The sequence below is a fragment of the Balaenoptera borealis genome (assembly GCF_965194805.1).
Source record: "Balaenoptera borealis genome assembly, chromosome: 2".
NCBI classification, from domain to species: Eukaryota; Metazoa; Chordata; class Mammalia; order Artiodactyla; family Balaenopteridae; genus Balaenoptera; species Balaenoptera borealis.
In genome coordinates, this window is record NC_138867.1 from 177,166,097 (window position 1) to 177,388,069 (window position 221,973).

General features: G+C 53.1%; 16 protein-coding genes, 2 long non-coding RNA genes and 1 pseudogene across 61 annotated transcripts; 10 read left to right on the top strand and 9 right to left on the bottom strand.

Annotated features, from left to right (window-relative positions):
* The first annotated feature begins 10,083 nt into the window (after nt 1–10,083).
* On the top strand, nt 10,084–12,510 carry ACP5 (acid phosphatase 5, tartrate resistant). Its single transcript, XM_082380585.1, has 5 exons — nt 10,084–10,166; nt 10,397–10,693; nt 10,902–11,029; nt 11,158–11,503; nt 11,897–12,510. Exons 2-5 carry the CDS (start codon nt 10,397–10,399, stop codon nt 12,173–12,175), a joined length of 1,050 nt encoding a protein of 349 aa, XP_082236711.1. The 5' UTR covers nt 10,084–10,166; the 3' UTR covers nt 12,176–12,510.
* A 6,300-nt stretch (nt 12,511–18,810) lies between these two features.
* ELOF1 (elongation factor 1) lies at nt 18,811–23,785 on the top strand. 4 transcript variants are annotated; one of them, XM_082380591.1, is made up of 4 exons: nt 18,811–18,879; nt 21,364–21,497; nt 21,684–21,754; nt 22,017–22,678. In XM_082380591.1, exons 2-4 carry the CDS (start codon nt 21,382–21,384, stop codon nt 22,079–22,081), a joined length of 252 nt encoding a protein of 83 aa, XP_082236717.1. In that variant the 5' UTR covers nt 18,811–18,879; nt 21,364–21,381; the 3' UTR covers nt 22,082–22,678. The 4 variants fall into 4 exon arrangements, with proteins under 4 accessions (XP_082236717.1, XP_082236718.1, XP_082236719.1 ...); XM_082380592.1 differs by having other exon boundaries at nt 18,828–18,889; XM_082380593.1 differs by lacking the exon at nt 18,811–18,879 and adding an exon at nt 18,919–19,105.
* A 2,043-nt stretch (nt 23,786–25,828) lies between these two features.
* CNN1 (calponin 1) lies at nt 25,829–32,969 on the bottom strand. Its single transcript, XM_082380584.1, has 7 exons — nt 32,801–32,969; nt 30,683–30,804; nt 27,829–27,895; nt 27,581–27,718; nt 27,275–27,385; nt 26,644–26,790; nt 25,829–26,563 (listed from the first exon to the last, which is right to left on the bottom strand). The coding sequence occupies exons 1-7, from the start codon at nt 32,861–32,863 to the stop codon at nt 26,318–26,320; spliced, it is 894 nt and encodes a 297-aa protein (XP_082236710.1). The 5' UTR covers nt 32,864–32,969; the 3' UTR covers nt 25,829–26,317.
* A 12,480-nt stretch (nt 32,970–45,449) lies between these two features.
* ECSIT (ECSIT signaling integrator) lies at nt 45,450–61,125 on the top strand. 3 transcript variants are annotated; one of them, XM_082381128.1, is made up of 8 exons: nt 45,450–45,587; nt 50,840–50,958; nt 54,822–55,239; nt 55,459–55,682; nt 59,633–59,690; nt 59,819–59,967; nt 60,155–60,260; nt 60,782–61,125. In XM_082381128.1, the coding sequence occupies exons 2-8, from the start codon at nt 50,863–50,865 to the stop codon at nt 61,030–61,032; spliced, it is 1,302 nt and encodes a 433-aa protein (XP_082237254.1). In that variant the 5' UTR covers nt 45,450–45,587; nt 50,840–50,862; the 3' UTR covers nt 61,033–61,125. The 3 variants fall into 3 exon arrangements, with proteins under 3 accessions (XP_082237254.1, XP_082237256.1, XP_082237255.1); XM_082381129.1 differs by lacking the exon at nt 45,450–45,587 and adding an exon at nt 45,814–45,933; XM_082381130.1 differs by lacking the exons at nt 54,822–55,239; nt 55,459–55,682.
* On the bottom strand, nt 55,689–61,918 carry LOC309623871. The gene is made up of 4 exons (XR_014241701.1): nt 61,802–61,918; nt 60,432–60,585; nt 59,468–59,698; nt 55,689–57,551 (listed from the first exon to the last, which is right to left on the bottom strand). It is a non-coding gene; the product is annotated as an uncharacterized lncRNA (long non-coding RNA).
* ZNF653 (zinc finger protein 653) lies at nt 61,263–76,507 on the top strand. Of its 2 annotated transcripts, none has more exons than XM_082381127.1 (9): nt 61,263–61,917; nt 65,209–65,252; nt 67,189–67,404; nt 72,423–73,034; nt 73,174–73,354; nt 73,459–73,570; nt 74,704–74,818; nt 75,681–75,797; nt 76,081–76,507. In XM_082381127.1, exons 1-9 carry the CDS (start codon nt 61,619–61,621, stop codon nt 76,134–76,136), a joined length of 1,752 nt encoding a protein of 583 aa, XP_082237253.1. In that variant the 5' UTR covers nt 61,263–61,618; the 3' UTR covers nt 76,137–76,507. The 2 variants fall into 2 exon arrangements, with proteins under 2 accessions (XP_082237253.1, XP_082237252.1); XM_082381126.1 differs by having other exon boundaries at nt 75,698–75,797.
* A 2,514-nt stretch (nt 76,508–79,021) lies between these two features.
* ELAVL3 (ELAV like RNA binding protein 3) lies at nt 79,022–97,371 on the top strand. Of its 3 annotated transcripts, none has more exons than XM_082378886.1 (7): nt 79,022–79,410; nt 86,436–86,655; nt 86,941–87,044; nt 90,574–90,727; nt 90,884–91,109; nt 91,867–91,905; nt 93,672–97,371. In XM_082378886.1, the coding sequence occupies exons 1-7, from the start codon at nt 79,402–79,404 to the stop codon at nt 94,021–94,023; spliced, it is 1,104 nt and encodes a 367-aa protein (XP_082235012.1). In that variant the 5' UTR covers nt 79,022–79,401; the 3' UTR covers nt 94,024–97,371. The 3 variants fall into 3 exon arrangements, with proteins under 3 accessions (XP_082235012.1, XP_082235014.1, XP_082235013.1); XM_082378888.1 differs by having other exon boundaries at nt 93,693–97,371; XM_082378887.1 differs by having other exon boundaries at nt 86,439–86,655.
* Nucleotides 97,372–97,751: 380 nt separating this feature from the next.
* On the bottom strand, nt 97,752–111,511 carry PRKCSH (PRKCSH beta subunit of glucosidase II). 6 transcript variants are annotated; one of them, XM_082378884.1, is made up of 18 exons: nt 111,361–111,511; nt 110,884–111,036; nt 110,563–110,679; nt 110,040–110,135; nt 109,886–109,943; nt 108,851–108,968; nt 107,200–107,329; nt 102,239–102,323; nt 101,277–101,355; nt 100,466–100,552; nt 100,029–100,190; nt 99,835–99,931; nt 99,285–99,354; nt 98,921–99,010; nt 98,653–98,727; nt 98,465–98,564; nt 98,196–98,379; nt 97,752–98,070 (listed from the first exon to the last, which is right to left on the bottom strand). In XM_082378884.1, the coding sequence occupies exons 2-17, from the start codon at nt 110,957–110,959 to the stop codon at nt 98,233–98,235; spliced, it is 1,587 nt and encodes a 528-aa protein (XP_082235010.1). In that variant the 5' UTR covers nt 110,960–111,036; nt 111,361–111,511; the 3' UTR covers nt 97,752–98,070; nt 98,196–98,232. The 6 variants fall into 6 exon arrangements, with proteins under 6 accessions (XP_082235010.1, XP_082235006.1, XP_082235007.1 ...); XM_082378880.1 differs by having other exon boundaries at nt 100,008–100,190; XM_082378881.1 differs by having other exon boundaries at nt 98,184–98,379; nt 100,008–100,190.
* A 125-nt stretch (nt 111,512–111,636) lies between these two features.
* Nucleotides 111,637–120,048, top strand: ODAD3 (outer dynein arm docking complex subunit 3). Of its 5 annotated transcripts, none has more exons than XM_082378855.1 (13): nt 111,637–112,273; nt 113,250–113,371; nt 113,479–113,556; nt 115,229–115,399; nt 115,487–115,588; nt 115,687–115,812; nt 116,038–116,160; nt 116,680–116,835; nt 117,748–117,908; nt 117,991–118,200; nt 118,813–118,972; nt 119,436–119,520; nt 119,685–120,048. In XM_082378855.1, exons 1-13 carry the CDS (start codon nt 112,033–112,035, stop codon nt 119,801–119,803), a joined length of 1,854 nt encoding a protein of 617 aa, XP_082234981.1. In that variant the 5' UTR covers nt 111,637–112,032; the 3' UTR covers nt 119,804–120,048. The 5 variants fall into 5 exon arrangements, with proteins under 5 accessions (XP_082234981.1, XP_082234983.1, XP_082234982.1 ...); XM_082378857.1 differs by having other exon boundaries at nt 117,991–118,180; nt 118,817–118,972; XM_082378856.1 differs by having other exon boundaries at nt 116,683–116,835.
* LOC309622772 lies at nt 112,148–127,235 on the bottom strand. 2 transcript variants are annotated; one of them, XR_014241123.1, is made up of 3 exons: nt 123,038–127,235; nt 113,363–113,472; nt 112,148–112,243 (listed from the first exon to the last, which is right to left on the bottom strand). It is a non-coding gene; the product is annotated as an uncharacterized lncRNA (long non-coding RNA). The 2 variants fall into 2 exon arrangements; XR_014241124.1 differs by lacking the exon at nt 123,038–127,235 and adding an exon at nt 116,677–116,765.
* Nucleotides 120,523–134,010, top strand: RGL3 (ral guanine nucleotide dissociation stimulator like 3). Of its 5 annotated transcripts, none has more exons than XM_082378851.1 (19): nt 120,523–120,630; nt 121,116–121,229; nt 121,847–122,070; nt 122,245–122,298; nt 122,417–122,631; nt 127,247–127,389; nt 127,499–127,714; nt 128,446–128,549; nt 128,657–128,741; nt 129,349–129,393; nt 129,500–129,586; nt 129,789–129,821; nt 129,906–130,027; nt 130,743–130,838; nt 130,939–131,007; nt 131,096–131,192; nt 131,826–131,978; nt 132,067–132,181; nt 133,432–134,010. In XM_082378851.1, exons 1-19 carry the CDS (start codon nt 120,598–120,600, stop codon nt 133,482–133,484), a joined length of 2,058 nt encoding a protein of 685 aa, XP_082234977.1. In that variant the 5' UTR covers nt 120,523–120,597; the 3' UTR covers nt 133,485–134,010. The 5 variants fall into 5 exon arrangements, with proteins under 5 accessions (XP_082234977.1, XP_082234976.1, XP_082234978.1 ...); XM_082378850.1 differs by having other exon boundaries at nt 133,526–134,010; XM_082378852.1 differs by lacking the exon at nt 129,500–129,586 and having other exon boundaries at nt 133,526–134,010.
* Nucleotides 134,011–134,094: 84 nt separating this feature from the next.
* Nucleotides 134,095–145,049, top strand: EPOR (erythropoietin receptor). Of its 4 annotated transcripts, XM_082378879.1 has the most exons (8): nt 134,095–138,836; nt 139,691–139,826; nt 140,202–140,380; nt 140,457–140,614; nt 141,093–141,246; nt 141,330–141,417; nt 142,717–142,804; nt 142,898–145,049. In XM_082378879.1, exons 1-8 carry the CDS (start codon nt 138,722–138,724, stop codon nt 143,507–143,509), a joined length of 1,530 nt encoding a protein of 509 aa, XP_082235005.1. In that variant the 5' UTR covers nt 134,095–138,721; the 3' UTR covers nt 143,510–145,049. The 4 variants fall into 4 exon arrangements, with proteins under 4 accessions (XP_082235005.1, XP_082235002.1, XP_082235004.1 ...); XM_082378876.1 differs by having other exon boundaries at nt 142,717–145,049; XM_082378878.1 differs by lacking the exon at nt 134,095–138,836 and having other exon boundaries at nt 139,450–139,826; nt 140,466–140,614.
* On the bottom strand, nt 144,758–146,414 carry SWSAP1 (SWIM-type zinc finger 7 associated protein 1). Its single transcript, XM_082378889.1, has 2 exons — nt 146,137–146,414; nt 144,758–145,471 (listed from the first exon to the last, which is right to left on the bottom strand). Exons 1-2 carry the CDS (start codon nt 146,383–146,385, stop codon nt 144,968–144,970), a joined length of 753 nt encoding a protein of 250 aa, XP_082235015.1. The 5' UTR covers nt 146,386–146,414; the 3' UTR covers nt 144,758–144,967.
* Nucleotides 146,415–152,267: 5,853 nt separating this feature from the next.
* Nucleotides 152,268–160,336, bottom strand: PLPPR2 (phospholipid phosphatase related 2; the record flags this gene model as incomplete). Of its 9 annotated transcripts, none has more annotated exons than XM_082378862.1 (10): nt 152,268–153,585; nt 153,712–153,763; nt 154,084–154,206; nt 154,745–154,921; nt 155,820–156,091; nt 156,915–157,050; nt 157,177–157,290; nt 157,898–157,977; nt 158,808–158,928; nt 160,142–160,336. In XM_082378862.1, 10 exons carry the CDS (start codon nt 160,334–160,336, stop codon nt 153,242–153,244), a joined length of 1,614 nt encoding a protein of 537 aa, XP_082234988.1. In that variant the 3' UTR covers nt 152,268–153,241. The 9 variants fall into 9 exon arrangements, with proteins under 9 accessions (XP_082234988.1, XP_082234987.1, XP_082234986.1 ...); XM_082378861.1 differs by having other exon boundaries at nt 155,820–156,043; nt 157,177–157,365; XM_082378860.1 differs by having other exon boundaries at nt 157,177–157,365.
* A 12-nt stretch (nt 160,337–160,348) lies between these two features.
* On the bottom strand, nt 160,349–167,403 carry CCDC159 (coiled-coil domain containing 159; the record flags this gene model as incomplete). Of its 8 annotated transcripts, none has more annotated exons than XR_014241120.1 (13): nt 167,152–167,403; nt 165,456–165,797; nt 165,135–165,355; nt 164,381–164,414; nt 163,968–164,056; nt 163,795–163,876; nt 163,407–163,602; nt 162,738–162,805; nt 162,581–162,657; nt 162,154–162,247; nt 161,844–161,926; nt 161,344–161,457; nt 161,108–161,179 (listed from the first exon to the last, which is right to left on the bottom strand). XR_014241120.1 is itself a non-coding variant. In XM_082378870.1 (13 exons), exons 1-13 carry the CDS (start codon nt 167,288–167,290, stop codon nt 161,175–161,177), a joined length of 1,554 nt encoding a protein of 517 aa, XP_082234996.1. In that variant the 5' UTR covers nt 167,291–167,403. The 8 variants fall into 8 exon arrangements, 7 of the variants coding, with proteins under 7 accessions (XP_082234998.1, XP_082234995.1, XP_082234997.1 ...); XM_082378870.1 differs by having other exon boundaries at nt 162,144–162,247; XM_082378872.1 differs by lacking the exons at nt 161,108–161,179; nt 161,344–161,457; nt 161,844–161,926 and adding exons at nt 160,349–160,476; nt 160,590–160,672.
* A 57-nt stretch (nt 167,404–167,460) lies between these two features.
* Nucleotides 167,461–169,946, top strand: TMEM205 (transmembrane protein 205). Of its 2 annotated transcripts, none has more exons than XM_082378890.1 (4): nt 167,461–167,572; nt 168,202–168,310; nt 168,416–168,579; nt 169,581–169,946. In XM_082378890.1, the coding sequence occupies exons 2-4, from the start codon at nt 168,211–168,213 to the stop codon at nt 169,884–169,886; spliced, it is 570 nt and encodes a 189-aa protein (XP_082235016.1). In that variant the 5' UTR covers nt 167,461–167,572; nt 168,202–168,210; the 3' UTR covers nt 169,887–169,946. The 2 variants fall into 2 exon arrangements, with proteins under 2 accessions (XP_082235016.1, XP_082235017.1); XM_082378891.1 differs by lacking the exon at nt 167,461–167,572 and adding an exon at nt 167,581–167,719.
* Nucleotides 169,947–171,249: 1,303 nt separating this feature from the next.
* On the top strand, nt 171,250–180,631 carry RAB3D (RAB3D, member RAS oncogene family). Of its 2 annotated transcripts, none has more exons than XM_082378892.1 (5): nt 171,250–171,400; nt 172,780–173,045; nt 173,787–173,905; nt 173,996–174,120; nt 178,564–180,631. In XM_082378892.1, exons 2-5 carry the CDS (start codon nt 172,818–172,820, stop codon nt 178,749–178,751), a joined length of 660 nt encoding a protein of 219 aa, XP_082235018.1. In that variant the 5' UTR covers nt 171,250–171,400; nt 172,780–172,817; the 3' UTR covers nt 178,752–180,631. The 2 variants fall into 2 exon arrangements, with proteins under 2 accessions (XP_082235018.1, XP_082235019.1); XM_082378893.1 differs by having other exon boundaries at nt 171,263–171,452.
* On the bottom strand, nt 180,378–204,832 carry TSPAN16 (tetraspanin 16). The gene is made up of 4 exons (XM_082380462.1): nt 203,258–204,832; nt 197,189–197,263; nt 192,650–192,829; nt 180,378–190,352 (listed from the first exon to the last, which is right to left on the bottom strand). The coding sequence occupies exons 1-4, from the start codon at nt 203,378–203,380 to the stop codon at nt 190,038–190,040; spliced, it is 693 nt and encodes a 230-aa protein (XP_082236588.1). The 5' UTR covers nt 203,381–204,832; the 3' UTR covers nt 180,378–190,037.
* Nucleotides 200,528–201,317, bottom strand: LOC309622774 (small ribosomal subunit protein eS26 pseudogene; annotated as a pseudogene). Its single transcript has one exon. The product of its transcript is annotated as a small ribosomal subunit protein eS26 pseudogene (transcript).
* Nucleotides 204,833–221,973: the final 17,141 nt, after the last annotated feature.

The following is a 221,973-nucleotide window of genomic DNA, read 5'->3' on the forward strand; positions in this document are numbered from 1 at the left end:
TACATAATGTTGTACATCAACTATACTTCAATTTTAAAATATTTTTTTAAATTTAAGTGAGCCAATGGAATCCAAAATTTAAAACAGAATACCATTAACAATTGCAACAAAGAAGATTAAATACTTAGGTGTAAATCTAACAAAACATGTACAGGATATGTATCCTGAAAATTACAAAATGCTGACGAAATCAAAGATCTAAATAAATGAAGAAACATACCATGTCCATGGATTAGAAGACTCAACATAGTAAACACGACAATTCTCCCCTTGATAGATAAGTTTAAAGTAATTTCTGTCAAAATTCCAGCAAGATTTTGCATAGACATAGACAAACTTGTTCTAAGATTTATATGGAATGGCACAGGTCACAGAATAGCTGAAAGCAATTTTGGAAAAAGTATAAAATGGAAGGGATCACTCTGCCCAATGTTGAGGCTTACTGTACAGCTACAGAAATCAAGATATGGTGGTACTGGTAAAAGGATAGATACCTAAAACAATGGAGTAGAATAGGGAACCCAGAAATAGACCCACAAAAATATGCCCAACTGATTTTTTTTTAAGACGCAATAACAGTCAACGGAGAAAGGATAGACATTTCCCATTTCTGAGACGCAGGCTGCTCATCAGATTATCCTGCAAACATCTGAATCCCCGTGTAGCTCACTCATCCCTCCCCCTGGGAGCTTCTGCGGGGGCAAGGGGGGGCAGACCTTGGCTGGATCCATTGCCCGACCCTCCACACCCCGCACAAGGGGGCCTTTGCGCACCAAAAAGGAAACACGGTTTGCAGGACGTTGCTGCAGTTCAGGATTTGCCCACGCGGAAGCAGCAGTGGACAGGTCAAGAGTCTGAGAAAGGCGCCCGGCATTCTGGCCCCTGCTGGGGGTCCCGGGGGAGCTTCCGAGGTCAAGATTTTAAGACTTTGTTTACCGGGTTTGGGGGAAACCAACAGGATCCGGTTTTTCCCACCGGCAGCACTCACCAAGTAGCTGTGGTCCACAGCCCAACAGCTGGCGGAAATTATGCAAAACCTGTTGATTAGTCCCACCTCTGCTCAGAATTCTCCGCGGCGCCCACCTCCCTGGGGATAAAAACCCTCTTCCCTGCAGCCCCCAAAGCACTCGCACGCACCCCTTACCTCCCTGCCTTCGTTTCCTCCCTCTTTTCCCCTCGCTCCCTCTGCTCCAGCCACACTGGTCTTTGCGTTCCTCAAATCAAACAAACTCACGACGGTGTCTGTATTTGGGGCAGCTTTGGTGCCTAGAAAAATCCATCTTTGTGGTTACTTTCCAAGTACACAGTCAATTTAAATTATACCTTTAAAATCAGAGTTTCTCTTAAGTCTTCGGTTCCAATTACAGCTATTATGTTACTTATACACCTGGCAAAATGGACCATCACTTTCAGAGAGGTCATTGGATACATATTTGGGTCCATTTAGAAATGTAGTGGGTTGAAATCTCTTAAATATTGCAGATGGCATTTATAGAAGTGTTATATTTGATTCTTTACTCTTAAATCCCTCCACCAAGCAAATGCTTCTGAAGTCCTTAGCGTTGTTACAAATCTAAAAATTAAACATATAAATAGGAGTTTGAAATATGTTCTTTTAAACATTCTGATACTGCTTCTTAATTCAGCCAAATTATCATATGACTTTTCAACTTAAAGTTAGCAGCCCAGGGCTTCCCTGGTGGCGCAGTGGTTAAGAATCTGCCTGCTAATGCAGGGGACACGGGTTCGAGACCTGGTCCCAGAAGATCCCACATGCCGCGGAGCAACTAAGTCCCTACGCCACAACTACTGGGCCTGCGCTCTAGAGCCCGCGAGCCACATTACTGAGCCCGCACGCTTAGAGACAGTGCTCCGCAACAAAGAGAAGCCACCGCAATGAGAAGCCCGCGTACCTCAATGAAGAGTAGCCCCCGCTCGCAGCAACTAGAGAAAGCCTGCGCGCAGCAACAAAGACCCAACGCAGGCAAAAATTAAAAATAAATAAATTAAGAAAGAAAATAAAAAGTTACCATCCTGAAATCAATTAACCAGCTCTGGAAGGAGACACAAAAATCTGGTAACTTTTGTTCCCTCCAAAGCGGAGGACCAGAATGGGAAGGAGACTTATTTAGGATTTTTTGAATTGAAATTACAAGCAGGAGAGGACTTCAACTTTATCTCTACTGGGTTTTTTTTCTTTCATAAAAAGGAAAATGTATATCTGAAACAATTACAACATTTGCTTCTTCATGTGATGGTACAGGGGTGTTTTAGGATTATCTTCTGTGCTTTTCTGTTTTTTTTTTCAACTTTGGTAAAATACAAATAACATAAAATTTACCATCGTCACCATTTTTCAGTGTACAGTTCAGTGGCATTAAATACATTCACATTGTTGTGTAACCATCACCACCATCCATCTCCAGAACTCTTTTCATCTTGCAAAACTGAAACTGTCTTCATTAAACACCACCCCATTCCCCCTCCCCCAGCCCCAGGCACCCACCATCCTACTTTCTGTCCCTATGAATCTGACCACCCTAGGGACCTTGTAGAAGTGGAATCATACAGACCTTTGCTGGCTGGCTTATTTCACTGAGTATAATAATGTCTTCAAGGTTCATCCATTTGGAGCAGGTGTCAGAATCTTGTCTATGTTTTTCAAATTACAGTTAAATTAAAATACAAAAGCACGTTAAAAAAAATACAAAAGCACATGCACATGATTAAAACAAATGAGACCTTTTGCAGGGCATGGATTCTTAGCTTTCTCTCTGGGCATCTCCACGATTCTGAATACTGAATACGCTCCTCTCCCTCTAATCACCCACAGGTGAAGGGAGCTCTCATCTGCTGATTTTCTGCAGCAGTGGATCAGGATTTAGCTCACAGCCGCCCTTTCCTTCCACCTGCCTTCCACACCAGTGTAGATCCCATGCTTAGGGTCCTCTGTTGGCCATCTTTGAAATTTTTCAGCAATATACTTACCTCTTTATTTCTTCTTCCACCAAGAGTAATTCTTTTCACTGTTCCAACTGGGTAATATTTTAAGTGAGTGTTTTCAAGGCACTTTTTAAATTTCTTTTTAATATTTATTTATTCATTTATTTTGGCTGCGTCGGGTCTTAGTTGCGGCACACAGGATCTTCGCTGAGGCATGCAGGATCTTTAGTTGCAGCATGTATACTCTTAGTTGCAGCATGCAGACTTCTTAGTTGTGGCACACCTGCGGGATCTAGTTCCCCGACCAGGGATCAAACCTGGGCTCCCTGCATTGGGAGCATGGGAGTCTTACCCACTGGGCCACCAGGGAAGTCCCTCAAGGCACTCCTTACATGCCAGGCACTCCTCAGTATTTCTACACGAATTCACGTGTTCAGTAACCACGACAACCACAATCAGATCTCAGACAGGCACCCTTACTCTTCCCATTTTAGAGATGAGAAGCTGAAGCCCAAAAAGGTTAAGACACTCACTCCAGGTCACAGAGCTTTGCAAGTAGCAGAACCAGAGCTGCCTCCATTTACTTCTATTTTTTGTTTTGAATCTCACGGGGGTTGAGTAAGTTATTTCTTTCATGACTGTAGCTGAGGTTTATCAGAACTTGCCCAGTGTACACTTAAGGCTTGTACATATCATTGTATGTAAATTTCACATCAGAGAAAAGAACTGTAAACAAATATCGAATTCTAGTTAATGGTATGAGCACTGAAGCCTTGGCAGGGAAGTGTGCAGATGTCCACAACATATTAAAATAGGTAAAGAGTAAGATGGATGAGTGAACGGATGGATAGATATTAAAGCAAATATATGCAAATCTTAATTGCAGTATCTAAGAGCAAGTGTGTGGGTGTTCGCTGGACAATTCTTTCAACTTCGCCGTGTGTTCAAAATATTTCAGAATAAGATACTGGGACCTCTGTCCCGTGATCCCCACAGGGAAACCCATCTTCTCCCACCCAGACAAGCAAGAGGCCCCTCAAATTCAATGTACCCACGCTAAGGTTTGTCCACTTCCCCAAAAATGGTTCATCTCCCTGAGTTTCTTCCTTGGGTCTAGGTTCTCATTCTCCAGACCTGAAAGCTGGAAGTTGCCAGAGATTCCTCCCTCTAACCACTGGGTCCCAAGATTTATCTTAGGGTGACCAACTATCCTTCTGGTTTACTCAAGACTGAGAGGGTTCCTGGGATGTGGGACTTCCTATGCTAAAATCAGGAAAGTCCCTGGCAAACTGGGATGAGTTGGTCCCCCAACTTCTTATTTCTGCCTCTTAAACATGTTCAGTTTATCCAAATTGCCACTGCCCTAGTCTATAATAATAATACACATAATAGTGATGTAATAATAACAAGCAGTGGCAGCTAGCTTATAGGGGGTGCTGGCTATGAACAAGGTCCTCTTCTGCATGTTCCATCTGTGGCAGGACTTTTGGTGCACATGACACTCTGTACTGAATAACTGTAACATCACCCGTGTTAAAGATGAAGAAATAAAGCACAGAGAGGTAAAGCCCCTAGCCCACAGTCACACAGCCAAATAACAACAGAGGAGCTGGAATTTGAACTCAGGCAGATGGCTGCAAAGCCCCCTGGCTCAACCACCTTTAAACAGCCATCCTGGAGGGCTGACCCGACCATACCAGCCACTGGGGGGGGGGGGGGCGGTGTCCCCCTCAATGTAGGCTAACCCTCCATCAACAATCATCCATGCCTTCATCAGAATGGTTATTTAGGTAAATACTGTTTTCCTGATTACAAACTCTTTACTAGCTTTTAACTTTTAAAGATGAATTCAGTAAAGTAGAAGTTAATAATTTCCCAGGGCAACCATCCCCGGAAGATACCATTCTTAAGTTTGTTCCTGTGGGTGCCAGAATTATTTCTTCTTGGTGAGTAGCAACCAAAAGCACTTGTAGTTTTGTATCAAGATATAGTGTGATAGATAGATTGATGATAGATAAAAATTAATGGATGGATAGAGATACAGATAGATGGATACATAGAGATAAATGGATAGATATACAGATAGGTAGATAGACAGATAGATAAAAATAAATGGATAGATAGAGATACAGATAAATAGATGGATAGATGTAGTTAAATGGATATACAGATAGATAGATATAAATAGATATAGAAATGAGACTTCCCTGGCGGTCCAATGGTTAAGACTCTGCACTTCCACTGCAGGTGGCGTGGGGTCGATCCCTGGTCTGGAAACTAAGATTCCCACATGCCGTGCAGCCAAAATAATAATAATAATAATAGATATAGAGAGACAGACAATATAGATCTGTCTGTGACTTGCTTTTTTCCAGACTGATCTTGTAAAAACACAGCTTGGACCCTATCCTCCAAACCTGTCAACCTCCAGATCGAGTCCACACTCCGTAGCTCCAGGCCATTAGCTCCTGATCCCCACCTCCTGATGCCTCCCACCTCAGGCTCTCCTCACGGCATGTACCAATCTGCTGCACACCTCCCTTCACTGACCGTGCTTGTCAGAAGTAATGCTAACCGCCTGCCCCCCTCCTGACCCCATCGAGTGGACATTTGTTGTCCACCCAGACCTGTTTTCGTGGGATTTCCTTGGGGGGGAGGGCGGGGACTTGACAACAGTAGAGACAGGGGAGTAGGTGTTGGGTGTGTGTGCTAACTGAGTCAGGGTGTCAGGATAGTCTGAGGAAGAGGCATTGAAGCCAAGTGCTCAAGGATAAGAAGGTGGAGGAGAGTGGGCCAGTGGAGGGCACAGCAAGTGCAAAGGCCCTGAGGTCAGAATACACTGTCCTTAGTGTGACTTGTGCGCAGTGGCCCCAACACAAAGGAGATGCAGACATTGACATATCTCCAAGAGTCCTGGACAGATTATCAAAAACAACAACAACATTTGGGACTTCCCTGGTGGTCCAGTGGTTAAGACTCTCTGCTTCCAATGCAGGGGGCACAGGTTCAATCCCTGGTGGGGGCACTAAGATCCCACATGCCACGCAGCTTGGCCAAAAAACAAAGAAAACAACAACAACAAAACAACAACGTTTAGATCTGAAGCAAGCTGTAAAGGAGTTAGTGGTATCCACTCAAGGGATGAAGCCGGGAGGGTGGGGGGAAGCTGCACTTCAGACTGGAGGGAAGAGCGTATCGTGCAAGCGAGCCCCTTCATTCCATCCTTCCCCAGATAATTCTTGAGCAGCTGCCTTTGTGGGCCCCAGATTCTAAATGCCAGAGAAAAGGCAGCAAACACCACCGACTGCAGACACTTCTTGTCGCCTCAGACCTCATTCGGGTGGGGAGACAGACTGAAAACAAGATAAGCAGAGTTTGGTTCATCAGGCAGTGATAAGGGCTACTGAGAAAACTACAGCAAGTTAGGAGGGAGTCAGGATGGGGGTGGGAGGGATGCTTTTTAGATAAGTTAAAGGAACTGAAATACAGTGGGAGGGAGCCACGGGGGTAGCTGGAGAAGGAAGAGCCTTCTAGGAAAATGGAACAGCAAGTGCCAAGGCCCTGAAGTCAGAGCGAGGGCTCCTATTCCAGGAAGGGTGAGAAGGCCAGAGGAGTGGTGAGAGCTGGGGCAGAGAGGGGAGGGGAGGGCAGGGAGGAACTCAGCCATGGGATTGACGTTGGTGTTGGGAAGCAAGGCAGGAGTGGAGGGGGAGGGAGGCTCAGAGCCAAATCCAGATCCACCTCCACAGAAAATCAGCAGAAGCAGGCTCCCCTGGGTGAATGGAGGGAAAAGAGTTTACTCAGAACCCCAGAGGTGACCAGAGAGATATAGCCAAGGAGTCACAAGTTTCATTACCCACTCCGCAAGAAGTCTGATTTCTTTTCACGTACATGTGCTTTTGTACTTTTTAATTTAAAAGATATAGAAAATGTTAACATTTGACAAACTTAAAAAATGGTATCAGTAGGGAATTCCCTGGTGGTCCAGTGGTTAAGACTCCACGCTTCCACTGCAGCGGGCTATGGGTTTGATCCCTGGTCGGGGAACTAAGATCCCTGCGTGATGCACGGCGTGGCCAAAAAAAAAAAAAAAAAATGGTGTCAATAGCATCCCATTCTTCAGAAGACACATGTAGGCATAGAAAAATTAATGGAAAAAAAATTACTGAATAGTCACTCTCTAGGCAGACGAGTGTAATCATTTTCCTTGTGCTTTTCAGTATTTTCCAACGTTTCTTTAAAGACCAGGTAATACGATATGATAATAAATATTATAATTTTGTGTGATTTCAAAAAAATACAGAAAGCATAGAAGATAATCCCTCAAACACCCCCAGACCTGCCACATGAAGAAGCAAATGTTAACATTTGGTCCTAATTGCTTCAGATAATTTTTTTTTTTTCCTTTTCTGTGAAAGGAAACAGTAGGGATAAAGTTGAAGCTCCCTTTCTGACACTCCCTTGTCCCTGAGCCCCAATTCCATTCCTCTTCCTGTCTCCCCAGAAAACAATCACTGCCCTGGATCTGTGATGAGGCATTTGTTTCCCATGTTTACATTCAGACCACAGATATGTTAGGAGGAAGTGTGCATTTATTCTGCTGGCAAAATAACAGTGATTTTCAAGCAAAAATCCAAACAATACATAAAGTATAAAATGGAAAGAGAATGCCCCACCCCACCCCCAAAGAATGGAAAGTAATTAACAGCTAGAATACAAATTTCGCCAGCACGTGGGGCCCCAGCAGAGCAGGTGTTTCCTAACTGTCTTGTTCCCTGCTGGGTCTGCCAGTACTGGGCATACAGCAGGTGCTCAGTGCATGTCGAATCCATGTTTAAGTTTCTTGGATCATGCCTATTTTCAAAGTAAACTGTTTTATTTTGGAGTAATTTAGATTTACAGGAAAATTGCAAAAAAAAAAAAAAATGCGAAGTGTTCCAACATACACCTCACTGTTGCCTCTATGGCCAGCATCATCTGGAACCATGATATACCTGGAACCTACCTATACGCGATTCTGTTTCTTAGTTGTGTTACTATTCACAGAACTCCAGGCTTTGTTTGGATGTCACCAGTTTTTCCACAAGTGCCCCTTTTCTCCAGTCTGTGACAGCCCCTCAAAAGTTGCTTTTTCATGACTGGGCCATTTTTGCAGAGTTCTAGGCAGGTATTCTGTAGAATATCCCTGGATTTGGGTGTATCTGGTATTTTTCTCATCATAAGCCTGTGGTTACAGGTGACTGGGGAGAAACCCAGGAGGTGAGGGGCCCTTCTCATGACATTATGTCAGGGCCACGTGATATCAATAAGACATCACTATGCTGTTCACCTGGATCATCTGTTAGGGCGGTGTCTGCCAGGTGTCTCCACCAGAAAGTTCTCATCTTTTGCTTTCCCATACTTTACTCTTCAGATGAGACTAACTCTTTTGCCTCCCGCCCACCTTCAAAAGGAAGCGGGAAGGGTTGCAGCCCCAGCTCCTGGAGGGGTGTTTCAACTTAAATTATTTGCAATTCTAAGTAAGCTTGGACTCTTCGGCCTCACACCTAAAGACCAGGAAACTGAGGTTGAAGATGACACACTTCCTCACTAGAGGGTGGCGCAGCCCGAGGCTGAGGCCCCACCCAGCGCTGCGATGGTGGGGGCCGTGGGCGCCCCAAGTGCGCAGGCAGGTGGAGACTCTGCCTGCGTGGGGGCGGGGGGAGGAAATCGGGTCCCCGAGCCACCTTGCCCGGCCGAGCTGCAGCCCAGTCGGCAGGTCTGGGCCGCCCTCCAGGGAGCGTTACCTCCTGTTACAGAAGTGCGCCCCGCAGGCGTGGTGGCGCGCGCAGTGGCCCAACAGCATCCCAGGGCGCGCCGGCCTGGCCAGGAGGCCCAGAAGCCCGCGTTTGCCGCCGGGGATCACCTGGGCCGCCCCCTGCCCGCCGGCAGGGCTGGCTAGCTGCCGCCTCCTTAAAGCCGGGGCAGCCCCGACGGCTATCACCCCGCACTCCTGCAGGTCGGCAGGCGCGGCAGCGCCTGGCCTTGACCCCTGGGCCCAGCCTTTGCCAGGTGAGACCGCCCGGCGGCGGGAGGTCTCCACCCGGAGGAGGGGTCTCCGCCGGCCCTCGTGACCCACTTCCTGTTTGTCGGGGCTGCGGGGGCGGGAGGAGCGAACAGCCAGCCTGTGTCTTCAAGCCGTGAATGAGGGGCCCCCCATCCACTCTCGCAAGAGACTATAGGGAACCAGCGTGAGTGTGCAGGGGGCAATCAGGGCCGGGAGGAGGGAGGCAGGGAGGGGAGGGGCAGGTCAGACCGGCCTCAAGTGCAGGGGCCCCGCTGCCCCATAGCCTGCCCCCCTGCCCTCGGGGTCTGAGGGTGTGAGGGTCAAAAGTCTGTGGTCACACGGCTTGTCACCAGCTGCCTCCTGCCTGGGTTCCTCCTGCAGGAATGGGGGGTGGGGCAGAGAGGAAGGTGTGGGCAGGACTTCCTGGAAAAGGGAGCCCCTGCTGTTTGGGGGAGGGGGGGTGACCCTGGGACTCGCGCGCAGATGTTGTCAAACACACCTCACACACCGGACCTACAACTCAGCTGAGAGACACAACACATAGACACACAACTCGGCTCGGGCACAAGACAGGGACACACAAGTCCTCGTCCCACACACACAGTTCCACTTGAGGACGCAGGCGCGCGTCACAGGCTTGCCACACAGGCCTTGCCAGCTCAGTGTCCACAGCCACGGGGACATGGGACTGCCAGGCACACAGCAGACATGTGACCGAGGCAGGCACGCTTGGCTACACGCAGAAAACAGCTCAGACACACCCAGGCACTGGCAGACAAACACGTCCGCGGAGGACACGGACACACACACACGGGAGGTGCCTGGCTGGGGCGCACAGATAGAGCTGCGCACACAGCACACACGAGGCCCACGACACAGACGCGCTCCCGTGGGCAGACGCAGAGCCTGTGGGGCAGGCGCGGCTGCACTCATAGGCCAGACCACCCCCCCCCCCCACCCCGCCTCGAATCCCGTGTCGGGCCTCCGGGGAACTAACTCCAAGGCTCACATGACCCAAGGGGAGGGCTTCTGGAACAGTTGGCGGAGAAACTGCATCATCCTCTCTAATGATCCATTTCCGCCCCCAGGGAATAAAGGCTCAGTGCCGGCCAGTTCTGCTCTGGAGCTCACCTGCCTCTCTGAGCCCCCAGCCGACTGGCTTGTGCCTCCCCCCAGGGTGAGTGCTGGGCCCCGCATACCGGCCCTTCCCCGCCCCACTGGCTGGACCCTGCTCGCCCCCCGACCCTCCCAGGCAGCTCTTGCGCTCAAGTCCCGGGAAATAGGGAGCCAGGCCACCCCTGCAGGGAGCCGTCTCCTCCTTTCTCAGAACAGGGCAAGTGGGGATCTCGGGGCGGGGTCGGGGGGGCATGCGGCCCATGCCCCGGACGCTTGTCTCTCCCCTCCCAGATGGACACGTGGACGGTGCTGCTCGTCCTGCAAGCCTCGCTGGTGCTCCCCCTGGTGCTCCCCTGGGCGGCCGGCATCAGTACCAACACCCGCACCGCCCCGGCCCCTGTCCTGCGCTTTGTTGCCGTGGGTGACTGGGGAGGGGTCCCCAATGCCCCGTTCTACACAGCCCGGGAAATGGCCAATGCCAAGGAGATTGCCAGGACCGTGCAGATCCTGGGCGCAGACTTCATCCTGTCCCTGGGGGACAATTTCTACTTCACTGGCGTGCAAGATGCCAACGACAAGAGGTTCCAGGTGTGCGCCACTGGAGTAGGTGTGGAGGCGGGGGGAAGCGTGGAGAAGCCACTCGACCTTTTGACTCTGGAGAGGGCAGAGGGAAGCTGACACTTGTAGACACCTAGCACACTCATTATCTCCCTTGTACATAGCGCCTGACTTGGTGGGAGCATCCGATGGCTGCTTGAACCTGGGGGGGCGGGGCTCCCTTCTCTGTCTGCTGCAGGAGACCTTTGAGGACGTGTTCTCTGCCTCCTCACTCCGCAACGTGCCCTGGTACGTGCTGGCTGGCAACCACGACCATCTGGGGAACGTCTCGGCACAGATAGCCTACTCCAGGATCTCCAAGCGCTGGTGAGTCTGCCCCTCCTTCTATCCCTCCGCCAGCCTTGCTCAGGTGGGCAAAGAGATCCATCAGCCAGAGCTGAGCCTGGGGCTTCTCTGCCCAAGACGGGCGCCCACCACCTCCATCCCATCCACAGGAACTTCCCCAGCCCTTACTACCGCCTGCGCTTCAAGATCCCACGGTCCAACGTGTCCGTGGCCATCTTCATGCTGGACACAGTGACACTGTGTGGCAACTCAGACGACTTTGCCAGCCAGCAGCCCGAGAGGCCCCGCAACCTGGCGATGGCCCGCACGCAGCTGGCCTGGATCAAGAAGCAGCTGGCGGCGGCCAAGGAGGACTACGTGCTGGTGGCCGGCCACTACCCCGTGTGGTCCATCGCCGAGCACGGGCCCACCCACTGCCTGGTCAAGCAACTGCTGCCGCTGCTGACCACGCACAAGGTCACCGCCTACCTGTGTGGCCACGATCACAACCTGCAGGTGAGGGAACTGAGGGTGGGGCGAGAGCCTGGTAAGGGGTCCCCAGCCCAGCCACTGTGCCACATGGCATATTGGGGTCCTCCTCCTGTTTGGGAGCCCCCTGCATGTCACTCTCTCTCAAACTCTATGCTCGCTCACCAGAAAACAGCCCAAAGTTCCCTAAAAGCCGTCTCACGGGTCCCAGTTGACTATTGGTTGCTCAGATCAATACACTCTCACAGGTGGGAAAACTGAGGCCCAGGACAAGAGGGGGTGGGGTATGTCCCCTGTTCAAGGTGACTCTGTGGTCCATCACAGGCCTGACCCTGGACTCAAGACAGGTAGACACCAAGCCCATGGTCAACCTCACTGAGGGGCTGGGGGCTCCAGTGACCCTGCTTCCTCTGTCCACAGTACCTTCAGGATGAGAATGGCGTGGGCTTCGTGCTGAGCGGGGCCGGGAACTTCATGGACCCCTCAAAGAAGCACCTGCGCAAGGTCCCCAACGGCTACCTGCGCTTCCACTACGGGGCCGAGAACTCACTGGGTGGCTTCGCCTACGTTGAGATCAGCCCCAAAGAGATGAGCGTCACTTACATCGAGGCCTCGGGCAAGTCCCTCTTCAAGACCAAGTTGCCAAGGCAAGCCAGGTCTGAGCACCAGCACCGACGGGGGCTCCACGCTGGGGCCTGAGTTAGGGGCGCCTCCCTGCTGGTGGGTGAGTGGGCCCCGCTGGGACCCCCTGCCCATGGGCAGGCTTTCTCAAGGGCCGGTGGTGCTACGGCAGAGCAGGAAGGAGAAGGACAGATGAGAAACTGTGGTGCCACATGGCCTTTGTGACAAGGATGCCCACATACATGAAAGAAATATGGACACGTGTTCCGGCCAGAGTGCCAGGCCCCTTGGCCGGGCTCGCCCAGCCTGAGTTCCAGGCATTGGGGGACAGGGAGGGAAAGCCCTCCCCTGGATCAGACATCCTTCTGTCACTGCCAAATAGTCAATAAAAAAAAATAGTTGCAAAGGCTGAACGTGTATCACGAGCGTCCCTTTCCTCACCTCACTGGCGAGATGCATCACCTGGGTTTGAAAGGGTCGGGGCTCCCCCACTTGCTGTTCTGCATCTCCATCTCTAAGCCTCATCCATAACCAACTGGCCTCATACATGGATGCGATTTTAAGTCAAGACCAAACAGAAAGAAGGGTCCATCGTGAAGCAAGCCTTCCTCCCCCATGCTCACCTCCCTAAGGACAAACATCATCATGTTCTTTCCTTCCATAATAAAAGCATCCTCCTTTTTTCACACAAAGCATCACAATGTATACGCAGTTCTGCATGTGTTTTTTCTTTTTTCCTTTTTTTTTTTTTGGCGGGATCTTAGTGCCCAGGGATCGAACCCATGCCCCTCACAGTGGAAGCACGGAGTCTCAACCACTGGACTGACAGGGAGGTTCTTTTTTTCTTCTGGGGTGGGGGGGGTTCTATTTAACCACAAGTGAACTGATCATATCAGAACATTCATTTTTGTACATTTCACTGTGGCATCGGTGCTATTCATATGGTTCGAAAATCTAAACTGTAGAAAGGTAAAATATCTCACCCCCTTCCCATCTGTCCCTCCACCTTTCCGGAAAGGAAATAGCTTTTTGTAAATGCCTTGGGCTTCCTTTCAGGATTTCTGTGCGCAAATGAAAGCAAACCTGAACGGTTTTTTCCTCCCCTTTCCCACTGATCTGCACCTTGCTGTTTTGGTTTTGGTTTTGTTTTATTTTTCAAACCAACTTCATTGTGGTCTAATGGACACATTTTGAAAGTCTGCTGTTCAGTAAGTTTTGACAAAGGCACACACCCACAAACCCACCACCACAATCAAGATACAAGCATTTCCTGCACCCCCAAAGGTTCTCTTCTGCAATTTGCTGTTTCTGCCTGTTGTACCTGGAGATCTGCCCATCAGCCCTCTGGGGGAGCTTCTTTCTGCAGCTACAGAGGCCCCACTGTGTGCCAGTCCCCAACTGTCTATCTAAACAGCCATCTACTGAGGGTCGCCTGGATTGCTTCCAATAATTTTGCTATCCCCAAGCAATGCTGCCATAAATGACCCACACATTCATTTCCTACATATGCAGATATGCTTGTAGGATAAACCAGATACATTCCCAAGAGCAGGATTGCCCTGCTTTTTGACAGCCATGGAGTTTCTGCCTTATGTCACCAGCTCCTTGCTGGGGCCTGCGGAAATCTTTTCCAATCATTCCCTCTTACCAACATAGTTGCAGCGGACATGCCTGGACCCATGCTTTTGCACATCTGTGCAAGTACGTACGGAGGAAAACTTCCAGAAGCAGAATTATTTCAGGGCCTGTTGCTGCCGAGGAACGCTGAAAGCAGCATGCTCACCCTGAACTGAAAGCTGCAGAGAAACCCAGTTCCCCTCGGGGCTTGAGTTGACTAACACCCACCACAAACAGCCTGAGCCAGCCAGTCACAGGAACTGCTCTCTTGGCCTGCCCTCAACGGCCACTTCAGCTGCTACGGGGCCAGGGACCCAATTGTTTGGGTCCAGCTGCCTGCCCACCTAAATAGAATGAAATAGCATCCTGGGTAAAATAAGTGAGGTTACTGAGTTCTGGGCAATGGGGGTGCAGCTGTCTCCTGAATCAAGCATCCTTTGGTCACTGCCAAATAGTCAATAAAAGAATACCTGCAGGGCTTCCCTGGTGGCGCAGTGGTTGAGAGTCTGCCTGCTAATGCAGGGGACACGGGTTCGCGCCCTGGTCTGGGAGGATCCCACATGCCGCGGAGCAGCTGGGCCCGTGAGCCACAACTACTGAGCCTGCGCGTCTGGAGCCTGTGCTCCGCAACAAGAGAGGCCACGATAGTGAGAGGCCCGCGCACCGCAATGAAGAGTGGCCCCCGCTTGCCGCAACTAGAGAAAGCCCTAGCACAGAAACGAAGACCCAACATAGCAATCAATCAATCAATAAATAAATCTTTAAAAAAAAAAGAATACCTGCAAAGCCTGAAGGTGTGTCACGAGCATCCCTCGCCTCACCTCTCTGGGGAAAGGGACTTGATGGAAGTGGCACCTTCTGTTTGCTACTTTGTAGCAGTCAACACTGCTGAATTTGTTACAAGGTAACATGTGTTACTATTAAAGTTAAGCAAAGCTGTCTTACCGGAATGCCAGCCCTGAGTTCCTTCCAGCTGACATTACCACCCACCAAGCTCTATACCAAAAACACCCGCCATCCCTTCTAATCCTGGCCCCGGAGGAAAGGGCCAGTGTCATCCTGGCTTCTCAGAGGACAGAAACTCGACAGATTAAGTCAGGTGCCCAAGGTCATATCCAGGAAGCGTCAGACCCTCAATCTTAACCACGACAGTCAAGGCAGCTCACGGCCACCCTGCCTCTTCCCACTGACTCAGAGGCTCCAGGCAGGCAGGGGTCTGAATCAGAAGTCAGCCCAGTGTCCCTGTTTGCAGGGCCCAGAGTGTGGAATTAGCCCAACATCCCAGTTCACAGGGCCCAGAGGGTGGAAAGGAGAAGTGACACATCCAAGCTGACACAGGGAACTAGTGGCAGGGAGGGGGATTGCCCCCCCCCACAATGGCCAAGCACGTCTACCAAGCACCAAGGACCAAGTCCTGTGCCAACTCAAGGAGCACCCAAAGGAATAAGGCAGGGTAGACACATGCCCTCCTAGAGGGCTTCCTTCCAGCTCAGGGGACAATGTCAGCCAGCACACAGCTATGGGTAGAAAGATGCCTTGTAGGAAGCAACCTAAGTGTCCATCGACAGGTGAATGGATAAAGAAGATGTGGCACATATATACAATGGAATATTACTCATCCATAAAAAGAAATGAAATTGAGTTAATTGTAATGAGGTGGATGGACCTAGAGTCTGTCATACAGAGTGAAGTAAGTCAGAAAGAGAACGTAGGGAATGGACTTGAGGACATGGGGAGGGGGAAGGGTAAGCTGGGACGAAGTGAGAGAGTAGCATTGACATATATACACTATCAAGTGTAAAACAGATAGCTAGTGGGAAGCAGCCGCATAGCACAGGGAGATCAGCTCAGTGCTTTGTGACCACCTAGAGGGGTGGGATAGGGAGGGTGGGAGGGAGTCACAAGAGGGAGGGGATATTCGGATATATGTATGCATATAGCTGATTCACTTTGTTATACCGCAGAAACTAACACAACACTGTAAAGCAATTACACTCCAATAAAGATGTTTTTTAAAAAAAGATGCCTTGTAAATTACAGGAAATAAGATGGCAGAATTCCTGAAGACCAGTCACAGAGTCTCATCTCTTCCCGCTTTTCCCGAGCAACTGCATCTGATTCAACCGTCATGGATATTATCATCTCCCCACTCCCCTCCTCACACCAGGTGCTGGGCCTGACACCGGCACCGTCACTCAGCCAGGAGGTTGTCACTGGAAAGTCAGGCCACATCCACCCCCTCAACAGCCTCCAAGGCCAAGACTCATGAATAGCAAGGTGAGAAAGCTGCCTTGCCAAACAGCAAAACGCACTGTCATCAAAACAGCATGACCCTGGCTCCGGGAAAACATCCAGAGGGAATCCAGAAACAAATTCAAGAACACATGAGAACGTGATGTAGGTTAAGGTGGCATTACAACTTCCCAGGAGAGATGTTATCTGCCTTGGCGGTTAGCCCAGAACAAAACACAACCTGAACCCTACTTCAGACCGTATACAAAAATGAATTCCAGAGGAATCACATGTTTTAGTGTAGAAATAAAATACAGTAGAGTCAATCAACTACCCTCCAAAATAAAATAAAAATTAAATTTAAAAAAATACAGTAGAAAACGAACATCCACAGAAAGATCTGAATGAGACAGTACATAGTAGCTTTATTCATAATTGTCCCAAAATGGAAACAACCCAAATGTCCATCAGTAGGGGAAAGGATAAACAAACTGTATCCATCCATACAACGGAATACAACTCAATGATAAAAAGGAACAACTACTGATAAACACAACATGGACATAGGGAATTCCTTGGCGGTCCAGTGGTTAGGACTCCACGCTTTCCGAGGACATGGGCTCAATCCCTGATGGGGAACTAAGATCCCACAAGCAGTGTGGCCAAAAAAAAAAGGACACATCACAAACGTACTGAGCTGAGTAGAAGAAGCCAAATTCAAAAGGCTACGTTTTGTATGATTCTGTTTATGTGACTTCCTCAAAAACACAAAGCTATAGGAACTGAAAACAGATTAGTTGGTGTCAAGGGCTGGGGGTGGGGTAGGGATTGACTACAAAGAGACATAAGGAAACTTCTTGGGGGGATGGAAACAGTCACTATCATGATTGTGGTGATGGTTTCACAGGTGTATGTATATGTCAAAACGTGCAGTTTATTGTCTGTCAATTATATCTCAATAAATATGTGAAGGAAAGGAGGGAGGAAGGAAGGGAGGGAGGGAAGGAGAGACATAAATAAAGAGAGGAGAGGAAGGAAGGAAGGAAGGAAGGAAAGGGAGAGAGAAGAAAGGAAAAGGGAAAGAAAAGACACAAAAAACCTATGAACCTGGCAATCATGAGTGAATATAGGATTGTCCATATATACTACGGCAGAGTCACACAATAATTATCTGTATGTGTATTGACCACTAAGTGGAAATAGCAAGGTGCAAGGTAACATGTATGGTATGATCCCATCCTGTGTGTATCCAGGTTTGTACAAGCACGGAGAAGGGGTCCTCCCGAGAGGCACTGCCAAGGGTTAAGCTTGGCAGTTCCGAGAGTAACACTGCCCTCTAGAGGACTTCTTGGAGATAGGTCTATTGGAAATATATCGATAGCTCTCTTGACAAGTTATTTTCCTAAACCCTCCAACGAAAGAGCTCTTATCAAGATTGCCAGGGACCAAACACTTGCCAAAGTCAACGGCCAATTCTCTTTCCTCATCTTACTCAACCTCGCAGCCGCATGTGACACAGCTGATCACTCTCCTCGTCTTGAAATACCTGCCTCTGGAGGCTTCTGGGAGAGGGCAACCCACGTCTTTCTCCTCCTACCTCACTGTTCTGCCCAGTCTCTTGCTGGCTCCTCCTCCTCCTAACCTCTAAGGCTGGGGAGCCCTGGTGTCCTTCTTAGCCCTCTTCTTCTGCTATACTTTACCCCTTACCCCTGAAACCATGTGACCTCCTCTGGCCCCAAGACTTTAAATAACCTCCACATGCAAATGACTCTCAAAACCACATCCAGATCCTTCTCCTGAGCTCCTGGCTTCCCTTCCAAAGGCCCCTTCCAGAGCCCCTCTTGCTTGTCTCAGACTAATCACAGCGAAACACAACCCTTGACCGCTCCTCCAAATCATCTCTCTTGAGCCTTCCTCATCTGAGTAAGAGGCAGCTCCCAGGGTCTCCACCCTTGACACTCCTCTCTCCTTCACTCCCTCTTAAGTTCTATAGGTGCTACTTCTGTCTGTGTGACTTCCACTCAGGCTTTGGATTCCATCCTGAGCATCGGCCTCCCAGGGAAGCCTTCTCTAACCTCTCGTACTAGTTTGGCAGCCCCCTCCACCATCACATGCTCTGAGATCCACACACTCCCCTCTGCTGCGCTGAACAGTGTAGCAACTGATCCTTTATATTTCTGTCCAGCCTCTTCACTACATCGTGGAAATTGTGGAGCTTGGTTTTCCCCTCCCCCAGCCCCTACCTGCCTGTCCAATCTCATGTATTATAACTTCGGCACTCAAAGTGTGGTCCCGCAGACCAACAGCACGTATGGCACTGGGGAGCTAGTTAGAAAGTCAGACTTCCAGGCCCCACTCCTGACCTGAACCTGAATTATAGTAAGATCCACAGGTTCTTGTTAAAGTTTGAGAAGAGCTTCTTACAAGCTTCCCCCGTTAACTCTGATTCAGCCATACTGGTATCTGCCGTTTCTTAGCACTGAGATATTTGAATGTGCCCGACATCGGGGAGACCCAGGTGAGCTGCGAGGAGCTGGGGCTTGAAGTGGGAGAGAAGGCACGTGAAGATGCTGCAGCCAAGGGAGAGGCTGCCTTTCCAGTGCTGCTATGGCCCGGTCCACCGCTCCTGAAACGCGGGAACTGCCACCGCGGAAGCTCACTACAAGTAGCGGCCACTTGCACACCAACTGTGAAATGCGGTCCAACCCTCGCGCACGCGCACCGCTATCCCGCCTCCGGGCCCGGAATGAGAGTACAGATAAGACTTACTTTCTGTGCGTGCGCACAAAGACGCTGGAGGAGGCGGGGCTTACTCGCTGGGAGGTCCCGGCCTCGGGTGGGTGAGACTGAAGGGAAGGGGAGGGATTTCCGCTTCCGCCGGGAGCCGGAAGTCACTGTCTCCCGGATGAACGAGGCAGTCGCAAAGAGCGTCGGTGAGTGCAGGTGAAGGTTCGCGCGGGCGGGCTATGGGGCCGGGTGGGACTGGGCGCTCTGCGACTCCGGGGCGCTGACGGGGTCCTGGAGGAGGCACCGAGGGCCCAGGGCTTGGGGGGCGGCCCATCGGGGGACTTGACTCCCCCGGGTCCCAGCGGGTCCCAGCCCGCTGCTCGGAGGCCTGGCTTCTACCGGCGGCCGGCGGGAGGCGACGCTGAAGCCTCGGTGAGCCTGGAGGGACGGCCCACCCGAATCCTCTTGAGTCCCGGCAGGGTCGGTGGCTGAGCCCTTTTCCAGCCCCCACCTTGGCGCGCTTTGGACTTAGATCGCCACAGAAGTACAGTCCGAGGCCCCTGGAGTTTCATGTGCAGGCCAGACTCCCTTTTCTGGAGTGTGATTGGCGGGTGCTGTAGTCACCGGGGAAAATGAGATTCTGGGGTCCACCTGTAGCTTCTGATTCAGGAGACTTGTTTATATTCAACAGTTATTGAGCTCTTAATGCATACCAGGTACTGTGGGTGCTGGGGATTCAGCAGTGGGCAAATCATGCTCCCACCCGAACCCGCAGAACTGACATTCTAGTGCGGGGAGATCTGGGGTTAGGTTCAGAAATCTGCATTTTTTTGAGCACCCCCAGGTGATTCTGGTGCAGGTGGTAACCAGGGCCAGGCTTTGGGGAAAAAAATTCAACAGAACACTACCGCTGTACGCCCGAAGGTGAGAGCCTGGGCTGCAGAACTGGCTACGCCTTACTAAAGCCTCCTGGGTCTTGTAGGCTCTGGCTGCTTCTCTTCTGTTGCATCTCACACCCATCTCCCCATTGCTCTCGCTGGGCTTCAGCTGTACCAGTCTTCTTTCTCTTTCTCAAGAAAAGCTTCTTCTGCCTTGGAGCCTTTGCGGTTGTTATTCCCTCTGCCTGGGCTACCATCCATGGTCGCCTTCTCTTATTCAGGCCTCAGCTTAAATGACTCTTACCCAAGGGTTCTTCCAGCTCCACCCTTAAGTAGCCCCGTCCCAGAAGTGTTCACTTAGCCCTGTTTCGTTAACCTCATAGCACTTACCAATATTGGAAATTATCTCCCTTATTAGTTAGCTGAAGGGTCTGTCTTCCTCCGCTACAATACCAGTTGCACAAGAGCAGATACCTTGCCTGCCTTGATTGCAGCAGTGCTGTGGTTTACTGTAGGCCTGGCATTGGTCATTCATTCATTCAGTAAATCTTTGTTGAGAGCCAGCTCTGTGCCACGAGCTGTTCTAGGCGCTGGGGATACAAAGAAAAGACAGAAATCCCTGCCCTCGAGGAATTCACATTTGGAGGGTGCTGGGCAGAGTTAGAGATGCAGGGAGACCAGTGAGGATGCTGTGGTGATAATACAGGCCAGAGATGACGGGGACTCAAGACACAGACCACGGAGCTGGCCCTGGGAGTGGTGAGAAGTGGCCAGATGCTGGATGTCTTTTAAAGGTAGAACAGTAGGATCAGGATGGGACAAGGGGTGTGAGAGAGGGCGAAAGGAACTGAGGCTGAGTCTAAGGTTTTTGGAAAGATGGACTTTGCTGCCTGTGGGACAACACATTGAGGTGTTCGGAGCTCGGTTGTGGACAGGTTCTGTTTAAACGTTTGGTAGCACCGGGTAGGAGTGTGGCTGAGGCAGGTGGCCAGGGGAGCCTGCAGTTCAGAGAAGACATCGGTGTAGAGGGGGCATTTGAAGCCCTGACGCTGGGTGAGATCTCCATGGAAATGAATGGCGGTGGAGAGGGGAGGGGTCCAAAGACTGAGCTTATGGACTCACCATCATTAGCGAATTGACAGGGTAAGGATGGGGTTGCAGCAGCAGCAGAGACTGCAGGAAGCTGCCACTGAGGAGGGTGGGAGAGCCCTGTGAGAACGGTGGCAGGAGGAACCGGTGTGTCCAGTACCCTGAGGAGTGAGGACTGCCCCTTGGGGTGGACAGCATGGAAGGGGCTGGGGAGAGAGGGTAGGAGGGAACGCAGACAGCTGTACTAGGAAAGCTCACAGAGAACAAAGAGGTGATTTTTAATGATGGGAGAGGTCATAACAAGTGTGTTTGTTAATGATCCAGTAGAGAGAGAAAATGTGATGTTGGGATCCAAGGCACAAGGTAACAAATTGTTTTTGTGGGGAGCGTGGACGTTCTTCCATAGCAAAGGAGAGAAGGTCGAGGGGGTGGTCCTGGGGACTTGTGGATTGTGGATGTTGTCTGACTGCTTCTGTTTACTCAGTGAATTGGAAGCACCCTTAGTTAAGAACAAGGATGTTGCATAGAGAGTGGTCTTAAGTATAAATGAAACTCTGGTCCTTATCTGGCAGGCTGCTGACCTCCTCTGCCACGGAAGAATGATGCCAGAATCAGGGTGGGGCGGGGTTGGGGGGAGGACCACTTGACCGCTTCCTAGAGCGTCGAGCCGGAGGGACGCCTGGGTCCCACGAGTCGCTGACTTCTGCCCCCATCCTCCCACAGGTTTGCCCTCCTGCAGACATGGGGCGCAGAAAGTCAAAACGGAAGCCACCCCCCAAGAAGAAGATGACAGGCACCCTAGAGACCCAGTTCACCTGCCCCTTCTGCAACCACGAGAAGTCTTGCGACGTGAAAATGTGAGCGGGGCCCGGGATCCTGCCTCACGGGTCCTGCCCTCTCCTTCCTGAGTCGGGAGGTGGCTTCCCCCCACCCCCACCCCCACTGTCCTCCATTCTGTCCCCAGCCTTCCTGGTTAGGGGGATCGTCACCCACAGACACAGGCCCCTTCGTTCACTAAGTCCCTGCATCTCCTCCCGTTCCAGGGACCGGGCCCGCAACACCGGAGTCATCTCTTGTACCGTGTGCCTGGAAGAATTCCAGACGCCCATCACTTGTATCCTTGGGAACCCGGGCTTTTCCCAGGGGATGGGGGCGGGGCGTCAGGGCTGCTCTGCCCAGAGTGGGCTGCTCAAGGGCACCCAGCCCTGCTGTGTGCCCTGGTGGTGTGGCCACCGAGAGGAACCAGTGCCACGTGCTGACTTACATGGGGTGACAGGCTTCAGGGCAGGGGTCTGGCTAACAGTAGCATGAGCAACAGAAGTGTGTATAGGAAAGGGGTCCAATGCTACCAGTTGCCCTTGACCTCAGCGGCTCAGATCTGTCGGAGCCAGTGGACGTGTACAGCGATTGGATAGATGCCTGCGAGGCAGCCAATCAGTAGCAACGCAGAGGACCCACTCCCTTGGCAGCCTCACCTGCTGGGTACCAATCCAGAGACATTCCAGGGTCCAGGGTGTGGGTCCAGGGCCTCTGCAGCCCTGTGTGTGTGTGTGGAGTGGGTGTGGGCATGGGTGTGAGTGTGTGTGTGGCTGCAGGTGTGACTGGGGGGGTGTCCTCGTGGGCATGGGGTAGAGTTGAAGGGTTGCTGGGCCCCAGGGGCCTGAACTGCCTCCCTTGGCTCCGAAAGCCTTTGACTTGCTCCCTCCTCTGGCACCTGGCCCCCTGGCTTTGGGGCCCTGGCCCCTCCAGGGACCTGTGTCCTGATATCGTAGGTGAGGGCAAGCCCAGCAGAGGCTGCCTCGGGACTCTCCAGCGTCTTCCCCCACCTCACCAGCACTTGTCCATTTGAACTGGACCGACTGCCCATCCTCCTTCCCTGCCTTCCAAGGCCTGTGGCCTGGGATTCAAGCCACAGGCCCACAGGCCTCCTGGCAGGGCAGCCTGTTTTCACGTTTGGCCACTTTTGTAGGAGGAGGGAGGGGCTGGGTTGGGGATAGCTGTCAGTCACCAGCCCTTAAATAAAGCAGCCAACGCAAAACTCCCAGCTCTCTGGTTTCCTGGGCTCTGGGTCAGACCCAGGGGCTCAACGAGGGAACGGGGGAGACAGGCATTCAGAGGTGGCCTGGCGGGCCATTGGAAGTGGTCAGTCCTTCAAACTGTCCAGCGTTTTATCTACTCTACAAGCATTCAAGGTGAAACCAGGGCAGTGCTGGGCTCAGGGGACAGGGATGAACCCACAGACATCTGGCAAGGCGTTTACAGTCACAGCAGAAACCGGGGCCAGCAGAGCCCAGGGTGGGGATTGGGGGGGTCAGAGAAGGCTTCCTGGGGGACAGCCTGAAGGAGCTAAGGCTCAGGGGCCACACTGTGCCAGAGGCCAATGTCAGGTTTACCTGCCTTGCCCCCATGTCGCGACAGCCGCCCTGAGGAAGATGCTCGCAGATGAGGAAACAGGCCCGAGACAGGAGGTCACCGGCCAAAGGTCCCACAGCCAGAAGACTGCACGGCCGGGCCTTGAACCCAGGAGGCCTGGTTTCACAGCCCAGCATCTTACTTCCTCCTGAGTCCAGGGTCCAGGCTAAGGGAACAGCTCCTGGCTTCCTGGGGGCTGGGGGGCGGCGGGGAGCACTGGAGAAGAGTAAGGGACCCTTGTCCTAGGGTCGCGAGGAGTCTCTCGGAAGGCTGGAGGTGGAGCCAGACGCACGTGTAGGGTGTAAGAAGAAATGTTTGGGCTTTGTCCCTGGCTCCTGGCAGGAAGCTTCTAAAACCCTTGGAATTTCCTGAGCAACTGGAGTACTTTTTGTCATCCATAAAGAGCCCCTTTTGATCACAGGTGAGATTATGCGAATGAAGTGACTTAGAGTGGGGCCCTAGGTAGTCTCAGGAAGGGGCAGAATGCAGAGGAGGAACTCAGTCAGCCGCAGCCACGAACCTTCGGGAAGGGGAGGGCAGCTACAGGTGAAGCGGGTGAGGACAAGATTTGGTGAGCTTCCACCCTCGGTGAACACGGGGAGGTGCTGGGACACTCGGGAGAGGGCACGGAAGCTCCACCCTCCTTCCCCATACCTTGCCCATGGCGTCTCTTCCATCTGGCTCCTCCCGAGTTATAGCCTTTTATAATAAACCAGTGATGTAATAAGTAAAATGTTTCTCCGAGTTCTGTGAGCCACTCTAGTAGATTAACCAAATCTGAGAAGGGGGTGGGGGGAACCCCCGATCTCCAGCTGGTTGCTCAGAAGCACAGGTAACAACCTGCACTTGTGATTGGCAGCTTCAGTGGGGGAGGGGCAGTCTTGGACAGAACCCTTATCCCGTGGGATCTGATGCTTTCTCCAGGTAGAGAGTGTCAGAACTGAGTTAATTGCTTGGTGGTATTGGAAAAAACACACCTTCACAAGGCTGATGGTGAGACCCCAGACGGTCTCATGGTGTGGAGGTCCTGACACTCCAGCAGTGTGGGGCAGGTCCATCTCCACCTGGCCTTGTGAGCCTGGGCAGCAAGTGACTTGTGCTTTGGCTTCCTCGTTGGTACAGTGGGAAGGATGATGGAACCTTCCTCCCAGGGCCACGCTGAGGATGGATGCACCTATCATGATCCCTGGCACGGTTCGAACAGACTCGGACCCACCAGGGCAGCGAGGGATATGAACGGCCGAGAAGATGCTGACCAGGCCAGAAGCCCTGGCCACCAGGCCCAGCCACTGGGTCTGGCATGTGTCCCCAGGGCCCTCTCTACACTGACATACCCCTCCTTGGTGCTCCCACCTCCCCCTCCAAGGCCCCAGGTGGGGTCCCCTGGCCGAGGCAGGACCCAGTGGACCCAGAGTGGTGGACAGGCACCGGGGGTGATGCCCTCTGGGGTCCAGGGAAAGGGGGCTCCTGCCAACCAGGGCCCGCCCACCCCAGTCTTACAGACCAAGTGCTAATATGGTGCTGTTTTCCCAAGAAGGCAGGGCCCTAGGCCAGGCGTGGATCCTCCTCAGCATAGCTTCCCCGAGCTGGCCCCGTGGTAGCAGGACCTTGGGTAGCAGGACTTAGGGTAGCCAGGCCAAGAGCGCCTGGAATCCAGTTTACGAGGCCTCAGGGGCCGTGTGCGTCTGTGCGAGCGGGTCTTCTGATGTCTGTCTCTGCAGGTCCCCACATTCCAGCCTCGCCCCCTGCCCTGGGGAGGGAAGGGGAGAAGACCGCTGTGCCCCCAGCATGGCCGCATCCTCTCGTTGGAACCCTGGCAGTTGATAGCTTCCGAGCAGGATAGCTGGGGCCCACATCACTGGGCGAGCAGGGTCCCCTCTGAAATGTGGGGAGGTTGGGACCTTGTCCTTACTTCTGGGGTCCTGGGCTGGCAGGCCAGGCGCCTGGGCCAGCTGCATCCTGCAGTCAACTACTTAACTGCTCTGTGCCAGGTGGTAAAGGGCCATTGCCAAAGTGCCTCCACTGTGCCCATCCAAAGTGGGCACATCTTTCCAAAGTGCCCATCTTTTCCCACTGCCCTGTCCCCTCCCACCTTCCCACAGTCTACTTCAGGGCTAAAGGGTTCTCCCTGCCCACAGGGGCCTCCAGGACCTGGCTGGTTGTCCATTCTCATGGTCAGTACCAAATGTCATCCCCTGTCTGGAGGCATCATTTCATTTAAGCTCCCTGTGACCCCACAAGGTTCCATGTCCTCATTTTCCTAATGGGAAAACAGGCCTAGGGAAGGGAAGTGACTTGCCCAAGGTCACCTAGCTGGCAAGCTGCAAAACTGATTTACATCCCATTTAGCCCGTCCCGGCGCTTGGCCTCAACGCAACCCACAGGCCCCCAGGGAAGGTACATGGGTGCTGAGTGTGTGTGTGTGTGTGTGTGTGTGTGTTGTGTACCTGTGTGAGGGTTTATGTTTTTGTGTGCCTCGAGTAGGAGTGTGTACTGCATGTGTATCTGTGTGTGAAAGGGTGTGTGCACTAAGGCTATAGAGAGCGTGTGAACACCATACACACGAAGTGTGCATGTGTGTGGATTTTGTGAGTGGGGGGGGCCTGTCCTGGGTCCAGCGAGCTCTGTGAGCTGTGTGTGTGTATCTTAGGGTGCATGTGAGTGTGTGTGCCTGTGCAGATGTGTGTGTGGGAGATGGGGTATATCTGAGCAAGGCCACTTATGCATGTGCTAGAGCCACACAGCCTCTGTGACAGAGCAGCCCTGAGTCCTCAGATGACTTTACAGCCATTTATTGTGCTCCAGTGAAGTAGAAAAAGAAAGTGCTCGCGTTACAAACACCGCTGTCACATCCCTTAACGCCAGCTGCAAACCAAACCGCGTGTGTCCGCTGGGGGTCTGGGCATGCAGTTTGCTCCCACTGTGGGAATGGGGGGGGAGGCGAGCCTGGGCTCTGGGGGCTTCGCTTGGGGGGGCTTCTTGTCCTGGGGGGACCCACCTGGGGGGAGTGGGGGACAGCGGGGTAGCTTTGCTCAGTGCGTCCTTTGGGTGCTGCTGGGAACACCCAGCTCTATGTTGGACCCGGGGAGGAGCCCCCTTTCCCCCCCACAGGCCCCCCCCAGTCTGCTCCCCCCAAACGCTAACCCTGTAGGCAGGTGCCAGGGGGCTGGAGGAACCATGCAGGGGGAGGGGGTCGGCGGGCCGGGCTGGGCCCTGCCAAGAGCAGCAGCCGGCCTCCCCGGGGGAAGGCGGGAGGCCCAGGGCCCTAGGCGGAGTTGTAGTAGTTGTGCGTGTGGTGGTTGTGGGCAGGCTCGCCCAGCTCCGGGTACTCGGGCGTCAGGCAGTACTTGGGGTCGTAGACCTGGCGGGGCAGCCCGTACACCGTCATGCCCCGCTGCGAGGCCCCCTTGTTGCTGCCCATCTGCAGGCTGACATTGAGCGTGTCGCAGTGCTCCATGCCCAGCCCCGGCTCGAAGATCTGCCGCTTGGTCCCGGGAGCGGTCATGCCGGCCTGCGGAGGGCAGTGCAGTCAGGCCGAGGGGACGACGAGGGGCACAGCCCCACCTGCCCGCCCCATGGCCCCCCACACACCTGGCTGGCTCCCTTGTTGGTGCCCATCTGCAGGCTGATGGTGGCCTGGTCCAGGGGCTGGTCTGTGCCCAGCTTGGGGTCGTAGAGGTGGCGCCGGGTGCCGTAGGCTGTCATGCCCTGCTGGCTGGCAAACTTGTTGGTGCCCATCTAGGGAGCCAGAAGGAGAATCACCCCGAGGCTTACAAATCTCACGGTGGGCCACGAGATGTAACTCATGTCAGCAGACACTTAACATGGCCCTCTAATGAGGCACTGTTTCCACCCTCAGGCTACAGACTGGAAACTGAGGTCCAGAGAAGGTGGGTCACATGACTGATAGGTGGCCTGACTTCCAGGGTTCAAGTTCCAGCCCGGCCACTCATCACGTGGCCAATCCTGGCAAGTAAGCTATCTTCTCCAGGCCTCAGTTTTCCCATCTGTATAAAGGGTATGCTGATAACAGTACCCACCCCCTAGAGCTGTCGGAGGAGTGAGTTAGGGTATGGAAAAATGCCAAGCATATAGTAAAGGCCAAATATCCTGCCACCCCCCTGCCGAAGCCTGAAGGGACCAGGGTGCCCTCCTGGCCTCCTCCACTCCCTGACCCTCTGCTCAGCTCAGCAGTGAGACCCGGGTGAAGAAGGGGTAGTACCTGCAGCCCGATGATGTTCCGCCCTTCTCTTAGCTTCCCTGGCTCAAATTTCCGTTCCTGCTTCTCTGCGTATTTCACTCCCACGTTCACCTTGTTCCCTTTCGTCTTGGCCTGGGGAGGGCGAGGGGGGGCAGGGACTGACAAGGAAGCCCCTGGGCCACACTGTCCCCTCGGAGACCCTGAGCAGCACCTGCTTTCCCCCTCCCACCCACGCGGGGCTCAGAGGGCACAAGGGGCCCCACCCGCATCCCAGCCCCGAGCGCCCGCGGCCCCCTGGCCCCATGCCCACCCTTCAGCCACGCTCACCATGCTGGCCAGGGCCAGGAGGGTGGACTGCACTTGGGTGTAGTTGGTGTTCTCGAACAGGTCGTTGGCCTCAAAGATGTCGTGGGGCTTCACCCCGTACTTGGTGATGGCCTTGATGAAGTTGCCGATATTCTCCAGCTGGAGGGGAGCCGGTGGCAGTCAGGGGTGGGAGGGGAGTTGGGGGTCTGGGTGTAGCTCTGAGGGGCTATGGGCCAGGGGTCGAAAGAGTGAAGAGAGTCTGGGCTCACCTGGTGCCAGTTCTGGGTGGACTCATTGACCTTCTTCACAGAGCCTGGCTGGAGCTTATTGATGAACCTGCAAGGTGCAGAGGAGGGCACTGAGGAAGGGGACCCCTACTGCCCCCACCCAAGCCCAGCCCAGCGGGACAAGGGGTCAGGATGACAGTCAGTGGGCGCTATGCTGTTTTCTGTTTCCCACTGCAGTCAGCCCCCAGCTGCAGCCCCACACAGACCATCCGCACACACAGGCAGGACCCAGATGGGAAACCAACCCCGGGGAGCTAGACTCCTTCAGGTCGGGAAGCCTCCCAATGGAGGGTGTAGGGGAGTCTCCTGGGTGCACCTGCCTCGCTCGTGACCATGTTTCAATCTCCTTTTCTTTTGCGAACCGCTATACCTCGGAGAGCCCGCGGCTCAGGACTGGGGCCTCTTCTCTGGCTACACTCACCCTCTTGATCTCATCCAGTCTCTTGGCATTTTATTTTTTTTTGGCCATGCTGCGCGACATGTGGGATCTTAGTTCCCCGACCAGGGATCAAACCCGTGCCCCCTGCAGTGGAAGCGCAGAGTCTGAACCACTGGACGGCCAGGGAAGTCCTCTCTTGACTTTAAATGCCATTCATATGCCAACAACTCCCCAACATCTTCCTGCAGCCCACCTCTTACTCTCCATTCCAGCTCCCCACATGGGTGTCTCAAATCAAATGAACCGTACCTGGACTCCTGACACCCACTTCCCCCCACAGAACTCCCTCCATCCTCCCCAGCTCAGTAAACCCAGCCTTCCAGGTCTCAGAATCTAAGGAAAAAAAAAAAAAAAGGTCATGAAGAACCTAGTGGCAAGACGGTAGTAAAGACACAGACCTACTAGAGAATGGACTTGAGGATATGGGGAGGGGGAAGGGTAAGATGTGACAAACTGAGAGAGTGGCATGGACATATATACACTACCAAACGTAAAATAGATAGCTAGTGGAAAGCAACCACATAGCACAGGGAGATCAGCTCTGTGCTTTGTGACCACCTAGAGGGGTGGAATAGGGAAGCTGGGAGGGAGGGAGATGCAAGAGGGAAGAGATATGGGAACATATGTATATGTATAACTGATTCACTTTGTTATAAAGCAGAAACTAACACACCATTGTAAAGCAATTACACGCCAATAAAGATGTTAAAAATAAATAAATAAATAAATAAAAATTAAAAAAAAAAAAAAAAAGCCCTCCGCTGCCCTTGACTCTCCTCTCCCTCTCTCTCACCCCCACATTCCATCCCTCAGCAATTCCTTTTACTCTGCCTCCTGAAGACTTCCAGAAGCCCACCTCCGCCCTGCTCTGAGGCATCAGTGCCTCTTTCCTGGGCTCTTGCCTTGACCTCCCCTTGGGCTCCCAGCTTCCACCTCATCCCCTCCAGATGCTTGTCATCCCATGGCTAAAATGGCCTTCTTAAAACAATTCCGTTATGGTTTATCATAGGATATTAAATATAGTTCTCTGTGCTATACAGTAGGACCTTGTATAACTTTGCTGTACAGCAGAAATTAACACAACTGTAAATCAACTATACTTCAGTTAAAAAAAAAAATTTCCAGTTACTCCCCAGTTCAAAGCACTCCCATGGTTTCCTATTGCCTTGAGAATAAAAGCCTAACTCCATAGCATGAAGGACGAAGAGGCCCTGTACCATCTGGCCCCCAGCTAACTCCCTCCACTTGCCCTGATCACTGAGGCATGCTCCCACCCCAGGGCCTTTGCACTGGCTGTCCCCACTGCCTGGCCCACTCTTCCCTAAGATGTCCTGCCGGCAACTTCCCTCACTTCATCTAAGATTCTGCTTCAATATTACCTCTTCAGAAAGACCTCCCAGACCATTCTGTACAAAGCAGCAACCCTTCACCCCCTGCCCCCCGCCCCCCATCCTTCCCAGCTTGACTCTTCCTCATGGCACTTCCCACCACAGGCAAGTATGTGATTATTTCATCAATTATTTGTTCAATCACCCCCACCAGGACTAAAGGTCTGTAAGCGCCCCAAGTCGAGTCTGTTTTGTTCACTATCCCCAGCGCCTAGACCTGGCTGGCACACAGCAGGTGCTCCATAAATGCACCTCCTCCATAAACGGGTGGGTGGCCCTGCACTCTTTAAGGCCTGGGACACCAGGCCGTCCCCCCATTCCTTGGATATGGTAGAACAACATCCCCCAGCCCCTCTCTTGCCAGCAGCTAGGGCTTGGTAACGCTGTGCCTTTGGGAAGCTTCCCTAGCACAAGCTCTGGCTCTTAGGGTCACCCTGCCCTGGGTCAGACTCAGAGAAAAAGACAGGACCCCAGCTGGGCTCAGGGCCCCGCCCAGAAATAAGGTTGCAGTGAAATCTAGGAGGTGGAATCTGGAATCGGGGCTTGGGAGCTGTTGAGGGTTTTCCTCTCCCTCAGTGATTAGGTTCTGAGAGGGGGAGAAAATCAGGGCCCACTTAAATTACTGTGGCACATCCCTCAGGTCACCAAGCCAGCAGTGGACAGCTGATGTGGCCCAGTGCCTTTTCGCCGTGACCTCCCTTTCTTGGGACTCTAGAGACCATACATGTGGCTGCCCCATATGCGTGGCGGTTCAGACTCTAGATTCGGAAGTCATTTCTATTGGAACAGCGTGGGACTTTGGGCGACGTGTTTTACCTGAGGCTCAGTTTTCTTTACTGTTAAATGGGCACAGTGATTATCTTTATATCTGATACCTCAAAACAAAGGTATCAGATATGAAGTGCCCAATCCAGCTCTGAGCTCTTGGTCATTTGAGGGGCTCAGGTAGTAGAGATGAGGGGTTGGGGGCAGCCCAAGGCAGAGTCTGGGCCATGAGCGCCCCACTCACTCGCAAAGAATGATGCCATCTTTGAGGCCGTCCATGAAGTTGTTGCCAATGCGGCGCCCTGTCACCCCCTCGATCCACTCTCGAAGCTCCTGCTCCCGCTGGTGGTCGTACTTCTGGGCCAGCTGGCAGTGGGGGACACAGAGAAGGTGGTGAGGATGCAGTGGGGAGCAGGGTTGGCTCCCAGGCCCAATCCAAGATTCCCTAGGTCTGATCTCTTCCCTCGTCCCTTCCCAACTAAGGCAATTCTGTCCCAACGTCCAGTTGGCGGGGGGGGGGGGGGGGGGTTGCTGAGGGCCAGTGTTGAGGTGGCACCTGCCCAGGGGGCCATTCCAGGCATTCTGAGGTTTGGCACCACAGAATGTGGATTAAGGGGTGGAGAACGAGATACTCAGAGCTGGGGGGCGGCGCCTGGCCTCTTGGTTCCCCCTCCAGACCAAACTTGGGGTTTAGCTTCCCCTGGCCCTGCCCCCGTCCTGGGAGCTTCAGGCAGGGGAGGAGGAGCCCGAAGGAGGTGCCCCCGGATGCCGCCTTGCAGGGGACTGCTCTGTCTTACATCTCGGTCTCAGTGTCTCTCCGGGTCCTCATCCCTGGGGCCCCCTCTCTGGCTCGGGGCGAGGGCCTGTCTTTGCCTTAACTCCTGGCCCCATGCATGTCTGTATTTCTCTGTCTCTCTCCCCATGGCACAGTGTCCTCAGTCTCTCTCCCAGCGCTGTCTGTCTTTCCTAGGCCCTGTCATCCTGTCCCCATCTCTTCGTGTCCGGCTGGGGGTGGGGCTCATAGCTCGTCCGTCTCTGCTTTCATAGGTCTCTCTCCATCTCTCCGACTCCAGGTTCCCTGCCTAGGGTGAGGATGGGGCTCAGCCGTCTCTCCGCCTCTCCATCCCTGTCTCAGTCTTAATCTTGCTCCAGGCTCGCCCTCCCCCATCCGTCCCTCTCAAGTCTCAGGCTTCCAGTATCTCTGCGTCTCTCCCCCACCTCTCCTCTCCCACTTTGCCCCCCTCCGTTTCCCCAGAACTCTCTACCCCAGCCCAGACAGGCTCTGGGCCCCTGGGAGACCCGGTCGCCCCTTTTCCTGGGGGAGGGGACGGCCCCCTCACCTGGCCCCGGCCTTGCCGCCCCCCTCCCCATCAGCCCGGCTTTATAAAGCAAACCGGCCCTTATATAGCGCGGCCCCGCGGGCCGGGCTCCCGAGGCCGCCTTATATGGCGCGGCGGCTCCGCTCGGCTCCTGGGCCGGCGCTGGGGGGAGGGGGGCGACGCTGGGATCTGTCTCCTGCCCGAGCACCCGCCCCCTCCTCCACCCCCGAGGATCCCCCCGACTCAGGTTCCCAATCCCAGCTCCCCATTTCCTGCCTGTGGAACCCTGGGAAAAGCCACCCTGAGCCTCAGTGTTGCCCTCTGTCAAATGGGGCTGGGACTCCTCCCCGGGCAGCGCTCAAGGGTTTGTTCCAGTGGGTTGGGGACTTCAGGCTCGCTGCCCTGGAGAAGCTGATCCCATGGGGGGCGTGGGCCGCAAGTTCAGGGGCCCAGTTCTGAATCTCTCTTATATAGGACCAGAGCTACTTGCCTCTTCTTTCTGAACCTCAGTTTACCCATCCATAGCATGAAGGCGATGTCCCCATGTCCTCCCACCCCCAGAATTAGGAGACCCCTGCTTTGTCCCTAATGCCCACTCTCTGCCCATCCTCAGCCTCTCCGTTTCCTTCACGATCTCCAACACCTTGGGGCCTCACCTCCCAGGAACCCCAGCTCTGGAGCACGCCGCAAATTCTTTGTCAGGCTAGGGGGTGTGGGCAAAATCAAGTCCTTCCTCAGACTCCCAGAAACAAAAAGGGTTAACAGGGGACTCTAATCAAGTGGGGTTTCACAATGGACCAACCGCCTCAGTTTACCTGTGACTGCCTGCATGCCCCCCCATTTCACACCCCAACAGGAGCTGAGGGCTCTGGGATGCTCAGGCCGGGGAGGAAGGCAGCCCCTTCCCCATACTCGTCCTTTTTCTCTCTCAGGTTCCAAGTCATATGGGATAGGCAGGAAGGGGGTCCAGGGAACCGCAAGTGTGGGGCCTCTGGCCTGGCAGGGCAAGTGGGCCAGGTCGGGGGGAGGCCCTCCAGCCCTACCTTGTTCTTGACCTCAGCTGACAGCCCGTAGGCGGGGCCTCGGTTGAAGTGAGCAGAGGACATGCTGGCTGACGGTGGACAGCGGTGGCAGCAGCGCTGAAGAAGGCGGCAGCAGCTGAAGCTCCGTCTGCACCCTCTTCCCTCCTCACACGTTTTTGAAGCTCGGGAGGCGGCCCGGGCCTCTTCCAAGGCCGTCCCATTGGCCATAGAGGCCTGCCAAGGGGCGGGGCTCCCCCCACCTTGGCCAGCCCCCCTTCGTGATGTCAGGGCCTTGGTATTGGGAGCTGATTGTGTCATTGTTTCCACCTAGGGGGGCGGCCTGGGTTATTCTTTTTTGGGGCGGCGGGCAGCTTCGCCAGACAGAGACCAACCTTTCCCCACTCCCCACTGTTCATTAGGCCTCTGGCTGGGTCTCCTAGTCTCTTTGTGTCTGTCTCTGAGGCCATCTCCCCACACCTCTAAGGTCATCTTTCTTCGTTTCTCTCCTGTCTTGAGGCAGGACTACCACCTGTGGTAGTTTATGGAGCGCCACCCTGGTTTTAAGTCCAGACACCAATAGTCTATAAATGTAGGCCAGCCCCTTCCCCTCTCTGAGCCTCTGTTGCCACATCTGTAAAATAGACTAATGATAGTGCCTGCTCATGAGGGTGTCGTGAGGATCAGAAGAAATAAGGCCTGGGACTTCCCTGGTGGTCCAATGGTTAAGACTCTGTGCTTCCACTGCAGGAGGCACGGGTTCAGTCCCTGGTCAGGGAACTAAGATTCCGCAAACCAGGTGGCACAGCCCAAAAAATAATGCCTCCAATATGCCCAGGGCAGTGCCTGGTACAGGGAAAGACAGGGAATAGCAGTATTTCTGCTGAGAATCTGGCACCCCACTTCTGTCCCCTCCATCCCCTCATAAGGACCTGGGGGATCAGAGACCCTGGATCTCACCCTCCCCATCCACCTGTGGGTTGCCTGAACCACGGAGTGGCTGTGTTAGTGGGTTCCAGGCCATGGACACCCCCATATATTCCTGTCCCAGCCAGGCCGGCCTGGAGGGAACACCTGCAAGCAGCCCTACCTGTCCAGATCTCACCCTTGTACCACAGGGGTGGATGACATGCCCACGTCATGCCATGTATGTTCAGGCCATGTTAGTGACACTTGGATAACATGTCAGCAACCATATCATACACTAATGATACGTCAAGGACATGCAATTTGCTGGCCACATGCTAAGGGCACAGCCGTGATGTACTGATAATGACAACAGCCCTTATGTTAGGCCCTGGTCCAAATGCTGTACACGTATCCACTCAAACCTCACAACACCCTCAGAAGTGGGTGCTGCTATTATATCCACTTTACAGATGGGGAAACTGAGGCACGGGGGCGTGGAATCCCTTTCCCAGTGTCACACAGCTCACTAGTGACAGAGCAGAATTTGAACCCGGGCCTCTGCCCCTAATGCTATGAGGCTAAGGCAGGGTTTCTCAATCTTGCTACTGTTGACATCCCGGCTGGATAATTCATCGTGGGGGCGGGGGTCTGTCCTGGGCATTGCAGAACTTTAAGCAGCATCCCCAGCCTCTACCTACTCAGTGCCAGAAGCAACGCCCCCCCCCTCACCTTAGTCTTCATTGTTTTGTTTTGGCCGCACCGCATGGCATGCGGGATCTTAGTTCCCCGACCAGGGATCGAACCCGAACCCCCTGGGGTGTCTTAACCACTGGACCGCCAGAGAAGTCGTTCCTCCCTTCACCTCCCCCCACCTTAGCCTTGACAAACAGGAAAGTCTCCAGAGGTTGCCAAATGTCCCTGGGAAAGCTATGGGGGGGGAGGGGTCGCCAGCAGATCGCTCCCATTTGAGAACGACTGGGCTAAGGCAACTACCAAGTTGATAGCGTCTAATGGTATATTGAAGATACGCTAAAATACATAAAATGAGCAAACAATTAGCTCCTACTACGTACTGAGTGCTTTGGATCTGTTAACTCATTCCTCACAGCAGCCTTATGATGTGGGGTCTAAATGTTGCACAGAGAGGTGAAGCCGACTGCCCGGAGTCACGCAGCTCCAGGGTGGCGGAGCCAGGATTCAAACGCGTAGATTGCTGGATCCTGCCCACGCTGAGCGGCTCGCAGCGAGCCACAGGTCGCTACTGCGCATGAGAAGACCCGCGCCTCGGCTGGCTCTCGGCCGGCGCCCCCTGGCGGCCCAGGAGGGCGGGGGCGGGGCCTGGCGGCATCCAGGCGGCGATGACGCAACGCGCTGACTCATTCGGCCCCGCCCCCCGGCCCGCTGTCGCTTGGCCATTTATAGAATCCGCGCTGGCTCTGAAGTCACTGCCCAGGCACGACGGGGGCGGAGTGGGGGAGCACTTGGCTTGCCCCCAGACGGGGCAGCCCGGGGTCTCCCTAGGGAGCAGCCCTTTTTGGGTCCGTTTGTCCCTCCGATTCTGGGTCGGTGTCTCTGTATCTCTTGCAATGTCTTTTGGTCGTTCTGTGCCCGTCTCTCAGCGTCGCCTAGCCTTCTTCTGTCTCAGCCTTTGTCTCTGCGTCTCTATGAATCTGCCCATCTCACTGTCTCTGTCTTTCTCTCTGTCCCCATGTCTCCTCTGTCTTTATCTCGCCGTCTCTGCGTCTCATTTTCTGTTCCGCGCCTCTTGGTCACCGTTTTTCTCAGTGTCTCTGTATTGTCTCTGTTTCTGTCTGATGGATGGGGGTAGAGGCGGAGAGAGGGGACTGATCCCATCCCGAGGCCCCAGCCCCAGGGGACTCCCCCATCACTGGCTGCCCGGTGTGCAGACCCCCCACTCAGCTCCTATTTGGCGCTTCCCAGGCCGCAGCCCCTCTGTGCCTCAGTTTGCCACCTGAATGAGAAGGATGGGCTTTAGTAAGGAATAGAGTTTCTTTTCTCGAAGAGTCCAGGACAGTCATGAAAGAAAAGCTCTGCCTTTCCTCAATCTTAGGAGATCCCCCAGAAACTTTCTGACTCTCAGAACTAACACACACACACACACACACACACACACACACACACACACACACACACACCTCTGCGCCTGTGTCCGGGAGAGTCTCATCCCCTTCACTTGCCTATCTTGGCAGACCACGTCTGCCAGCACCCCCAAACCCACCCCCTACCTAGCTCTCCCTTCCCCGGATGGCTTCTGTTTCTGGAGGGCTCACTCCATGCCAGGCACTGTGCCAGGCACAATCTCACTTAATCCTCACCACCACCCTCTTGAGGGGGAAAGTCTTAGACCCCTTTTTTGGGGGGAGGGGGGCGGGGTGGTGGGGCATGTGGGATCTTAGTTGCTCCACCAGGGATCAACCGGAGCCCCTTGCTTTGGAAGCACAGAGTCTTAACCACTGGACTGCCAGGGAAGTCCCTTAGACCCTTTTATAGATAAAGAAAAGGTTCAGAGAAACCAAGTCACTCCCCCGGGGTCACGCTGCTCCTGGTGCTCCCACATCCTTCCACGTGCATTTCTTGAGCGCCCAAGCACGCTCTCATCTTTGTAGTCCCTTCCACCTCGACACATGTCCACAAGATGCCTGTGAGCCCTCTCCCTCATTTCCTCTGCTCAGATGTCCCCTCTTCAGAGAGACCCTCCCTGACCACCTGCTCTAAAATAATGTATCCCACACCCCCAGACTGTGAGAGGATGGGCAGGAGGGAGCTATTCATTTAAGTGTTTGCACCTGACAGTGGATACGTACGTCTGCCTCCATAAAAACTTCCATTTGAATAAGTGATTTTAAAAAGCCCCCTCGGACTTCCCCTGTGGTGCAGTGGTTAAGAATCCACCTGCCAATGCAGGGGACACGGGTTTGATCCCTAGTACGGGAAGATCCCACATGCCGCGGAGCAACTAAGCCCGTGCACCACAACAACTGAGCCTGCGCTCTAGAGCCTGCGAGCCACAACTACTGAGCCCGCGTGCCACAGCTACTGAAGCCTGCGTGCCCTAGAGCCCGTGCTCTGCAACAAGAGAAGCGACTGCAATAAGAAGCTCGTGCACCACAACGAAGAGTAGCCCCCGCTCGCTGCAACCAGAGAAAGCCCACATGCAGCAAGGAAGACCCAACGCAGCCAAAAATAAATAAATTTTTAAAAATAATAATAAAATTTAAAAAATAAAAAGCCCCCTCCACAGGACTTCCCTGGTGGTCCAGTGGTTAAAAGTCCGCGCTTCCACTGCAGGAGGCGCGGGTTTGATCCCTGGTCGGGGAACTAAGATCCTGCATGCCGCATGGTGTGGCCAAAAAAATGAAAAAAATAAAAATAAAAGAGTGGCCCGGATTGGCAAAAATCAGAACACCTCATAACAACAAATGCTGGGGAGGCTTAGGGAACATCGTTGATGGGCATGGGCAGTTTGTTGATAGTTTTCAAAATGATAAGTGTCCTTCCTTTTTCTGGTGGTTACTTTTACGTGTCAAGTCAACTGGGCCAGGGGGTGCCCAGATACTTGGTCAAACATTATTCTGGGTATGTCTTCAAGGGTGTTTTTGGATGAGATTAATATTTGAATTTGCAGTCTGAGTAAAACAGATTGCCCTCCCCAGTATGGATGGGCTTCATCAGATCAGTTGGAGGCTTGAATAGAACAAAAAGGCTGATTCCCCCGTCCAGTAAGAAGGAACTCCTCCTGCCTGACTGCCTTGAGCTGGGACATGGGTCTTTTCCTGCCTTCAGACTGGAACTGAAACACCAGCTTTTCTTTGGTCTCAAGCCTGCCAGCTCTTGGACTGGAACTTATACCGTTGATGCTCCTGGTTTTCAGACCTTTGTTCTTGGACTGGAACTACATCATCTACTCTCCTGGGTCCCCAGCTTGCCAACTGCAGATCTTGGACTTGGACTTCTCAGCCTCCATAATCACATAAGTCAATTCCTTATAATAAATCGTCTCTCTCATATATATCAATATATATATGTATATGTACATACATTTTTTTTGTTTTTCTGGAGAACCCTACCTATGTAATACACCTTCTGAACCAGCAAATCTCTTTTTTAGAATATTCCTAAGAAGTACAAGTGTAGGTATGAAGAATCATATTTATTGCAGTGGCCTTTTAATAACAAGTCACCCTGTAGATCTATCAACAGGGAACACGTGAGACAGACAAAGATGACAGCAGAATATGCAGCACTTTGTTTCAATTAAATAAAGGCACTGTGGTGCTGTGGTTAAGAGTGGGGGGGGGGCCTCTGGATCCGTATTCCATGGGTTTGGGGCATACCCTGGTGCTTCCTGGCTGTGTGATCTCGGGCAGGTGTCTTAACGTCTCTGTGGTTGAGTTTCCTCCTCTGGAAAATGGGCATATTAATAGTGTCCGCTTCAGTAGGCTTGTTTCTTTTTAACTTTTTGTTTGGAGATAATTTTAGGCTTACAGAAAAGTTGCAAAAAAAATAGCACAGAGAGTTCCCAAATACCCTTCACCCTCCTGCCCCTACTGTTGACATCTTACATAACCATAGTACGCTTATCAAAACTAAGAAATTAACCTTGGCACAATACTATTAATAAACTACAGGCTCCAGTTTTTTAACTCATGTCCTTTTTCTGTTCCAGGACCCAATCCAAGATCCCTCATGGCATTTAGTTGTCATGTTTTCTTAGACTCCTTGGTCTGTGACAGTCCCTTAGTCTTTCACGACCTTGACACTTTTGAAGAGCACTGGTTAGTAATTTTATAGCCTGTCTCTCAATTTGGTTTGTCTTGATTAGAGTGGGGATTTTGCTTTAGTGAGAAGGATACCAGAAAGGTGATATTCCCTTCCCATACCAAGGGCTTATGATGTCACTATGACTTATTGCTGATGATGTTAACCTTGGCCCCTTGGTTAAAGTGATGTCTGCCAGGATCCTCCACTGTGAAGCTGCTATTTTCTTTGAGTTGTTTTGAGGACTGCGTGTTAAAGGGTCTACATCAGGACTTCACACATACTATTGTGCTCTTGTGTTTAAAAAAAAAAAATCCCCCCCCCAAAAAAAAGTGCATGTCTGTGTTTGAATCAACTACTTCTGGAAGGATAAATTAGAAAATGAGAGCCGCAACTGCCTCACTAGGAAGAGGAACAATGGGAGCTCTAAAGGCTGCGGCCAGGTTGGTGAGCCCACCACCGCCCACGCGTGCCTTCACCCAGACCCAGCTGAGCAGATCGAACTGCGCCTACTCATAGCTGGGCACGCCCAGCAGAGGGCAGTAGCACTCCCAGCAGCTGCCCACGTGGCTGTCAATGTGCTGGGGAGGGTGCGCAAGCCCTTCTGGACCGGCAGTTGATTGGCTGTAGTGCCTCTTAGATCGGCCTATCACAGGAATCTCGATGGCAGATGTGCTGCGGCTGCGCAGAGTCCTGGAGGCATCCTAAGGGTGGCTGTATATTTCCGTCCCCCTGCCAGCACCCTGTGTCATGGAGGCCAAGGGATTGCAGAAGTGGCTTTATGGGAGCGGAGAAACGTCATCGCCTGGAGCCTCTGCCACTGCCAACCCCCCATTTTATGTGCTAATCTGTTGGGGTAATTAATAGCCTAAAACCAGGGCTTTCTGGGGGAGCCCAGGAGCCCCCCCCCACTCCACTCTGACCTCCTCGTATTTCCCTCAGTTCACTCCACTCCAAAGGCCTTTGCAGTCGCTCCTTATGCCCAAAGTGTTCCCCAAATCTTCAGATGGTTCACTCACCTCCTTCAGGTCTTTACTCAAAGATCACCTGCTCAGTGACACCTTCTCCTAACCAGCCAGTTTCAAACTGCAAACCCCTCTTGCACCTCCTCCCTTCTTCTGCTTCACTATTCTCTGTTATCACTTATCATTTTTAAGTAGACTTTTTCAAAATTGTGGTAAAATATATAACATAAAATGTACTATTTTTAAGTGTACAGTTCTGTGATATTAAGTACATTCATGTTTTTGTGCAGCCATCACCACCATCCATCTCCAGAACTTTTTTCATCTTCCAGGACTGAAACTCTGCCCCCATTAAACAGTGATTCCCCACTCTCCCCCTCCCCCAACTCCTGGCAACCATCATTCTACTTTCTGTCTCCATGATAATTTGATTACTCTCTAGGTACCTCATATAAGTGGAATCATACAGTATTTGTCCCTTTGTGATTGGTTTATTTCGTTTAGCATAAAGTCCTTAAGGTTTATCTATTTGTAGTATGTGTCAGAATTTCTTTCCTTCTTAAGGCTGAATAATATTCCATTGTATGTATATACTACATTTTGTTTATCCATTCATCTGCTGATGGACACTTGAGTTGCTTTGGCTATTGCGAATCATGCTGCTATGAACATGGGTGTGTGACTATCTGTTCAAGTCCCTGCTTTCAGTCCTTTGGGGTATATACCCAGAAGTGGAATTACTGAATCATATGGTAATTCCATTTTTAATTTTTTTAAGGCACTGCCATACTGTTTTCCATGGTGGCTGAACCAGTTTACATTCCCACCAGGAGTGTACAAGAGTTTCACTTTCTTCACTTGTTAGATTCTATTTTTTTGATAATGGCCACCCTAATGGTTGTGAAGTGTTTACATAGACTTTACAAGCATATCATACATATAGAAAAGTGTACAAATTATAGCTCAATGAATCAATTATCACTTTTAAAGTATTTTTAATTGAGATATTACTTAAAGTAAAATGCACACATCTTAATCGAGGGCTCAGTGAATTTTTATATACATATACACCCATGTAATCACCATGCACAGCTCAAGCTATAAAATATTTCTTTTTAAACAATTCTTAATCTGTTTATTAATATCAGCCCTTTTGTTAATTACACGTAGCATTTTACATTTTTACTTCATGAAAATATACCCTTTCTTGGAAACAGACTCTAAGTACTTGGAGAACTTAAATTTCTTTTCCTTTTTCAAATTAATTTCATATTTCCTTCTGGATCTAGCACACAACACGTATTTGTTTTAAGTAATTAATTTGTTGAATTAATGAAAGTATTCTGATGCTTTGTTTGAGATGGCAGAATGACGGAAGGCATAAATCCAAATACCTAAATTAATACACAAAACACAAAGAATCAAGCTCTACCCACAAGCAAAAAAGGGACTAAAAATTGCTGTTAATTACAAAAGGTTACATGTTCTATGTTCAAAATCACTGAAGATTCACAAGATGATAGACAAAATCATATCCTAAACAGTTCTGAAGTTGCACTTAATATTTTTTCAAGCTGCATATAGTTATGAAAATATTTCTATAGAACATGGGTCTTTCGGACTTCTCTGGTGGCGCAGTGGTTAAGAATCCGCCTGCCAATGCAGGGGACAAGGGTTCGAGCCCTGGTCCGGGAAGATCCCACATGCCGCGGAGCAACGAAGCCCGTGTGCCACGCACAGCTACTGAACTTGCACTCTAGAGCCTGCGACCATGTGCCGCAACTACTGAAGCCCAAGCGCCTAGAGCCTGTGCTCTGCAACAAGAGAAGCCACCGCAATAAGAAGCCTGCGCACCGCAACGAAGAGTAGCCCCCGCTCGCCGAAAGCCCGCGTGCAGTAACGAAGACCCAACACAGCCAAAAATAAAAACAAACAAACAGATAAATAAATAAATATTTATTTTAAGAAAAGAACATGGGTCTTTTTTCTGTCTCCTCCACGAGAATGCCAGCTCCCCCAGGTCAGGAATCTTTTTTTTTTTGCTTACTGCTTTTCCTCAACACTTAGAACGGTGCCTGCTACAAAGGAGGCTCTCAATAAATGTTTGTGTTTTGTGTGTGTGTGTGTGTGGTTTTTTGTTTGTTTGCTTGTTTTGTTTTGTTTTTTGCCGCACCACCCAGCTTGCAGAATCTAAGTTCCCCGACCAAGGATTGAGCCTGGGCCCTTGGCAGTGAAAGCGTGGAGTCCTAACCACTGGACAGCCAGGGAATTCCCTCAATAAGTGCTTGTTGAGTGACTCTGAGCCTTCTCGTGATGGGGTGGACACAGCCTCAGGATCCTATGCACAGCTTCCCCTATTTTGGCCCTGGGTCTGAGGCTGCAGCAGGATTGAGGGAAGCTCTTCCAGATTGCTTCAATCCCTTCCCACACTCTGCTCTGGGGTACTCTGAGATGGCTTCCCTGCCTCAGGCCCCAGACAGGATGCGGTATATCCGTAGAATGTTAAGGATGTCCAGGACCAGCAATAGCCACGGTCATCACCCCTCAAATTTTAGAACCGTATCGCAGTGGTTTCAGCTATATAGACTCCAGCCATGGCCACACCAGCAAGGCCACTGGTGAGTTTTGGGGGCAGCTCACCATACTCAGGAACCAGCTGTGGACAGGAGAAGGGGGGGAGGGGTCAGGAGTGAAGGAGAGGAAGGTGAATGCAAGAGAGGAGCAGGAAGGCCCTCACATGCCCCCCCAGACTCAAGTGCCCAAAATTGACAAAAGGCTGTGAAAGACACAGATGGGCATAGAATTCTACAAGGTAATGCAGCCTGTCCCGGGGCTGGAGAAAGAGGGGCGAAGGCAGTGGCAGGGTAATTAGTCGGGCATGCCGAAGGCAGTCACATGGGGCTGTCACAAGGGACCGTTTGCAGGCTTTAAAGGTTCGGGTGAGCTTCAGGAACATTCACCCATTCGTTTACTCATTTTTGTAGCCAACATCTATTAAGCACTTCCCATGTTCCAGGCCCCATCCCTAATGCTGGGGACACCACACCAAACAAACAACCAAAATCTCCCTGTCCTCTTGGAGCTTATGGTAACCAAGCCCACAGGAGATGTTCAACGCATGCGGGCAGGGTAGTGGGAGAGGTGGTGTCTCCAAGGGTCTTTATAGAAGCAGGAGAAGCCAAAGAGAGAAACTACATGGTAACACGGGAACAACCGATTCCTGTTGTGGAGAATCACCACCAGGTCTGAAGGGAGCAGGGTTCAGAAGTGGGCAGGGGATTGAGGGAATGTGACCCCCCAGTCGCACGCAGCTGGATCCCATCTACCACAGACCAGGTCACCAGAGTCATCAGCCACAGTCCATGGGATGGGAGGAATGGGGGTACCAGTGGACCCTCACTCTGGATATCTCTGGACAGGGCAGCTGGGGGTCTGGCCTTGAGGGGTCAAGGCCCAGGTCTGGGCTCTGCCTGGGCTGAGGTAGAGACAGAGAGTGGGCTGGTCCATGAGGCCCCTTAGCTGGGCCAGCCTCACTCAGAGAACCTTCCTGGAGGGATCTCTCCCTCCTCTGGACATCCTCAGCAGCGTCCACCCCCTTTCTCCATGTTGCCGACTCCCCACCCCTACAGGAGCATAGAATAGGGGTGGAGTGAAGTGGAGAATGTCCACTTGGGCCCAGCTGACCCTTACAGAGTGAGGTTGATGTTAATTGTCTCCACAGAGAGCAGGTTGTACCAGCAAAGGGTACTGATGGCCAGGGAGAGGAGGATGGCTACACATCTGGGGAGGGGGCAAGGCAAATTAGGCCCCGCCCCTCTTCCGCGTGGCCCCGCCCCCTCAAGCCCCGCCCCCGCACCATCTGGAGTCCCACTGGAGGAGTTTGCGTGAGTCCAAACGCGCTCCCAGGCTGGCGGGAGGCTGCTGAACGCGCGCTGGCTGAGCGCCTAGGAGCTCCTTTGGTGCAAGACGAAGCCAGGAGGCTGAACCACGGTGGGTGGAGGGGGGGCCTGCCATAGAGACGGGTAGGGGTGGTTATTGAGCGGTGGCTGTGGCCACGTCCACGCCTCGGGCACCTCCTCTGCCCGGAGGCCCAGCTCCTACAGCCAACGGGGCAGATGCCAGCTGCACCATCTCCAGTGTTGCCATACCCTGAGGCAAGGGAATTATCCAGGGATCACAGTCCTGCCACACACAGGGGAGGAGAAGTAAAATCCGGGGACCCAGACACTGCGTCTCTCACACACACTCGTGGGTACAACCAGCGTGAGTAGACCCTGGGAATCAGACACACAGCCACACACAGATGCACTCGGGGAGCTACAAATACAGCGACAGCCCCCACTATGGTTGGGTGGACAGTCATACACAGAGGCATAGGGACACACCATTGTCACACACACAGACAGATCAACACAGTCATAATCGACCAATATTGAGGCACAGTCACAGACACACACAGTGTCATATACTGTCACTGACACATCGATGGTGGGGGGCACCTATACAAGTCACCCATACAAGTCAGAGACACACAGTGTTACAAACACATACCAATGGCTGGACACAACTACACAATGGAGTCCCACAACGTCAGAGACCATCCCCCGACTTGGCATGGTCAGACCTTTATACCATTGCTGGGACACAGAGTCACACACAGTCAGAGACACACAGGGTGCCATGAGCACAGCCATGTACACATGAAGTCAGAGATTCATACAGTCACAGACACACACTGGTAGACACAATCACACACAGACCGATATGGGGTGTAACAGTCACATGCATTTTCACAGTGGGACACAATCATTTATCCACAAGTTGGGAACACATGAGGTGTCACAAACACAGTCATCAACCCACTGGTGTTCAGACATGCAATCACACTTGCCTTATTGCATGGAACATCAAAGAAATGTGACACACCTACTCCCAGCCCTCAGAATTGTGGGACAAATTCCACAGCCTTACATACACACAGACGCCCAGAAGCTGGTACAATCACAGATGCACATGCAGCTAATGGCACGTGAACACACAAAGACACCCACACACCAATGTCCCAACTGGCCTGGCTCACACTGACACACACATGGGGACCACCCCTGACCTACGCTCACACAGCCACACACAAACCTACACACCTTTGCTTGAGTTCTGAGACACTACAAAGACACATGAAAACCTCCACACTCTATCACCCCAACATCACAGTCACACACACAAAATCATGAATATGCACACAACACTACAGGACCCTCAGCTCTCCATGAGGGTGGCCCAAGGTGTCAAACCAGCCTCCATGCCCTTCCAGTGAGGGAGGTGGAGGGCGGTGTTAGGGTGAGTCCCCCATACTAACAATAGCATAGGGAATTCCCTGGCGGTCCAGTGGTTAGGATTCCTCGCTTCCACTGCAGGGTGCACAGGTTCCATCCCGGGGGGGGCGGCGGGGGGGGCGTGTGGAACTAAGATACCACAAGCCGTGTGGTAAGGCCAAAACAAAAAAACAAAGATACAAACAAAAAATCCCCAGCATACACTTATATGGCTGTTCTGCATAAACTCAATTAAATCTCAAAAACAAAAAACAAGAAAACCCATGAGGTTATTATAATTGGTCCATTTCAGGGTTGAGACAATCGATGCACAAATGGGTTAAGCACTAGCCCAGACCCATGAAGCTAGATTAGCAGAGCCTGCCACCTTCCCTAATGTTAGTGTCCAATCCTCAGCGCCTGGCTCAAATGTTTCTTGAACAAATGAAGGAATCCACATCACTTCCACCTTTAATATTTCATTCCCACATTTCAGGTGGGAAAACTGGGGCTGCCAGTTGGATTCACAGGCCCCCCCCACCCCCCAAGTCCAGCCTCCCAGCCCGGGAATGGGTCAATCACTCCTTCCCGGACCCAAACTCCTTAATTCCTAGGTAGGAGGCGCCGCTTGCCTCATTGAGGGCGGGGCCTGGCACATTACGAGGCGGGACCATGGCCTTGCCGCCTTCCTATTGGTGCTCCTCTCTTGGGGGCGGGACCTCTCGAAACCGGTGTTCTTGATTTGCTGTCTCCTTGGAGGCCCGTGACCCGGATAGTGCAACATGGCGGCGCCCAGCGGCAAGGTAGAACCGGCCGGGATTCCGCGGCCAGCCGCGTGAGTAGGTAGGTCGCGCGTGGGGAGGCAAGCGCGAACATCTGGGCCCCGGGGCGGCCCGTTCTGTGCTGGCAGTGCGGAAGAGCGGCCCCGGAGGACCGCGGCTGCAGGGCCAGGGCACCGTGACCTTTCCGGGTACGGGGCGGGGATGTGCCGGAAAAAGCCGCCCTCTCTGTACCCGCCTCCCCACATCCCTAATCTCTAATTTTGCAGATGAGACAGCTGAGGCTCAGAGAGGTTAAAGCCCTCTCCCAAGGTCACGCCGCAAGTCAGCAGCTAGGCTGGAATTCGATCCCGCGTCTGTCCCTTTCTCCGAAGGGACTCAAATTCCTGGCAGCCAGCCTCAGAGCTGCTGTAGGTACACCCTGCCTAGGGGTTCAGATTTTTAGAAATTTTGTAGAAATTTAGCTCTTCCCATCCAACTGATACTTGCTGGGTACCTACCATATACCAGGCACTGTCCCAGGTCCTGGAGACGGAGCAATAAGGCACACAAAAATCCCCGAGTTCCCCGGGAAGCCAGACATTGAACAAATCAGAAGTAAATGAAACATGTGATTTCAGATGCTAATAATTGCTAAAAATGCATTCATCAGGGTGATGGGACTTTAGATTGGGAGTGGGGCGGTGGTCAGGGAAGGCTTCTTATTTGACTATAGACCTGAATGACCAGAGACAGCTCTGGACTGATGGGGGCGGGGGGGGGGCGAGAAATTTACAGAAGGAGAAGCAAGTTCAAAGGCTCTGAGACTAGAATAAAGTCAGCTTAAGAAACGGTGTAGCTGGAGCTGCCAGTACTAAGAGTTGAGTTTGGAGGGGCGGACCCTGTCTGATTTTATCTTGTGTGATATATCATTAGTGATTTTAGGCAGAGAACACTGAATTTAGTTTACATTTAAAAAGCTCCCTCTGACCTGGGGGGCAGACCTGAGTGGAGGCAGGTAAGGAAAGAAGTGTGAGGCTGGGTAGGTGGATAGAGGTCATGGACTGGAGTGGTGGCCTGCAGATGGAGAGAAATATGCATTTGAGGTGGATTTGGAAGCAGTCAACAGGAGTAGCTGATGGATTGGATGGGAGAGTGAGGGACACAGTGGACTCGGAATTCCGAGGTTTGTGGTCTGAATGACTAGGAATGGTGATGTCATTGGCTAGCATGAGGAGGAACAAGTTTAAGCAGGGATATAATTTGGAGCAACGTAAGTTTGAGATGGCTGGGGAATACATCACAGTGGCAGTTAGGTATGGAGGCTGGAGCTCAGGGCATAGATCATTATTTCTCAGACTTTAACACACAGAGGAGAAACCTGGGCTTTTGTTAAAATGCAGATTCTGATTCAGCATGTCTGGGTTAGGGCTGAGATTTTGCATTTCTAATAAGCTCCCAGATGATAATACCAATGCAGCTGGTCCCTGGGACACACTTTGAATAGCAAAGGTTTAGATTAAAGTCTTAATCTCAGCTGCATGTTAGAGTCATTGGAGTCCTTTAAAATACTGATACCTGGGCCATGCCTCTAGATATTTTGATTCAGTATATCTGGGGTATGGCCTGGACAAGGGGATTTTTAAAGCTCCCTAGATAATTACAGTATGAACAAAGTTTAAGAACCATTAGAGCTGCCTACAGGAATACAGAGAGGAGAGGAATCTCTCTTGGAAACTGAATGATGCCTTAGGGTAGCAGACATATAAATTCAGAATGTGGGACTCTTTGCAGCCTTATTACTCAAAATGTGGTCTCCAGACTAGCAGCATCAGCATCACTTGGAAGTTTGTTAGAGGTATGGTCTTTGCTTCCACCCCAGACCCACTGAATCAGAATCTGCATTTTAACAAGATCTTTGGTGATTCATCTGCAAACTCAAGTTTGCAAACATTTCAAACTTTAGAGAAGGAAGCAGGTCTTACTGAATGGTTGAGAAATAGACGTGGGTGCTAGGAAGAAAATCAAGAGTGTCAAGGTGGGAGGAGGACCTCACCTATGCCAAATCCTTCTGAGAAACTGAGCAAAATGAGCCAAAGAAATAACCACTGGCTTTGTTAAATGTAGAAGACACAAGGGGTCTTTACAGGAGTGGTGTTAGTGGAGTGGTTGGGGCAGCAGCCAAGTTGGAGAGAGTGAGGAGGGAACACAGCATGTAGACACCTCTTGGGAGAAGCTGTGCTATAAATGGAGCAGAGGCAGAAGAAGATGCTAGAGAAAGTTTAAACGGTGATAAGAGTGATCCAAATACTTCCCAACTCATTTTATGAGGCCAGCATTACCCTGAAACTAAACCAAACAGACACGACAAGAAACGAAAACTACTGACCAATATCTCTTATGAACGTGGATACAAAAATCCTCAACAAAATGCTAGCAAACCAATTTTAGCAACATATAAAATGAATTATATACCATGACCAAGTGGAATTTATCCGAGGAATGCAATATGAGTTTAACATTTGAAAATCAGTTAATGTAATACAGCATATTAATAGACTAAAGGACAAAAAACACATGATTTGTTTGATAGAAGCAAAAAAAAAAAAGCATTTGACAAAATCTGATGTCCTTTCTGATAAAAATACTCAGCATCTAGTAATGGAAAGGAATTTCCTCAACCTGATAGGTCATCTTTGAAAAACCTACAGCTGACATCATATTTAATGATGAAAGACTGGATGCTTTCCCCGCTAAGATCAGGAACAAGACAAGGATGTGCACCCTGGCCACTTCTATTCAACACTGTACTGGAGGTCCAGCAAGGACACTTGGGCAAAAAAAAGAAATAAAAGGCATCCAGATTAGACAGGAAGAGGTAAAACTATCTCTGTTTGCAGATGACATGATCTTGTATGTAGACAATCTCAGGGAATCCAATTTTTTAAAAAAACTATTAGGACTAATGCAAGTTCAGCAGGGTTGCAAGATACAAGATCAACACATAAAAATAAATTGTGTTTCTGTACACTAGCAATGAACAATGTGAAAATGAAATTATATAATAACTTCATAAAGAATAAGATACTTACAAATAAATTTAACAAAAGAAGTAAAGGACTTCTACACTGAAAACTGTAAAACATCGTTGAGAGAAATTAAAGAAGATCTAAATTAATGGAGAGGTATCCCATGTTCATGGATCAGAAGACAATATTATTAAGATACCAATATTTCCCAAACTGTTCTACAGATTCAACACAATCCCTATCAGAATCCCAGCTGGATTTTCTCCAGAAATTGACAGCTGATTCTAAAATTTATATGTAACAGTGAGGGATCCAGAATAGCCAAATAATATTGTAAAAGAAGAACAAAATAGGAGGACTTAATGCTTCCCAATTTCAGAACCTACAGAGCTACAATAATCACAACAGTGTGGTATTGGCATAAGGCTCAACCTATAGATCAATAGAATTAAATTGAGAGCCCAAAAGTAAACCCTTACATTTACGGTCAATTGATTTTCAACAAGAGTGACAAGGAGAAAAAATAGTCTCTTCAACAAATAGTACTAGGACAACTGGATATCTACATGAAATGAACCCCTTCCTCACACCATTCACAAAGATTAATTCAAAATGGATCAGAGGGGAATTCCCTGGCGATCCAGTGGTTAGGACTTTGAGCTTCCACTGCAGGGGGCACGGATTCCACCCCTGGTGGGGGAACTAAGATCCCCACAAGCCACTAGGTGTGGCCAAAACAAACAAACAAAACTTATAGAAGAAACATAGGAGTAAATCTTCATGACCTTGGGCCAGGCAATGGTTTTTTTTAGATAAAACATCAAAAGCACAGCTACAGAAGTAAAACAGAAATTGGATTTCGTTGGAATTAAACATTTGTGCTGCAAATGATAACATCAAGAAAGTGAAAGACAATTCAAAGAATGGGAGAAAGTATTTGTAAATCATAAGCTTCTTGTATCCAGGATATATAAACAACTCAATAATAAAAAGATAAATAACCTAATTTTTAAATGGACAAAGGATCTAAATAGACATTTCTCTGAAGAAGATACACAATGGCCAATAAGCCCATGAAAAGATGCTCATCATCATTAACTTTTAGGGAAATGCAAATCGGAACCACAATGAGATACCACTTCACACCCATTAGGATGTCTGTAATCAAAAAGAAAGACAACAGCAAGTATTGGCAAGAATGCAGAGAAATTGGAACTTTATACATTGCTGGTGGGGATGTAAAGTGGTGCAGCCACTTTGGAAAACACTTTGGCAGTTTCTCAAATGATTAAACATAGAGTTACTATATGTCCCAGCAGTTTGATTTCTAAGTATATACCCAAGAGAAGTGGAAACGTGTTCACACAAAAGCTACACAAGTGTTCATAGCAGCAATAGTCATATAGTCAAAAAGTGGGAAGAACTGCAAGTGTTCATCAATTGAATGGGTAAATAAAATATGGTTAAATCCATATAATGAAAAATTTGGGGCAATTAAAAGGAATGAAGTCTGATACATATTACAACGTGGATAAACCTTGAAAACATGTTAAGTGAAAGAAGGCAGTCACAAAAGAGCCCATATTATATGATTCCATTTATATGAAATTCCCAGAGTAGGCAAATTTATAGACAGTAGATTAGGGATTGCCTAGGGTTGAGGGTGAGGGGAAATGAGAGGGACTGCTAATGGGTATAGGTATTCTTTTGGGGGGGGGTGACAAAACTGTTCTAAAATTAGATGTAGTGATGGTTGCACAATTCTGTGAATATACAGTTGACCCTCGAACAATGTAGGGGTTAGGGGTGCCGACCCTCCTCACAGTTGAAAATCCAAATATAACTTTATAGTCCGCCCTCATATCCACGGTTCCACATCCTTAGATTCAACCAACCACAGGTCATGTAGTACTGTAGTACATATTTACTGAAAAAAAATCAGCATGTAAGTGGACCCATGCAGTTCAAACCAGTGTTGTTCAAGGGTCAACTACTGAAAACACATTGAATTTTATACTTAGGGTCAACTGTATGGTACACAAATAAAGCTGTTAAACAAAACAGAATGATCTGGTAGGGAGGGGGACGAATGCAGGAGCAAATTTCTCAAGATAGTGAAGGGTTTGGCCCAGAAGAACGGGGACCCTTGATTGTAACAGTCACTTCTGCTTCACCTTGTGCATGAGGAGACCAGTGGAGCTGGTGAGTTAGCCGTGCAGTCTGGGACGTGACCTCTGCCCAAGAGAGGGCTCTCATTGCCTTTAGCAGGTGGGGTACCAGGCTGATGCTCTTTCTTCTCTCTTCCTAGGTGGTTGTCCGACAAGCAAAGGCATGAGCTGGGCCCAAGGCATCCTGCTGGCCCGGGGCCTCTCTCGGGGCTGGGGAGGTATCTGCAGCACTGCCCTCACCGGAGCCCCCTTCTCTCAGGTAACTGCCAGTCATGGGGTGGAGAGAGGCAGGCAGGCCTGGGATTTGCTTACAAGCCCTCCCAGTGAAGCCAGCTCGGGGTGGCAGGGGTGGGGGTGGGGGGGTGGGGTCTGGGCTGGCCTGTCTGCTCTGAGGGCCAGTTGAATGTCTCTTCTCATTTTAAGAAGTGTTGGTGCCCCCATGAGTGAGGGGCTTGAATTTGAAATCAAGAAGGTCTGAGCTAAGTAGATTTGGGTGGTGACTCTGGGTGACTCCTGTATTCACTTGTAAAGATGTGAATTGAATTTCGTTCCCTTACCCTAAGTGACCAGGCTGATCAACGTCCATAAATTATAAGAAGGATGGTGATGATGGTGACAATATTAATAGCTCCCTTACTGAGCACTTCCTCTGGGCCAGGCCCTGTGCTATGCATTTCATTTGCATTATCTCATTTGTGGTGTCTCCCCTTCTTTGGAGCATTCTAGAGCTTCTTTTCTGCTTTCTGCCCTATGCACATACCACCTGTAGTATTAGTTGCCTACACTTTCACTTTATTTATTTATTTTTAATGTAAATTTATTTATTTATTTATTTATTTATTTTTGGCTGCGTTGGGTCTTCGTTGCTGCACGCAGGCTTTCTCTACTTGCAGCAAGTGGGGGCTACTCTTCGTTGCAGTGCACAGGATTCTCATTGCAGTGGCTGCTCTTGTTGCAGAGCATGGGCTCTAGGAGCTGGGGCTTCAGTAGTTGTGGCACACAGGCTCAGTAGTTGTGGCTCGCGGGCTCTAGAGTGCAGGCTCAGTAGTTGTGTCGCACGGGCTTAGTTGCTCTGCAGCACATGGGATCTTCCCGGACCAGGGCTCGAACCCGTGTCCCCTGCATTGGCAGGCGGATTCTCAACCACTGTGCCACCAGGGAAGTTCCACACTTTCACTTTAAATGAATGCCTTTTTTTAAAAAAACATCTCCTTAGCTAAGCAGGATATTGGGATGGCTATTGGGTGCAGCAGAACAGAGGGCTCCAATCTCAGCTCTGCTGCTTTGCTGCTGTGTGGCACCAGGCATCTTGTTTCATCTCCCAGGGCCTCAGTTTCCTCATCTGTAAAGTGGGTACACAAAGAGGCACTCCTTCAATGGACAGTTGAAAAGAGTAAATGAGCCTCACTCTCAGAAAGTGCTCAACAATGCCTGGAACATAAGAATACTCCGTAAGGGACTTCCCTGGTGGTCCAGTGGTTAGGACTCTGTGCTCCCACTGCAGGGGGCCCAGGTTCGATCCCTGGTCGGGGAATTGAGATCCCTCAAGCCACACAGCCCAGCCAAAAAAAAAAAAAAAAGAATATTCTGTAAATGTTAGCTCTTATTAGCCATATATTTGAAAAGATGCCTTATGTATAACCATTCTAGTTTAAACATTCAATTTAAATGAAAATAAATCTATTAGGGTACCATCTAGAGGAGGGGTTGGCAAACTTTTTCATAAAGGGTAAGACAGTAAATGCTTTTGGCTTTGTAGGCCATGTGGTGTCTGTCACAACTACTCAACTCTGCCACTGCAGCAGAAAGCAGCCCCAGACCAGACATAATGAAGGCATATGGCTGTGTTCCAATAAAACTTTACTGACAAAGGCAGGCAGCTGATTGGATTTGCCCCACAGACTGTAGTTTGCCAACTTCTGTTCTAGAGGGATCTGACCTGCTCCCAGCATCATGCACTCCCCACTCTGGGGAACAAGATCTCCTTGACCCAAGGGAGGTACCATCATAATAGATGGGGAGAGAGGCCTGAGCAGTGTAGTGGGATGTGAGTATCACCGGGTGGAGGACAGTCAAGCCGAGGCTCCTGCTGACTCCAAAATCTGCATTTTCTTTTTTCAACTCAATTTTTTTTTTTTTTTTTTGGCCATGCCACGCGGCTTGTGGGATCTTAGTTCCCTGACCAGGGATTGAACCCAGGCCCTCAGCACTGAAAGCATGGAGTCCTAACCACTGAACTGCAAGGGAATTCCCTCAACTCAGTTTTCAAAATCTATCTTTTAAATAGGTAATTACAGCAGACAATATAGTTCAAAATTCAAAAAGTTCTGAGGCTGTACCGTGACAAGGGTCTCTCTCTCTCTCTTGCCTGGCCACTGCTTAGCTCCCTTCTCTAGAGGCAAGATGTTTCCCGCTTATTGTATTTCCTTCCAGAGATATTTTTCACAAAAGCAAAAAATATGTATCCATACAGTCGATTCTCATTATTCACAGTAACATTCTAGAAAGTCACTGCATACGCTGAATTAGCGAATACCAAACCATTGCTGCCAGGGGAGATACGGGATAGGGTTCCTGTGAGCCTCAGGTCATAACATTTTCATCAACCAATCAATCATAACCTTGTTGTATGTGTGTTTCGGTTTAAAGACATCCTATTTAATATAGATTTTTGATTCATTAACATTGAACTCACGGCCAACAGCACTATAACTCATGCCTGAGCTTACCTATCACATGTATCTTCTCTAAGGAACAGCAGGGCCTTCTTGCACGTAGGAACACTAGGCAGGCTTAGGAGTCCTTTTCAACCACAAATCAACAAAAAAGATGCAGAAAACATGCACTAAATAAACCTCTAGGAACTTTCCTGGTGGCGCAGTGGTTGAGAATCCACCTGCCAATGCAGGGGACACGGGTTCGAGCCCTGGTCTGGGAAGATCCCACATGCCGCGGAGCAGCTAAGCCCGTGCACCACAACTACTGAGCCTGCACTCTAGAGCCCGTGAGCCACAACTACTGAAGCCCGCATGCCTAGAGCCTGTGCTCTGCAACAAGAGAAGCCACCGCAATGAGAAGCCCGCGCACCTCAACGAAGAGTAGCCCCCGCTCACCACAACTAGAGAAAGCCCGCGCACAGCAACGAAGACCCAACACAGCCAGAAATAAAATAAATAAATTTTTTAAAATAATAATAAATAAACCTCTAAAAGGACACTTGTTGGGAATTCCCTGGTGGTCGAGCGGTTAGGACTCCGTGCTTTCACTGCCGGGAACCCAGGTTCGATCCCTGGTTGGGGAACTAGTTCCTGCAAGACATGCAGCACGGCCAAAAAATTTAAAAAAATAATATAAAATAAAAGGACACTTGTTGACAGCATGGGAGCCAATACAAGAAGGGCGAGCATTGCCTTGTTCCATCTCAGCTGGGAATATAGGCGCTGGGCAACTCAACTTTCCAGCCCCCTGCACGTGTCTGCAAATGGCCAGAAAGTGCCAAGAGTATTGGCTTTGGGAGCATAAATGAATTTTAGCAAGTAGGCAAATTTGCAAACATGGAATTCGCAAATAATGAGGACCAACTATGTATAAGCTGTTGTTGTTTTCTTTTTTTTTTACACAAATGGGAAGCTACTGTACACACCGTTTCACACCTTGCTTTTTTTTTCATTTAATGATATACCTTGGAGCTCACTCCAGGTCACACAAGACCTCCTCAGTGTGCCTTACAGCGGTAGGTGCTCCTTGTCCAGGTTCTTGGCCATTTGCTAAATTATTTCCTTGCCGATGCACATATGCGCCATTTCCACTGACGCAGCAGACGCACAAAAGTCATTTGGTGCAGGTGCTTTTAGAGCTATCCGAGTTAAATACCAGATGCAGGATTGCTGCGTCAGAGGGTGTACGTTTGTCATCGTGGTGGACATTGTGTCCGTCGGGGCGTTACCATTGCTCTCTCACACTTTGTGATGGTGCCTGATCATGGGTCTGTAACCAGCGCACCACACTTCTTCAGAGGCCCTTAGGGATGCCTGCTGGCACCTTTCCCAGCAGAGACCCAGCACGGCAGTCCCCCAGGGGCACTGGGAGACCCACATTCCAGCAGTGGTTCTCTATCCGCAGGGGCCGCCCCAGGCCCCGCGGGGCCTCCACTGCAGCACAGCCGCCCACAACCCTGATTCGTCGCTGGTCCCACGCCCACCCGAACCCCCGAGGGGGCCGGTCAAGGCCCTGGCACCCCACGTGGAGCTGTTTAGGCAGGCGCCAGATGGGGTGCGGGACAAGGCGAGCTTCGTGCAGGCGGTGCAGAACTTTACGCAGTACAACGTGCACAAGCGGGGCCACGTTGACTTCATCTACCTGGCCCTGCGCAAGATGCGGGAGTACGGCGTCGAGCGGGACCTGGCCGTCTACAACCTGCTGCTCGACATCTTCCCCAAGGAGGTCTTCCGGCCTCGCAACATCTTCCACAGCATCTTCCTCCACTACCCACGGCAGCAGGAGTGCGGGATCGCTGTCCTGGAGCAGATGGAGAACCACGGTGAGGCCAGCAGACCAGCTCAGGCGGGGGCGGGGCCACCGCCCTCTCCAGGGTTCCGGGGCCCTCCGTGGCTCCTTGGCTCTGACTCCTCTCCTCTCTGTCTCTGTCTGGCTTCCTCCTCTGCCTGCCCACCCCCATCTCCTTCTCATCTCTCTCTCCCGTCATCCCTTCCCTCGTCTGCTCCCTCCCTGAGGCTCAGCCTTCATCTGCCTGGCACAGGGGTGATGCCCAACAAGGAGACGGAGTTCCTGCTCATTCAGATATTTGGACGCAAAAGCCACCCCATGCTCAAGTTCGTGCGCATGAAGCTGTGGTTCACCCGCTTCAAGAATATCGACCCCTTCCCCATGCCCCGGGACCTGCCCCAGGACCCAGTGGACCTGGCCAGTTTGGCCCTGCGGCACATGGAGCCCGACCTCAGCGCCAGGGTCACCGTCTATCAGGTATCCTCCCCGTCCACATCCTCGGCCGCCTCTGGGGCAGGGCCCCCTTCAGTAACCCCAAGTGATTGTGGTGAGACAGGCCGTGATTCGCTGGCAGAGCCTCCGCTAGAGTCCAGGGCCCTTGGCACAGCTTGACCTCTGACCTTGGCCTCTCTCCCCACATTCACTGTATTCCGGGCATGGCTTTCTGTTCCTTGAGCAGTCTGTGGCAGCTCCCTCCTGAGGCCTTTGTGCTTGCTGTTCCCTCTGCCAGGAACACCCTTCCTCCGGGACTTCACTTCCTTCAGGTCTGAGTTCCACCGACCTTTCGTCAGGACCCATTTCCTGACCACCCTGGCTGAGCCTGGTTCCCCGTAACTCAGTTTCCCCTGTGTCTCCCAAGGCCCAGCACAGGTTCTGGCACAAAGCAGACGTTCCACAGCTGTTTGTCGAATGACTAAATGAAATATTCCCCATATCCTGGGGGTCCCACTCATGCCAGGCCACACGGGGGACCAGAAGAGAGCCCCTCACAGCACTTGTCGTCTGGTCCTGGAGGCGGACCCTCAGAACTGCTGGTTTGGAGATGGAGAAGCCCTGGGGGCTGTGGGAGCCCAAAAGGGAGCAGGGAGGGCTTCCTGGAGGAGGTGAGGGTGAGCTGGGCACAGGCAGAACAGAAGAGGTGAGGAGAGCATTCCAGGCAGAGGGAGCAGCATAGGCCAGGGCTCGAGGGCAGCTGGGAGTGGCTGGAGATGCTGAAAGGGCTTCCTTTGGCCGGAGCAGGGAGTTGGGATGAGAGAGGAGAGGCATATAGGACAACGGGTTAGTGATGAGAGGGCCACGGGGAGGTTTTAAGAAGAGGAGGGTTGGGGTGCAAGTCAAGTTTCTGGAAGGATTTGTGCTTTTGAAGCGCCCCCTGGCGGCCGTGTGGATGGTGTTTTATTGGGGGCAAGGCAAAGAGGACAGAGGGGCTAGGAGAGTGGTGATGTGGTGTCCCAGTGAGAGAACATACTGCAGAGGAAGTGCAGTTTTTAACTCATTTCTTCGTTTTTTAAAGTAATGCATTAAAAGGAATTCCCTGGTGGTCCAGTGGTTAGGACTCTGCGCTTTCACTACTGAGGACCTGGGTTCCATCCCTGGCCAGGGAACTAAGGTTTCACAAGCCGGGTGGCAGGCCGCCCCCAACCAAAAAAAAGTAATGCATTAAAAAGCCAAACAGGGAACTGCACGGGTTCGATCCCTGGTCGGGGAACTAAGATCCTGCAAGCCCACGTGGCGCAGCGGAAAGAAAAAAAAAAAAAGCCAAACGGTACACAAGAACACACAGTGAAGAGTTCCCCTCTCCTACCCTGACCCTTTAGCCCCCAGGCTACTTCCCCAGAGGTGACCACTTCCATGTCTCCTTCCCAAGAGATCTATGCATTTGCATGCAGATGTATACTTTTTTTTTTGCATATATATCCTTTGTATTTAAATATCCCTTCCCCCCGCCCCCGTTTCATTATTAAAAGTGCATACAGAAGGGTTGAAAACATGGTAAAATGATCACCTACACCACCTAGGTTTTTTTAAAAACTTTTTCTTTATTGAAGTGTAGTTGATTTACAATGTTGTGTTAGTTTCTGGTGTACAGCAAAGTGATTCAGTTATATATATATATGTATACATATATATTTTTTCAGATTCTTTTCCATTATACTTTATTACAAGATCTTGAATATAGTTCCCTGTGCTATACAGTAGGACCTTGTTTGACACCACCTAGATTTAGAATGGGAACAATCCAGGTATCCATCAAGAGGGACTTGTCCATGTCCACTGTGGCACCTCAATCAAAGACTGGTGAAAAAAGTGAAAGGGTGAGGCATGCACAGTGGTGCAGTAAGCCACCTAAAGTGTGAGAAGGGAGGAGAAATAAAAAGGCATATAGCTATTTGTTTATTTTCACAAGAATAAATAATGCAGGGAATTCCCTGGCAGTCCAGTGGTTAGGACTCAGAGCTCTCACTGACAAGGGCCCGGGTTCAATCCCTGGTCAGGGAACTAAGATCACGCAAGCCACGCGGCGTGCCCAAAAAATAAAAAAATAAAAAAAATAAGTAATGCAAAGATAAGTCAGATATGGGTAAAAATGGTCATCTCTGGGCGGGCAGAGGAGATGGGGGTAGAGAGAAAAGGAATGGGAGGGAGACACCTATTTAATATGGGTTGGCTTCTAAACTATGGAAATGTGTTTAGACTATCAAAAATATATATAATCAAAAAAGAGGGGAAAGAACCCACCAAAGTTGAAAACAAACATATGTGGCTAAATATCCAATTGACAGCATAACCAGTGAGAGAAAAAAATTCTGAGTCACTGTTGTCTGACATCCTTAGTGGCCTGCATTCTGAGAATCCTGAACTTAATCCCCCAGCGTTATGGTCAGCTGTAATATCAGAATCATTTATGTATATTGATGGATAAGTCAAATAAGCATGTGTATTACTTGTAACAGGAACCAAGATTTTGAGTGTGAGAGAAAAAGATATACAATCGAGATGTTAAAAAAAAAAAATCCATAGTGTTAAATTTGAAATGAAAAATCGGTATAAATATATTGTCCAGTAAAAGGGCCCAGGAGAAAAACCTACACTTTTAAAGATGTTTCTCCAGTGGCAGCACATTATACATACACATATTCTGCACCTCGCCTTTTGCTGTTCTCACTTAATAATATGGCTGGGAGCCCCCCCTTTTTTTTTTTTTTAATTAAGTATTTTTGGATTTTTTTTTTTTTTTTTTGCTGTGGACCATTTTTAAAGTCTTTATTGAATTTCTTACAGTATCGCTTCTGTTTTATGTTTCGGTTTTTTGGCCACAAGGCATGTGGGATTTTAGTTCCCCGACCAGGGATCAAACCCGTACACCCTGCATTGGAAGGCGAAGTCTGAACCACTGGACCGCCAGGGAAGTCCCAAAGGAGTCCATTCTTTTTAACCTGAAAGGGTGGAGGATATGTGTGCCAACAGTTGTCCACTCACAGGTATTTCGGTCAGAGTATGTGCATTTTTTCACAAATGAATTTCATTTAGTTTTGGTTTTTGTTTTTTGGCTACGCTGCTTGGCTTGCAGGATCTTGGTTCCCCAACCAGGGATTGAATCTGGGCCACTGCAGTGAAAGTGTCGAGTCCTAACCACTGGACCACCAGGGAATTCCCTCATTTTGTTTTTTGTTTTTTTTTTTTAAAGACTTTTTTTTTTGATGTATACCAATTTTTTTTTTAACCTTTATTAAATTTGTTACAATACTGCTTCTGTTTTATGTTTTGATTCTTTGGCCGCAAGGCATGTGGGATCTTAGCTCCCCAACCAGGGATCGACCCACACCCCCTGCACTGGAAGGCGAAGTCTTAACCGCTGGACTGCCAGGGAAGTCCCTCATTTAGTTTTTAAAATCACATTTCAGAGTGTAAAATTAGAAAGCTACAAAAGGCTATTCTTTCCCTCCCTGCCCTCCACAGAGGCAAACGCTGTGACTTGCTTCTTGTGTCTCCTTCCTGGCATATTCTGTTTGCATGAAATTCTTTTCCTTTTTAAAATTTCACATGCACTGAGCACTTAGCACGTGCCAGGCATCGTTCTCGGCATTTTAGAACCATCTCAACTAAGTGCTGTTATTGCCCCCATTTTGAATTGGGGAAACTGAGGCACACGGTGACTTAGCCAAGGTCATGCAGACAGTGGCAGAGCCGGGATTTTAACGCAGGTGGGCCAGCTCCAGGGTTCCCTCCATGTGAGTATCTCCAGGGTCAGTGGCTCTTACCCAGTTAGATAGAAGCAAGAAGGCGGTGGGCTCGAGTGATTGTGGGAGGCCCAGTAGACAGACCCAAGAGGGGCCCTGAATTCACTGGAATCCCCATTTCTCTCTCCCGGGCTCCTCCGTAGGGGCTGTGGGGGCCGCAAGCTTCCACCCCGACTTTCCTTGCAGATGCCTTTGTCCAAAGACTCCAGAGATGCCACGGATCCCACGGAGCCCCACATCATAGGTAAGGTCCTGCGGAGGGAGGGAGGGAGCGAGTGCCGGGTTCTCAGCAGGCCTGATGGGTGGGCTCCCTGGGCCTCTGGGCACAGCCCCTCAGCCAGGACGCCCCGGGAATGTGTGTCTCCACACCAGGAATCCAGAGTCCTGATCAGCAGGCCGCCCTGGCCCACCACGACCCAGCCCGCCCAATCTTCGTTGAGGGTCCCTTCTCCCTGTGGCTTCGAGACAAATGCGTCTATTACCACATCCTCAGAGCTGACTTGCTGCCCCCTGAGGAAAGGGTGAGGGCCCAAAGCGGGAGTCGGGGGGTGGGGGTGGTAAGAGTGAGTTGGCTCAAAGGTGGGGAGGGGGGTGGGGGGATGGGAGGGCAGGGGCCAGGGGAGAGGCGGCAGGTGGCTGCAACATCCTGGGCCTCTGACTCTGCCTGCACCTCCCCTCCCCCTCCCCCCCCCCCGCCCCCCGGGTTAGGAAGTGGAGGAGATTCCAGAGGAGTGGAACCTCTACTACCCAATGCAGCTAGACCTGGCCTACGGGAGGAGCAGCTGGGATGACTACGAGTTTAACATCGATGAAGGTAAAAACTGGGATGGGTAGGATTCTGAACACTGCACGGGATGGGGTGCCACCTCTCGAGTCGAGGGATGGGGCCCAGGCCGAGACCTAGTCCAGTTACACACACAGACCCTCTATACACACACACACACCACCCCAACACCACCTCCCCCCACGAAAGCACGAAACTCACCACTCAGGGGCTCCAGACCTGTCAGCCCTCAGTCATTTCCTCCCTCAAACAGTTATGGAGCACCTCTGTGCTGGCTACTGGGCATGACCAGGACAGGCCCGGTCCCAGCGGAGGAGCACACAACTCAGCCTCAGGTGGGAGTCAGAAGGATTTCCTGGTGGAAACAGGTGTCACCTAGGTGAAGCGTGGGACAGGCAGGCTAGGCAGAGCATGTGCAAAGGCTTGGACACACACAAAAGGCAAAAGGGAGCTTAAAGCCCCCATCCTTGGCCTGGAAGGGGTGTGGGCTTGGGGCGGGGGGGCTGCTCCAGTCCCTACTGCACAAACTGAGGGCCTGTTTCTCCCGACAGTGGAGGAAGGCCCTGTCTTCGCCATATGCATGGCGGGTGCCCATGACCAGGCCACGCTGGCCAAGTGGATCCAGGGCCTGCAGGAGACCAACCCAGCCCTGGACCGCATCCCGGTGGTCTTCCGCTTGTCAGGGTCCTCCGGGGAGCTGCTGGCATCCTCCTCAGGGCTGGAGGAGCCACCCCTGACCCCACCCGAGGGCCAGGAAGAAGAGGAAAACAATCAGCAGCGACAGCAGCAGAGCCAGAGCTGAGCCTGAGCAGTCACAGGAGCACAGGCTGTGGACTGGTGTGAAAGCATGAGATGACCTTTTAGTGTACAGCAAATAAAAGTTTTCCGGCTTGGGGCTGTCTTGCCTCCTCTCTGGCAGTGTAGCGTCCCTGCCCCTTTAATGCCTGGTGTCACGTCTTTTCAAGTGATGGAGACATCATCCAGAACTGACGGGTCGAGCCGCTGGCCTTCCGTCTGCCTTTCCTAGACAGCTCCCACCCTTCCCTTGTCATCCCCACAATGCATTCAGGATAAAGGTGCGGAGGAAGAAGCCCCCATCATCCCAGGGTCTACGGGCTCTCCTGGCTCTTTCTTCCCGGATCAGCCTCAAACCTTCAGCTACCCCTTCCGTCTCTGCCTACTCAGAAAGTTTAACAGAGAAGGGAGTAAGGGGAGAGTGGGTTGTTGCTGGCGCTTATTGCGCGCATGCGCAGCTTCCGCTCTCGATCTTCTTTTGGCGCCGCGAGGCAGTGAGAGTCCATGAGAAATTTCCCGTCGGCGCGGAACATGCGCGCCACTTCCGGCCGGGCTCCTAACAACGGGGGAGGCTGGTAACCAGGGAGGGGGGGATGGCGGAGCGGGCGCCGGAGCCCGAGGCGGAGGCGGAGGCTGAGGCGGGAGCGGGCGGGGAGGTAGCCGCCGAGGAGGGCGCGGCGGGCCGCAAGGCGCGGGGCCGCCCGCGGCTCACGGAGTCGGACCGGGCCCGGCGGCGGCTCGAGTCCCGGAAGAAGTACGACGTGCGGCGCGTGTACCTGGGCGAGGCGCACGGGCCCTGGGTGGACCTGCGGCGCCGCAGCGGCTGGAGCGACGCCAAGCTCGCCGCCTACCTCATCTCGCTGGAGCGCGGCCAACGTAGCAGCCGCCACGGGTGAGGGGGCCCGGCCCGACGGAGGGAGGGAGCGAGGGAGGAGACGCCCCCATCCCCCGCTGAGCCTGGTCCCGCCCACTCCGCCCCCAGGGCCCCGCCCCTGGCACCTGTGAACCCCGCCCAGCGCCCCGACTGCCGGCCTGGGTCTCCGACTGCTGGTCCTGGGACGCGCCTGGCTCGCGGCCCCGCCTTCCGTCGCTCCGACTGCCCAATCCTAGGATACGCCCAGCCTCTCGACCCGCCTCCTGGGCGCTTGGCCCTTCCCCCTAGAGCTCTGGCTGCCCAATCCTGGTGCGGGCCCCACCTCCAAGCATTCCAAAGGCCCAGTCCCTGGAGGGGCGGCCCCGCCTCCTGAGGCCTGAGGGGCCCGAGGTCCCTGCTGGTCCCCGGAGTCTCACATGCCTCATTCCCTAAAACTCCCACAATGTAGCCTGGGGCTGTGACTGGACACCCCGGGCCACCCAGCCCTACCCCTCATGAGGTTCCAGTGACCCACCTGGGACTGCGTGTGGCCCCATTCCCACACTGGAATGGGGCCACTGGGGAGGCCCCACACTCCCAGCGCACCCCTCACAATCCAGATCTCACTCCCCTAAATCTCTTGGCTCTTGGGGAACACCTCTGTCCAGGGAGACTCAGGTGAAGAGGAAACCCCGAGTTAGCTGCTCAGGTGGAGGGCAGAGGCCTTTGCATAATCTCAATCTCGAGAACGAGCAGTATGGAAGGAATTTTTCTCTTCTTGCCTTATAGGTTGGTGTGATGATTGAATGAGTTAAAATACAGCAGAGGGCTTCGAACAGTGCCTGGCACATAGTGAGCACTCCAGATATTAGCTGTTATGATGATGTTTGTTTCCTGTCACAAACAGTGCTGCAACAAAACCCTTGTTCTGCCCTGGTTTTCACTTGTACACATTCACGTTTCTCTCAGGGGAGATTCTGAGGGCCAAGAATCAACCAGAACCTGCTGAATTGTACCCACCCCCTCCCCAGGGTGGCAGGCTGGTTTATATGCCCAAGAGCAGGGCAGGAAATGCTGGGAGCTTATAAAACTTCAAGCCAGTGTCCCAGCTATTGGAGTTTCTGATTCAGTTAGTCTGGGTGGAGTTGCAGACCCTGTATTTTTTTCTGAAGAGCTTCCAGGGAGACTTGATGCACAGCTGGAGTTGAGAACCACTGACCAGAGGGAGCCCCTGGAGGTTCCGAAGCTGAAAGTGGTATTTACAGAAGCTTGTCTGGCTGAGCTGGAGGTGTGTGGGAGCTGTGCAGGACTGGGGCAGGGGCACTGAGACAACCCAGGCAGTGTGTGGCAAAACCTGACCCCGGGGCACATGAGTAGTCGGGAAAATACACTAAGGGGTATTTATTCCTTCAAACTGCATGGCAGTTCTTTGTGGGAGGCACTGCGGTTATCCCCACTTCACAGATGGGAAAACTGAGGCCCAGAGGGGACCAATCCTGCTTGAGGTCACACAGCCAGTCAGTAGCAGAGATAAGACTTGAACTCGGATCTGACTGACGCCAAGTCTGTCTCCACCACGATGTGGCGTTCCCCGCACCCCAGCCGTGGCGAGGCTATGAATGGGTGGAGATGGTCATGGGTGTTTGGATTTGGGTTTGGGTGAGGATCTAGGCAGCCAGTCTGGCCCCTTGGAGGGGAGGTGGAGCCTTGGGAGGGGACAGAGGCTCCTGGGATGGTACAAGGGGACATGGATTCCTGGGCAGAGGGCAGAGCCTGGGCAGGAGCCCCGAGGAGCTGTCCTGGGCTAGACGTGGGGTGTGGGGGCTGAGGATTGCTATCAGGCTGGACAAGAGTCAGAGTGGGCGGTGGAGCTGAGGAGAGACCCTGGACCGGCTGTCAGGACATTGGTGACAAGAGCGTGGGCCTAGCCACAGCGAGGAGACCCATGTTCCAGTGCCTGGCTCTGTGATAATATTGAGAATCATAATGGTCATCGTTACCATTTGCTGAGTGATTCTTAATTACCAGGCTCTTTACAATGCATATGACCCCACGCCAACCCCATGAGGAAGGTACTGTTATGAGCCCACACTACACATGGGGAAACTGAGGCACAGGGGGCAGGGTTACTCACCCAGGGTCACAGAGCCTGCTGCTGTGGTTTAGAAGAGGAAGAGCAGGGAAGCAGTCTGAGTCAGGTGGGCAGACCCTGAAGCATGGTGGCAGGAAGGCAGAGGGAGGCCCTAGCAGGTCCAGGAGAGATGGCTCCAATGCACCTGCCTGGAGCCTGTGCTGGGCCACAGCTGAGCGGGCCACGTAGGGTCAGGAACCTGCTTGGCAGATCTGGTGGCCATCCTGGTGTGGGAGGCCAGGGGGGCCCCTGGCCTTAGGGTCCGGCCCTGCCCTGGGCTCCCCAAGGCCATGGCTCACTGGGACACACAGTCAGGGTATTGGGACCCAGGCAGAGCGGGGAAGGCCCTAGAGGTAGGCGGACATGATGGCGTGGCCTTTGGGCCTGAGCTGGCTGCAGGGTCAGGACCCTCACAGAGCAGGCAGTTAGGGCCCAACCATCTCCCCAGGGCTCTGGGCCAGCCTCAGGGCCAGGATCTGCAGGTCCTTGGAGGGGGTAGTCCGAAGTCAACTCCATGACTGTTCTACTGGGTAACAAATGACCACAGACTTAGTGGCTTTAAAACCCCACAGATTTATCATCTCACATTTCTGCAGGTCAGGAGTCTGGCACATTTTAGCTGGCTCCTCAGGTCAGGGTCTCAGGAGGCTGAAATCAAGGTATCAGCGCGCCACAACGTCACCTAGAGGCTCGCCCAGGGAAAGATCTGCTTCTAGACTTGTTCAGAGCATTGGCAGAATCCATTTCCTCCGGGCTATACGGCTGGGGTGCCTGCGGTCTTGCTGACCATCAGCTGGGACTGCTCTCAGCTCCGCAAGGTCGTTCTCAGGTCCTGGTCCCTCACAGGCCCCCTCATGCTCTCAGCCCCCAGTCTCTGACTTCAGCAGGGCCCTTTTAAAGGCTCCCCTGATTAGGTCAGGCTCCCCAAATAAGCTCCCTCTTGATAATCCACTCCCCAGCCACGGGACCCTGGGCAGGCAGCTTCACCCTCAGGGCCTCAGTTTCCCACTCCGTGAGGTGGGTGATGATAGTAGACCCCTGCTAGGGCTGCTGTTGGTGCAGGAGAGACCAAGTGAAGGGGCAAGGGAAGTAGACCTGGCCCGGGAAGCAGAAGCCCACATTCTACCCCAGCAGGATTGGCATCTCATCATCCATCAGGCCCCAGGTTCACTCCCCACTGCCCCCTCTCTCTGTTACAGGAAGCCTTGGGAGCAAGTCCCCAAAAAGCCAAAGCGGAAGAAAAGTAAGTGGGGCTGCAACCAGGGTGGAGGTGGCGTTGGGAGTAAGTGGCTTTGTGGTTGGTTCCCTCCTTCCCTCAGGGACCACTTGTGGAGGGTCCGCGTGTGCCAGGAGCCGTGCAGGCTGGGACAGACCCAGCCCTGCCCTCCCAGAGCCCGCAGTCTCATAGGAAAGACGGGGGACAGGCTGAGCAGGGCTGTGGTGGGGAAGTAGAGGCACCGGGGGGCCCAGAGGAGGGGTCTGACCCAGCCTGGGTCGGGGGTGGGGATGGGATAGGAAGGGTTGGAGGGGACCCGAACCTGTGCTGTGCCCACCGGGGGTGCTCTCATCATCCCCATCTGACACAAAAAGTCTGAGTCACTGCCCCAGGCTGCACAGCCAGAAAGTGGCCGGGCCAGACTGCAAACCCAGGACCATGTGTCGCCCGAGGGGTCCCCTTTGCTCCTCTGCTCTCCTGCCCGGTGCGTGGGAGTCAGCCGGGGAAGAGCCAGGCAGAGCAGAGGGAACAGCTTGTGGCCAGGCCTAAAGGGCGTGTGGTGTGCCAGGCTCAAGGGGAGCCGGGCATGGGCAGTCGGAGCAGAGGCTGGAGTGCATATTCCCACCCCCTGACCACGACCCCTGAGCCCTGGGCTGTGGGTCCCAGGCCATGTCCAGCAGGGTGAGGGCCAGTGGTCCAGGGACGGCCATCTGATGGCAGTGAGCCCCTCTACTTATCACGGTGCTCAGAGGCAGAAGCTGAGCTAAGACTGAGACCCCCAGTCCGAGAGGTGTGGGGAGGGAGATGAGGGGGCCGGAGAGTGGCTGCTGGTGTCCCTGTGGTCGTCACTGGGTTGGCAGCCCCAGGCACCATCCCTAGACCCAAGGACCTTTCCTGGGCCCCCTCGTCATCTCCCAGCCCGGAAGGTCAGGGGCACACCTTCAGAGCTGAGTGAAGGGCGAGGGGCAAGGCAGGTGTCTAGAGGAAGAGGGCACAGCCCTTGCAGAGGTCCTGGGGCAGGGCCATACTTCCCTAGTTGAGGAACAGGGAGGAGGCCCTGAGGCTAGAGTGGAGTGATCCAGGGGAGCAGTAGGAGGAGGTGAGCGCAGGAGGTGACAGGGCAGAACACACAGGGCCTGGTGAACCTCAGGGAGGACTTGGGCTATTACCCCCATTGAGGTGGGAGTCCTGGTGGATTTTTTCTTTTTTTCTTTTGGCTGCGTTGGGTCTTCATTGCTGCACGCGGGCTTTCTCTAGTTGTGGTGAGCGGGGGTTACTCTTCGTAGCAGTGCGCGGGCTTCTCATTGCGGTGGCTTCTCTTGTTGCGGAGCACGGGCTCTAGGCGCACGGACTTCAGTAGTTGTGGTGCGTGGGCTCAGTAGTTGTGGCACGTGGGCTTAGTTGCTCCGCGGCACGTGGGATCTTCCCGGACCAGGGCTCGAACCCGTGTCCCCTGCATCGGCAGGCAGATTCTCAACCACTGCGCCACCAGGGAAGTCCGCCCTGGTGGATTCTGAGTAAGAAGGGATGTGGCCCGACTCAAGTGTTCAGAGGCGCCCTCTGTCAGCTGCCGGGGGCAAGGGTGAGAGCTGGGAGAGTAGGGCCGAGGGACTGAGCTGGTGCAGGCGGGAGACGCTGAGTTGATGAGGACGAGTATAACCGTAACTGGCAACTGACAGTCGTTGCGTGAGCACCCGCCATACGCCAGGCTTTACTATGTATACGACTTGACTCGAACAGCGAGGACATTCCCTGCCAGTCTCTGTTGTCCCCAGGGCGGGTCTCACATCTCTGAGCCTCAGTTTCTTCATCTGTAAACTGGGGACAGGCCTGGATAATACTCAGGAGGGTGTCTCAACCCCCAGAGCTATAAGACCCATGTGGTTCTGGGGGCCGTGCTGCCCAGAGAGGGGGGTAGGAGTGAGCCCTGCCCCTCATGCCTGCCCGTGCCCCGCGTGCGCAGGGCGGCGACGCAACGTGAACTGCCTGAAGAACGTGGTGATCTGGTACGAGGACCACAAGCACCGCTGCCCCTACGAGCCGCACCTCGCCGAGCTGGACCCCACCTTTGGCCTGTACACCACGGCTGTGTGGCAGTGCGAGGCTGGGCACCGCTACTTCCAAGACCTGCACTCGCCCCTGAAGCCGCTCAGCGACTCAGACCCTGAGAGTGACAAAGGTGGGTCTGCGGGGGGAGGGCTCACAGTAGCCTCCGGTGTTTGGGGCTCTACAGCCCCTCCTGGGCCCTGCCAGCCTCAGGCCAGCGTCGCGGACCTCACAGCAGCTGACGTGGCCCTGGTGCTGGATGGCCTTGCAGTCTTTGAGTCCTTGCAGAGCCCAAGAGCTGGTCCCCATTTTGCGGAGGGACAGCCAAGGTGCGGCGCGGTTTGCCCATCTGGGCCTGAGGTCAGTCGCAGGCAGGGCTGAGGTCCAGGAACCTGGCTCAGCGGCTGGAGGGACAGGCAGGTGCTGGGCCTCTCCTGGCCTCTTTGTCCTCCTTTACTTCCTCCGGCTCTCTCTCAGGTTCTGGACTGTCTCTGCAGCCTCATCCTCTTTCCCTCCCTCCAGCCTGTTCTCCTTCTCCCTACACCCCATTCTCTGCTCTTGAGCTTTCTCTTGTTCCTGAGCCTCCCCTTTTCATCTTTCTGTGTTTCATCCTCTCTCTCTCTCTCTCTCTCTCTCTCTCTCTCTGTGTCTCGCATCTCCTTTCCTTTTCTCTCTTCTTCCCACTGTCTCTCCTCCATCTCACTCTCTCACTCCCATTTTCATCCCTTTCTCTCTCCTCCACACCATGGCCCCACCCTCGCCATCTCTCACTGCCCCAGCCCCTCCCCTGCCATCCCACATTGCTCACACACACATGTGAGCTGGAGTCCTTCTCAGGCCTGGGAGGGACTCATTTATGAAGGTCCAGTTGGCCCTGGTAGGGGAGCAGAGGAGATGCCATGGGTGGTGAGGGGCTGCCCGCCTGCCTCGGGGGCTTGGCATCAGGGGGAGCATGGGGCCCTCTGCCAGGCACCCTGCCGGAGCTGAGAGTGGGGTCAGTCACCAGGGCTGAGCCCGCGCTGGCAGGCATCTCTGAGCAGGTGGCATCCCAGCTGGCCGAGGGGAAGCCGTGGGCGAGAGGTGTTCCAGGTGGGCACCCCAGCCAACGGCTGTCCCGTTGTGTGTCCACCGGGCTCCCAGTGTGCAGCCAGCCCCTCGGCCATCTTGTCCTCCCGACTCCAGGCCCTGCCCCAAACCACCCTGAATCCTCCTCACAGCCCTGTCATTAGCAGTCGAGGAAACCAAGGCCCTGGGAGTAATGGGACTGGCCCATCTGACACTGGGTCTGGCTGGGATGGGGGTGGCACCCAAAGGAGTCCCCCTGACAGCCCAACCCAACTCTGATACCAGTGGCCTCTGGATCTGGGCTCTCAGGAATGAATGCTGGGATCAATTAGCCAGATCTGCTTTGGGCACTGGCGGGGGGGTTGCTGTGAGGGAGTGGCTGTGTCCCTGTCCCAGCCTGGTCCCTCAGCAGCTCCCTTATCAGCTCTCTGCCGAGGGCGGCCCTGCCACCTCGCACTCAGTAAGAAGACCTCGCACCAGGACTGTGGGAGGCCGGTGGGTGCCCTGCCAATTCTGTCATTAATGTCATTATCAACTGGCAAGAAGTCCAGTGTCGGCTTAACAGCTGGACACTGTAACTGGGGATCCAGGCACAGGCCCTGGCCATGCCCCCAACTCACTAGGCAACTGCCCCCTCCTTCAGGGTGGAGCCACGGGACTCAATCCACCCTGCAGATTACAGGGTGTTGGAAGGAGGGGCAATCCCCCTACCCTGCCCCTGCTGCTGCCCCAGGGCTGAGTCAGGGATGGGGCGTTAGGATAATAACGATAATGGGAAACATTGATAGGGTGCTTACTGTAAGTCCTACTGTCCTATTTACTCATTAAATACCCCAAACACCCCTTGAGTAGGTACCAAGTTATCCCCAGGCCCAGAGAGGTTATAAGGCACCCCCCCTTCACACAGCCGGAGGAGTGGGCACCAGGATCCCACCCCGGCAGTCAGGCTCCAGAGCCTGCACTCTCCATGTGACCCTCTGGGAGTGTAGAACACGTAGTACCCAGACAGCATACCGCAACTGTGTCACGAGTGTGTAACTTAAGGGACAGTCATTCACTTTTCCCGTCCCCAGTTTCTCCCTGCTTGCGGACATTAGCACCAAACACCTGGGTAAGATGCCAGCCCTCTTGGCCTTCATCACAGCCTTGGTCATGGGTTCATGCATTTTTATGAACATGCACTCAATGTGTACCAAGCAGCACTGTGTACCTGGGCACTGGGGCCTGTGCACAGGGACCCCCATCCTTGTGGAGTTTACGGTATAAAGGGGAAGCAGACAGTAAACAAGATAAACAAGTAAAATCTAGAGTGCAGTGGAAGGCGGTAAGTATTGGGGGGAAAATAAAGGAGAGAAAAGGGTGCTATTTGAGACCAAGTGGTCAGAGGCCTCCCTGAAAAAATACCATTTGAGGAAGGGTCTGATGGAGGTGAAAGAGGGAGCCCACGCAGGTGTCTGAGAAAAGAGGGTTCAGGCAGAGAGAGTGGCGAGTGCAAAGGCCCTGAGGCAGAAACCTGCCTAGTGTCCCTGGGCACAGAAGGGAGGTCAGTGGGGCTGGAGAGGAGGTGACAAGGGCACATGTTCAGGCTGTGTGGCCATGGTGAGAGCTTTGGCTGCTACACCAAGTGAGTTGGGAAGGGCATTAACTGAGGTAAGGCCAGCTGCCGAGATAGACGCACCCCAGCTCCTGTGACCTAACACAGCTCACTTCCCCCCGCATTACGGTGAGACTCAGCTGTATCGCACACCTAATGGCAAAGCATGCTGGGACATGTAGTCCACCAGGTGTCAGGAGGAAGAGACAGGGGTTTGGTGAGCAGCTGGCCTATCTCTTCCACAGGAAGCGATGAGCAGATGCTCAAAGAGGGACGTGACCTGAGCAGGTGTTCACAGGCTCCCCCTGGCTAGTGAGGGGAGGACAGACTTGGGGGTGGGCAAGGATGGGAGCGGGGGCACCCAGGAGAAGGAACTGCACGGTCCTGGCAGAGGGCTGGCGGGGCCGTGACCAGGGTGTGCGGGGGAGGTAGGAGAAGCCGTCAGCCTGGGGATGTATTTTGGAAGCAGCGCCAACAGGTTTTGCTGACAGATTGGAAGTGGGTGTGAGAGAAAGGGAGAAGTAAGGAGAGCCCCAGGACTTTGGCCTGAGCAACTGGAAGGGCAGAGCTGCCGCCCGCTGAGACGGGGATGTCTGTGCGCTGTGCAGCCTTTCTCTGAGGGAAGATTCGGAGCCCAGAGTCTGAGATGCCTGTAAGACCCCTCAGAGGGAGCAGTGGGGCGTGACGGGCTGCAGCTCCGCGGGAGGTCCAGGCGAGGACTGTCCTCTGGAGACACCGGGGTATGGGTGGTGACAGTATAATAAAAATAGATGCAGGCAGACCTAGGCGATACTGCAGGTTTGATTCCAGACCACCGCAATAAAGTGAATATCGAAATAAAAGGAGTCTCACGAACTTTTTGGTTTCCCAGTGCATATAAAAGTTATGTTTACACTATACTGTGGTCTGTTAAGTGTGCAATAGCATTGTGGAGAAAAAAAAAAAAGGTACATTCCTTAATTTAAAAATACTTTGTTGCTGGGGACTTCCCTGGCTGTCCAGCGGTTAGGACTCTGCACCCCCACTGCAGGGGGCCCGGGTTCGATCCCTGGTCGGGGAACTAAGATCCCGCATGCCGAGTATGCTGCTCAGCCAATGATTGATAGATAGATAATAAAATTTTTAAAAATAAATAAATAAAAATACTTTATTGCTAAAAAAATGCCACCATCATCTGAGCCTTCAGTGAGTGGCAATCTTTTTGCACTGTTAACATCAAAGATCATTGATCACAGGTCACCATAACAAATATAATAATAATGAAAAAATTTCAAGAATTACCAAAATGTGACCCAGAGACACAGAGTGATCAAATGCTGTTGGAAGAATGGCGCCAGTAGGCTTGCCCGAGGCAGGGTTGCCACAGACCTTCAGTTTGTAAACAGTGTTTGTAATGAGCCCCTTTCGCAAGATGCCCCTTGGGAACACACCTGAGTCTAATGAAGTGACTCAGGGAGGGGCCCCTAGATAGCTTTACGATGGGGGCTGGTCCGCAGAAAGCAAACCCAGGGTTAGAGGGTGGCAGCTCTCAGCCCCACCCCCAGCCCCCAGGAGCAGATGGGGGCTAGTAACTGGGTTATAAAAACTCTTTTATTTATTTATTTATTTATTTATTTTTTGGCCACGTCGTGCGGCATGCAGGATCTTAGTTCCCCGACCAGGGATCGAACCCGTGCCCCCTGTTTTGGGAGCGTGCAGTCTTAACCACTGGACCGCCAGGGAAGTCCCTATAAAAACTCTTAAACAGTGACCCGAGAGCTTCCAGGTCGGTGGACACATTGAGGTGCTGGGAGATTGACGTGTCTGTAGAGAGCATGGCAGCTCCGTGGCAACCCCCAACCTCCCCCCGCCCCCCCACCAATTACCTGCCCTTGTGTATCTCTTCATCCGGCCATTGCTGAGTTGTATCCTTTATAATAAAACTGTAATCAGAAGTAGAGCACTTTCTTGAGTTCTGTGAGTTGTTCTAGCAAACTACCAAAGCTGAGGAGGGTGCTGTGGGAACCTCCACTTCATAGCCAGAAGTATGGGTGACCCGGGACTTGTGACTGGCATCTGAAGTGGGGGCAGTCTTGTGGGACTGAGCTCTTTCACCCTCAGGGTCTGACACTGTCTCCGGACAGATAGTGTCAGAACTGAATTGAATTGTTGGACACCCAGCTGGTGTCAAGGATGAGGGTGGTATGAGCCTGGTGGATACCCTGGGATGAGTGGAGCGCTGAGGAGAGGCCCCAGTGAGAGCCTCCCAGGCCCGTAAGAACAGAAGAGGCTGAGAAGGGGCCACCAGGGAGGAGCCAGGGACCTGAGTGCGGGTCTAGAGGCTGAGTCAGGAGAGAATCTCAAGGAGCAGGGGCAGCTGTGGAGGATATGGACCGAGCTGACCGCTCTTATGGGGGTAGGGGAGTCACGGTGCTCAGCCCCTGGGGAGCCTTCAAGAAATACCAGCTGCTGCCGCCACTGTCATAACTGTCCCCTCTCCTCTGTCACCACAGTGGGCAATGGCCTGGTGGCCGGCAGCTCTGACTCGTCCAGTTCCAGCTCCGGCTCCGACTCTGAGGAGCCCCCCGAGGGCCAGCAGGCCAAGGCGACAGTGGCAATGGCTGCAGTTACCCCCACCAGCCCAGCGGGCAGCAGCGGGCTCATCACACAGGAGGGCATGCACATCCCCTTCGATGTCCACCACGTGGAGAGCCTGGCTGAGCAGGGCACCCCACTGTGCCCCAACCCGGCCAGCAGCGGGCCCGAAGCCCTGGAGACAGTGGTGTGCGTGCCAGTGCCCGTGCAAGTGGGCCCGGGCCCTAGCACCCTCTTTGAGAACGTGCCCCAGGAGGCACTGGGTGAGGTGGTGGCCAGCTGTCCCATGCCAGGCATGGTGCCCGGTTCGCAGGTGATCATCATTGCCGGCCCCGGCTATGATGCCCTCACGGCCGAGGGCATCCACCTCAACGTGGCAGCAGGCAACGGTGCCCCCGGAGGGGGCCTGGGTGACGAGGTGCCCTGCGCCATGATGGAGGGTGTGGCCGCCTACACCCAGACAGAGCCAGAGGGCAGCCAGCCCAGCACCATGGACCCCGCCGCCATGACAGGCATTGAGACCAAGAAAGGTCTGGGGGGCCGTGCCAGTCTGGGGGGTTGGGGGGGCCATGATGGGACCTGGGAAGGGGAGGGCGAGTAATGGCCCCAGAGGAAGCTCCTCAACAGCCTTAGTCCCCACGGACACCCACCCTGTGTCCACCCCCGTAGAGAAGGAGGACCTGTACGTGCTCAAGAAGGAGGAGAAGGAGGAACCAGTGGCCCCAGAACTGACAGAGCTGGCTGCAACGGTGCCTGAGAGCGCAGAGCCCGAGGCAGAGGCAGACGGGGAGGAGCTGGACGGCAGCGACATGTCAGCCATCATCTATGAGATCCCCAAGGAGCCCGAGAAGTGGGTGCCGGGGCAGGCGGGGGAGAGGAGGGACGAGGAGCAGCCCTTGGGCCCGCAGCCCTCCTGGTGTCAGAGCCCCGACGCCATGGGCCCTTCCCCTCCAGGAGGCGGCGAAGCAAGCGATCGCGGGTGATGGACGCCGATGGCCTGCTTGAGATGTTCCACTGCCCTTACGAGGGCTGCAGCCAGGTCTACGTGGCCCTCAGCAGCTTCCAGGTGAGGCCGCCATCCAAGTGGGCCGGGCGGGACTGCTTCTGTGTCGGGCTGCCTGCGCGCTGGGTCTGGGCAGTGCGGCTCGTGGAGGGCCCCACCCGGCCCCTCCAGGTGCCACTGGCCTGCCTGCCGTGCACCCACCCAGCCCCAGCTGATCTCAGCCTCAGCCACAGAGAGGCAGCCGTCACCTCTGTGCCCTCCCCTCCTGCTCTCCAGCCCCAGCCACCCTGCCTCCTCAACCAGCCACGGCCTCTCTCTGCACACCCCGGGGGCCTGCCTGGTCCTGGTGGCTCCCCATAAACTACCCCTCTTCCAGCCGCCTGAACTCTTCCTGCCTTTGCCCAGGCCGCCCTGTCAGCTCACGATGCTTCCTCTCCAAGCTCAACTGAGGACGCCCCTCTGCCAGGAAGCCCACCCTAGTCCCCCCAGCCCCGGGTCACTGCACTACCAGGACATACCTGCCGTTTGCCCGCTGAGGTTTGGACAGGGTGCCCTGAGAGCAGAGACAGGGTCCCGTCACATCCCCACTCCTGGCGCAGGATGTGGCACCAGGAGAACTTTGAATTTGCCAAGTCATGTTTTCATTAAGCACATGTTGAGCACCTACCAGGTGCCAGGCCTGGTGCTGGGTGCTGGAGCAGTTGTGCTAGTGAGTTAAAGAATGAAAGAACAAAAGAGTGAATGACTCGAGGGCTGCCTGCTCCAGGCGCTAGGGGCAGCTTAGCACTATACAAAGTGCCGCTGTGGGGCTGACAGCCTTGGACTCCGGTCCTAGCCCTGCCACTGCCCACCTGTGAGACACGGGCCAAACCACTAAGCCTCCAGAGCCTTAGTTTCCCCATCCACAAACTGGGCTCATGGCTGAGCCCCTTCCCATGGTTCTGACAAGGCTGACTGATGCCCCAGCCCAGAGCCTGGCTGGAGTAGGTGCTCAGTAAGCTGCTCTTGGATCCCAGTTGTGCCCCTGACCCCCAGCTCGGATCTGGGAGTCCCTGCCCAAGGGCAAGGGCACCCCTCTTCCTCTTCCTCTTCCAGGGAGGCCGGCCCTAGCTGGCCCTCATCTGTCCCCACCCTGGGGAGCTCCAGAGGCGGGCCCATGGCACCCGCAGCCCCACTCCTGCCCCTCTTGCCCCCAGAACCACGTCAACCTTGTGCATCGGAAAGGGAAGACCAAGGTGTGCCCTCACCCCGGCTGTGGCAAGAAGTTCTATTTATCCAACCACCTTCGGCGGCACATGATCATCCACTCAGGTCAGGCCGGGGAGGGGCTGGCAGCTTGAGCCAGAGGCACGGTGGCCTGGGCCTGGGAGCTGGGGCCGGGGCTGGGGCAGGCAGGGGGTGAAACCCAAACACGGGCTGCACCTCCCTGAGCCTCCTCCATGCCCACCACAAGGGCTGGTGTGAGATGGTGGAAGTAAAGTGGTTGACTTAGTGCCCACTGGGCACCTCCCAAGTAGACAGTAAGCTGTCTACACGGGTCACAGGGACATCTGCTATTCTCAGTCATGTGGAGCTGGGCAGGGGTTGGCTGTCTCTTCCCCAACTTGGCCCTTGGCCTCCCCACTTCAATGAGCAATTCTCATGTGGGACTCAGTTCCAGGACTGAGGGGGGGACAGTGAACCACCCCAGGTGGGCAGTGGGGGGAAGTGAACTTGGGACAGGATTTCTGTTCCGTCTGCTCCAGGCGCCTCCTTAACCCAGGACACAGGGTGCAGGCCTCACGGGGAGCGCTGGTGCCTATGCCCAGCAGGAGGGCACGGCTTCAGATTTTTCGAGAGGCCAGAACTTTGGATTTTTATGTGAGATCGCCCCAATACGTGAAACATTAGAGTCAAATTCAGGCCCACTTTAGCTTGGCAGTTTGCACCCTGTGCACCTCAGGGATCCGAGTTCGCATTCCTGCTCTGCCCAGCCGCGTTCCTGGGCAGCCTCCGAGCCTCATGCGAGGCCGTAGCTGTCCTTCGTTCTAGCTGCCTTAGTTATTATAGTCGGCATTCGCGCCCAGAGAATGTGGGCTTTAGTCTGCCTGCGCCCAGAGACCTTGCGCACTACTGGGTCTCGGCAGTGCCGCAGTGACCCCACAAACCCCTCTCTCGACGGCGGCCTGCTCAGCCCCGCGTCTCCCCCAGGTGTCCGTGAATTCACCTGTGAAACCTGCGGCAAGTCCTTTAAGAGGAAAAACCACCTGGAGGTGCACCGGCGCACGCACACAGGCGAGACGCCTCTGCAGTGAGTGATGGGCTTCCCGCCAGGGACTGGGAGGGAGGGCATCCAGGCCTGGACTCTCACAGGGCAGCTCCCAAGAGCGGGCGACGCCCCCAGCGTTGCATCCGTGGGGTTTCCAGAGTGCTCCCACCCCAGATGGTGCCCCCCCTTTCAGGGGTCTGCCCAGCCTTAGTGGTTGGGCCCCGCCCCCGAGGCGGCCCCTCCCCGGTGCTGCTCCCTTTTGCCCCGCCCTCTCTGACCCCGCCCCCCACCCCCTACCCCGTGCCTCCCGCGTGCTCCCTGGCAGGTGCGAGATCTGTGGCTACCAGTGCCGACAGCGCGCGTCGCTCAACTGGCACATGAAGAAGCACACGGCCGAGGTGCAGTACAACTTCACGTGCGAGCGCTGCGGGAAGCGCTTCGAGAAGCTGGACAGCGTCAAGTTCCACACGCTCAAAAGCCACCCGGACCACAAGCCCGCCTGATCCACCCAACCACTGAACGCCCCTATTTATTCATCCGATCGGACACCATGCCCGAGTCTGCCAGGGCCGGGCCAGCCGCGGCCAGCCGCCAGGACCTCGGGCCAGAAGGAGGCGCCCCTGCCCCGCTCCAGGGCTGGGCCCTCAGGGCAGGTCCCCCCCCACCCCGCCCGAGTTTTGGAGCTGGCACTTGGGGCTGCACTGCTGGGACTGTGTCAAGAGAGCAGAACGAGATTAAAGAGCGAGAAAGGAGCTGCTCTTCCCCTAGGCCTGGATGATTGGGGGAAGGTGGGCCCCTCTCTGTCTCCAACCTGCTTCCTTCCCGAGCAAGGCGGGGGCAAGGGCAGATGCCCCTACACACCAGGCAGCGCTCCTGCCCTTTCCTGTCAACCTCCGCTCTGCCTCGGCTACCTGGGCCTGGCAACCCTAAACACCCCCTCCTCTGACAGGGTCAGTTGTGGAAGGTTGGGGGCCCTGGGGGCTACTGAACATCTCCCAGGTATCAGGATCCTGACTCCCTCTCCTAATCCCTCATAGAACAGTCATTCCTCATCCTCAGAGAGCTCAGGAAGCAGTTGGGGAGATGTCCAGTAAACCCCTAAGTAAAACATCTACAGCTATGACAAGCGCCGTGCAGAAAATAGAGTGATATGCTAGTTCCTGGGAGTGCTGTTTAGGTTGGTGGTCAGGGAGGGCCTATCTGGGGAGGCCTTTGAGCATAGACCAGAATGACAAAGAGGTTCCTTCCCTGAAGAAAGACGGGGGCGGAAAATCCCAGGTCGAAGGAGCAGCCAGTGCCAAAGCCCCGAGGTGGAACGGGCTCGGCGTGTTCCTGGAACAAGAAGAAAGACGGGGGAGGGGATTTGGCAGCGGCGGGGCGACTGCCCTGGCCCCATTTCCCGGAGGATGATGCCGAGGCCGCCTCCTCCTCCTTATGCGGGCCTCCTGGGAGAGGGACGGGGAGCGATTCCAGGCCACGCGGCCGCCAGATGGCGCGCAAACCTCGTGGGCCCTGGTGGCCGCAGCCACGTGACTCCGGGGACCGCAGCCGCGAGCCAGGGCACGTGCCCTGGGGAGCTCTATGGCGCCACGCGCAGAATGGCCCCGCCGGCCCCTCACCAGCTCGTGGGGGCGGGGCCGCAGCTAGGCCTCATTTTATTTTTCGGACTGGGAGCTACCCCAGCCGGGGACGGATGAGTTGGCGAGGATGAGCGAGTCCGGCTACTTGGGCCGCCCCCGCGAGCCTCCCCGCAAGGCTCAGTCCCCTTTCGCTATCCCCGCACAACCGGGAGCCAGCAGTTTCCATGGGAACTGCAGCCTGGTCTGCGCGCCCAGGAGTAGCTTCCTTCCCGGCACAAGCACAGTTTCCGATCCGACAGGAGCGGGATGGGGAACAAGCCATCGCTCGGGGTCCCCAGGGTCGGGAGCCAGGTCGCCCTGGCAAATCCAAGAAGGGCCAACGGGGGATCCGCATCGCCACCGCCCAGATTGCGCGGGCCATTATGATTGGCCTTCCCTTTCCATCGTCGTGGCAGCGCTGGCTGCTGCTCGCGCTCCCATTGGCTCAATCTCGAAGGCATCTTCCCTCAATTGGTCCTCTTGGGGGCCATCCCTGATTGGTCAAATTAGGCTTTCCTCGCCGGGTTTGATGGCACTCCCGGACAGTCTGGAGCTTAAAAGGGCGTGCACGGACGAGGATAGAGTTTGGATTGCGACTCTCGGGTTCGGGGACCCGGGCTACTCAGCCCGCAGCGCCCTGGACAGGGCCGTCGGACCGCTGTCTGTGGTGCTGAAGCCTCACTCAAAGGCTCCCCTAGTGTTCTAGTGAGAACACCTCCTGGCGCCTGGTGGCCGCCCCGACAAAAACGTGCACTCGCGCCCGCACACCAGAGGAGACTGCGCCACCCCCTATCGCCTGACAGAAAGGCCAGGTCCCGCTTAGCAGAGAGGGAGCGGGACTCCACAGGCGGACCAATCACCAGCCCGGGAAGCCAGGACATTTGCACGGCAAAACCGTCCACCCGAAGTTTATGGGGTCCGAGATTGCCCGATGGTTTCCTGGGTCTGCAGGGCACCAAAGGAGTTTGCCTGGAACCCTGAGCCCCAAACTTCTTCACTCCCTTTGGAGCAGTGCCCCTGCACTGTGGGATGCCCATTCCCCACCCCCTTTAAACCTAGCCTGCTCAAAATCCACAGGGTCCCAATTCCTTCTGCAGGCTGACTAGGTCCTCAGCCACCCCCACCTTCCTCCCTTGGTCTTGGGACTACATATGGTCCTCCCAAATGTGGGGACCCAGGCATCTGCTCATTGAAGTCTAGGTTCCTCGTCCCTCTGCAGTGCTCTTGGTGGACAGCACCTCCTGAAGGTAGTACAGTCGAGCCATCAGTACCTCCTCGCCCCTTTGCTCCTCCAGCTCTGGGTGCTGGACAGAGGGGAACCCTTCCTGTCTTCTGGGCAGAAAGCCCGCCCAAGAAAGGGCGCCAACGCAGGAAGTAGGATCCGTGAGGGCAAAAGGGCCCGAATCTGGCAACCCGAGCCCCCAGGATGTGCCTTCTGGGCGTGCGAAGTCCTGGCCAGCGCGCCCTCTCTTCCACCTGCCGCGCCGTCGGGCGCCGCGAGGAGGCGGGGCTCGGTTGCCGTAGCCAATAAGCGACGCCGGCGCTGGCAGCTGCTGCTATAAAGGGCTGGGGGCGGCGGCGGCGCGGCCCAGAGCGCGGAGCGCGCAGCGCGGGCCGGAGGGAGGGAGGGAGGGCGGGCGAGGGGAGAGGACTGAACACCGGGGACCAGACGGGCCGGGCCGAGGGGCGGCGGCGAAAGGCAGAGCGCAGCGATCTCTGTCGGGAAGCGCAACCTCCTCGGGCCCCGCGGGGCCGCGCAGGGGGCGTTCTCAATCCCGCGCCCGCTCCCTCTTTCCATCCCCTGCCGCCCGCAGGCCACCCCGGGGCCCGGTTATCCGCGCGCGCGTACCCGGGCTCGGGCCCGTCCCCGGCCCTCGAGGGAGTCGCTACCCTCACCGAGACCTCTGCAGCGGCCGCACCAGAGGCCGCCCGGGCAGGACCCCGGCGTGAGCATCGAGCGCCCCCCAAGGAGTGCACGACCCCCGGAGCCACCCTCAACACGGACCGCGCCCGCCGGGCACACAAGAATGGTCACTGTAGGTATTCCCCTGTCACTGAGAGGGAACCTGGTCGGAGAGGGGTTAGGCACAGGCTCCGAAGAGATGGGAGGGGGGGTAGGACCAGGCCTAGCTAGGCCCGGGTGGGGGGGTAGGACCGAGCCTCGGGGCCTGAGAGTGGACAGAACCGCGCCCAGAGTGCTGGGGGCTCTTAGAGTCTGGCTTGAGAGGCCTTAGGGAATCGAGCTGCGATTCGGGGGACATCCTACGGCGCCCTGGGGGCGGGATTGCCCCCCCCCTTCAGCAGGCCTGATGGGGGAGGGGACGCCGCGGCGTAGGATGCCTCCTCCATCCAGGCCCGGACCCAGCAGGCCTCCCAGGCAAACGCAGGGCCCCAATCACTGGTGCTGGGCCAGGACAAGGCGGCAAGGAGTCCCCGAGAACCCCAGGGAAGGGGTGGCGTCGGATCGCGCGCCCTGGGCCTCGACCGCGCCCTGGAGCCGAGTGTCTCGTCCTCAAGCCCGTCGACCTTGCGGCAAGCGGGGAGGGGAGAGGAGGGGGCGCGCCCGGCGGCCCCGCGGGCCCGCCGCCACCGCCGCCGCGTCCCTTTGTTTCTCGGCGCTTCTTCGCGGGCCGTAGCCTCGCGCGGGCGCCTCAGGCTGCGGGGAGGGGGAGGGGAGAAGAGGGCTCGTAGGGGGTGCTCCGCCGCTCCTGGGCCCCCGCCCCCAGGGGATGGGGTAAGGGGCTCAGGCAGGCCCCCTAGGCCAGGTTCAGGTGCCCCACCCCGCCAGAGCTCTGGGCCGCGGGATGACCTTGAGCGCGCCCGCCCGCCCGCGCCACTCGCCCCGCGCTCGGGGCTTTCAGCAGCCACAGAGCTGGTCAGCTCCCGAGCGCCCGGCCACGCCCGGCCACGCCCTTACTAACCACGCCCCTGCCCCGCCCATCTAGGCCCCGCCCCAGGGGCCCCAGGGGCCCTGCCTCTTCCGAGCCCTCGGATTTCCACTGGCAGCCCGGGCGTATCCCGGGGGCGGGGCTGGCCAATTCTAGATCCACCCCAGCTCCACCCCCGCCCCCGCCGCGCGACTCTGCTCCCCGCGCTGCCGAGCGTCCTTTGTCTGGTCCTGGCGCCGGGGCCTCCTTCTTCCGCTCTTTCTGTCTCTCGGGTCTCTGTGTGTGTGTCTCTGTACACTGTGTCTCTTTCTGGATCTCTTTTTCGAGTAGTAACGAGCATAGTGGGTGGGGGGATGCTCAGCGCTCCCTCCACGCCTGGGCCTCTCCCCTACTAGACCCTGGGACCCACCCACCTGGCTCTGAGAAAGGCCTGAGAGAGACCACCCTTTTCTGCTGTGTGACCTCAGGGCAGCTCCTTCCCCTCTCTGTGCCTCACGCTGCTCACCCTGATCTAGGAACGTGAGCGAGGCCTCCTGAGGACCCTCAGCACCGCCATAGCAGTCCAGCATACATTGCTCCGATCTGTGCCCGCATTTGAGAAAGGGAAGCTGATGCACAAAGGGGAGAGGGTGTGGTCAGAGGTCACACAAGGGCCTTGAAGCCCTTGGAGTCCTGGTCACTCCAATGGAGAGTACTCAGGCAGAGACCCATCATGGGGACAGGCTGGGAGGAAGTGAGGGGATGAGTTGAGACAGTGAGGGCCCTGCATGGAGGGAGAAGGGCCCAGAAGTAGGAGGCTCACTTAGCACCACGTGGTGGCCCAGCCTTACCATGCATAGCCACTCAATGCCCTATTGTTGCCAGTACCCAGGCATCTGTCACTGTGACTAGGGCCAGGGGGCACAGCTGGGGGCCAAGGGGGTCTGACACAGCAAGTAACCTCAGGTGCGTTCATTGCAAAATCCATATGTCAGATGTTTGTATAATGGTGCAAAAGAGTTGGAGAAAGAGAAGCGTTCAGAGGGGAGAGATGGACAGAGGGGAGAGATGGGGACAGAGGAGAAGAGAGAGAAACTGAGGGGAAAAAAGGGAAAGAGAAACAGAAAGAGGGAGAGACCCAGAGGAAGAGCTGGAGAGAGTGGGAGGGGAGGTTCCCTTGCTCCATCTCTGATCTGCCTTCCTCTCCTCTGAATTCACCTCTCTATCCCTGTTCTGGGACAGCCCTCGAAGGTCCCTGTGATCCCTGTGTCATCCCAGGCCACGCATTTGCTGTGGGCTGAGGCAGGGCGGGTGTGGCCTCCACCAATCCGATCCCCATTAGCAGCTCAGCCGGCTCAGCCTCAGAGGAAATGCGACACTGATCCCTCTAAGCTCTGGCACAGATGGGAGGGAGATGGGGTGGTGGTGAGATTAGCGGGCTGGGCCTCAAGATCCCTAGTGGGAACCCCCCAGTCACCTCTTAACCCCATGCAAGTTGAGGACAGCATTTCTGGGGGTGGAGGACCAGTAACCCTGTAGGCTCTAGGGTCATCAGATCAAGGGGTCAAACCCTAACACCATCACTACTACTTCCCTCTGTCATCCTGGGCAAGTCACAGGTCCCAGTTACCCTCAATTTCTCCATCTGAGAAATGGAGATGATCTCCAGCTTTCAGGGTGGTTGTAGAAAGGCAATGAAAACAGCACAGGCTCAGGGCCTGGCACATAGTAGGGCTTCCAAAGCTGGAATCTGATGTGTCCTGAAACAGTGGCTTATGTACTGCTGATTGCTTTTGGGGCTCCCATAATAGACATTATCAACCAATCACAGAATTCTAGCTCGCTGAGCCCAGACAGGAATTCAGACGCCATCTCCCCATACATGGGGGACCTCTGTGCCATATCTTTAGTAGTGGGGCAGAGACCTAGAGAGGCAACATGAGTGTCAGAGGACACACAGGAGGGTGGAGCCAGCAGCTGGCATATGGTGGCACCTAGTAAATATTTGTTGAGTTGAATGAGCAGACTCGGCCAACAAAGTGGGTTTATTTTGGTTTGTTTGTTTATTCTTTTTGGTTTATTTATTTATTTACTTATTTATGGCTGCGCTGGGTCTCCATTGCTGTGCACGGGCTTTCTCTAGTTGCAGCGAGCGGGGGCTGCTCTGCGTTGCAGTGTGCGGGCTTCTCATTGCGGTGGCTTCTCTTGTTGCAGATCATGGGCTCTAGGTGCACAGGCTTCAGTAGTTGTGGCGCACGGGCTTTGTTGCTCCGCGGCATGAGGGATCTTCCCGGACCAGGGCTCGAACCTATGTCCCCTGAAATGGCAGGCGGATTCTTAACCACTGCGCCACCAGGGAAGCCCCCAAAGTGGGTTTAAATGTAGTGTTGCCCGGGGCTTGGCATAGAGTGGGTGCTCAGCTTTGCTTTGCTTTGTTATTATTATTATTTTTTAATTGGCCTTTTCATTGAGAGTGGGCTCTAGAGTCTAAACCCTGGATTGGAATTCTTGGTCCACATTTTACACGCTACCCAAATTTGTGCAAATCCCTCCTCCTTCAGTGAGACTCAGTTTTCTCATCTGTTAAATGAAGAAAAGAGTCCCATAACATTCAATTTTGGGAGAACTGCCTGGAAATTTTCACATAAAGAATTTTGGCTGGCACATAGGAGGCCCTCAATACATGGTCATGTTGTTCGTAAAGTATTCATGTTACAAGACCAGGATGCAGATGTGTGGAGGGTACATTACTGCTATATTTCAGACGCCTGTGGCAGACACTGCTAAGCAATCCAGTTTGTGTTCCTGGTGAGCCTGGTTGTGGCTTCAGAATAATCCTCCAGGGAATTCTCCCGGTGGTTCAGAGGTTAGGACTCCACACTCTCACTGCCGAGGGCCTGGGTTCAATCCCTGGTCTGGGAACTAAGATCCCATAAGCCACATGGCGTGGCCAAAAATGGAAGAAAAAAAAAGAAGAAGAAGAAGAAGAAGAATCCTCCAGGCAGCTCCCCAAGACAGCCACTCCCAGCCAAATGGAGCTGCAGGGGAGTTGACCCTCTGTACTATCCTTTAAATAAGAATAAATGACAAGGAAACAGAAGCCCAAAGAAGAGCTAAGATTGTCCCTGAAGACATACAGCTATATGGTGGCAGAGCTGCCCCCAATGTATTGGCCAGTCATTAAAAACGGCTCTGAAGTCCAACATATCCAGGTTTGAAATCAATTTCCCCATTTATATCACCCAACGTCTCTGAGTTATTTCCCTGGTACCTGACATGGTAGGTGTCAATGGAGCGGGATGATTATTAACAGCAGCATTATGAGGCAGGGCTTGTCTTGCAGACAAGACAAGCCCGCTTCCACTTCTCATGACTGCCTGTGTCAGACATAGCTAACTGATCCCAGAATGCTTTCCAGCTGCACCCACAATTGGCTTTAGATGGGTCTCTGGTCACTATGCCGGTGATTTGGAGTTTTCAACAAAGTGGAGCAGAGGTCGTAGCATAAAGTGCGTTAAGTAGCATACCTGAGGACACACAGCTGGGAAGTGTTAGAGCCAGCACTAGTCTTGGTTGGCAGTGGAAGTTGGAAATAAAGATGCCCAATCAGAAAATCTCATGCGCAAATCCCTGTTTCACCATTTATGGGCTGCATGATCTTTGGTAATTTTTCAAACATCTCTGAACCTCACTTTCCACATCTGTTGTCTTACTCAGCTCAGGCTGACAAAAATACCGTAAACTGGGTAGCTTAAACAACAGACACATATTTCTCATAGCTCTGGAGGCTGAGAAGTCCAAGATCAAGGTGTGGGCTGATTCGGCTCCTGGTGAGGGCCGGCTTCCTGGTTTGTAGACAGCTGTGTTATCACTGTCTTCATATGGTGGAGAAAGGGAGATCATCTCTCTCCCGTCCCTTTTTATAAGGCTCCACCCTCATGACCTAATAACCTTCCAAAGGCCCCACCTCCAAATACCACTGCACTGGAGAGCAGGGTTTCAAGATATGAATTTGGAGGGGCACAAGCATTTAGTCCATAGCGTCTGTTAAGCAGGGGTAATAAAACCCTCCTCCTTTCATAGTGGTGAAAAAGAAAAGAAACATTGCCTGTAGAGGGCCTTGCACTGTGCCTGGCACATAGTATGCACAATATTTGGGAACAATTATGGTATTGAATTTTGGGGCAGGGATGGCTGAGATGATGTGTACCTGCTGGCTCTTTCTAATTCTGTGGCCACAACAGATATTGCTAATCAATCACAGTCATCTTTCCTGCTGAAACTGAATATAGCTTTAAATCCTTCTTAATTCATCCATCTAGGAAGACTCTACCAATCTATTTGGGTTTCTAGGTAAGGGCAACCTATTCACCAACTGTGACATAGGAGAAGACCTAAGGAAATGCTGGCTACTTTCCCTTCCCATGCCCATGACAGACAATACCAATCAATCCCAGCACTCTTTCGTTCTGAGCCCAGATATGGCTTTAAAATTCTTCTCTACATGGCCCTTAAGATAGCCATTACTAATTGTTTTGAATTTTCGGCAAGTGAACCAGAGGCCCCAGGAGGATAAGGAACATATCCAAGGACACACAGCGAAGAGTTATCAGAGCTGGTACCTGCCTGGTTGACTGTCATAGAGAATGGTAGAGTGGTCTTCAGGTCTAGACAGGTCTGCATTTGCATTCCAGTGCCACCACTGATATGCTGTGTGACTTCAACAAGTTCCTTAACGTCTCTGAGCCTCAAATTCCTTATTTGTCATAGCATAATAAACTTCAACCTGAGCCTCTGTGTGAATTAAATTTTAAAAAGGCATATCTTCCTGAATATAGAGGTTAAAAATCCTAAACAAAGAACCATAAAAAATTTGGCAAATCAAATCGAACAATGTATATAAACAAAACTGCAACATGACCAAGTTTAGTTTAGCTTAGGAAAGTTGACTTAATACTGGAAAATCAATTAATGTAATTTATTACATTAACATATTAAAGCAGACTTCCCTGGTGGTGCAATGGTTAAGAATCCGCCTGCCAATGCAGGGGACACAGGTTTGATCCCTGATCCAGGAAGATCCCACATGCCGTGGAGCAACTAAGCCTGTGCGCCACAACTACTGAGCCTGCGCTCTAGAGTCCGCAAGCCACAACTACTGAGCCCGCGTGCTGCACCTACTGAAGCCGCGCGCCTAGAGCCCGTGCTCCACAACAAGAGAAGCCACCACAATAAGAAGCCCGTGCACCGCAACCAAGAGTAGCCCCTGCTCGCCACAACTAGAGAAAGCCGCACACAGCAACGAAGACTGAATGCAGCCATAAATTAATTAATTAATTAATTTTAAAAAATAAAAATAAAAAGGCCTCTTCCCTATCTGTTAAAAAAAATATTGAAGCAAAAAAATCATCTCAATAGATGCAGAAAAAGATATTCAATAAAATTCAATATCCGTTCCTTAAAAAAATATCTTGTTAGGATACTAGGAATAAAATTAAACATTCTTAACTTGATAAAGGCCATCTGCCAAAAAACCTACAGTAAAGATCATATTTAGCTGTGAAATGTTTAAAGCATTTCCTTTAATGTCAAGAATAAAGAAGCCAATGTCACAATGTATCCCCTGCCATAAGACAAGAAAAATAAATAACAGGTATAGATTGGAGATAAAGAAATAAAACTGTCATTATATTTGCAGGTGTTATTATGATATACATAAAAAACCCAAAATGGCTCAGTGGAAAACCTGTGGGGGTAAATTATGCATGAAGCAAAAGAAATATTAACACATTTGGGATAGGAATTACATTTGGTGGGAAGGGCAAAGTACATGGTCAGGGTTGGGATTATGAGGGCTTCAAAGCTAATAAAAATGTTGTAATTCTTTTTCTGAATACAAAGTATTAATTTCATTATTCTAAAAATGCAGATTGGCTTTAGACAAACAGGCAAGCATACGTGCAAATGGGCATACATGGCATTAATATATGGACTTTTTCAGAGTAAAATCACCTGTAAAGTACTTTGCCCAGTGCTCAAGAAGTGGAAGGGACTATAAGAATAATACCTTATCCCCTCTGTATGTTCAAGCCTATGCAGACCTGATTGATCTGTCACCACCAAGCCCCTCCTCACTCCCACTGGTCCCTGGTGTGGGAACTGGGCCGTGAGTGGGTGCGGCCTGTTGTCTCCAGCAGATACTCGGGGCCATGGAGTCTCAGGTGGCGGGGGGCCCGGCTGGCCCGGCCCTGCCCAACGGGCCACTCCTTGGTACAAACGGAGCCAGTGATGACAGCAAGACCAACCTCATCGTCAACTACCTGCCCCAGAACATGACCCAGGATGAGTTCAAGAGTCTCTTCGGCAGCATTGGTGACATTGAGTCCTGCAAGTTGGTTCGGGACAAGATCACAGGTGTGGCTGCTGGCAGGTGGGGGGTGGGGATAGGGGACAGAGGTGGTAGCCTCAGGAGTACAGGTGTGGTGTAGAGACAGGTGTGACCCCAGGTGGGAGGTGATGGGAGCAGGTGGGACCCTAGGGGGTCTGAGCTGTCCTCGGGATATGGTAGTACTCTGGGGGAACAAATAAGGGTGGAATCTTGGTTCTCATAACCTTGAGGGGGGTGGTCAGTCTCTCAGGCCTGGGTCTGGGAGGACAGTGGCAGGTCCAGGGAGGTCATCGTCCTGGTCCTGCCTGCAGGGCAGAGCCTCGGCTACGGGTTTGTGAACTACTCTGACCCCAACGATGCAGACAAAGCCATCAACACCCTCAACGGCCTCAAACTGCAGACGAAGACCATCAAGGTCAGCACCCTCGTTCCCCACTGCCACCCATCCCTGTGACTTCCCATCTTGGCTGTGCCCATTTCCTCTTTATTACCGCCCACCTGGACTGACCCTTTCACGGCCACCCAGCCCCCCACGACCATACCCTCCCCATACATCCATTCCCCCCACTGCTGCCCATCCTCCCCCATGGCTCATCCCCTAAGGGGTTCAAATCAATCCCCAAAGGCTTTCTGGCTGGGGCCCTGGGGCCAATGGCTCTGCCTCTCTGAACCTCAGTTTCCTCACTTGTCAATGGGGAGATGATCAGCCCCACATTCTCTGGCAACTCAAGGAGTCAGCCAGGCCCTGGAGGTACCCACCCCCTCAGCAGTAGGAGAGAGTGACCAGGGTCTGGTGGACAGCCCTCTCCTTGCCTTTGTCATGGAAATGGGGGAGAGGTGGGGGCCCATCTGCCATCTGGAGCCTAACTAGGGTCTGGGAGGGTGGGATTAGGGGTGGGCCCTTCCCCCACCTTTGTACAATGCCCCTCCCCCTATGACCTCCCCTCTCGGCAGCTGCAGCTGGGACCCTGCGAGCCCAGGTTCCCTGGGGGCCATGGGGGGTGCGGGGAATCACCATGGAAACCCCCTCTCTAGGTTTGCCTGGGGGTGTCTGGGCTCCGCCCCACAAATCTGCTCCTGAACCCTGGGGGAGGCTGGGCTGGGGAGGACGCCCATCTGGCCCCCAGTTCGCCATGGGAACAGAGGTGCCGGAATCTCTTCCTGTCCCTGGTGTGGAGGCTGACAAGGGCCTGATGGGTCCCTCCATGGCCAAGTAGACCCAGAAGCCCCCAGGTTGTGAGAGTGGACCCTAGTGATGAACTGTATGACCCAGAGGGCCACTGTGTGCGTGTGATGTGGCGTGTGTGTGTGTGTGTGGGGGGGAGACCCTGAGCTATAAGACATGGTGTTTGTGGGACCCCGTGGCTACGTGAGTGGCTGTTATCATGTGGGTCTGGCTGTTACAGACAAGGGTGTGTCACCTTGTGTCAGTGAGACGTGTTTATTTGACAGGTGCTTTGTGATGCACTGCGACTCCAGCTGTGACCTGGTGGGGCTGTGTGGGTGTGTCTGGCTGTGACAGGGTGTTTGTGTGTTACGGTGAAGTTGTGTGGGTGTGTCTACTTGTGCCCCATTCAGGATGGAACGTGTGTGACATTGAGGGCTTGTGTGGTGGTGTGACAGGTGTGCGGTTCTGCGACTCTTACTGCAATTATCCCAGACCCCCAGAGTCACCGTGAATGTGGTGGTGGCCTTGTGTCACCCTCCTGCTGGTGTAGTCACCACAGCTGTGCAGTGAATACCACAGCGTGGCCCTGTGTGTGTGTGTGTGTGTGCGTGCGTGTGCATCTGCCTGGGTGGCTGTGGTGTGTGGTTGGTCCTGACTAGGTGTTCCAGCAGATTCTGCCCAAAATAGTTCCAGCCACTCATCGTATGCCAGACCCCATCCTAGTGAGGGGCTGTGGGAGGAGCCCATACCCAGGTGAGGGACCTGGGTCAGCCCATGTCATGGAAGGATGGGAAAGGCCCCTGAACACTTACTCTGTGCCTCAGATGACCCCTGACCCCAAACCCACCCAGGAGCTGAGCCTCCCCTCCCCTCTCCCCCAGCTCCAATCCATCAACAAGTCCTCACCCCTCAAAACTCACAGCCCCACGGGGTAGGGGAGAGTGGAAACCATCAAATACATGGCCATGAGTTTTAATTATTATTACAGAAATAATAGCAGCTGTGGTGTCTGTGTTTTTTCTGGAGGACCCCAGGTGTGCACAATTGCATCAATTAGAATCCCCCTGCCCCCACCCCATGAACACCCTGACCCCCATCCGCCCTTGGCCCAATTTATTCATTTTGTTCGTTTTTTAATTAGTTATTTCTAATGAAGTAATATGCCCTCACAACTCACCACCCCAAACAAAAGCCAGACCCTTTACAATGACCCCCATCTACCCAGAGGTTAATTTAGAAGAAACAGAAAATAGACATCAGCAGAAATAAGGGGGAACGGAGCTTATCCCACCTCGCCTCCCCCGTCAGCTCTAGGTCACCCTGTTAGCGTTTAGGGGTGGGCCCTCCAGACCATGTTTCCAGGACATTGATAAACACACAATGAGATGGGGTCACACAATACTCGCTGCTCTGTAAATGGACTTTTCTTTCCCCCACTTTACAATACTCACCACTGTTTCAGGAAAATAAATATACACGTCCACCATTTTTTAAACAGCTGCAGAGAGTTTCATTGTTGGGCTGGACCATAATTAATGACATGAACTGAAGGATCGTACTAAAACGTGTCTAATTCACAGCTGAGAGAAGGGCTTTGACAGAGGGTAACAGGGATAAGGGTGGAGGACCAAATTCAGATGGGAAAGGACAGGAAGGATATTTCAACTGAGACCTGGAGAAGAAAAACAAGGAAGAGAGTCGTGAGCACAGGGAACAGCAAGTGCAAAGGCCCTGAGGGTGAAGCACACCTAGTGTGTCTGGGGAATGTAGAGGAGGCCCGTGTGCCTGGAATAGAGATGTTGAGGGGGACAGTGGGCAGAGATGAAGGAAGGGGGGTGATGGGGCAGGTCGTGCAGGGCCTTGTGGCCCTGGGAAGCACTTTAACTCAGGAAGGTGGGAGCCATGGAGGGTTCTAAGCAGAGGAGGGATGTGACCTGACTCAGATGCTCACAGGTGCCCCCTGGCTGCTGTGGGGGGAACAGCCTGTGGGGGGCGAGGGTGGAGCAGGGAACCAGGGCAGAGACTGCTGCACTGGTCTGGGTGAGCAATGGTAGAGCAGTGGAAATGGGGAGAAGTGTGTGAATTCTATCCAGATAATGAGGAAGGTGGAGCTGACAGGATGGATGGTGGTTGGATGCGGGTGTGACAGACAGAGGCATGGAGGACAACCCGAGGCTGGGGACCTGAGCACCCAGGAGGACAGAACTGTCATTACTGAGTTAGGGCAAGTTGGGGGTGCTGAGTGTGATCCCCCATGAGGCCTCCTCGTGGGGTACCTGAAGGCAGGTGTCACGCAGGTGTGCAGCTCAGGGGCCAGGCCCATGCTGGGCTCGGACATTTGGGAGTTGTCAGGTTTGATCTGGGCGCTAAAGATCTGAGGGGCCCAGTGTAGTCGGGAAGAGAAGGGGCCAGCATCCCAGGTTCACTTTCCAAGGGAGTGGGACGTGTCAATGTTGATGGAATATCCAGCCTGAGAACATTAGCTACAGATGTGAGGGTCCCTGAGGCCTCCAGGGAGACATGTGACCCCAAGGGCGCAGCTCCTTTGACCTCCTTGGATGACAGGTCCCTCTCACCGCTCTCCGCGGGCAGGGCCACATCCCCTCCCCCAAGCCCTGGTTGACCCCACCCACCACCCATGGTGACTACTCCCGGTATTTGTTGAATAAACGGATGAGGGATTTCTGTTGCTCAGTGGCGGTTTGAATGTGGCCTCTCCTTCCCCATTTGAAATGGGTCTTGCCCTCACCCCTGTCCGCCCGACCCCCTCCCCCAGGTGTCCTATGCCAGGCCCAGCTCCGCCTCCATCCGGGATGCGAACCTGTACGTCAGCGGGCTCCCCAAGACCATGAGCCAGAAAGAGATGGAGCAGCTCTTCTCCCAGTACGGCCGCATCATCACTTCTCGCATCCTGGTGGACCAGGTCACAGGTCAGGCTGCCGGGGAGAGTGCACGTGGGGTGGGGGGGGCGCTGGGCTAAGGCACCCAGGTGGGACCAGAGTGGAGAAACCGGAAATAGCAGCGAGGAGGGGGGCGGGGTCACGCAGGAGGGGGCGGGTCCCCATGACGCCCTCGCGCCCCGGCAGGTGTCTCTCGGGGTGTGGGATTCATCCGCTTTGACAAGAGGATCGAGGCCGAGGAGGCTATCAAAGGACTGAACGGGCAGAAGCCGCTGGGTGCGGCCGAGCCCATCACGGTCAAGTTTGCCAACAACCCGAGTCAGAAGACCGGGCAGGCCCTGCTCACTCACCTCTACCAGTCCTCCGCCAGGCGCTACGCAGGCCCCCTGCACCATCAGACACAGCGCTTCCGGTGAGCCCCCTGCCGCTCCCTGCCCTCCAGACGTCCCAGACCCCCAGGGCCGGGTGCCCTAGGCTTGCAGGTGCCCTCGCCGAACCCCATTCCTGCAGGGCGGAGAGACACCAGGGCGAAAGGGGAAACGTGGGGGTCTGTCAGGTGCTGAGGCCAGACCCTCGTATACAGCAGGCGCTCAATGTGTGCAGGCCACTAAGAGTGGCATTAATGGCGTCAGTAGTTTTAGAATCACCTGACCAGGCCCAGCTCTGACTGCCAACCCACCCCCTCCCCAACCCCGCCAAGGGCACGTGGCTTCAGCTCCCTGCTGGCCAGGCACCCTTACTTTTTCTGCGCAGCGACCCCGTGAGGACAGAACTTGTCTTGTCCTCATTTTACGGACGGGGCCCCTGAGGCTCAGAGAGGCATTGTCACTTGTCTGGCCCAGGCATTTTGGAGAAGAGATTTCCCTTCTCGGGACCCAAGCCCTGGATTGGGGGGTGGGGGGGGCAGGCGAGCAGGGCTGGGTGGGCGGGAGGGGGAGGACGAGGATGCCAGTGCCGGCTGGGCAGCAGCAGGGCAGGCAAGAGGCGGTGCCCGAGTGACCACGGTTCCGTGCCAGGCGGTGTCCAGCCTGGCGGGGAGCAGGCAGGCGGGGGCAGGGCTGGCACTGCTGGACTGCTGGGTGGGGGCGGGGAGGGCAGGCTGGCTGCTCGGCGTCACAGCCGGGGGTGTGCCCAGAAGCCACCAGTGACCACCCCTTCCGCCTCCACAGGCTGGACAATTTGCTCAACATGGCCTACGGAGTCAAGAGGTAACAGTGCCCCCGCCCCGCTGCCCCCAGCCCCTCGCCGTCCCTCCTTGGACCCTTTTGCCCTTATGGCCCCCCTCCCCCACCTCACCCCCCAGGACCGCCCCTGTCTGGGCATAGTGTGGCCATTAAGAGATCTGGGGGCTCTTGAGCCTACTAAATGCCTGGAAAGTGCTACTACAGAATCTGGACTTGGGGGGCCTGTCTGTGGCCTTCTCCACCCCATTGAAAGGCAGGCAGTGTTGCCTGGGTCACAGCTGTGCCCCCACTGGCCACTGTTGATCATCTTTGCTGAGGGTCACAGAATGCCCCCTTCTGCCTCATAGCTGGGGGTGAACCTTGAGGCCCCCCACCCGCTCCATGGTCCACATCCCTGATCCTCTGAAGGTCCCCGCGTTTATAGCATCAAGAGCTATTGAGCACATGCTGAGAGGCAGGAGCTTGGCTCGGGGCTGGGGACCCAGCGTGGCCCGGCCAGACTTGGCCCCTGGTGGGGATGGAGTGATACTGAGCATGGCGCTTGGCACGGAGTGCGGGCTCACTCAGTTTCAAAGGCAGTGTCTCTTACGATTATGGTTACTGTTATTACTTATTTCAGTCCACGGGGGAAGGAGACAGATGAACCGTGATCTGAGCTGTGAAGGGGGCAGGAGACGGGGTGATAAGGATCCAGCGGAGACATCACTCAGGAGACAGGGCCAGAGCAGAACTGGAGTTCCTGGCAGCAAGAACGGCTTGTGCAAAGGCCAGGAGGAGGGAGTGAGCCCAGTGATCAAATGAGCGGCTCAGGCCCTCGGGGTCCTGGGGTGCTGAGGAGTAAAGGAGCCTCAGGAAGGCAGGGAGCCAATACCCCTTCACTCATTCGTTCACTCCACAAACCCCACCCCCACCCCCCGAGGGCCTACTGGTGCTGGGAGCTGTTCTGGGCCGGGACATCGAGGGAATAGAACCTTGCAGGGAAGATGGAGCCGAGAATAAATACATGATTTAAATAGAAAAAGGCCTGGGGACTTCCCAGGTGGTCCAATGGTTAAGGCTCTGAGCTTCCACTGCAGGGGGCGCGGGTTCGATCCCTGGTCAGGCAACTAAGATCCCACATGCCGCGTGGTGAGGCAAAAAAATACATACATACATACATAGGAAAAGGCCAGAGAGGGCCAGAGGGAGGAGGTGGCCACTTTATGAGTCGAAGGAGGCCTCCCCAGGGAAGTGACAGCTGAGCTGAGACCTGAATAACAAGAGGGGGCGCTTAAAGGCCTCGCTCGCACCCTGGTTCCAGCGCTGCCCTTCCGGGTGGGCCTCCGCCTGGCAGGATGGCCAGTGGGGCAAAAGGGGCAGCATTGCCAAGGGCGGGATCAGGGCGGTGCCCAAGTCGGGGTGAGGGCAGGAGTTGGGTGGGAAGAGGCGTCAAGGGAAGGGTGGTGGCCAGGTGTGGGGAAGGGGTCAGGGTCAACAGGGCTGAGGACCAGGTAGGTAGGGTCCAAGGTCAGGGAGTCGGGGTGGATAGGGGCTCAGGGCAAGATCGCAGGTGAGGACCTAACGTTCAGGAAGGGTCAGAGGTCAGGACAGGTCTCCAGGTCAGGACGGAGATCGGGGGCTGGTGTATCAGAGTGGCTCAGAGTCTGGGGCTTCAGGCGGGGTCACAGATGGAGGTCACGGGGCCAAGGCAGGGGTCACATAGTCCCAAGGTCTCCGCACGGTCAGAGGTCATGACAGGGTCAGGGGGCATGCCGGGGGTAAGGGCAGAGCCCGCGTGACCCCCAAAGTAGTCCCCTGTCGCTCATCGCCAGGTTCTCACCCATCGCCATCGACGGCATGAGCGGCCTCGCGGGTGTGGGCCTGTCAGGGGGCGCGGCGGGCGCTGGCTGGTGCATCTTCGTGTACAACCTGTCTCCGGAGGCGGATGAGAGTGTGCTGTGGCAGCTGTTCGGGCCCTTCGGGGCAGTCACCAATGTCAAGGTCATCCGCGACTTTACCACCAACAAGTGCAAGGGCTTTGGCTTCGTCACCATGACCAACTATGACGAGGCGGCCATGGCCATCGCCAGCCTCAACGGCTACCGCCTGGGCGAGCGCGTGCTGCAGGTGTCCTTCAAGACCAGCAAACAGCACAAGGCCTGAGCCACCGCCGCCCTCCCCACCCTTCCCGGGCAGCAGAGACAGAGAGAGAGAGAGAGAGATTGAGAGAGAGAGAGAGAGAGAGAGAGAGACAGGGGCCCGAGAGAGACAGCGCAGGCAGACCACGGATGGCACGAGGGCCCCGTGTCCCTGCAGAAGCCACAGGGTGAGCACTCGGTGGGAGGGTCTGCAGGGAATGGGAGGGCTCCTGGGGGTCCCCCACCCCGTCCTCCTGCCCCTCTCCCCCAGGCTGGGCTGTTCACTCTCTCGTCTTGGTTTTGTTCATGGTGAAGGTTTTTGTTTCCTTTTTCGGCTAAAGTGAAAGCAGAGATGTGCCCCCAGCCCACCCTCAACCACCCTCCGTGGATGGCTTGGGGAAGGGGTGCTGGGGGTGCCCTCCCAGGCCCCCTTGCCCAGGCCTCCCCAACACCTAGGTGAGCCTGAGAGGGGGGAACAGGTTTAAAAATCCCCAAAAAAGCGAAACGTGAGAGGGGTGTGGGCATCCCTGGCCCAGAGCCCCTTGGAGGAATGTGAGGAGCAGGGGGAGGGGCTGGAAACAGAAACACAATGAAAAAAAGGGGGGGGTGGGAGGGGAAGAAAAACTCTATTTTTGTAAAAAGGGAAAAAAGACCTCGTGGAGAATTTTTACTGGGGATTCTTGAACTTGAAAAAAAAAAAAACACAAAAAAAGACAAAAAAAAAAAAAGAAAATATTTTGGCAGGTTATGTTTACCAACTGGGGCAGGAACAGGGAGCAGGGCTTAGGAGCTGAGGGTCCACGGGGCCACACTGAGAAACACAGCCACACAAAGACACACAGGGACACACACACACACACACACACACACCCCAGGGATACACAGCAGCACAGACGGACCCAGAGACATGCCTCAGGAACTCCCTGGCCCAAGTCAGACACGTAGACAAACACATATATAAACAACAGAAGACTGAAGTATGGGGCTATGTAAATGTGGCCATGGTGGACGTGGGCAAATGCGGCCACAGGCAGATGTGGACAGTGGTGAATGTGGCCGGGGACAAATGTGGACACGTGCACACGTGGACATGGGAACATTTCCACACGTGCATGTGGCCACATGGAAGTGGAGACAGTTACATTTGGACACACAAATCTAGACACCCAGTCATGGAGAAACATAGTCACAATACCCAGAGACACACAGACATGCCCACAGCATCCCTCAGGCCCAGGCGAGAGGTCACAGCCCAGACCCCAGCCCAGTCCATAGCCCACTTCCTCCAGCGAGGCCGGCCCGCCCCTCCTCCTGGCACTCAGCCCCACTCGCCCCTGCCCCAGGTTCTCTGCAGAGCTCTCTCCTGGCTCCTCAACGGTCCCTGCCGCCCACGAACACAGGCGTGCACACACAGCGTCCATGCATCCAGACACACGATACCTCGTTGTCCTTTTGGCGTCATGGTGGGCTGGAGGCAGCCCACCCAACGCTTGAGGCCAAAGGACCCCCATCCCTGGGGCTGAGCCTCCCTGGGCCGAGGCCCTGGCCCACGAGGCCGAGGGGGAGGCCAGGCCCTGAGCCTCTCCACCCAGGGCCTCCCCAGCAGCAAGTGCCCCAACAGTCCCCGCCAGGCCCCGGGGTGGATGGGCCCAGGGGCCCAGCCCCGCATTCCCTTTCCGTCCACTCGTCACCCCCTTTCAGTTTGTTGGGTTTTTCCGTCTTTCCAGATCAGTGAGGGCAGTGGACGCAGCCCCTATCCCAAGCCCCGGCCTCGGCTTCTGTCTGGACTTTCCATCCCCCTAGTTTTCACTCTTTGTAAAAAAAAAAAAAAAAAAAAAATCCAACAGAAGCCAAAAGCCGGAGCCCCCCGGGAGCCCTTGAAGCCCCCACCCCCGCAGTGGGCCCAGTCAGAACTGAGAATGGCGAACCCCGATTTTAGCCTCAGTGCCCTTTCTGTGGTGTCCCTGCGTTTGGTGTCTGGCCATGGCCCCATCTGACTGCCCAGCTCTCTCTCCCCCACCCCTCCCGGTGTTGTTATTAAACGTCTGTGGAGCTTCTGCTGCAAGGAACAAAAAGAAAAAAAAAAAAATCAAAAAAGCGACAAAAAAACACAAACAGAAGAGAAAAAAAGCGACAAAAAAAGGAAGAGAAAAAAAAAACAAAACCACACACACAGAAGAGATTTAAAAAAAAAAAAAAAGGAAAAAAAAAAAAAACAAAAACAAAACAGACATAAACTGGCACCAGTTAACTTTCTTGTACTTTTTTGCCGAATTGAGCTTCTTGTAGTTTTAACTTATTGCTATGTTAACTATTTATCCTCCTTGTTGCCCTGTAAGGACATTTGTGTATATTTCTGTTCCTTCATCCAGTTTGCAAGTTTAAAGGAACCACGATGTTCTCTTTGTTTCTTTAAGTTTTGCCGAGACGTGGTTATGCCTAATTTATTTATAAAAGGGGAAGTGGAATCATTAAAGTAATAATAATTATTAATAACAGTAATGGTAGCCGAGCGGCGCCCTGGGGGACCTGTGCTCTGCAGGGCGGTCCCCACGGCCAGCGACGTCCGGGGTCTTAATGGGATTATTTTTGCTCGTCTTGAGAATTTTTTCAGTCCTATTTAGCTGGTGAAACCCTAGCTTGTTCTTGATACACAAACCTATTTATTCTTGTGGTTTTTAAGTCCTCCCCAACCTCCCCGCTCCCCTCCAGCAGGGCAGGCCCCGCAGCGGGTCCATCCCTCTCCCTCTGTTTTCTTGGGGCTTTCTCCCCTCTGCACTCTGCGCGCGCGGTGACACGTGTCCGCACGTGGGCAGCGTGGCGGAGGCATCTGTGAGCAATAAGGGCTGGGTTTGTCCCTCACCCTGGGGGGGGCCGGGCTCTGGAGAGGGGGCACCTCCCCACACCCCCTCACAGAGGCCTGAGCCCCTGCCACCCCCAAGACTGGGAGGGGACTCCTTTTTCTAAAACACAGAACTCAGCCCAGCCAGCCAGGCCCCTTTCCTGGAGGCCAGCCCCTCACTCCAGGGGAGGGGGCCTGGGGTCTTCCACATCCCTGGGAGGCAGGGGCAGGGCCCATAGGGAAGGGGCTCAGCCCCTCCAGCCCTCCCTTCATCCTGTTATTTATTTGGATGGTTTCAAATCAAGACAGAGTCCATGTTGGAGGTGATAAAGAACTGTTTAAAAAAAAAAAAAAAAAAAAGACAAAAAAAAAAAAAACCAAACCCAAAACCCAACAACAAGAACACTTTGCGTTGAGTTTAGACACTATTTATTACCGGGATTACAGGCCTGGCCGCGGTAACAGACTTTTACATGGAATTGTTTAATTATTTGTACTTTTCATGCCAGAAAATAAAAGTTCAGAATCTTATGGCCTCAGATGTATGTACAACGGCGTGCGGGGAGTGTTGGAGCACGTGTCAACAGACCCGCTGTGCGGCTGAGTGCAAGCTGCTGTCCCTCTCTGGGCCTCTCATCTGGAGCCTCTTGGCCTTCCCACAGCACTCTTGTGATTAGCGGGTGGGAGACAAGTCCAGGCGGAAACCCAGACAGAAGTGGCCCAGGGGCCATCTGTCCCGTGGCGCCAGGCTGTGCTGTCCACGGGGCATCTCAGGTGAGACCCCCAACTGTGGAGCCAGCCTGATGGGGAAGGAGGCCCGCACAGGCTCTGCACAGCTGCTTCCCCTGCATTTAGCCCTCTCGCACCCCTGGCTGATTCCACACCCGAGCAAAGACAGACAGACAGATGAGTTGGGGAGATCACGTTTATTGTTTAGAGGTCACAGGTCAAGTCACTCTTCCACACCAGGAGGGGAGGCAGATGCCCTGGGTGGGGGGGGCCACCAGGGCGGGGGCCCAGGGAGGGCAGGCTCCTTTATTCCACCTCTGGAGGCACCCGGGGCCGGGGGAACGTGGCTCTGCCCCGCCTGCCCCCAGAGCAAGGGCGTGGAGCCCCACCCGGTTCCTGCCCGCTGGGGAGGGCAAGGAGACCCAGAGGGGCAAGTCTTGGTCTACAGACTGAGGGGCAGGCGGGCAGCACCGCTGGGGGCTGGTTCCACGTCTTGAGGTTCTGGGGACGCAGAGAAACCAAATGAGACAGAGACGGAGGGAGATGGGTGGGGGAGCATCAGTGCGACCTAGACCACCCCCTGCATCCTCCAGCCGAGGCGGTAGGGGTCTCACCTCCCCACCCACCTCTGGGCCGGGCCGGGCCAGGCGGGGCAGGACAGGGCTAGAGCTCATCGTGGTTGCCCTCAGCAGGCGGTTCCGGTGGTGGCTCTGGGCAGGCGGCCGGTGTCATCAGCTCCATGAGGTACTCGCAGCGGCTGGGCTCCGTGGTGCTAGTCACCACTGTCTCCTTCCCACACAGCAGGCGCACCTGGGGCGGGTGGCGGGCAGGCGGGGCTCGGGCAGGCTCGGCGGGCCTGGGTCCCCCGTACCGGCCCCACCCACCGGGCACTCACAGTGGTGGAGCGGTTGGGACCCTGCCAGCAGCCCGTGCCCTGCTCATACTTCATGGCGCTGAACTTGTCGTGGTCGGGGCCAGCCCACGAGCCCCAGGTGCTGCGGGAGAGTGGGGTGCTGAGGGGGGCCGGCCGGGCAGCCGGGGGGACCAGGGGCTGAGAGGGGGGCCCAGCCTGAGCCCACTCACCCGAGGCTGGTGGGGGAGCCACCGAGTTTGGGTTTCTGCGAGACGAGCTTGAAGGGGCAGAGCCGGTAGACGTACCTGTCACAGGATGGGGTGCGTGGGTGGGGGGGACCCGGCCCCAACCTCCATGACATCCCCCCCCTGGCAGGGGGCACACAGGTACCTCAAACTCCAGTGACTGCTCCTAAGCCCACCCCCCTCACTCCCCCCATCCTTGCTCAGGCCCAGGACCTCCCAGCCCCCCCACCCCGCCTGTCCGTGGGGGACGCACTCATTGGTGGTGAGCTCGTAGCACTGGCTGTACAGGTAGGCAAACTCGCCGTTGGGACCAAAATCAAAGGAAATCTCCTGCTCCAGGTTCCTAAAAGGCGAGGCCAGGAGCTTAAGGAGCAGCTGGGGACGCCCCAGCCCGACTCAGGACAACACAGGAAGGCCCACTCCGGTGGCAGAGGGCCTCTTGGGGGCTGGGCTCTGCTCCCCATCACCTGGGGACCCTCCCAGCAGGAGCCACTGCCACCTTGCCCGAGGTTGCCCGGGCGACTCCCCATGACCACCTCCCCTGGGGAGCCCAGCAGCAGGCAGCTGTGGGGCCAGTGGAGACATGGCCTTGCTGCGGCCACACAGGCACCCCGTACCTGATGGACTCCTCCACGTCCTTCAGGGACCGCTCGGCCTCTTCAAACTTGTTGCGGGCCTCCTGGGCAGCTGGTGGGGGCAGGGAAGGAGGTCAGAGGTGCCCCTACTCCCAGCCAGGAAGAGAGGGAAGGGGATGCCGCAGACACGCCGGCTTCCCCCAGCCCCCCGGGCCTGCTCTGGGCGAGGACTGGGCCCAGGAAGACCCTGTGGGCCTCGCCAGCCCCAGGGCAGACCCCACCCCACTGCCTGGGCTCTCGGCTCCCGAGGGAGCAGGGCCGGGGCTCCCGGGGCCCAGCCCCGGCTCCTCACCTGCCAGGGGTGAAACAAACAAGCAACAGCCCGTGAGGAGGCAGGAGGGCCCCTGGGGCCAGTGGAGGTGGTGCTAGCCCTCCCCAGGCCCCAGAAGCCCCCCTCCAGGCCACCCGAAGTCCCCTGGGCTTGCTCGGGGCCAGCCCCAGCCCGCCTCTGGGAGCAGGTAAGGCCTTTTCTTGGGCCCCTGCAGGTGCAGGCGATGCGGAGGCGTTCACCCCTCCCAGGCTCCACCCTCACCGTTGATGAAGGCCTGTGTCTGCTCATCGTAGGGCGGCATTTTGTCCTCCTCTGTGGGGCTGGCTGTCTGGGGGGGCACGACTGGGGATGGGGTCTCCTGGGGGGTGGGGGGGACAGAGTCAGCGAGTGACCCCACCCCAGCCCCATCACTCCTTTCTCCCCTGAACACACACCTTGGGCTGCTCCCCCTGCACCTGGGAATCCTCTTCCTCCCCCTCCTCCCCCTCCTCCTCCTCCTCTGTCTCCTCTTCTTCCTCGTCCTCCTCCTCTGTGGGCTGTGAGGGCACCGGGGGCTGCTCCTCCTTGGGCTCCGTCAAGTCGGGTGCAGAAGGCGACGGCGGGTCGGTGGGCAGCACCTGGCAGACGTGTGGAGCAGTCAGTGCTGTGGACTCGGGAGTCCACCTCCCACCCCCAGGGCTTGGGTCCAGGCCTCGTGTCTCTAGCCCTTCCCAGGAGCCTGGCGGGAGGGAGGGACAGACAGCTGGGGGCGGGGCAGCCTCTGTGGAGGGGGTGGGGTTGCCCAGCTGGCCAGGGTGGCCCGACGCCAGAAACAGAGGCTGTTCCCTCTTGAGGCATCGAGGGGCGGGGGGAGGGGGGGCAGGACCACATCCCTTCCCCTCCCCTCACTGACCTCGGACCGGTACTTGTCCCGGATGGCAGCCCAGATGCGGTCAGAGAAGGAAGCGGCATCTGTCTGCGTGTCTCCCCCGAGGAGGGTCTGTGTGCGTTATGTTGGGGTGGTGTCAGGAGCAGGACCTCCACGTGCCCCCCTGCACCCCAGGCACTCTCGGAGGGGGTGGGGGGGGCCCTCAGGCCGTGGTGCCAGGCACAGCACGCCCTGACCTCCCATGGCCAGGCCGGGGCCAGGCCGGGTGAGGCGCGGCGGCCAGAAGGGGGCAGCACAGGCCTGTGGGAAAGGAGGGGGGCCAGAGAGGTGTCGGGTGGGGACTGGAGAGACCAGGGAGGGAAACTGAGAGGCAGGGGCACCAGAGGTGCCCAGGCCCTCGGAGACAGAGGCAGAGGGGCAAGGGGGCGCAGTGGGGACCAGCAGGGCAGCGATGGACGGGGGACCAAACCAGCAAAGACAAAGAGCTACAGGCCCAGCCGTGAGGAAGGTGAATCAGGTACGGGCGCTTGGCGGAGCAGGTGGGGCACGCGTATGCGGAACCTGGTCCATCCCGATCAGACAGCCCTGGGCGCCTGCGCGGCCCCACCAGGTCCCAAAGGGCAGGGAGAAGCGGCCCCGGGCGTCTGCCCCCCTGCTCGCTCACAGGGCCTGGCCGCGTCAGCCACGGTGGGCACCCCAGCGGCCCTGGCCTGCGGCCAGCGGGGCACCATCCATGGGAGTAGCCCACGGCCAGCCTGTCTTGGGGCCCCTGGCCCTGAGGTCACCGCGGGGCAATCCCCTCCAGGAGCCCCAAGTGAAGGGGCCGGTTGGGTACCTGGGCTTCCCCTTCTGACAATGCCCCGTCCCCATCTGTGTCCAGCTCCGGGTGGGTCTGCAGCTCGGCCACGGAGACCCTGCAGGGGCACAGGCAGAAGCCAATGGAGGGGTGAGCCCGCCGCCCCCTGCCAGGGCCCCCCCCCCCACGAGAACTTGCTTCAGGACCTTGGGGCAGGGAGGGGAGAGCAGCAGGAAGCTGAGAAAAGATGAAGTCTGGGGTTCGGCCCCCTCTGGCCCCCACCCCCCAGGAGAAGCAGCCACCCCGTCCCCGCCCTCCTACCCCCTCCTGAGGCTCCACAACCCTGAGGGGCTCAAGGGAGGGAAGGACACAGGGGTGGGACTAGGAGATACCTGGACAACCCTGTGTCCCCCAAGACCCAGCTTCCACTTCCTCCCACCCTTAGAGCCCAGCACATCGAAACTGCCCTTGGCCTGGCGCCCTCCCCCCAGCCAAGCCCCAATACCCACAATGGCCCAGGCACCACATCCTGTCCCTCCACCCGCACCATCGCCAACCAGGGTGTGGACTGCCCCCCCCCATTCTGCCCCCTTGGTCCCTCCGAAGTCCCATGCCTCCCACCAGGGGGCTGCCCAGCCTCCTCGTTCCCGACAGCCCACCGTCCACCGAGCCCTTTGCCTGGGGTCAGCCGGCAAGTTCAGGGGTGCAGGTGGGATTCTGACTTTCACCAAAGTGTCCCAGGCCACAGAGTAGGCTTGTGAAAAGTAATGGGATCCCTAGTCCCCTCACCCAGCTCCTTCAGGGGGTGGTTTCCCTCATCTCCTCCTCCCGGGGTTGCTCTAGACCCATCTTATACATGAGCAAGCAGAGGCTCCTTTAGAGAGGGCTTGGGACCAGCTCGGGCCCTGGGGGCCCCAGGGCGAGGAGGTGGGCTCTGGCTGGTTTCTAAAGGCGGGGAGTGGGAGGAGGGGGCCCAGGGCAGGCAGCGCCGGCACACTCACGCCCCATCCATGTCATCGTCCAGCTCCTGGAAGGCACTGGTCGCCAGCTCCTGCTCCCGCTGGGCCTTGGAGGCGGCCAGCTGCTCTGTGGAGGGACCAGCCCCATCATCCTCTGCACCGCCTACAGCTCCCGCCACCCCAAAATCTGCCCTCCCCAACGCCCCAGGGGGGCCACTGTATGCCCGGCCCTCCACTGGGTGCCGGGGCCCTGAGTCAGGCCGCTATGGGGGTGGGAGCAAGGAGATGACAAGGGCTGGCCGGTGCAGGGGCAAGGGGGCCAAGGAGGTAGGAAGTGCCAGATTTGGGGGAGATCCTGAGGGGCTCTGCAGATGGTTTGAATGATCGGTGACTGTGAGGGGCAGGCGGGGGACCGTGCATTAGGTTTGCCATGTCCGGGAGGCCCCCACGGGAAGAGGCCAAGCAGGAAAAAGGTCAGGGGACGGAGACTGGTGTGGGGGGGCAGCCAGGCGAGGGAGATGTCCTGGGGGCCCAGGGGAGTGTCTCGGGAGAGGGGAGAGGCCACCTGCACGGAGAAGGGGAACTGGGCGCGGCCAGTGGACACAGGGCCTCAGCCCCATATCTGCTCTGATGGTCCCTCCTCTGCCTGTCTGTCTCCTCACCAGCCGGCTCAGGTGGGGTTCAGGAAAGCAGCCACAAGGGCAGCTCCATTACGAAGCTCAGCCCTCTACATCAGGACAAGTGGCCTGTGTCCCAGGAGACCCCACAAGACCCCAGCAGACTCAGCCGACACCGTCCTCACAGATGAGGGCCTGAGGCTCAGGTGGATGAAGGGACCTGCCCATGGGCATCCAGCTGGCGAGGGGCAGAGGCGGGGGCCCAAGCCGGGCCGTCTGCCTCCAGGGCCCGTGCTCATCCCCACCACCCTCTGGAAATCTGGGTCAAACCCTGGCATGTTACCCTTGAACCTGAGTCGGCAACTCCATGCTGAGAACTCGGGCTAAGGGAAACGGCACACGAGTACACCCAGCCTTGTGTAAAAGGACGCTCGCCGTGGTGTAAAACAGTGGAAACAGAAGCAAAGAAAGGGCAAGAGTGAATTCACTTTTTTTCTTCTTCTTTTTTTTTTTTGGCCGCTCTGCGGCATGCAGGATCTTAGTTCCCCAACCAGGGATCGAACCCACAACCCCCTACAGTGGAAGCGCAGTTTTAACCACTGGGCCACCAGGGAAGTCCCTGAATTCACTTTCTAACACATGGCCCAGCAAGAAAACACCAGGAATCTGGCACCAAAGATGAATGATAAGAAAACGCCGGCAACTTCAGTCACAAAGGGCCAACGCCCTAATACACAACAGGCGTTTACAAACAATGAAGACCAGCACTGTGAACCTGATAGAAAAAAATGGCACCTGGATTAAATAAATCCTGCCAGGGTCATACACTGGAATAGACACAACTGTTAAAAGGAAGTAGGAAAAATAAAAATAAAAATAAATAAAAAAATAAAAAATAAAAAAAAGGAAGTAGGGTCCAGACACAAGGCTACAATGTGGGTGACCCTTGACAACACGATGTTCGGGGAAAGAAGTCAGTCACAAAGGCCACACACTGCCTGGTTTTGTTGATATGAAACGTCCAGAACTGGAAAATTCATAGAAACAGAAAGCAGATGAGTAGTTGCCAGGGGCTGGGGGGTGGGGGGATGGGGAGGGACTGCTTGATGGGCATGGGATTCCCTTTTGGGGTGATGGGAATGTTCTGGAACTAGATAGCAGAGATGGTTGCACATTGTGGATGTACTTGATGCCACTGAACTGTACTCTTCAAATTGGCTGAAATGGTAAATTGTACATTTTGTGGATTTTACCACAATAAAAAAAAAGTGAAGGGTCAGAGTGAAAAAAAAGGAAATGAGGTACACGTAGACATAGCACAACACCCATACACCATGTAGACCAGTGCTGTCCAAAAGAACGTTCTACAAAGATGGACATGGTCTACATCTGCTGGCGAAAACGACAACCACCAGCTACACGTGGCCATTGAGCACTTGAAGTGTGGCTTTGGGGTCGACACCCAGAGTTACTACCCTCTGAAGAATTGCATCTCTGCCTGGGATGGACAAGAAAGGTCTGGAAGGTTTCACATCTCCTGGTAGAGGTTAACCTGAAGGAAAACTCTCTCCCTTTCTACTTTACTACTTTCAGGATTGTTACCCCAAAAAATCTTTTTAACGGAGAATATGGAAGTCAGATGGAATATTTTAAATCACATGGAAACTAGGAAGAAATAGAGCAGGGAACTCCCAGCCTTCTTTCAAGGCCCCAGTCACATCCCACGTCTCTCACACACACTCACACACCCCACCTCCGATGATCTGGCCTTGGAACTCATACCACCCTTAAAAGTCCGAGCTGGGTGACCCCATGTTGTGCCTGGCCCTTGACAGGTCTGACTTGGTCACCAGCTACTCACTCCAAAACTCAAGAGGACAAAGAAAGTAGAAGCAATAAGACCCCAGCAAAGGAGGGTGATTCCAACCCTCAGCTTTACCTTTCCAGCAAACAACCCCACCTGCTTACAATACCCCTCCTCCATTTCCCTGTGAGCAACCACCCACCGACTCTCAGGCCTGACCAATCAGAACCTGTGCTGCACCTCCTGGCTCCAGGGATTGGTTCATGGGCAGCCACGTGACCTGGGACAAGCCAATAGGAGCTTGCCCTGGAATTTGTGTTGGGACTTGTGGGAAAGTGGTATTCTCTACTTGCTGGGGCTGCTGAGCCAGAAGGAAATAAACCTAGTGCTGCCTGTGGTTGTGCTGGCACAGGAGGGCAGAGCCTGCCTGGGAGGGAAGCCCACAGAGAAGGAGGCAGAGCCCAGAGGTGGAGGGAGGACTCGTGCCATCCAGGGAGCCTAGGGTCCCACTGGGCCTAAAGCTTCCACTTTTTATGAAGTGGGTTCAAGTTGGGTTTTTGTCACATGTGATCAGAAGGGCTGATCTCAGGAAGGAAGCTGGAAAGTCTTTGTGGAGGCAGTGCCATCTGAGGGCTTGGGGCACAGTGGGACAGACTCACTGATCTGCTGCTCCCATTTCAAGGTGAGCAGGGCTGCAGGACGGGGCCTCATGTGTCACTGCTGAGCACTGGGCCTAGAGCCCTCTAGACACCTCTGTGTTTGCAGTGGGAATGGCTGGAGCAGAGGCCTGGGAGCAATAAAGGGCAGCAGTTTCAGGGAAAAGGCAATCAGACCCATGTGGTGAGTGCACAGGGTGCAGCGCAGGGAGAAGTACTCGACTTCTCGACGCCGGGGGCATCGTAAGTGGCCCAAATGCTGTCCCACCCAAGGCACTGGGGAGCCAGGAAGACTGCTGGGCAGAAGAATGGCTTGGCCTGATGGAAGGAGGCCATCAGGAGGCCAGGGCAATGCTGGGCCCTGAGCCAGGCAGGAACAGGCAGATGACTCAAGCCTGCAGTTAAGGGACAGGGTCTGCAATCAGAGAGATTTGGGCATCAACCTAGCCGGGCAAGGCCTCAGCTTCCTCATCTGTGAAACAGGGCTACGTCTGGGTGCAGTTCATAGGGAAGGGAGGCAAGAGCAACACGATGATCCTGATGAAACAAGCACTGGGTGCTCTGGTCCAGCTATCATCAGTGTGGGAGAGAATATCAGTGTCTTTATCAGGGGTCGGAAAACTTTACTGTAAAGAGCCCAATGCTAAATACTTTAGGTTTGGCAACCCATAAGGTCTCTGTTGGCAACCACTCGGCTCTGTAGCTGTATCACAAAAGCAGGTGATGTTAGGTAAATAAAAGGGAGAGTCTCCTCTCACTCTCCCACATGGCCTCCTTGCTGCTCCTTAAAAACTAGACAAGATGCTGCCTCAGAACCTTTGCACCTGTTCCCTCTGCCGGCACTCCCTCCCTCCCTCTGCGGGCAGAGGGCTTTCTCTGTCTTGTTCAATCCTGTATTGCTGGCACCTGGGGTGTACCTGGCACATGACAGGTACACAGCAAATGCTTGTTAGATGAATGACTGAATTACTGATTACGAGAAATCAGGGCAGAGATAGCAAAGGAAGGAAGAACGCAGCAGATGCTCAAAGAGATGGATGAGATCACAGAATGGCCTCAGAGAGAAGACTGCCAGTTCCTGGTCACCAGCCCGGTGACCAGCTGGAGCCACGCCTCCAAATCCTCCCAGCAATGATTGGTCTTTTAACTGGCCTGGAATGGGTTTCTGTCCCCCCTCTCCCTTCTATCCTCCTTCCACCATGTGCCCCTGCACAGAGCAGACTGAGAACAAATGCCAAGGCTTCAGATTTCCCATAATGGCAGCACAATCTACCAACAGCAAGGAAATGCTGGACAAAGCATAAGAAAATCATCTTATGCTTAGAAGATCATCTAAAACCAACCAAGACAGTAGGAGTTTCCAGGGCCAAGAGGAAATCAAGAAAGTAAAAGAGTATGGAAGCCGCTTTCACCCTAAGGGATTTTGCCAATCCTGGCAAATGTGGATGTCTATTTTGGTAACTTGTGAGGGAAGAGAAATGAAAATCAAAGTCCAAGGTGACTCCCCTCCAGCATAACTGTGACCCCACGGGGCTCCCCTCAGGGATAAGCTGAGCCAGAAATTACCCAGCCTATGCTCAGACCTCAGCTCACACTGCCTGAGAGGCTGGAAGAATCTCCAGCCTTGAATTTGGATTCAAGGTATCCCTGAATGGTAGTGCTCAGAGATGGCAGAAAGAAAAGCCCCTCCTCTCTAGAGAAGGACCTCTCATCCTAGACTGCAAGTTACCCCTATTAATGACTTTTAAACACAGTGACCAACACACAGTCAAAGATAGCTGGGCACGCGGGGAACTAAAGTGCCATGATTTAAAAAATCAGCAAAACCACAGATGAGAGATAACAAGCAAGAGGCTCCTGGGCCCAGACTCTTCCCAGCCAGGAGCCCAGGGCAAGTCACGGCCACCCTGGGACATAGTGATGTACCTTCCCACAGCTTCCGGTGCTGGTCCTTGGCCTCCTTCTCTGGCTTCTCAGCTTCTTCCTTCAGTGTCCGCAGCAACTCCACCTGGTCCTCCAGTGACTTCTTTCCAGCCTGCAGCTCAATGAGCTTTTTCTGGGTAGGCAGAAGACAGGGGCCAGCTCTCTTCCTGTTCCACCCTCTTCCTCACAGACTGCCATCTCCCTGCCTCTATTTCACAGGGTGGCCACAGAATCTTTTCAAAATACACACCCCTCTCTGGGTCTCCCCCTTGCTGTGGTTCCCTGCAGCCCACTGGAGAGAAACCCAAAGACGTCAATGTAGCCCCCGAGGCCCTGCATGACCAGGCCCCTGCTCACCTCTCCAGCCCCATCCACCCCACTGCTATCTTAAACTCTAAGATCCAACTGCCCTGACAACATTCAGAGCCCCACTCTCTGCCTCCAGTTCTTCACACATGCTTTCCTTCTGTCTGGAACACTCTGCCTGGCTAACTCTGAATTACCCAACAGATTTCAGTTTAGATGGAGGCCTCCTCCTCCAGGAAGTCTTCCCTGCTTCCTACCCTCCAAGACAGGTTAGGGGAACAGAAGGACCAGGCAAGAGTCTTCTCTATACCTTACAGCCCCGAACATCCCTTCTCCCCTCAGCCCTGGCTATCACTTTGTCTGTGTGTCCCTCCCACTAGCTGATGCACTCTTGAAGCAGTTCCACCTCTAGTTCCACGTTTGCTTCTAGTCATGATGCACGAGCCCAGTGCATCCTGGGCTTCTGTGGCTATTTCAAAAAGGAGTGTGTGTGCTGGGTGGACTCCAGCCTAGGGATGGGGGTCCCAAGCTGTAGGGTCTTAGCCCAAGCCCGCACAGGATCACTTTCCTCCCAAGACCTCAGCCTGGTCTGCTGCCAGGATCCTCCCACCTGCTCAGGAGGGCAAAGATCACCTGGAGCCAACCTCACCATGTGGCTCCCCCAGTATCCCCTAAACTCAGGAAGTATCTCACTGGCCCTGAATTCACTGCCCCATGAACTCGGGAGGTACCGCACTCGCCAGGCCATGGGGGTGGGAGAGAAAAACCTGGAAGCTGCCCAGGGCAGAGAAACAGAGCTGGAGCCCTTACTCCAGCTCCTGACTCCTGGGTCAAGCAAGAGCCCAGGAGGAGTGTTGAGGACTCTGACCCATCAAACAGCCAAGGGGGTGGCAGACAGGGGAGGGAGAGACACACCCCTGGGGGTACACCCTCTTCTGGCCCCCCCAGCACCCACCCTATTGAACTAACCTGACTGCGACTGACTGACCCCCATCTCGAGTCCTCCCCCAGACTGGCAAGCCATGTAGCCATTAGCCCTAACTTACAGACGAGAGAACCCCGGGACCGGGTTGCAGAGGTGTCCCTCCTGTCCTAGGGGCAGCAGAGCTCCTCCGAGCCCACTTCAGTCTGCGCCCAAGGCCCAGGTCGATGCCTGTACTGGCTGCCGCCCACTTGGTACCCGCTTAAGCGACGACTAAATGCCAAGTGGACAAACGAGTGAATCAAGGCGCAGAGAGACAGTAACCGGCCCCAAGACACCACGAGTCGGGAGCAGACATCAACCCCAGCCGGCCTCCTCAGCCCACACCTCCAGGTTGTCCTGGGTCAGCCCCACCAGGCCCCTCACCTGCTTCTCCTCTCGGGCCTTCTTCCAGTCCTCAATTAGGATCTTCTTCAGGCGGAACCCCTCGCGGGTCACCTCCGCCATCTGCTGTAGAGTCTCTCTCTCCTTACGGCCCTTCTCTCTGTGGGGAGGAGACACACGGGCACGATGGGGTCGGGAGCACTTAGCATCCACCAGGTCTGCTTCTTCCAAAAGGGTTCAACCCCCATGCCTTCACACCCCCTATGCGGGCAAAGACAGGAGAGCCAACCCTCCTCCCCCCACCTCCCCAGGCTCTCTTGGCCTCAGGGTCCCTCATCCCTGTCCTTGTGGGGAAGGACAACGCGCAGGGTTCGTCCACCCTCAGGGTCGGGGAGGGACTGGGGGGTGCTGGGATGTGGGGCTGGAAGGTGGCTCCCAAGAGAGGGAGGAGAGAAAAGCACAGAAGTCCTGCCTGACCCTGCAGACCCCCAGACACAAAGGGCAATCTGGCCGGTAAGCACTGTTCTGCTTAATCCACTCTCTATTTAAAAGATCTTCCATCAAAAGAGTTTACATGAGTATTGGGACTCTCAGCTTCTTTGAAAAACAAATCCAGCCCTGCCACCTGCCCTCAACTCACAGGAGTGGAGGGCAGCTGTGCCTTTAGATGTCACAATCCCACCACTCCCTACTGCCTTATACGCAGCCTGTTTAGATTACCCGCCTGTGGGCATTTCAGTTTTCAGGTCCTGCTGCAGAGCGGAGCAGTTATAAGCATGCAGTCTCAAGTTAGACCGACCTGGGTTCGAGTCTCGGCTCTGCTATCTCCTAGCTATGTGACCCTGAGGAAGCCATTCTCCTTTCTAAGCTTAAGCTTCCTCATCTGTTGTTAGGCAAACTGCACCTGCTTCCAGGCCAGAGAGGAAATTGCTGATGGAGCATTCACAAGGCACCTGGCACAGGGTGAGCACTCAGTACACAAAAACAGAAAAGAGAGGGAACCTGATTCACCCAGTGGGGCAAGGCAAGGTCTGGGGTGGGGGGGATGGGGAGGTGGGGGGGGTGTCACCTACGTACTTGCAGGTGTTCTCACAGACGATCCCGCTGTTGTATTCGTCCGTCCCGTCGCAGCAGTCTGAGGGCAGAGGTGTGGGCACCATCGGACCCGGCAGTGCCTCTTCCCTCCCTCCACCCAGCACCCTGTTCCCAACCCCAGGGTGAGCTCATTCACCACAAACTCCATCGTTGACCCATCTGGAAGAGATGTACAGGGGCTTGTAGCCAGTGTTGGTGCAGTGGAAGCTGCCGTTGGGACAGGCGGCTGTGCCTGGGGGGAAGAAGGGAGGGAGGGTTTGTGGGGTGTGCTCAGAATCCAGCATGTCACACCCACCGCGTACACAGAAGGAACAAGGAATGTGAGAGTAACTGATCCCAAGTAAGAGGAGCAAAGAGAGCTGCACGCTCAGGGCCTGAAACAAAACTCTCCAGTGCTCCCTCCTGCCTCTCCTCCCTGAGGCCCTCAGAACAGGGCCCAGCCAACCCCCTCCCCCTCCCCCTCCCCCTCCGGGCTCCCACAGCACCTCCCGCTCTCCTCACCAAACCACTGACCACTCGCGTCTGTGCCCGCTTCCCCCCACTCAACAGGAAGCTGTCTGAGGACAGGACTGGGTCTGTTTTGCTCACCGCACAGGACCTGGCACTCACCAGCGGCTCAATAAATGCATGATGAATGAACGAATGAAGAAAGAGCTCACCTGGTTCATCTGAGCCATCCTTGCAGTCACAGTAGTCGTCATTGACCTGATCAAAAGGGACACTGGCAGAGCCATCCAGGCAAGTGAAAGGCTTGGACTCGTCGTAGAAATGATGGTCTGGGGAGGGGGGCAAGGGGCTCAGCCCAGAGCAGGAAGAGGCCCTTTCCACCCAATGGCTCCTCTCCCCCCACCCACCAGTTGAGCATTGCCACCTTCCCTGCCCAGAGACCAGAACACTGAGACCGAAGGCTGTTAAGTGCCTCTCCCAGGAGCCTCCCACACCCCACCCCCACCTCTGGCCACCTCCAGTAGCCGACTCACTGGTGAGGGAGACGCCCCGGGGTCGCTTGACCTCCACGGCCCAACACATGGGCAGCAGCAGCAGCACTAGTAACATCTCGCTGGAGCCTCGGAAGCCGGAAACGGGTTCTGTCAGAGGAAGGAGGCTGCTGGGAGATGCGCTGTGCCCTCGCGCTGCAGCAAGAAAGGGGCGGCAGGTCAGTGGGAGAGGGCGACCTCCAGCCGAAGGAAGGCACCTCTCCCTCCAGCCAACTGGATTCCTCCATCACTTCCGCGCAATGAGGGCTCATTTTGCTTCCCATACTGGGGGCGGGGGGGGGGGTGGTCTCCCCAATCCTGCCCAGTGGAGGGGAATCTCACTTGGCCCAAATCAATGGTGGGGGGATCTCAAAACCTCCGCTCCCCATGAGTAGGGGGTGGTTAGCTATCCAATTCCCGCCTTCGACTGCCCCCAAGAGGAAATTGGGGTGCCCTCCCGCCCACTAGTTCACCACCTACACGAGGCTGGGGCAAAGGTCAATATCCACCGCGCCCCCCGACCCAGCAGCCAACTGTTCCTCCTGCAGAAAGAAAGCGGAAGTGTGTGGAAGCATCACTTCCGGTATCACGCTGCGCTCCCTGAACGGCGGTTCGTGGCCGCCATGTTGTGAGTGGCAAGTGGCGGGGCCGGAACCGAGACGGCCATCTTGGATAGGACTGTGAAGCCTTAAAGGGAATAGTTCTGAAGGTTAGCGCTTAATGGCGGCGCAAGGGGCCTCCATCTTGGGAGTGTCGGGTTCTGCAGCCGGAACAGAAAGTTCCTGAAAAACGCCCGCGAACCGCCTCGGCGGGGTTGGGGTGGAGGGGTGGGGAGGAAAAGGGATGAGCACGTGACTCCAAAGTACCCTCCCCCATCTTTCTGAGGAGCTGGTCCGCTCTGTCCCCTATTGGGACCGCCCCTCAGCTCGGCGTCAGCCAATGAGAGCCGTAGATTGGAATGCAGGCGATTTCCTTGGGAGCGCTGGAGGGAGGCGGAGAAGGTTACCTAGCAACCGGAGATGCTGCGAGGCCCCACCAAGCGGTAGACAAGTGCATTCCCAGAGCCCGAGGAACAGGAGCTGACAGATCCCGGACAGAGGCAATTCCTAGTGGATCCCCTAACCCCCAGGGATTCTTGGCCTCAACCCAATCATGACGTCTCCCCTGTGCTGGGGGGCCTCCGCCAACGCCATGCCTTCTCAGGACCAGATTGCAGCTCCCTCCAAAGTCAAGGGCAGTCAGGCTCAGATCAAGCCCTACCACCCTCGAGGCAAGGGCTCAGTGCAGGCCTGGCACTCACTCCATTCCAAGGCGGCACCTTTCCACGCCAGCGAGGGGAAGTCCGCTGTGCACACGCAGGTGGCTGAGTTACAAAGGAAGATACAACTGTTAGGTAAGATGGCTCCAGAGGGCACAGAAGGGTCAAGAGTCAACAGTCCTCCGACCTGGCAGGAGCGTTTCACTGGCGTTCATCCAGTGGCCAGTTTCTGGAGGCAAAAACTCATACTTGTTCATGGTTTTCTTCATCTTTCTTGTAAAATTTTTCCTGAGCTCAGAACTGACTGGACTGCATTTCATACTTTTATGTAATTTCAACTCTTCTATCATGCATGGAGTGGTAAAGAACATAGATTTCTAGAGCTGGATTTTCTGGGTTCAAATCCTGGCTCTACATATACTAATTGTTTGACTTTCAGGGACTAAGAGTAACCTAATTGCTCTCAGTCCAACCATGAAATGGGGATAATAACAGTACAACCTTATAGGTAGTTGAAATGTGTAAGGTGCTTAGAACAGTGCCTAGCACATAGTAACACTATAAAGTGTGAACCAGTAGTTCTCAATGGAATAGGGCTATTTTGCAATGTCTGGAGACATTTTGGTTTGTCACATTGCTGGGGGGGAGGGGGTTACTGGCATCTAGTGGGTAGAGGCCAGGAATGCTGCTCAACATCTGACAATGCACAGGACAGCTCACCACAGCAAATAATTATCCATCCCAAAAGTCAGTTTTGCCAAGGTTGGGAAATCCTGGTATAAACCATTATTGTTTTATTATTAGGAGATAATTTTGCATAGTGGTTGAAGGTATGGGCTGGGGAGTCCAACTGCTTGTGACCTTGAACGATCTAAAAAGCCTGAGTCTCCTCATGCATAAAATGGGTATAATATGTATATAGATATGTACCTATTGGCACACGCTGTTTGATACCTAGAAAATTATTAGTCCAGCATCCAACACATAACAAATGCTCAAAGTGAAATACTGTTACAATGTTAGGTTGACAATTACTAAAAGGTCTTCCCTCTGGGAAGTCCCCCCTTCCCATGATGCTCTGCTTCTGCCTGCCCACCTAACATGACCCCAGAGGGTGACCGGAAGGCTTTTTATGAGAGCACCCAGTGGAACATCAAAAAGAATCAGGAGACCATCAAGCAGCTCCATGAGGAGACCAGGGCGCTGCAATTACAGTTGACAGACCTGCTCCAGGTGAGGTTGAAGAGGCTCCAGGGGACGGGAGCAGCTCCAGGGGCAGAGCAACACCCCAAGTAGAAGTGGCCTGAATCAGTAGTGTGACTGGGCTCTTCTCTCTGCAGGGAGATGAGAAAGTGATCCAGGCAGTGATTCGGGAATGGAAATCAGAGAAGCCATACCTGAAGAACAGGACAGGCCAGGTTTGCCCCACTCCCATTCCACTGACCATCTCCCTTCATTTCCAGCCTGGGTCCCCACCCGACTGGCCTCCCTGCTCACTATCTCGCCTCTCCAATCCCTTCTCCACGCCTGGCGCCACTCATTTATTTCTAAATCTTTATCACGCACCTACCATGTGCCTGGCATGGTTTTAGGTGTTGGTCACCGTGAGGTGAAAAAAACAGACCATGTCCCCACTCCCCAAAATCTCATATCTTGGTGGAGAAAACAGACGCCCCCCCACCCAAAAAAAAAAAAAAAAAGAACAACAAATACAGAAACAAAGTAATTCCCAGTGGTGACAAGAGAAACAAATAAAACAGACTGACTTAACTAGAGATGGATGGGGGCAGGGGTTTGCCTTTTAGACTGCAGGATGGGGGTCTTTACTTTCTCTAAGAAGGTGATATTTGAGCTGAGAATGGGACAGGCAGGTAATGATCTGGGGAAAAGCGTTCCAGGCAGATGGAATAGGAAGTGCAAAGTCCCTAGGGTAGGAACAAAAGTAGAGTGTTGGAGACACAAAGGAGGTAAGTGTGGCGGGATGGTAGTGAGTGAGGGGGGCTCTGTAGGAGGTGAGGTCAGGGAGGTCAGCAGGGGCAGAACTCTGCAGCAGCCTTCACTGCAAGAGTGCAGATTTTATACTAAGAATCAGAGAAATGGAAGATGGGCTGTGAGGAAGCAGGAATAGAAGCCAGGAGGAGGTCAACCAGGTGAAAGATGGGGTTGGCTGCACTAGGACAAAAGGGGTAGAAATAGGAAGAAAGAGATCTCTCTGGAGGAACCTTTGAAATAGAACAGAGAATTGCTAACAAACTGGGTGCGGGTGGGAGAGAAAAAGAGAAGGTGAGGATGACATCAAGGTTTGGGACTTGAGCACCTGGAAGGGTGGAGCTGCCATGAGCTGAGATGGGGAAGATTCGAGAAGGGCAGGTTTGAGGAAAGATCAAGGACATAGTTTTGGACACGATGGTTTTCAGCTGCCTGTGGAAACATCTGGAAGGCAGTGTAGATATGGATATACGAGCCTGCAGTTCAGGAGGGAGGCTGAATTGGGGTGTCTTCAGTGTGTATGTGACTTTTGAAACCCTGAGACTGGATAGGATCCCCAAGGGGCTAAGGTTGGTCAGAGGAGAGAAGAGCCTCTTCAAAGGCAAAGGAGATGGAGAAGGGGCAACCAGGGAGGTGGGTGGAAAACCAAGGAGTGGGGGTCCTGGAAGCCACAAAAAAGGAGAATCTGCAGGAGGAGGGGGATCAACCAGGTCAGACGCTACTAAGAGTCAGGGGAGATGAGAACCAAGATATAGGAGAAGGGGGACTTCCCTCGTGGTGCAGTGGTTATGAATCCGCCTGCCAATGCAGGGGACACGGGTTCGATCCCTAGTCCAGGAAGATCGCACATGCCACGGAGCAACTAAGCCCGCAAGCCACAACTACTGAGCCCGCAAGCCACAACTACTGAAACCCACGTGCCTAAAGCACATGCTCCATAGCAAGAGAAGCCACCGCAATGAGAAGGCCACGCACCGCAGCAAAGACCCAACACAGCCAAAAAATAAATAAAATTAAAAAAAAAAAAAAAGAAAGATATATGAGAAGGAAGGAAGGACTAGGTGAGGGGTTCAGGCCCCTGCTCTTGCTCCCCTCCCTCAGCAGGCCCTGGAGCACCTGGACCGCCGGCTGAGTGAGAAGGTGAAGCAGCTGAATGCTCTTCGGTACCAGCTGGGGCTGCGACAGAAGTGGCTGGAGGAGCTCCAGCTGCAGCACAGTCTGCGTGAGCTGGAGATGGCAGAGGCGAAAGATAGCAACACAGAGGTGGCCAAGGTGGGGCCAGTGAGGTCTGCAGAGGCCTTGATCCTGGGGGAGGAATTGAGGAGGGAAGGGACCCAGCCCAGCCTTGCTTCTCTCTAGACCATGCGGAACCTGGAGAACCGCCTGGAGAAGGCCCAGATGAAGGTGGAGGAGGCCGAACACATCACCAATGTGTACCTGCAGCTCAAGGCCTATCTACAGGTAGGGACCAGGGCGACTGGGGGTGGGAGGTGGCAAGTGGGAGGGCCAGCCTTGTTAGGGACAGCGGTCACAGGCCTGCCTCATCCCTCATGCCCCAGGAGGAGAGCCTCCGCTTGGAGAACCGGCTGGACTTCATGGAGGCTGAGGTGGTGAGAACGAAACACGAGCTGGAGGAACTGAACCTAGTGAATCAGGAGGCGCTTAATGCGAGGGACATCGCCAAGGTGCCAGCCCGTTGGGTCCTGGGGGGGGGGTCCTGCCCCCCGACCCCCGATGCCGCCATGGTCTTCTGGTCCCAGCATCTGAACCTCAGCTGTCCCGGAACCCATCCCATCTCTCTCCCAGGACCCCACAGCCTGACCCAGCTGTCTAGAGTTGGGCCTGCGGCTCTGGCCCAGATCCCGGATAGGTGCCAGCAGGTCCTGCTGTCCCCCTTTCCCACCCTCTAGAACCAGCTGCAGCATCTGGAAGAGACAGTGTTCCGAGAGCGCAAAAAGCGCGAACGCTACCTAACAGAGTACAAGAAGCGCGCGGAGGAGAGGAAACTGCAGAACGAACGCATGGAGCGCAAGGTGGGCGCACCAGGGGTACGGGGCTGCGACGACCCCAGCCTGCTCCTGCTTAGATGCGGCCCTACTGGGTCCGGGGCCGCGCCACAACGTCGGCCCAGGCCCTAGACCCTTCGGCAGTTCTGACGTTTCTCCTGACTCCGCCCCCATCTCCACTAGATGCCAGGGCTCGTCTCACATCCCTGACCCCGCCCTCCAGCCCTCCCCTTACTCTCAGGTCGATCCTCCTCCTTCCCCACAAGACTCGCCTGTGTCGGAAATTTGATCCTGCCTCTAACCCGCCCCTTACCCGACAGGCCCCGCCCCCGCACCCTGGACCCCCGTCCCTCTGCGCTGCTTCTGAGGCCTCCCTTTCTCGACCAAGGCCCCGTCAAGCACTCCTGACCCCTGCCTGGGTGCCCTTACCCACGCCTGGGCCCCACCCCCTCCCGTACTCCAGTGCGGATACTTCCCCAACCCCCGCGGCCTCGGCCCTAAGCCCTTGTCTGCGAGCTGACGCCGGCCCTGACCTCAACCCACCAGCAGACCCAGCGCGAGCAGGTGCTGCTGCAGTCCGACGACAGGCTCCAGGACAGCGTGCACTCCAAAGAGGAGGAGCTGCGGCGGCGCTGGGACATGTACCAGATGGACGTGCTCTTCGGCAAGGTCAAGGACGCCACCGGCGTGGCGGAAACGCACGTGAGTGCTGCCCTCGGCCCTCCCAGCTCCCAGATGCCCGAGCTGAGCCTGGGAAGCCAACACACCCAGCCTCGCCTTTTTGCCGGGTCAGTTCCTCAGCACACAAAAGACACCCCTTCTTCCTCCAGCTACTGCCTCATTTCTCCGCTACCTCTCTCAGCAAAACCCACACGAGTTATCTACACTGGCCATCGTCCTCTTCTGTTCCTGCTTACACTGGTGCTGACGTCTTTGACATATCAGCTCTAGGAGAACTATGAGTGTTTTCTCTCTGCTGTGTCTCCAGCACCCGTAGCAGGGTCTGGGCGCAGTAAAATGCCCAGTGCCAGCCTCAATCCCAGAGAAACTGGGCCCTTGCTCTGGGGCCCACGCTTGGCAGCGTCTTCCTTGAAATTTTCTAAGACTTTATGTCCCCAGCTGGTGAACACTAATTCCCCTGGATCCCTGTCGGGTTTCTCCACTTACGGCGCTCTCCAACCCACTCCTCCCCCTATGGGGTAGCCTCCGAGGAGTTCCAGGACTTGGACATATGGGGTCATCTGGAGCACTGTGGCCAGGCGCCTTTCCCGGCCGTATTTCCTCACGGGAGTGGGCAAGATTCGCTGCCAGAACGTTGCTGATGTTGATTTTGGAAAACAGCTGTGCTCACTATCACTGCCCCGCAATCCGATTTTGGCTGATTCAATTTCCTTATATAGACAAGGAAGGGCCCGCAAAAATCATTTCTTCGGGGTTGCACCCCCTCGAGGCAGCCCTGGGTCAGACTCACAGAGCGTCTAAACACCATTATGCAGAAGCCATCATCTCAGCCACTTGTCCTGCGTGCCCGGGGGAAAGAAGGGGGGGGGAGAAGGAGGAGTGCACCCCTGCCTGCCCCAGCCCTGGCTCTGACTCGGGCTGCGCGGCCCCCAGGCGGTGGTGCGGCAGTTCCTGGCACAGGGCGACACCTTCACGCAGTTGGAGACGCTCAAAAGCGAGAACGAGCAGACGCTGATGCGACTGAAGCAAGAGAAGCAGCGGCTGCAGCGGGAGCTCGAAGACCTCAAGTACTCAGGGGAGACCGTGCTGGTGAGGTGAGGTCCTGGGTGCCCGAGGGCGAGAGTGGGGCCTGCGGGGTCGGTGGAGCTCCAGTGGCGGCCTCCCTGCCCCCCGCAGCGAGCAGAAGCTGCAAGTCGAGTTGCAGGGACGCATCAAGGCGGAGGAGCAGCGGCGGGCTGACACACAGGATCGGCTGGAGCTTGCCATGCGGGCAATGCAAATGACCAAAGAGGGCCTGGAACACCTGGCTGGCAAACTGAACCACGTCCTAGTGGCAGGCCCCGCCCACGAGGAAGCCCCGCAAGACGTGAGAGGCGGTGCCAGCACGCAGCTGTGGGGTTCTGCCCCGTAGACCGCTCAAGAGAACCCACCGCAGGCCCTGTCCAGGACATGAGAGGCCTGGACACAGGGGAAGCCTCAACCCACTCCTGAGTCTCCACCCCACGTCTCAGGGGGCACCCCCTTACTCCTCAAGAGGCCCAGGACTTTAGAGACCCTGTCCCATTTCAAGTCCCGCCCCCATGGGAAAGTCCCACTTAGCCCCCCCACACACACATACACACACCCACCCAAAACTTCAGAGACCCCGCTCCAATCCTGGAGCGACCACAGACAAGAGAAGCCCCACCCTGCCCGCAGCAGAATCCCATTTCTTAAGGTCATCCGGCAATGGCCTCTCTCCAGTTAGTATCCCTGCCCTCCCACTAAAAGACTCCCCCCGCCCCCCATCCCTTGGCTTGGGTCTCTGGAATTCAGAGGCAATTGCCTCATAAGCATGGCCCTTGACCACAGAGTCCCGACCCCACAGAGGATAGCACCACTCTGGTTGGTGGCCCCTAACTTCAAAGGCCTGGTTCCTGAGGAAAAGCCCCGCCCCTGGGTGGACCCTGCCCCCAGAGGCCCCGCCCCCTCCCAACTCACCTGGTTCCGCCCCCGGGTGCAGGAGGCCGGCCGCTTCGCAGGAAAGGAGCTGGATCCCAAGGCAGGTGACTATCTGCCCAACCTCCTGGGCCTCGTGGAGGAAAAACTGTTGAAGCTACAGGCGCAACTCCAGAACCACAACGTGCCAGAGATGCTGCGCCACATCGCCGACCGCGAGGTACTCCTTCAGCCAGGGGGTGGGGCTGAGGGTGCAGGGGCTGGGGCGGAATACCAGGGGGTCGGGGCATCCCCCTGGAGACCAGAGAGGAGGCCGAGGGGCCGGGAATGGGCCTTAGGGACAAGGCGTGAGGTTTAAGGAGCTAGGGATGAACCACGAGAGTTTCCAGAGGGCCCTGGCGGGCCAGAGGTCAAGGCTGGGGGGATCAAGGGTCGGGCCTCGAGAGGACAAGAGGTGGGACCTAGAGACCACGAGCGGGCCTGGGGGGGGAGGGGGGGTGGGTGTCAGGATGCACGCTGAGAACAAATGACGCAGCAGCGACCAAAGAAAACTTTACAGGAGTGGGCAGAGGTGCTGAATGGAATCAGGTTATGTCTCAGAGTGGGGTGGGGAGGAGGGGGAACGGACTTCGCTGCAACCTCTGCCCACTCACACTCTTCTTTCCCGCTCCCCCCTCCCCCAGTTCTACTCCAGCCTAGAGGGAAAGCTGCCGATGTACAACACCCGCATCGCCCTGCCTGTTGCCGGTCGCAAGGACAGGTTCTTCGGTCAGTACGGGCAAGGAAAGGGGGCGGGGCCGGGGGCCCAAGCAGAGCATTGGGAGGTGGTCAGGGGCCGGACCTAGGGCCAAGGTGGTGGTGGGATGGTAAAGGCTGGGAAGGAACATCTGAGCCGGGAATGGGAACCTTGATCCCCTCATCGCCCTTTGCAGACGAAGAGGAGAGTGAGGACGAAGACAACGACGTGGTGACCCGCGCGGCGCTCAAAATGCGTTCCCAGAAATTAATCGAATCCCGCAGCAAGAGGCGCGGTCGTTCGCGGAAGTCCTAGACTCGCCCTCGCGCCCACCTGGCGTTTCCGGACCCCTGCGGAGCCCCCAAACCCCTCTGGGCCCAGCGGCGGGCCCACAGGGCCCCTTCAAGGGTTGAACGCGGCCCGGACAAGGGAGCAGAGCGGGCGGGCGGGCGATGCCCGGAGTAGAGAAGGGGGCTGGGCTGCCGGACGTTCCCACAGTAAATCTCCCCATGCTGGTCCGCGCCGGCCTCGGAATCGCGCATTAAAGGTCAACCACCAGCCCCCTGAGTATTCGCCTCTCCTTGATCCGGCACCACCCCATAAACGGCTGCCCCTCAAACCAGGGCCACAGATTCAGCCCCCTCCGACCTGGGGAGTGATGACTCCCATAAGCTAGGGACACAGATTGAGCTCCCTCCGCCCCTCCAGAGAAATGAGAAATACCTCCACACCTGGGAAGGACCAACCCTCCCCGTCTGAGCAAGCGGACTCTCCTTCTGAGGACGCAGACCTGTACCCCACTTAGCTATACACATTAGCTCCTCCACACCTGGGGACCCAAAAAAGAGCCCTCCCCTGGGAGAGAGAGAGGTGTCCTTTCTCCCGGGCTCAGACTGATACACATTTATCCGGAGAGCTCGGACCTCTTCCCCAGGGCCCTGGGCCGGGCGCTGGGGTCTGGCAGGGGCAACCGCGAGCCGTGGGTCCACCCCGCCCCGCCCCCGCGCTGCCCGGCCGCCCCGCCCCGCCGGCCCGACTCCCGGCCACTGCTCCCCGACCGGCCCTTCCGCTTCACTCAGCCGAGCGGCAGAGCGGGACGGGAGCGGACCATGGAGCGGACAACGAGCAAGGAGCTCGCCCTGGTAAGGGGACCTGGGGTCCCAGGACCCCACATCCCTGGCGACCCTCAAGTCCAGAAACTCCAGGTCCCCGACCGCCCCTTGGATCCTCTCTCCCCTCAAATCGGACCCTTCGGAACAACAGCCTGGGAGTCCCTACCTCTGGCCTCCCGGCCCCTGACCCAGTGAAGTGGCTGGTTCCTTTTAGGGATGATTGGTGGGGGGAGTGTCTCTGAGCGCATCTGCGGGAGGGACTAGAGACAGACTCAGTTAAGACTGGACCCTGGGACGTCCCCAAATGCCACCCCATCCTCCCAATGACTAGGTAGGAGGGTACCCGACACGCCGAGGGGACTTCCCGAGCCCGGGCCCCTGCCCCGAGTCTCACTGACTCTGGCCGGCAAAGGGGGATAAAACCGGAGGGATCAGGCTTGAGTCCGCGGAAGAGGCGGGGCCCTGGTCCCGGGACCCTTCCCCCTGCGGCGTCCTGAGCCCGCCTCCGCGTCCAGGCGCCGCTGCAGGACTGGGGCGAGGAGACCGAGGACGGCGCGGTGTATAGTGTCTCCCTGCGGCGGCAGCGCAGTCAGCGCTTGAGTCCGGGAGCAGGGCCTCGGGGCACCCAGGTGAGGAAGGGGTAGGAGGCTGGAGCTGAGCGGAAGGCGACCAGGTGAGGGCGGGGCTGAGTGGAGGGGAGGAACTGGGGCCCGAAGGAGGGGCGGGGCTTAGAGGCGACCGGGTAAGAATGGAGTGGAGCCTGGGGGCGGCCAGGTGAGTGGGGTAGATGAGGAGGCGGAGCCAGGTGAGGCCGAGGTGACTAGCAGGACCTGGGGACGGAACTGGACGGCAGGGCCTAGGTAAGCCAGGTTTAGTGGGGCGGAGCTGGAGAAGGAGGAGTGGTCTTTAGAAGAGACCGGGCGAGAGCGAGGTGGGGCGGAGAGCCTGGGAACGGGCCAGTGAAGCGCGGCAGGAGAGCTGGGAGCAGCCTGGGGGCGGAGGTGGGGGTGAGGTAGGGGTGGCTTGTAAATGGGGCAGAGGGCAGGGCTGGGCCTGGGCGGATGAGGATATTCCAGGCGGGTTTCGGGGGTCGATTGTGCAATGGGGGAGAATAATGAACTCAGGGGGCAGGATGCAGAAGAATGGACAGGATCAGATGCAAGATCGGTGCTTCCCAAAGACATGATTGGAATGGGATGCTGGGGCCCACTCCTCTGTGTCTCATTGCGGTCACCCTGCCCCGCAGGCCCCCAGCCCCGGTGCCGACACCTTCCTCCATTACCGCACCAGCAAGGTGCGGGCGCTGAGGGCAGCGCGGCTGGAGCGGCTGGCGCGGGAGTTGGTGTCTGGAGACCGCGAGCAGGACCCAGGCTTCGTGCCTGCCTTCCTGGCCACCCACCGGGCCTTTGTGCCCACTGCCCGCGTGCTGGGCCTTCTCCTGCCACCGCCGCCGCCGCCCCTGCCGCCGGGGTCAGTACCAACGGGAGACTCTCATGTTCCCACCCCAGACCTTCACCTGGATACTCCGTCTGCTCCCTCCGGTTTAGAACTAGGACCCCACCCTCCAACCCCAGAATCTTCCTCCTGAGTCCCCTCCAGCCGCCCTCTTCTTCACCTGATGGCGGAGGGGGGATGTCTTTCCAGGGTAGAGATCAAGAAGACAGAGGGAAGAGATCTGACCTTCAACAAGAACCTGAGGTTTGTCTCCCGTCGGGTGTGGGCAGGGGGGGCATAGAGGTCAAAAGGATCTGAAGTGTAGGGGCTCCAGAAGTCCAGAACTCTGGGCTGGGCTCTGAGGCCCCACCCCTCTGGCCAGGGCTGTGGTGTCAGTGCTGGGCTCCTGGCTGCGGGACTACCCTCAGGATTTCTGGGACCCCCCTGCCCACTCGGACCTAGGCAGTGTTTGCACCTTTCTGGGCTGGGCAGCCCCATCAGGGGCTGAGGCCCGGGAGGCAGAAAAGCTGCTGGGAGATTTCCTGAAGGACGCTGAGCCACAGCAGGAAGAAGAGGAGCAGTCCCAGACATGGGCAGGTGAGCAGGTTGGGGAACTGATAGTGTCCAGAACAGGCATTCTCCCTCCCCCAGGGGTCTTCTCCCCTCACGGAGGAGCTACAGATCTTGGGCAAGGTTCTTAACCCTGTCTGAGCCTCAGTTTCCCCACCTGTAAAATGGGGATAATAGCCCTTTGTTTAAAGTATTGGCATTTGTCTATCACCTCCCCCACACAACACATCCCAACTACAAAGATAGTCCCTCATTGGGTCAGAGTACCCTGTGTTTTTGGCTACAAATCATCTATTACTACTTGCCTTAGGAGCTACAGAGACCTGGGTTCAAATCCTAGTTCTGCCATTTGCTGACTGTGCAACCTTGGAAAAATCACCTCTCTGAGCCTCAGTTTCCTTATCTGCAAAATGGGGGCAATGACAGTACTTACCTCATTGGCTTCTTCATTCATTCAACAAATATTTAGCCACTGGCTCTGGGCACATAACAGTGGACAGGAGCTCCCTGTTCCCTGGGGAAGACAATTAGTGGACAAGTAAATAAACAAATAATGAGGGCTTGGCAAATTATTTTTAATATTTAACAGTATTATTTTCATTACTGTTGTGATCACAGATTCTTACTTATTAGAATCTACCACTTATAATGAAATCGATACAATAAATCATACTGATATTTTCTAGTAAAGTGGGTGTCGGCAAACTATCTAGCCCTTTATAGAAAAGTTTGCTGGGACTTCCCTGGTGGTCCAGTGGTTAAGACTCTGCGTTTCCATTGCAGGGGGCATGGGTTCAATCCCTGGTTGGAGAACTAAGATCCCACATGCCACGTTTGCCAACCTCTGTTGTAGAGAGCTCTGGGGGGAAGGAAAAATATCCACATACTTCATTCAGATCTTTTTTCAGTTGTCATCTCCTCAGACATGCCTTCTCACGTCCCCTCCCAACAAATACAGCCTCCCACTCTGAGTGCTATTACCTGCCTTATTTTTCTGCATAGAGCCCATTGGTCTTGTCCCCCAGCTCTATCCCCAGGGGTCAGTTACAACACGGATTTGTCTACTGAATAATTGCATCCTGCTTATAAAGTATCATCTTTCACCCATCTGTGTTTGATCTGATCCCTGTCACAAGAGCTTTATATCCCTAATCCATTCTTTAATCCTTAAACTGGCCACATTTCTCTCTGCTTTACAAAGTAGCAACCACTTCTCTCCCCTGGTGAGAGTTATTTATATACATTTTATCCCTTCATCTTCCCTCCTGGTTACCAAGTATCTTTCTTCCTCTGCCTTCAAGATTTCATGGGCTGATTCCAAGTCATCAGAGCTGCACAGGGTAGTGGGGTAGCCACTAGCCCCATGTGGCTATTAAAATTGAACTTAATTAACATTAAATAAAAATTAAAATCAGTTCTTTGGTCACAATGGCCACATTTCTAGTGCTCAGTAACCACATCGGGCAGCACAGGTAGAAAATATTTCCACCACTGCAGAGAATTCTATTGAAAGTGCTGCCCTAAGCTATGAGTTCTTGAGGTAAGAGGAGAAAATGAACAGTTTATTGAACACTGACTTTATGCCAGGATCTGGGAACCTTAACATCCTTGTTTGGGGGTTACTTTTTACCATGGAAAATTTCAGACATATAGAAAAGTAGAGAGAAATAATATAAAGAACACTGAAACACCCATCACTCATCTTCAACAGTTATCAATTTGACCAAAAAAAAAATTTTTTTCAGGATGATTTGAAGGCAAATCCCAGACTTACGTCCCTTCACACACAAATACTTCGGTTCGCACCGGTAATTGACAAGGACTTTAAAATATATATAACCTTCATGCCCACAATCTTTTCCAACGAAATCAGCAATAATTACTCAATATCAAAAAATACTCTAGTCAAATCCCCCTATTGTTCCCAAGTTGTCTTCTTAATAGTTCTTTCTTTCAAAACCAAAGATCCATTTAGGGCTTCCCTGGTGGCGCAGTGGTTGAGAATCTGCCTGCCAATGCAGCGGACACGGGTTCGAGCCCTGGTCTGGGAAGATCTCACATGCCGCGGAGCAACTAGGCCCGTGAGCCACAGTTACTGAGCCTGCGCGTCTGGAGCCTGTGCTCCGCAACAAGAGAGGCCGAGATACTGAGAGACCTGCGGCCTGTGCACCGTGATGAAGAGTGGCCCCCGCTTGCCACAACTAGAGAAAGCCCTCGCACAGAAACGAAGACCCAACACAGCCATAAATAAATAAATAAATAAATAAATGAAATTAAAAAAAAAAAAAGTTACTCAGAAAAAAAAAAATCCATTTAAAGTGTTCTTTTTTAAAAAAATTAATTTATATATTTTATTTATTTACTTTTGGCTGTGTTGGGTCTTCGTTGCTGCACACGGGCTTTCTCTAATTGAGGTGAGCGGGGCCTACTCTTCGTTGTGGTGTGCGGGCTTCTCATCGAGGTGGCTTCTCGTTGCAGACCACGGGCTCTAGGTGTGCAGGCTTCAGTAGTTGTGGCACACGGGCTCAGTAGTTGTGGCTCTAGAGCACAGGCCCAGTAGTTGTGGCGCACGGGCTTAGTTGCTCCGCGGCATGTGGGATCTTCTTGGACCAGGGCTCAAACCCGTGTCACCTGCATTGGCAGGCAGATTCTTTACCACTATGCCACCAGGGAAGTCCCAAGCGTTCATTTCTTAGATCTCTTTTTTTCTATGACAGTTCCTCTTTGTCTTTTGATTAATGGCATTAGGAAAAAATAATGGGTCATTTGTCCTGAGGAATGTCTCACATTCTTCTCCATTTACCTGTTAGCTTTCTCATGGTGACATGAAGCATGTTCCTCTATTCACCATATTTGCTGTAAGAGCTAAAGGTTTGATTAGATTTATGTGCAATTTTTTTTCCCCTATGCTCACTTTTTTTTTTTTTTTTTTTGGTGCTCAAGTTATGGGATTTTTAAAAAATTTATTTTATTTATTTTTTATACAGCAGATTCTTACTAGTTGTCTATTTTATACATATTAGTGTATATATGTCAATCCCAATCTCCCAATTCATCCCACCCCACTCTTTCCTTCCTTGGTGTCCATACGTTTGTTCTCTACATCTGTGTCTCCATTTCTGCCCTGCAAACAGGTTCATCTGTACCATTTTTCTAGATTCCACATATATGCGTTAATATACAATATTTGTTTTTCTCTTTCTGATTTACTTCACTCTGTATGACAGTCTCTAGGTCCATCCACATCTCTACAAATGACCCAATTTCGTTCCTTTTTATGGCTAATTTTTCCCCCTATGCTCACTTTTAAAAACTAATATTTTGCGGGACTTCCCTGGTGATCCAGTGGTTAAGACTCTGAGCTCCCACTGCAGGGGGCACAGGTTCGATTCCTGTTCCAGGAACTAAGATCCTGCATGCAGCATGGCACAGCCAAAAAATAAAAATAAAGTAATATTTTGCAATGGCCACCTGTCCTAATACGAAATGAAAGACAGATAATTAAACAGACTTACACAGATAATTTTAAAATAATAATGTGATGCTGGAATTGTAATAGGAAGGAGAAATAAAACAAAAGCAATTTACACAACAATCAACTATACTTGTTGGTATGTCAATGTCTGGGCATGCCTCACCAGGAGACACGATGAAGTTGTTCAGTGCCTTCACCTGCCATAGCATCATGGTGAATATGGCAGCCAGAAACTAATGCAGGGGAGTGCACTGGCGACACAGACGCAGCAGCATAGATGTTGGTGACATCAGTTTCCAAAGTGGTGAACAACACTTGCCATTTCCGTACAAAACAAAGTCCACACTTTCACAGTCCTTGCCTTTCTAGACCAAAATAATTAGTGTTTATGAGCAAGATAGTTGAGTTCTAGGTGTCAAGTATTGTAAACAGGTTTTTCAAGGACACAAATTTCTTGGAGGGACATTTGGAGACTGGTGGCACAATTCTTCACTATGCGTGCCTAGCCCCTCTTGTGGCAAGATTTCAACTTCCAAAATGTCCCCTAGGGGGCGCCACCATTGAACGCCACCTCGGAAAAATCATTCGTATTTATTGAGTACTTTATAGCCGTCTGGTATGCGTGATTTCATTTGATTTTAAAAAAATCCAGGTGAAGAAACCAAGGCACAGAGAGGTTTAAAGTCTTGCTTAATTCGCACAGCACCCCGGTGGACCAGTTTGGATTTGAACTTGGGACGTTAAGACTATAACCTTTCCTTAACCACAAGGTTATGCCACCTCTAACCACCAGAAAAGGGCAGATGGATCCTATCTTAATACAGGTTCAAAGTCGAAAAGCTCTATTTTCTATTCTAGCCTTTGAGCACCTGGCTTCAGATCCCTGCCATTTACTGAAGATGTGAGTTAGAGCAAATTCCTGCCTCAGTTTCCCCCTTAAAAAAGGTGCATAATAGTACCTCCCTCGCAGGGTTAGTGTATAAATTTCCCCGTTAATCCACCCAGGATGCTCAATGAACAGTTACTGCTGCTCTCACGTTCTTAAAAACACTCAAGGAGATCTCTGTTTCACAGATGAGAAAAGTGAGGATCACAGATGCCCAAGGTCACGCAGCCAGTCCTGGATTCAAACTTCAGAGTTTTTAACCCCCTCTAATGCTCCCTCAGGACATCCAGGGGTTGACCAGATACCCCGTCCAGACTCCCCGGTAGGCTACTTGGAAGAGGTGGAAGGACTCGTGCGGGAAGGTCCTGAGCTCCTGGACTTCAGTGTAGACGACGTGGCCGAGCAGCTGACCCTGATGGATGCGGTGAGGATCCCGGCTGGGCGCGGCCGGGAGGGGGCGGGGCGTAGGGGAGGGGGAAGGGGGAGAGGCCCAGCTGAGCACAGATCCTACCCACCCCAACCCCCGCGCGCAGGAGCTCTTCTCGCGCGTGCGGCCCTTCGAGTGCCTGGGCTCCGTGTGGTCGCAGCGGGACCGGCCGGGGGCCACAGGGACCGCCTCCACTGTGCGCGCCACTGTGACCCAGTTCAACACAGTGACCGGCTGCGTGCTGGGCTCGGTGCTCGGGTCGCCGGGCCTAGCCGCCCCGCAGAGGGCGCAGCGGCTAGAGAAGTGGATCCGCATCGCGCAGGTGCCTGTCGGAGGGTGGTGGGTGGAAGGGGGCGTGGGGCACCGAGGCCACAGAGAGGTCGGGGGCGGGCGGAAGGCCGAGGACTGGGGTCTGGGGATACTCGGAGGATTGGGGCTGGGAGGTGCCTAAGGGAAAGTCTAGGACGTGGCTGGGCGGGACTGGCGCCTGGGACCGCAGAGGGACGCGGGGCTGGTCTAGGAATACGGATGGGATGGGGGCACTGGGGAGGGGATAGGCTTGGAGGAGGGACCAAAGCCAAGAGACGGAGGCAGAGGTCCTGAAAGAGACTGGATGGAAGCGGGGCAGGAGCCTGAGCAGAGAGGAAGAGTAGAAATGGGGGCCGGGAAAGAGAGTGGGGGCGTGGCAAGGCGAAGGGGGAAGAAGGTTGACACCTGGGGTGAGACTTGGGCTGGGGAGGAGGAGTGTGGGTCTAGGAGAGATGCTACGGGTCCGTCTGGGGCCCGGGGAGAAGTAAGGAGTGGGGACACGGGAAGCCAAGGTCAGAGGAAGGGAATAGAGGGGCAGCTGGGGGAGGGGCTGGGACTGCAGGTTGGGGAGGGGGAGGAGGGGGAGGAGGGGGCCCCTGGGGGAGGAGGCTGAATCTGGGTAGCTCGTCAGATATGGGGCTGTTAGGATCTAACCTGGGGTCACAAGTCACGGGATCAAAGGTGGATCATACTTGGGGATCAGGCTTGGGGGTGTGACCAGCCGTCCCCCACCCCGCTCCCCAGCGCTGCCGGGAACTGCGGAACTTCTCCTCCCTGCGCGCCATTCTGTCCGCCCTGCAGTCTAACCCCATCTACCGGCTCAAGCGCAGCTGGGGTGCGGTGAGCCGGTGAGCAAGGTGGGGGTGGGGGGGCGCTGGCGCGGGACCTCTTGCCCACCTCATCCCAGCTCTGACTCTCCCCGCGGCCACCCCTGACTCCTCTCCTGTCCCCCCAGGGAACCGTTATCCACTTTCAGGAAACTTTCGCAGATTTTTTCCGATGAGAACAACCACCTCAGCAGCAGAGAGATTCTCTCCCAGGTACAGATGGGTGAGGACCCCTCAGATCCCAGGCCCAGGAAGGGGACTCAGGGCCCGGCAGGGCATTGCCTGTCATTGTCATAACATTCAGTGTCCTTTCCCTATGCCTCGAGAATGACCTTCCTCTTGTCTGTGGGCAGCCCTGTGTTTTTACTCCCTCTGCTGCCCTCATTATAGCTCACACTTGGTGGCTGCCTTATTTATTCATTCAACAAATACCAGAAGTTACAGGGGAAAGGTCACTGAAGGCCAGAGTCAGAGCAAAGTGTGAAAAAAAAAAAAAAATTCTGCTAAGGACTTGACTTTGATAAGAAAAACTGAAAAAAAAAAAAAAAATGTGCCAACAAGGTTCAGGGCATTTCTGGGGGATCTCCAGGTACAAGGATTCTCACCTGTGTTAAGGCCAGCCTTGGGGGCCAAGGCACCCACAAGCCCCACCTCCCATCATCTCCAGTGAGCCCTGCCCCCTGCTGCTTATCTGTTCTCTCCCCCTCCCTGTTCGCTTTCCCTTGGGTATGGCCTTTACAACTGCTTGTGATGGAGGCATCTTCCCCGAGGGAGGGGTCACAGAGACCCCAGGACTGCTCAGTTGTTCCCCTTCCCCCAGGAGGAGGCTACCGAGGAGAATGCCCCCCCAGGAAGCCTGCCCTCAGTGAGTGATGTGGTTTGGGATGAGGGACAAGCAGGATCCTGGGTGGGGGGTGGAGCCTGATGGGGTCGGTGATGGCTGAGAGTGACTGGAGCTCTGGGGGCCACAGAAACCGCCCCCAGGCCCCATCCCCTACCTTGGCACCTTTCTCACGGACCTGGTTATGCTGGATACAGCCCTGCCGGACATGCTGGAGGTCTGAGCCCTGACCCTTGACTCCTGACCCCAGCGTCACTCACCCTCAGCACAGAGGGCCTCCTGACCTCACACCCGTGACCCTGCCTGTGCTCCTGACCCCAGCCCCCTAAGTGCAGTGGGGCTCCTGACATCCCAACCCCTGACCTTGACCCTTGATCCTTGACCCTGGAGGCTCCAGTTGAGACAAAATTTGCCCCCAGGGGGATCTCATCAACTTTGAGAAGAGGAGGAAGGTAAGTGGGCACTGGGGTGGGCATGCGGGAGTGGTCCAGGATGGGGGTTGAGCATGGGCGGGGTCTCAGAGGCCACCCCCTCAGGAGTGGGAGGTCCTGGCGCACATCCAGCAGCTGCAGAGGCGCTGTCACAGCTACTGCCTGAGCTCCCGCCTGCCCATCCTGGCTGCCCTGCGCACCCACCGCCAGCTCAGCGAGGAGCAGAGGTGACCAACACGCGGCCTGGCCTGCCCACCCCACCCCCCCCCCGCTGACCCTGGATCACACACTGGATCCACCTCCCCCATGCACCTCTCCAGCTCCTCCTAAGACCCCCTCCTGAGCCCTGACACCCCCCCCCAACCCAGCCTGTCACCTTGCATTGTCTTCGGCCCAGTCGAGGGCCCCAGTTGACCTCTGACCCCAAACTTTGACCCATCTGACTTTCTGACTTCAACCTTTAACGTGCAGCTGGCCATTCCATTCAACCATCCCATCTTTTCTTTTCCCCCACCTCTGGCCCGATCTGACCCATGACCCCATTCATAACCCCCGTCTGACTCTCTGAGCCCAATCATTGACCCCCAATTCTGAGCAACTGACTCTTACGTCAGAGCATCCAACTCAACTGTCCCAATGGTTTCTTTTCATTCTACTGAATCCATGATCCTAACAACTGACCTCAGTGATTATCTGACCTTGAACTCTATCCTTGACCCAATTTGACTCCTCAGTCCCGCTCTGTAAACCCCTGTGTGACCTGCCAACCAAGCCATCTCATCTCATCCCTGTTAAGACCCTGCAGCTGTAATGACCCTGACCCCAACATTGGGTGCCCAACCCCTGGCTGTTCCCACACACACACACACCCAAAACCCAGCTCCCAACTGATTCTAACTCATTTCCCAACCCCCCCATCCCGTCTGCATCTTGACCCCTCAGCTACCGCATCTCCCGGGTCATTGAGCCACCGGCCGCCTCCTGCCCCAGCTCCCCACGCATCCGGCGGCGAATCAGCCTCACCAAGCGCCTCAGTGCGTGAGTCTCAGGGAGTATGTGGGGAGTGACGTGGGCAGAGATGGTATCCGCTCCTGGGACTGAGTGTGGTCTCAGCCTCATCCCCTGTCTCTATTTTCAGGAAGCTGTCCCGAGAGAGGGGCTCATCCCCTGGTGGGAGTCCCAAGGATCCCTCATCTTCCACCTCCAGGTGAGAATCCCGTTTGGTAAAGGGGCTGCAGAGGACAGGATCAGAGATCAGGGCAGCCACCCCACTTCAGACTCTGCGTCTCCCCCAGTCTGTCCCCAGCGTCCCCCCCATCCAGTCCTAGAACCAGGGACCCTCCTCCCGGCAGTCCTCCGGCCTCTCCAGGGCCCCAGGGCCCCAGCACCAAGGTACCAGGACTATGTGTACATGTGGGACTGCGGGCACCCAGGGCTCTCTGTGTGTGTGTGTGTGTGTGTGTACAGGATTTGGGGCTAGGTATGTACACAGGAGACTATGCACACAGTTGGCTGAACACTCTAGGGATACGTCCAGGAAGCCATGTGCATTTCCATGGCCCCGTTTGAGGGACTGTCCATCAGTTATGCTCAGATCTGGACCAGAGCTTCCACTTACCCACAAGGCACTCTGGGGTGCAATCACCCACTTTTGCACAGATATGCATTTTCCTAGGAATTTGCATACCTGGAGGGGAAATGCAGGCATGAATATCCACAATATCCACAGGACCATGTGCAGGGTTTTTCATGGACATGGGCTTGTGCGTATCCGACAATTGTGAGCAAATGGGTGCAGTCGCTGCTCTCTGGTTACACAGGGTTTCTTGTGTGTGAACATGAGTCATGTGTGAATTCATGTAACAGGGCATGAAAGTCTGTATGTGATGGGATTGCATAGATGTGGGCTTGTCTATGTACCCTAATTGCATGTCCCAGGCTTGGGGTGTGCAGGAAGACGTGTTGAGTACAATGAGGGAGGGGCCTCGTGGCCTCACCGCTCATCCCCCACCCCACTGCCTACAGCTGCCACTGAGCCCAGACCTGCCAGGCCCCCAGACCCTGGCCTTGCCCTCGAGTGGCCCTCACATCACCCTCCCGGGGCAGCAGGGCTCAGAGGCCTGCGTCATCCGAGTCAGCATCGACAATGACCATGGAAATCTGTATCGGAGCATCCTGGTGAGGGGCTGTGCCTGGGACCTGCTGGTGGCAGCCCTGCCCTTGGGGCTTGGGCTGTCATCCCTCACCTCCCGCCCTCTCTTCCCAGCTCACTAGTCAGGACAAGGCCCCCAGCGTGGTGCAGCGAGCCTTGGAAAAGCACAATGTGGCCCAGCCCTGGGCCCGGGACTATCAGCTCTTCCAAGTCCTTCCTGGGGACAGGGGTGAGCAGGGACAGCTTGGAGCCAGAGCTGGGGGGCAGCTTCAGGAGGGGGGGCGGCAGACTGACCGGGGTGGTTCTGGCACAGAGTAGGGGTGAGATGAAGCAGGGTTGGGGTAAGAGGCAGAAAAATATTGGTGCCTCCATTAGGTGGGGTCATGATGTTGTCCTGGCTCAGTGTGAGGGAAGCGGGCACCAAAGGTGACTTCCTAGGATTTATGGGGAAATGAGATTGTCCAGGGTCCAGTGGAGAGGGAGTGTAGGTCATCTGGGCTTAAATTTGTAGAATCATGAGGTTATTCAGGCTCAACCTGGTGGAGCACAAGACTGAAGCAGGGTCTGGGCTTGGATCTGAGGGGAAATGAGTTTGGCCAGGCTCAGCATGGGGATCTGAATTTACCTGAACTTGGCCGAGGAGAGGGCCACATGGTACTGAAATTCAGGGTAGGGAAGCATGAGATCGTGCAGTGTACGGGTGAGTAGGAGGCTGTCCAGTTTTCAAGAGGGAGAGGCAACAGGGAACTATATTCAGTATCCTGTGACAAAACATAATCAAAAAGAATATGAAAAAGAATACATATACATATGTATAACTGAGTCACTTTGCTGTACAGAAGAAATTAACACAACATTGTAAATCAACTATACTTCAATTTAAAAGTTTTTTAAATGGAGAAAAAAATGTAGGAATAAAAAAGAGAGAGAGGCAAGAGACTGACATGCTAGGGAATTCTCTGGAAGTCCAGTGGTTAGGATTCTATGCTTCCACTGCAGGGGGCATGGGTTCCGTCCCTGGTCGGGGAACTAAGATCCCGCAAGCCCCACAGTGTGGCCAAAAAAAAAACCAGAGAGTGACATATTAAAGGGCATGACGTGAGGTTGGCTGGACATTAGGAAGGATACATGAGGTTGTTCACGTGTCAAGTGTGAGGGTTGTACAGGCTGGAAGTGGGAAGTCAGAAGTTGTCCAAGTTCATGGTGAGAGCAGCATGAACTTGGCTGGGAGTTGGCTGCGGGGGAAGGGTGGGGTGGGCAGGAAATTGATTGGGCTGGGTGGCCTGACTTTGTTCAAGCTTGTAGTGCAGGTTGTCTAGACTCCAGGGGGAAATAGCAGGAGGTTGCCCAGGTTCACGGGGTTGGAGGTGGGGGAAGACATGAGGTTGTGCAGGCTTTGAGTGGGAAGTGGTCTAGGTTCACAAAGAGAGGAGAATGAAGTTGGCTTAGCACTAGCTGAAGGGACCCACGTTTGTTCAGGCTCCAAGGTGAATGGTGGAAGGTTACCTAGGTCCTTTGTGAGGGAAGTATGAGGTTATGTGGGCCTTTCACCATCATCTCCACACCTGGTCAGAGCTCCTGATTCCTGACAATGCCAATGTCTTCTACGCAATGAGCCCAGCCGCCCCTGGAGACTTCGTGCTGCGGCGGAAGGAGGGGGCCCGGCACACAACCTCAGTCTCCCCAACCTGAGGTGGTCCTCCCCCTCCTCCAGGACATGGGCCCCATGGGCAGCAAGGGGCCTGGCTTCTCTCACCAGGGGGCAGGGAGGGAGCTCTTCTCTGGAAATCTCTCATTCCCCAGTAGAGGCCATTGTCCTCCATACCCTGTAAACTCCCCCCTCCCAACTTTATTGGACCTCATCCCTCTGACCCTTTTGGTACCAGACCCCTATCCCAAAGACATCAGCCCATGGGTGGCTGGTGGAGAGCTTCATCCCATAAACATAGAAAGGGATGCGGTGTCAGGGGTCAGACCCTCCCCCAGAGAATCGTGTAACTGTTGGGGACACATCTGAAACGATAGAAGTGGATGAAAATAGTGATCAAAGTTATGAAACAGGAGTCAGTCTTGTTTGTTCTGCGCCTGGGCTTCATGTTCACTTTTCATCAAGATAAAGAAAGAAAGAAAGAAAGAGAGAGAGAGAGAGAGAGAGAGAGAGAGAGAAAGAAGGAAGGAAGGAAGGAAGGAAGGAAGGAAGGAAGGAAGGAAGGAAAGAAAAGAAAGAAAGAAAGAAAGAAAGAAAGAAAGAAAGAAAGAAAGAAAGAAAGAAAGAAAGAAAGAAAAGGAAGGAAAGAAGAGAGAAAAAGTTAAGAGCCCTAAGAAAGGGGTTGGGTAAGGCATGACTTGAATCAAGGGGGGGTCTCTGTCACAAACAGAGGGTTCAGGACTCCCTCCCTCAACATTGTTGGGGTGGTATGATTCTTTTCTGCCATGTATATGGGAGAGTGAAGAAGAAATTCCATTGGAATCAGAGACAAATAACATCATCACCCATGAGTCATTAAGGGCTGTGAGGATGAGAGGGGTGAGCTAGCGGTGCTGGGGTAGGATGAAGAAACAGGTAGAGAAGGCACAGACGAAGTGAGCTGTAGGGCCACCCGCAACATAATCATAACAACAACAGCAACAACAATAATGATACTGACTCATGAACTCCCACTCTGCTAGACATCAACTAGGAGCTTTATATCTAACTGTATTAATCAGGGTTCTTTCTGTTTCAAGTGGTCAAAAACCCAAATCAAACAGGTATGTGCAAAAAAGGAAATGAATGCCCATGTCATTGAAAAGTTCCATGCGTCCAGCTTCAGGCACAGTTGGATCCAGGGACTCAAAAATGTCACCAGGACTTTGTAACAAAATCTCTTGCCTCTGATTTGCTCTGAGAATGAGACTGTCCATTGTCTCCCTAAATCCATTCACCTTCTTCTATGGTAATGGAAACACTGATTTTTAGCAGGCTACCCAAAGTAAAAACCACATTTCCAGTCTCCCTTGCAGCAAAATGTGGTCATATGACAAAGTCTTAGCCAATGAGATGTAAAGGGAAAGGATGTGGGTAAATTCCAGGCTCTGCCCTTGAAGAGAAGGGTTGTGTCCTCTCCTTCTCCCTTTTCTGCCTCCTGGTGGTTAGAATGAAGACGTGGATTGGGTCATCTTGCAGTAGGTGGTTCATACCCTCTGAATAACTGAGCCACAAACTGGAAGGAGTGTGGCCCTCTGAGACCAGGGAGCAGCCATATTGTATTGCTGCTACTTGGATTGTTACAAAAGAGAGAACTAAATGCCTATCTTATTTAAGCCATCACATTATGATTTGGGTCTCTATTACAGTAGCCAAAAGAACATTTAAATGACTACTGCCCCACTCCAAGTCAGCCTCACCCTCGTTGGGGCAGTGCCAGGCTTACATCCCACCAGCTCCACCTTCCCATGCAAGGAAAATCCCTTCATCCCATCAGCTCCAGCAAAAGTCCCAGAGCAGAAGCTGACTGGACCAGCGTGTCTTGTAGCCACCCCTGAGCCAATCACTGTGTTCAGGGGGAATGTGATATGTTCATTGGCCAGGCCTGGGTCCTGTGCTCATTCTGTCAGCTGGCAGAGACATTTCAAATCACAGGAATGGAGTCTGGGAGGGCATGTAAATAGAAATTACATTTGCTGTTACTAGGAAAAGGGAGAATTCTGGTGAACATGCAGAAAAAAAAAAAAACAATCCCTAGGGTTCTAAACATTGTCCCTGGAACAATAATGGGGGATGCCCAGGCATTGTCTGGAGTGGGAGAGGAGCTAGAAGAATCTAGGTATCATGTAGGGCCTCATGAAAAACAGAGTTAAGCACACAGCACACTACTTTACAGGATTTTTTTTTTTTTCTCTAAGTATTAAGACATTAAGACCAATCGGGACTTCCCTGGTGGCACAGTGGTTAAGAATCCGCCTGCCAATGCAGGGGAAATGGGTTCGAGTCCTGGTCCGGGAAGATCCCACATACCGCGGAGCAATTAAGCCCGTGCGCCACAACTACTGAGCCTGCGCTCTAGAGCCCCCGAGCCACAACTACTGAGCCTGCGTGTTGCAACTACTGAAGCCCTCGCGCCTAGAGCCCATGCTCCACAACAAGAAAAACCACCACAATGAGAAGCCCACTCATGGCAATGAAGAGCAGCCCTCACTCGCTGCAACTAGAGAAAGCCTGCATGCAGCAACGAAGACCCAACACAGCCAAAAAAATAATAATAATAAAAAATAAATATAAAAAATTTTTAAAAAATTTTAATTAAAAAAAAAGACCAACCAGATGTAAGTAACAGCATCCTTCTTAAGTTAGTTTAAGCAAATAATTGCTCTCCTTACTGAGTGCTTACAATGCACCAGGCATGTTCTCAGAAGTTGACATAATCTATCTCATAATCTTCACAATAGCCTTATGTGTGTGGGGGGAGGGGTGCACTATTATCATGCCCATTTTATACATGAAAAACTGAGACTAGGGAGGGTTAAGTAACTTATCCAAGGTGGTGTGGTAAGTGGCAAGGTTGGGGTTCAAACCTGAATGGTCTGCAATACATCAGAACACATGCACTTACCAACAGGGCTAGTTTGCCTCTCATAATCACAGTTTACAGTTTCTCTCCCTCTCTCTCCCTCTTTCTCTCTCTCTCTCTCTCTCTCTCACACACACACACACACATACACACACACACTCAATCCAAATGCCAATTTCCCAAGGAAGAGATTCTCATTGACTTCTGTTTTTTGTTTGTTTGTTTTTTGTCCACACTGCCCAGTTTGTGGGATCTGAGTTCCCCTACCAGCGACAGAACCCGTGCCGCCTGCAGGGGAAGCATGGAGTCCTAACCGCTGGACCACCAGGGAATTCCCCGACTTCTGTTTTTAAAAGTGCAGGACAGGACTTCCCTGGTGGCGCAGTGGTTGAGAATCCCCCTGCCAATGCAGGGGACACAGGTTCGAGCCTTGGTCCGGGAAGATCCCACGTGCTGCGGAGCAACTAAGCCCCCGAGCCACAACTACTGAGCCTGCGCTCTAGAGCCCACGAGCCACAACTACTGAGCCCAAATGGCACAAATACTGAAGCCTGCGCACCTAGAGCCCAGTGCTCCGCAACTAGAGAAGCCACCGCGATGAGGAGCCCACACACCGCAACGAAGAGTAGCCCCGCTCACCGCAAGGAGAGAAAGCCTGCGTGCATCAACAAAGACCCAACACAGCCAAAAATACATAAATAAATTTTTTTTTTTTAAAGTGCAGAAGTACTCAGGAACAGCTCTATCCAGTGGCTAACACAAAGTCAACTGTTTCTCTACATCTCTCAGCTTGGTTTTTCACTAATCTTTTACTCCACAAATATTTCCTGACCTCCTACTGTATGGCAGGCCCTGTTCTAGGTGCTGGGGATACAGAAATGAATAAAACGGACTTGTGAAGGTGGTGAATCAATAACAAAGCATCAAATACGTATTAGATATAATAAGTACAGGGAATGCAAAATGCTACTACTACTACTACTACTACTAAGCCGTTTAAGGGCTGATGGGGAGTGTGGGGCTAGAGGGTTGCTGTTTTATTTATTTATTTATTTATTTATTTTTACTTTTGGCTGTGTTGGGTCTTCGTTGCTGCATGCGGGCTTTCTCTCCTTGCGGTGAGCGGGGGCTACTCTCCATTGCGGTGGGCGGGCTTCGCATTGCAGTGGCTTCTAGGCGCATGGACTTCAGTAGTTGTGGCACGTGGGCTCAGTAGTTGTGGCTCGCGGGCTCTAGAGCTCAGGCTCAGTAGTTGTGGCGCACGGGCTTACTTGCTCTGCAGCATGTGGGATCTTCCCAGACCAGGGATCGACCGTGTGTTTCCTGCACTGGCAGACGGATTCTTAACCACTGCGCCACCAGGGAAGTCCCGGAATGGAGCTCTTTGATTGGCTAATCTGGGGCAGGCTGCCGCAATGAGGTAAGTATCACCACCACCCCCTCCGCCTTCCCCAGGCATGTACCTCTGTGGGGAGGCTGTTTACCCCAGTTTAAGCTCAGCCCACGTGAAAAGCTTTTATACTTTGTTCTATACTTTCCAGATTATTAAAAGAACTGCACACTCCTTGTAAAATAAAATCCCAATAGTGTACAAATGTAAGCAGAAAAAAAAATCCAAAAAAATCACAAATGAAAACTCACACTCCAGAATATGTGTAATTTTACAAATGCAGGCTCTTTCGCACATACTGTCTGGCAGCACTGCCCAACACTGTGCAAACAATCAACCGCTACTCACTATTACGATTATTATTTTCCTACCCAGACTGGGAAGAGATGTTGATGAGCCTGATAATATCAGTAGCTTACATTTTTGGAATGTTTGCTATGTGCCAAGTCGGATTTTACAGATGAAAAGGCTGAAGCTCAGATAAGGTGAGTCACCTGTCCAGGGTCACACAGCAAGAAAGTGGGTCCTATGCAGAAACCAGAGCTGCTCCCGCCACCCCCCCACCCCACCCCCAAGGGGCCCCCGGGCCCTGGAGGGCCTCTGCCCTCTCTAGCCAGGCCCGGCAGGGCGGCTGCCTCCCTCTTATCTCAGCCCAGGCTGCCTGCTGGTCCCGCCCCCTCGGGGGAGCTGCCACTTGGAGGCGCCTGGCCGGGAAGGCCTGGTCAGCTGTGTCCGGCGGAGGCAGCTGCTGACCCAGCTGTGGACTGTGCCTGGGGCGGAGGAAGGGGGGGGGCAGGAGCCCTGGGCCTCCCGTGGCAGGGGCTGCATCATGTATCCTCTCGGGGCACCCCTCTGGCCTGGAGTTGGCTTCCTCTGTCTCCTACTCGCTGGGGCAACCTGGGCTCCCCCACCCAACCCACCGGACCCCAAGTTTGAAAGCAAAGGTAAGGGTGGAGCTGAGTGTGGACCCCCGCACTAGGTCCTGGAGGGCAATGCTGGGGCCTGAACTTCCAGCTTGGGTCCTGGGGACCATGCCAGGTTCTGAACCCGAGTCTGTGTCCTGGAGCCCAAGCTGGTGGCTGAACCCTAGACTGGGACCTGATATGGCATACTGCGGGTCTGTATCCCCACACTGCGTTCTGCGGGAGAAGCTAGAGAGGGGCGTAAGCGTCCTGTTTTATCTTCTCAAGGAGTCTGGGACATGCTAAACACTAAATGGGGCAGGGGTGGTGCTGGTTCTAGGCCCTGTAGTCTAGAGTCCCCAAGGGGAAGGGACCTAGCCGACCCTCCAGTGGGGGAGGGAGGCTAAAACCAGGGTCCGAGTCAGAGGGGCCGGGCCGCAGGCGTCTGTAAACACTGTTTGCATGCGGGCGCCATATCCCTGGGTCCGCGGGGTTGAGGGAGCGGGGGCGGGGGGCACGGTTGGCGCTATCGGGCAGCCGGGAGCCTGCCGGGGCTGATAGGGGACCCCGCCTCCTGCACACACACTCACCCGCACGCACGTCCTGGGCTGGGGCGGGGCCGGCAGCGGGAGGCGGAGGCCTTGAATGCTGCGCTCAGCTCAGCGGGTCGCGGGGTGGGCGGGCGTGTGTGGGGAGACAATAAGACATGCAACCTACGCGTGGGAGTTCGGGGGGCAGCATTTCTGCAGACCCCTCGAAGGGCCCCACTGGGGTAGCCAGAGGGGCGGGGCTTTTTTCTTATCGGTCCGCACAGGCGGCAGGAGGGAGGGGAGGATGCTGTGGCCCGAGGACGGGGCTCGGGTCCCCTGACCCCCTCCCCTGGCCCCCATCCCCAGCGGCCCTGCTGACAGCCCGCGAGCCTGAAGAGTTTCTGTGCTTCACCGAGAGGTTGGAGGATTTGGTGTGTTTCTGGGAGGAAGCGGCAAGCGCCGGGGTCGGCCCGGACAACTACAGCTTCTCCTACCAGCTCGAGTGAGTCCGACGGGGCAGGTGGAGCGCCCCACAGGTGGAGGGGGCGGGCGGGCCGAGCAGCGCTCCCCGGAGCTCGCACCTTGGGACTTATGGTGCCAGGGGCCGGATGGCACCTCTGCTGGTAGTCACTACTGGGAAGCCCACGGGGTCAGGGCTGACACGCTGCCTAGTGGTCGGGGCTGGAACACTCCCGTGATCACTGCTGGAGTGCGACCCCAAACTTCAGGGCTGGGACAACACCGCTCCAAAGCAGGACTAAGGCGTCGCGTACGTCGGGGCTGGGACGCCCCCTGGTGGTAGTGTCCAGAACTCGCCCTCGGTCCCGGCAATGCCTCCCAACTTGCTCCCTACCCTCGCTGGTTCCTGGGCGAACAGGGGTGAGCCGTGGAAGCCGTGCCGCCTGCATCAGGCGCCCACCACCCGCGGCTTGGTGCGTTTCTGGTGCTCGCTGCCTACAGCCGACACGTCGAGCTTCGTGCCCCTAGAGCTGAGCGTCACTGCGGCCTCCTCGGGCGCTTCACGCTACCGCCGAATCATCCACATCAACGAAGTGGGTAAGAGCGCTGGGAATGGGAGAGTGGTCGGGAGGGAGTCCCAGTCTCCGCCCACCTGAGCAACCCCTTTCCACAGTGCTCCTAGACCCTCCCGCTGGGCTGCTGGCGCGGCGGGCAGACGAGGGCGGCCATGTGGTACTGCGCTGGCTCCCACCGCCTGGGGCACCCATGGCAAGCCTCATCCGCTATGAGGTGAACATCTCGGCAGAGAACGCCGCTGGTGGCGCGCAGAGGGTGAGGCTCGCTCCTATGGCCTAGCCCCAAGGGCTCCAGAGTCGACAGGCCCTCTAGGTCCCACCCAGACGGTCACCACGGCCCCTCCCCCATGGCCTCGCCCCTCCACCTCCCGCTCAAGGCAGCTCCACGTCCACCGACTTGTCCCCTTTCCCAATGTCCCCTTTCCCCAGCCCACCTGGACTCAGTCCCACTTAACCCTTGTCCCAAACCCTAGACTTCTTCAGGGCCCGCCCCCTCTGTGCTCTGGCCCCGCAGTTAAATTGCCCGAGCCCGCCCTCTTCTACCTGGGGCCCCATGCTGATTGGCCCCGACCCTTCCTGGGCCCGGCCTCCTGCTTTCATTGCCCGCCTCCCCATGCTTGGGCTCGGTTCTTCCTTTCTCTGATTGGCTCGGTCCCTCAGGGCCCACCCTCACATACCCTCCTTTGCCCGCCCCGCCCCTATTGGCGACACCTCTCACCTGGGCCCGCCTCCAGGTGGAGATCCTCGACGGCCGCACTGAGTGCGTGCTGAGTAACCTGCGGGGCGGAACGCGCTACACCTTCAGGATACGCGCGCGTATGGCCGAGCCGAGCTTCGGTGGCTTCTGGAGCGCCTGGTCCGAGCCTGTGTCGCTGCTGACGGCTAGTGGTGAGGCCCCAGGCAGGGGTGTAGGAGGGGCTGGGCGGAGCATGGGGCAAGCTCACCGCCCTGACCTCCTCCCTGCTCCCCAGACTTGGACCCCCTCATCCTGACGCTCTCCCTCGTGCTCGTGCTCATTCTGCTGTTGCTGGCCGTGCTAACCCTGCTCTCCCACCGCCGGTGAGCGCCCCGCTCGGCACCTGGCTCAGATTCCTCCCCACCAACGTTCTCCTTTCCCTGTGGAAACCTAGGCTCAAAGAGGGGCAGGCACTTGCCCAGGGTCACACAATGAGGAGTCAGTCGCAGGACTGGCATGCAAGCCAGGTCAGACGCAGACTCTTACTTAAAATCCTCTGCTCTTGGGCATACTTTCACCTGGTTTTCCTCCTACCTCAGTGGCTGCCCCTTCTTGGATTCCTTTTGTGAGTACTTTTTCCCAATTTCATCAACTTCTGTAAAATCAACCAGATGGGCTTACTGAAACGATTGAACCCCAAGTGCCTCCCACCCCTGTTGTCAAGCTCCTTAGATGCTTTACGATATGACCAGCCATCCTGAGGTTTTTGTAATTCCAAGTACAAACCATGTGTTTTCACACCCCCGAGGCTTGGCACATACTGTTCCTTCTGCCAGGAATGTCCTTCTTGCCATGTCTGCCAAGCAATCTCCTAGTTGTCTTTCAAGGCCCTGTTCATTTACTTGGTTGGAAAATACATACTGAATGCCAACTATGTGCTAGGCACTGGGGAGAAAGTGTAGAACAAACCAGACGTATCCCTGACCTTGTGGATCTCATAGCTGAGTCACACAACAAATAAGGGAATCAACAGATATTTGATTATAAGTTGTGATGAGTGATATCACAGAAATAAATGGGGTATGGGGCCATGACAGGATAGTCAGGGAAGGCCTCTGGGAGGTGACATCAGAGCAGAAACCTGAAGTCTGGTAGGAGGCAGCCACATGAAAAGCAGGGAGAAAACCCAGCAAGTGCAAAGGCCCTGCGGTGGGAATGAGCTTGGAACATTGAAGCAGTTGCAAGAAGAGCTGTATGGCTAGAGAAGAGTGTGTAAGGGGGGAAGTGGTGGATGATGAGATGGAGGTGACAGAGGTCAGACCATGCAGGGTCTTCTGCAGGGCTGTGGGGAGGAATTGGGATTTTATTCTGAATGCATTGGGGAACTATGGAAAGGAGTGAGGAGGGAAGTAACATAATGGACCTTCAGACAAGACTGGGTGGGTTTTAGAGGGAGCATATTGAACTCCTATGTGTCCTTCAAAACTTTGTTCCAGTTGCCCTTCTGTAGGGCCTGGCAGATGCTTTGGCCGAGCCCCTGTTCCTCAGCCCCACACACTCCTCTGCCTTCGTTATGATCACAGGGGACTAGGAGTATCTTTGCTCTGTGACTGGTGCTGAGGGGGTGCTGGTGAATGGTCAGTGACACATGCCCAGGTATTCGTTTCTTTTGGCTTCACTAGGACTCTGAAGCAGAAGATATGGCCTGGCATCCCAAGCCCCGAGAGCGAGTTTGAGGGCCTCTTCACCACCCACAAGGGTAACTTCCAGGTAGGTGGCCTGGTTGTCCCCTCAGGGCCTGGGGTTTCCCTGCTCCTGTGGCCGAATCCCCGGTCTCTGAGCAGGCAGCTGCTGTTTCCCCAGCTGTGGCTGTACCAAACTGATGGCTGTCTGTGGTGGAGCCCCTGCACCCCCTTCACAGAGGACCCACCTGCCCCCCTGGAGGTCCTCTCTGAGCGCTGCTGGGGTGTGACACAGGCAGTGGAGCCAGGGGCAGATGATGAGGGGCCCCTGTTGGAGCCGGTGGGCAGCGAGCATGCCCAAGACAGCTACCTGGTGCTGGACAAGTGCTTGCTGCCCCGGAGCCCGCCCAGCGAGGACCTCCCACAGCCTGGAGGCGATCAGGACGCAGCAGCCATGGATGAAGGCTCAGAAGCATCCTCCTGCTCATCCGCTTTGGCCCTGAAGCCTGGGCTGGAGGGGGCCTCGGCTGCCAGCTTTGAGTACACCATCCTGGATCCCAGCTCCCAGCTCTTACGCCCGAGGGCACTTCCCCCTGAGCTGCCCCCTACCCCACCCCACCTAAAGTACCTGTACCTCGTGGTGTCTGACTCTGGTATCTCAACTGACTACAGCTCGGGGGGTTCCCAGGAAGCCCAGAGGGGCTCATCCAATGGCCCCCACTCCAACCCTTATGAGAATAGCCTCATCCCAGCCCCCGAGCCTTCACCCCCGAGCTACGTGGCCTGCTCCTAGGACTCCAGCCCTCAGGTGCACGGGGACCCAGAATGACCTCAAGTGCTACTCCAGGCCCAAGATTTATCCGGCAGGGTCAGTGAGGCCTGCTGACCTTGGCTTTCTGCTCAATTCATCCTGGTCAGAAAGTCACAACCTTGCAGTATTTTTAAATGTACAGTCTTTTGTGTAGATATATAAATATATATATGTTTTCTGTCATGACTTCTATAAATACCTGTAAGCCCCATCTTTTCCCTGGGCCCAGGCCATAGGAGAAGCAGTAAAAGGCCTTGAGTTCAGTCTGAAATTGTGACCTGGCAATCTGAATAATAATAATAAAATGAATTAGTTAGTATGTTATGCTAGCTGCCCTAACAAAGCTGCCCTGAAACTGAGTGGCTTAACACATTAAATATTTTCTCTCTCATTTCTCAATTCAAACAGGTGGGCAGTTATCCCTGGGATGAGTCAGAAGCCCAGACTGTAGATTTACCATCCCCCAGGGCTACCCTGGGGTCTTTAGATGGATCCTCTGCATCCTGCCAGCCAACAAGAGAAAGACAGCATAAGATTCTGTGGTCTTTAGGGACCTAGCCTAGAGGTGGGCGCCATCTCTTCTTCACAAATTCTACTGGCCAGAAATGGTCATGTGACCCTAGCAAGACCCATGGACAGCTGGGAAATGTAGTTTAGCTGTGCACCCAAGAGAGAAAAGCTGTTTAATGAGCTGCTAGCTAGTCTCTGCCACTAATAATAATACCAATAACGTTCATTCCTAGGGCTTTATTCTGAATCAGGCCCTGTCCTAAGACAGCACTCTGATGACACCAAATGTCATCAAGTGGCTCAATGGGAGTTCTGGTTTAACCACTTTTAAATAGTTTGACATAACCTAGGAAAGCTGAACGTGTGCATACCTTCTACTCCAGCAATGCCACTTCTAGGTATGTACCCTAAAAACCCTCACACACATGAACCAGGATATGTGTACAAGAGTGTTAATAGCAGTAAATAAGTCAATCTGATTAGTAAATTGGGGTATAGTCACCCAAAGAATTATACAAAGTACGGAAAAAGGAACGACTGAGAAAATGTGGCCGAATGTTTTTTGTTTTTTGGCTGCGCTGCATGGCATGTGGGATCTTAGTTCCCAGACCAGGGATCAAACCCGTGTCCCCTGCACTGGAAGCATGGAGTTTTAACCACTGGACCGCCAGGGAAGTCCCACGGCCGAATCTTAGTAACAATATTGAGCGGGAGAAGAAGGAAGTCTCAGATTACATGTATCATTAAACTCTTTACCAAGTTCAAAACAGCAAAATTAAACAATATGTTGACAATATGTACAGGATAATGCTATATTTATGAGAGAAAAAGCACTTTATAATCTTTAGGTCTCTGAATTTGCATCTGTCCCTGAGGTAGGTATTCCAGCCATGGAAACTGAAGCATAGAGAGGTTGTCACACTCCAAACCTCAAGGTTGGCCTCCAGAGCTTGAACCCTTGTTTAAGCTGGTGTCACCAGCCTGCGTGGGCCACGGGGTGACTGTCATCTCTCCACTTTGTCGGAAAGTCACCCGCCACTCTGCCCTGGGACCCAGCCCACCTGGCTCCAGGCAGGCTCGGAGGCAGTGCTGTCCTGGGCCTGGTGCATCGGGCTGCAGCCAGCACTGGGCAGGGAAATACCTCTGAAGCAGTGCCAACTGCAAGGCAGTCCCACTGTCTCCCTCCTCCTGGGTCTGGAGGGCCACAATGAGCCCACAGCCCCGGCCAGACCCAACCCGGTGACTGAAGTGGGCAACTGTGTCCAGAAGCAGGGCGGCCAGGTAGGCGGCTTCCTGGGACCCGGGGTCTTCCGCTAGGTACTCCTCCAGGCCATCGAGCAGCAGGAGGGAGGGGGCTGGCCCCCGGGTCTCATGGGCAGAGCACAGGAGCCGGAGGAGCTCACGGGTTGAGGGTGGGTACTGGAAGCGGATCTTCTAGAGAGAGGAAAAAAGGAAACGGCCAGATTCAGCACAGGAAGCCAGGCTCTCAGCTATAGCAGCCCTGCTTCCTTGCATACTTTCCTGGACGTGGCTCTCACTCCCCAGACCGCTGGTTCCAAAGTGAAACAGCTAGCTCAGAGTGGTCTAATATTCTTCTGTTCGCCATGCCCGCCCCCTCCCCCCCCGTTTTTTGTTCTTTGTTTTTTTTGGTTTTTTTTTTTTTTGTTCTTTGTTTTTTTAATTCTGCACTCATCACTTCCCGGTATTAGTTAAGAACAAGGTATATCGTTTTGTCAAATCTCTAGGGCAATCTTTCCACGGAAAACCAGCCCATAGCGTCCGACCCCAGCATTGACTCCAGCGGCCCAGAAACTCTTGTCCAGACCCGACCCGTGTTTAGCCCCGCCCCCTACTCGCCCCTGACTGCACTCTTTGGGCGCCACCCTTTGCTAATTCCGCCCCCTCATTGGATGGTTTCTCACTCAGTCTTAACAAAGCTTAGCAAAGTCCCACCCCCGACTCGTTCTAGACTCCGTCCCATAATGGCTGCTCCGGCTTGCCCTTCCTTCGTCTCCGCCATTGGTCTGTCTCTACCTGTCACTCAATCCTCCATTCGCCTCGCTACTGGCTGGTCCGCCTCTGGTCCCGCTCCGCCTCACCTGTAACCGCAAGGGTTCGAGTGCAGCTCCAGTCACGCGGGGCAGGCTTTGCAGAGGCCTCCGAGTCAGGAAGAGGACGGGGCCTCGGCCTTCCCCTGCCGTCTCCAGGGCCGCCGCGAATAGCAGCGCTGTCTTTCCAGAGCCGGGACCGCCGAGCAGCAGCAAAGGCGGTTCGGCCTCAGATGTGTTCTCCTCCCCGGGGCCAGCCGCGCTTCCCCAGTTTAGCACCCGCCTCAGCGTCTCCGCCATTCGCAGCGTACCTCTGTCCAATCGGCGGCCCGTTCCTGCCCTTGATCCCGCCCAGGACGGGGTCTCATTGGTTACAGTGCACTTAGCTTCTCCATTGGTCCAATGATCTGTTCATCAACGCTAGATCGACGTTTCCTAGCTCCTCCCCCGGTGAAGGGGCAAATAACCTAGTCTGAGGAAGGAATGGAGGCCTTTGAGGGAGATAAGGCCCTTCCCTGGGTGAGTCCGCTGACGGAAGCAGCATGAATACTATTATTCTGAGCTAATAAGCTAATCAGACAGTACAAGGGTTGAGAGTTGGAGGGAGTAGGCCCTAATCACTGACACATTACTTAAAGTCTCCTAGCCTCAGTTTGCTCACCTGTAAAATGGAGCACATGGGTATCTCAGAGGAATATTGTGATGCGTATGTGTGTGTTTCTGCTGATGTTACCCAGTGACAATGAAGAAGGGGTGAGATGGAGGAGCTATGTGCTTGTGTCTCTCTCTGTACCTGAGTACTTGCACAAATGGGGGGGGCGGCTGCAGGCTTGAGGACATTCGTGTGCAAAACATCCGTCAGACAGCAAAGCAGCTGTCTTTGAGGGTCTAAAAGAAGAAGAGTCTCAGCTGGCCTCCTCATTGGCCTGGGGGCTTCTGGAGTCCTGCTTGGGATACAGTGGGAGGCAGGACTATAGAATAAAAAAAGGGCCAGGAGAGAAGAGGCAAAGATGAAGGGGCTGGGAGACTGAGGGAGAGCCACAGCACGACCTTGTTTGTCACGTTCACTTCGGTATCTCCAGTGCCCAGTCAGTGCCTAGGGCATTGCAGATTCTCAATACAGGTTCGTTAAAGGAATAAATGAAGAAAGGAAGGTAGAATTGATGGGAAACTGGGAGAGAAGGAGGAACAAGGTGAATGATCAAGTGATCACTGGTTGGGTCTCTTCACCTAGACTTCTCCCCAGAGCTGCCACTCACGCCCCTGTTGCCCTGGCAACTCTGTCTCCTGGTAACTTCAAAGTGGTGCTGTTGCCAGGAGACCCAGGGGCAGGGCCGAACTGAGATTTCCAGGGCTTTCTCTCTCCCTCTGGGGCCAGAACACAGCTCCACAACACCCCCCAATACACCCACTCACAAAGCCGGGTACCCCCACACCCCTCTACAAATACATACAGACACACACACACACACACACATGGCATCTCTGCATATATTTCACTTCCAGAATCCCCATCACTCACATGCTCACAGCCATATCCTATCCTGACACAACGCATCCCATACACACTCTTCCCCACATTCATGCCCCCACACCCTTTCCCTTGCACGCATACAAAAACACACTCTGATACAACCATACCATTGTCACTACACACACACACACACACACACACACACACGAGGCATGCTGTTACTTTCCCCTGTCAAATGCACAACCTCAGCCCCATGGTTCACCTCACTTTGCAACACTCTAAGTACACAAGCACCCAGGAGTGACACCCGTATCACACAGTTCCACACAGTTATATACATGGGAGTATGCCCAACACAGCCCCATTTCAAGTCCTTTGCACTTGCTGTTCCATTGCCTAGAGTACTCAGCTTCCAGATATCTATCCCTAGTTGTTTTCATTCCATTCAGATCTCTGCTCAAATATCACCTACTTAGGCTTTCCCTGACCACCTGTGTAAAGTCACACACCCTTCACTCTTTAATTGCTTATTCATCTTTATTTCTCTTCAAATAACTTATCACTTCCAACCTTATGTATTTATTTTATTGCCTCTCTCCCCACTAGTATGTCAGCTCCACCAGGGTAGGGTCCCTCTTTCTTTCACTACTGGGTCCCCAGCTCCTAGAACAGTACCTGGCACAGAGTAAGTGCTCCTAAGTGTAGCAGAGTGAGTATATTGGCAGAGATGCAGATATTAGGTGTATCTCTCATACACATGGTACTTCTTTCCCTCCCTTCTCAGGATCCCATCTTCATGTCCTGACAGAAGGACTCTTACCTTAGAGGGGCTCCCTGGAGGAGGCAGGACCGCCGGGTGAGGGGACAAGGAGGTGGAGAGCTCAGGGTCCGTCTGTGTTCCTCCCTGGTTTATCAGCATCCTCAAGTGATTCGTTCATTCATTTGGCAAACACTTATTGAGCACCTACTGTGTGCCCAGCCCTGACCTAGGAGGCACAGGTGTTCAGCGGTGAACAGACAACAAAATCTCTGTCCTGGTGGAACTGACATCCTAGTGAGGGAGGAGATAATGAAGAGTTTAAATAGTCTATGGGCAGATGATAAGTGTGTGCAAAAAAAGAAAAAAAAAGTTTGCACAGGGAAGGGAAGGGCCAGTTGTTTGTTTGGTTTTTGCAATTTTGAATAGGGTGGTAGGGGCAGGCCTCCCTGAGAAGGTAATACTTGAGGAAAGGCTTGAAGGAGTTGAGAGAGGGAACTGTGTAGCTATGTAGGGGAAGAGCATTCCAGATGGAGGCACCTTCAAGTGCAAAGGCCTGGGGGCACTGGGAGAACTTTGGTTTTTCCATAGAGTGCCATGAAGAGCCAACAGAGGGTTTGAGCACAGAAGGGTCATGGTCTAACTTACATTATAAGTCAGAGCTCAGTTTTTTAAATAAATTTATTTATTTTATTTATTTATTTTTGGCTGCATTGGATCTTCTTTGCTGTGCACGGGCTTTCTCTAGCTTCGGCGAGCAGCGGCCACTCTTTGTTGCAGTGAGTGGGGTTCTCACTGCAGTGGCTTCTCTTGTTGCCGAGCACGGGCTCTAGGCACGTGGGGTCAGTAGTTGCAGCGCGTGGGCTCTAGAGCGCAGGCTCAGTAGTTGTGGCGCACGGGCTTAGTTGTTCCGCGTCATGTGGGATCTTCCTGGACCAGGGCTTGAACACGTGTCCCCTGCACTGGCAGGTGGATTCTTAACCAGTGAGCCACCAGGGAAGCCCGGAGCTCAGTTTTGATCGAGTTGAGCTTGAGAGGCTGTGAGACTTACTGGGGCATGTTGTGAAGGCTTTTTTTTTTTTTTTTAATTAGAGGATCTTTTTTTAAAAAATAAATTTATTTTATTTATTTATTTATTTTTGGCTGCATTAGGTCTTCGTTGCTGCACATGGGCTTTCTCTAGTGGCGGCGAGTGGGGGCTACTCTTCGTTGCACTTCGCAGGCTTCTCATTATGGTGGCTTCTCTTGTTGCGGAGCATGGGCTCTAGGTGTGCGGGCTTCAGTAGTTGTGGCACACGGGCTCAGTAGTTGTGGCTCGTGGGCTCTAGAGCACAGGCTCAGTAGTTGTGGCACACAGGCTTAGTTGCTCTGCGGCATGTGGGATCTTCCCGGACCAGGGCTTGAACCCGCGCCCCTGCGGTGGAAGCATGGAGTCTTAACCACTGGACCACCGGGGAAGCCCTTGAGAAGGCTTTTGGGTTTTTTTTGTTTCTTTTTAATTAATTAATTAATTTATTTATTTATTTTTGGCTGTGTTGGGTCTTCGTTTCTGTGCGAGGGCTTTCTCTAGTTGCGGCGAGCGGGGGCCACTCTTCATCGCGGTGCGTGGGCCTCTCACTGTCGCGGCCTCTCTTGTTGCGGAGCACAAGCTACAGACGCGCAGGTTCAGTAGTTGTGGCTCACGGGCCCAGTTGCTCCACGGCATGTGGGATCCTCCCAGACCAGGGCTTGAACCCGTGTCCCCTGCATCGGCAGGCAGACTCTCAAACACTGCGCCACCAGGGAAGCCCCTCGAGAAGCCTTTTGAATAAGCAAGCACATCTTAGTCTGGATTTTCTTTTTTTTTTTTTTTTTTAATGTTTATTTATTTATTTATTTTGGCTGTACTGGGTCTTAGTTGCAGCACGCGGGATCTTCGTTGTGGCATGTGGGATCTTTAGTTGCGGCATGTGGACTTCTTAGTTGTGGCATGCAGACTCTTAATTGCGGCATGCATGCAGGATCTAGTTCCCAGACCAGGGATCGAACCCGGCCTCCCTGCATTGGGAGCATGGAGTCTTACCCACTGGACCACCAGGGAAGTCCCTTAGTCTGGATTTTCTACCTAAAATTATCCACTCTGGGATGAGGGTGTGTGCAAGGCCAGGGCTGCTGTCTCCACGCTCTCTAGCGGGCCCAGACACTTTGTGTCTGGCAGCCCCGCCTTTACCCTTTCTTGGCCTCCGCTTAACATCAGGACCACGGACAGCGCCAAGTGGGTTGCAGTAGGGCGCTGTCCATTGTGCTGAAGTTTTGCTTGTTTCCTGCTCGCGTGGAGGCAGCTGTGAGTCTGGAGCGACCACGGGCCTCAGGGGTGCAAGCCCTGGAAATAGAAGCTCTGGGCGGTGAAGCAGGGGGCTCCACGATTCTGTTCCTCGTCTGCCTGCAGCCCTCTCATGCGTCCACCTCATTCCCTGCAGCCCTCAATCCACCCCACCACCTCCTCCCCCTCCTCTCCCCTCTGTCTCCCTGTCGCTTGCTCAGCTCCAACCGCACAGGTGTCCTCACTGTTCCCCGAACACAGCCGGCACGTTCACTTCAGGGCCTTCATTCTTGCTGTTCCCTCTGCCTGGAACGCTCCGCCCGCTCCACACGGCGGATACGTGCATGGCTCCCTTCCCTCCCTCCTTCACACCTCATCTCCGGTGCCAACTCCTCAGAAAGAACTTCCCTGACCACCCTCTTTAAATTGCAAGCTGTGTCCCCATCCCAGAGTTGTCCCATTGTCTTCTCTAGCTTGAGTTTTCTCTATCACTTATCAATCTAACAGATCAGCGATCTCAATCCCTGACCTAAATCCTTGATCCTACAGTTTAGAATTGAGAATTTTTCAGATTTTCGAAAGGTTCTACGGTGTAAATACTATGCACTGAATAACACCCCTAGTTGGACCTGGGATAACATTCTAAGTCGAACACTTTATCTGCAGGAAAAGAATAGAATAGTCACATAAAGTTAAATAAAGAAAAGCTATAATAACCTATGTCAGTTCAGGTCAGGTTTTGCCACAAATGAGAAACAAATTTTGGTTTCCAGAACTTCTTGAAATTTGGAATTGTGGTTTTGTGTATAGCTTATTTATCTTGTTTATTGTCTCTCAGGTGTTAGAAAGTGAGCTCCATGAGGGCAGGATTTTGTGTCTGTTCTGCTCACTGCTGCAGCCCCTGTGCCTAACTAAACAGCACCTGGCACTCGGCAGGGGTGGGGTGGGGGTGCTCCATAGTGTTTGCTGAAAGAATAAATGGATGGATGGATGAATAAACGAGAAAGAAAGGAAAGCAGACTCCCCTTTCCTAGTTTCTGGATGACTCCGTGCCCTGAATGGCCTGTCTGAAGTCCCTAAGAGCCACAGCGTGTGTAGGGGGGGGGAGGTGGTCTGTGGCTCCGTGTCCCTCCTACCTTCCCTGGTCTCTGCTGGGTCCTCAGGGACTGGTTCTCAGCAGAACCTCATAATCAGAACCCCTGCTCAAATCCATGTAGTCAGGGATTCAGCTTGGAGGTTCCTACAGCTTTCAGCATCCCCTTCTATTAGAACCCTTAGGGTCCCCTCACCCGATTCCCTGTGCCCTCTGCACCCTGGCCATGGTCAGAAACAGACCAGCCGCCTGGGGAAGGCAGTCATTATGAGGCCCCTCACCGTGTGTTTGTGTGCCTTACATGCGGCTTGTAGGGTTGTTCGAATTTGACATGAAGAAACAAGGGCACAGAGAGGTTAATTAACTTTCCTGAGGCCACACAACCAGGAAATGCTGAGCCAGGATTTAAAGCCAAGTCACGGACCCCACAGCCCCATGCTGCCTCTCCACAATCGCCCTGTGACAATACACTCACACCCAGCCTCACTGACACCTAGACCCAAAATTAAAGTCCTCCACACCCTGCCACCTGGGGGAGGAAGGCAGGTAGCCAAACTTCTGTTACAAACAGGTCTTTATTAAAGATGAGGAGGGGGCAGGAAAAGGGGGCAGTGTCTCCCCTGCCCACTGCCTTCGGCTGCCTGGAGTGGGGAGCCCTCTTTGCTCCACCTGTGCCCCTATGATGGCACATGTGTACAAGGCTGAGGCATGGGGGGCAGTGTGAAGAACAGGGGTGGGTTCTAAGAAAAAAAACTCCTTCCCCACGGCCCTAATAAATAACAGAAGGATTTGGGGTGACCTGGGCACAGGCAAGGAAGGATGCAGCACCCTGAACTCCAAAACCTCTGAACTGGGGCAAGCCCTGCATAAGCTGGGAGTTAGGAGGGACTGGGTGAGAGATTGCACATGAGGGAGGGGCTGAGAGAGGAAGGGGTACCCCAAGGACCCTGCCACGGGGGAGCCTGCCCCCCACCCTCCAGTTGGACTCTCTGATTCTGAGGAGAGAGGACCCGATGACAAAAGATGACCCCATCTCCCTCCTCTCCTTTGCACATGCTTAGACATGGGCGGTCCCCCATTGACTGGAATCATACCCACCCACCCTAGAAATTCTGAGAACCAAGGACTCCTATTCATTGTTCAGACGCTGAACACTGGCTAGAGTTGCCCTCTTGCCTGAGGATTCTAAGAAATGATGGGGAGGCTCCTATTGGCTGGAGTGAACTCCTTTTGGCCAGAATTCTGAGAACTGGGGGACTCCCATTGGCTGGGCAATGCCCAGTAGAGTCAGGCTTTGGCCCTTAAAAGGGCAATCCTAGGAGGCAAGGACCCATCTCCCAATTATGCCCACTTGGATGTCCCAGAGGGCAAGAGAGGCACGGGGTCCCCTGGATGTCCTTCCAGCCATCCTCTGATGTCTGGGCCTGGCTGGATTGGGGACAAGGGCTTTGGCACTCACACAGCACACGCACACACACGCGTGGCAGGGAAGAAATGGGGACTGGGCAGATTCTGGGTGGGTGTTGGGCCTCACAGCAGGTGGTCACGGCTGGCAAACAGGTAAGGGCTGAAGTTGTCCCGGTGGAAGGAGGAGGGATAGAGTCCACTAAGGGTGTACAGGTCCCGCAGAAGGGGTGTGGGCAGCAGCAGCTTCCGGCCACGGCCACCACCCCCGCCCGGCCCCCCAAGCCCAGGGGAGGAGGGCGAGGGGCCCTGGCTGGGGGTTGGTGCTGGCAGGGGCAGGGGCAGAGGCAAGGGTGTTGGCTCAGACCTCAGTCGAGGGCGGGGCACACGGGGTGATGAACACATGGCTGGAGCCCTGGAGGACACGCAGCTGGGGATCAGGTGGCCACGGTGGGCGCAGTTCTGCGGCTCTAGGGATCAGAAGTCAGGGGGTTAGAAAGCTTGGGAGGGGTCATGAGAGCACAGGTGAGACCTCTGTGGCAGTGACCGCCATCTGGAAGTCCCCCCGTTTATCCTCCCACTCCCTCGACACTCACTGGATGGGGTGAGCCGTGCCGGTGTCGAATGCGGCCTGCAGGCCTCGGGTTCCTGAGACAAAGAGGCAGAGGGAAGGGGCTAGCGGCCCCCTGGGCCCCACTGGCCAGAGCCACAAGGGGCTCATCGGGCAGAGAGCCCAATGGAAAAGACAACAAGTTTTCAGGATTAACCATGTTCCCTTGGGAGGGAGGGGGGGGCCCGCCCTTGCATCCTGTGGGACGGTCCCCCCAGGACCTAGGTCCACAGAGATGAGTGATCCCTCCACCTCTCCATGGCCCTGAGACCCCCACTGCCTGCCTGACTTCCTGCCTCCTTTGTCCTCCTCCACCCACCACCCTCTCCAGCCGGGAGCAGCCCCCGGCCCCCCTTACCTGGGCCACACTTAACTTTTCGAGGCGGCTGTCCATGGTGGGGGCTTGGCCCAGGGCCTCCCAAGGGGAGAGCCTTCGGCCAGAGGGTGGCCGGCTCTGGAAGTTGTGCACGACACAGGTGACCTGTGACAGAGGGAGGGGGCATGCTGAGGCCTGAGGCCAATAAGGTAAATTACCATCCCCATTTTTCAGATAAGGATACTGAGGCTCAGGATTGCAAAAACAGCTAACACTTTTATGGTGCTTACTATGTGCCAAACACTGCTCTTTCCACTTTACTAAGAGATAGGTACTATTATTACTTATTCCACACGGGGAGGCAAGTAAGGCCAAGTTGTGTAAGAGGATCTGATCCTGTCCTTATTTAAACCTTTGGTATTTTGGACATTATGGGTTTTTGCATTAATTTTGATTTTTAAAAATGTTTCATTAAAATATTATTTATCTGCTTTACTGAGTGTTTTGGCTCCTCCTTAAATTTTGTGCTCAAAGCGAGTGCCTCACTCGCCTTACCTCGGTCCCAGTCCCGTTATCTCAGTTCACAGATGAGAATGTCCAAGCTAGGTAAGGTTAAGGGACTCGCCCAAGGTACAGAGTCCACACCCTTCACCGTCATGCAGTCCTGCCTCTTGGGTCAAGGATGGATGGCAAGGGGGCTCACCAGAAAGGTGGCGATCGCCGCCCCTGTCAGGAAGCCGGCCAGCACGTCAGACCAGTGGTTGCGGTACTCAGCCACGCGGACCACGCCCACCAGGAAGGCGGGGCACAGCAGGGCCAGGCAGAGTGAGGGTTTGACCAGGCGGGAGCCCTTCACGCGGAACACGAGCGTCACGTACATCTGCAGGAGCCGGATGGGTCAGAGGAGACATGGCAGCAGCAGTTCCCAAACCCAAGCGGACACTGCATTCAGGGATAGGGGGTGTGGCCAGAATCCTGAGAAGCCGCAATGGGACTGGAGGCACCGGCCAGGGGCTCCAGGGAACAGAGCCCGGGGGACAGGAGTTCAGGGGATGGAGTCATGGACCCCCAGTGGGCCTTTGCAGGGATGGGGGTGTGTGTGGCCTGAGCACCAAAGAACAGTGGATAGGGTCTGGGGCCCAGGTCTCTGGGGGACCTGGGCCCCAGGTCCAGGTGGGATGGGGAAGGATGCTTGCTGGCTTAGGGTGTGGCCACAAAGTCAGAGGGTGGAGTCAGGGCTCAAGTGACAGCTCCAGGAGCTCCAGGAGGTGGAGTCCCCAAACCCCTGGGGACCACTGACGGGGTTAGAAGCACAGTCCCCAATGCCAGAAAAAGGAATCAAAGCAACAGAGGGTGCGACCAGGGAAAGACAGGGGACAGAGTCAGGAAGTTCCAGTGAAGTCAAGTCAGGAGCGTGGCCAGGCCAATAAAGGGCGAAGACAAACTGGAGGGCAAGGGCTCCAGGGGATGGAGTTGAAAGCCCATTACCGAGTCACCCAGCCAATATCCAGGACCTGTAGCATGGCGGAGACTTGGCTAGGCTTCAGGGTGCTGAGCCAATAGCCTCCTTTGGGTGTGGCATTAGTGGGTCAGGAGGCGTGGCCAGACACCAAGGGGGGCGTGGCCAGGGTCCAAGGGGAGGAGTGGGAGCCTCTGCCCTAGGGACGGTGTCACAGTGATGCGTGGCCTCACTCGGGGAGGGATTGGAGGCTCCAGCCCAGACGGTCTCCTGCCCGCTGGCCGCCCCACTACTGCCGTGCCCCCGTTTCGGGGCTCACCGCTGTGTAGGCAACGGCGTAGGCGCAAAGGGCAGCGTCCTTGCAGGGGAAAGCGCGGCGCGCAGCGGCCACAAGGCTGGGGCTGCCAGCACAGGCACCCTGGTCAGTGACGAAACGGTCGGGCCCTGGCCGGTCCGGTGAGGGTGGCGGGCAGCCCAGGGCCGTGTAGTTGGGGCGGCACACGGACAGGAAGTGCGGCGTCGGGTTGCCGGTCACCACCTGCCCTGCGTTGGCGAAGATGGTCGTGGTGAAGAGGCCGAAAGAGTAGACCCCTGGGGTGGGGTAGGAAAGGGGGTTCATGCCAGGGCCTAGCAGCCGTCCTCCTGTGAGCCCCCTTACGGCTCATATAGGCCCCTGTCTCCTTGTTCCTGTGACTGACATTAAAGCATAGCTGGGACTCCCCCTAACACCATACCCCCATAATAACTGGGCCATGTTCCTCTTCCCTTGGGACCACCATGATGGCATTCTGGGCCTCTGGCCTCTGTCCCTCTGGGATTACCAATATGCCAGGAGTGGGCCCTCCTCTGGAATCCATTATAGCTGGGCTGGGACCCCTCAACAGCATTACATCAGGATTGGGGCCATGCCAGGGACCTCCTAGGACCACCGTGATGGCATTTCTGGGGCTCCCATACCTGCCCCTGGACTCGCTATTACTGAGCTGATCACTTTTCTCCTGGAGCACCACTCAGCCAGGGCTGGATCTCCAGCCCTCTGCCACAGGGACCACCATTTTGGATGAGCTCTGCCCTACCCTAAGGCCACCAGCTGTGGCTGGCACCATATTCAAAGCGCAGCCAGCGTTCTCATCTCCCTGCCCCCAGGGCCCCCTGGTGTCTGTCCTGTGCTTTTTCTGCCTGAGACTCTCCTTGTGGCAATTTGGGGCCCCCCTCTTATAGTTGTCATCATGGTTGGCTTAGGCCCCACCAATGTCTCTAGAACCTCCACCATGACTGACCTCAGCCCGCATCCCTCTTGCCCCATGAAGTCACCATCATGGCAATTCTAGGCCTTCCCCCCCTGGAATTCTTATTATATCTGAGCCTGGCCCATAGCCCTTTTGCATGGCTGACCCCTGACCGAGTCACTCACCCAGGAAGCGGACCAGCCTCCGCAGCGGGGGGCTGAAGCGACAGCAGGCCCCGGACACGATGGTGCTCTCCCCAGTGACGGGGATGGCTGATGGTGGTGCAGGGAAAAAGGCACGTGCCAGCTCCCCAAGCAGGATCTGTGGGCAAGACCGAGGCGTGGTCTTCCTGGCCTTCAAGCCCAGCCCTCCACCCATCTCCACCTGGCCCTCCTGCCTCCTGGAAGGCCCTTCCCACAGTCTGAGCCAGGTTACCCCCAGTCTCACCGTGAGGGTGGGCCCAGCGGTGACCAGGGCGTAGATGAGGGCTGGGGGTGCTCTGCTGGCAGCCTCAGGCCCTGGGTAGGGCTTGGCATAGGTACTGTCATAGCAGAAGAAGCCCTGGGTGTGCACGGGGAAGGTGTCCGTGAACTCCAGGCGGTAAGCAAGCAGGACCACGATGCCCAGCAGCACCGACTGCCGCCCAGCCAGGGTCGGGAGAGAGACAGAGTAAGAACAGAGAGGGTCAGGCCTGAGCTGGGCCACGGAGATGGAGACACAGAGATGGAGACAGAGACAAGGGGGAGAGATAGAGAGAGAGATGAAGAGGAGAGAGGAGATGGGACTGGGAAGAGGGAGACAGGACAGGGCCAGAGCTCAGAGAGAGAGAGAGATAGTGGGTAGTGGAGGAACAGACCAACAGAGAAAGAAAGAATACTACTGATAGAAATACTAGAGTTACCACAGGTGTAACTCTTATTGTGGGCAGGGCGGCATACTAAACCTCTTCCATGAATTAATCCATTTTACTTTCATAACAGCCCTAGGAGAGAGGGACTCTAATTATGCCCATTTGACAGATGAGGAAACTGAGGCTTGGGAGGGTATGTGAGGTGCCCAGAGTCCCACAGTAAGGATGGGCAGAGCTGGGTTGAACCCCGGATTGCCACTTCCAAAGGTGCCTCCTCCCCCTTGAGGGTCTGGGCAGGGGAGGTACTGTGCTCCTCACCTCCACGAAGACAAAGCAGGGAATGATGGAGAAACTCCTCTTCAGCTGAGGTCTCCCTCCCGCCATGGTGAAGGCCGGGCCTGTGGAGGAGGGGAGGGAGTGGCACTGCCAGGGTGGGGCCTAAGGGGAGGCTCAGGTCACCTGCTTGTGGAGTCTTCTGGCCACAACCTGGCCCCCATCCCTGGCCCCTCGGACTACAGCCAAGGAGCCCTGGCTCCGCCCCCTGAGTCTTCTGGCCACGCCTCCGCATATGCAGGTCTTGCCCTGCCCCTGCCCATTGGAGGCACCAGCCTCCCCTGACACAACCTGCTCAGCTCAGCCTCTGCTGGGGTCCCCACAGATTGTATAGTGGTCTTCTCCCCCCACAGCCTACACAGGAGATTCTGACCCCATACCTTTTAGGAGGGCCTGGCCTCCTTAGCATGTGGGACCCATGCCCTTGGCCTTTAGCAGAGACTTCTCCAGCTAATGTGGACCCCTCCCCCACAAAGAAGGGTCCTCACCCCCACTAGTTTTTAGGAGACCCCATACTCTTTCCCCACATGCTTTACAGGAGACCCCATGTTCCCTGTCACCCACCCCCACCAAGCCCCTCTCCCTATACCACTTCCCTCCTGGCCCTCAGGGGCCTCCCTCTCCTGTCCCCATGGGCTGTGCCTGACTGGTTTGGGCTGATGGCCAGGCCCTCCTTCTCTCCCAGCTGCCTCTCCCTCTCTCCCTCCTTCCCCTTCCTCCCAGCCCGTCTGCCTCCCTGTATCACGAGAGGGCTATCTCCCCCTCAACGTGCTCTCCCCTTCCCCCAGTCTAACCTGAGTCCCCAGCACCTGCTTGACCCATTCTCCCAGCCTAACCTCACCTGTGAAAGGGCCCTATGACTTCCTGCAGGCCGCTGCCACGCCCACAGACTCACAGCCACTCCTGGCGGCCAGCAGGGCAGGGATGGTCACCCCCATTGCACAGATTTGGAAACTGAGGCCCAGGCAGGTAAGGGTAGGCACTCTGGGTCCAGTGCCCCATCCACGTGGCTTGCTCTGCAATGTGACATGTGGGGGTGAGGGTCACCAGAGAGCCCAGATGCCCAAGATGCCCACCTAGCCACGGCCCCCTCACCTTCTTAGAGACACAAACACACACCGGCACCCCCAGAGTACACAAGTCAGCCAGAGCTTCCATCCCAAACACCACACACACATTCATTCATCCCACCAGCGAGGATCAAGGGCCTGCTGGGTTCCAGGCCCTGTGCTGGGTGCCAGCCTTGTGGTGAACAAGACACGCTCGCTCATTCAGACAGGTGCCCAACACCCACTACACACATAACTGCACACACACAGCACAGTGTGCACACGGCCTGTCACAGACACCCACACAGATCAAACAAATCCCCCCCCACATGGTCACTGGGACACAACAGGAGGTCCTTCACACACCTCACAGCCCCACACACAGCCCTCACTCCACCACCATCAGGGACAGACTCGAGGCTGCCAACACACTTAAGAGCCACATCAAAAAAAGAGTCACCACACACAGTGGGAGGGGGGCCACAGAACTGGTCACAGCGTCACACCCCCAATTACAAGGCACAGGATGACACACATTAACAGTCTCTCGTCCACACTGACAGTCCCCTGTGCCATCCACAACCGCAGCCACATGGCCACACGAGGGCACAGACATGGACCACGGCACAGACTCGCACACAGAGCCACACAGGAAAGGCTCATGATCACAGCCACACACTGGAACACGATAACGCCCCCCCCCCACCATCAGAAGGAACACACAACAGCAGCCACACAATGACAGTCACATGCACACAACCATACAGACACCGAGCCAGCCATACAATCACTGTGACAGCAGTCACACGGCCACGCAAAGGCGACCCCAACAACACAGCCACCACACACTCACCATCAGAGTGATACCCACGGCGACAGCCGCAAATGACAGCCACAGGAGACACAGTCACAGAGACACGAGCCACACAATCACTCATACAGCCACACACTGACACGTAACGACAACCACACAATCACCGTCAGCCTCACCGGGGTCCCCTCCCCACCTTCCCCTCCCCCAGCCCGGTCCCCAAGCCTCAGCTCGCAGCCTCCCCTCCCCCTCCCCGCGCTGGACCCGCAGGGGACCCGACCCACAGGAACCGAACCCTGGCCAGACAGACCGAGGGTCGGAAGCAGGAGAGAAGGGGTACAGGGGGCTCCCCAAGGCCCTCCCCCTCACCGGGTCTAGACTGCCGCCGCCTGAGCCCCGGCTCCACCTAGACGGCCCCGGTGCGGCGGGACTGACAGACAGACGGCCGGCCAGCGAGCGAACGCAGAGATGAAGACGCCGTCGGCCGGCCGGGCCGCGCCGCGCCGCGCAGCGCAGACTCCGCGGCGGGGAGAGGGGCGGGGCCTCCGGGAGCGTTATTTGCATAACCCGTGAGGCGGGGCCTCGCGGAGTCTCATTAGCGTGATCCGGGGCGGGGCCTCTGTTGCTCTTTGGGGCAGGGAGTTTTAGAATAGATTCGGGAGGGAACGAAGGCTGGAGGTTGAGAGGGAGGACCCTGGTGGGTGCTGAGAGGAAGAGGAGGGTGGGGTGTCAGAGCGTGACCCCGGGCCGAAACCCTGGGCGGAGATGAGAATGATCCCCCCACACACACCCTGGAGTGCTGCTCAACCCCCCTCACCCCTGAGGCTCCAGGCCCTAGGGTGGCCCCCTGAGGATATGGCGAGGCCATCAAAGGAGTTCTGCAGCAGGTGCACAGCAGACCTGGGGGGAGAGGGGGATCTGGGGGCCCCGGGGGACTCTGGACTGCTCAGAGCTGGGGCAGGGAGGCCATGGTGGGGGCAGGGGCGGAGATGAGTCCTGGGAGGAGAGGGACTCAGGTGGGTTCCAGGTTCTGGTGGTCGCTGCTTGATCTTATTAGGAGGAACGCAGGGCAGATGAGGGTCAGGGGCCTCAGTTTCCCCATTTGGGCAGTAGGGACAGCAGACCAGATCGCCAAGGGCCTATCTGGCCACTCGTATCTGGACAGACTTACCCCTGACCTTGTCATATACTAAATCCAGCCTCACCCTGTCCCCTGACCCTAGGCCCACATATCCCGAACAGTCCCTGGGGTCTCCACACCCTCCCCAAGACTGGGTAGTAAACTGTGGGGGTCACTCTCAGGCGCAGGAAGCAGCAGGAGCAGCAGTCCACAGGTGGAGGAGGGTCTCAGCTAGTTTATTTTCTCTCTGGAGGGGTCTTCAGGGAGAGCAGTCCCAGCTGCTCAGACTGTGGAGAAAGAGGGTGGGTCAGAGGCTGGCCTGGCCCAGGGGACCCCAGGGCTGGAGGTCAGGGGGCAGATGCCCAGGCTGGGAGTTGGAAGGGCCTGTACTTTGGGATTCCAGGGCAGGCCAGGAGGGGAAGGGTAGGTTGGGGCAGGGGAGGATCCACACCAGGTGGGAAGGAGCAGCTCTTGCTGAGTGGTGGCTGGGAAGGGTCCTGGTCTGAGTCCGAGTCCGAGTCCCAGGAGGGGAGTGGAGGGCTCAGGCATCGGTGCCCCTTATAGCCTGCAGGAGGGACAGGTGCAATTCTGGCACAAACCCTGAATGTGACCCTCGAGTGGCCTTTGAATATGGGCCCAGTGCCCTTGATATTATGTGATCCTTGATTATGTCCCTTGAATGTGACCCAACATGACACCAAAGTATGACCTCGATGACACCTGAATTTTACCCCACTGACCCTTAAAAAAGATCACAGTGACCCTGAGTGACCCCTGGGTGAAACCTCCAAGGACTCTTTAATGTCACCCCAGAACATTATTTAATGTGACCCCAGAATAAGACCCAACAGACCCAACCACCCCCAAATATGGCCTCTGAACGTGACCTCCATGTGTGAAGCTGGAGAATGAACCTCCCCCAACCCTGGAGTGCTGCTCAGCCCCACTCACCCCTGAGGCTCGCAGCCCTGGGGCGGCCCCCTGAGTATCTGGCGAGGCCACCAAAGGAGTTCTGCAGCAGATGCACAGCGGACCTGTGGGGAGATGGGGATCTGGGGGCCCCGGGGGACTCTGGACTGCTCAGAGCTGGGGCAGGGAGGCCATGGTGGGGGCAGGGGCGGAGATGAGTCCTGGGAGGAGAGGGACTCAGGTGGGTTCCAGGTTCTGGTGGTCACTACTTGATCTGATTGGGAGGAGCACAAGGCAGATGAGGGTCAGGGGTCAGAGGTTAGAGAGGGAGCTGGGCATCACCATATGTCACCCAGCTCCTTCTGGAGGTCATCCCTCCAGGAGCCACTGCCTCCTGATGGCAACTCCTCAGTCTCATGCCCCTGCTGCTTCATTTTGGTCAGGACCTGAGGCCGGGGGAGATGGGAGGATAATAATAATAATGATGATAATGATGGTGAAACGTGTAATATAGCATTTATCACATTCCAGGCTGCCTTCAAAGTGCTTATCACTCAGTTAATGCAGCTACTCGGTCAGGTAGGGCTGTGTTGTTACACCCATTATTCAGATGAGGAAACTGAGGCCCAGAGAGGGGAAGTGACTTGCCCACACTCACACAGCAGTAAGTAGCAGAGCTGAGATTTGAACCCAGGCCTTCTGGCTCCAGTCTGATGGTGGAGGCCAGCAGAGATCCCCACAACCCCAACTCACGCAAGGTCCCCGTGCTCTCTGCTCACCTTGCGGCACTTCACCTGTGTCTTTTGCATCTTCTGGATGTTCACCAGGTTCTCCGTGATCTCCTCTTCCTGTGCCTCTGTAGGGGGAGGGGACTCAGGTGGGCCAGAGCTGTAGAAGGACCCCCCGCCCTCCTGGTCATGGGCTTTGGGCACTCACGGAGCTTTTGATAAATGAAGGTCACCTCCTCCCGCACCAGCTCCAGCTCCTCCCACAGGAATTTCTTGCTGAGGGGACAGTGCAGCCTCTGGCCTCCCATTTCCTGACCTCCTGGCTTCCCATTTGCCCACGTGCCTCCCCAAAGCCTCCTCCACCTCCCATGTTTCTATCTGTTCAACTACCATCACCCAGGCTCTGTCCCCTCCCCATACTTGCCTACCCACCTGTCTGCTCCTACTACTATTCCCCCACTCCTACCCCTCCCTAGCCCCGTGTCCTCTCCTTCTGGCCTCCAGCCTCCCATTTCCTCAGCCCCCCATTGCCTTGCTTCCAGCTCCTCACCTTCTGCACCCCCAGACCTCCAATACCCCCAGCCTCTGCCCCCCTCGACCCCCTCTACCCTCCAGCTTCCCATGCCACCCCCGCCAGCTTTCTGATCCTCCAGCCTCCCTTTCCATCCCACCTCCTGCCTCCCCTATTTCTGGCCTCCCAGTCTCCCACACACCCCCACTGCCTCCTGCCTCCCCCATCCCCTCCTCTTGTCCCCCAAGATTTCCAAGGCCCCCCAGACTCCCTTACTCAGGCCCCTCCCATTTCCCCCATCCTACCTGTGGTTCCCTCTCCTTGGCCTCCCTTCCCTCCCGCAGCCTCCCTCCTGGCAATACCCACCTGTTCCGGATCTCCTGCGCCAACAGCTGTAGAGAGCGGGTGGTACGGGCCCGCTGCACCTCCTCGTTGTCATGCAGGGTCTTCTGCAGCCCCTGCAGGCCTTTAGCCAGGGCCTCATATAGCTCCTGCCGTCCCTCCTCCACGTCCCACTTGTGTCTCTCCTTGTCTGCCTGGCGGCTCGTGGGGCCCAGCACCTCTACAGAGATGGTGGGACCTTGGCTGAGCCCCACCCACACCCTGAGCCCAGCTTTGAACCCAGCTTGCCCTCACCCTGACCAGACTCTGGTCCTGAACCCAGACTCATCCAACTTCTCTCACCCTGGCCTGACTCAGCTGACCCTGATAGGAGCAGCCGCCAGCCTTATCTTGACCTTTGGCCAGTTCTCACCTTCAAGCTGTTGGATCTTGATTTGCTGCAGGCAGCTCCCCTTCTCCAACATGGTCACTGAGTGGTTTAGGAACTCGAAAGCCTGGAGGAAGAGGCCAGGCCTGGGGGTGAAAGCAGGGGTGGAGTGGGGGGCGGCAGGAACAATTGCTGGGGGCGGGGCTGAGGTGGCTCACCTTGGTATGAGCCTGTAGCTGACACCTGAGTGACTCCAGTTCACATCTCAAAAGCTTCTGGGATTCGGGAATCATCACGGTGGACTTAACTGTGAACAGAGGTGAGGGTCAGCCGAGGCTGGGAGGGGTGGGGGCAGGGGCAAGGTCAGGGCAGAGGTCAGTAGAGGCTCAGGGCCTGGTTGAGGGGGGACAGGGCAAGAAGCTGGGGTAGGCTGAGGCAGAGGTAGAGGCAGGAGTAGGGGTCAAGGTCAGGGACAGGGATGGTGGGCAAGGTCAGGGGCAAGAGTCAGCTGACAATGGGGCAGGGATGAGTGGGCAGCAACGGTGGGGGTCCACTGAGGCTGGGGCAGAGGGTGGAAGTAGGAACTGGCAGGTCTCCCACACACAGTCTTGTTGAGCGGGAAGGTTCTCACCTTTGGTTTTGGAAGAGCTGGTCTCCAAGGGCTTCTATGAAAGGTGGGCATGAGAGCAATAATAATTTATCCCTGGTCTGCCTCCTTGCTCACCCCAACCCAGTGTATGGGGGCCAGACATGATTTGGGTCTGCTGAGTTCTGGGTGTCCTAGACCCCCAAGTGCAGGCAAAGCTGCCTCCAGGCATATGCATGCACCCCACTGCCATCCCCACCCCCACTTCTGCCCCAGCCTGAACGCGCTCAGAAGTGCATTTGTGTGGCAGGCCCACGGGCTGCCCCTGAGAGCATGCGCCTTCAGAGCCATGTCTCTGGTTGCGCTCAGGTAATGGCCCTCCTCCTTAGGGGCATCAACAATGTCTGCAAGGAGCACCAGTAGCCACTGACGCACAACCACACATGGTCATCAAAACACGACCACAGACACGCAGCCTCAGACACAGCCGTGCACACTAAGTCATAAGACCCAGAGCATGTATTCATGCCCATCTCAGACACACAACCACAGACACACAGGCAGTCACATCCAGAGACAATCACAGACAGGACCTCATTAAGACACACAATCACACATCTGTTCCATTCATTCAAGACATTTTTAGTGCAGGCCTGCTGAGCACTGGGCGCTGTTCGGGGTGCTGAAGACAGAGGGTGTGAGGGGTCTCCAGGAGGACTCTGCCCCCACAGCTCCCTCCCTAAGCCCTGCAGCAGTAGATAGCAGTGCGGCAGGAAGGGGTTTCCCAGGCGGGGATGACCTTAGCGTTGCTGTGATGCCTCTTTGGAGGGTCCTGGTCATTACAGTGCTCCTGTGAGTCTGAGTTGGGGAGGGACCCATGCGACTGAGGCCCCGAGTCTCTCCCTGGCCTCCAGGTTCCAATTGTCACTGTGTTTTCGGGTGCAGCCAGCTGCAAGGTCTCTGGCTCTGGGGTCCTGGACCAGTGAAATGTATATTCCAAGGTCTTTTCTGAGGAAGGGCCTGGGAGGGGGGGGTGTGTGTGGTGAAGGTTTCCTGAGAGCCAGCCCAGAGCACTCCAGCCCCTCCTGCTCCCCAGCCCCAGGGCAGCCCCTCAATGAACCGCAGCACTTGTCACACTTCTCATTAGCAGGCAAACACACGTTGGAGGGTGACGGAGGTGAGCAGTAGCAAGGCACGGAGTAGTCAGGGTCCAGGGGTAGGCCGGCCAGAAGAGGGTTGCTTTGAGTAGGGGGGACAGAGGGCTGCACTGAGACCAGCTCCCAGGTCCTGACACTCTCACGCCCTTTCTGACACCCCGGAGAGGCCTCAGCCCTGAACATAGGCTTCTTATTTATGATAGGAGCCAAAGCTGGGTGAAAGATGATCCCAGCTCCGGGGGTTAGGATGGGCAGTGAGAAAGACCTAGAAGATCCCACAGGAGTCAGTGAGGTCTGAGACGAGCCTAAAAGAAAAAAGAGATCTTAACATTGGGCCCTAAAGGAAGGACATCCCTGGCAGGAAACAGCGTGTGCAAAAACTTGGAAGTCAGCAACCAGGTGCTCTTTGAGGGTCGAGTCAGGGTGGCTGGAGGCAGGGTCCAGAAGGAAGCAGCAGGAGGTTAGCAGGGCAGTTCAATCAAGGCAGGGCAAGCCAAGACGGGGAGTTGGGAACTGGCTCCCCAAGTAAATGGGAGACATAGAGTGTGAGCAGGAGAGGCAGAGCATATCTATTTAATAAATGTTAGCTGAATGGGGTCCCAGGCCTGTACTAGGTGAGGCTGGAAACAGGAAAGAACTCAGTTCTGGGTCTCACATCCACACCCCCTGCCCTTCCAGTGTAGCCAGGGCTGACACAGCTGGAGAAACCTGGGGGAGGTCTGTCTGGAAAAACTTCCAGGTGAAGGGCAACTTGCCATGGGTTACACTCAGCCAGAAAGGCCACAGTATACGCCTTTCTCTTCTTTTGTCCTTGCTGGGTCCTCTGGTATCTTTCCCCTAACCCAGTCCTCCTGGAAGACTCCTATATACCCTTCAAAACCCTACTCAGCATTGCCTCTGTAAAATCTTCCTTATTCCCTTTTTAAGCTCATATTTTCTGAGCATCTTGCTGAGTGCTGAGCACCACCCTAAGCCCTCACTGGGTGTTCACACCCACTCTGTGATGTAGGAGTTATTATTCTGCCTGAACTGTTCTAAGCTACCACTTCAAAAGTCACTGCCTCAGGGAGGTCCTCACTTCCAGAGGCAGTACAGCATGATGATTAAGCAAGGAGACCCTCCAGCTAGATGGCCCAGGTTCAAATCCTAGCTTTGCCCCTTCCCAGCTGTGCGATGTTGGAGGAGTTACTAAACCTCTCCGTGCCTCATTGCCCCCAACTATAAAAATGGGATGTCATACTATCCACCTTACTGGGTTGTTGTGATTAAGTAAATTAATCCATGCCAGTGCCTGATATACAGTAGTGGGGAGCTCTGTGTCTGTCCTTGAACATCACACTGAGGACTTGGTACTTGGGAATCATAGGAGCCCTGGGAGACTTGGAGGGGAAAGGCAAGATGCATTTCTGAGTATCAGTTGCAGGCAGGCCCCCAGTCGAGCCCCCCTCCCCCTCCCCCTCCCCCTCCCCCTCCCCCTCCCCCTCCCAAATCACCTGTTTTCCCTCAGTCCTTCCCGATAGAATCCTTGGAGGAACGGAGTGGGGTTATTTGCCTGGGCCCCGCCCGCCGGGGCCTTGAATCCTGCGCCCCGCCCGCCGGGACCTTAAATCCTGCGCTCGCCAGGCTCCCGACCCCCTTCCACCTCCACCTACCACATACCACCTGCTCCTGCTCTCCCATCAGGGACCGCGAAGCCAGCCCCCAGATGAGACGCTGAAATTTGATCCCGTGGAGACACCATCCTATTAAAACGCGCGGAGCCCAAAGGCAGAGTCACAGAGAGGGGTGTGGCTGGCATTTTAGCTCCGCCCCCGCCGATGCAGCCGAAGACCTCATTGGCGCCTTTCCGCTTCCGCAGATCTTAGGAGCCGCGGTGTAATTGGGTGAAATCCCGAGGAGTGGACGGGATTCCAGGCTGGTTTCCGTTCATCGATTAGTCAATATCTAAGAGGGCGGTACAGGAGTTACAGATCTCCGATCCGATTGGCTTCTGGCTTAGCTGGGAGGCGGGACGAATTCTTGGTCCCACGAGGGGAGGTGGCCGAGGAGGTCCGCGGCCACCCCGGAGCGCGAGAGTGAGGTACCGAGCCCAGCCCGCCTGACCCCTTTAGATCCGGCCCCGGACTCTTGAGTGCTGCAGGTCGACGTCCGGGTCCAGTGGTGGGGTCGGTGCCCTCGGACCCACCTGACCCTCTTAGATCCGGCCCCGGACTCTTGGGTGCTGCAGGTCGATGTCCGGGTCCAGTGGTGGGGTCGGTGTCCTCGGGATGAGATTTAGGGTTTCTCAGGATTAGATGGCGTCTCCAGGAGGTGCTTTGGGAATCTTCATAGTGATATTTGGGATCCTGTCATGAAAGAAGTGATCTTTGATATCAGAACTCGGTCCCTGGGGTGATATTTGGGAGTCACTGGGGTGATCTCTGAGGATCTAGGGCTTCGAGCTTGAGCTGCTGGGGCTGAAATTTGGGGGTCTCAGAGGTGGCATGGATGTTGGGGTCCAGAGAGCCTAAGATCTTGAGGGCTGACATTTGGAGAGATGGAGTCGGGGGACGTCACAGAAGTGCTATGGGTCTTCCCCACCGCCATTCCTGGCCTACTATCCCTGGATCCCTGCTGGATAGACCATGACCCTGGCCTTGTGCAGGCTCACAGGGTCTGAAGGCCACAGGGCAAATGTAAAACTCTGACCACCTGGTGCCTCCTTCCCAGGCCCGCAAGATGGAGGAAGGTGGGAACCCGGAAAGCCTGACTAAGGTGGTTCATCTACTGGTCTTGTCAGGGGCCTGGGGCATGCAAATGTGGGTGACCTTCGTCTCAGGTAGGGACCCTCGGCCTGGATATCATGAGTGCCTAAGGTGGGGACAGGGATGAGAGGGGGACTTGGAAATGTCCTAACAGACATGTGGACCCCTGCACCCCACAGGCTTCCTGCTTTTCCGAGGCCTTCCCCGACATACCTTCGGCCTGGTGCAGAGCAAACTCTTCCCTTTCTACTTTCACATCTCCATGGGCTGCGCCTTCGTCAACCTCTGCATCTTGGCCTCACAGCGTGCTGGGGCTCAGCTCACATCCTGGGAGGCCAGCCAGGTATGCGGGCTTGAGCTCCACTACCCTCTGGAGGTTCATTCCCAGAACCACACTGAGCACCTATGGCTACACCTTTGTGAGAATTAAAACGAAACCCCCCAAACTGCCCCTTCTTCCTGGTGTATACAAAGCTGGGTTCTGGATACCCTTGAGCAGTGCACAGCCTGCACAACCATCCCCAGCAGACCTGACTATTCCCCAGTGTCTCTCTGCTGGCTGTTGCTCCCTCTCCTCCCCCTGGCTGGGCCTGCAGCCAAGCTGTGGTGACTCAGCTGGGCTGGGGCACTGACCCCAGCTCAGTGTTTAAAAACCAGCCTGACTGGGAATTTACAGTCCCCCACCCCCATCCACACATTTTTCCCAGCCACAAGGCAAGGAACCATCTGTGCATCTCATATTTCTCTATCCTGCCCTCCCCCTGCCCCCATTATGTCCCTCAGATGTGGGCAGGTGAGGCCTGACAGGGGTTTCAATAATCCCACAGACACAGGAGGGATTATGGGTAATTGGAACTTCGAGGACTTTTAATTCACTCCCTGTGGGCCCAATGTCAGCTTCTAGGGTCTAGGCTGGGGCCACAAAGGAGATGGGCCCTCTCTTAGGCTCTCTATTTTGGGGAAATGAGGGGACAGTTATGGTGCTCTGTCCCAATTCAGGGAAGAGAGGCTCTGCCCTGAGATACCTTCAGTTTAGGGGAACAGAGGAAGGTAGGAGACAGGCTGTGTTCTGGAAAGTTCCAGTCAGGGTATCAGAGGAGAGGAGGCTCAGGAGGTTTGGGGGAGAGAGAGGAGATAGTGGTGGAGCCTTTCCTTAGGAGCTGCAGGTTTCAGGGTATGAGAGCTGGAGCTCTGTTTGGGTTTGAGGTTGGAGCAGGGAGGCCTGTCTTTGACCCAGTCCTGCCCCCCATTCCCCTCTGGGCTTTGAGGATGCAGAAGGACCCTCCCTAGGGCCCCTGCTGCCTCCCAGGCATGGTTCACCGTGTCCTCCTGCCGCCCCACCAGCTCTGCTTGCTGCTCCTGAGCCTCATGCTGGCCACCATCAACGCCCGCTGGCTGGAGCCCCGCACCACGGCCGCCATGTGGGCCCTGCAGACCGTGGAGAAGGAGCGCGGCCTGGGCGGGGAGGTGCTGGGCAACCACCAGGGCTCAGACCCCTATCGCCAGCTGCGGGAGCAGGACCCCAAGTACAGTGCCCTCCGCCAGATCTTCTTCCGCTACCATGGCCTATCCTCCATTTGCAATCTGGGCTGCCTCCTGAGCAACGGGCTTCATCTTGTAGGCCTCGCCCTGGGCCTCAGGAGCCTCTAGCACCCACTGACTCTCTGTCTCTGCTGGGGCCCCAAATGTCAATAAACACTTCTTTGGAAATGACTGCTGTCATTTTTCTCCAACTGGGAAGCAGGGGGAGGGGCAGGCAAGGGTAGAGCTGAGGGATTCCGTTTCCCCATTCATGATGATTTGGAGAGTTAGCTGTTGCAGCCCTTAAGCTCCTCCTATAATGGTGCCCATTTGTTGAGCACCCACTGTGTGCCAGGTGTGGCGCTAACCACTGCACAGATCATGTATTATTGTAACAACAGCTGGTTCTGATCCCTAGAGGACAATCATATTTTTCACCCCATTGACATCGGGGGTGGCCATGTGACTTGCTTTGGCCAATGAAATGTGAGCAAAGTCACTTCCAAAGAGAAGTATACATGCCAGTATGTGATTCGCCACATCTTCCCCTCACTGCAATGACCGGTGTGAGTGAGAAACAAACCTTGGATGTTAGATGCCATGATGATTATAGAGCTGCTTGTTACTGAGCATATGCCAACCCTTCCTGACTGATGCACATCATCTCAGTTTGTCCACAACAGCCGTTAGAGGTGGCTAACATTGTTCCATGAAGCAATGGGAGCTCAGAGAAGTTCAGCAAGTGGCTTCAGGTGCAGTTGTTGGGATTTGAACCCCAACAAAGCCTGAACTGTGTTTTGTTTTGTTTTAAATTTTTGGCCACGCCGCATGGCATGCAGGATCTTAGTTCCCCAACCAGGGGATAGAACCTGTGCCCCCTGCAATGGAATTACAGAATTGTAACCACTGGACCGCCAGGGAAGTCTCAAGCCTGAACTGTTATAACTGCAGATTCTCTTCTGTTGGCTTGAAGAAAAGTCTGGGACCTCAGCTGGTTGCCAAATTGTGTGGCCTCAGGCAAGCGTCTGCCCCTCTTTGATCTCCAGTTTCTTTATCTGTAAAAGGGGGGGCGGTGGTTAATTCTAAGGGCCCTTAAGGGTATTTGGAAAAGGGCTCTAGCCCAGTTTAGGTCAGGCGCTGCACGTTACAAACACTAACTCAGATCAGAACCCTTACACAACCCTGTGAGGTGGGTACCCTCGTTATCGACCACGTGACGGATGGGGAAAATGAGGCCCAGGGAGGTTAACATGTCCAAAGCGACAAGGCTAGAAAGTGGTGGAGCTGAGATTCGAACCCGGCTCCAGAGTCCGTGCTCTTAGCTGCTGTGCACGTAGTAGGAGCTCCACGTATGGTTAGTGAAAATGAAATATTTATTGTCAGGGAACTGACATCTGCGCGCGCGGTGCGACTTCCAGCTCCTCCCCCGCCCCCCAATCCGCGGTCTCCACAGTCCCCGCCCCGGTCCCGCCCCGCCCTTCCCCGAGAGGGGCCCCTCCTCCCACGCCTGGGCGGGGCCGGCGCGGGATCCGGGTGGCTGCGGGCAGCGGTGGCGGCTGCGGCTGCGGGGTCCGGGTCGCAACCAGGGCCAGGTCGCAGCGAGTTCGGAGGCGGAACACCTGAGGGCGGCGTCCCCACGCGAGGTGACCCCGTCGGAGGGAGCGTACCCCAACCCGCGCCTCCGCGTCCCAGCAGGTCTTGGGGGGGACAGGGGCTTAGGGGGAGGCCCGGGGCCTGGGGAACAAAGGCAGGCAGCGGGGGACGCCTCTTCCCTAGCCCCCACCCAGCTGGGCTCATCGGGGAGCGTTAGTGGGGCGCGGGAGGGGCAGACAGCCCAGCTGGGGACAAGAGATGGGACCATATGGTGATGGGAGGAAGGCCCTGAGCTCCCCTGCACCTGCTGGGGCGCCCCACATCTAGTGACGGGGGACAGTGCCGAGCCCTCCGGGGTCCCTTACCTAGTGCCAGGCTTGAAGGAGAGTCGGCAGATGGTCAGAAAGAGGTGGGACCGGCTGACAGGTGGGCTGGGGCTGGGGGATGGGGCGGGGCGGGGGCCCCCATACCAGCGGCCCTGCCCTGCATGGGGAAAGGCTTCCTGCCTTTCTCTTCCCCTCCTCAAACTCGTTCTCCCGGAACACGGGGTGGGGCGGAGGGCTGGGCAGGAAAGGGGGGCTAGTTGGGTCCTTCTTTAAAGTGGAAAAAAGCCCCGCGGGGCAGTTGAGAAATGGCTTTGCCAGGGGTTCCTCTGCTGGTTGCCCCTATTCACCCAGGCCTTCTGCAGCCTCCCTGTGAGGCTCAGGGAGCAGCCATAAACAGCTGGGGAAACTGAGGCCATGAGGGCTGAGGGGGTGAGCTGGATCCAGATGGAGCAGCCCAGCCGTGGGGACAGATTGCCAGGAAAGGCAGGACCAGGTGGTCGTGGTGGTGGCTGCTGAGGGTGGTTTCCTTGGATTTGAGGACCGTCATTCTGGCCTCCGTGGGCTGAAGCCGGGGCTGGGGTGAGTCAGCCCTACTGGGAGGGAGATGGGCCCGGCCCCTTTGACAAACAGAAGGTGGCAGTACCCATGTGGTGGTAGAGCTGGGCTTTAAACCTGGGGTGTATCCACTGAAAGCCCCCTCCCCATGGGGGTCAGGGAAGGAGTTAAAGTTGGCTTGGGTGGGGGCAGGCAGGTGGCCAACACCTGCCAAAGTCAACACCCAGGCCCTGAGGGGGGGACTCTATCCAGCTGGCAACCCCCCCTCCCCCCAGCTCACACCTGGGCCACACCAGCTGCTCACCCTGGGGCAAAGTCCACACCTGCACCTTCCGCAGGGTCTGGTTCCTCAGTGGCCAGATGGGGCACCCCCAACCTGGGCCCTTGCATTTGACAAACATCCCCATTTTCCAGAAGAGGACACTGAGGCCCAGAGAGGGCAAGTGAGGCATCCAGGGTCTGTTGGCTTCCAAGTGGCAGAGCGGGGATTTGAGCCCAGGTCTGGTGTAGACACTGGAGCCATTCCTGGTGGTTTTATTTCCCTACAGGGCTCCAGCCCTCCCCTCCCAGGAGGCTCCCTGCCAAGATGGCGTCAGCTGGAGATCCCCCGACGGGCCAGCGGGATGCAGCGGACCAGAACTTCGACTACATGTTCAAGCTGCTGCTCATCGGCAACAGCAGCGTGGGCAAGACGTCCTTTCTGTTCCGATACGCCGACGACTCCTTCACGCCCGCCTTTGTCAGCACTGTGGGCATCGACTTCAAGGTCAAGACCGTCTACCGCCACGACAAGAGGATCAAGCTGCAGATCTGGGTGGGCCAGGCAGCTGTCTGTGGGTCTGCTGGCCAGGCAGGGGCTGGGGTTCCTCCAGGGAAGTCCAGGCGAGGGTGTAGGGCTGTGGGGAGGGTCTGGGTGAGGACAAGTGTCCAGAGTCGAGGAGGGGGCTTGGAGTAGGTGTAAAGAGTAGCAGGGGGTATTATCTATGAGGTGAATTCATCAAGATGAGGGGGATATGCCCTGTCCTGTAGGGTCTGAGGGGGAGACAGTACTAACCCAAGTTGGGTTGGAAGACCTGGTGACCAATGGAGAAGAGGTTTGGGTACCCGCTCAGGGCAAGCCCAGAGGCCCCCACTGAGCCTCTTCAGAGCCATGCTCTTGCTCCCAAAGCGCCTGCTGGTAATGATTGTCATGGTAACGAGCATCAGGCTCTCTGCATCAAGGTGGTAGCCTCTGGCCCATGTGGTTCTTATTTGTGGTCATGAAGCTGGCTCTTGGAGATGAGGTCAGAGGGGCTTATAAGTCTTTGAAAGGCCACTGACCCCTCAGACTGGGAACCCCTCAAGGACAGGGGATATGTCTCCACCAATAGACGAGAGATTATACGGGCAGGCCTATGTTTCTCCCATTAGACCGGGGGGCTGTGAGGGCAGATCCATGTCTTGCTCATCAAACTGGGGTTATGAGGCTGGGAGACAGGAGCCTCAGACAGGGGCCTGCAGGGGTGGGGTGGGGAATAGAGTGGCTTCTAGACGCCTGACCCCACTGTGTGCCCAGGACACGGCAGGCCAGGAGCGCTACCGTACAATCACCACAGCCTACTACCGCGGAGCCATGGGCTTCCTGCTCATGTATGACGTCACCAACCAGGAGTCCTTTGCCGCCGTGCAGGACTGGTGAGTTCTTGCTGACCACTGACCCCCTGACCTTCGCCCTCTCCCCCTGACCCTAATCTCTGGCCTAACACAGCCCCTCAAACTCCACAGGGCCACGCAGATCAAGACCTACTCCTGGGACAATGCTCAGGTCATCCTCGTGGGGAACAAGTGTGACCTGGAGGACGAGCGTGTCGTGCCCACTGAGGAAGGCCAGAGGCTCGCTGACGACCTTGGTTAGTGCCCAGCCTGGGCCACAGGCCTGGGACCTCCCAGAACCAAACCTCCAACCCTGTGCTTGAGTCCCAGGTCCAACCACAGTCACCAACCCTTTGCCCTTTGAAGATCTGCCCAGAAAAATACCCACTTGTATACCACCTGCTGCATTTCATTTCAGAGGATTCACCCACAGATACCCTTTACCGCCCCACTGCCCTGGGAACCCAGACTCAGCAAAACCATTTCTGGGAATTTATCCTACAGACATCCACTTCCCATGTGGGAAGTGGCAGGTATATCAAACTGCAGCACCGTTAGTGGAGGGAAACCTTGGCAACCTCCCAAGTGTTTCACAGTGGGGGAAACAGCTACACATAAACTATAGTCACATGGTGGAACACTACGCAGCTGTAAGAAAGGATGAGGGCCTTCTTTATGTTCTGGGGTCTCTGGGTATATGGTTAAGTGGAAAAAGCAAACTGCAGAAAGGTGGGTATGGCTTCTTCCTTTAGTCCAGTGGTCAGCAAACTTTTTCTTTTCTTTTCTTCTCTCTTTTTTTTTTTTTTTGCTCCTTGTGGGATCTTAATTCCCCGACCAGGAATTGAACCCGTGCTCCCTTCAGTGGACGCATGGAGCCCTAACCACTGGACCACCAGGGAATTCCCCAGCAAACATTTTCTTTTTTTTTTTTAATTTTTAAGTATTTGTTTATTTATTTATTTATGGCTGTGTTGGGTCTTCGTTTCTGTGCGAGAGCTTTCTCTAGTTGTGGCAAGCAGGGACCACTCTTCATTGCGGTGCGCAGGCCTCTCACTATCGCGGCCTCTCTTGTTGCGAAGCACAGGCTCCAGATGCGCAGGCTCAGTAGTTGTGGCTCACGGGCCCAGCTGCTCTGCGGCATGTGGGATCCTCCCAGACCAGGGCTCGAACCCGTGTCCCCTGCATTGGCAGGCAGACTCTCAACCACTGCGCCACCAGGGAAGCCCGCAAACATTTTCTTAAAGGGCTAAATAGGAAATGTTTTCAGTCCTAGGGTCTGTGTCACGACCACTCAGCTCTGCCTGAAAGCAGCCATAGATGCATGACTGGCTGCCAATAAAACTTTATTTACAAAAATAGGCAACAGCACCTGAAACTAACACGATAACATGATATTATAAATCAACTGTATTTCAGTAAAAAAAAAAAAAAAATAGGTGACAGGCCAGATTTGGCCTGCAGCTCAAAGTTTGCCAACCCCCGCATTAGTGTATAAAAAGGGTGAGAATAAGGATATTATACTTATGTTTGCTTAAAGGAACTCTGGAAGGATACAGAAGGATTTAGTAACAGTGGTGACCTGGGTGTCTGAGACCTGGCAGGCCAGGGCACCAGAGTGGGAAGGGGACTTTTCAGTCTACCTTTCTGAATCAGGTAAATGGATTATCAATTCAAAGTTTAAGCTAAAAGAAAATCTTATCTTGGAGTATTCTAGTATTCTAGGCCCCCCCCCGCAGGACTTTCCTTGCGGGAGGCATTGTAACCCCTATGGGGGAGGGCAGGTTAAGGACCCAGACTCTGGAGCTAGAATCCCCTTCTGCAACCCACTAGCTGTGTGACCTTGGGCACCTCACCTACCCTCTCTGTGCTTCCATTTCTCCATCTAGGAAACAGGTGAAAACCACATCTACTTCATAGGACTGTTAGAAAGATTAAATAAGCAAATGCTGGCCATGATTGAACATTAACTCCTGTTATTTCTCGATTGCTCTGTGATCTTGCACCGGTGACTTCAGCTCTCTGGGCTTGCACTTCCTCATGTGTGAAATGCAGATAATAGCAGCCCCACCTCATCAGGTTGTCAGGAGGGTTAAATGAGTTATGACGTGTGAAGCAGTCCGGCATACATGTAGGTTGCATCTAAGCGTTAGCTAGCATGATTTTGAACTACTGCTGATGCTTGTACATAAATCCTAAGAGATGTACTATCTGACCCTTTACAGAAAAAGTTTGCAGACCCCTGGACCATAACGGTCCTCTTTCTCTTTTTTTTTTTTTTCTTGCCATCGTTTGTTGGAGAAACTGGGTCTTTGTTCTGTGGAATGTCTCCGTTTGGGGTTTGACTCTGCTCCCTCGTGGTGCCATTTAAGCTGCTCCCTTGTCCCCTGTGTCTTCTGGGAACCTCAGCCTGGGTCTCATTAACAGGTGTGCTGGGGAGTCAGCTTTTGGTGCCCGGCTGCGGGCTAGAATACTTGAGGATGCTGCTCACACCTTCCTTTTTTTTTTTCTGGCTGCGCAGCAAGTGGGATCTTAGTTCCCCAACCAGGGATCAAACCCGCACCCCCTGCAGTGGAAGCACGGAGTCTTAACCACTGGACTGCCAGAGAAGTCCCCTGCCCACACCTTCTTGCGGAAAACATCTAGTGCCTGGGGGTGAGGGGAGATTCCCACTCTGGCATTAAATTTAAAACATTAGAGGACAAAGTGGGAGATACAATTCGATCCCAATTTTGTAAGAAAAAAACACACATACGTGTGCACACACACACATACCCCCTACAAACCGAACCCCAACGATTATGTATTTATATTTTTAAAAAGAGTGGAAAACTAAATATCAAAACACCAATAGTAATTGTTTCTGGGTGATGAGGTTACACACAGCTTTTCTCTATTTCTTGATATTTTTCAGTAGTTTTCTAGTTTCTCCAGTGAATTTCTCCAGAGAGTATTTATAACCAGAAAAAAAAGCATTCAAAAAGAAAAAAAAACTCAGATTATTTGAGGCAGAGCCAGACACAATTAAGGAAATGCCAAATTTGCCTAGGAAGACAGAGGGGTGACATTGATGACCACCAGGCTGAGAATAGAGATCTGTGTTTGTGCCCTGCCTCTGTCATTCATCCATCCATCCAACTATACATCCATTCATCCATCTACACATCCATTCATTCATCCATCCATCTACACATCCATTCATTCATCCATCCATCTGTACATCCATCCATCCATCTGTTTAATCAATCATTCAGTCAGTGGTTTCCAAGCATCTGATCTATGCCAGGCTGGGCTGCAGTTGTGGACAAGGCAGACAGAAATCCTGCCCTCTTGGTGCTGGTGTTCCAGTAGCAGAGACATAGTAAATGGATAATTACACACGTAACTAACTACAATGACATTTTTATAGTGCTGCATGATAATGACAAGTGCTGGGATAGAGGACTGTTTACCCTGTGATGTGTGTAATATGGTGGACGTTTGTCTGAATTTCTGGCCTACCTTGGGGATGGCAGATGGGGACACATTGGGGACCATTCAGGGACAGCTCCCAGCAAGCAGAGCCTGAACCAACCTTTTAAGGGTGCAGGAAGGTCTGTCATGTATTCCCTTATTTGCAGGTTGGCGGGCCACTTCTTATAGCCTAGGGACCCTGGGCAAGCCCCCAAAGCATTTGTACCACCTCTTACCTTTTCCAGGGGGGGATAAACTTTTTTTACTGAGAAAAAGTTATGATGGTCACTATGACGCTAAGAATATATTCAAAGCTACCTCGCCATCCCCCTCCCCAAAGGGAATCAGCCAGCCTGCCCTCCCTCCCGAGGCCCAAGGTGATACACTAGAAATGTTTAATCTATTAGTATTCCAACCAGGCAGCCTGGTTGTGTTCCCTGTATGAATCTACATGAGTGACTTTCCTTCTGTGTGCCTCAGTTTTCCCATCTGTAAAATGGGCTATAATAGTATAGGGACTTCCCTGGCAGTCCAGTGGTTAGGACTCCACGCTTCCACTGCAGGGAACATGGATTCAGTCCCTGGTTGGAGAACTAAGATCCTTCAAGCTGTGCGGTGTGGCCAAAAGAAAAGTATAAACCTGAGAGCATCCTTAAATGAGTTAACTTATGTAAAGTGCTTAGAACAGTTGCCTGCTGCGTAGTAAGTATGATGTAAGCACTGCCTATTATTATTATTATTGTTATTATCATTTTTAGTGCATTCTGTAGACCAGGAACCCTGTGCATTGTATGCTCTCTACAGACTCTGCGAAACCTGCCGTTATCTGTCTGACAGAGGTTGCAAACTGGTAGCCCCTGGGCTGAAGCCAGTCCTCAGCCAGTGCTCAGTCCTCTGTTTTATTGGACCTGGAACATATGTTCCAGAACATGTGAAATACTTGGCTCCATTTAAAAGGTCCACATAAATATCTGGCTCTGTGGGCGCCCTGGCTGTGCCTTCCTGTGCAGCAGAAATTGAATAGAAGATGAGCCCCACTTACACAGGGGCACCCCCATATCCGCTGGACATCCACCAGAATGTCACTACCTGGACTCTTGCTGCCACTGCCTTGTGACAAAGAGATATTTCAAGGTCCCACAGCTGCCCGAAGGGCAGAACTGGGCTTGGAACCCAGGTTCCGGTGATGCTACAGTCCAGGCTCTGCCCCCCCAGCGTCTCACAGCTCTTCCCATCTTACGTCCCTGCAGGTTTCAAGTTCTTTGAGGCCAGCGCCAAGGAGAACATCAACGTGAAGCAGGTCTTCGAGCGCCTGGTGGACGTCATCTGCGAGAAGATGAATGAGTCCCTGGAACCCAGCTCCAGCCCGGGCAGCAATGGGAAAGGCCCGGCCTTGGGGGACACCCCACTCCCGCATAGCAGCAGCTGCCCCTGCTAGAGATGATCCCCCACCCCCGCCCACCCCCTCCTGCCTTGGCAGGGACAGTGACTGAGGCATGAGCCACAAGGGCTGTTTCCAAGCTCAGGGCGCCCCCCTCCCCTCCCATCAGCCGCATCCCCCCCGCCCCCCCCCCGCCACCTCCCGCATGGCGCATTCTCTGGCCATGGCCACCAGCCTGCCCAAGCGGCCCCTTTCACAGGCTCCAGACCCTGGGGACTCCGCACTGCAGGCAGAGTCTGGGGATAGGGGCGTGCACGATCTTGCTGCCTTCAGGCGCTTTCATGGGGGTAGTGCGGGCAGCGTGTCCCACCCGGCCTGGTGCAGGGGCATCCACAGTGCCTTCTGGGTTAGAACCACTTATCCACATCCGTTTCTTTGTCGGGCATTGTTTGGAGTTCACGTGCTGGCCAAAGATGGTTCTTCTCCCTCGTGCAGTGGGGATTCTCAGACTTCATCCCTGGAGATGTGGAAGGCGGCTCCTTTCTCAGGGTCACCCAGTCTGCTTGTGAACCTTCTCAGACCTGGAGGCTCCAAGGCAGGGTGGTGATTTAGTCCTCCCAGAACCCTTCTTTCAGGCCTGCAGATCCTCTGCCTGTGAAAGCAGTATTAAAGCAGCTTTTCCCGTTGTAAAGGAAGAGGGAGTCAGACCCCCCCACACCCCCCATTCCCCAGCCTGGCTTCAGGGACCCCAGAAGTGCCTTCTGAGCTTCCCCAGAATTCCACATCACCCACGACCCTGCCACTGTTTCAGCTTATCCACTACATTCCTGATCCAGAATTGAATTCTGGAACTGTGGGCCGCGTGAGGCCGGGCAGAGAATCACCCAACCCTTGGCGTTCCTGCTGGAGACTTTTTACCAGAAGTTAACTCAGAGTCAGGAGCCTGGGCTCTCCTGCCCAGACCTGCCTCCTCCGGGCCCTGTCTGGCTGGTAATGTTTTAAGCAAGGTTCTTTCCACATCCGACATCCTGCTAGAAAAGGAAATTGAGCAATGTTCCTGTTTTCCTGTGCTGGCTGGTTGCTCCGCATGTAAGGACTTTGGCTCCTTCCACTTGAAAAACCTTGAAGACGTAGTGTTGGCTTCCTGAGCCATATCATCGCTAGGGTCCAGTGACGTTCTCTGCTAATAGAAGAGTCACTCGAAAGAATGCTTTGGGGTTGGGCTGGAGGGGCGAGAAGGCAGGGTTGGGTAACTGCTGTGGCTGCTTGCATTTCACAGGTGCAGCTTGGGAGTGGCAGGCTGATGGGGGATGGGCGGGGAACCAGTCTCCCTGGTTGAGGCACTAGTGGGGAGCCCACCAGGTTGGGGTCCCCAGCTCCCAGGGGCTCCTGCTGAGAGATGATGTGCAGTTTGGGGATCTACATCTTGACACCGCCCTCCACCCAGCCCCATCCTCAGCTCAGTGGCCCTTCCTGCCCACCAGAGTCCAAACCTGGTGACATGACACCTCCTTCTACCCTGGAACACTGACACCCCAGAATTTGACAGACACTGTGAGAAAGGCCAGGCATATCGTTTGTCCAGTCTCCCAGCCCCTGGCGCCAAAATGACTTCCTGTAGTCTTAAGGATCTCTGCTGCTTCCTTCCAAGAGTGGGGAAGGTCTGGTTCAAGTTTAATGTAGTTCTTACTTTTATAGAAGCTGGAGATTGAATTTATTTCTAGAGGGCCCTGTTCACCCCAAACCATGGGCTGTCCTTAGAGCTTCAAAGTGTGGATATCTTTGTATACCAACAACTGGACTGTGATGAAAAAGACATGTTCTTGGAAATGCACCACGAGAGAGTATCTGAAGGTTTGGGGAGGGAGTCAAAAATGTTAATTGCTTTAACGTAAAAGAGAAATTAAAGCAGCTAGAAAAAGGCTTCTTAAGATGCACCATGGCCTGTCAAGACCCTGTTGGTCAGTTCGTTTTCCTTAAACTGCTGCCAGAAAAAAATAGTGGTTCAGAGTGTCACTATCTGAGGGACCAGCTGACTTGTCATCTCCCGTGTGATAAAAAACAGCTTTGGCTGCATCTTGGTCCTGACCTGGCCTAAGTTTTCTGTTTACACAAGATTTTTCAACAGTTCAGCTTCAAGTAGCAACTGAGACAGCTGCCTCTGGGTTCTCTTAAGACTGGGAATGATGCAGGAGAATTTTTCTTGTTTCTTCTAAACATAATGTAAGTTTTTATTTTGTGATGTTTGGGGGGGAGCTTTAACTCCTGATGGTCTCTGAGGAACTGAAACTGATGTCCTCAAAGATCACTAGGAGAGAATGGGAGTTTGCTGAGTTTACAAACAAAAATTAAGCCAAAGGCTGTGGGAAAACAGCTTCCCAACTCCAGGGAGGCTGGCATCTGGGGAGGTCACTTGAGGCTGTATCCTGCATCTGTGCTGTCCCTTCTTACCATTTGCTTTCAGCAACTTGTCCTTCCACAGGCAATTTCAGTGGGAAATTGCCACGACTGCCATCTGGGGTTATGCTTTTTTTCTTTTTCTTTCTTTGGCTTCTCTGGGGATCATGTTCTTGTATCTTTCTCTCCTACTCCACTGGAAAAAAAACCCAAGTAAGTGGTGAAATTTGATCTCAGTGTTGAAGTGCTGATTCCACTAACTGGCTTCTCCCCAGTGATACCAAAACACACTATAGAGAGAGCTCTGGACCTGATCATTTATATTCTGGGTGTGGTTCTCCTGTGTAAGCCATTCTTTGATGTCCACTTATAAAGATGTGCTCTTTTCTCCACAAGAAAAAAAAATTAAAGTTGTTATGCCCAGATGCAGTGGTTCTTTTATTGCCATTAGTGAAATGTCCTCCAGGAAGAGGACAGTTAAATCACAGTCAAGTAGATAGTTGGTCGAGGGCCATGGATGATACTGCAGAACCCAAATCAGGACAGGGAGGCTGAGGTCTGGGGCTGCCTCTAGCTGGGCCTCGTGGTCACCGCCTTGGCCCTGGAAGGTTCCACTGCATGGAGGGCAAAGAGGATGATATTGCCTCAACTAATTCTAGTAAGAATGTCTGTCCTCCCCATAGCAGCCAGAGGGCGCCAGTGAGTACCTGAGTCAGGTCACATCCCCCTGGTGGGAGCCCACCATGGCTCCCACCTGACTCAGAGTAAATGCCTAAGCCCTCCCCGGGGTCCACGAGGCCCTGCATGATCTGACCTGTCACCTTACTCTCTTCCCTGTCACCTGCCCTGTCACTCTTCCCACTTGCCCCCCAAACTTGCTCTGCCCCTCCTTGCTGCTATTTGAACACACTAGGCCCCTGCCTCAGGGCCTTTGCACTGGCTGTTCCCTCTGCCTGGAGTCACATGGCTCCCCTCACTCACCCCCTCTTTCAGGTCTTTGCACAAATCTCACCTTCTTATTGTGGTGATTATTTTGAAACGTATAGAAATATAAAACCTATCAAACCGCTATGTTGTGTAACAGGAACTAACATAGTGTTGTAGGTCAATCACACTTCAAAAATAAACTGTTGACCCACCTCCCTCCCCAACACCCAGGTTAGGACTGCAAACCCTCCCGCAGCATTTCTGTTGCCCCTTTCCTGGTGTCCTCCTCCCTACAGCCCCTAGAATCTAAAATACTGTATAATTTACTCATTTAACTTAAACAAGTGTCTCCTTCACTGTAATATCTGCACTTCAAAGGCAGGGATTTTTAAATTTTTTACTACCGCACCCAGCTCTTTCCTGTCTGATACAAAAAAAAAAAAGAAATATTTGGTCTTTGCCCCTGGTTGTTGGCAAAGAGCTCCTAAAACCCTTGGAATATCCAGAGTGATAAGAGCATCTTTTGTATACTAATGAGAAGACAAGCTAGGCTGGGGACCCCTAGGTAGCTTCAGGATGGGGCTGATTGCCAGAAAGACCAAACTATGATTAGAGGGTTGAGACCATCAGCCCCAACCCCTGGGATGGAGCTCCAGGGAGGACAGAGGGGCTGGAGTTAATAACAAATTGTCGGGACTTCCCTGGGGGTGCAGTGGTTAAGACTCCGATCTCCCGATGCAGGGGGGCCAGGTTTAATCTCTGGTCAGGGAACTAGATCCCACATGCGTGCCGCAATGAAGAGCCCGCATGCCGCAACTAAAGATCCTGCACGCCGCAGCGAAGACCCCGTGGGCTGCAACTAAGACCCGGCATAGTCAAATACATAAATAAATAAATAAATAAATATGTTAAAAAAAAAAACTATCACTCCCATCTGAGCTATATCCTTGGTAACAGTAAGTAAAGGATTTCCTGCGTTCTGTGAGTTATTCGAATGATCAAACCTGAAAGGGAGTGGGGATTGCGGGAACCCCCTGATTTTGTAGCCACGTCAGACAGAAGTATGGGTGCCCTGGGGACCTAATACTGGTGACTGGCATCTGAGATGGAGCCGGTCTTGCGGGACTGAGCCCTTAAACTGTGGGGTCTGCACTAACTCGGGGCAGTGTCAGAATTGAATTGAACTGTAGGGCACTCTGTTGGTGCCCCCAGAGAATTGTTTGGTGTGGAAAATCCCCACACGTTTGGTGTCAGAAACAGGAAAAACAGTCCATTTCTTCTTTTTCTTCCAGTTATTGACATACAGCTCTGTATAAATTTAAGGTGTATAACATAATGATTTGACTTACATACATCATGAAATGACGATCAAATAAGTTTAGTGAACGTCCATCATCTAGATACAAGATTAAAGAAATAGAAAAAAAATTTTTTCCTTGTGATGCGAACTCTTAAGGTTTACTCTCAGCAACTTTCATATATAACACAGAGCAGTGTTCATTATATTTATTGTGTTGTCCATTGCATCCCTAGTACTTTTTATCTTATAACTGGGAGTTTGTACTTTTTGACTGCCTTTATCCAATTCCCCCTCCCCCCATGCCCTGCCTTTGGTAACCACAAATCTGATCTCTTTTTCTATGATTTTGTTTGTTTGTTTGTTTTTGCCGCGCCAGCAGCTTGTGGGATCTTAGTTCCCCAACCTGGGATTGAACCCGGTCCCTTGGCGGTGAAAATGCCAAGTCCTAACCACCAGACTGCCAGGGAATTCCCTGTTTGTTTTTGAAGTGTAATTAACCTACAACACTATGTTAGTTGCTGTTACACAACATAGCGGTTTGATAGGTTTGATATTTCTATACGTTTCAAAATAATCACCATGATAAGCCTAGTTACCAACTGTCACAATACAAAGAAGTTACACAATTATTGACTATATTCCCCCCACTGTACATTTCATACCCCTGACTCATTTATTTTGCAACTTTAAATTTGTACTTCTTAATCTCCCTCACCTATTCCTCTCCTCCTCCCACCCTCCTCCCCTCTGGCAACAACCTGTTTGTTCTCTGTATCTATGACACTGTTTCTGTTCTTTTTTTTTGGCTGCGTCGGGTCTTCGTTGCTGCGCGTGGGCTTTCTCTAGTTATGGCGAGTGGGGGCTACTCTTCGTTGCGGTGCGCGGGCTTCGCATTGCAGTGGCTTCTCTTGTTGTGGAGCACGGGCTCTAGGCACGCGGGCTTCAGTAGTTGCAGTGTGTGGGCTCAGTAGTTGTGGCTCGAGGGTTCTAGAGCACAGGCTCAGTCGTTGTGGCGCACGGGCTTAGTTGTTCCGCGGCATGTGGGATCTTCCTGGACCAGGGATTGAACCCGTGTTCCCTGCGTTGGCAGGCGGATTCTTAACCGCCTTGCATCACCAGGGAAGTCCCTCTGTTCTATTTTAAAAATAGTTTATTTCTGACATAGAGCAGGCACTGACAGATATTTGTTGAGTGAGTGCATGAACTGCAGAGTCCAAGAGTCAGCTAGGACTTGTATACCGTCCCAGGATTCTCCATGCCTTCTCTTTGCAGCCTTGCCCCCACGAGGCAGTCCCTTCTGAACCAGGTGAGATTTGGCAGAACTGTTCTCTCCCCGTTACTGTATCCAAAGTCCCAAAACCAAGTCCCATTGGCCAGATTCGGTCCCACGCCCATGCCTGAACCAATGACTGCGGTTGGACAGATGGAACATGCCAATTGGCCTGCTGGGATCACATGCCTGCCCCTGGTTTACAGACAGAAATCCGAGAGGCGGGCTGGTTCCAAAGAAAACTAGGTGTGTTCCTGCCAGACTTGGGAGATGATTGCAGCATAGCAATTTTGACATGTGCCCATTTTATCCTCCTTAAAATCCCTCCAAAAGAAAGATGGAAGAATTAGATAAACCACCATTTTGCAATCTCCAGTGAAAGAACTGATTCAGCCCGCTATGATCTTTGGATGAAGCTCTTTGTTTATTGATTCTCAGCCGTGATCATGGCCACCCCTTGCAACCACCTGGGTAAATGTAAGAGTCTCCATGCCCAGGCCACAACCCAGTCCGATTAAATCAGGAGATGGGAGATGCATTGCAGGCTCCGATATTTTGTTAAAGCTCCCATGGGATTCTCACGTACAGCCAAGGCTGAGAACAAGAGATGAAAAGGAAATATGGGGATGAGAGGAACAAGATAAAGGGACCACAGAGAAGCAAGCACCAAATCCAGAAGGTACTGCATTACCCAACATTCCACACCTTTTCTGCAACAAATCTAAGGTAGGTGTGGTTGGAGAAGAAGAGGCGGAATCTAGAGCAGTGGTCTCAAAGTGTGTTCCCCATTCCAGCAGCATGGCCTGGGAACTTGTTAGAAATGCAGATTCCTGGGCCCCTGCCAGACCTCCTGAGTCAGAAGCTCTGGGGGTAAGGTTCAGACACCTGTGCCTTAACAGAACATCCAGAGTATTCTATTGCATTTTCTAATTCTGTAACTACTGGATTAGGATAAAAGGAACTTAGGATACATGAAAAACGTGTTGTGTGGACATTGTTGGACCCAATTCAAAGAAACCGAGTGTGAAAAGACATTTTTGAGCCAATCAGGAAAATCTGACAATGGCCTGGGTTTTGAGTGATACCAAGGAATGACTGTTAATTGTCTTGGGTGTTGTCTTAGTCCGTTTGGGCATCTGTAAGAGAATAGACTGGGTGGTTTACAAACAACAGACATTTCTTTTTTGTTTAAAATAAATTTATTTATTTATTTATTTGTTTATTTATTTATCTATCTTGGCTGCGTTGGGTCTTCATTGCTGCGTGTGGTCTTTCTCTCATTGCAGCGAGCGGGAGCTACTCCTCGTTGCAGTGCGCGGGCTTCTCATTGCAGTGGCTTCTCTTTGTTGCAGAGCATGAGCTCTAGGCATGTGGGCTTCACTAGTTGTGGATCGCGGGCTTAGTTGCTCCGCAGCATGTGGGATCTTCCCTGACCAGGGCTCGAACCCGTGTCCCTTGCATTGGCAGGTGGATTCTTAACCACTGTGCCACCAGGGAAGCCCGTAAATCACATCTTAATATAAGTCTGTCAACACAGTTTTTTGTTTTTTTTTGTTTTGTTTTGTTTTGTTTTGAATTTTATTTATTTATTTTTGGCTGCGTTGGGTCTTCGTTGCTACGCACGGGCTTTCTCTCGTTGCAGCAAGCAGGGGCTACTCCTCGCTGTGGTGCGCAGGCTTCTCATTGCAGTGGCTTCTGTTTGTTGCAGAGCACGGGCTCTAGGCATGCGGGCTTCAGTAGTTGTGGCTCATGGGCTCCAGAGCGCAGGCTCAGTAGTTGTGGTGCATGGGCTTAGTTGCTCCGCAGCATGTGGGAGCTTCCCAGACTGGGGCTCGAACCCATGTCCCCTGCATTAGAAGGAAGATTACTAACCACTGCGCCACTAGGGAAGCCCTGTCAACACAGTTTTATGGCTATTGCCTTATACAATTGTCTTGTAAATGAGGTAGGAGAAGAATAGGTTTTTTTAATATAAATTTATTTATTATTTTATTTATTTATTTTTGGCTGTGTTGGGTCTTGGTTGCTGCTCACAGGCTTTCTCTAGTTGCAGCGAGCGGGGGCTACTCTTTGTTTTGGTGCACGGGCTTCTCATTGTGGTGGCTTCTCTTGTTGCAGAGCGTGAACTCTAGAGCGCAGGCTCAGTAGTTGTGGCACACAGGCTCCACAGTATGTGGGATCTTCCTGGACCAGGGGTTGAACCCGTGTCTCCTGCATTGGCAGGCAGATACTTAACCACTGTGTCACCAGGGAAGTCTAGTTTTTTTAAAAAATTTAAATTTATACTGTTTTTTATATTTATCTATGTAGTTATCTTTATCAGTGTTCTTTATTCCTTCATGCGGATTCAAATTGGTGTTTTCTGTCCTCTCATTTGAATCTGAACAACTCCTTTTAGTATTTCTTGTAGGTCTTACAGGTCTGTTTGTAATTCATTCTCTTGGTTTTTGTTTATCTGGGAATATCTTCATTTCTCCTTCATTTGTGAAGCATAGTTTTGCTGGATACAGAATTCTTAGTTGACACTTTTTTTTCTTTCAGCCTCTGAATATGTCATCCCATTGCTTTTGGCATCCGTGATTTCTGATGAGATAATAGCTATTAATTTTATTGAAGATACCTTGTACATTGGGGTCCCCAACCCCCAGGCTGCGGACCTGTTAGGAACCAGGCTGCACAGCAGGAGGTGAGCAGCAGGAGAGCAAGCAAAGCTTTATCTGCCACTCCCCATTGCTCGCATTACCGCCTGAACCATTGCTCGCATTATCGCCTGAACCATTGCTCGCATTACCGCCTGAACCATTGCTCGCATTATCGCCTGAACCATCACATTATCACCTGAACCATCACTTGCATTACCGCCTGAACCATCCCCCCCATCGCTCACATTACTGCCTGAAACATTCCCGCCCCCAGTCCGTGGAAAAATTGTCTTCCATGAAACCAGTCTCTGGTGCCAAAAAGGTTGGGGACCACTGTTGTACATGATGAGTTGCTTTCGTCTTGATGCTTTCAACAGTCTCTCTTCATCTTTTTCTTTTTACAGTTTGATTATACAATGTTGAGACATGGATCTCTTTGAGTTTATACTGCTTGGAGTTCATTGACCTTCTTGGATGTGTAGATCCATGTTTTGCATCAAATTTGGGGAGTTTGGGGCCATTATTTCTTCAAGTATCCTTTTTGTCTTTTTCTTTCCCTCCTCCTGTTCTGGAATCCCATTGCACATATGTATGTATGCTTGATTGTGTCGCACATGTCTCTGAGGCTCTGTTCATTTTTCTTCATTCTTTTTTCTTTCTGTTCCTCAACTGACTCATCTTCAAGTTCACTGATTCTTTCTCCTGCCAGCTAAAATCAGTTGTTGGGCCACTCTACTGAATTTTCCATTTCAATTTTTGTACACTTCAACTCCAGAATTTCTATTTGCTTCCTTTTAAAAACTCATTTCTGTCTCTGTTAATCTTTTATATTTGATGAAACATCATTCTCATACTTTTCTTTATTTCTTTAGAGAGTCTCCTTTAATTCTTTGAACATATATATAATACCTAATTTAAAGTATTTGTCTAGTAAATCCAACATCTGGGTTTTCTCAAGGACAGTTTCTATTGACTGATGTTTTTTTTTTCCTGTATGCTGGCTACACTTTTTCTGTTTCTTTGCATTTCTTTGAATTTTGTTTCTTTGCAATTTTTTTGTTGAAAACTGGACATTTAAAAAATATAATGTGGTAAATTTGAAAATCAGATCTCCCTTCCCCCTACTCCCCAGGGTTTTTTGTGTTGCTGGTTGTGGTTGTTGCTGCTGTTGTTTGCTTGTTCAGTGACTCTCGGGAACTAATTCCACAAAGTCTTTGTTTTGTGCAGCCACTGAAGCCCCTGCTTGCTTAGGCTAGTGTTTGGGATGAGAATTTTCTTTTTTTCAAAAGGGAAACCTGGCCTTTGAAAGTTGAGCAATATTCTGCCATTATTTATTGCTTTATCCGTTCTGTGTATTACAAATCATATTTCATTCTGTTTTTACAATCTAGATAGTGTAAAAAATCAGGACCAGTTAAATTGAAAACAACTTCTATTTACCTCCCATGTTTATGTTCATTCTTTTCTCCCTGGGGCCTATCTGGGCTTGGCTCTGAGCAAAGTTTCCCCCTTGCACAAGGCTCAGGAATGAGAATAGTGTTGCTATAATGAGTAGTCTTTGAGCATCTCTACTGGTGCATGGAGACCTTATCACCCTTCAGCCACTGCCTTCCTGTGATCCTTGCTTTGGGCAGGACCTCCCTAGACTTAATGACAATAACTTCCCGCAATCACTTCATGCTTTCTGTGGGTAGGGCATTGTGCAAAGCCTCTGACATACTGCACCTCATGAATGACTCACAAAAATTGGGCAGTCCATTTTACAAATGAGGGAGGCCATGGTCCTGATGCTCTGTCAGAGAGCTAGTGAGTGACATGACCAGGGCTGGAGTTCAGAGCCCCAGCACTTTCCCACACAGGCCTCCTACCACATAAGTGTAAGCCAGACTCGTTAGCTGGGTGGACAGGGCATATCCCTGGAGTAAGTTTTTCTTCACCTGAATTAGGTCTGAGGCCCCCAGCACCTTCATGCCTTGCCCCCTTTATAGGTATAAACAGTAATGAAATCACCCTGCTTAAAATTACCTCCTCTCTCTTCTTCCCAGTTTTATATTTCTCCTTAACTCTTATCACTATCATGCAATAAATTTTCTAATTTAAAAAAACCATATTTGGGGAGTTCCCTGGCGGTCTAGTGGTTATGATTCAGCATTTTCACTGCTGTGACCCAGGTTCAATCCCTGGTCGGGGAACTGAGATCCTGTAAGCTGCCTGGTGCAGCCAAAAAAAAAAAAAATCATATTTTTTGTTTCTCCCTGCCGATGAGAATGTCATCCCCATGAGAGCAGGGATTTTTGTCTGTTTAGTTTATTGTTGTATCCCCAGTGCCTACAACAGTGCCTGGACTCAGTAGGTGCTCAATAAGGTTTGTAGAGTGAAAAAGTGAATGTTAAAACCCTTCTAATGGCTTTCTATCATACTCAGAATAAAAGCCACGCCCCTCTCTGTAGCCCACAAGGCCTTGCCCTCATCTCGCCCTACCATCCTCCTCACTCACCCTGCCCAGCCACAGGGGCCCCTCTTGCTGGTCCTTGAGAAAGCCATGCTTATTGCTGCCTCAGTGCTTTTGCACCAGCTCTTCCCTCTGTCAACTCCCATATACACACATGGCTTTTCCTCACCTCCTCCGGTCACTGGTCAAATGTCACCAGGGAGGCCATCCCTGATTCCCTTCCCTATCCCGTCACCCTCTTTTACTTCCTTCCCAGCAGGTATCTTAAACTGAAATGATCATCCATCCCCCCCACTGAATGTCAGCTCCACCATGGTGGGGATTTTGTCTTTATTATTTTTATTTTTTTATTTTTTTATTTTTGGCCATGCCCTGCAGCATACGGGATCTTAGTTCCCCGACCAGGGATCAAACCCGTGCCCCCTGCATTGGGAGCACGGAGTCTTAACCACTGGACCACCAGGGAAGTCCCAAAAGGGATTTTGTCTTTTGTCGCTGCTCTGTCCCCAGTGTCCCTAACAGTGCTTGGCACACAGTAGGTGCTCAATAAAAGAGACTGGTGTGTCCCAGAGGAGCTGGACCTTACCTGTATCACTGCTGCCCCCAGAGAGCCCCCACTCAGGTTGATGCTCTGAGTCTTGGTTATTTTCAGGAGCTTAGGGAAACAGCCCTGCAGATACAAACATCAAAGCAGGCAGAACCTGGTCAGGGACTCCTGGATTCCAAGTCCCCATCGACCCCCAATGGGTGGACCACCAACATTCCTCTCAGATTCAGGGAGGAGAAAAGGACACAGCCATAAGGACCTTGGCTCTTCCTTACTTGACTGCTCCCCCCACCCCAGCATCTTCCTTGGCCTCCTCATTCCCTCACCTCACCCCAGAACATACCACTTACTCCCTAGTATCCATTTGTGTTGATATCCAAGTGTATTGATTAAGAATATGACCAGAGGGACTTCCCTGGTGGTCCAGTGGTTGAGAATCTGCCTTCCAGTGCAGGGGATGCGGGTTCGATCCCTGGTCGGGGAACTAAGATCCCACATGCCAAGGGGCAACTAAGCCCGCGTGCTGCAACTAAGACCCAACGCAGCTAAAAATTAAGTAAATAAATAAATTTTAAAAATATATTTTTTAAAAAGAATATGATCAGATGTCCCAAGTTATTGCTAGCTGTGTGACCTTGGAGAAGTCACTACACCTCTCTGTGCCTCAGTTTCCCCAACTGTAAATGGGACCAATAGGATCTGCCTCACAAGATTTTTGTGAGGATTAAAAGAAAGAATCTACATGAAGTACACAGCAGTGGCCTGATACATATCCAGCATTCAGTAACTGTTAGTTATTTCTAAGTCCCCTTTACATATGAACAAAAGGGCTAACATGTATCCAGCACCTTCTCAGCCATTTTCATGTATTTTCTCACTGTAATCCCATAAAGTGGGTACTAGTCTTTTCTCTGTTTTATAGGTGAAGAAACTGAAGCTCAGAGGGATTAAGAGAACAGGCACAGTGAATGAGCAGAACAGGCACCTGCAGGTGATGGGACCTTCACTTCCCTTTCTGCAGCCACTGAGATACTCCCCTTTCTTCTGGAAGCTTGAGTTGTCTTGAATTCAAAGGGATCAGTGCCCCCTTTCATTTAATAGGCTTTTTTTAAGTGTCCACTGTGTGCCGGGCACTGAAACGGGCGCTGGGAACCCAGCAATGTACAAAAAAGAAAACATCTCTGCCTTGGTGGGGCTAACAGTTGAGTGGGAAAAACAGGTAATAAAATAAGCAGGTACAGAATGACTTTGTCAGGTGGTGATTAAGCGCTGGGCAGACACTAACGCAGGGTAAGGAGATGGAGTGTGTTGGTGAATGGGGGGCATCCTTCTATAGACAGGGATTCAGGAACAGCCTCACTGAGGAAGTGACAACTGTGCACAGACTTGAAAGAGATGAGGTAGGAAAACATTTAGGGGAAGAGCATTCCAGGCTGAAAGAACATGGGAATTCCCTGGCAGTCCAGTAGTTAGGACTTGGTGCTTTCATTGCCGAGGGGCTCGGGTTCAGTCTTGGGTCAGGGAACTAAGATCCTGCAAGCCAAGCTGCAAGGCCAAAAAAAAAAAAAAAAAAAGTACAGCCTATGCAAAGACCCTGAGGCAAGCATGTGCCTGCTGTATTTGTGATGCAAAGGCCCTGAGGCAAGCATGTGCCTGCTGTATTTGTGCAGCAGCGAGGAGGTCAGTGTGGCTAGAGTGGAATGAGTGAGGGGGTGAGTGGGAGGAGAGGAGGTCAGGAGGTGACAGGCAGGTTGTACAGGGCACAGTGGGTCACTGTGTGGTGCCACGTCCCTCTCTGAGGCCCTAGCCTGGGACTCACTCTGGCCAATTCACCCAGCAAGAGACATTCAGTGTGAAGGGATGAATTAAGGAATGATCCTGATTTCTCAAGGAAGACCCATGTGTTTATTCCCCTGAAGCAGAAATTAGGGGTGGGGAAGCGAGGGCTGGGGTTTGAAGCCCAGCTCCACCCCTCCCTGGCTATGGGAACCTCTCTGTGCCTCAGTCTCTTCATCTGTAAAATGGGAGAAGGGCAGTCCCCACCTCAAGGGGTGCGATGGAGACTGAATTCACTGAATGAGTACCCAGTCATGTGGCGGCCATCACTATCTACAGAACAATCATTTTCCATCATTATTGCTGCAATTTGATTTCTCTGTGAGGCAGCCAGTGTGACCCAGGCAATGGACACAGGTGAACATGGATCAAATCCCGGCTCTACCAAAGCCATGTGACCTTGAACCACTCTCCTCCCCAGCCTCAGTTTCCCCATCTGTGATATGGGGATGGTAACCCTAGGCTGTGTGGTCGAAATGAGCTGAAATTGTGGTCAAAATCGCTAGGGTTCCTGCAAAAATGCAATTTTTATAAAAGTCCCTAGCCCTCGGGGTCTACCTAGACACCTAACAAAATGTCGTTACCTCCTGGTGGGTGACATCTGCAGACACGTTGTGCCCGTTGCAGGCCACGGTCCCGATGGATTTATAGCAGCCCCTGGGGTAGGTGTGGCCAGTCATCCTTCCGAAGGATGGAAAATCTGTGTAGTTCTTCATGCCACAGCACTTTAGCTGCAGAGAAGAGAATAAACACTTGAAGACTCCCTTTCAAATTTCAAAATAATAAAAACACTAGAAATCATGGTCACCATGGCTACTGTTTAGAGTAGTCACAATATTCCAATGCCTGTGCTAAATGCCTCCCTTTCCCCACCCCATCATGGCTTAGCACCCTCCATGGCTGTCATCTTACTTGGGAGTAAAAGCTGAACTCCTCACCATGGCCCACAAGGCCCTGCATGATCTGCCCTGTCACCTTCAGGTCCTCATCTCCCTGCTCTCTCTTGAACTCACTCAGCTCCACACTGATCTCCTCTCTGTTTCTTAAACACACTTAGTAAGCATCAGCCTTGCTGCCTTTAGATGGCTGTTCCCTCTTTATGGAATGCTGTTCCATCAGATGTCTGCACAGCTCCCTCTCTCATTTCATTCAGGTCTCTGTTCAAGTGTTCCTCCTCAGGAAGGCCTGCCCTGACCCCACTTTCTAAGTTAGCCACCAGCCCTGTATCAGTCAGGCCAGGCTAAGTGATGCTGCATAACAAACAGCCCTTCAATTTCAGCAGTGCATCTCTCACTCACACTACATGTTCATACCAACCTGGCAGGGGAACTCCATTTATCAAAGTCTCTCAGGGACTCAGGCTTGTGAAGCAGCCACCATCCAGATGATTCCACTATTGTGGAAAAAAGAAAAAAAGGTCCAGAGGGCCCTACACTGGTAATTAATTTGGCCAGGAAGTGACTCACATCACTTCTCCTCCCAGCTCATTGGCCAGAGCTCATCACATGATCCCCAACTAAATACAAAAAGGCTAGGACAGGCCATCCCACTCTGTGCTGAAAATAGGTGACAAATAGCACCTACAAGTAAACAAAATCCTGACTCTCTCTGCCCTTTCCCTGCCTTGCTTTCTTTTTCATGGCACTTATCATCCCAACCACCAATGTTTACTTAGAGGTTTTTTCTCCATCTCCCCACTGGAGTGTCAGCAACACAGGGCAAGGATTTTGTTTTGTGCCCTGCTTTGTCCCCAGACCTCTGAACAGTGCCCAGCACATAGTAGGTGTTCAATAAAGACTCGTGGAAGGACAGCAACCTAAAGGTCCATCAACAGAGGAATGGATAAAGAAGTTGTGATATAGGGACTTCCCTGGTGGCACAGTGGTTAGGACTCCACACTCCTAATGCAGGGGGCCCGGTCTCGATCCCTGGTCAGGGAACTAGATCCTACATGCATGCCACAACTAAGAGTTCGCATGCCACAACTAAGGAGCCCACGTGCCGCAACTAAGGAGCCAGCAAGCCACAATGAAGGAGCCTGCCTGCTGCAACTAAGACCCAGCGCAACCAAATAAATATTAAAAAAAATTTTTTTAACTATACTTAAATTAAAAAAAAAAAAGATTAGTGGAAGGACTATATGAATGAATGAGAGGTACTTTCTACCACCTCAAGCTTCAGAAGCCAAAACGGGGATGTAGGCAAGTCCCCTACCCATCATGTGCCCCCTCCCAAGCCTGAACTTGACCCCATAGCAGTTCTTGGGCCCCAGACTCAGATGGAAAACACTCCTAGAAACAGGCAATGGCTTTTCCATTCCACACCCTCCCTAGCCTCAAAGACCCTTCTCAACCATCTGCCTCAAGAGCTTAGATGACACGTGGAGGCCAGTCCTGCTCCTTAAACACCAAGACTCAAGATATAAGTCTCACCACCTCACACCCATGAGAATGGCTACTATCAAAAAACAAAAACAGAAAATAACAAGTGGTGATAAGGATGTGGAGAAACTGGAACCCTTGTGCCTTCATTGCTGATGGGAATGTAAAACGGTGCAGCTGCTGTGGAAAACAGTATGAAAATTCCCCCCAAAATTAAACATAGAATTATCAGATGATCCAGAAGTTCCATTTCTGCGTATATACCGAAAAGAACTGAAAACAGGGACTCGAAGAGATATTTGTAAACCCGTGTTCACAGCAGCATGATTCACAATAGCCAAAAGGTGGAAGCAACCCAAGTGTCCACTGACAGAGGAAGGGATAAATAAAATGTGGTCCATCCATACAATGGAGTATTATTCGGCCCTAAAAAGGAAGTTCATGCTACAACATGAATGAACCTTGAAGATACTCAGTGAAATAAGCCAGACACAAAAAGACAAATACTGTATGATTCCACTTATATGAGGTCCCCAGAGGAGTCAAATTCCTAAAGAAGGGTAGAATGTAGGATGGTGGGTATGGGGGTTTGGGGGAAGGAACCTTAGTGTTTAATGGGGACAGAGTTTCAGTTCTGGGGATTCAGGGTGGTGATGGTTGCACAACCATAGGAAAGTGCTTAATGTCACTGAACTGGACACTTACAAATGGTAAGATGATAAGCTTATGTTATATATCTTTTACTACAATAAAAATAAATTAAACAACAACAAAAAAAGGATGTGAATCTCTCCTTCTCCATGACCAGATTCCATTCCAGGGAACAGTCATCTGGCTGTTTGTAACCTCTGTAATTCTCAGGGTCACAAAGTTGTGCTCCAAGGCCACTTCTCTAACCTCAGAGATGAAACAGGGAGCGGTGAGCACAGAAAACAGCAAGGTGCCCCATTTGGTGAGGTTTCTTAGGGACTCAGGAGGGAGGTGGGGGCTTCCCTTCTGCTTCCTTCATGGCCCCTCCCCCAGCCATGGGTCTGCGCTGGAGGAGGACGAACTTAGGCTACCATCGCCCCCGAGAGAGGGACACAGGGAAGAGCGTGGGTCTCGAGCCCAGCACATCTGGTTGTATCCAAACTCACAAACGGTTTTGAATCATCTGCTCTTTTGAATCGCCCACACGCCCGCTACGCCCCCGTTATGGCTGCAACTCGATGAGGGACTTGAATATCATCTTCAGCAACTGAATTTCTCTCTGCACAAAAGGGGCAACTTTAATTTTCTATTTTTTAAATAGAGGTCTAAATGAAAACCATTTTTTCCCCAAAGAGGTGAAATAGTCACACGGCTCAAAATTCACAAAGCACAGAAGGGTAAACCATGAAAAGTCGCCCTCCCACTTTTTTCTCCCAGTCGACAAGTTTCTCCCACTTCACCACCACGACTGTTACGGTTTCCAGTGTCTCCAAAGAGATATGCTATGTGTGTCAAAGCAAAGTATATCCTCATTATTGTTCCCCTTGCTTTACTCTATTCTCATTGTTCTGCATCCGGCTGTTCGCAACACGAGTAGCAGTGGCTCTCGGTGCCCTGCTCAAATCCCGGTGGCTTCTCTTATTTCTGTGCCGCGGAACCCGGCTTCCCGCTGCCAGCAACTGAGGTTCTTTTTTTTTTTTTTTTTTTTTTTTAACTTTTTGGCCGCGCCTTGCGGCATTCAAGATCTTCGTTCCCTGAGCAATAATGGAACCCGCGCCCCCTGCAGTCGAAGCTCCGAGTCTTAACCACTGGACCCCCAGGGAAGCCCCCAGCAACCGAGGTTCTTGCAGTGGCCTCCCAGCACGCATGCGCCCTGGGAGCAGCCCTTAAGCAATGACTGATGGGGGGTGTTGGATTAATACTGCAGCTCCCTAGTCGCTCGGGTGGAGAAAATAGATGGCGTGCTCCTTGCTGCGTCCCCGACATCCCCCACCAGGACTGAGCCCAGTTGCACCCAGTGTCAGCTTTTAGGGGCTACATTCCCTTCCCTGCCTCACTGCCCCTGTCCGCTACAGGTGCTTCTTGGGATCACCTCTCAAATAAACCATGAGCCTTCAAATCCTCTTCTCAGGGTGAGTCTCTGGGGGGACGCAAAGGGGGACAGCACTATGTCCTGGAGAATGTACCATCTCCTGCATATAGAGCCTCTTCCTTCCTTCTTTTCAGCTGCATCAGACTCCCTTGTGTGGATTATTATACATTATAAACTCCCCCCGCCCCAAACTGATGCTCACTAGGCCGGCAGCAATCTTTTTCACACCCTGGTATGTATGTCACGCTGCACACAAACAAGCATATCCTTGGATAATTCCCAAGGACCAGATGGTTGGGTCAAAGTGCCCGTGCTTTGTCATTTTGATGGATCTTGCTAAATAGCCCTCTATTTTGAACTCATTTCAAAACCCCAAGAAACTTCACAGCTTTTCCCCATTACTCCCCCAGCAATTACTTCCCATTACTCCCCCAGCAATTACTTCCCATTACTCCCCCAAATGAGAGGTGGTCCAATTCACTCCGCAGTTTCTTGAGGGGGAGCCTTTGAAGGCAGGGCTGAGGTTTCCGGCTTTTCACCCTATCTCTGGAGACTCAGTCTCCCACCATCACCGGATCCTGGCGAGCGTGGGAGCCTCCCGGGGGGGGGGGGGAGGGGCGAGGCTTCTATTGATTCTGTTTATTTCTAATGCAGAGTGAGAGAAGCCGAGCTGTACTTACAATCGGGAAGAAGGCAAGGACCACTGTGGCGACAGTGATTTCCACGATGAGAATGATGACCATGACTGAGAAACACTGGAAAACACGGGGTGGGGAGTGGGGGGTGGGAGCCTGCTGGGAGTCCTTCCACCCCATCCCCAGGCCACCGTGGCCTCTCCATTTTGAAAGAACACACGCCTGGGGGCGGGGGGGTGGGGGGGTTCTTATTTTATTTCTTCCAGGTGTCGCATTCCTGAATGTTGTCCAGGATGCTGGCAGTGGGATATTCTTAGGAGCTATCAGTAATAGCTGGAGGGACTTCCCTGGTGGCGCAGTGGTTAAGAATCCGCCTGCCAATTCAGGGGACACGGGTTCGAGCCCTGGCCCGTGAGGATCCCACGTGCCACGGAGCAACTAAGCCCGTGCACCACAACTACTGAGTCTGCGTGCCCCAAGGACTGAAGCCCACGTGCCTGGAGCCCGTGTTCTGCAACAAGAGAAGCCACCGCCGTGAGAAGCCCGCGCACCGCAACGAAGACCCAACGCAGCCACAAAATGAATAAATAAATAAATTTATTTAAAAAATAATAATAATAATAGCTGGAACCCCATTTCACGGCCAGCACTTTCTGAGAGTCTGGGAGGCCTAAGAGGCGACTTCCAGCGGTGTGTGCAGACAGCAGAGGCCGACGGAAAGGGAGGAGGGACAGTGGGGGGGCACCGAACAGAGGCAGGAGGGAATTCCCTGGTGGTCCAGTGGTTAGAACTCAGTGCTTTCACTGCCGAGGGCCCGGTTCGATCCCTGGTCGGGGCACTAAGATCCCTAAAGCCGTGCTGCAAGGCCAAAAAAAACAAAAACAAACATACAAAAAAAAAAAACAGAGGCAGGGCCAAGAAACCTCAGAAACACAAATTGCGGGGAGGGGTGACCGGACTGAAGGGGAGATACCGGATGACAGGAGGGTGGGTGCCAGGGGAGAATGCCTCATGTTGCCGATGAAATTCACATGCTTGGTGGGAAACAGTGGGAAATGCTGTAAGCGGGGGTGGGGGGACTTCAAGTTATCCATCGAGGAAAAGCTGCTTCCCTCCAGAGCCTCAGTTTCCCCATCTGCACAACGGAGGGGTGGGACCAGCTCAGGGGGTCTCATTGGGTTCTGTGGAGCTTCTAGAGACCAGATTGGGGGGGGGAGTCAAAGGAAGTTCAGCTCCTGTCTCCCCTTTCATCTATTTCTATCTATGCCTATTATTATTATCATTATCATTAAAATCTCTTTGATAATTCAGGCTTTGAGTCGCCAGACTGGCCGATGTCTGGGCTTATCTGGCCTTGACACAGAGAAGCAGGAAAGCACAGTGGATACACGTCAGGGGTCCCCACAGTCGACCGGGAGAAACATGAAGGCAGTTGTGAGACCCCAGACATGCGGCTCCTGTATCAGATTCTGAGAATTCCTATTAATATTAGTATTTCCTGGGAATTCCCTGGCGGTCCAGTGTTTACGAATCCGTGCTTCCACTGCTGGGGGCCTGGGTTCGATCCCTGTTTGGGGAACTAAGATCTCGCAAGCCGCCACTGCGTGACCAAAAATAAAAAATAATTAAAAAATAATATTTCCCGGGACTTCCCTGGTGGTCCAGTGGTTAAGACTCCGCACTCCCAATGCAGGGGACCTGGGTTCATCCCTGGTCAGGGAAATAGATCCCACATGCATGCCGCAACTTAGAGTTTGCATGCCACAACTAAGGAGTCCACATGCTGCAACTAAGGAGCCTGCCTGCTGCAACTAAAGAGCCCACCAGCCGCAACTAAGACCCGGCACAACCAAGTAAATAAATATTTTTAAAAAAGAAAAATAATATTTCCCAACCTCTGGGTGACTGGAGCGTCCAGAGGACAGATATCCAGGCATTGGCAAGTCCTATTGGCTCCATCTTCAGAGTCTATCCAGAATCTGCCCACTTCTCACCCACTCCTGGCCCCACCGGGTCCAGCCCCCACCATCTCCCATCTGGACCAATACAGTCCCTCCATCCTGGTCCCCCCTACACTCTGTTCCCTCCATGGCCGCCAGAGGGCGCCTGTGAGCACCTGAGTCAGGGCATGATTCTGCTCAGAACCCTTCGTGGCTCCCAACGCCATCAGCTTTGGACGGACCAGACGCTGAGGGTAAAGTCGATCGGATTTGCCAGTGGGTTGGACGTGGGGTGTGAGAGAGAGTACTCTTTGATTCCTCCGAGTTAAAACATGGATAAAATAGTGTCCACATTCTACTGAAAAGAAAACGAAATCTTGCAGACACAGCACCTGTTCAATAAATCTTTGCTGAATGAAGTAATTAAGAAAGAAAACGAGGACTTCCCTGGTGGCGCAGTGGTTAAGAATCTGCCTGCCAATACAGGGGACACGGGTTTGATCCCTGGTCCGGGAAGATCCCACATGCCGCAGAGCAACTAAGCCCATTTGCCACAACAACTGAGCCTGAGCTCTAGAGCCTGCAAGCCACAACTACTGAGCCCGCGTGCCACAACTACTGAAGCCCACAAGCCTAGAGCCCGTGCTCCGCAACAAGAGAAGCCACCACAGTGAGAAGCCCAAGCACTGCAATGAAGCGTAGCCCCCACTCGCTGCAACTAGAGAAAGCCCACGCGCAGCAACGAAGACCCAACACCGCCAAAAATAAATAAATAAATAAATTTATAAAAAAAGAAAGAAAGAAAATGAGAGATGATGGAAATTCAGGCAGGAGGAAAGTGAGGGTGGATGCTTTAACAGTCGGGGCTGTTTATGTTCTGGGAGATGGCTAGAGCAATGATCTCCCTGAAACCCCCAAACTGAAATTGCTGTAGTTTTGCAGCAACACAGTGGAGGAAGGAAAACAAAAGATGCTGGACACGGATTCAACTTTGGGTGGGATGATGAGCTCAGACAAGATTTTAAGGGAAGTGGGAATGGAGACTCTCGGAGCTGGACTCTGGGGAGACATTTGGCCAAGGCTATATGTAAGAATGAGTAAGACATACAAAATCTGTGACATGCTATTTGCATGATCATGCTCAAAATATTCATATCCCATGTATCTGAACATGTACTTGTGCTGCATGGCAATTACAATAGTGCTGTGTTAGTGGGGGATATACACATGGGTCAGTGGAACAAGGCAGTGTGCACAGAACAGACTTGAGCATAATGGAAATTAGCATAGACAGAGGAGGACTGGATGGACCAGTTGGTAAGTGCAACAATATGTCACCAAATGGGAAAAAAACAAAACAAAACAAATCAGACCCCTACCTCACACCACACGCACCAGAAAACACAACAAAAGGCTAAAGAGCTAAGAGTGAGCTCACAATATCTTTTTTTTAAGTATAATTTCCATTTTATTGTCTTTCCAGGGAACAGTATTTCTTTAGTCTTTAAGGACTTAGTTCCTTACATGGGCTTCGGTGGAGGTCGTGGGGCAGCACCAGCAGGTCTAAATCGCGGTGAAGGTGTTCAGTCCTTCCGGGCTTCCCGAGAATGATTCCTGACTACCTTGCTGTGAATGGCACAACTCACGCAGTAATGCAGTTTCACATACAGCTTGGGAAGCACATAGGCGTCGAAAACACTCGCTTCAGAAATGTCCCTGACAGCTGCGGCCTCTACGATGTTCCGAATGACGAACTTCTTAATGGCCTTATCCTTGGGCACGCATCGGGCACAGTTGGTACAGCAAATAGGCTGCACGTGGCCGCGGCCCTTTTTGGCACGACCATTATTTCTTCTTTTCTTGGTCATCTTAGTCGTGGCAGGAGAACATTTTGCAATTCATATTTAAAACCTTAAAGGTTTTATGGTAAAATCTTTTACCTAGAAATTCCATTTCTAGACATTAAACCTAGGGAAAATAGTCACATATGTGCCTCAAAACCAGGATGCGCAGGGATGTTCATTAAGGACAAAATGTTGGAAGTAACTGAAGCAACCAATAACACAGATTGGGTAGGTAAATCATGGTACAGCCATGCAATGGAATCCTAGAGAGTTTTTTTATTTTATAAATTTATTTATTTATTTTTTAGTTGTGTTGGGTCTTCGTTGCTGCATGTGGGCTTTCTCTAGTTGCGGCGAGCAGGGGCTACTCTTCGCTGCGGTGAGTGGGCTTCTCATTGCAATGGCTTCTCTTGTTGCGAAGCACAGGCTCTAGGTGCATGGACTTCAGTAGTTGTGGCTCGTGGGCTCTAGAGAGCTGGCCCAGTAGTTGTGGCGCACGGGCTTAGTTGCTCCGCGGCACGTGGGATCTTCCCGGACCAGGGATCAAACCCGTGTCCCCTGTATTGGCAGGCAGATTCTTAACCACTGAGCCACCAGGGAAGTCCCTAGACAGTTATTTTAAATGATGCTTGTAAGACAGGGGGTGGCAAATTTTTTTTGCAAAAGCACCCGATATTGTGAGCTTCTCAGGTCATACAGTCTCGGTTGAAATGAAACAGCCAGTGTAGTGGAAAAGCAGCTGTACACAATCCAGAAACAAATTTATTTTATTTACAAATAAATTTTATCTATCTATCTATTTACAAGACTGTACTTTGCTGACTTCTGTGGTAGGAGAATGTTTATTGATAAAGAAAAATGTTTTTAAGGCCTAAATTTTTTTAAAAAGTAGAGTGTCAACAGTCACGGTCCTTGGGTATTAATCTAACGGAGTTGAAAACTCACGTTCACATAAAAACCTGCACATGGATGTTTCTAGCAACTTTATCCATAATTGCCAAAACTTGGAAGCCACCAAGATGGCCTTCAGCATATGAATGCATAAATAAACTGTGGTACATCCAGACAATGGAATATTGGCACTAAAAAGAAATGAGCTATCAAGCCAGGAAAAAACATACAGGAAACTTACAGGCATATTGCTGAGTGGAAGAAGCCAATCTGAAAAGGCTACATGGTTTACGATTCCAAGTATATGACATTCTGGAAAAGGCAAAACTATGGAGACAGAAGAAGGATCAGTGGTTGCCAGGGCTCAGAGGGGAAAGAGGGCTGATGGGTGGAGCACGGAGGATTTTTAGGGCAGTGAAACTACTCATGCGATGCTGACATGGTGGATACACTAGTCAAAACCAGGGAACGTACAACACCAGGAATTCCCTGGCAGTCCAGTGGTTAGGACTCCGCTCTTCCATTGCAGGGGACACGGGTTCGATCCCTGGTCAGGGAACTAAGATCCCGCATGCCACGGACCTCAGCCAAAAAAATAAATAAATAAAGTACAACAACAAGAGTGAACCTTCGTATAAACTGTAGACTTTAGGTTCTAATGATATCAGTGTAGGTTCATTATAACAAACGTACCACTCTGATGGGGAATGTTGACGGTAGGGGAGGCTGTGTGTGCAGGGTCAGGGCCTATATGGGACATCTCTGCTCAGTTTTGCTGTGACCCTAAAACTGCTCTTAAAAAAGTCTATTTAAAAGGATGAAAAACTTACAATTTTTTAAAAGAGAAAAAAATGAGGATTGTAAAGCATTAGCATCCCATGTTTGTTTTGCTGTTTTTAAAAGTTACATAGAAAAGTCTGGAAGGATATAATGATGATATTTATTGAGCCATGTTCCGATGACAAGCATCAGCCCTTTCAAGGCATTATCTTGTTTAATTCCCATCAAATGATACAGCCACAGGTAAAGAGTGATAGTTAATTTCCTCCTCTTCCCTGGCGGCCTTTCCTCATACTGTTTTACTATTAAAAGCAATTAGTTCTTAAGCAGTGCATATCTTGGGTTACTTTTATAGTAAGAAAAAAAATGGTTTGAAACATGTAAAGGACCAAGAGAAGAACCATTCCCTCCTGCCTTCCTTAACAACTTAGCTTTCTGCAGGATTTTCTTTAGAGCCAAGTTCTTCCGCCACGGACCCCAGGTCCCCCAGGTCACACTCTTCTGCTTGATTTCAGCAGCTCTGGGTCGATGGAGGCTACGCCTGTTCCCAGTGTGTCCCGCTCCTTGTCTGTCTGCCCTACATCCCTCCTGCTTCCCTGGGGACCACAGATCCGGATGCCAGTGAATTTGGATCAACTTATTTCTGTCTTTGAACGAGCCAGTTGTGGAGGAAGGGCTGCAAATCCCCAGGGCCCAGGTTGTGACATACTTACAGCCATAACACCGTTGAAGAAAGATAACAGTTTCTTCAAGGAATAATACGGAGTGTGCGTTTCAGCCATGTCGGCCAGACTGGGGAGCCCATTTAAGTCAGCATCTTCCTAAACCTCTGGGATACTGTTTCCCAAGATGGTAGAGGTCTGGGGTCGGGGACATCAAAGCTGCCTTGCTCTGCCCCTCTCTCTCCTGGTTGTCTGATCCTCTGCCGGGGACAGGTCCCAGCGGCTGCCCCTCTTCTGTCACAGCCTTTATCATATCACAGTCAGATTCTGGAGCAAAGTGCCAGGGAAGCAGGTGTCCCAAACTGCGCCCTGCTGGTTCCTCATCCTCCATCCTCCAAATAAGCCACACCAGGGGTGGAGAAGAGGCACAGTGTGCCAGCCTGGTACCCCTCCAGGTGCCACCCGGGCCCTGTGGGCACAACGCTCAGCACTGACCACTCGTGTGGTTGATGCACCCGCTAGACTGGAGGCTCCGAGTGGACAGGAGCCTGGACTGTCCTACGCATGGCTTTGTTCCCAAAGCCTTGTACACAGCGGTGCTCAAGAAACCGCTGTGGAGTGAATGAAGAGGTTCCATGAAGCAGGGATCTAGCTACAAGCCATCATGTTCCCCAAGTCCCTGCCTACACGTTAGCTCACTTGGCTCATCCTTCTCACAGGGCTCAGAGAGGCCAAAGTAACTGCCCGAGGCCACACAGGAAGCAGGGCCAAGGCTGGCCTTTGGAGCTCCAAGAGTGACACAGAGGTAGGAACCTCCGACCCCTTCCCACCTGAAAGCCTGTACTTTCTGCATCTGAGGCCTGCTTGGCCACAGCTGATGAAGATATAGTCCTTAAGCTCATGTGTCATTGATCACTGGGCCTTTCTTGATGATAACAGAGGCACAGAGGGCATTTCAGGGCAAAAAATATGCATGTGGGCACTGAGGGTCCCCAGGCCCAACTTCTGCAGCCCTCATTGTCTCCCTGCCCCCACCCCGCCCAGGTCCAACTCTGGGCTCCTCTGTCCAGCCCCGGGCTGGAGCATGTCTGTGGCCAGGTCCTGGAGGACTCAGGGTTTTCACGATCTTCTGTGATCCCCAGGGAACAACTCAAAGAAAAAAAATTACTTTCCACTTGAATTAATTTAATGAATGTTTGTAAAACTTCCTGCTTCTTGGAACAGGTAGAACTAAGCAAGATGTTCATGGAGGCGTGGCTGTCTCCTCCCGGGACCACAGGTCACGTTCACAGCTAGGAGTGTGTCCTTCCACATCTTTCTCTAAAAGGTCACTTGAAATAAGGAGCCTCTAGAGCTAGAGGCTGAGGGCCCGAAAATGGGGGCGCAAAGGATTCGAGAAAACGGGAGCAAAGCAGCACAGGAGGGGTGGCATAAAGGAGGGAGGGAAAATGAAGGACGGATAAGGGCGGGGAGAGTGGGAGGCAGAGAGTGATGTGCACGTAGGGGCGCGGTGGAGCGCCTGCCATCAAAGGTTAGCAGCCCTTGCGGAACTGTGAAAAGGAGGACCCAATGACGGAGGCGGCAGGAGCCCCTCCGAAGCCCCACCTCCGCGGCAGCCCCGCCCCGCGGCAGCCCCGCCCCGCGGCAGCCCCGCCCCGCGGCAGCCCCGCCCCGCGGCAGCCCCGCCCCGCGGCAGCCCCGCCCCGCGGCAGCCCCGCCCCGCGGCAGCCCCGCCCCGCGGCAGCCCCGCCCCGCGGCAGCCCCGCCCCGCGGCAGCCCCGCCCCGCGGCAGCCTCGTCTCGGCTTCGAGGCAAGGCAGAGGCCCAGGTCCCGGCCTCTCGCGCCCCCTGGCGGCCATCAGCGGAAGCACATGCACCCAGACCCTGGCGTCTCCCAGTCAGACACACCCAAATGTGTCTCCGTCCCCCGGAGCCGCCGGTCAGCCCTCGCGTGTGGGGAAATGGAAGGGCAAGAACCATCCCCAGCCCCCCCCCCCCAATACGCACCCATTGAATTGATGCGGAGACACAGAATAGTGCAGGGATCTGGCGTATGGCAAATTCAAGACATTTGACAAAAAAAAAAAAAAAAAAAGCATGCAGAAAACCAGTGCAATTTATCAGTAACTGTTCAAAGGTTCTAGAAAACAGTGAAAAATACCTCTCGAAGGGGCTCCACAGAGTGATTAGAAGGACACTGAAATACCACTGTAGGGCTTCCCTGGTGGTGCAGTGGTTAAGAATCCGCCTGCCAATGCAGGGGACACGGGTTTGAGCCCTGGTCTGGGAGGATCCCACAAGCCGCGTAGCAACTAAGCCCGTGTGCCACAACTACTGAGCCTGCGCTCTAGAGCCCTCAAGCCACAACTACTGAGCCCGCGTGCTACAACTGCTGAAGCCCGTGCTTCCCAACAAAAGAGGCCACCACAGTGAGAAGCCCGCGCACCGCAACAAAGAGTAGGCCCCGCTCGCTGCAACTAGAGAGAAAGCCCGCGCGCAGCAACGAAGACCCAATACAGCCAAAAAATAATAAAATAAAATTAATTAATTTTTTTTAAAAAGGAATACCATTGTAGAATAAAAGAAGTGTCACTCCAGTATTTCCTTAATTACAGGGCTTAGGGTGTGTCGAGACTCCTAATGTATTTCTCCACATGCTTGTTCTCCTTCCGGTGTGTTTTAGGAGAAGTTTTTAAAAAGCACGATCTCCAAGAAAATGGAGTGTCAAATAAAAAAATAAAAAATAAATTTAAAAATCTAAAAAAAAAAAGGAAAACAGAGTCTTATACACACACACAATATTTATATCAATAGCCCATATTGGTCTATGAACTGTCCCTAAAATGATGTATTTGTCATCAATAGCAACAACAAGGGACTCAGGAGATAGTTTCACCAGGTTGATTGTTCATGTAAAATTTATAGCACTGATGTATTGTATGTGTAGGCCCCACAAAACCTGGATCCACCCCTGACAAAGAGGCATTTTATGGTTTAAGTTATTTTAGTAGCAGTCATTGAGGGAGGAGGTGACAAATCAGAATCCACCATCCAACAGAAAAGTCTGGAGCACAGGAAAGAAAGGTGACTGTTCGTGCTGAGGCTGGTCCACTTCCTTGACATCATTCACTTGCTCTGGGCCTCCCAGTCCAAGGACCTCAGCCCTCAACAGGGATGGGTGCATGGGTGTCACCAGGTTATAGCATCATGGGCTGAAATCTTTGACAAGACAGTAGAGGATCATAGTGACAATCATTGCTGCCAACTGAAAAGGAGGCAGACAACATTTTCACTGTTAGAGATTTTTTTGTTTGGCTTAGCAGTTTTTATAATTCCATTTGTTTCATCTTTTTCACATTCTGATTTATTTTTGAGCCTTTGTGCTCACTCTGAGTGCTGAGGCCCTGTGGGTTGGGATGTGACAGGTAGGCCCCCGTCCTACAGGCGAGACTCACTGCTCTCCCAGGTTCTCTTTCTCTCTACCTAAAAATCTGGAATTTCTACTCCTTCAGCCCAGCAAAGTCTTAGCTTCATGAAAGGAGAGGAGTAAATGAAGGAGCACCAAAAGATTCTGGCTGATATTCAAAATACTCAGCCGGAAAGTACCACCCAGGAAGCAATGATCCAAACAGAGCAGAGTGTGTCAGGAATGTTGACCCCATAGGACTGGGAGGGCTGGGGGTCCTGGTGAGAGTTCAGGCACAAATGGCCACCAGGCCAGTGGGTGCAGGCAGCACTCAAGGGCCTCCTGCTTTTAGTATATGGGTCTTGGGTTATAATTTCCTTTCTTAACCTGGTGGCTGGTCCCAGCACTGTGGCCAAGACTGTTGTTCCTATTCTACGGAAAAGTTCATAAACAGCTTTCAGAGATTTTGTGTAATGTCTCAAGGGGAGACTGTAACAACTGCAAATGGGACTTTTTAAAGTATACGGGTTGATGGGGGAGATTTCCCCCTCTAGGAATTTCTACTACAGATGTATTCAAACACATATAGACCAGGAGTTAACAAATCTTTTCTGGAAAGGGCCAGAGAATAAATATTTCTCAGTCATCACTCTGCTGTTGTAGCGTACACAGTATGTAAATGAGCAACATGTAAATATATGTAAATGAACGGGCGTGACCACATCGCCAAAATATTATTTACAAAAACAAAAACTAGGCTGTAGTTTTGCCAGCACTTGCTCTAAAGCCTAGTTTGAGTTGGCGAATGATTAGAAACAACCTAAATGCCCTTCCCAAGGGAACTGGTTAAATATGGCATGGTTCAACCATAGGAAGGTGTTACACAGTGAATTGGGCCCTGCCACCCCCCGCCCCCGGAAATTCATATTGATCTACAATCCAGGGAGAGAGAGACCTCACCAGAAACCAACCCTGGCAGGTTGATTTTGGATTCCAGCCTCCAGAACTGTGAGAAAATAAATGTCAATTGTTTTAAGCCACCCAGACTGTGCTATTTCATTATGGTAGCCTGAGCTAAGATGAAGGACTATTCTGCAGCTGAGAAAATGAAGGCAGAAGTACCAAAGGTAATTTGGTATCAAAATGAGAAGAGCTCCAAGTGATGGTCTCTTAAGTGAAGAAATAAAGTACAGAGCCGTGTGTATGGACCGAATGAATATTTAAACAAACAGTGATCTATCCATACAATGTAATATTATTCAGTCGTAAAAAGGAATTAGGCTGTGACACATGCTACAACATGGATAAACCTTCAAAACATCATGCTGAATGAAAGGAACCAGACCCAAAAGGCCACGTATTATCTGATTCTGTTTATATGAAATGTCCAGAATAGGCAAATCCAAAAAGACAAAACAGATTTGTCATTGCGGCGGGCTGGGGGAGGAGGGAATGGGACTGACTGCTTTCTGGGGACAGGGTATCCTTTTGGGGTGATGAAAATGTTTTGGAACTAGATAGGGTTGGGGTTGCCCAGCATGATGAATGTCTTAAATGGCACAGAATTGTACAATTTAAAGTGGTTAATTTGATGTTATGTGAATTTCACCCTAATTTAAAAAAAAAAAAAAGAAATCAGCCACTGAGCTCCATAAAAGCAGAAACAGGTTTTTTATATAATTTTTATTGGGATATAGTTGATTTACAATGTTGTGTTAGTTTCAGGTGTACAGCAAAGTGAATCAGTTATACATATACATATATCCACTCTTTTTTAGGTTCTTTTCCCATATAGGTCATTACAGAGTACTGAGTAGAGTTCCCTGTGCTATACAGTAGGTCCTTATTAGTTATCTATTTTATATATAGTAGTGTGTATATATCAATCCCAATCTCCCAATTTATGCTTCTCCCCACCTCCCCCCAATAACCATATGTTTGTAGATGTCTTCTTATAAGTTAATAAGTTCATGTGTACCATTTTTTTTAGATTCCACATATAAGCGATACCGTATGATATCTGTCTTCCTCTGTCTGACTTACTTCACTCAGTATGACAATCTCTAGATCCATCCATGTTGCTGCAAATGGCATTAGTTCGTTCTTTTTTATGGCTGAGTAATATTCTGTTGTGTATATGTACTGCATCTTCTTCAGCCATTCATCTGTCAATGGACATTTAGGTTGCTTCCGTGTCTTAGCTATTGTGAATAGTGCTGCAATGAACATTGGGGTGCATGTATCTTTTCGAATTATGGTTTTCTCTGGGTATATGCCCAGGAGTGGGATTAAAGCAGAAACATTTTGATCTTCCCCAAACAGTGATAGATAGATGGAACTTGTTGGGAATTCTTGAGGGAGGCCTTATGGTCAGTGGATTGGGCCCTAACATTTGGTTTGTTCAGATCCTAGTGTCCCCCCTCGTTAGCCAAATGACTTAAGCCTTGGCATTCACATGACCAGGCCTTAGTTTCCTCACCTGCCAAACAGTGATAATGATAACATCTGCTTCCCAGAGTCATTGTAAAGCTTTCCATGCAATGGGCAAGCCCTCAGCCAATGATACCCAGAATTGTCATCTTTTGAAAACTGTGAATATCCTTTCAAGGCCCATTCTAGCCACAGGTTTAGCTCCGGACTTAGGAAGGAACAGATCCTCAAAAAAGTCAAACATATACAATAGCCAAGACATGGAAGCAACCTAAATGTCCATCAACAGATGGATGGATAAAGAAAATGTGGTACATGTATACAGTGGAATATTACTCAGCCATAAAAAGGAATGAAATAATGCCATTTGCAGCAACATGGATGGACCTAGAGATTATCATACTAAGTGAAGTCAGACAGAGAAAGACAAATATATATCACTTATATGTAGAATCTAAAGAAATGATACATATGAACTTATTTACAAAACAGAAACAGACTCAGAGACATAGAAAAGAAACTTATGGTCACCAAAGGGGAAAGGTGTGGGGAGGGATAAATTAGGAGTTTGGGATTAACATATACACACACACAAAAAAAATAATCAACAAGGACGGACTGTATAGCACAGGGAACTCTACTCAATGTTCTTTTTTTTCTTTAATATTTATTTATTTATTTGGCTGCACCAGGACTTAGTTGCAGCACGCGGGATCTTGGTTGCCGCGTGCGGGATCTTCAAGACAGGGTGCAGGATCTTTTCTTTTTTTTTTTAAGGTTCTGGCATGTGGGATCTTTAGTTGTAGCATGTGGGATCTTTTTAGTTGCAGCATGCAGGATCTAGTTTCCTGACCAGGGATCAAACCCGGGCCCCCTGCATTGGGAGTGTGGAGTCTTAACCAGTGGACCACCAGGGAAGTCCCTCTACTCAATATTCTGTAATAACCTGTATGGGAAAAGAATCTGAAAAAGAATGGATATATGTATATATACAACTGAATCACTTTGCTGTACACCTGAAACTAACACAACATTGTAAATCAACTATACTCCAATATGAAATTTTTTAAATTAATTAATTTATTTATTTTTGGCTGCATGGGGTCTTCGTTGCTGCGTGCAGGCTTTCTCTAGTTGCGGGAAGCCGGGGCTACTCTTCGTTGCAGTGCGAGGGCTTCTCATTGTGGTGGCTTCTCTTGTTGCAGAGCACGGGCTCTAGAACGCAGGCTCTGGAGCCCGCAAGCCACAACTACTGAGCCGCATGCCAAACTACTGAAGCCCATGCACCTAGAGCCCATGCTCCGCAACAAGAGAAGTCACCAGAATGAGAAGCCCGTGTACCACAATGAGGAGTAGCCCCTGCTGGCGCAGCTAGAGAAAGCCCACGCACAGTAATGAATAAATAAATAAATAAAAAGTCAAACTTGGGACTTCCCTGGGTTCCATTGGTTAAGTCTCCACCCTTCCACTGCAGGGGGCACAGGTTCGATACCTGGTTGGGGAATCAGGATCCTGAATGCTACACGGTGTAGCCAAAATAAATAAATAAATAAAATTTTAAAAATAAAAATAAAAAAGTTAAATGTAGAATTACTATATGGTCCAGCCATTCCACTCCTAGGGTATATACACCCAAAAGAATTGGAAGCAGGGTTTCAGATATTTGTACACCCATGTTCACAGCAGCACTATTCACAATAGCCAAAAGGTAGCAACAATCCAAGTGTCCATCAGTGGATGAATGAATATCAGAATGTGTATGTATACAATGGAGTATTATTCAGCCTTAAAAAGGAAGGAAATTCTGACACATGCCACAACATAGGTGAACTTTGGAAATTTGCTGGGTGAAATAAGCAAGTGCATTCGTCAGCCAGGGCTGCCTTAGCAAAGTACCAACACACTTTTATTTTCTCCCAATTCTGGAGGCTAAAAGTCTGAGATCAAGGTGTTGGCAGGGCTGATTCCCTCTGAAGCCTCTCTCCTTGGCTTGCGGCTGGCTGTCTTCTTCCTGTGTCCTCATACGGTCTTCCCTCTGTGTGTGTCCTCTTCTTATAAGGACACCAGTCATACTGGATCAGGGCCCACCCCAGTGACCTCATTTCATCTTAATTATCTCTTTACAGGCTCTATCTCCAAATACAGTCACATTCTAAGATGCTGGGGATACAAACTTCAACATAAGAATTTGAAGATGCAACTCAGCCAGTCACAAAAAGACAAATACTATATGATTCTACTTACAGGGTGTCCCTAGAGTAAGCAAATTCCTAGACATAGAAAGTAGGATGGTGGGTGTCAGAGGTTGGGGGGAGGGGAGAATGGGGAGTTAGTGTTTAATGGGGACAGAGTTTCAGTCTGGGGTGATGAAAAAGTTCCGGAGATGGGTGTTGGGGATGGTTGCACAACAATGTGAATGTACTTCATGCCCCTGAACTGGACATTTAAAATTGGTTAGAAACGGTAAATTTTTTGTCGTGCGTATTTTACCACGGTAAAAAATAATAATAAAATAAATAAATGGAGCAGGAATAGAGGCCTCCTGGTGGGAAAGAGGGAAGTGAATGATGTCAACACACATTTCCTGCAGCTCCTGTGGAATTTCATCCCCTGCTGATCACCTTGGACAATGTAGTGGGTGGGATAGTGACCCCTCCCACCCCGAATTCAATTCATATGACCTGGAGCCTCGAATGTGACCTTATTTGAGGATCATCGCAGATGTAACTAGTTAGGGATCTTGAGATAAAATCATTCTGGATTTAGGGTGGGTTTGGGCCCTAAACCCAATGGCTTAGGGTTATAGTGTCCTAATTTTTAAAAAAAGAAAAAAAAAAAAAAAGGGAGATTTGGATACAGACACAGAGAGGAGAACGCCACATGAAGACAAGCTTGGAATGCCAGGAGCCACCAGAAGCTGGAGGAGGCAAGGAAGGACTCTTTCCTAGAGTCCCGGTAGGGAGTACGGCCCTGCTGATACCTTGATTTCACACTTCTGGCCTCCAGAAAGGTGCGAGAATACCTTTCTGTTGTTTTAAGCCATCAAGCTTATGTTAATTTATGGCAGCCATAGGAAACTAACTGAAGCAGAAAACAGTGGGTAGCCGACAGCATGTATTTCAGCTGCCTGTGCCGGTGAGAAGCAAAAGGTTTGGGAAAAGGGTCCATGTCCAGGGTCCAGGGAGGGGTCCTTTTCTAAGAATAGGAATGCTGTTCAGATCTTGCTGGTGGCCTGGGCTTTACAAAAAAATTTAAACATTTTCAATTGAACATCTCGATTTGGAGTTTCTCTTGGAAAATCCGGAGAGGTGACCATGCTGGAACTGCCCTCCACTCCTCCACGCCCCGCCCCGTGGCCACTTGCGGCTGAGCTGAGTAACTGCTCTCCCCTTCCTGGACGGGGCATAGGGTCAATTTCCAGTTTGCCGGCGTGCCTCCACCTCCCTCCAGCGACCTGCCGGTCAGGTAGGCATCTGAGTTGTGGCCCCTCAGCCAAGACAGCCACCTGACTGAGATATCCAAAGGGTGTCCCCGCAGGTAGGACCCGGCTGCAGCCGCTGGTAGAAAGAAAGGGTCAGAAAGGACTATGGTTACATATCTAAGTGTCTGGAATTCCTCTTCCTCGAGAGGAAATGGAGGGCGGGGTCCACCCACCATTAAGATCCTTCGAAACGCGACCGCTTTCCACCACTTTCCGGGTCCATCACCTGGCCTCGCTCACCTGGACCAGTGCAGTAGCCCCCTCCCTCGTCTCCGGGCTTCTCCCCTCCCCCCACCGTGTGTTTCCCCGACGGCCGCCAGAGGGCGCCTGTGAGCACCTGAGTCGTTTGGGTTCATCCTCTTTTTAGAACCACTCCCCCGTGGCTCCCACTTTACTCAGAGCAAAGTTAAGTCTTCCTCATGCCCTACAAAGCGCTGCTGTGTCCTCAGAGCCCAGAAAAGTGCCTAGCACACAGTAGGTGCTCAATAAATGCTTCTTGAGCGAGCAAACTAATGCAATGACCAGCCTTCCACATCATCTGATTATTAGGGCAAACCTTCTGCCTCACGATGAGAAATCATTGCCCAGCCAAGCTATTGGACATTCAACTGTGAGGCTGGAATTACTTTTATGCCCATTTTATAGATGTGAAACCTGAGGCCAGAGGGGGCTGCCTGACCTCCACAAGCTCATCCAGGGAACAAATGGCAGAGCTGGGATTTGAACCAAGTGTGTCTCTTCCTCATCATTTCACTTCGGTTATAATTTGAATTCCTCAAGTAGATTTGCTGACACGCCTTCCAGGCTATCATTCATTGTCTGACACACGTCTCCTCGTGGTTTGCTGGGTTCTATCCACCTGTCATTGTGTTCTTGGTTCTAGCAAGCCAGTCACCAGGAGACAGACCCACAGCCAAGCCAGCGTGCTGAGATTCAAGACTGAGGGTCATTCATGAGCCAGGCAGGGAAGTTAGGCAGCGACACGGCATTCTCACTCCACTTCTTTTTATTATCAGTCTCTGAGATCTTGCAGGACCCTGCTCTAGCCTGTACAGGCCAAGGGATATGTTTGTACCTTCTGTGAAGGACGCAAAGTCATTATGATCAGCATAGCTGTTGAATTTCGTCTAAAATGGAGGAAGATTTACTTGTGAACTTGAACTGCCAAGTTGCCCTGGAATGATTCAGCAGCTGATGGTGTCGATTCTGGAGCTGCCTCCTTGCACAACTCTAGGGGCCGCTGCTCCCATTAAAAGCATATAAATGGCACCTCCTAGAGCTTTCTAGCACAGCAGTTCCCATCTTAGGGATACATACCATTCCTTGTGTCTGTGTCAGGCCTTCCCCCAGACACTGCCCTCTCATGGCAGTGAGTGGGGCTACCTTTTCTTCCTAACTGCGAAGGAAACAAGCCACAAAGCTTAAAGAACCCCCCACAAGAACACATCTCGCAGGAATTCCCTGGCGGCCTAGTGGCTGGGACTCCTCGCTTTCACTGCCAAGGGCCCGGTTTCCATCCCTGGTCAGGGAATTAAAGTCTCACAAGCTGCGTGGGGTGGAATGTAAATTGATACAGTCACTATGGAGAACAGTATGGAGGTTCTTTAGAAAACTAAAAATGGAATTACCATATGACCCAGCAATCCCACTGCTGGGCATATACCCAAAGAAAACCATAATTCAAAAAGACACATATGGGCTTCCCTGGTGGCGCGGTGGTTGAGAATCTGCCTGCTAATGCAGGGGACACGGGTTCGAGCCCTGGTCTGGGAGGATCCCACATGCCGCGGAGCGGCTGGGCCCGTGCGCCACAACTACTGAGCCTGCGCGTATGGAGCCTGTGCTCCGCAACAAGAGAGACCGCGATAGTGAGAGCCCCGTGCACCGCCATGAAGAGTGGCCCCCGCTTGCCACAACTAGAGAAAGCCCTCGCACAGAAACAAAGACCCAACACAGCCATTAAATAAATAAATAAATAATTTAAAAAAAAACAAAAACAAAAGTTCATTATTTGGTAATCACTTTAAATGGAGTATAACCTATAAAAATATTGAATCACTATGTCATACACCTGAAACTAATATAATATTGTAAATTGACTATACTTCAATAAGAAAAGAAATACTTGGACTTCCCTTGTGGTCCAGAGGTTAAGAATCTGCCTTCCAATGCAGGGGACGTGGGTCGATCCCTGGTCAGGAAACTAAGATCTCACATGCCACGGGGCAACTAAGCCCACGCACCGCAACTACTGAGCCCACACGCCACAACTAGAGAAGCCCGTGTGCCACAGTGAAGAGCTCGAGCGCTGTAATGAAAGATCCCACATATTGCAACGAAGATCCTGCCTGCTGCAACTAAGACCTGATGCAGCCAAATAAATAAAATAAAATTAAATTAAATTAAAATACTTAAAAAAATACCCCCCAAAATAAAATAAAATCAGTGAGAAACTTAAAAAAAATAAAAAATCAAAAATCTGGTAATGGGACTTCCCTGGTGGCGCAGTGGTTGAGAGTCTGCCTGCCAATGCAGGGGACACGGGTTCGAGCCCTGGTCTGGGAAGATCCCACATGCCACAGAGCAACTAAGCCCGTGCGCCGCAACTACTGAGCCTGCGCGCCTAGAGCCCGTGCTCCGCAACAAGAGAAGCCACAGCAATGAGAAGCCCGTGCACCGCAACGAAGAGTAGCCCCTGCTCGCCGCAACTAGAGAAAGCCCGCGTGCGGCAACAGAGTCCCAATGCAGTCAAAAAATTAAAATAAGTAATTAATTAATTAATTTTAAAAAATATCTGGTAATGGCATCTGTTTTTTGCTCCAAACTCATTTGTGCTGTTTGACATTTAATTTATTTTAAAAATCTTTTTTTAATGAGGGCATAGAACACAAATACAGAAAGCTCCATAAAGCATGTATGCTGGATATAATGAATCATGGCAAAGCAGACAACGTTGAATGTGTGTTTTGCGATTTTATATAAATAATGTAGCACTGAAGGTGTGATTTTTATAACTTGCTGGGAAGGCAGTGCGGTGTCATCCTTAAGAACATCCTTTCTCTGCTGTTGACTCACTGTGGGGCCCAAGGTTGTTGTGAGATTAAGTGGAGTAATATATCCCCGTTTTACAGATGAGGAAACTGAGGCACAAAGCTTAAAACAGTCCCACAGAGTCTGAAAGTGGTGGGAGCCAGAATTTGACCCCAGGGCCTCAGTTTTAACCACCACATAGATGTTTTGTAGTCTATCCAACTGCCCACAAACATACAGTCTTTCTTATCTTTTTTTTTTGGCCACACCATGCGTGGCATGTGGGATCTTAGTTCCCTGACCAGGAATCAAACCCGGGTCCCTTGCAATGGAAGCATGGAATCTTAACTACTGGACCACCAGGGAAGTCCCCAGTCTTTCTTATCTTAAAGTACAGAATCCACCATGGCCTTGGAGGGTCAATGGTGGGGAAAGCCCACCTAGAAAAATCCTGTCATGTTGCCAAGAGGACACAGCAGTTTCCAAAGTCGTGCATTCAGAACAATCCCAATTTTTGAAAAATTTGCACAGATAACTGTTCTGTAGAGAAAAATGACCAGAAGGAAATTCACAAAAATGCCAGCATTGGTGGGCTTTTGGGCAACTTTTTTTTTCTTATGTAGTCTTTTCTGAAAAATGTTCACAAATGGTCTAGCATGAACATGGATTCCTTTGGCATGCAGAAGAAATTGTTCAGAAAATGGAGGGATGTTTTGATTGTTTCTAAAACGTGCCTGGTGGGGGGGCGGGTAGTGGCACTGGAGAACAGGCGGCCTCTTCGGCCGAGGCCTCTGCATTCCTGGGAGGGTTTTGTCACCATCTCAGCGATGCTACTTGCTGAGCCTGGCAGGGATGTTGGAAACCACGACTTCATCTTGGACCATGCGAGAGAGAGATGATCTGCAGAAACAAAAAACAGCTCTGACCCAAAACTTAGCCAGGACCTCAGGGGTCATGGAAAACAGTCCTGCCCAGCACAGGAATTTCCTTTTCAGTCTGGGTTCAGACTGCTTTCTGTGGTTCTCTCTTAAAAGATCTGAGAGAGTTGGTGTAGACATTTCCCATAGCCCTTACTCCATGCCAGGTGCTTGACAAATGGTCTGGATTCTTCCCTCCCCTCCTTGGAGGTAGGTGCTCTTACTACACCCATTTTACAGATAAGAAACCGGAGGCACAGTGGCAGAAGACTTGTGCCCCAGCCCACACAGCTGAGATGTGAAGGCCTGTCTCCTGAGTCCAAAGTCAAGCCTCCTTTCTAATGGGTGGCATCTCCCCACTCTCTAATTCATTCAATTTTTTATTCAACGAGCATCCATTGAGCACCCAGTATATGCCCACCATTGTGCCAAACGAGACAGACGCAGTCCCTATCATCCCAAACTCAGATATTTTGGGGACCCAGATGTGTAAACAGACAATTACAACATTGGACCTGGCTTCTTTCTTTTTTTTTTTTTTGGCCATGCCGCGCGGCTCAAACCTGGGCCCCCAGCAGTGGAAGCACAGAGTCCTAACCACTGGATCACCAGGGAATTCACTGGACCTGGCTTCTCTCTGAGACCATCGGATGACGGGGATATCACTACCTAACAAAGCAACTTGGTCAGTTATTGGTGGACGCCGGTTTGACCCCCTTATTACCTGGGCCAGGAAGCTCTCAGGCTTCCATGAGGCAAAGGAGACTCTGAGCCCACAGCTGTCTCCTTTGGAAGTCCAACCTTACATCTGCATCCTCACCTCCTGTTTCTGGGCCTGGCTTTCAGAGTCTGCCAGGGGTAGCCTCTGGCCCCTCATCTGCAGCCCTTCTAACACCTGAAGACCCAACAGGCATCCCTTGACACATTTTGTGTGTTTAATATGGGCAGGTGTGACTGCTGGCACCAATTATTTCAAAACAAAATGAAGTCTGGCCATTTTTCATCACAAAAATAGTCTGTGCTTATGATGCCACTTATATGAAATATCTAGGGGTGGGGGAGGGAAGGATTGGGAGTTTGGGATAAGCAGGTGCAAACTATTATATATAGGATGGATAAACAACAAGGTCCCACTGTATAGCACAGGGAAGTGTAGTCAATATCCTGTGATAAACTGTAATGGAAAAGAACATGAAAAAGAATGTATATATGTGTATAACTGAATCACTTTGCTGTATACCAGAAATTAACGCAACATTGTAAATCAACTGCACTTGAATAAAATAAATTTTGAAAAAAGAAAGAAGGAAACTAATAAGGACCTGCTATATAGCACAGGGAACTCTACTCAGTACTCTGTAATGGCCTTTATGGGAAAAGAATCTGAAAAAGAGGGGATATATGTATACGTATAGCTGATTCATTTTGCTGTACACCTGAAACTAACACAAAATTATAAATCAATTATACTCCAATAAAAATTTTTTTTTTTTAAAAAAGAGAAATACCTAGAATAGGCAAGCTGACAGAGACAGAAAAGAGAATAAAAGTTACCAGGGGTGGTATCAGGGAAGTTATTCCTAATGGGTGCAGAATGTCTGCTTGGGGCGATAAAAAATTTTTGAATTAAATAGTGGTGATGGTCGCATGACTTTGTGAGTGTAATTAACACCACTGAACTGTACACTTAAAAATAGTTAAAATGGCAAATTTTGTGTTATATATATCCTACCACAATTTTAAAAGAGCATAAAAAAATAACCTATGCTTAGTGTAAAAACATCAAAACATTGTAAAAATTGATAGCCACCTAGAAAAAGAGAGTCCCCTCCACTTATTTTTTTGGCAGTGAAGGTGCTTCTAATCACTGGACCGCCAGGGAAGTCCCAAAAGAGTTCCTTTTAATCCCATATATTCCTCCAAATTTTTCTACCTTATATTAACCTTAGTAACATTATTTTAAATAATCTAGGTCCTCTCCATGCCCCTACTCCCCACAGTTGCAAGGATTCCTGTCTGCTTTGTTCACTGGATGTCTTCAGTGCCTGGTACACAGTAGGAGCTCAATAAAGACCCATCAACTATTTATTCAAGCTTCAGTGAAATGAGAAAACCCTTGTGTCTGGGGTCTAAAGATCTGGGTGCCAGACCTGGCACTGCCCCTCACTGACTGTGGGATCCTGATCCATGCTTGGCCTCAGTATACCTGAGTCGTATCTGCAAAATGGGCTCAAGGAGAGTTTTCACGTGAGGATGTGGAGGAATAGATGCCCTCATACACTGCTGGTGGGAATGTACAATGGGGCAGCCACTTTGGAAAACAGTCTGGCAGTTCCTCAAAAGGCTAAACACAGAATTACCATCTGACCCATTTAGATATGCACCCAAGAGACATGAAAACATACGTCCACACGAGTACTTTGCTGACTTTTCCTTTTTGGGGGGGGGAGGGCCACTTCTCGCAACTTGTGGGATTTTAGTTCCCCGGACCAGGGATCGAACCCGGGTCCTCGGCAATGAGAGCTCGGAGTCCTAACCACACACAAGTACCTTGTACTCAGATATTCAGAGAAGCGTTCATTATTCACAATAGCCAAATGGTGGAAACAACCCAAAAGTTCATCCACTGATGAATGGATGAACAAATTGGGGTATATCTATATAATGAAATATTTATTATTCAGCCACATAAGGAATGAAGTTTCGACACACGCTACAACAAGGATGGACCTTGAAAACATTATGCTAAGTGAAAGAAGCCAGATGCAAAAGACCACATGTTATTTTATTCCAGTCATAGGAAGTCCAGGATAGTAGGTTAGTGGTTGCACAGGGCTCAGGGGATGGGGACAGGGGACAGGAGACAAGAGGGTGAGAGCTAAGGGTACAGGCGTTTTTGAGTAATGAAAATATTTTACAACCGACTATGATGAAGTTTGCACATATCTAAAAACCACTGGAGTACCCTTTACATGGGGCATTGTGTGGTATGTGAATTATATCTCAATAAAGCTATTTTTAAATTTATTTTTTAAATTTATTGAAGTATAATTGATTTACAATGTTGTGTTAGCTTCAGGTGTACAGCAAAGTGATTCAGTTTTATATATATATATTCTTTTTCAGATTCTTTTCCCTTATAGGGTATTACAAAATATTGAATATAGTTCCCTGTGCTATACAGTAGCTCCTTACTGGTTATCTGGGTTTTTTTTGTTTGTTTTGTTTTTTTTTTAATTAATTAATTAATTTATTTATTTATGGCTGTGTTGGGTCTTCGTTTCTGTGCAAGGGTTTTCTCTAGTTGCGGCAAGCGGGGGCCACTCTTCATCGCGGTGCGCGGGCCTCTCACTGTCGTGGCCTCTCTTGTTGCGGAGCACAGGCTCCAGACGCGCAGGCTCAGCAATTGTGGCTCACGGGCCTAGTCGCTCCACGGCATGTGGGATCTTCCCACATCAGGGCTCGAACCCGTGTCCCCTGCATTGGCAGGCAGATTCTCAACCACTGCGCCACCAGGGAAGCCCTGGTTATCTGTTTTATATACAGTAGTGTATTTGTTTTTTTTTTAATTTTTATTGGAGTATAGTTGATTTACAATGTTGTGTTAGCTTCAGGTGTACAGCAAAGTGATTCAGTTATATATATATATATATTCTTTTTCAGATTCTTTTCCCTTACAGGGTATTACAAAATATTGAGTATAGTTCCCTGTGCTATGCAGTAGCTCCTTACTGGTTATCTGTTTTATATACAGTAGTGTATTTGTTTTTTTTTAATTTTTATTGGAGTATAGTTGATTTACAATGTTGTGTTAGTTTCAGGTGTACAGCAAAGTGAATCAGTTATACATATACATATATCTACTCAGTAGTGTGTATATGTTAATCCCAAACTCCTAATTTATCCCTCCCCCACAGTAAAGCTACTTATTGATTTATTTATTTATTTGGCTGCTCCAGGTCTTAGTTGCGGCATGCAGGTACTAGTTCCCTGACCAGGGATCGAACCCAGGCACCCTGCATTGGGAGCATGGGGTCTTGACCACTGGACCACCAGGGAAGTCCCAAAGCTATTTTTTTTTTAAAGTATAGTTTTTGCTTCTGAGCTGGAGGTAAGGAGAAACTGCAGGCTGAGGGTAGCCCGAGGTCAGCTGTCCATCCACGGGAGTAAATACGAAAGATTAAGGAGACAGAAGATGCCCACAGCTCAGCCCGAAAGGCTGAGGTCAGGTCAGCCCACCCCTGAACTAGTAACTGTTTCCTCTGTGGCCTTAAAGAAAACAGGCTGAGACCTTGCTTTGTGGCTTGAACCCTTGGAGCAGGTTCTTGTCATGGGCCCTTCCCTCTCACATCGGAAGTTTTTTCTCATGGGTTTCTGGAGCAAGCACAGTGGCTTCTGTCGCTCTGAGGTCTGGCCCTGCCCCCCTGGAGACCACCCCCTCTCCTGTCTGCATCGCTCCAGGTGTCCTGGTAATCCCAGTCCTCTGAGATTCTCTTCTTTACCTGTGGCACCTCTGTACCCTGGGGTGGCTTTGTCTTAACTGGACCTCTTTTTAACTTAACGACTTCTTTAAAGACCCTATCTCTGATGGACACATACACACTACTATATATAAAATAGATAATTAATAAGAACCTTCTGTATAGCACAGGGAACTCTACTCAATACTCTGTAATGACCCATATGGGAATAGAGTCTAAAAAAGAGTGGATGTATGTATATGTGTAACTGATTCACTTTGCTGTACAGCAGAAACTAACACAACATTGTAAATCAACTATACTCCAATAAAAATTAATTAAAAAAAAAAACAACACCCTGTCTCCAAATACAGTCCCATTCTGAGGTCCTGGGAAGTAAGGCTTCAACATATGAATTTTGGAGGGAATTCCCTGGTGGTCCAGTGGTTAGGACTCTGCACTTTCACTGCCGAGGGTGCCAGTTCAATCCCTGGTTGGGGAACTAAGATCCCGCCAGTCACGCTGAGTAGCCAAAAGAAAAAAGAAAAAAAAAAGGATGAATCTCAAAGAAAAAAAAAAAATCTCTATACTCAGTCAAATAAACGCCACCCGGTTTCCTGAATGTCTCTCCTCTGGGCCTCTGTTCATGCTGTTCCCATGGCCTCACCTGCCGGACTCCAGCACAGCCTGTAAGTCTCAGCTCAGATGCCCCCTCCTCCGAGAAGCCCTCCGGCTGGGTCAAACATTACATCAGGGCCCCCTCAGTGCCTCAGTGCCTGGGATTCCCCCCACGACAGCTCTGATTACTGGGTCACCATCATCATCCGCTATCCTGCCAGTGAGCTCTAAAACTCCGAAACAATCCCTCAAATTCCCTCATGCTGGCCTTTTGTAGTCAGCCCCAGGCAAATACTGATCTGCTCTCTCGTGCTAGAGATCTGTTTTCTGAGAATGTTATATATTTGGAATCATACGACATGCAGCCTTTTG

Excerpts from the sequence above, each read along its gene's own strand:
- ACP5 (XM_082380585.1), top strand. The coding sequence starts at position 10,397 with ATGGACACGTGGACGGTGCTGCTCGTCCTGCAAGCCTCGCTGGTGCTC. Across the intron at positions 10,694-10,901 it reads CCAACGACAAGAGGTTCCAG|GAGACCTTTGAGGACGTGTT; the intron begins GTGTGCGCCACT and ends TGTCTGCTGCAG. Across the intron at positions 11,504-11,896 it reads GCCACGATCACAACCTGCAG|TACCTTCAGGATGAGAATGG; the intron begins GTGAGGGAACTG and ends CTCTGTCCACAG.
- ELOF1 (XM_082380591.1), top strand. The coding sequence starts at position 21,382 with ATGGGGCGCAGAAAGTCAAAACGGAAGCCACCCCCCAAGAAGAAGATG. Across the intron at positions 21,498-21,683 it reads AAGTCTTGCGACGTGAAAAT|GGACCGGGCCCGCAACACCG; the intron begins GTGAGCGGGGCC and ends CTCCCGTTCCAG. Across the intron at positions 21,755-22,016 it reads ATTCCAGACGCCCATCACTT|ATCTGTCGGAGCCAGTGGAC; the intron begins GTATCCTTGGGA and ends TCAGCGGCTCAG.
- CNN1 (XM_082380584.1), bottom strand. The coding sequence starts at position 32,863 with ATGTCCTCTGCTCACTTCAACCGAGGCCCCGCCTACGGGCTGTCAGCT. Across the intron at positions 30,805-32,800 it reads CAGCTGAGGTCAAGAACAAG|CTGGCCCAGAAGTACGACCA; the intron begins GTAGGGCTGGAG and ends CCCCACTGCCAG. Across the intron at positions 27,386-27,580 it reads TCCTGGCCCTGGCCAGCATG|GCCAAGACGAAAGGGAACAA; the intron begins GTGAGCGTGGCT and ends CGCCCTCCCCAG.
- ECSIT (XM_082381128.1), top strand. The coding sequence starts at position 50,863 with ATGAGCTGGGCCCAAGGCATCCTGCTGGCCCGGGGCCTCTCTCGGGGC. Across the intron at positions 50,959-54,821 it reads CCGGAGCCCCCTTCTCTCAG|GGGCCGCCCCAGGCCCCGCG; the intron begins GTAACTGCCAGT and ends CTCTATCCGCAG. Across the intron at positions 55,683-59,632 it reads CCAGGGTCACCGTCTATCAG|ATGCCTTTGTCCAAAGACTC; the intron begins GTATCCTCCCCG and ends CTTTCCTTGCAG.
- ZNF653 (XM_082381126.1), top strand. The coding sequence starts at position 61,619 with ATGGCGGAGCGGGCGCCGGAGCCCGAGGCGGAGGCGGAGGCTGAGGCG. Across the intron at positions 67,405-72,422 it reads AGACCCTGAGAGTGACAAAG|TGGGCAATGGCCTGGTGGCC; the intron begins GTGGGTCTGCGG and ends CTGTCACCACAG. Across the intron at positions 75,798-76,080 it reads ACAGGCGAGACGCCTCTGCA|GTGCGAGATCTGTGGCTACC; the intron begins GTGAGTGATGGG and ends GCTCCCTGGCAG.
- ELAVL3 (XM_082378886.1), top strand. Across the intron at positions 91,110-91,866 it reads CATCAGACACAGCGCTTCCG|GCTGGACAATTTGCTCAACA; the intron begins GTGAGCCCCCTG and ends CCGCCTCCACAG. Across the intron at positions 91,906-93,671 it reads ATGGCCTACGGAGTCAAGAG|TCCCCTGTCGCTCATCGCCA; the intron begins GTAACAGTGCCC and ends CCCCCAAAGTAG.
- PRKCSH (XM_082378880.1), bottom strand. The coding sequence starts at position 110,959 with ATGTTACTAGTGCTGCTGCTGCTGCCCATGTGTTGGGCCGTGGAGGTC. Across the intron at positions 110,136-110,562 it reads GGATGGCTCAGATGAACCAG|GCACAGCCGCCTGTCCCAAC; the intron begins GTGAGCTCTTTC and ends TCTTCCCCCCAG. Across the intron at positions 102,324-107,199 it reads GCACCGGAAGCTGTGGGAAG|AGCAGCTGGCCGCCTCCAAG; the intron begins GTACATCACTAT and ends GTCCCTCCACAG.
- ODAD3 (XM_082378855.1), top strand. The coding sequence starts at position 112,033 with ATGACGTCTCCCCTGTGCTGGGGGGCCTCCGCCAACGCCATGCCTTCT. Across the intron at positions 113,372-113,478 it reads AGTTGACAGACCTGCTCCAG|GGAGATGAGAAAGTGATCCA; the intron begins GTGAGGTTGAAG and ends TTCTCTCTGCAG. Across the intron at positions 118,973-119,435 it reads GCCACATCGCCGACCGCGAG|TTCTACTCCAGCCTAGAGGG; the intron begins GTACTCCTTCAG and ends CCCCTCCCCCAG.
- RGL3 (XM_082378850.1), top strand. The coding sequence starts at position 120,598 with ATGGAGCGGACAACGAGCAAGGAGCTCGCCCTG. Across the intron at positions 128,550-128,656 it reads AGCTGGGGTGCGGTGAGCCG|GGAACCGTTATCCACTTTCA; the intron begins GTGAGCAAGGTG and ends CTGTCCCCCCAG. Across the intron at positions 130,839-130,938 it reads CTCACCAAGCGCCTCAGTGC|GAAGCTGTCCCGAGAGAGGG; the intron begins GTGAGTCTCAGG and ends CTCTATTTTCAG.
- EPOR (XM_082378876.1), top strand. The coding sequence starts at position 138,722 with ATGTATCCTCTCGGGGCACCCCTCTGGCCTGGAGTTGGCTTCCTCTGT. Across the intron at positions 141,247-141,329 it reads GTCGCTGCTGACGGCTAGTG|ACTTGGACCCCCTCATCCTG; the intron begins GTGAGGCCCCAG and ends CCTGCTCCCCAG. Across the intron at positions 141,418-142,716 it reads ACCCTGCTCTCCCACCGCCG|GACTCTGAAGCAGAAGATAT; the intron begins GTGAGCGCCCCG and ends TGGCTTCACTAG.
- SWSAP1 (XM_082378889.1), bottom strand. The coding sequence starts at position 146,385 with ATGGCGGAGACGCTGAGGCGGGTGCTAAACTGGGGAAGCGCGGCTGGC. Across the intron at positions 145,472-146,136 it reads TCGAACCCTTGCGGTTACAG|AAGATCCGCTTCCAGTACCC; the intron begins GTGAGGCGGAGC and ends TCCTCTCTCTAG.
- TMEM205 (XM_082378890.1), top strand. The coding sequence starts at position 168,211 with ATGGAGGAAGGTGGGAACCCGGAAAGCCTGACTAAGGTGGTTCATCTA. Across the intron at positions 168,311-168,415 it reads GTGGGTGACCTTCGTCTCAG|GCTTCCTGCTTTTCCGAGGC; the intron begins GTAGGGACCCTC and ends TGCACCCCACAG. Across the intron at positions 168,580-169,580 it reads CATCCTGGGAGGCCAGCCAG|CTCTGCTTGCTGCTCCTGAG; the intron begins GTATGCGGGCTT and ends CCGCCCCACCAG.
- RAB3D (XM_082378892.1), top strand. The coding sequence starts at position 172,818 with ATGGCGTCAGCTGGAGATCCCCCGACGGGCCAGCGGGATGCAGCGGAC. Across the intron at positions 173,046-173,786 it reads GGATCAAGCTGCAGATCTGG|GACACGGCAGGCCAGGAGCG; the intron begins GTGGGCCAGGCA and ends CTGTGTGCCCAG. Across the intron at positions 174,121-178,563 it reads GAGGCTCGCTGACGACCTTG|GTTTCAAGTTCTTTGAGGCC; the intron begins GTTAGTGCCCAG and ends ACGTCCCTGCAG.
- TSPAN16 (XM_082380462.1), bottom strand. The coding sequence starts at position 203,380 with ATGGCTGAAACGCACACTCCGTATTATTCCTTGAAGAAACTGTTATCT. Across the intron at positions 197,264-203,257 it reads CAGCCCTTCCTCCACAACTG|TGTTTCTCAGTCATGGTCAT; the intron begins GCTCGTTCAAAG and ends CGTGTTTTCCAG. Across the intron at positions 192,830-197,188 it reads TCCTTGCCTTCTTCCCGATT|GGAGTCTTCAAGTGTTTATT; the intron begins GTAAGTACAGCT and ends GAAATTTGAAAG.